The sequence below is a fragment of the Hemiscyllium ocellatum genome, chromosome 2, assembly GCF_020745735.1.
Source record: "Hemiscyllium ocellatum isolate sHemOce1 chromosome 2, sHemOce1.pat.X.cur, whole genome shotgun sequence".
Lineage (NCBI taxonomy): Eukaryota > Metazoa > Chordata > Chondrichthyes > Orectolobiformes > Hemiscylliidae > Hemiscyllium > Hemiscyllium ocellatum.
Window position 1 is genome coordinate 87354743 of NC_083402.1, and position 288358 is coordinate 87643100.

Here is a 288358-nt window from a genome sequence, read left to right on the forward strand (position 1 = left end):
ATCTCATACGTTCTAGGCAAGGATTCCCCAAGGCATGGTATATTGGTTAAACCATGACAACGGATTAATGGACACCGCACAACAATGGCCAGACAGGAATGGTTCCCACCCAGTCAGGCTACACTTCAGCGGCCAAGGACATTCAGCCTTCTATCTTCGGGTAATGGTCCTCCAACACGACCTTCAAGATATGCAACAACACAGAATTGACAAGCACAAACTGATAGCCAGGTTTGGTACCCATGAAGACAGCGTGAACCACGATCCTGGGTTCGTGTTGTACTATATGTGACCCCACTGTACTGTTCTGTATCTGTAAAATCTTCCATATTGTCTTGTTTTGACACAATCACCTTGATAAATTGTTATGATCTGTCTATCTTAATTAGTTTGTACAGTTTTGGATTACTTATTACTTTGGTTAGACCCTTGGCCTGTGAGTCCTATACCTATTATGTCATGCCAGATATTTGGTTTACTTCCAGCACCATCTTATTTTTAATTTTTTTGTAATTATCTCTCTGCCTCATTTAGTCAGATTATTGATCATCCCTTCGCTTGTTATTCAGCTGTTGACAATTTACGTACACCATGTGACACTCTTGATCACCTGCACAGACCTATTATTAGGTCTGTCGACACTCCACTCACACCGTTTGTATGATCTTTTGATCTCTCTGCCGATTGATCTCTCTGCCTACAAATTCTGTGTCTGTGTGCTTCTCTCTCACTTCACCCAATGAAGGCGCAATGCTCCAAGAGCTTATGATTTCAAACAAACCTGTTGAACTATAACTTGATCCACCTGAATTCTGACCTTGTCCACCCCAGTCCAACACTGGCACTTCCACATTCTGAATCCCCCAAAGAGACAAGTTGATTTTCAGTGCCAGTGTGGGAATTGATGCAAATTTTGGAAAGATGTGTTAGGCAAGGAAGGTGTAGGGAAAACAAATTCCCATGGAGTTCTCTTTCCAACAATGGAGTGGCACAGTGGCTCAGTGGTTAGCACTGCTGCCTCACAGCACCAAGGACCCCAGTTCGATTTCACTCTTGGGTAACTGTTTGTGTGGAGTTTGCACATACATCCCATGTCTGCGTGGATTTCCTCCGGGTGCTCCGGTTTCCTCCCAGTCCAAAGATGTGCCAGTTAGGTGGATTGACCATGCTAAAATGCCCATAGTGTCCAGGGATGTGTAGGGTGGATTGGCCATGGGAAATATAGGGATGCAGGGATAGGGTAGAGGGGTGACTCTGGGTGGGAGGCTATTCGGAGGTTTGATGTACACTCAATGGGCTGAATATCTGGCTGCCACAGCATAGGGATTGTATAAAATTGTGTACAAGATATCCTAACACTTTTCAGCCAGAGGAACATACAAGAGCAACAAGCAACACCCTGCTCCAAGCACTGATATCTAATTGCTACATCATGGATCAAGCAAGGCACAAAGGTACACATTATGACTGGAGTTGACAACTGTTGTAATTGACCATCAACTAATCCATGGTATCATTTCCATCAAACTGGCAGAGGCAGAAAATACAATGCTGCAGGAGGCTCAGTGATGCTGGACTGAAAGACTCAGAGAAGAAAGACCTGCTGAGGCAGCAACTGCTGCCAAGGTAGTGAAGACCAACATGCCAAAACCGCAGAATGCCACAGTGCTTGATCAACCTAGAAGTCACCATAGAGATCAAGAAGACACTCTGCCTCTTGACCAAGAAACATCAAGACTGGTTTGACAAGAACAATCTGGAGACCCTGATGTATTAGATTGCAGTCGCAATGTGTTCCTGAATTGGCAGCTCAATCAAAATTGAAGACTGAGGTGCACCAAAGAACCAATGACCAAAAGAATAGATCGCGGGTGGAAAAAGCGCAGGAGACTCACCAGCTTGCTGATAACCACAATGAGCGTGGCTTCTTTAGTGCAATCAAAACCATGTACCATCCAAATACCCAAAGACATTCTCCATTGACAGCCGAAAAACAGTTGCTCATCAAAGACAGAGAAGCAATCAATGCCCATTGGAGAGAGCACTTCAAGGACTTCCTAAATCGAGACACAGCCTTTGAAGCAAGTGTTATTAAAACCATTCCACAACTCCACTCAGTGCACGTCCAACCAGTTTTGAGGGTGCAAAAACCATCAGAAACCTGAAACATATCAAGGATTCTAGACCAGTAGGAATCCCTGCTGAAGTACAAAAATAGATCTGAGAGACACACAACACTAATTCACAACTGAGCACCCAAGTTCTGTCATTGAGCACCCAAGATCTGTCATAAACAAACATCGCCTGAGCGTGCTGTTATGGTCCAGGCGAGACCCCTCTAAACATTTCAAAAAGGTGACCCAGACACTAACTTTGCTAGTTGGTTTAAGTAGGTGTAATATAGAAATTCCAGGAGAGATGCAGCTGGTCAACCCATTTAATACTAAACAAAACAGAATTTATTTACAAGATTACCACATGAAACACAAACAAAAGAGAACAGAATACAGAAAATCAAAGTATCCTAAAATCCAACAGATTATCCCAACTTAATGATATTATTCCAAATAATTGCAACAATCCCCATAGACACCCCTTGGCATAAAAGGTAAAAACAAACACAGGGTCTTACACAAGAGAAGTCAGAGAGAGAGAGGGCCAGCATGGACTTGCTTCTTTTGGTTCAGAAGCTTCAAAACACTACTGCTAAAAACCAAACCAAACCAGAGAAAAGCTAAGCTGGAAGAACTGGCCACTCCCTTTTCATTGTACAAGTAGTTTTTTTAAATAAAGAACTTGAAAGCTGATTGCTTCAGACAGTATCTGTTAACTACAGTCAAACTGGCCCTAAAACCGTTCAAACTTAGACTTTTTGGAATGTGTGTCTTTTATGACCTGTCTGAAAAAAACAAGTACAACATCATCTTGTTAAAGGAGCAGTTTTGTCATTGTGCATTCACATTAAGAAGCTAAGCTACATTCATGGACACATTCATGGAATATATGAGAGAATGGGCCTCAACTAAACATCTGGAAAACAAAGGTTCTCGGCCGGTCCAATCCAGCTACACAACACTGGCTCTAACCACCAAAACCATAGCGAGGCCCCAGACAATGTGAACCCATAGCTTGGGGGCCTCCTCATGGCGTGAGCAGACATTGACGATGAAATTCAACATTGATTCCAATCTGCCAGTGCAGCCATTGGAGGCCTAACAAACCAAGTATTCAAAGTCTGAGACCTCAAACCCAGCACCAAGCTCATGGTCTACAGAGCAGCTATCATCTCCACCCTCCTATATACATCGGAAACATGGACTGTGTACAGCGAACATCTCAAATTCCTGGAGAATTATAACTAACATTGCCGTTGCAAAATTCTGCTAATGCACTGGCAGGTTAGATGGACCAATAAGAGTGTCCTCTCCCAGGTCAATATCCCCAGTATGGAAGCACTGGTCACACATGACCAGCTGTGATGGGTGAGCCACATTACCTACATGTCAGACAGAAGACTCCCTAAACAATTTTTTTACTCTGAGCTCTGTAATGGTAAGTGATCACTAGGAGGGCAGAGGAGCTGCTACAAGAAAACCCTGAAAATCTGCCTAAACAAAGCAACATTACATGTGGGAATTGTTTGCTCTTGAACTCAGAAACTGAACAGAAAACATCTGGGAAGGCACCAACCTCTTTGAGTATCACTGAGTGGAGCAGGTGTGAGGGCAGGCTCCAGCAGCGGAATGAGCGCGTGGAGTCCAGAGCATCAACAAACACTACCTGTCCCACTTGTGGCAGAGTCTTCAGCTCCAGGATCAAACAAATCAACCACCACAGACACCGTCCCCATGACAGATATTTCACATTTCTTTATTGGAAATTGGAAAATTATGTCCTACTGTACTTGAAACTTTTTAGAATCAGCTGTAGAAAATAAGTCCATAGTCATTGTGATCTTACAGTCTCCTTTCCACCCTTGAGGAATTGGGAGGAGGAAATGCAATCAGAGTTGTTGCGGAAATAAACAGGGTGAGGAATGCAAAGATAGCTCTTCGCAACAGGTTCAATGTATCCAGGATCATCAGGCAGTAGCGCTACATTTGCATGACCCAAGACCAGTGAATGAGAATGCTGCACTTGATCAAGGTGATTATGACAAAGATCTATGATCTAATTGAAGACCTAGATATCGCAGCACAGTCATGAATGCTTTATCCCTTAACAAATATTCCAGATTGTTACGAATCAGAAGTCAGAGGATGTATATCTGCATTAGGAATGTCAGTGAGGTTCTATACACTCTGAGAAATGATTATATAGCATCCCTTCTTGTTGGGAAAAACACAGCCACAAACTCCATGATTCTCCATGAAGCAGGGAGCCATTGAGAATAAATGTGAGGAAATGAGAACTCCTCTTTAAGGTTTTAATTAAAGGTTGTATATATGAATATAAAAATTAGGAGTAAGAGTAGAACAGGTAACCTCTTAAGCCTGCTTTTCCATTCAAAAAGATCATGCTTGATCTGATTACTCCACATTCATCCAATAACCTCAATTCCTTATTAATCAAGCCTTAAAATTATTTAAGCATTCTGTATCCATCACCTTTTCAGGAAGAAAATTCCAAAACCTCATGACTGACAGCATTGTTGCTAAGTTTGCAGACTACATAAAGATAAGTGGAGAGGCAGGTAGTGTTGAGGAAGCAGAGAGGCTACAGATGGACTTGGACAGGCTAGGAGAGTGGGCAAAGAAGTGGCATGGAATGGAATACAGTGTGGGAAAGTATGAGGCTTTGCACTTTAGCAGGAAGAATAGAGGCAAAGACTATTTTCTAAACAGGGAAGGACAAACAGATTTTGGAAGGACAAACAAATCTGATGCACAAACAGATTTTGGAGCCCTGGTTCAGGATTCTCTTAAGATTAACATACATGTTCAGTTAGCAGTTAGGAAGGCAATTGGAGTGTTAGCATCCATTTCAGGAGGGCTAGAATACAAGAGCAGAAATATACAGCTGAGTCTGTATATAGCTCTAATCAGACCATGCTTAGAGTATTGTGAGCAGTTTTGGGCCCTGGATCTAAGGAAGGATATGCTGGTGTTGCTGCTCCTTATTTTTTATTATTAATTTCACAATATCTCTTTATATTGGACCAATGCTTTGTTAATCTCTTCTTTACTAAAAATAATATTTGGAAACTCTTAACTATCTGTTTTTATATTTGTGGCTAGCTTTCTCTCACACTTTTTTTTTCATTTTTATTAGCTGATATGGACCTAATGAATAGCTGCTATCTAGAGATCTGTCAAAATTCTTTTATAGTGAGACAGACATCCATCCCATGGAACCTTGAGCTCCAAAGCAATGTACATGGCTGGCTACGTGGTGACAAGAGATACTCACTGAGCAATGGCTCATGACTCTGGAGAGAAACCTTCAGCATGCATACCAGCTGAGCACTGATACAATGAGTGGAATATAATTGAGCAAACTGTTATGTTCCTCAGAGTTTTCAATATTTTAACTGGACAGGAAGGGCCTATATTCGACCAAAATTATCTCCAAGTTCATGATTATTTGTTCTCCAATCTGATGTTCATGAGAGACCAATAAGTACTTTAAATGCTGTTATTTGCTAACTAATGCATTAACTGTTCTGATAGTCACTAGACTCAAAATGTTAATGCTGCTTTCTCCTCACAGATGCTGTCCGTCCTGCTCTGTTTTGCCAGCAATTTCTGCTGTTGTTTCAGATCTCCAGCATCCACAGTAATTTGTTTATATTTCTATGTTGTTGAAATGTTTGCTATCTTTCGTATTGGAATGAAAGACAAACGTTTGTTTTATAAGAGACTAAGCACATGAAGGGATTTAAAGATATTGAATGAGTTTTCATGAACACATTAGTTCTAATATATTGAAGTCTGCAAGAGATAATTAGAGTTTATTTTATTTTAATTTAAATTCAGTAAACTTCATTGGAATAAGGGCTAAATGGGGTTATAGGGCTTAATGAGGTGCATGAGCATTAAACGATCAGTGAAAGCAGTTAAAACCCACCAGCAGCTAAAGGGATAAATTTAAATTGAGTACCTATTTAAAAACTGAAAATGTGTTGCTGGAAAAGCTCGGCAGGTCAGGCAGCATCCAAAGAGCAGGAGAATTGACGTTTCGGGCATGAACGTTGATTCTCCTGCTCTTTGGATGCTGCCTGACCTGCTGCACTTTTCCAGCAACACATTTTCAGCTCTGATCTCCAGCATCTGCAGTCCTCACTTCCTACCTAGTTAAAAAGGTAATTACCAGACACCCACAGCAGATTCAATATATTAGGGGAAAGGACAGAAACTTTTTATCTTCAGCAAAAACCTAGGGTTGAGGATCACAGTTAAGACCTATAGCAGTGGGGTAACAACTTTCTGAACTATTTATTCAGCAGTAAAGCTAACAACAGCAAGTTACGCTAATTCATCAGTGCACACTTAAAGATCTACAATAAAGAAAGATAAAAATTGGAATTAAAATTGTTACTGCAATTCCAAGTGTCAAAGCACTAACAGCACAGTTAGTGAAATCTGTATTATTCCAAAACTTCGACCAACGAATTCGAACATTTGATCGTCAACTACCAATTTTTGAGTATCCATTTAAAATATAAAAATATGAAAAATAAAGAAAAAGTGCAAATCTGGTCACCTGGTGTCAAAGTTGGGATGAAAACAATAAAACTCAGTGAAAATGACATCACGATAGACAGTTTTAATACTGTCCAAAAATCACTGAACATTTTCATACAAGCCATTTTACTAAAGTTTTACCCAGAGATCTTTCAAAATACTTCAGTTATTTTGGAAAAGGAATATCTTTATGCATCTCAATGAAGAAAGACATACCAGTAAATGAAAATCAAATTTTAAACTGACAATAGCATTTAGAGTCATAGAGTTGTAATGCATAGAAATAGACCCTTCAGTCATGCGAACCAGATATCCTAAATTAATCTAGTCCTATTTGCCAGCATTTGGCCCATATCCCTCTAAACACTTCCTATATGTACCCATCCAGATGCCTTTTAAGTGTTGTAATTCTACCAGCTCCAACACTTCCTCTGGCAGGTCATTCCATACAGACAACACCCTCTGCATGAAACACCCTTTAGTCCCTTTTAAAACTTTCCCCTCTCACCTTAAACCTATGCCCTCATGTTTTAGACTCCCCTATCTTGGGAAAAGATCTTGTCTATTTAACCTATCCATGCCCCTCATGATTTTATAACCCTCTGTAAGGTCACCCCTCAGCTTCCTACACTCCAGGGAAAATAGCCCCAGCCTATTCAGCCTCTCCCTATACCTCAAACCCTCCAACCCTGGCAACATCCTTGTAAATCTTGACTTCAGTCTTTCAAGTTTAATGATATCTTTCCAAAGCAGAGAGATCAGAATTGAACTTAGTATTCCAAAAATTGCCTAACCAATGTCCTGTGCAGCCACAATATAACATCCTAACTCCTATTCTCAATGCAGTGACCAATAAAGTCCAGTGTACTAAATGCTTTCTCCACTACCTTGTCTCCGGGGATTCCATCTTCAAGCATCTGTAAACCTACATCTAAAGGTCTCTTAATTTGGCAACACTCCTCAGGACCTTAGCACTAAGTCTATAAGTCCTGTCCTGATTTGCCCTATCAAAATGCAACACCTCACATTAATCTAAATTACTCTTATGTCACATGTCTAACCAAAGTAATAACTCATCCAACACTGTACAAACTAATAAAGATGGAGAGATCATAACAATTTATCAAAGTAATAATCAAAACTGGACAGAAAGGAAGATTTTACAGATACATAAGTGTGGTGGAGTCACATGTAGCACAACATGAACCCAAGATAGGGATTTAGGGTGAGAGGGAAAAGATATAAAAGAGACCTAAGGGGCAACTTTTTCACACAGAGGGTGGTACGTGCATGGAATGAACTGCTAGAGGATGTGGTGGGGGCTGGTACAATTGCAACATTTAAGAGGCATTTGGATTGGTATATGAATAGGAAGGGTTTGGAGGGATATGGGCCGGGTGCTGGCAGGTGGGACTAGATTGGGTTGGGATTTCTGGTCGGCATGGACGGGTTGGACCGAAGGGTCTGTTTCCATGCTGTACATCTCTATGACTCTATGACTCTAAGATCACAGTTGAGACCACCTTCATGGGTACCAAACTTGGCTATCAGTATCTGGTCGCTAATTCTATGTTGTTGTGTATTCCAAAGTAAGCCTTGGAAGACACCTACCTGAAGATCAGAGGCTGAATGTCCTTGACCGCTGAAGTATTCCTGGACTGGGAGGGAACATTCCTGTATAACCATTGTTCTGCAGTGTCCATTCATTCTTTGTTGTAGCATTTACATGGTCTCACCAATATACCTGCACTCGTAGCAGCCTTGCCTGCAGCATTTAAGTAGACAACATTGGCCAAGTCACATATGTACCTGTTGTATATGTGGTGGGTGATGGTAGTATCCATGTCGATGATCCGACGTGTCTTGCAGAGATTTCCATGGCAGAGTTGTATGGTGTTGTGGTTGATGTTGTCCTGAAGGCTGGGTACTTTGCTGCAAACGATGGTCTGTTTAAGGTTTGGCAGTTGTTTCAAGTCAAGGATACAGCACACTTTCCTATCTATGGGAAGAACATCAGATCATGGTTTATACAGTCAACAGATTAACAAGAAACAAATTACATTTGACAACCACACAACAGCTTTTCAGCAATATTTCACTTCACGATCTTAGAAGGTACTGGTGAGATCATATGTCAATAACTTTTTGATTTGATTTATTATTGTTACACATACCAAGGTACAGTAAAAAGTTTTATTTTGAATACAGTACTGTCAGGTGATAACATACAAAGACCATAGGGTGATTGGTCAGGAGTCCAAAGTTACAGCTACAAAGAAGGTGCACAAACAGCAAGATCAACATTAGATTTGAAATTTGAGAGAACGTTCAGGAGAGTCTGTAGATAGTTCCATTAATGGACTATCTGAACTTAGCTATGAAAACATAGAAGAATTCATTTGTCATAGAATTGTCATTGGTCTTAGATGGAATAGTTACTGAATGTCTTCAATCAAAACATTTCTAGACTTAGCAGCCTAAATAACCCTCGACACCAAGTCCAGAAAAATGGTTTAAAAGCATTATATAGTAAAGGTTTCATTTAGTGCAGTATATTCTACAGAACATGTTTACTAAAGCAGAATAAACCATGTGACCAGTAGAGACAGACCTCTCATCTGAACAACATATTGTAAATGCCAACATCTATATGCAATCCTGAGCAATCTGATGCCACTGTATTTTGTGATGGGTATGGTTCCAAAACTCCACTTATGTAAAACTGTTCAGCCTTCTGCCAACAATCATTGCTACTCTTGAAGCTATGTTACAAAAAAATCAAATCATTTCTAACCCAACATGTAAATTCATGCCACGGAACAGAATCTTGAAGAATATGTCAATACTGGAAGAGGCCAAGATTCTTAACATGAAAAACAGCTACCTAGAAAAAAAAGCCTATATTATTCTGTCACAGGAGAAACTTAAATATGAAACCAACTAAGTTTAAACTAGATATTGGTGCCAGCATCACATATTGGATTATATTCCATGGTTTGCAGATTTTGTCATCTAATTTAAAGCTGTGCATAGCCAGACATTAAAGGTACAAGAACCTAGAATGTGAAAAGTGTCTTCCAGTACCAGTATCCCAAATTGTTGTACTAGACTATGAAATAACTTTGAAAGCTAACACCAAACTAGTACATCTCTCCACTTTAGAAAATCCCTCAATCACTAATGAAATAAAGAAACACATGGATTAACTGCTTCATTTCTTCCTAGGGAACTAACAATAGTACCCAACACTAATAATGGAGCAGAAGTATGATCATCTTGTAATTCTCAAACACACCTGCAGTTACATTGTTACAAGTTCAGGTGGCCATATCAAAAAGAAGTCAGAAGGGAAAATGTAAAATTAGCAACTTTATCTCAAGTGTCTCTATACCTGATTATATACTTTCCTGATCAAGTCAAAAATTTTGGAAGGGGTAGAAGAAATAAGGAAAAGGTATATGACAAATGTTGTAAAAAGAAGTAATCTAAATAACTACTTTGAGTATGTATATAATTACTAATCGATTTTTGTGATGGGGACAAGATTTGAGGAGGTTTATTGTGCAAGGGTAAAGGAGCCTGAAGCAACCTTGCAATGAAGTCATAGAGCTGCACATCACTGAACGTAGGATGCATGGGTGAGTTAGGGTTATGGTTAGGGTTAGACTGTTACTGCACTACTCTCTAAAATGGAAGACAGTCTTAAGAGCACTTGGACAAGAATACAAAGAAGAAAGAGTAGTCCTTATCTAATATAACGATAGAATCAGAGCCTGGGTGTATTGGAATTACTATATATAGCAATGTTTAGTATTGATGCATCATAAATAGTATTAATTCTAAGCCTGAAGACAGTTGTTGACTTTGCCTTCCCCTTGACCAATTTGTCTTGAAACTAAATCCAGTGTGGTATTAAACCACATCATAATAAAGTCGCCGTCTGCACTTGTCTCCTGTAAAGAAGGTTAGAGATAAAAAATACTGCAGATGTTGCACATACCAGGTCATATCAACCACCTGTACTCACCTATCACTATCTTACCAGTCCATGCCTCTGCCCACTCATAATCCATCCCCCCTTCTCTTTATCTGTGACTCCCCCTACTCCACCTCCATTAAGGGTTATACCTGAAACGTCAACTTCTCCACCTTCTGATGCTGCCTGGCTTGCTTTGCTCTTCCAGTCTCCTTCTTGTCCATCATGTAATAAAGGAGCACTTTTTCCTTAAAAAGACAGGAGTGAGTAGGGAAATTTCCCACTTGATGCATCTGACCTAAGAGCAAAGAGCCAGGTCAAGATTATCATTTTATGTGGCTAATCACAAAGAAAGCCATGACAATTTATGAATTTTAGAAATTGGAATTCAATGACTATGCAAACTAAAACATACACTTAAAATTTCGTAACACTATGTCAGTTTGGTAACAATTTTGAGAGCAAAGAAAAGGTCTTGTTTTAGATGGGGCTGACTGCTTTTGTTGGACAAGGATATAATACATTGCAGAGAAGTTGAGGAGAACAAGAAAGGTTAATAGATTAAAGCATGTCATTCATTTCTTTGCCCAGGACTGCTTTGGTATTGTCAGAAAGATAGAAAACAGATTAGAGAATTTGAAAATGGAGATTTGATAGTCTTCGGCATGGAATTAGGTCTTATCTCTCAGTCAATGAAGAGAAATTAGAGAAGTTAGTAAACTTTTGAACAGTAAAGGAATTAAGGGTTACGGTGAGTGGGCTGGTAAGTGGAGCTCAGTCCACGAAAAGGTCAGCCATGCTCTTATTGAATGGCAGAGCAGGCTCGGTGGGCCAGATGGCCTACTCCTGCTCCTAATTCGTATGATAGGTCTTTCTGAAGGAATGATGTGAATGGTTTAAACAGACTATGCCTGAGGAATGAGTTGTAGATAACCTTAGCACTGAGGAGATCAGGAAGGGAAATTGAGTTGACAGGAAAGGTGGATATTATAAGCAACATTAAAGATAAGCAGAGAATTTGAAAATTTGTAAAAATACAGGAATCTTGATACAGTTGAATTCAAGAGGAGACTGGTGTCAGTATATGATAGAAAACCGTGAAGACAGTTGCACAAATTATTTTGATATTCGGTACAAATAAATCAATGAATTTGCCAAAGAATAAGATTAAGAAATGACTTGGCCAGTGAAGTTGAGATTTAGGATGAAATGGCCACATAATCTTGACGATTCAGTGTGTATACATGGATACAATTATGAAAAACAGAAATTCAGAAAGTGACAGTTCCAAATATACAAGGCATGAAGTTTTTCTTATAATTAATGGATTAACTGAAATGTTGCAAATTAAGTTTATACTGCAGCAATGACTTGTTAATCTTATTATATGAAAGCAAAAAATAAAGATGTCAGTGATGTGAAAAATCCTATAGAAACTTTGTTGAGGTATTTTGAGATTCAGTCATATTCAGCATTTTCTGGGATAATTAGGATGCTCAGTTAGTTAATACAAAACTAAACCTTGAATTCAGTGTAAATGAAGGGAACAAAAATAACATTGAGATTTGATTTGGAATTTATTTGGCCAGTAACAACTTAGCACAAATTGGCCCAAATTCTGAAAATGTTTGAAAGAATTTCATCATCAATTCACATTTGAAAATCAAACCTTCATAATTAACTATTATTGTTTGCATTATTGTCTTTTATTTAAAATAATTTTTAACTGTAATAGTTGCTAATATTTTAAAGGATCCTGGTACTGATTGTATTTACTGTAAATATTGATTTAATTCAGCCAGAGAATTTTTTTTATTTTTACATAAATATAAAATTTTCTTTAAATAAAATTAACAAGTGCAATCATATAAAATGCTTCTACAAAAAATCCATTAAACTCAAATACTACAAAAAAATCCTCATTAAAGTACAAAAAAGAACACAACGTGTAGAATACTGAATAACATTTGGACCATGACACCATTGGGACAAAAATGGAATACATTTGGAATGCCAACATAAAATGAACTGCACCTCTGGAAAATAACAGTATTATCATCTGATCAGGAATACTTGATGACACAAATGTTTTGCACCAAGTGAAGTCTGTATTTAATTTACAATTCTCACTAGTATTAGGTGGAAAAATTCAACGGTAAGTAGCACAAGTTCTGTACTTGAGATGTGAAATGTTGATTCGAGGGAGTTGATTAGTGCTGTCATCAAACACTCCTGGGGCCAGATATAACAATATTCAGGTTAATGGTGAGCAAAGCTCTGTCTGCTCAGTCGTAATGAAATTCCTCAGCCATAATCTCAAATCAACACCATTGGTGTACTAAAGTATCATTTTTTTCCCATTATCAACAATTGAGCAAACCTACCAATCTAAACATACAAGTTGGAATCTAATTAAAATACACTGCTACCTTCCTTCAAAATACCTTACAATGACTACAATACAAGTTTGTTCAACAATGAAAATGGGGGCAAAGAACTAGTTAAAGGAAAATGAATTAGTTAAACAAATAAATTGTTTTTGACATGTAATGGGGAGACAAATGTGAAAACTAATTTCCACAAAACACCAAACAACATAAATACCAAGTCAGGTCATGTTTAGTGATGATCGTACAGGGAGGAATAATAGCCAGTACATCAGAAGCATCCCTGGTCTCATTTTCCAATGGTGCCATGGGACCTTTAAAACATTTATTTGAATAATCAGCTGTGGTTTCATTTTAATGTTTCATTTAAAAGATTGCAATACTGATACTGTGCAGTTCTGGAATGAAATTTGAGTGCACAATCTGTTAGAGGTTTGTTTTGTTCATCAACAAATTGGCATTCTGTTTGCACAGTCATAGTACAGACCATTTCATAAAATTAAAATTAAAATTGGCAAGTTTCAAGAAAGGATGGATAATCTATGCTACTGGGATAGATCTCAAGCAGTGTAGGTTTTTTAAAAACCCTCTAAGTGAAGGCAAATATTCTGTCAATTAAGCCATGTTAATGTTATTAATGCATGTAAAGGTTCTTAGATTGAATCTGGTGGAGATGGCATAATTCCGAGTAGTAGGTTGGTTGGGATATTAAGTTCAACATTGGCATTTTTAAAACACAAGACAATAAGAAATGATGCTGAGTGACCGTCAAACAGAACTTGTGAAATGCAATAACCCATCCACTAATCTACTCATTATTGACACATATTTAAACATAATCTAAGCTGGTTGTGCAAATGAAGTGCTGCACTTTTAAAGTGAATCGAGCTGTTTCAGATTCTGTTTTTTTTTCAAATTATGAAAAGCTACATTGGTGTGCTTTTATTATACAAATTATATTATTTGAATTTCCACAAATAAACAACAACTTAGTTAGCATCTTTAATTGACTAAAATGACTCCATGCCTTTCACAGCAGGATTATAAAACAAATTTGACATTGATTCCAACAAATCCTAGCCAGACAGTAGTGTTAAGCAGGGAAGACAGGAGAAGAGGCTTAGTGAGGGAATTTCAGAAATGAAGACACTGGGAGTGGAAGGTTTGAAATTGAGATGCTCAAAGGTCCAAACTTGCAGGAGTGCAGATATTACAAAGAGTTATAGGCTGGAGGGTGTTTCAGAAAAAGGAAGTGCGCCAGGGGAGATTTTAAAATCAACACCGGAAACCAAGACATTGCTTAACTAATAAAAATCAGCAAACCACTGGGATGATCAGTGGCCAGGATGTGGCACAAGTTACGATGTGGGCTTCTGCATTTTGGATGACCTCAACTTTATGCATGGTAGAATATGAGGCTGGTCAAGAGTGCACTGGAATACTCAAGTTTGGAGGTAACAAAAGACACAAATGTCAGTAGCAGGTGAGATGAGGTGTTGAGATGAGGGTCAGACGTTGTTATTAAGATACAAATAAGTGGTCTTTGATGGTCAAGTTTAGTTTTGGAAGTAACCATTCATATGCCATTGTTTTACGCCAACTGTGTTTTCTGAATTTCTCTCCAGATAATACCAATTTGATTGTTTGTGCATTCTAATCTTCAATTCAGATATATATATATATATATAAAAACATACTGCAGTTTTCTGATAATTCAATCTGAAAATTTAGAAGCAAAACTACAAAACTAGCTTTTTTTTTCCCTTTTGTCTTTACATTTTGGAGAACTGATCACTTCTGTTCAGTTAACTGGAGGAATGTACTGTAGGAATGTGGGTCTTTTTCAGCAGAATCCACTTGAAAAAATACCACTTTCTATTGCAAACCCACATCTTTAAGTCAGATTTCCCTAGCTCAATCAGGAATTAGCTTGTATGGTTCCAGTATAAGAACATTTCAAGATTCATAACAAGCAAACTTTACGCTACTTATTGAAGTCCACAGATTTCCTGGTTATTTCAATAGAATCTGTAGGGATGGAATTTACACTGTGACTGTAACTAGAACGTCTCATGGATACTTGTGTTGCCGTAATCTGTCGCAGCTCTTTGCGGGATAATCTTACAGGAGTAATGACATGAGGCTGTGATGTCTTCTCAACTATCTGAGATGGCTTGAAAGATGAAGTGAGGGCATTTGATGACTGTACTTCATCTGTCATTTCTGAACTGAATGAATACTCTTGCTCAGGTATCATTTTTGTGGAGACATGTGCCATTTCAGAAGTTTCTTCCCATAATTTTTGATTTTTATGTGTTCCTGATATGGCTGGCGAACTGATATTTCCTTCTCCAGTACTTTTGGATGCTCTTGAAGCCCATTTTTGTTCCATTATATAAACTTCTCCTCCTCCTGGGCTTAATACTGTATTACCAGTTCCATTATCTGCAATTAAATTCATTAAATATTATTTTTTCTTGAAACAGAGTGAAAACATTGAGACAAATTGTATGTTTCTGATGCAAGTCATGCTTAAAAGAATGGGTGCTATATTTGTCTGAATAATGTCTTAATAGCTCAATGTCTCAAATTAACTGGTCATTTTATCTGTGTTATTAATTCTCAGTTCCAGGTGAAGAGCTTGGCACTGTCCAGGAAGCAGAGGAATTTTAGACGCAAGAGAACATGTAAAGGATGAGGAAAATAATGGGTAATGCCAAAACTACTCAGTAAGCCTCAACCAATTAACTCAGAATCCATTGACTTTGCCAAGACAGAAATAACAGAGGACTAAAAAGTAATGGATGGAAGTGAGGACAAATGAACTAATATTCAGGTTTGGATTACTACTTTGGACAAAATATTCATGCCAAACAAATGCCAGGCAATAACAATCTCCAACAACAGAGTCTAACCACTCAACCTTGTCATTTGACAGCATTATAGTCGCTGAATCACTCAACATCAATATCCTGGAGATATTCGACTCAGCGAGACAGAGATGTTCAGCATGGAAATAGACCCTTCAGTCCACCTTGTCCATGTTGACTAGTTATCCTAACCTAATCTTGTTCCATTTGCCAGCACTTGGCCCATTTCCTTCTAAACTCTTTCTATTCATACACCCATCCAATGCCTGTTAAATGTTGTAATGATACCAGCATCCACCACTTCCTCTGGTAGCTCATTCCATACACTCACCGCCCTCTGCGTGAAAATGTTGCCCCTTGGGTCCCTTTTAAATTTTTCCCCTCTGACCCTAAACCTATGCCCTCTGGTTCCAGAATACCCCACCCCAAGGCAAAAGACCTTGTCTATTTACCTTATCTATGCCCCTCATGAATTTATAAATCATCATCCTTCAATGTACCAGGGAAAACAGCCCCAACCTATTGTCTCTCTCTACAGCTCAAATCCTCCAACTCTGGCAATATCTTTATTGATCTTTTCTGAACCCTTTTAAGTTTCACAACATCCTTCCAATAGGAGAGAGACCAGAATTGCATGCAATATTCCAAAAATGGCCAAACTAAAGTCCTGTACAGCCACAACATGACCTCCCATCTCCTATACTCAATGCACTGACCAATTAAGGAAAGCATACCAAATGCCTTCTTCACTATCCTATCTACCTGCAACTCCACTTTCAAGAAATTATGAACCTGCACTCTAAGGTCTCTTTGTTCAGCAACACTCCCCAGGACCTTATCATTAAGTGTTAGCTGAATACTGTCTTGTTGGATGAGATGATTGAAGTTTGTTCAAAATGAAATGATGTAGATTTAGGGACTTTGAAACACAACACTTGCTCCTAGTTATAGGAGTCGTAGTTGCAACATTACAGGACAATAAAGCAGAGGCAGCAAAGAGGGAAAACTGTTTGCAGAAAGAGTAGGAGCAGGGAATCTTACTGAATGTTTTATTGACCTAGGTTCTTCAGAGATCATTTATTTTGCTTGCACATGAGCCAGAGTAAGTACCTGATGGTTATATTTCATCAAAGAGGTGTTATAGAATGGTGACATTTCCTTTAACTGAATCTTATTTATTGTTTATGAGATGTAGGTGTTGTTGACAAGGCCAGCATTTATGCCCATCATAAATTACCTTGGAGAAAGTGATGGAGAGCTGCCTTCTTGAACTGCTAGATTCCTTTGGCCCTCCAAGCTCAGGCTTGAAGAGCTGAAGGACCTGTTCCTGGGCTGTAAATTTTCTTTGTTCTTTATGATACAGAGCTACTAGGAATGGAGTTCCTACGAATGACCCTGCAATACTGATGGAATGTGATATAGTTCCAAGTTAGGATAGTGTGTGGCTCAGAGGAGTACTTGCATGTTGAAGCGTTCCCCTGCCCTGTTCCTGCTCTGTGATAGAGATTTGGGTTTTGGAAGGTGCTGTTGTTGAAGCCATTGTTAGTTACTGCTGTGCATCTTGTAGATGCCACATGCTGTTGCCACTGTAAATCAGTGGTGCAGGAATGAATGTTTAAGTTTCCATGTGCGGTGCCAATCATGCAGGATACTTTGCTGTAGATGGAGTCAAGCTTCTTAAGTGTTGTTGAAGTAGCACCCTTTCAGACAAGTGGAGAACACTCTATCACAATCTAACATATGCCTTGTAGATGGTGGACCAAAATTGGGAAGACAGAAAGTGAGATATTTGCCTCAGAATCCCGAACTCTGACCTGCTGTTATGGTTGCAGTATCACTGGTCCTGTTCAATTTCTGGTTGATAGTAACCCAGAGGATGCAGATAGTGGAGGAAGTCAGTGATGATAGTTTCATTAAATGTCAAGCTGTAAAAGTTTCATTCCCTCTTACTGGAGATCATCATGCCTGCCACTTATGTGGTGTGAATGTTACTTACCCAGGACTAGTTTTTACAGAGTCATACACTACAGAAACAGACCCTTCCATTCAATTTGTCCATGCTGACCAGACATCCCAGTCTGACCTAGTCCCATTTGCCAGCTTTTGATCCGTATCCTTCTAAACCCTTCCTATTCACATACCCATCCAGATGTCTTTTAAGTGTTGTAATTTTACCCGTCTCCTCCACTTCCTCTGGCAGCTTGTTCCACATATGAACCTCTGTGTGAAAATGTTTCCCCTCAGGGAAACTCAAACCTCCAATCCCAGTAACATCCTTGTAATTTTTTTCTGAACCCCTTTAAGTTTAACAACATCCTTCCCATAGAAGGGCGATCAGAATTATATGCAGTTTTCTAAAAGGGGCCTCATTAACATCCTGTACAGTTGCAACATGACATTACAATTCCTATACTCAATGCACTCACCAATAAAGGTAAGTGTGCCAATGCCTTCTTCACCACCCTGTCTACCTGCAACTCCACATTGAAGGAACTATGCACCTGTACCCCTAAGTCTCTTTGTTCGTCAACACTCTCCGGACCCTACCATTAATTGTACAAGTCCTGCCCTGGTTTCCCTTACCAAAATGCAACATCTCACATTTATCTAAATTAAACTCCATCTGCAACTCCTCAGCCCATTTGATCCAGGTCCCATTGTTCTCTGAGGTAACCTTCCATGCTGTCCATTACACCACAGATTTTGTTGTCATCTGCAAACTTACTAACCATACCTCCTGTATTCACATCCAAATCATTTATGTAAATGACAAAAAACAGTGGACCCAGCACCGGATCCTGGTAACTGGTCACAGGCCTCTAATCCAAAATGCAACCTTCTATCACCACCTCTGGCAGCTTGTTCCATATAAGAACCACCCTCTGTGTGAAAACGTTTCCTCTCAGGTCCTTCTTAAATCATTTCCTTCTCACCTTAAGCCTATGACCTCCAATTTTGGAGACCCACATCCTTGGGAAAAGACATTGGCTACTCACTCTATCCATGCCCCTCATTATCTTATAAACTCTGTCTTCTTTCTTCAAGCCAATTTTATACCCATGTGATCTAACCTTACTAACAAGTCTACTATGTGGAACCTTGTCAAACACTTTGGTGAAATCCATATAGACAAAGTCTACTGCTCCATCTATATCAATCTTCTTTGTCACCTCTTCAAAAAACTCAAACAAGTTAGTGAGACATTATTTCACAAGCACAGAGCCATGGTGACTATCTCTAATCAGTCCTTGCCTTTCCAAATGCATGTAAATCCTGTCCCTCAGAATCCCCTTCAACAACCTACCCACACTGATGTAAGAACCACCAGTCTATAGTTGCCTGGATTTTCCTTACAGCCTTCCTTAACTAAAGGCACCACCTTAACCAACCTCTGGTCTTCTGGCACTTCACCAGTGGCTGCTGATGTTACAAAAATGTCAGCAAGGGGCCCAACAATCGCCTCCCTAGCTTCCCACAAAGTTCTTGGAAATACCTGATTAGGTCCAGGGAATTTATCTACCTTCGTGCTTTTTAAGACCTCCAGCACTGCTTCTTTTGTAACATGAACTCTTTTCAAGACATCACAATTTATTTCTCCATGTACACTAGCAAACATATCCTTCGTAAGTCCTAAAATGAAATATTCACTTAATATCTCACCCATCTGTTTTGGTTCCACACATAGACCACCATGTTGATCTTTAAGGGGCCCTAATCTCTCCCTAGTTATTCCTTTGACCTTAATGTATTTGTTGAATCTCTTTGAATTCTCCTTAACCCTATTTGCCAAAACTATCTCATGACCCCTTTTTGCCCTCCTGATTTCCCTGTTGAGTACACTCTGACTGCTCTTACACTCTTCTCGGGATTCACTTGATCCCAGCTGTCTATACCTGACATATGCTTCTTCTTTTTCTTGACGAGAGCCTCAATATGTCTAGTCATCCAGCATTGCCTACACCTACCATGGTGGCTCAGTGGTTAGCACTACTGCCTCACAGTGCCAGGGACCCAGGTTCAATTCTAGCCTTGGGCGACTGTGTGGATTCTCCCCTTGTCTGTGTGGGTTTCTTCTGGGTGCTCTGGTTTCTTCCAACAATCCAAAGATGTGCAGGTTAGGTGAATTGCCCATAGCGCAGGTTATTAAGTCAGGGGTAACTGTAGGTATGGGGAATGGGTCTGGGTGTTGCTCTTTGGGTGGACTTGTTGGGCCGAAAGGTCTGTTTCTACACAGTAGGGATTCTAATTCTACCAGTCTTGCCTTTCATACTAACAGGAACATACTGTCCCTGGCTACCTCTCTTATCATTCCTAGCAGTCAACAATCTACCTGACTGTATCTGCAATGTCTCCACCTTTCTGAAACTGCCATCAATTACACCCCCTTGTTCTTGTAAACTCCTCATTGCCTCGAACTGCCACTCTAACTGACCCATGCAGTTGAATAAGATTTGCAACCAAACACATTCCTAAAGACATAGTCTCCACGAGCATTCAAATTCTCCCTGATCTCCCACATCTGACAGAAAGAGCACATCACCCATTTAAAAGCTATTTCTCCCCCTTAAACAACCTACAGACCCAGAAATTACCTAAAAACAAACACAATACACTTTGCTCAAAAATGTAGCATTCAGAGTCTTACTGCTCAAAAACATTACTCTAGGATAACTTACTAATCCTTAATATTAAAGTCAAGAGACAGATCTCAGTTTAAACATAATAAAAAGAATGCTCTCATCTTACTCACTACTACATACTTACAAAAAAAAATTGAGAAGTTTTATAAGTCATAAAATCAAAAACTTAACTGATGAGGCACAAAAACCAAAGGTGTCCTCTTCTCCTTTAGTTTCAGGCACTGATTTTTAAAAAATCACTACTATCTCTGCAACTGCATGAAGCTGGATATTAGACCTCCCATGTCAGCTATGAAACTGCACTATTTGCTTGTTATTTCAGTGAAACCCAATCTCCAGAGCCTTTACACAATGACAGCTGTAAACTACCCTTGTTAGCTGCTTCATAAAGTTGTCGAGGTCTTACTGCATACAGACAATGACTGCTTCAGTCCATTAGAAGTCATGAATGGTGCTTAATATTATGCAATCATCAGTGTACATCACCACGTCTGACCTCATGATGGAGGGAAAGTCAATTATATAGCAGCTGAAGATTATTGGGCTAGGACATTATCCTGAGAGAGGGCTCTTTGTGACATGGTGGAAATGCCGTTTGTACCAGAAGGCCTGGGTTCAAGTCCCACCTGCTCCGGAGATAGAGTCATAGTCATAGAGACATACAGCATGGAAACAGATCCTTCAGTCCAACTCGTCCATGCCGACCAGATATCCCAACCCAATCTAGTCCCACCTGCCAGCACCCGGCCCATATCCCTCCAAACCCTTCCTATTCATATACCCATCCAAATGCCTCTTAAATGTTGCAATTGTACCCAGCCTCCACCACATCCTCTGGCAGTTCATTCCACACACGTACCACCCTCTGTGTGGAAAAAGTTGTCCCTTAGCTCTCTTTTATATCTTTCCCCTCTCACCCTAAACTTATGCCCTCTAGTTCTGGACTCCCCGACCCCAGGGAAAAGACTTTGCCTATTTATCCTATCCATGCCCCTCATAATTTTATGAACCTCTATAAGGTCACCCCTCAGCCTCCGACGCTCCAGGGAAAACAGCCCCAGCCTGTTCAGCCTCTCGCTGCAGCTCAGATCCTCCAACCCTGGCAACATCCTTGTAAATCTTTTCTGAATCCTTTCAAGTTTCACATCTTTCTGATAGGAAGGAGATCAGAATTGCATGCAAAATTCCAACAGTGGCCTAACCAATGTTCTGTACAGCCTCAACATGACCTCCCAACTCCTGTACTCAATACTCTGACCAATAAAGGAAAGCATACCAAACGCCTTCTTCACTATCCTATCTACCTGCGACTCCACTTTCAAGGAGCTATGAACCTGCACTCCAAGGTCTCTTTGTTCAGCAACATTCCCTGGGACCTTACCATTAAGTGTATAAGTCCTGCCAAGATTTGCTTTCCCAAAATGCAGCACCTCACATTTATCTGGATTAAACTCCATCTGTCACTTCTCAGCCCATTGGCCCATCTGGTCCAGTTCCTCTTGCAATCTGAGGTAACCTTCTTCGCTGTCCACTACACCTCCAGTTTTGGTGTCATCTACAAACTTATTAACTGTACCTCTTATGCTTGTACCCAAATCATTTATGTAAATGTTGTCCCAAAAGCAATATCCACATTCCATGAATGAATTAGAAGAACCCAAAAATCAACTTTAGCACCAAAGTCGATTGCTGCCCTCTCTGTAGTGAAGGGGAAGATATATAGCCTTGTCTGTGAAATACCAGCTATTTGTTGCTACCAATTATGGTTATCAAGTTGTACAAGTAAGTGTTAATGTGTTGCAATGTGTTTTGATAATATGCCTGCCACAACTGAATAGCTGGTAGTATGGGAAAGTTGTGATTATGAAGCTTGCAGCTGTGGAAATTTGTGAGGGTGCAGTGTTGTATGAGAGTGCTGTTTGCTGAAATTTACTGATGGATGAATAATGAGGTTGTGTTGAATTGTGCAGTGATAGACTGGGGTGGTACGTGGTAGCAGATGGCATTTCAAGAAATATTCTTGACCCTGACCATTTTCTTGAGGCTATCAAACCTTTACTGGCACTGTATCCAGCTCTTCAGGGCCAGAATTCTGGTACTGATCTCTGTGGTTGTCTGTTCCCACAGCCTTCACATGATATATCCGGAAGGCCTCTGGGACCCTTGTGGAAATATTAACTTTCTCCTTCTATCTATCCATCTCTTGACGAAGGCTACCGTCTGCATATAAGAAATGAGGAATCCTCTCTCTGGCCTGCTGCTTCATGCCCTGATTTTTTTCGAGCTACTTCCACCATATGTACCCAGACTGCAACTCCCTTATAAGAGTTGCAGACTAGCTTCATTTGATAAGAGCATGTTAACTTTAATTGGAGATGGTCTTGCATGAATCTGGATCCCTGATGAGCTTTAGTCACTCAGCAACATATTAAGCACTGGCCTATATGCCACATTCCTGGAGACAATAAGCTGTACAACCTGAGTCACTTTGATCAGAGACAGATAATGACACATTGCCATCCCCTTGCCCACTAAGCGCCTTACCTATTTTTAACAAATATTTAGCAAATCATCTGTGGATCCAAATCTTTTAAATAAAATTATAATAATATGGAATAAACAGAACGTTTTTAGTCATTGAGGGGTCTGTAATGAGGCCACACCAATATAAGAATACATGTAGGAGAATTAGAATGTAAAGACCAGGAGAATTTTTTTAACTACACAAAGCTATGAGGTAATGGATGCAAAGTAAAATGGTGCTTGTTATTGAAGCACCAGCTATTTAAAAATTTAATAATAATTACCTAAATCATTGAAGGGAAAGGGATCAAATGTAAATGAAATCAGCATACATTTGGGATTAGATTTATTGCTAAGGTTGGGATAAGTACTACCATGAACTGGTTACATAGAAATATTGTAAGGTTGAGGGGGTAGAATGATGCATTTACCCACTGTGTCCTTGCTCGAGTTGGGCCAGCTGATATTAGTTTGCAGAAGACGAAAGTTTAATTTTCTCTTAAAATCTAAAGCCAAGAAGTAGTAGCATTGTGGCATGTTGGAACTCCAGTATGCCCATAGAGTACCCTTCTGATTTATGTTATTGCAGAGAGATACGGAAGAAAGTCTAGATAACATCACCAACAGGTAAAAAAAAATCAAGACAGACAGACATTCTGAGGCAATTTGAACTCCAGCAACGAGAGTTATACAGTCACTTTGGCACAAGGAAGCAATTTGGCCCAGAGAATCCACATCATGTAAGTGTGTGGAGATATTAGATTCATGTTTATGGGAAAACAAGGAAAATAATTTCCTAGAAAAATAATTGAAAGCATGAATAATAAAGCAGTTAAGTACTTTTTGAAGCTGCCACATGCTGATTCTGGTTTAACGATTCGACCAATTCCCTCAGTTTTTTCTTTAATTCTCTACTTGTTTTTTTGTAGAAATACAGGTCCTTCTCCAGTTGTTGAATTTTTGATTCATGTGCCTTAATGCCATCTGCAAGTCCATCACTAGTTCTGTCTGTAAAAGAGAATCATTATTTTATTTTCTAATTATATTTATGTCCTCACAAAATGTACATGATACATGATAACAGCCTGCTTTACATGAAACCTTTCATGTAATAAAACATAAGTGCTTCAAAAACATGTTGAAAATAATTTTTGACAATGGGTCATATAAAAATACACAAGGACAAATTATTGCCTTTGGTTTTAAGGATTATCTTAAATAAGGAGAAAACTGTTGACTGAGAAAGTTCATGAGCCAGACAGTGGAGTACAACTCCCAAATGTGGAGTAATTAAAACTGGGGATTTGTATGAAGGCTTACTTGGAGGAATATAATCAGAGGAGGGCTATAGGATTGACTAAGAATGGGGAGAAGCATGTATATAGTGCCATTTAAAACTTTGGTTGAGTCTTTCAAATTGAATTGCTGCTGGGCCAGGAATCAATGTTAGTAACCAGAGGCTTAACTGACTAAGTATATGTTAAGATACTGGCAAAATATTGTTTGAACTCAAGGTTATGGAATCTGGGCAATGGAAGACCAGCCAGAAGAGCAACATAATTCTCAAGCCTAGGTTTAACAAAAACATGAGTGAGAGTTTCACCAGCAGTTGAGACAGAGATGGAGTTGGACAATGTAATTGGCTTGGTGAGAAAAGTACTAGTCAAGGAAAGTGCAATCCACCTGGTCAGGCATGATAAGGGAGGAATAGGCAAGGTTGCAGATAAGTTGAAAAGAATGAGGAAGGATAGTTTACTATAGTTACAATTGTATGGGAATTGAGGGGGCAAAAAGGGGAACATAAGATAGCTTTGGCAAATAGAGTTAAGGACAATCCAAAGAAATTCTGCAAGTACATAAATGATAAAAATGTAACTAGGGAAAGAATAGGGTCCCTTAAAGATCAATGTGACCATTTGTATATGGAACCACAGCAGATGGGTGAGATACTAAACAAATATTTCGTGTCAGTATTTACTATGGAGAAGGACATGGAAGCTAGGATCTTGGGGAAATAAATAGTGACGTCTTGACAACACCTCATATTGGAAGTCATAAAACTCCAAAAGTAGATAAATCTCCAACACCTGATCAGGTGTTTCCCAGAACTTTGTGGGAAGTTAACAAAGAGATTGCAGGACTCCTTGCTGAGGTATTTGTATCATCAACAATCACGGATGAGGTGTCAGAAGACTGGAGATTGGCTAATGTGGTTCTATTATGTTAAAAAAGCTGGAAAGAAAAGCCAAGGGATAATAGATTAAGGAGCCTTATGGCAGTGGTGGGTAAGTTGTTGGATGGGATTCTGAGGGTTAGGATTTACATGCATTTAGAAAGGCAAGGTCTGATTAAGGTTAGTCTACATAGCTTTGTGTTGGGGAAATTGTGTCTCATGAATTTGATTGAGTTTTTTGAAGAGGTGACAAAGAGGACTGATGTAGGCGGAGCGGTAGACTTTGTTTATATAGACTTCAGCAAAACGTTCAACAGGTTCCACATTGTAGACTGTTAATAAGGTTAGATCACATGGGATCCAGGGAAACTAGTCAATTGGATACAAAATTGATTTGAAGGTAAGAACAGAGGGTGGTGGTAGATGGTTGAGTTTTGGACAATAGGCCTGTGACACAAGGATCAGTACTGGGTCCACTGTTTTTCATCATTTATATTAATGATTTGGGTATGAATATAGGAGGCATGGTTAGTAAGTTTGCAGATGACAAATGAACAGTGAAGATTATCTCAAAGTATAGTGGACCTTGATCAGATGGGCCAATAAACCAAGGAGTGACAGATGAAGTTTAATTTAGAGAAATGTGAGGTGTTGCATTTTAGTAAGGCAAACCAGGGCAGGACTTGTACAGTTAATTGTCGGGCCCTGGGGAATGTTGCCGGTCAAGGAGACCTAGGAGTGCAGGTACATAGTTTCTTGAAAGTGGAGTAATGGGTAGATAAGATGGTGAAGAAAGCATTTCACATGCTTGCCTTCGTTGGTCGGAATATTGAGTATAGGAATTGGAAGTAATATTGCGGTTGTCCAGGACATTGGCGAGGCAACTTTTAGAATACTGTGCATAATGCTGGTCATCCTTCTATTGGATTTTATTAAACTTGAGCGGGTCCAGACAAGGGTGTTGCAGGGACTGGAGAGTTTGAGTTGTAGGAAGAGGCTGAATAGGCTGTGACTTTTGTCCCAGGGAGGCTGAGAGGTGACCCTGTAGTGGTCTATAAATTCAGAAGGGGCAAAAGTAGGGTGGATAGCCCACGTCTTTTTTCCCAGGGTAGGAGAGCCCAAAACTAGAGCACATAGTTTAAGGTGAGAGGGAACAATTTAAAAGGGACCAGAGGGGTAGCTTTCTCATACAGGTGGTGATGCTTGTATGGAACGAACTGACAGAGAAAGTGGAAGAGGGAGGTATAATTGCAACATTCAAAAAGCATCTAGATGGATATATGAACTGGAAGTGTTTAGAGGGATATGGGCCTAATGACAAATGGGACTAGGTCAGATTGGGATGTGTGGTCATTGCGGGCGAGTTGTGCCAAAGGGTCTGTTTCCATGCTGTCCAACACTATGACTTTGATACGGGCTGTTTTAATGCTATGGTAGGGTGAAAATGTGTTTCCAATGATTCAAATATAAAGTTACAGGTAAGTGGGTACAAATTTGGGATGTGGCAGTACATTCAAGGACTTTGGGCAAGTACAGAACATTGTTATGTAGCTTTCCAGAACTGAGTGGTCAAAGCTAGGTTTTTTGAGAAATGGAATAATGACAGTGGAATGGTCAGTAAGTGGAAGAGTACTGAGGAATTGGAACCATTAACACCACCTAACCTAAGAGTCATGAACTGAAGGTAAATGGTCAGGAGTTTGGTGGAAATAGAATTGAGGTAGTAGGAGGTTTCTCATTATTCATTTGTGAGAGGTGGGTATTGCTGGCTGGCCAGCAATTATTGCCTATCTCTAGTTGCCCTTGAGAAGGTGGTGGCCAGCTGCCTTCCTGAACTGCCAAAGTCTACCTGTTGTGGGTTGATCCACAATGCCATTAAGGAGGCAATTCCAGGATTTTGACCTAGGAACAGTGAAGGAACAATGATACATTTCCAAATCAGGATGGTGAGTGACTCGGATGGGAATTTACAGGTGGTAGTGTTTCCATGTACCTGTTACCCTTAACCTTCTAGATGCAAGTGGTTGTGGATTTGGAAGATGCTGTCTGAGGATCTTTGGTGAATTTCTGCATTGCATCTTGTAGATTGTACACACTGCTGCTACTGAGTGTTAGTGGTGGAGGAAGTGGATGCTTGTGGATATGTTGCCAATCAAGTGGGTTGTTTTGTCCTAGATGGTGTCAAGCTTCTTGAGTGCTGTTGGAGCTGCACCCATCCAGGCAACTGGCTAGTATTCCTTCACACTCCTTACTTGTGCCTTATAGATGATGGGCAGGCTTTAGGGAGTGAGGAGGCGAGGTACTTGCTGCAATATTCTTAGCTACTGACCTGCTCGTAGCCACTGTATTTATGTAGTGAGTCCTGTTGAGTTTCTGGTCAATGGTAAGCCCCCAGGATGCTGAAAGTGGGGGATACAGTGATGGTAACACCATTGAATGTCAAGTGATGGTGGTTAGATTGTCTTTTATTGGTAATGATCATAGCCTGACATTTGTGTTACTTGCCAAACCTAGATCCTGTCCGGATCTTGCTGATTTCATTGACAAGATGTGCTCAGAAGGAAAAGGGTGAAAGAAACTAGAGATAAAATGTGAGATTAGGATAATGACAAAGACAAACACGATAAGTGATAATAGAATGCAATTTGTTCACCGTTTTTGACAAATTATTTTGGTTTCTTTTTGGATACAATTAATGCTAACCATGCTGGGTGTTGTAAGTTTACAAATTCCAGACTTGAATGACTTTCACACTTGGCTGTATTATATACTGCGGCAAGTTCCCCATATTTATTCCTTTGATCATGTTTTAAGTCATCAACCCTATGTTATGGCTATGTCAAATTTTGTTTCAAAGTGCATTCAAAGTGCTACAATCATGATATGTGATTCTTGTTCAAGCTTGAAATAGATTGTAACCAATTAAAGAGTCAATAAACAATGTACTTAATAATATTGGGTCTTTGAAGATTCTTGTGGACATAGCTCCTCTGAATATTTAACAGTACATGTAACCACCAAATCCACAACATCTCATGTTTTCTCCCTATCTCATTGTGAATTAGCTAATTTCAGATGAGTGGGAGGCTAAAATTTGTTTCACTGACTTTGGCTGCAGTTGAAAATATCAGCAATATTCTGAGTACTAATTGATATCAAATAGTCTCTTTTCGAATATGTTTGTGCGAAAAATCCCTAGACATGGGCATGTAAAGGCAAAATCTGGTTTATAGAAAGCCAGGGACCTGTTAGTATTAAACCCTAAGACTCTGAAAGATGAAGAAAGAGGAAGATTAAAAATCAATATTAAAATATTCAAATAATAGCCGAAGAACTTAAGTATTTCTCTCGTTTAAGGGTCTGAAATTTCACTGACATGCTGCTCCGTTAGCAGAAGAGGTGAAAGTGTGCCTTGAATCTAGGGGGAGGAATCATTTGACATTTGATGCAAATGAAACACAACAGTACATAACAAGTTCATCTGTGAGCTGCTCGCTGGAATGCTGGAATGGCACATGCCCACACCAACAGTGAAGAAAAGGCTTGGGTAGGCCGGATAAATGAAATAAATTCCTTTTTGGCTTGAAGGCTTATTGATGTTTCTTTTTAGCTCCCCAATAACGTCAACACTTTTCCTCTTTTTTTTGAAAGGGCTCTTTTGATTGCCCATCATAAGTTCAACAAAAGCAAGATCTTTGGAATCTTTGGAAGCAAGATGGTACTGGATATGGTTGACTCCTTGCGAGCTCCAGCATGCAGATCTAAATTTCCTATTTCCGACTTCTGCAATCATTCTACACTCTTAAATTTAATATAATTACTAATAACTCTATTTTATCTAAACTCATAGGTGAGAAACTCCTCCGACCATCAAAGCCAGCTTACTGAATGAAGGCAGCAGACATGACCCACCAGACCACCCTGGAAGAAGGCTAGGCCAGCTGGAGGCAGCCTATGTGAGCCATAGGCTTGGAGCCTGCCAGAAAATGGAGGGACCCGAAAGACCTGCCCCAGGAAGGAGAACCACACAAAACACTCCCAACCTCATAAGACACCTACCTGGAAAGCAGCCCAAACACCACTATACAAAAATGTGACCTAACCTCAAGCAACAAATTGGCAGCAACTGAAACCAGGAGCTAACTGGACAAATCAGAACGCAAGCAGAAACTTACCTTCTCCAGGTAAGACTGAGACTACGCAGTGACTGGCGACTTCAATCAAGCCAATCTAAGGAAGATATTGCCAAATTACCACCAGAACATTACCTGCCCAACCAGGGGCCTGAACATTTTAGACCACTGCTACACCTCTGTGAAGGATGCCTACCGCTCCATTCCCCTTTTATTTCGGGAACTCTGACCACAATATCGTGCTTCTTCTCCCGGCTTACAGGCAAAAGCTCAAGAAGGAGATCCCCTTCCAGACACACGTCCAGTGGTGGGCGGAGGAGGAAAGGGTCAACTCTGGTGCTGTCTGAAATTGGCTGATTGGGCCATGTTCAAACAGTCCGCAGGGACCTTGGACGTGTACACCACCATCATCACAGACTTTATGAGCAAGTGTGTGTGGAGGACTGCATACCGAGGAAGTCAATCCACATGTTCCCCAACAGGAAACCCTGGATGAATCAGGACATACAGAACCTGCTAAAAATCAGGCGTGAGGCCTTCAGATCTGGAGACCCACTCAAATATAAGGAATTCAAGTATGGCCTTCGCAGAGTCATTAAGGCAGCAAGGACAAATACCGAAATGAACTAGAAACCCTGACAGATATCCGGCGACTATGGCAAGGACTGAATGATATGACAAGTTCGAAAAAGAGATAATGCAAGATAGCAGACGATGACATATCCCTCCCAGATCGTCTCAACACCTTCTATGCTTACTTTGAGCAGAATTTCTGTCGAGAGGTAACACCTATTCCGACAAGTCCTGATGAACCTATCCCAACAGTCACTGCATCAGAGGTCAGATCAGTTTTCCTTCGTGTGAATCCAAAGAAAGCAATGGGACCAGACGGAGTACCATGCTGTACACTCAGAGCATGCGCAGATCAACTGGCAGAGGTCTTCTTGGATATCTTCAACCTCTCCCTGAAGCAAGCCACTGTCCCTGCCTATTTCAAGAAGGCCAACATCATCCCTGTACCTAAGAAGGCTCATGCAGCATGTCTCAGTGACTACCGCCTCATGGCCCTAACTCTGTGGTTATGAATTCTTTGAAAGGTTGGTCATGGCATTAATCAACTCCAGCCTCCCCACTACTCTTGACCCACTCCAATTTGCCTATCGGACCAACAGATCCGCATCAGATGCCATATCACTTGCCCTTCACTCCTCCCGAGAACATCTTGACACCAAGAACAGCTAGGTAAGAATCCTACTCATTGACTACAGTTCAGCCTTCAACAGTATTATCCCCTCAAATCTGATTACTAAACTTAGTGATCTTGGACTAATCCCCACTCTCTGTAACTAGATCCTCAGTTTCCTGACCCACAGACGACCATCAGTCAAGATTGGGGACAATATTTCATCCTCACTAGCACTCAACACTGGAGCCCCCCAGGGGTGCGTACTCAGCCCCCAACTGTGCTCACTGTATACCCATGACTGCGTCGCCAAATACCAGACTAATGTCTTTTATAAGTTTGCTGATTACACCACCATAGACGGTTGAATGTCAGATGGCGACGACACAGACTACAGACGGGAGGTGGAAGACGTGGAAAAATGATGCACTGGTAACAACCTAGCTCTCAATGCCAGCAAAACCAAGGAACTCATTATTGACTTTCGGTGGGATGTTACTCATGGCCCCCTACACATTAACAGCAAGGAGGTGGAACGAGTGGAGAGTGTAAAGCTCCTGGGAGTGGTCACCCACAACAAGCTTTCTTGGACTCTTCATGTGGATGCACTGGTTACAAAGGCCTAACAACATCTCTTCTGAGGAAATTTGGCATGACGGCAAAGACTCTTGCCAACTTTTATAGATGTGCCATCGAGAGCATTCTGCCTGGATATATCACTACCAGGTATGGCAACTATACCATTCAAGATCGGAGACGGTTACAGAGAGTAGTGAACTCGGCCCGGACAATCACAAAGGCCAACCTCTCATCTATAGAATCTATCCACCAGGCCCACTGTCAAGGAAAGGCTGCCAGCATTCTCAAAGATCCATCCCACCCTGGCAATGTTTTTCTACAACCTCTACCATCGGGGAGAAGGTACAGAAGCCTGAACACACGCACCAGCTGGTTTCATAACAGTTTCTACCCTACTGTTGTTAGAATATTGAATGGACTCACAAACTCTTAACATTCGCCTGTACCTGTGTTTTTGGTTTTGCTGCTGTTTACCTGTTATTTAGTATCCCTGCTACTTAACTATATGGTCTGCCTGTATTACTCGCAAGACAAAGCTTTTCACTGTGCCTTGGTACATGTGACAATAAATTCAATTTAGAAAGCCCAGTAATTCCTGACAAATTGGTTGTAGGGGACAAAATGAGGTAGGCAGCATCTCAGTTATGCATCTCCCATATCAACTTCAGTTTGCTTATGAAATTCAATCCCATCAAGTTATCTAGTAATTGAATGTTCCACAGTCAGTGCTGCCATACTGAGAAGGCACAGAAGAGTTTATCCAACCTCCCAAAACCATGGACAAATTTTTCACTGTGCCTCAGTACATGTGACAGTAAATTCAATCCAATTCAATGACCTTCACCCCCCAGAAAGATTAGAGCAGCACCTACATGGGAACACTTATCACCTCAATATTCGATGTGAAGTCATACACCAGCTTAACCATATACTTCTGTTTCTTCACTGTCACTTGATAAACATCCTGGAATTTGGTCACTAACAACATTATAGCAGTACCTTTATCACAAGATCTTTATTAATTCAAGTTTCTTTGAAGAAAAAATCAGTTAAATTGTGAAGCCAATGGATTGTCATTCTGTGTTTTGTTGATAAGAAAAGCTAATGCTGATAGGTTATAATTGCAAAGCATATTCTAATCTCTCACATCTGGAGATGGAGAAGCACATGAGAAAGAAAGAGAAGACAGAGAGTCAGAACGTGGAGAAAAACACTTAAGATGCAGAGAAAGACTGAAATTGTTTTTCTCATCATTCTAAAATTATTTTGCAAGAAAATGACTTCTAAATTCAAACAAAGCCTCTATTTAGTAAACAGCTAAGAAGGGAAGATAATGGGGTTGGGGAACAGAAAAAAAGGTTGAAGGAGCCGCTGACCTCTCTATACTGAATTCTTTATTTGCGTGAGAGGTTAAGGGTGAAGGATATGTCAGGGCAGAAAGGGGGAGGGGATAGTAGGTTGATGGGTTGAGCACATAGCTCAGTGGAATAAAAAGAATCTGATGGGGATGAAGAGGTTGGTAGAAAGGGAAAGAGTGGAGAAAACACAAATGATTGTAGAAGGGGAAGGGATGGGAACAGAAGCAAATTTACCTGCACAGCCTCCACTCCAAATGAAACTTACAGTCACTAGAGGTACCATTCCCTCCTACACCACTTCCCACTTGAAATAAAGAAAAGGACAAGACCACCAAAATTGAAGATGAAGAAGAGAAATAACAGAGTTAAGGATAAAAAAAGTAAAAAGAAAATCTAAAGCTGAGACAGTGCAAGTGACATTTGGATGAGTATATGAATAGGAAGGGTTTGAAGGGATATGGGCCAGGTGCTGGCAGGTGGGACTAGATTGGGTTGGGATATCTGGTCGGCATGGACGGGTTGGATCGAAGAGTCTGTTTCCATGCTGTACATCTCTATGACTCTAAGTGGCATTCATCAAAGATAGTAGAGGCAGGTAAGAGAGAGACCTTGGGCTGATTCCTATTATTTTTCTTGGCTAACTCTGAGCTTATTTGCACTTTGTTTTGTTGTGAGACCTAGTAAGTTTTGTCACCCTATCTTACCAAATGCAATGCCATAATTACCTACACTGTACTATGGCATCTTTCATGTCCAATTTTCACTCATCTTACCATGCATCTTTCCCACAACTCGCCGCTCAGTAAATATTCGCCCAAAGACTGACATTTTTGGTGCATCCATTGCAGAAGGATGCTGTGCACCTATATGAGCACTTACATTCTAAAGTTGCCCTGACCTGTTCAAGGACAGAATCAGAACATGGTGGAGAATGGGAAGATGGTACTGTGTTTCCCCAACAGAGACCAGGAGGCCCTGGAGGATGGGGCAATGCAAAGGAGAAGAGTCTTTTCCCTGAGTACTGGCAAAGGAGTTTATGCCACCAGTCCCTAACCCCCTGGTCCAAGATCATCAACCAGGTCAATGTCAGCACCAGCATTTGCAGGAATGGCTAGCAATACAGAAAGGTTAGTGATTTACTCCCTTTACCAGACCTCTCTCTGTTTCTTCACACCTATTCTATTTCTGCTATTGCTCTCACCTCTCACCAAGGCTCATGCTCTGTCATTCTCACATTGATGACAAAACCTTTCCTCACTCACTCTCGTTTACTCCTAACCTCCCACACAATAAACTTACATACCCTCTGTGCTGTCTCCTCATAAATTGCACACTGGCCCAAAAGTCATGACACAAACTGTAATCTCATTCAATTCTGCTGCTTTTGCTTATTACATCGCAAGACCTCCTTTGACAGGACAGAGAGAGGCGGTACAGATGGATGGATTCTTGACATTTGACAGGGAGAGCATCCTGGCATTTAGAGGAAAAGAGTGGTGCCACTTGTGACAGGGATGCAGAAACATCCATGTCCTACCAAATGAGTAAGTACTAATCTTCATTCAACTGCAATTTCACATTAACTGTGCTGTCACTCTCAGTCACTGCATATCACTTCTAATCACTGGCCATGACAACTTCTCTCTCTTGCCTTGCAGGCTCTGCTAGCTTGTCCTCAAGCTCTAAAGAGACACCCTTGGTTCCCCCAGAAGCTCTGTCTTCAACCTCTGAGGACGAAGGGGATGGAGGTCTCAGAAGAAGCATCAGTAAGGCTGACTCCTGCATTTCTCCCCCCAACCCCAGCCCAGATATCGACACCCCAGTGAGAAACATAAACACATGTGCGTAAACATCTCACCGTGACAGCTCTGTAGCTGGCCAAAGATAAAAGGGCAAAGTGGCTGGCACTCAGAGGGCTATGGAAAACCAGCCATTGGCTGAGCCGCATGCTGAAGAGGAGCCCGTGGTTTACATATTGAGGGACTCCATCCAAATCCACAGGGAGGAGTGGCAGCAGACAGGCAGAATGGGCTGCAATTGCTCTCATGGTTCAAAAGCTGCAGCAATGCAGCAAATCCTGTGACTATCTGATTGCCTCCCCAGGGCAGGTTGGCAGTTGCCATGGAGGCAACCAGGTCCAACACATTCTGGCAATACTGGAAAGAATCACAAACCTGCATTCCATCAAACACATGCTGGTCCTCAGGACCAAAGGCTCGGGACAGTGGGAGTTTGGTATCCACCCCAATCCAGGTGCCCTGTCCTCACAAGGCTCTTCTGCACTTTCCATGCAAGACACTGCAGAGGTGACCTGACTCTCCACCACCACCATGCCTGCCTCCCTCTGACCCTTCGAAGTTCAAGCTGAGAAGGGTCAACTTGACTCTGGCAAGAACCATGGCATCTCAGACACAAGTGTTTGCTGAGTCTCCTGTTCAAACCAATGGGCTCCAGAGTGGAACTGCAGAACCAGGGACAACACTAAGATATAATGAGAGTAAAAGAAAGAGGAAAGCCCATTGAGGGCACTTTGGTGGCATGATGAAAAAGACTATTACTTTCAGCATAAACGTTCTTGGCGTTAACTCTCATTTGCTTGTAAGTCTTACTGTGTACATGCAAGGTTTGTGAAGGTTTGTAGCTCAGCTTGAGGTTTAGGGTGTAGGTTTGTTCGCTGAGCTGTAGGTTTGATATCCAGACGTTTCATTACCTGGCTAGGTAACATCATCAGTGGCGATCTCCAAGTGAAGTGAAGCTGTTGTCTCCTGCTTTCTATTTATATTTCTCTCCTGGATGGGGTTCCTGGTAATGTCATTTCCTGTTCGTTTTCTGAGGGGTTGATAGATGGCATCAGATCTATGTGTTTATTTATGGCGTTATGGTTGGAGTGCCAGGCCTCTAGGAATTCTCTGGCATGTCTTTGCTTAGCCTGTCCCAGGAATAATGTGTTGTCTCAGTCGAAATGGTGTTCTTTTCATCCGTGTGTAGGGCTACGAGGGAGAGGGGGTCTTGCCTTTTTGTGGCTAGCTGGTGTTTGTGTATCCTAGTGGCTAACTTTCTTCCTGTTTGTCCTACGTAGTGTTTGTGGCAGTCCTTGCATGGAATTTTGTAGATGATGTTGGTTTTGTCCATGGGTGGTACTGGGTCTTTTAAGTTTGTTAGTTTTTGTTTGAGTGTTGGTGGGTTTGTGTGCTACTAGGATTCTAAGGGGTCTTAGTATTCTGGCTGTCATTTCTGAAACTTCTTTGATGTATGGTAAGGTGGTTAGGATTTTTGGCTGTGTTTGGTCTGCTTGTCATGGTTTGTTCTTGAGGAATCTGCGCACTGTATTTTTTGAGTGTACATTCTTCTTGAATACGTTGTATAGGTGGTTCTCCTCTGTTTTCCAAAGTTCGTCTGTGCTGCAGTATGTGGTGGCTAGTTGGAATAGTGTTCTGATACAGCTTTGTTTGTGTGTGTTAGGATGGTTGCTGATGTAGTCAAGTATTTGGTCAGTGTTTGTCGGTTTTCTGTATACGCAGGCTGTAGTTCTCTGTTGTCCTTTCTTTCGACTGTGACCTCCAGGAATGCGAGTTTGTTGTTGGTTTCTTCCTCCTTGGTGAACTTTATGCCTGTGAGGGTGTTGTTGATGATGTTAAATGTCTCTTCTATCTGGTTTCATTTTGTGATGACAAAGGTGGCATCTACGTAGCGGACCCAGATTTTTGGTTTGATGGTTGGTAGGGCTGTTTGTTCTAGTCTTCGGATTACTGCTTCTGCTATGAATCCTGATAGCGGAGATCCCATGGGTGTGCCGTTGGTTTGTTTGTAGACGATGTTGTTGAAAGTGAAGTGGCTGGTGAGGCACAGGTCCACGAGCTTCACGATGTTTTTATTGGTAATGTGATTGATGGTGGTTGGGGTGTGTGTGATGGTCTCTTCTAAAAGTGTGGTAAGTGTTTCCTTTGCTAGGTCGATGTTGATGGAGGTGAACAGTGCTGTTATGTCGAATGAGATCATTGCTTCGTTTTCCTCTATTTTGGTGTTTTTGATGATTTTTAGGAATTCCTGGGTGGAGTGGATGGAGTGCTGTGACTCTTCTACTAGGTATTTCAATCTTGCATGTAGTGCTTTGGCCAGTCTGTAAGTTGGTGTTCCGGGTAGTGAGACTATAGATCTGCGGGGGGCTCCTGGTTTATGGATTTTTGGTAGTCTGTAGAATCGTGCGGTGTTGGTCCCGTCGGGTTTCATTTTCTGGAATTCCGTCTTGTTTAATTGTCCAGAATTGTGTAATTTTCTTAGGAGATATGTAGGGAGGAGAAAGTGAGGTCTGCAGATGCTGGAGATCAGAGCTGAAAATATGTTGCTGGAAAAGCGCAGCAGGTCAGGCAGCATCCAAGGAACAGGAAATTTGACGTTTCGGGCATAAGCCCTTCATCAGGAAATATTAGGAGATATGTAATTTTGTTTCCTAATTGTGGGGTCGGGTCTAGCGCCACTTGTTGGTAGGTGTTGGTGTCTGCGAGTAGTGCATTGGCTTTCTTTATGTAGTCCCTTCTGTTCAGGATGACTGTGAGCCGACCTTTGTCTGCAGGTAATATAACGATGTTTTTTGAGGTTTTCTAGGGCTTTCTTTTCTTGTGTGTTCAGTTTGTTTCCTTCCCTCTTTCAGCTCAGAGTAGGTGCAACTGTCTGTCTGATCGTTTGTTGTGTTTCTTCCGTGAGATTGTTGTCCTTCAATGTGGTTTCTACCCTCTCTTCCTCGTAGCCCTACACACAGATGAAAAAAACCATTTCAACTGGGACAACACATCTATCCTGGGACAGGCTAAGCAAAGACATGCCAGAGAATTCCTAGAGGCCTGGCACTCCAACCACAATGCCATAAACAAACACATAGATTTAGATGCCATCTATCAACCCCTCAGAAAACAAACAGGAAATGACATCACCACAAACCCCAGGAACCCCATCCAGGAGAAAGGTATAAATAGAAAGCAGGAGACAACAGCTTCGCTTCACTTGGAGGTCGCCACTGATGATGTTATCTAGTCAGGTAATGAAACGTTTGGATATCAAACTTACAGCTCAGCGAGCAAACCTACACCTCACTGTGTATATGCCAAATGCAATTTCATAACATTTGACAGGATTTCATTGTGACAGATGAATCCCCATGGATGGAAGTCTGCACGGACACTCAACTGCACCATCAAGAAGGATTGAAGGAAGTGTACACATGGTATTGGGTCATGAAGACACATTTATCCCTCCTCATTTAACAACCCTAATGTTCAGCTTGCTTTGTGCACAAAGGTGCAGATGTCAAACAGTTGTCCAGCAATGTCTGTGCTGGCTAGGTTCAATATATAGAGAGGAACCATGCTAGACGATGTGCAAGGAGTAAGCAGCATGTGTGCCACACATTGCATGGGCCTGGTGACTTATGCTCTTTCCCTTTAAAAGCCCTGAGATCTTTGTTTACAGCAGCCCCTCTGTCACAGGCTGAGTCACTTAAGTCACCTACTCTGATTTCACCTATTTTTGTGTCCATTGTGCACTTTTGATTTCCAGCATGATGAAAGGTGACAGTGCACACTCCTCTGGTAGTTAGTAGCTCATCCTGTTAAACCCATAGGCTTCAAACTTCCCCAAGCCTCTATCAGTGCGTGCAGTTGCTCATTTTTCCTGCCATACCTGACAAACAAAGTGATTGTGCCGGTGTAGTCATTCACTGACTCCCTATGTTGAAGTTGGGATGGTCCTGATCATGGACAACGCTCGTCATTCCATACTTTATCATATTCCATTCTTGCAATCCTGCTGTCCACCCCTTCCCTACACTTCTGTGTCCCTGCCCAGACCCTGCAACACCAGAAATGAAGTATAACTGACCAAGTTAGTCCCACTGCAATGGCTGCAATTGCATCCCTCCTACTATCCCTCTCAATTTCTGTGGACAGACCTGACTGTGGTCCTGACTATGAACGGGCCTTTGACATGACTGAACAGGACCTGGGCAAGACATGTCCAACTCCTGATAGTTGCAATTTTATTGCCCTGACCACATTAGCTCTATGCCCCCAGACCTACTGCTACAGAACTAACAACTAACTCACTCCTTGGACAGAAGAGACACAGACTTCTTAACTCAACACACCAACCACACACCTCACTGTGGCCAATTCTCTCAAATGGTATCAGATTGATTGATTCATTCATTGCCATGTGTACTAACGTACAGTGAAAAGCTTTGTTTATGAACAGTACAGGCAGATCATAGTAAGCAAGGATGTACAGATCAGAGGTTGTAAAAAAAAAGTAGACAGGGCTTAAACTTACACTGCACAGAACGAGTGCTGGGTGAGATCAACGTTAGCAAGATCAGCATTATTTGAGGCTAGAGAGTCCATTCATCAGTCTAATAACAGCCAGGAAAAAGTTGTTCCTGAACCTTATGGTGCATGTGTTTAGGCTATGTATCTTCTAAGCGAAAGTGAGGACTGCAGATGCTGGAGATTAGAGTCAAGATTAGAGTGGTGCTGGAAAAGCACAGCAGGTCAGACAGCATCTGAGGAGCAGAAAAATCGATGTTTCGAGCAGCAGCCCTTCATCAGGAGTGATGATGATGACGGGCTCCTGCCCAAACATCGATTTCTTGCTCCTCAGATGCTCACTGACCTGCTGCACTCTTCCAGCAGCACTCTAATCTTCTGTATCTTCTGCCTGATGGAAGAGGTTGTCAGAGATCACTACTGGGATGCAATGGGTCTTTGGCAGCCTTTCTGCAGGAGCAAACCATGTAGATGGAGTCCATGGATGGAAGATTGGCTTCCACGATGGTCTACGCTGCATACACTATCTTCTGAAGTTTCTTAACGGGATACAGCAGTTGCCACACCAGGCTGCCTCTGAATGACAGGTGCCTCCAGAGTCTTCAATGTTTTCTACTTACCTAAAACTTTTAGACATGACTGCCTGCTTGTTCTACATGTGGTCTATCTGCCATGCAAGATGCTGGTGGATAGAGTAGGTATGAGATTGACATAGACACAGTTACTTACAAGAAGATGTCTGCCTCTGACTGAGATTTGCAAGTCAAGTCTGTGATAGACCGGTGAGCCTGACGTTGGTGGTGGGCAAGTTGTTGGAGGAAATCCTGAGGGACAGGATGTACATGTATTAGGAAATGCAAGGACTAATATGGGATAATCAGCATAGCTTTGTGAGTGGGAAATCATGTCTCACAAACTTGATTGAGCTTTTGGAAGTAGTAACAAAAAGGATTGATGAGTGCAGAGCAAGAGACATGATCTATATGGACTTTAGTAAGGCTTTCGACAAGGTTCACCATGGGAGACTGATTAGCAAGGTTAGATCTCATGGAATACAGGGAGAACTAGCCATTTGAATACAGAACTGGCTCCAAGGTAGAAGACAGAGATTGGTGGTGGAGGGTTGTTTTTCAGACTGGAGGCCTGTGACCTCCAGTGGAGTGCCACAAGGATTGGCACTGGGTCCACTACTTTTCGTCATTTATATAAATGATTTGGATGTAAGCATTAGAGGTATAGTTAGTAAATTTGCAGATGACACCAAAATTGGAAGTGTAGTGGACAGTGAAAAAGATGATCTCAGATTACAATGTGATCTTGATCAGATGGGCCAATGGACTAAGGAGTGGCAGATGGAGTTAATTTAGATAAATGTGAGCTTCTGCGTTTTGGGAAAGCAAATCTTATCAGGACTTATACACTTAATGGTAAGGTCCTGGGGAGTGTTGCTGAACAAAGAGACCTTGGAGTGCAGGTTCATTGCTCCTTGAAAGTAAAGTCACAGGTAGATAAGATAGTGAAGAAGGTGTTTGGTATGCTTTCCTTTATTGGTCAAAGTATTGAGTACAGGAGTTGGGAGGTCATGTTGCAACTGTACAGGACATTGGTTAGGCCACTTTTGGGATATTGCTTGCAATTCTGATCTCCTTTTTATTGAAAGGACATTGAAAGGGTTCAGAAAAGGTTAACGAGGATGTTGCCAGGGTTGGAAGATTTGAGTTATAGGGAGAGGTTGAATAGACTGGGGCTGTTTTCCCTGGAGCGGGAGGCTGAGGGGTGATCTTATACAGGTTTATAAAATCATAAGGGGCATAGATAGGACATAGAGATCAAGTCTATTCCCTGGGGTGGGGGTGTCCACAACTAGAGGGCATAGGTTTAAGGTGAGAGGGGAAAGATATAAAAGAGACCTAAAGGGCAACATTTTCATGCAGAGGGAATGTATGGAATGAGCTGCCAGAGGAAGTGGTAGAGGCTAGTAAGATTGCAACATTTAAAAGGCATCTGGATGGATATATGAACTCGAAGGGTTTGGAGGGATATGGGCCGGGTGCTGGCAAGTGGGACTAGATTGGATTGGGATATCTGGTCGGCATGAACGAGTTGGACCGAAGGGTCTGTTTCCATGCTGTACATTTGTATCAATGTATGACTTTGTTAACTGGCATGGCGATGGAAGGCGGGAATGTTATGAGAATGCAGTTAAGTGCTAAATGAGGCAATACTAAGACAGCAACCGTGCATTCCTGAAATGCAGCCAGGTACGTCTGTGAGCTGAATGCCTGTCCCTTCCTTTCAACACAAGAATCCTTTTAATACAAGTTGCTGGTGCAATGTAAGTCTGTGCTTCTAGAACCTACTGCAGTGAACAGTAGAAGTGCAGGATGGTCATGTTAGGTTGGCAAACTCCAGATGTCAATGTCCATGGAGGAGCAGTGTGTGCACCTGGTGCCTGTTGACTGTGTCCTGAGATGGTGTTACACAGTTTTCAGCATGGAAATTGTTCAGAACAGACAGTCAGCTGAATCTGCCAAGTACCCACTTTGTTCTCCTTATCACGTTTGCCTGACATCCCGTTTGTTCTATGACTTTGGTAAGATGAAAATTGAATATTAATAAAGTGAGTTGTAGCATAACAAGGCACTTATCAAGTGTTAACACCTGCCAATTGACTTCTTCCCACTGTCTAGTGATAATCTCGCCACAATACTTGTGAAAAACATAAAAGGCACAACAAGATGATGTCAGAACCAAAATGGGCCTCACTATGGTTGTTGCATGAATCTTCCATAAATTGCACCATAATCTTCATTGCTCTGACCCTTATAAAGTTATGCCCATCATTTTTTAAATTGGGCTGGACATAATTGAAACAACAGTGATAATGAGTCTGAAGTTTGGGCTATTTAAGGAGCCTAGGATGTGGCATTCTAGCAGTTAATTAGCTGCTGTCACAGCTGTAAGGGATGCCATTTGGACAAGGTGTCAGCTCTTCAGTGCAAGCAGTGCCAATAAACGCAAAGTAATGTATAGTTAGTGTTATGTGTGCATTGTGTGTCTGTCTGTAGGATAGCCCACTCACCATTTGTAGTTGGAAAAGGCTCTTAGTTGGCCCCGAACTGTCAAAATTAGGCTCTGGGTTGGAGGGTCATCCTCCATCTTCTTCAGTGCTGGAAGAATTCTATGGTGACAAGAAGGTGTCAGCCCCACAACCTGCTGCCCTTCTTCAAACTTTTCAGCATCTCCCTGCCTCCCAGGCTTCTCCTGCAAACCCTATAAAATTCAGCCATGTTTGTATAATACCCCAGGGAATTGACTATATTGAATATAAGCATGCCTGGAAATGTGTCAACTCACAGCATAATTGTGTGCTGCCTGTTTACATCTCTGTAACTTATATTGTGAGCATAATGACAATATCTGCAAAGACCCAAATACCTTTAAAGTACTGTAAGACCAACTGCATCTTCTGTTCATGCTCCTTCTGTTGCATAGTTAGTCGTCTGTCTATCTCCATTGATAAACGTTCCACTGCAGATTCTAATTCATGGACTACATTCTCTTGTTCAGTTACCTTCACAGACATTTCTGCACACTGCACCTGCAAACTGCGTTCAGTCTCACGTAGGCTAACGACCTACCAAAGTTAAAATATTTAAAAAGTCAGCATGCACATTTTAAAAACTTATAGCAAATACTGACCAAGGAACAATGTCACCAAAGAACAAATACAACCTGCCTAAAATTTCAAAACTTCAAATATGTTTAATGGACAATTCCTGATTGCCAGAGGAATAATAGAAGTTTTGTACTTGCTATCATTACTTTCTAACTTCTTTTGTGGCCAAAGCATTTTGCTGTTTTGTCTTCTTGCACTACAATGAAAAAGTAAAGTTACATTATGGTCTCAGATCCATATTTTAGCCATCTCTTCAGGCATCCCACATTTAATAATTATTTTAACATGTACAGCAGAATGTTCGCTTTGTCCTTCTGAATCCTTCTGTCTAATTGAAATTTGCATCAGATATCCATGCTGTAGTCATTCATCATGATTTTACCCAGTAGGGCAATTAATGGTTATAGGTTGGGTTCACCATCCAACTATGGAGTGGCAGGCAAGCTCTTGACACTTGAGGCCATTCAGAGGCTTGTGCAGAGCAGCAGACTATAATACGAGAGAGGGTACTTCAAAAATGGAGGCGCACTCTGCAGCTTTTTAAAATTTATAATTTATAATTGGTTTTGCAGTAGGAGACTACTGTGAGGGGTGGACAGGACAGCCTCTACAGGGCTGTCTGTGGTTGCTACAACACTCAGCAATGCACAGTGTGGGCCTCAAAACCTGCCTGGAATGTTGGCCTAAACAAAAACAAAAAACTGTGGATGCTGAAAATCTGAAATAAAAACAGAAATAGTTGGAGGAACTCAGCAGGTCTGCCAACATCTGTGGAGACAAAACAGTCAATGTCTCGGCTTCAGTAACTCTTCTTCAGTTCTGTGCACTGGACCTGAAATGTTGACTCTGCTTTGTTTCCACAGATACTGCCAGATCTGCTGAGTTTTTTCAGCTATTTTATGTTTTCACTGGAGCATTGGCCTGCTAGCCTCATGCTGGGAGCTGGCTGCAGGCTACTCAATTAGCCTAGCTGCTTATGTGAAGCTGTAGGCACAGTTACTTTAAGCTGCTACCCGTCTCTGGTTCAGGCAGTAGCTAAAATCCAAAACGGCAGTAGTTATTATGAAATAGAGAAATAGAAAGTCATATACACCAGAATCTCAAACAGCAACAAAATGGTGACTTTGCTTTCCCTTAGGAAAGGAATTTGACTTGTTCACCTGGAGAACTCTCTACTCCTCTGTGAATACTGCCAAACGATGCTTAACATCCATCTGAAATATGTAAATAGTAGATGGGACCGCAGTTTAATAACCCATCTGCAAGACGACAAGTTGCACTTGCATACTAAATCACCATCTCCCTGCTGCTTATGAGTGCAGGATATATTTTGTCTTAATTGCTAGCAACTCAGTACTGTGCAATGTACTATAGGTATAATATAACCACCACTAGTTCAAAAGCTACCAAAATTTAATAAACCACATTTTTAGTTTGAAAAGATATGCCTTGTTAAAATGAAAGAATACATGTCAAGATTACACAATATTGGATTAGATTGATTCCGGTTTTTCATAAACCTACTTTAATTCACATTTTCATTAAAGTATGCAAATTATTACCAATTAAATGCTGTTTTCAATTTAACAAATCACATTACATACATAAAAAAATTATGGAATTGATGTAAGGAACGTATGGCTTTACCTTATTAAAGTATCTGCATAGAAGGACTCTTGTCTCAGCAGCCGATAAAGCACCCAGTCTAAACATTACATTTGCCTCATTTTGGTTAAGGCTACCATCTGAGGCCCTCAATGAATCTTGACGACAATTAATAGTTTCATTTTTGTATTCTATGGCAGCATCCAGAGCTTCAATGCCTTCCTCCAATTGGAAGAGTATTCGCTCTTCCTGAGAAATAAGACAGATGTAATTACTTGTTGAATTTGTCTCAATCCTGCTGGATTACCTTAGTTACTCTACCTGAAAGATGAGTGAGAACATTTTTGATAGTAACTTTCAAAAGGAACTGGATATGTACGTTAAAGAAACTGAAGTGTAATAAGCAAAGGAAGAGCAAGAGGATTAACTAGATGGTTCTTTCAAGGAGCAGACACATGTATGATTATCAAAATATATGATTTGGCAATAATTCTACCTTATCTTTAGTTCATCAATTCAATCCTTTATGCACTAAAATGTAATTTAGTTTTCATTTTTACTTTAAATTCATATACAAGTTTTACAAATGCATGCCATTTAAGGTTCTGTATAGGAAATATTTTCAACGTCTAATTTAATTTATTGAGAACTCTTACAATTTTGGGCCATTTAAAATTCATGACATTGAAGATGATGCAAAGCCAGGTTACTCAGCTACAATATTTTTTGCATCTTGCACTGACTGTAACAACAAAATAACTCTGAATACCGTGAAATTATAGGGCTCTACTTTGTGGATAGTTCATTTTAATGTTAGAGCAAGCATGTGGGGACATTCCTTCTCATAATACCAAATGCCTCTCATATTAAGCTGAGAAACTTCCAACAAAGTTCAATAGACATTCTGGATACTTCAAAAATATAGTTTTATCCTGACCTAAATTCACATTATAAACATGCTCACAATGTTTATAATAATGTATTTGAATTATTTAAATGATAATTGTGAACTTCATCTATTCTTCTCACAACATATTATATAGAAAAAATGCAACAAATAGTTTTTTAAATGGTCATATCAGTTTCAGAAACATAGAAAATGATGAGTGGGCTGTATGTTTAAGATTCTTTTTATGAATGCTGGGATTACAGTCTTGATGTGGGTTTTTTTGATGTGGAGTTTTCGTTTTGCTTTCATTTTGGCAATGGCTACCAATAAAGTAACAGCTCTCTGTAACTGATTGATGTTCAAAAAGAGGGTTAAAACTTTTTTCACATCAATCCTATTCAACATAAACTACAGTTGATTAGCAGAATAATCTATGCTCAGTGAAAAGAATGCATATGTACCAACGCAAGTGGTAATCAAATTGGAATGTCACCAATATGACTTCGTCAAGAAATGTCTTCATATAATCAGGTTGAGGTTTCTGGCCATTTTTGCTGTTTCCAGTAATTTTCTTCTCAGTATTAAGACTTTGACATACCATGTATCTATAATAACGGTTTTGCAGCTGTACATATTCCCTGTCAATCTTTTCATTCTAGATGCCAGTCCATTGATAACAAACAATGCATTTGTTAAATTGCTGTGCCATAAGTGTAAGCAATGTACAATTATATTTCTATTATTCATGCCAACATAGAAAGTTATAATGACAATAGAAAAATAGGGACAGAAAGAGGATTTTAAAATGAGGGCTAAATTATGCTGATTCCTTCTGTTCCAATTATTCCTGTACTCTAAAACTGCTTCATTTTAAAGATATACTTGAAAGAAAGAAATACACAGAGCTGAATTTTACCATAGATTAGCTAAGTGTCAATTTTGCAGAGTTTCATGGAATGTTTTTCTTCATTTGGTCTTGTGAGTTATCTTATGCAATTTTTGGCTACTCACTTTGTTAAGTATGAATCACACTTCATGTGCCACTTTTCCACTATCTTGTGTTCAGCAGTGGCAAAATGCTTACCAGGACCAGGGCCTTCTTGCTGCAAGAAGTTTAATGACCTTCTGTGCTCTACATTGGTAAGTGCCACCATCTCTCCTCTGCGACTGCACACTCACTTTAACAAACCATTGCACCAACTTCCCACCAAGATTAATGGCCTTTCACTTTCAATACTGAATGCAGCACCTTCCTTCAATGACTCCTTCAATGACTTTAACCCTTCCCCGAACTCCCAACCCTTCCTGCCTTCTGCACTTTCCACTCACTCACTTGAGACAACTCACCATCTTTTCTGACTGATTTCTGAAACAGGGAATGGGTGCTTGTCCCTGTGCTCAGGTTGGTACTTTGCCAATATTAAACTCCAAACATGGGGGGGAGACAGTTCACAGAATTCGCTCTAATTATCTTCCTGGTTGGGTGACAGTGATTTCTGGAACCAGACATGCTGACGCCAACTGCCATGCATTGGAACTTTGGAGTGTCTACACATGAATGCATTCACACAGCTCAAAGGGAACACTTTTAGATGGTTGTTGCTCACATAGTGTGTCCTGAGCAACGTTCTTTCTAAGCTGCGCAGCTGTTCCTGAGCTTAGCTGCTTCAACACTTTGCGTATGGTGTTTTGATTTATAGTTCTGCAACTTGCAGTGTTCAGACATGGAAGTTGACACAGAAGAATAAAATTAGAGAGAACACTGATCCGGAGATGTTGGGGAATGCTAGCCAAGATGGAAACTCTTATATAGGAAGACACCTGTGAATTGCAGTTGTCAGTTTCCTACTCCAATGTTGACGTGGGAATTGTTGCTGAAGAGTTTCTTTTCACTGAAAATAGCAAACTGCATATAAATGAGATGAAATAAAGTAATAATGCAATACTAATGCTGCAAATAGGCCTCTTTCACAGCTCACTATTGAAATTCTTGTCCCACCAATAAAACATTGGGTGAAAAAATCAGACTTATTTTCCTTGATGTTGAGCATCTTTTTTTTATATTTTATCACCATATTTTATCACCGGACTTACTACTGCCCCCATTATACAAGGCTGGGAATATTATACCTACAGTGTGTTTCAATATTGTAGAATATTAAGGAATTAAGAGGGATTCTTTATGATGTTACGATGTCTGGATCAATTGAAATTTCTAGTGACTTTCACATACACCCTCATTACTTCAGAACTAAGTAATGAACAAGTTTTTAAACAAAAAGAAAAGATATTATACCTCAGGTGACAGAACATTTCCAAGCTCTAATTTCTCATCCAGACAGTGTCTTCTTTTCAGCAGCTGAGCTCTTTCCCATTGAAGTACTTGCATCTCTTCTGAAATGGTTTTTCTTTCCTCTGCAGTACTATTCTGAAGTTGAGTGCTTTTGTCTGATAATTCCCTTTCTATTGTGTTTAAACGAATGGATAAATTTAAAATATCTTTGTTCAAAGCCTGAAAAATAAATAATCAATATTGTTATAATCCTAGTTGATGTTATTACTGGACAAAGCAGATCGCAGACTGAAATTTGACTCTGCAGATCTTTTCTTAAAGAGGTATTCTTACGAAAGCATGCAATGCAATAGAAGTTTGTTATGCAAAATAAAAGAAAGTAAAGCAGAACAAGCCAAGTTATTTATAGATAACACAATTTGAATGATTTTGAAATACATAGTTAAAAATACAATCCCATTTAACTCAATATTATTACATCATGTTACATACTGTGATAAGGAGGGAACATCTGCTCTTCTATCATGTCTAAAATTTCATTCAATTGTTTCTTTTAAGCCCTGATCTTGAGAGTTTGGTAGCCTCAACCTTGAGTATTCACAAAATTGAATTTAGATAGTCTTAACTTTGAATAACCGCTAAGGGTCTGAACCAAACACTTCTGGTCTGGAACTTTCTAACTGAAACCCTTACACTGATATAACCTATTTCTAACTTTTTCTGAAGTATCTCTTTTCTTCATTATTAATTATTAAACCCTCTCATACACACAGACCAAAACCCACACAATACTACTTCAAAATCTAAACTCTAAAATAAATTATATTAAAATAGATTAAGCCATACAGCTTATACCACAATATTGATTTGTAGAGTTGGGGTCAGGTGTTACTAAAACCCTAATTCATTTTAACCCTAAGTATTTCAATGTAAGCACTTCAAAATTAAAAATGAAAATTATCCAGAACTGATTATTTAACGAATAATTCAATAGTTGTATCAGAACTAATACTGTATCCAGTCAAGAAACATTCATATTGAAAGATTTTAGCCCAGGTTTTTCAATTAATGTTGATGCAAAACACTCATTGCTAAACTCAATGAAAGCTGTGCTAACTCAGTATGTGAAAGTTAATGTTACCTTTCTTGAAGTGCAATAGCTTGTAGGGTAATTTAGTAAGGACTTCAAGTGTTGGTTGTGCTTCAATGATGTCATTAAGCTGTCCATTCAGCATATCACATTAAAGAAGTCTCACAGTCAGTCAATCAATCAAGAAATAATAAACACTAAGATTTAAACAACTTAAGAATTTAACAGAGAACAAAGTAAAGATGAAACATTCATGAGGCTGAGAAGCTGAAATATGAAAAAAACTTGTGTATTTTAAAAAATTATTTACAAGTTTTTAAAAAATATTGTAATTAATCATAAGAGACATTTAGCAATGTTCCTAAAGTAAACTATTCCAATGGGACAATGGTTGTTCAGCAGTTACTACCTTAAATTTCCATTAAACATACAATTACATCATACTGAACAAGGCTTAACAATGATATGAAAGCAGAAAGGAGTCATCTTCAGATCATTAATTTTTCAATTGATGGCTATGGGGAGTATTTTTTTCTTCATTAATGGGACATGGGCATTGCCAAACCGTAGTTGCCACTGAGAAGGTAATGGTGAGCTGCCTTCTTGAACAGGTGCAGTCTGCATGCTGCAGGTTGACCCACATGCCCTTTGGGGAGAATGCTGGCATTTTGACCCAGCAACAGTGAAGAAATGGCAATATAATTCCAGGTCAGAATGTGAGTAGCTTGCAGGTAGTGGTGCTCCCACGTATCTGCTGCCCTTGTCCTTCTAGATGGAAGTGGTGGTGCGTTTGGAGCACAAGTCTTCAGTTCTATTATCAGAATGTTGTCTGGAGCCCATATCCTTTGTATCCAGTGCCTCCAAGTGTTTCTTGTCATCATGTGGAAGGAATTGAATTGGCAGAAGATTGGTAACTGAGATACGGGGGACCACTGGATAAGGCCGAGTTGGATCATTCACTCAGCACTTTTGGCTGAAGATTGCTGCAAATGTTTCAGTTTTATCTTTTGCATTGATAAGCTGGACTCTGCCATCACTGAAGGTGGCGATATTTGAAGGAACGTCCTTCTCCAGTGAGTGGTTTAATTGTCCACCACCATTTACAACTGGATGTGGCAGGACCACAAAGCTTAGATCTGATCTGTTGGTTGCGGGATAGCTTAGCTCTGTTTATCATTTGCTGTTTATGCTGTTGTTATCTTTACCAGATTGATACCTCATTCTTAGGTATGCCTATTTTGGATCCTGGCATGCCCTCTAGCACTCTCACTGAACCAGGGTTGGTCCTCCAGGTTTCATGGTAATGGTTGAGTGGTGGATATGCCAGACCATGAGGTTGCAGATTATGTTGGAGTACGTTCTGCTGCTGTTGATGGCCTATAGTACCTCATAGATGTGCAATCTTGAGTTGCTAGATTTGTTTGAAGTCTGTCCCATTTCCCATGGTGATAGTGCTATATGACACAATGGAGGGTATCCTCAATGTGAAGGTGGTCATTCTCACAGCTCGTCACTGAGTAGTAAATGATAGACTGCATCTTAAGAATTTTTACTCTATACTAGGACAACACCTTGAAATTGTGATCTAATTCAGAGGTTTAATGATGCTGAATGCTGAGAGTTTGTTGTCAAACACACAGCAAGTTGTAGGCCAGTATTTCAAGCTACTAAATGAAGTAAGATAGCTTTTGGCTCCTTTCCAAAATTTTAGGTATCTATTTCCTGATTAAGTGTAGTTAGATAATCCATTTCCAAGCCTTTTCTGGTGATATGAGAAAGCAAGTTGATAGGCCTTACCTATCAACGTCCAAGTAGGTGGTAGCCTTTGCTTAAGATCACTTCAACAGCATTTCTAAGGTGATTGTGTGCAACTGCAAGGTAACACGGTAATCTGGAACACAAGTTTGTTACCATGTATTATTGGTTTAGTATTAGTCAAATCAAATGTCTACGTAGCTGTGCCTCTGATTTCAGTTAAATTCTGAGGGCTGACAAGTGTAAGCTAACTGGGGAATGTGCACTTGAATATTTTGAATGTTATGAGAGAAGTATGGTTTTCTGTGGAATAAGCATATCAGGTTAGTCTTCTGCCTGGGAAATCTTGCATGATTTTCCCATCAGCATAGTAGAATGTTGAGACCTTGTAATTTTACAGACAAGTTGAGAAGTGCGTTCTTACCTGACTGGAGCGTAACCGTTTCATTTCCAATTGGTTTTTCTCCTGTAATAGTGCTTCTTTTTTGTCTACAATAACTTCCCTTTTTCTCAAGTCCTCTTCCAACTCAGCTAGAGCTTGTCTTTGCTGCAGAACTTTCTCCACCTCCTCATCCAACCATTTGCGTTGTTCATCAATCCTCTAAAAGTAGATTCAGATGTACACAGGTAACATCAAACACCCAAGTAAAATGGGAAACAACAGTGATAAAAATGTATCTATCTTAATTTATCTGTTCATCGGACATAGGCATTGCTGACAAGACCAACATTTGATGCCCATTCCTATTTGTCCTCGAGAAAGTGATGAGTTGCCTTCTTAAACAACTGCATTCCATGTGACACTAACAAATTGTGGTGGTATATATTTTATACAGCAGGAGACATGTTGATTTTGAGAGAGATGTGTATCATATTATCTAATAGAGAAATAAGAACAAAAATAGTGGAAAGGCACTTCATATCAATATCTTAAAAGAAAAGCTTGGTTTCTGAGGGAGGAGCTTTGATAATTCATTTCATATCTCACGTCACAGAAAATGTAATACATAACTTAAAAGAAGCAAGTGTAATATTAGAATAAATAGACTGATCCTCACCTGGTGAAAGATACATTTGGTAGATTTGCTGCCTTATAGGTTAGGAGCAGAAGAGCCTGACTGATTTAGTCTGGTAGAAAAAAAGCCATCTGCTAGTCTTATAAGTGGCTTTTTGTTTAAACAAGACATAGTGTGTTGCATCATATAAATCAAGTACAAGTTGAATTGGTATGACAGACAATGTTATCAAGACTATGAGGAACAACTAGATGTTAGGTGCACCTCCTTTGAGATCCAGAGTTCTTCACCCATCAAATTCCATATCATGTTGGTGCTTAACACACTCTTCTGCATTAACCCTTTCAGAAATCAGCATCTTAGACATCATCTCCCTTCAAAGCTTTTTTCCCCAATTATTAATACTTAATATTGTTGAAATGGAGACAAGAAAAATAGACTGATAATCAAGCCTCACTATTCCATCAATTGCAATATCAGACAAGTGTTTCATTTAATCAATCATCAAGTTAACCAACTACTTTCTGTTTGTATTCCAGTCCAGAGTAAAAATGACTTTCGCCAGGCGACTTTTAATGAACACAAAATAATGCATCTATTATAACACAAAAAAACCTTATTCTTAAAACAATGTTGCATACTAGTTAACATTCAAGGTATCAACCTCTTGAACAACTGCATTCCATGTGACATTAACATATTTTGGTGGTATATATTTTATACAGCAGAAGTTATGTTGACTTTGAGAGAGATGTGTATCATATTATCTAATAGAGAAATAAGAACAAAAAAATGGTGGGAAAGCACAGCAGATCAATATCTTAAAAGAAAAGGTTGGTTTCTGAGGGAGGAGCTATGATAATTCATTTCATATCTGGATTAGAAATTAGAACTATATTCCCTAATTCCCAAATACAGATACCTTAACACAACACATAAGACAGGTCTCTGTAGAGATTACGCTTTTTTTAAAAAAAAGCCCAAAAGAAAAATATCCCTGTTAGCCATGCAAATGAAAACAAAGGATGAAAACAAGCAAATAAGGAGCTGGAGTCCGCTATTCACCTCCTTCAGCTTGCTTCACTATTCCATAAGATCATGGCTGATCAGACTGTAATCTCAAATTTGTATTTGCACCTACATCTGATAACCTTTCAGTTGCTTGCACAAGAATCTACCCACTTTCACCACATTTTCAGGAAAGAAACAGACTGAATTTGTGACTACTTCTCTCAGTCCACTAGGTTTCTTGTCAATGAAATTAAACAGTTGACAGCTTCAGACTGATAGAAGACCTTCATTTGAGATTGAAATCAAGCTGGACCTGAGTCTTTGGAAAGTAGCCACAGATAAGCTTTCAGGGTTTGTAAGGTAGGCAGAAATAGAGATACTTGGAAGTTTTGTCAGGTTCCCAAGAATTTCTACTGAGAAAAGGCCAGGGAGTGGTGGTGACAGTTTGAAGGTGGAACAGGGGTGAGGTGGTGAGATTTGCAGCTCTTGGAGTTTTCTTCCATATGATTATTTAGGTTCTGTACACAGAATACTATACCTTAAGAAGTTTTCTATCCAAGTTGAACTGTGTTCCATTTGGACCATTTCTGAAGTTAAATTTTCCAGAAAATACTATTTCTGTTGTAATGCCTTCTTAATGTAATTTTTTTTAACTTAATGGCTTTCAATTTTGTTGTATGTCAATGTGACTTTATTGTCCTTGTTTTAAAGGATTTAAATTCTGTAAGTCTAATGCTAAATGAAGGGATATTTTCACATTTATTTACCTACCATCATGACTGGCCTCCATGGAGCCAAAGAACTGATCGTAGCCTAATCCCGGAAACACAGAGGCATAGGCCCCTGAGCACAGTTACATCACGAAATGAGTTCCTGACCCTGTGTGGTACCTGAGGCAGACATACAGTCTTAGTTGCTGGTGTGCCCTGCAAGACAAGTCTGCCCTTACAGAATGCAATGCCAGTGCATTGGAAGGTGCCAGGATGTTGGTGATAGTCCCTTGAAAGTCAAATACCAGATTCCATGGTCCATGCAGTACATGTTTAGCAGATGTTCATGGATCATGCTCTGCTCTGCTCTGCAGTTTGGTAGTGTGAAAGATGGTAGCCATTTGGAGGAAGGAGCAAGTTGAACCTGCCAAACACCTGCTCCGGTTTCCGTATAGTTTTCCTGACAGCTCATTTGTTTGGCAAGATCACAATCTATAATGTGATGGAATATTAACAATGTGTTTAACAAGCAATAATGGTCCTCAATCGGAACTCATCACTGCCTAGTTAAAATCTCACTACATCACTCAAGTGAAAAATACAAGATACAACCAGATGACCTTGAGACTGAGATGGGCGTCACCAAACACATTGCCCAATTCTGCCACATATCTGGCCAGAACCCACATTGCCCAGAATCTGATAAGATTCTGCCTATAGACACAAAGGTTAAACTGAAGAAGAAAAAGTGTGTTTTGATGTCAGGTGAATAAGATATCACCAAACTAAATTGAATAATGAAAGTTCAGAAGGGAATTGAAAAAGCAAATAAGATAAACAAATAGTATAAAAGAAACAAGCAACTAACAGAAGTGGAAATTCCCAAATCTTTTCTCGGCATGTTATGTATGTAAAAAGTGTATTGTAACAAGTATAGTGAAAGATAGAATGAGGCCAATTGAGAACCAAAAAGGAGATTTATGCATAGCAGCAAGAGGCATAGCGACGATATTAATTGAATACCTTGCATACCGCCCAAATGATGGTGAGAAACCATGTCATTCAGACAATTAAAGGGTTTAAAATTGACCAGTTATTGATGAAGCATTGGGACCAGATGAGACTTATGCAAACAGAAGGAGGCAAATGGCAAATGTCCCGGCCATAATTTTCCAGTCTTTCTTTGACTCAGCAATGGTGCCAGAGGACTGGGGAGAATTGCAAACATTTTGCCCTTGTTTAAAAAAAGGAATGACAAGTTCAGCAACTAGATGCCAGTCAGTCCATGGCCCCAAACTCCTTCCAGGTGAAACAGTTATTTACAATGCATTCAGTATTCATTGCTCACAATGTGATCTCATCTGCATTGAGGAGTCTAAAAATTGACCACTTTGAGGAAAACCTTAGCTCAAACTGCAAGCATGACCCTGACCTTCTAGTTGCTAGTCATTTTAATCATCTTCCTCTTACAGTTACATTTCTGTCCTCAATCTGCTGCAGTATTGCAATGAAGCTGAATGCAAGCTCGATAGCCAGCCCTCATCTTCCAATTAGGCACTTTACAGTTTGTTGACTCAACATTGAGTTCATCAACTTCACAGCATGAACTCTGCCTGTCATTTTGATCTGATTTTATTGCCATTTGCCAGTAAGAATCTTGTTATTCATGGTTCTGCTCTCAGATTGAGCTGTCCACTATTCTGGCACTTACAGTCGGTTTGGACAAGCACTCTTGTTTCTTTGCTCCAACCATTACTACTCCCTTTGCTTTTTTTCCATGACAACTTTAGTCATTAAATATTTCTCATTTTTTACTCTAACCCAGACCGCCCTTTCACTTTTTCCTACACCTTACCCTTGCTTTTAATAATATATGATCTATCATACACCCACCCTCATTCAGTTTTGAAGAAGAATTATATTTGACTCAAAATGTAACTAGGTTTCCCTCTCCAATTATGCTGCCAGAACTGCTCAGTATTTCCAGCACTTTGTTTTTGTTGCAGATTTGGAGTTGGCCCCAGGTTTGTTATCTCTATCTTGAAATATAAATAAACAAAATAGTTACCTGTGAGTTAACATCTCATATGGGTGTTTGTTAGTTAATTTGGCAATGCAAACTGACACCAACAGCGCAGGTTCAATTCCTGCACCAACAGGAGTTACCATGAATGTCACACCTCCTCAATCTTGCCCTTTTTTTGAAATGTGGTGACCCTCATCTCTAATGAGAGAGCAGCCATATGGTCCTCTGGGACAATGGGGACTTTACTACATTCAGTATACATGCAGCACCTTCCTCATCTGCCAACACGATTTGTTCAAACGTTTTGAAAACAAGTGCTGCAGTCTTTTATTAACACAGACATAAACCTCAAATTCAAAATTAGTTCAAAACAGGGATTATCGCAGTCAATTGCACTTACTCTAACAATGCAAATCCGATGGAAGTACATTTGGGAGTGAAATTGTCTCACACAGCAAAAAAAGATAATATAGCTCTTCAACTAAACGATTGAAAGATGATGGTAGCAATGGAATTGTACCTAAGCTAGCAGGCATTGGGGTAATAAATAAGCTGGCCATGCAAATCAGGCTGCAGTGCATTGATAGCCCATACTGTATTTTATCCCATTTTCTGTTCCATTTCTTCATTTTATAGGTATTTTTATTGAAAGAAAAAAGCGATTCTTTTTAACATTTTTTACAAAATTACAAAGTAATACAAACAAATATAAATACGAATATACAATTAAATATATATTAAAAAAGAAATAAATAATAGCCAAAACACAACAAAAGAAAAAAAGGAGAAAAAAAACTCAGCTAACTACTAATCTACCCTACAAACAACCAAAGCATAAAATATCTTATATTACTAGTAAGAAATAATGTAATAATTAAATATGTACTCAAAATGGATTAACATCAAATCATAATAAAACCTGTATTTATACGGGACTCCTCCCCCAGGATGGGGTCCCCGGACCAGCCAGAACCACTACCACAGCTAGACAAAAGCCCTTGACAACATGGCCGAAATATCTGTATCTATATAGTTCAAAAAGAGCTGCCATATTTTATAGAATAATTCAGTTTTTTGGTGCACCATATTTGTGAGGAAGTCAAGGGGGATATATTCCATGATTAACCTGTGCCAGTTTGAAAGTCCTGGAGGACCCTTAGCTACCCAATTCACTAAGATATTTTTCCTTGCACAAAAAGAGAGAATGGAGAATAATTTCCTCCAGTGCACATCCAAGGAGGGCACATTTGAAAAGCCCAGGAGAAGAGACACTGGATCCAATCCAATCTCCGTTCCCAAGATTTCTGTCAGAGCATTCGCTACTCTGTCCCATAAACAGTGCATGAGAGTACCCACTTCTATTTTACATTTAGGACACATTGGGGATGTTCCTACCCTAAATTTTTCCAGTCATTCTGGTGCTATATGAGCCTTGTGGATTATCTTTTATTGAATAGCTTGAGTTCTATTACAAATAGAGATCTTTCTGGCATTTTCCCAGATGTCCTCCCAAATTTCTGAAGGGATTTCTAACTCCAATTCCTGGTTCCATATTTTAAACAGTCGTTCCATGTCTTTCGATACTTCATTATGTAATGAGTGATAAAGAGTACTGACTGAGGGTGGACCTATTGGCCATAGTACTCTTCTCTCCCTATCCGATTTGTAGGGACTGTCTAATAATGTGGTCTTCTTCTGTACACAATCTCGTATTTGGAAATACCAAAAAAGGTCTCCATTAGGTAGTGCAAACGTCTGGCGCAGCTGCTCAAAAGACATCATAAACTCCCCATCAAACCGGTCCCCTATGCAAGAGACACCTCTGGACCTCCAGGTTTTAAATGTAGCATCTATCTGCCCTGGCTGAAAACCCTATGCTCCCACTATAGGAGTATAAGGAGAGGTTTTTTGTAAGTTACCCTCATCTTGCCGCATTATCCTCCAGGCTTTAATTGTATTTAATACAATAGGGTTTATACAATAGTCCTTAATAGCTCTCATCTTATCTAAAAATAAAAGATTGATGAGGGGACACTTTGCTTGGGAGGTCTCGATGTCTAACCAGATTGATTGTGGGTCACAAGAGACCCAATCGGCTACATAGCCTAATAGAGAGCGCAACTGATACCTCTTAAAGACTGGAAAATCCAGTCCTCCCCTTGCTTGTTGAAGCTGCAGCTTCTCAAATTTGATAAGGGGCCATCTATAGTTCCAAATAAAGGAACCAAGCCAGCCGTGTAGTTTACGTAACATCAGTCTCAGCAATGTCAAAGGGAGCATTCTCATAAGATATAAGAGACGAGGCAGAATATTCATTTTAACGAGAGCTACTCCGCCTAACCAGGATATTGGGAGATCTCCGGGTAAAAAATGAGGTCTGCAGATGCTGGAGATCACAGTTGAAAATGTGTTGCTGGTTAAAGCACAGCAGGTCAGGCAGCATCCAAGGAACAGGAAATTCGACGTTTCGGGCATAAGCCCTTCATCAGGAAAATTGGGAGATCTCCCCAGCATTGAAGGTCCTGCCTTATTTTTTTCTAGTGGGTGTATATAATTGGCTTTATACAGCTGACCAAATACTGGGGTGATAAAAATACCTAAGTATAGAAAACCCTCCAGTGACCACCGAAAGGGAAACAAGATCCGTCCGATAAATTGGATATACTAGCGAGACCACCCAATGGCATGCCCTCTGATTTCGTAAAATTGATTTTGTAGCTTGAGAACGTACTTAATAGATTAATTACTTGAATTAAGCGAGGGATTAAAAACAGGAGGATATCATCTGCATAAAGAGTGATTTTATGTTTACCCAAACCAACCCTCGGAGCCACTAGGTTAGAGTCGGTTCGTATAGCTTTCACTAGAGGTTCAATTATTAGGCGTGAATAATAACAGTGAGAGAAGACATCCCTGACGACAGCCCCCTACCCACGCTGAAGTTATCTGAACCTAAACCATTGGTAATCAGGGCTGCTTTGGGGTCATTGTATAATATTGAGACCCATTTAGAAAATACCTCTCCAACACCAAACCTTTCCAGTGTGTAAAAAAGATATGACCATTCAACCCAGTCAAATGCCTTCTCTGCATCCAAGGAGACAACTATCCCAGTATGCTTTCCCAGTATGTTGACAGGCTTGTATTATATTTAAGACCCTTCTAATATTATTAGATGATCTACGGCCCTTGATAAACCCGTCTGATCCTCTTTTATGATATATGGTAAGACCCTCTTGAATCTTAATGCTAACATTTTAGAAAGGATTTTAAAATCTCCATTTAGCAAGGATATTGATCTATATGATGAGCAATCTTCTGGGGGCTTTCCTTTTTTAAGAATGAGAGAAATATTTGCTTCTCTCAATGAAGGCGGGAGGTAGCCGTAACTGTGTGAATAGTTATACATGTCTATGAGTGGACCAGCCAGTTCCCCTATGAATTCTTCATAAAATTCAACCTGGAATCAGTGTGGTCCAGGTGCTTTGCCACTCTGAAGCTGTCTAATTGCGTCGAGTACTTCCTGGGTTACCAGGGGCGCATTCAGGATTGACACTTGCTCCAAGGTTAAATCTGGAAAGGCCAGATTTTTGAAGAAAAACTCCACCTTCTTAGTTCTATTCTCACAGTCCTGTGATTTATACAGTTCATAATAGAACTTTCTAAAGGCTGTATTGATCCTTTTATGATCACAAGTCAGAGTACCAGCACGTTCCTTAATGGACCTAATAGCTTGAGGAGCTTTATTTTTCCTAGCAAGATACGCTACATATCTGCCAGGCTTGTCACCATATTCATATAGTCTTTGCTTTGCAAATAATATTTCCCTCTTTGCTGTTTGAGTAAGTGCGATATTCAAAGCTGTCCTAAGGGCTGTAATCCTTTGTAGCTTCGTAATAGAGGGCCTATCAACATACGCTGTCTCAGCTACCTTCAAGCAAGCCTCGAGTAGATGCTGTTGTTCTCCCTTTTGTCTTTTCTGGGTCGTGGAATATGACATGATCAAACCTTGTGCATAAGCCTTAATGGTCTCTCACATCGTTGATGGGTTAATGGTCGTATCTGAATTAATTTCCAAAAAGGTTTTGAGTTCTTGAGAGAAATATTTTACAAATTTGCTATCCTTCATTAAAAAGGAATCCATACACCAATGTCAGGGGCCTGTCACATCATCCCTAGTCTTAACTTCCATATATACTGCGGCATGATCAGAAATTGCTATGTTACCTATTTTGCAGGAGAATATGGAATTCAAAAGGGTTGAGGGAGCGAAAAGCATATCAATTCTAGTATGACACTTGTGTGGGTTAGAGTAGAAAGTAAAGTCTCTGCCCTGGGGGTGAAGGCACCTCCACACATCTACTAGCCTGAGCTCCTTATTTAGATCCGCCAATTGTCTGGATCTAAGAGATACATCCATAGTACTCTTGGGTATCCGAACTGTCTCTGAGTCCATAATACAATTAAAATCTCCTCCTATAATTGTATGGCAGACCCCAAAAGCCATCAACTTGGAGAACGCTTCTGTTACAAATTTGAAGGGGTATGCTGGGGGGGGGGGCAATAAAGATTCAAAATCCCATACTCCTCTCCATTTATTAAGGCTTTGATCAGTATATACTGTCCAGATTCATCTTTTATCTGGCTTAAGATTTTAAAAGGAAGATTCTTCCAAATGAGGATTACTACTCCCCTACTTTTTGAGCTAAAAAATGAAAAAAAGGCCTGGTCATATCCACCCTGTTGTAATTTTAAGTGCTCTTTGTCAAGTAGATGTGTCTCCTGTAAAAGAGCTATATCAACCCTTTCTTTTTTAAGGTTTGATAGTATCTTCTTCCTTTTGATTGGTGAATTACTCCCTTTGACATTTCAGGTCCACCACCTAAGCGAATAGCAAGCCATGATCGCCCTGACAAGCCCGAGACCCCCCAGGAGGAATAACCGCACCCAAAACACCCTGAATAAAGACCATGAAAAATTCACAAAAGCAAAACTTCTTTAAGACATTTACACCAATACAATTAAAAACTATTCCTAAGTAAAAAAAATACAAAACACATTTGAAAGGAGATATTCCCCCTTGCTCCCGGGGGGGTAACTACCTGTCAATAACCCCATCATAACCTCTCCTTAACTAGTGCCCCACCCTCAACCCTGGTGTTGTAAAATGGAGTAGACAAATTCAAGTGTTCTATAAAACCAAAGTTAAAAGTGAGTGACCCACCCCCACCACACTCCCTCTCCACCCCCAACACACCAATACCTAGGTGTGTTTAAGCAAACATAATACAAAATATGAATATGTAAAACTACAAAGTTACAATCCTAGCAATTATTAGAAAACTAAGTCAGATGACAGAAGAAGAGAACTCCGCCCTAAAAAAAGGACAAAACAAACCCCCCCCCACATAAATTAAATAAGCCGCATGGCCTGTAAACAGAGAAATCACATAGTGAATAACAAAAAAGCCCCCCTCCCTGCCCCCTGGAAAAGGTAATAAAAAAAAAGGGATGGAGAAGGAAAGAAGGGGTAAACCGGGGAGGGTGGGGATGGGGGGGCACAAAGCAAAATCACTATCCATATGATTGGACTCTTACAGTCTATTACTCCGGTGATCCAAAGTTGCATACAGATCTTTCGTGGCTGAATCGCAGCGTTGCTGGGTAACGCAAGGAATATTGGATGTTTAGGTCTCTTAGGCGCTTCTTCATCTCATCAAATACTCTCCTCTTGTGGACCATGGCTGGAGAAAAATCCTGGAATAACACAATTCTGGAACCCTTGGGCATCATGGCCTGGGGATCCTTCCCCAGGACTCTGGAGGCTTCCAGGAACATCTGTATCTCTTTCCAGCATTGGAGCCGGAACAGGACCGGGTGGGGGCGCTGGTCCGACCCGGGCCTGCATATAGCAACCTGGTGGGCCCACTCTACCCGCACCTGGCCTGATCCAGACTCCAACCTTAATATTACAGGGAGCCATTGCTTCAAAAATACTGCAAGCTGGCCTTCTTCTTCCTGTTCAGGAAGGCCCAGCAACTGAATATTTTTTCGAGGACCCCGATTATCGAGATCATCTATGTGTTCTTCCAAGGTCCGAACTCGCTGCTCAAGAGACCGGACGCGGCCCACAGCCAATTCGGCAGCAGCTTCCGAGGTCACGGCCTTTTGCTCCGCCCTCCAATGCGTTGTTCGAGTTTTTCAATTTCTCGGTCATGCTTCTGCAGCACAACCGAGAACAACTCCCACCTGCTCGTGGATTCTTCGATGAAGGCGTCAATCCTCTCCTGCAGCTTGTTGATCACGGAGACCAGGCTCGCCTCCGCAGATAAGTCCCCTGAGGCGGCTGTGGACGTCTCCGCTGCTGCTGGAGGGGGTGGTGGAGGGGTCCCTGCCTGTTGCAAACTTTGGGAATTTTTGCCCTTAGTCATTTTAAGAACAGCACCAAACTGTTCAAGTTTGATGCAAAATGACTAAGTGTGCTGGGCAAAATCTATTTTAAATTCATTAAAAAGTGTGGCGAAGGCGGGTGCCCCACTTTGCCCACGTCTTAGGCAGAGCACTACAGACTCAGACTTGCTGGGTTGCCGCCATCTTGAATCTCCTTCTGTTCCATTTCAACAATAAAAATATTACTGAGAAGAATAATAAACATTGCAGCCAGACATGTTTTAAGATATACCTGCTGTTCCTGTGAGATGATAGGGGAACACTTTGTTTTCTTCAGATGGGTAATCTCTCCAGCTTTCTTTTTCAGAATTTTCTGCTGCTGTTCTCGTTTTAATTCCAACTCCTAGAAAAATTAAACATATGTACTTTAAAATTGTAACCTTATTTAAGAAGATATTATTATTAGATTTTTGGCTGTTTTATTTGTTTCTGGGCAAAGGATATAAATATGAGTGCAGGTTCTAAAACATTTGGATATTTTATTCTATCATAATCACATTCATTTTTGATTACAGATACTGAGTGAAGTTCCAATGTGGTTGCACAGCAATCAATATGAAAACAGAAATATTGGGCGCTGGTTTCAAATAATTTGTTGTAAATGGAAGGAACTTCACTTCTTAAATATTTTCAGAGAATGGTTACAGTTCAGAAGGAGGCTATTTGGCACATCACATTTGTGCCAACTGTTTGTGAGCACAATACAGCTAATTCAATCACTTGCTTTTTTTTCCTGTTGCCCTGAAAGTCTTTACTCTTAAGGCAATTATCCAATTGCCTTTTGAAAATCCACCACATCATGGGCAGTGCATGCCAGATCCTAACTAATTATTTTTTCATAGAAAACATTTGCTAATTGACAGTTGTTTTGTGCCAATTTAATTGTAATCCAATCTGGTGCCCAGACATCTCAGTGGCAAACCCCAGATGCTGGTCCCTGCTCCTAGCTGCAATTCCTGAGCCCTGGACTCAGCCAACAAAGCCAACAACTCAGAGATTTCTAGTGAGCCTACCAGCAGGAAATATGGAAGATGAACAGCTCCTTACCAATTCAGCCTCTCTCTGGTCCAGAGACGGTTATATAATTCTCCCAGCCCAGCATTTTTAGTGTATTAAACTCCTGAGTAATTTCATAACACCCTACCAGCCCAGTGTTTTCTTTTAAGTAACATCTGAAAACCTAGTGTTTTATAAAACACCCCATCCAGTTTCAATGCTTTTGTGAATGTCCCAGCCCAATAATCGTATAACACCCTGCCACCCCAGTGCTTATATAAACTGTTATCCACCCAGTAATTTTATAAAATCCTCACCCACATTAAAAGAACTCTTGCATAAGCACCTTCCATACCCTCAGGATGAAGTTTGGGACCTGGAATGTCAGGACCCTTATGGATAGTCCCACCAGTGATTCGGGAAGGCGTTGAGCACCTCGAAACTTGCCATCAGGAAAAGGTGGAAACCAAGTGAAAACAGTGAAAGGAACACACACCAACACCAACACCCAGCCGTTCCCATAACCACCTTCTACCCTAAGTGTTACAGAGCCTGCAGTAGCCACCTTAGTCTGAGAGTGGAAGAGAATCATCCTAGTCTGCGAGGGAATGAGTGAAGAAGCAGAGACGATCCTGCTCTGATTGCTGTATGAATCTGAGATCCTCTCTGAAAGCACGAATCCTGGTAAGTAGCATCGCAGCACCCCATCTCTTGAGCCCTGGCTTATCCTCATTTGTCCACACAACATGATTTCAAACATCTCCACCAAACCCCCTCTCAATTTCATTTTCTCTAAGAACTCAAGCTTTGCTAATGAATCCTCATAAATCAGTCCGTCAGCTCCTAAAACATTCTAATGAATATTTCTGTACCCTATTTAATTTTCATATCTGATTAATGAAAAAACGAATTTTGAATATTATGCATTATTCCTTTGAAAAAAGAAAATTGTGCAACTTAATCGTGGACAATTAATTTGATTTCTATATATATATATATCAAAGGAGAGATAGAACAAATCCAGGAAATCATAGAATAATTAGAATAAAATTGATGGTAGGAAAGGCAATAAAATCTTTATTCATATGTAATAGAAAATTATCAAGAAATTGAAATTTTAAAAAGCTGTTAAAGTGAAGATCATACTTAATCAACTTAACTGAATTCTTTGAAGAAGTGTCAGAAAGGATAAAAAGAAAATAATGCAACAGATATAATATATTTAGAATTTCATAAGGTAGCAGAAAATAGTTTATAGTCATAGATTAAACATGATACAGGACGCCACATAGTCTTGTGAGTCCACACTAGCTCCAATACCTCATCCCTGAAGCTCTTCAAGTTTATTTTTCTCAAGAAACCATCTGATTTCATTTTTAAATTTCTCAATGTCTTCACTTCCACCACCATTGTAGTAGCAAGTTCTAGGTCATTACCATTTGTTGTGTAAAAATGTTGTTTTTCAGATTTTGTTTGCAACTCTTAATCAGTGTCCTCTGTCCTTTCTTTTCTTTGAATACCATATCTGAGTGTGTTATGATGTTCTCCACCAATTTCCCCCTTAATCTCCTTTGCTCCAAGGAAAATATGTCCAGTTTCTCCAACATAACTTCTTTTGGCTGAAATCCCTCATCCCTTGAACTATTCTGTTAAATCTCCTCTATATGCTCTCATGAGCCCCCATGACTAAATTCGGAACATGTGGAGTTCAGTAACAGAATGGATAACATTCTGCGAGAAAACATAAAACAGAAGAGGAATTAAATGTGGTTACTTAGCTTGGAAAATGGGGGGATGTGGTATTACATAAGATTTTTGCTGCAATCACTGTGGTTCACCAATTAGATACACAATTTAGACTTGGTAATGGAAAGATAATTCCCAGATTGTGGGGTGCAGATAATACAGCCATGAATGCATTTGAGTTGATGGAGAAACAGTGGAGTGATTGGGGCAATAAAAAGACATTGTCTTCAACTTTCCTAACATTTAATTTTTTTAAAAGGTTTCTGCATATCCAGTACTGAATGTTCAGCAAACAAGCTGAAAATATAGAGATGGCAGAAGAATCAACAGAGATGGTAGTGAAATCTCTACCAGATTGGGGGTCATCAATGTGCATTCGAAATCGGAAGTGTTTTCAGATGAACAGCATGTAGAAAAGGGTCTAAATGATTTGGATGTGAGCATAAGAGATACAGTTAGTAAGTTTGCAGATGACACCAAAATTGGAGGGGTAGTGGACAGCGAAGAAGGTTACCTCAGATTACAACAGAATCTTGACCAGATGAGCGAATGGGCTGAGAAGTGGCAGATGGAGTTTAATTTAGATAAATGCAAGGTGTTGCATTTTGGGAAAGCAAATCAGAGCAGGACTTATACACTTAATGGTAAGATCCTAGTGTGTGTTGCTGAATAAAGAGAACTTGGAGTACAGGTTCATAGCTCCTTGAAAGTGGAGTCGCAGGTAGATAGGATAGTGAAGAAGGCGTGTGGTATGCATTGTTTTATTGGTCAGAGTATTGAGTACAGGTGTTGGGAGGTCATGTTGCAACTGTACAGAATATTGGTTAGGCCACTGTTGGAATATTGCATGTAATTCTGGTCTCCTTCCTATTGGAAAGATGTTGTGAAACTTGAAAGGGTTCAGAAAAGATTTACAAGGATGTTGCCAGGGTTGGAGGATTTGAGCTATAGAGAGAGGCTGAACAGGTTGGGGCTGTTTTCCCTGGAGCGTTGGAGGCTGCGGGGTGACCTTATAGAGGTTTACAAAATTATAAGGGGCATGGATAGGGTAAATAAGCAAAGTCTTTTCCCTGGGGTCAGGGAGTCCAGAACTAGAGGGCATAGGTTTAGGGTGAGAGGGGAAAGATATAAAAGAGACCTAATGGGCAACGTTTTCACACAGAGGGTGATATGTGTATGAAATGAGCTGCCAAAGGAAGTGGTGGAGACTGATACAATTGCAACATTTAAGAGGCATTTGGATGGGTATATGCATAGGATGGGTTTGGACGGATATGGGCCGAGTGCTGGCAGGTGGGACTAGATTGGGTTGGGATATCTGGTCGGCATGGACGGGTTGGACCAAAGGGTTTGTTTCCATGCTGTACATCTCTACGACACTATGACTCTAGGGCGGCACGGTGGCACAGTGGTTAGCACTGCTGCCTCACAGCGCCTGTAGACCCGGGTTCAATTCCCGACTCAGGCGACTGACTGTGTGGAGTTTGCACGTTCTCCCCGTGTCTGCGTGGGTTTCCTCCGGGTGCTCCGGTTTCCTCCCACAGTCACAAAGATGTGCGGGTCAGGTGAATTGGCCAAGCTAAAAAATTGCCCGTAGTGTTAGGTAAGGGGTAAATGTAGGGGTATGGGTGGGTTGCGCTTCGGCGGGTCGGTGTGGACTTGTTGGGCCGAAGGGCCTGTTTCCACACTGTAAGTCTAATCTAAAAAAAAATTAGGAAATATTAAAGGTAACTGTATACATGAATGATAAGAGAAGCCATGATGGTAGCTCTTCAAATATGCAAGGATAGATAAGAACGGAACCAAGCGAAGACTGAGGAACGTCAGTGGTAAGATTTTAGAGGAAGATGGAATGATTAACCATGTCAAAGATTGCATACAGATACAGAAACATATGAAGTCATAGTATAGCTTTATCATAGTCAAATAAAATGTGTTTATAATTTTGACAAAAACCATTTTGGTACTGCAGAGGGGGGAAATCCTGATTGAATGGATTACAATGTTGAACTTTGGGAAAAGTGGGAACAGATATGAAATGTGACAATACATTCAAGGTGGCTTTGTGTGTGGGAAATCATGTCTCATGAACTTGATTAAATTTTTTGAAGAAGAAACAAAGAAGATTGATGAGGGCAGAGTGGTGGACGTGACCTATATGGACTTCAATAAGGCATTTGACAGGGTTCCTCAGGGTAGACTGGTTAGCAAGGTTAGATCACATGGAATACAGGGAGAACTAGTCATTGATACAGAACCCGTTTGAAGGTAGAAGACAGAGGGTGGTGGTGGAGGGTTGCCTTTCAGACTGGAGGCTTGTAACCAATGGTGTGTCACAAGGATTGGTGCTGGGTCCAATGATTTTCATCATTTCTATAAATGGGTTGGATGTGAACATAGGAGGCATAGTTAGTAAAGTTTGCAGATGACACCAAAATTGGAGGTGTAATGCACACCGAAAAAAGTTACTTCAGAGTAAAGGGATCTTGATCAGATGGGCCAATGGGCTGAGGAGTGGCAGATAGAGTTTAATTTAGATAAATGTGAGGCGTTGCATTTTGAAAAGGCAAATCAAGGCAGGACTTATACACTTAATGGTAAGGTCCTGGGGATTGTTGCTGAACAAAGACACCTGGAGTGCAGGTTCATCATTCCTTGAAAAGTGAAGTCACAGGTAGATAGGATAGTGAAGAAGGCGTTTGATATGCTTTCCTTTATTGGTCAAAGCACTGAGTATAGGAATTGGGAGGTCATGTTGCAGCTGTACAGGATATTGGTTAGGCCACTTTTAGAATATTGTGTGAAATTCTGGTCTCCCTCAAAAGGATGCTGTGAAACTTGAAAGGGTTCAGAAAAGATTTACAAGGATATTGCCAGGGTTTGAGGGTCTGAGCTATAGGGAAAGGCTGAATAGGCTGGGGCTGTTTCCTCTGGAGCATTGCAGGCTGAGGGGTGACTTTATTGAGGTTTATGAAATCATGAGGGGCATGGATAGGCTAAATAGGCAGGGTATTTTCCATAGGGTGAAGGAATCCAGAACCAGAGGGCATAGGTTTAGGGTGAGAGGGGAAAGATTTGAAAGAGACCCAAGGGGCAACGTTTTCACACAAAGGGTGGTATGTGTATGGAATGAGCTGCCAGAGGACATGATAGAGACTGGGACAATTACAACATTTAAAAGGCATCTGAGTGGGTATATGGATAGGAAGGGTTTAGAGGGATATGGGCCAAGTGCTGGCAAATGGGACTAGATTAGTTTAGGATATCTGGTCAGCACAGACAAGTTGGACTGAAGGGTCTGTTTTCGAGCTGTACACCTCTATGACTCTTTGACTGTGGAGTTGAAAGAGAAGTGGGAAATAGATGATAGCTTGCAAGGATGGTTGGATCAAAGGTTTTTATTTAGGAGAGTAGTGGTAATTGCAGATTTAAAGGAGAAAGAGGCCATAATAACTGGGGATCAGTAGTTTAAAAGAAATAGATTTGACAAAGCAGTAGGTGAGTCTCATGGACAAGATTAGCTCATGATCATATGTATGATTCCTATAGTATATTTGGAATGAGCTGGTTTACTGTATTGTGTTGTATTCCTTAAACCTTAGAAATACTGTTTAATTTTAGCTGAGTGTTGGTTCATTATTTCTTGCAATTCTCATTCCCAAATGGCTAGAATAACCAGACAGAAGTAGAAGGTTAGATCTTACACAGTCAGCCTAGATAGCATAATGTTAAGGTTTGATAGCCGTTCAACATCACTCAATTCACAAAATATCATGCTTTAACTGGCATTTAATTAAAGCAAGCAAGCTAAGGAGATCATCAACCGACAAAGTATAATTCGTTACACTACCTAAGATGTCCCCATAATATTGGCAGAGCCCTGTTGCTACTAACTTACAACAATTGTGAAGAACTGTCAGGATTTGGATCAGCAGAAATCAAATTGTGGAGCTATGTCAGCTACTGTAAGAGTATTTGCAGCTGACGTTGCACCACAAAATTGGTAGGGTAATGTGCATGTTAACAGCCATCTCAACTTCTCTCAACTACAGTTTAGGCAAAAAGTGGATTTATGGGGATGCTACCAATGCAGTGAACCGACTGGTTTCCAAACATCTCCACTTCAGCAGCCATGAAACAGGGCATCAGACCCAAGCTGTTTCCTTCACCTGCCTGCAAATTCATAATAACCCATGAACTTGTCTCTTCTTTTACGGGCACTCCCAGATTGTGAAAGGGTCCGGTTCTGAAATCTGTTTGCAAGCCAATTTGTACACAGGTGGGAACACAATATAGAAAATTGGAAAGCAGCTGATCATAAGTACAGGAAATGTTTGTATGTTGGGACTTTAAAATTATAACCATGTATGGGATCATACTTGTAAGAATAAGCATTTGTAAGTCGACTGAATGCAAATTGGAGACTCCCTGTATTTTTGTCTTTCCCTACTGAAAAACTAATGTTTAGTCTGAGAGGATTTGTTTCTTTTTTGAAAGGAGTAACATCACTTCTCAACTCCTCGAAGTGTATGAACAGCAATAAAAATTGCCCTTTATATCCAATATATATTTACTTACATAATTAAGAAAATGTACCCTCAGTTGGAATTATGATCAGTGTTGTTTTTTTAATAACATTTGAAGTATTAATACTGTTAATATCAGCTATAACTAGTGTACAAATATGTCATGTGTTCTGGCATGAACAGCACAGATCATACTTACCAACCTAATAAACTATTCTACAATTTTGAAAAAGAATGCTTATATTCTATTCACATGATATAACACTGTACATTCCATATTCTTTTAATTCCTTTCAGTTATCTATAAAATTAATTTATTCAACTCTATTCCAACCTGAGATCTCATCATTTTGGTTGAATATCTAACCCACCTCCCATAATAGTACTAGAAACTACGGAGGTCAGAGTTGAAAATAGTTTAGTAATTATCACATTTTCATTGCAGACTGATGTGGCTGAAGGGGCAATGGATGAATTTTCATTCCCGGCTGTTGATTAGGATGAAATGTAGGTTGGGGGGGAGCGGGGGATTTGAAAACGCGTCAAGTTATTGTGGATGCTGTATAGTTGTAAGGTCCCGAGGTGGAGGATGAGGCATTCTTCCTCCAGTTGACGGGTACCTTTGATTTGGCAGTGGAGATGACCCAGGATTTGCATGTCCTTGGGGAGTTGAAGTGGTTGACCACAAGACTGCCTAACCTGCTGTGCTTTTCCAGCACCACACTTTCTCACTCTGACTCTCCAGCATCTGCAGTCCTCACTTTCTCCGAGTTTCTCAGAACATAACCAGGGAATCATAAGGTATGTAGGGCTGTAAGAAATGATTATTTGAATATAACTATGTCAGACTGTTGCTTGGCTAGTCTTTGGTACAGCTTGTGGATTAGTGATGCTGGAAGAACACAACAGTTCAGGCAGCATCCAAGTGCAGCAAAATCGACGTTTCGGGCAAAAGCCCTTCATCAGGAATAAAGGCTGCCTGAACTGCTGTGCTCTTCCAGCACCACTGATCCAGAATCTGGTTTCCAGCATCTGCAGTCATTGTTTTTACCTTTGGTACAGCTTGCCCAATTTTGAACAAACTTCCAGTTGTTATAAAGGAATAATCTGCAGAATCAATGGGCAATTGTTGTTTCCTCTAAGTCAATGTCGGGTGGTCTGTCTAGACTTGTTTAGACTTGGTAGCATCTTGATATGACTTAGTAGGTTGTTAGGCTTTTTCAGAGGGTAGTTCAGTGTCAACTGCATCGGTGTGGGCCTGGAAGTACACATAGGCTAAATCAGGGAAGAAAGCAGATTTTCTTCCTTTAGGGACACTGGTGAATAAAACGTTTCTTATAACAATCAATAATGATTACATGATCATCGTGAGACTACATTTAGCTATTGAATTCAAATTTAATCACCGGCCGTGGTGGAATTCAAACCTATGTCAATAGAATATTAGCCTGAGGTCCTGGATTATGATGAAGGGCTTTTGCCCAAAACATCAATTTTCCTGCTTCTCGGATGCTGCCTGACCTGCTGTGCTTTTCCAGCAACACACTCTTGACTCTAATCTACACCATCTGCAGTACTCACTTTCGTCCTGGATTATTAGTCCACTGACTTGACCATTATTGCACTCCCTCCCAATTTCAGCAGTTTTAATCTGCCACCCCTACCAAAACATGCCCACCTTTTCAGTAAAATTCTTCCATATTAGTGGAGATTTTTAAAAATGTATTGTACAATTAGGGACAAATTAAATAGCAAATTTAAGGAAAGATATGTTACTGTACAGTAAGTTTCTCATACAAAAACATCTATACAACTGATAAGTATAATTTATTTCTTTGTAATTGCTAATTTGACTGTGAAATGTTCTTACTTTAATTAGTTGCTGATCTCTTTCAATCTCATTTTCCAGTTTTCGTTTTTTCTCGCTTTCTTCATGCAGTTTCTTCTGAAGCAACTGTTGCTGTTGTTTCATATTTTCCACATTCTGACTCAATTGGATCAAATGCTTCTCACTCTGCGCCGATAAAGAAAACAACTTCTTTGTTTCCTGTTGTTTCCTCTGCAGGCTCTAAAAGGAACAGGATCAGATCTTTAAAGTTTGTTATTTTTATGATAGTTATTTTGTAAACCATAGTTGCAGTATATTTGTTTCAGCTGGACTTCAGTTTCAAACAGCAAAACTATGCAAACCAAAACCAACCTCCAACAACAGCTAATTACTTCTCAATTGCTTTCAACCCTATAATGAAATCAATATTTAACCTTATTTCCAGCAAGCTAAAGTCATAATCTTTCTATAATAATTGCAGTAAGGGTGTCGGAGCAGGGTTGGGGATCATAGATTTTATGTTTACAAGTCTTTAAAGGTGGCAGGGAGATGCAGGAAACAGTTATAAAAGGCATAGAGTACAAAAGCAAAGATGTTATAAAACCTGTACTAGTTTGGCCTCAGTTGGAGTATTGTGTCCAGTTTCAGGCAGCACAATTTCACAAGACGTAAAGGCATCAGTGAGGATACAGATTAGTTTATTGGAATAGATTCAGGAATAGGAACTATGCCATCTAGTTCTGGACTCCCCCATCCCAGAGAAAAGACTTTGCCTATTTGTCCCATCCATGCCCCTCATAATTTTATAAACCTCTATAAGGTCACCCCTCAGCCTCCGACACTTCAGGGAAAACAGTCCCAGCCTGTTCAACTGCTCCCTATAGCTCAAATCCTCCAACCCTGGCAACATCCTTGTAAATCTTTTCTGAACCCTTTCAAGTTTTACAACATCTTTCCAATAGGAAGGAGACCAGAATTGAACGCAATATTCCATCAGTGGCCTAACCAATGTCTTGTACAGCCACAACATGACCTCCCAATTCATGTACTCAATACTCTGACCAATAAAGGATATCCTACCTACCTGTGACTCCACTTTCAAGGAGGTATGAACCTGCACCCCAAGGTCTCTTTGTTCAGCAATACTCCCTAGGACCTTACCTTTAAGTGTATAAGTCCTGCCAAGATTTGCTTTCCCAAAATGCAGCACCTCACATTTATCTAAACTAAACTCCATTGGCCACTTCTCAGCCCATTGGCTCATCTAATCAAGACCCTGTTGTAATCTGAGGTAACCTTCTTCGCTATCCAATTTTGGCGTCATCTGCAAACTTGCTAACTATACCTCTTATGCTTACAGCCAAATCATTTATGTAAATGACAAAAAGTAATGGACCCAGCACCGATCCTTGTGGCACTCCACTGGTCACAGGCCTCAAGTCTATAAAACAACCCACCACCACCATCCGCTGTCTTCTGCCTTTGAGCTAGTTCTGTACCCAAATGGCTAGTTCTCTCCCTGTATTCCATGAGATCTAACCTTACTAACCAGTGTCCCATGGGGAACCTTGTCAAATGTCTTATTGAAGTCCATATTGATCACATCTACCACTTGCCCTCATCAATCCTCTTTGTTATTTCTTCCAAAAACTCAATCAAGTTTATGAAACATGATTTCCCATGCACAAGGTCATGTTGACTATCCCTAATCAGTCCTTGCCTTTCCAAATACATGTACATTCTGTCTCTCAGGATTCCCTCCAACAACTTCCCCACCACCGACGTCAGGTTCACTGGTGTATAGTTCCCTGGCTTGTCCTTACCACCCTTCTTAAACAGTGGCATCATGTTAGCCAATCTCCAATCTTCCGGCACCTCACCTGTAACTGTTGATGATACAATAAGAGGCCTAGCAATCACTTCCCTAGCTTCCTACAGAGTTTGAGGATACACCTGATCAGATCTTCTGCACTTGTGTTCACATATGGGGTATTTGGACGCATAAAGAAGCAGAATTATAAGATTTCGTCAATATCTTCAATAATCACCAATGCACCATTAACCATAAACCAACAATACACTAAGGAAACATTAAGTTCCTGGATACCATAGTATTTAATTTAACACAACACAATATGCGTAAGAGCGCAGTACAAATTTTCTTGTTTAAAAATAACATATACACACTTCTAAACACAAAGATCCATGAGCATTAACATGCTTTCCATTGGCTGGTGAGATCACAGCTAAATGGTTGCATATTTGTTTTTAACATAGTAACTGCATTTTAAGAAATGGTGTGTGAGAGACATTCTGAGATGCTATGACTTAAATGCAAATATTTATTAAATAAAATTGTTCGGTATTAAATTATCCAAATGATACAGTGTTCACTGAAATAGCATCACTATTCTTTCATTGAAAGATTTAAAATTTAACAGTGGAGTTTGTGTTTTGGGTACCGGTTTTGTGTCCCATTATGGCAGATGTGCATGAAAAAAACTTGAATTAAAAATCTACTGATGACCATGAAACCATTGACCAATGTCAGAAAATCCCATTGGTTCACTAATGTCTTTCAGGGTGGGAAATTACCATCCTCACCTTGTCTGGCTCCAAAACCACAGCAATTTGGTTGACTCCCAAATGCCCTCTGAAATGGCCTAGCAAGCCACTTACATGTATAAATAGCTACTAAATAGACCAGCTGGCATTGACCCTGGCACTAGAAAAGACAATGGCAAAAACAGCCCTGTCAACCCTGCAAAGTCTTTGATACAAACATCTGGGGGCTAGTTCCAAAATTGGGAGAGCTGTCTCAGCTTAGTCAAGCAACAGCCCCTTGTCTGTAAGGTATGTTTCTGTGAGTATGACGGTGTACAGACATTAACATCACCATCTCTGGATATATCCTATCCCATTACCAGGTCAGACCTAGCAGAGGTAATTATACTATGGTATATCATCAGGAGGAAGTTGCCTTGGGAGCCCTCATCATTGATTCCAGACTTCAAGAAATCGCATGGATCAGGGTTAACTTGCCAGTGATTATTATGTACCATTCTCCCTCTGCTGATGAATCAGTACTCCTCCATTTTGAATAATACTTGAAGAAGCAATGCCTACCACAGTGAGCGACTCAGCAATAGCACTGCTCTTTGCACTGATTGGGTCCGAAAGGCCATAATTACTGGGTCTGTGGCAGCAGTTGAAGGAACCAGAGGGAAAAACATACTCGCCAATCCATCTGCTGCAAATGCATTTGCCAATGTCATAAATCAATATAAGTGACCACCAGTCAGTCCTTGTGGAGACAAAGTACTCACATTGAGAATGGCTTCTATTATGTTGTGCATCACTGAACAGATCTGCATTTCAAAACGGGGCATTCATGAGGTAATGTCAGCCATCAACAGATACAGTATTGTACTCCAACAGAGTCTGAAACATCCACACTTGAACATTACCATCAACCCTAGTTCAATAGAGAGTGCAGGGCAAGCCAGGACCAGCATCAAGCACACCTACAATGAGGTATCAATGAGGTGAAGCTATCAAACAGGACTTTGCGTGCCAAACAGCATGAGTAGCGAGTGATAGTTAAGCGATCCTATGACCAGTGACTCAGATCTAAGCTCTGCGGTCCTGCCACACCCAGTGATAAATGGACAACCAACCTACAGGAGGAGGCTACACAAATATCCCCATTCTTAAATGGTGGAAATGCACAACACATCAGTATAAAAGATAAGGCTGAAATATTGGCAATTCTGGCTGAAGATTTGTGCAAATCAGATCATTCATCTCGGTCTTCTGCAGTGGTCCCCAACATCACAGACGTCTTCATGCCAGTCTTCAGCCAAATTAATTCATTCTACACAATATCAAGAAATGGTCGGAGGGACTGGATACTGCAGAGGCAATGGGCCCTGTTACTGAAGACTTGTGCTCCAGAACTTGCTTCACCCTAAGCCAAGCTGTTCCAGTACATCTACACTGGCATCTACCAAACAGTATAGAAAATTGCCCAGATATATCATATACAACCTACTAACAACTGTGCTGAAAATGTGTTGCTGGTTAAAGTGCAGCAGGTCAGGCAGCATCCAAGGAACAGGAAATTCGACGTTTCGGGCAAAAGCCCTTCATCAGGAATGAGGAAAGTGTGTCCAGCAAGCTAAAATAAAAGGTAGGGAGGAGGGACTTGGGGGAGGGGCGATGGAGATGTGATAGGTGGAAGGAGGTCAAGGTGAGGGTGATAGGCCGGAGTGGGGTGGGGGTGGAGAGGTCAGGAAGAAAACTGCAGATTAGGAGGGCGGTGCTGAGTTCGAGGGAATCGACTGAGACAAGGTGGGGGGAGGGGAAATGAGGAGATCTCCGCCGCATCTGCTCCCAGGAGGACCAGTTCCAATACCGTACAGCCCAGATGGCCTCCTTCTTCAAAGACCGCAGAATCCCCCCAGACGTGATCGACGATGCCCTCCACCGCATCTCCTCCACTTCCCGCTCCTCCGCCCTTGAGCCCCGCCCCCCCAACCGCCACCAGGACAGAACCCCACTGGTTCTCACCTACCACCCCACCAACCTCCATATACAGCGTATCATCCGCTGTCATTTCCGCCACCTCCAAACGGACCCCACCACCAGGGATATATTTCCCTCCCCTCCCCTATCAGCATTCTGAAAAGACCACTCCCTCCGTGACTCCCTCGTCAGGTCCACACCCCCCACCAACCCAACCTCCACTCCTGGCACCTTCCTCTGCAACCGCAGGAAATGCAAAACTTGCACTCACACCTCCTCCCTTACCTCTCTCCAAGGCCCCAAGGAGTCATATCCACCACAAATTCACCTGCACCTCCACACACATCATCTATTGCATCCGCTGCACCCGATGTGGTCTCCTCTATATTGGGGAGACGGGCCGCCTACTTGCGGAACGCTTCAGGGAACACCTCTGAGACGTCTGGACCAACCAACCCAACCACCCCATGGCTCAACACTTTAACTCTCCCTCCCACTCCACCAAGGACATGCAGGTCCTTGGACTCCTCTATCGCCAGAACATAACAACACGACGGTTGGAGGAAGAGCGCCTCATCTTCCGCCTGGGAACCTTCCAACCACAAGGGATAAACTCAGATTTCTCCAGTTTCCTCATTTCCCCTCCCCCCACCTTGTCTCAGTCGATTCCCTCGAACTCAGCACCGCCCTCCTAACCTGCAATTTTCTTCCTGACCTCTCCGCCCCCACCCCACTCCGGCCTATCACCCTCACCTTGACCTCCTTCCACCTATTACATCTCCATCGCCCCTCCCCCAAGTCCCTCCTCCCTACCTTTTATCTTAGCCTGCTGGACACACTTTCCTCATTCCTGATGAAGGGCTTTTGCCCAAAACGTCGAATTTCCTGTTCCTTGGATGCTGCCTGACCTGCTGCGCTTTAACCAGCAACACATTTTCAGCTCTGATCTCCAGCATCTGCAGACCTCACTTTTTACTAACAACTGTGCCTTAACACCGAATGGCAATTCACTGAATCCCCCATAATCAACATTCTGCGGTTATCATTGACAACTGAACTCACCATATAAATATAGCGGCTACAAGTGCAGGACAGAGGCTAGGAATACTGCAGTGAGTAACTCACCTCCTCACTCCCCAAAGCCTGTTCACCATCTCTAAGGCACAAATCAGGATGTGATGGAATGTTCCCCAAGTGCCTGGATGAGTGCAGCTCCACAATACTCAAGAAGCTTGACACTATCCAGACAAAGCAGCCCACTTGACTAGCACCACACCTATAAGTATCCAGTCCCTCAACCACCAAAACTCAGAAGCAGAAGTGTGTACGATCTACATGATGATATGTAGAATTTTGCCCAAGATCCTCAGATCATTCCATTCAAACCCATGACCACTTCCATCTAGAATGTCAAGTGCAGCAGAAATATGGGAACACCATCACCTGCAAGTTTCCCTACAAGCCACTCGCCATCCTGACTTGGAAATATATTGCTGTGCCTTCACTGCCACTGGGTCAACATCCTGGAATTGCTTTCCAAAGAACATTTTGGGTCAACCTATAGCACATAGACTGCAATGGTTCAAGAAGGCAGCTTACCACCGGCTTCTCAATGGCAACTAGGGCCTAGCAAAAAAAAAATTAAAACTGCTTGCTTTCCTTTACAGCCAATCTTCCCCTTTGAGGCTCTTCTCCGCACTTTGAAACTCATATCTCTTCTTTTCAGTCTCACTTGTCTTGCAACCTCCCAGAGTCACATCTTATCCACTAGCTTGGAAGCCTTGCTTCCAGGGTCACAGACTCACCTAGTCCTAAATAAGTACCAAACGGGATTCCACACCCTTGACACAATGTTGGTGTGCATGTGAATCTTGAAGGTGTGATATCCTATCAGCAGTCATAATGTCTTCATCATGCAGGAATGTCAACTGCATTTGGCACCAGTTTTGACATGGGCAAGAAATCTAATATCCAATGTCCAATCCCTCCCCTTACCATATTAAGGCACTTATCTATGTTTAAGGCACTCTGAGGACATTAAGAACACAGTTCTTTGGGTAGGAGACTTCAAAGTCTGTTACCAAAGTGCCTGAGTAGCAACGCAACCAATTTAGCTGGCAGAGTCTTGAAGTACATGTCAACAAGGTTGGGTCTGTCATAGGTGGTGAAATAACCTAACCATGACATTATCAATCAATTTGTTGTAGATTCATCCTCCAGTGGTAGTATTGCTGGAAGAGGCATGGTACATTTCTTTCAGAGAGACATTCCCATCTTCACACAAACAACATCTTCCACTGTGTTGTATAGCAATATCAAAATGTTAAATGGAATAGATTCAAAATAGATGCAGTTGTTCATTCTGTTCATCATTTATGAGGTACTGCAGATCAACAGAATTGTATTTGAACACAATCTGTAATCACATAGCTCAAGTATTCCTCATTCTACTCTTCCAATCAAACCAAGGAACCAACCTGGTTTGATGAAAAAAATAGGAGAACAAGCCAAGTGTAGCACCAGACAAAAGCAAAAATGAGGTGTCAAGCCAGAGAAACTACAGCATGCATACCAAGCGGAGATGCAACATGTTATAGACAGAAGTTAGCCATTCTATAACCAACAGATTATACAGCTGTAAAGTCTCATTGAATTGTAGAAGGTGATGATCGAGTAAATAACTAATTAGAAGAAGGAGCTTGAAGTACATCTTGATGGGATGATGGGAAGTCCAACATATCAGAGCAAAAGACAAAGCTGAAGCATTGCAATTATTATTAGTTAAAATGACCAAATGCTTGATTCATCTTGGTCTCCTTCCAAAATCCCCAGCATTGCTAATACCAGTCTTTAGCCAATTATGGTCAGAATCAGAGATTCATACATGTCAGAAGAGACCCTCACTTCACAGGATCTCAAGAAACAGTCAAATTCACTGGATAAAACCTTGGGCTCCCACAACATCCAAGATGTAGTCTGAACACATGCTCCAAAACTAGTCTTATATAGTCAAACTCTTCCAATAGAATTACAATATGAACATCAACCAGCCAATGTAGAAAACACAAATCAGGAGTTTATATACTTTTTACTTGCCCGAATATAACTCCAACAACTCTCAAAACTGTTGACACAATCAAAACTACAGCATTTTGCTTCATCAACAATTCAACCTCCCACTTCAACACTTGCTGCCTTAACCAGTAGTGCACAGTAGCTGCATTGGATAATATCTACAAACTGCACTACAGGAAGTCACAGAGGCTTCAGTGACAGCACTTTCTAAAACTGCAATTTCTATCTCTTAAAAGAATAAGGGCAAGAAGTACATGAGAACAGCACCATTTGCAAGTTGCCTTCCAAGTAATGGATCAACCTGACTTGAATCTACATTACTATTTGTTCACCATTGCTGAACCAAAACTCTGGATCTTCCTAAAAAACTGCAATGTGGTTCCACCTACTCACTACAGAGCAGCAGCTCAAGGCAGCTCACCACTTTCTAAGGACAATTAAGAATAGGCAATAAATGTTGGTCGTGCTTGTGAGATCCACATATGATAATTTAAATAAATCAAACCAAAGGGCAAATCAAACCACAGAGAGTGGCTACTGTATAGTGGCTAACCTGCATTTTAACTTTGGCGGTTTCCATTTTCTTGCGGAATTCTTTTTGTAGCTTTGCTTTCTCTGCAGCATCCCGAAGTTCCTTGTTCTCCAGTTCCTGTAATTGTTTCTGAGCTTCTGACAGCTCAGTCTTGGCCTGCTCAGCTTCTTGTTCTAATTGAGTGATCTTTTGGTAATACTGTCGGTTTACAGCTTGAGCATCTTGACCTGAATGAATAAATTTACAAATAAATAGATTAAAATACAATAAATTCTTCACAAATAAAATATGACAGAATAATAGTAAAGACAAGGATGGGCAATTCTTCGAAAAAGAACATTCTCTCCAATCATCTCAAAATACTTTGGAAAATAGGGTTAAAGAGAATCCAAAGGGATTTTATAAACACATCAAGGATAAAAGAGTAACTAGGGAGAGAATAGGACCCCTCAAAGATCAGCAAGGCAGCCTACATGTGGAACCTCAGGAGATGGGGGAGATACTAAATGAGTATTTTGTACTTACTGTGTTTACTGTGGAGAAGGACATAGAAGACACAGAATGTGGGGAAATAAATGGTGACATCTTGAAAAATGTCCATAGTACACAGGAGGAGGTGCTAGATGTCTTAAAATGCATAAATCTCCAGGATATGATTGGTGTACCCTAGAACCCTGTGGGAAGCTAGGGAACTGATTGCTGGGCCCTTTGCTGAGATACTTAGATCACTGATAGTCACAGGTGAGGTGCCGATTTTTAATTAGAGTCATAGATATGTACAACATGGAAACAGACCCTTCAGTCCAACCCGTCCATGCTGACCAGATATCCCAATGCAATCTAGTCCCACCTGCCAGCACCCGGCCCATATCCCTCCAAACTCTTCCTATTCATATACCCAGCCAGATACCTTTTAAATGTTGCAATTGTACTAGACTCCATCATTTCCTCTGGCAGCTCATTCCATACATGTACCACCCTCTGAGTGAAAACATTGCCCCTTAGGTCTCTTTTATATCTTTCCCCTCTCACCCTAAACCTATGCCCTCTAGTTCTGGACACCCCACCTCAGGGAAAAGACTTTCTCTATTTGTGCTATCCATGCCCCTCATGATTTTATAAACCTCTATAAGGTCACCCCTCAGCCTCCGATGCTCCAGGGAAAACAGCCTTAGCCTATTCAACCTCTCCCTTTAGCTCAAATCCTCCAACCCTGGCAACATTCTTCTAAATCTTTTCTGAACCCTTTTAAGTTTCACAACATCCTTCCAATAGGAAGGAGACCAGAATGGCACACAATATTCCAAAAGTGGCCTAACCAATGTCCTGTACAGCTGCAACATGACCTCTCAACGTCTGTACTCAATACTCTGAACAATAAAGGAAAGCATACCAAATGCCTTCTTCGCTATCCTATCTACCTGCGACTCTACTTCCAAGAAGCTATGAACCTACACTCCAAGGTCTCTTTGTTCAGCAACACTCCCCAGGACCTTACCATTAAGTTTATAAGTCCTGCTAAAATTTGCTTTCCGAAAATGCAGCACTTGGTATTCATTTGAATAAAACTCCATTTGCCATTGGCCCATCTGACCAATCTGAGGTAACCCTCTTCACTGACCACTACACCAATTTATATTTGCCCTGATAATATTCAATAGGCAGAATGTGAAGGTTCCAGCTCTGAAGCCTTAATAGGCATAACATTTCTCTGGTGGCCTTTCTATCCACAAACTGTCAGTAATTTTACTGAGGATGGAAGAGGCCTAGAGTAGTCCTACTACCCACACTGTTCACAATTGAAGATCTTGAGAACCAATTACATTCAAGATTTACCAAATTGCAAATCTTTGGCTAGCCGGAGAATTTCAGGGACAGGGGAACCTCTCAGCTCACCTTGCTCAAATCCCTGGTGGAAAAGTGGTGGGAGAGAGTTCGCCTGAATAACTCGTTCCCCTTTTCAGATCAGTCACCCCCATCCTCCAAACAAAAGGTTTTCCCATCCCTTAGATGCTCCTCCCCTGCCTGGTAGTTGTTATAATGCTGGTGTGTCTCTCCCACTATCCATAGCCCTCCCTTCTGCTCCCTCAACTGTCTAGTTGTCTGGATATCCAACTCTTGCTATTAGGATTATTTATAATCCTAGCCGTGGATACTGTTCCAATGTGGTACTGCTGAGACTACAGAGCTGCAAACCAATAAGATCTTCCTGTGAATAAGGAGTGGGAATCCTTCTTCCAGCCAACTAATGTTCGTGCTTTGTTTGGTTTGCTTGCCTTTATTTGTCAGTTCATTGAGAATCGGATTTAGGAGATCATGTTGCAGCTGTACAGGGTATTGGTCGGGCCTCAATCGGAATACTATGTGCAATTCTGGTTTCCCTGCTTTTGGAAGGATATTGTGAAACTTGAAAAGGTTCAGAAAAGATTTACAGTACATGGATGTTGCCAGGGTTGGAGGCTTTGAGCTATTTTCCCTGGAGCGTTGAAAGCTGAGGAGTGGAGTGATGTTATAGAGCTTTATAAAATTATGAGCGGCATGGTAAATAAACAAGGTCTTTAACCCGGAGTGCGGCAATTCCAAAATTAGAGGGCATAGGTTTAAAGTGAAGGGCGAAAGATTTAAAAGGGACCTATGGGGCAACTTTTTTACGCAGAAGGTGATGCCTGCGTGGAATGAACTGTCAGAGGAAGTGGTGGATGCTGGTACAGTTACAACATTTAAAAGGTGCTTGGTTGGGTATATGAATAGGAAAGGTTTAGAGGGATATGGGTCAAAAGCTGGCAAATGGGACTAGATTAATTTAGGATATCTGGTCGGCATGAATGAGTAGGACCGAAGGGTCTGTTTCTGTGCTGTATATCTCTATGATTCTAAGTTGACGTTTCAGATGTATCTCCTCTTCCCCGGATGCTGCCTGGCTTGCTGTGTTCTTCCAGCCTCCTGTCTATCTACTTTGGATTCCAGCGTCTGCAGTTTTTTTTGTCTGCAAACACCAACTGGCAGAGAATTCTAGAAACTTACCACTCTGTCCCCTGGGATCCTTCTATCAATTACCTTAAATCTGTCACCCCTGGTAATTTTGCTAGGGGAAACAGGTCTTCCCTGTTCACTTTATCCAAAGTCTGTTCTTATTCTGTACATTTCAATTAACTTATTCCTCAGCCTCCTATGTTCTGAGGAAAATAACCCTAGCTTATCTAGGTTTCTAGCATACCTATAATTGTCAAGTCCTGACAACATTTTTTTAAGTTTTCTATGCAGACTCTATACACCAAATATGTCCTTGCTGTAATGTTGTAACCAGAACTGCAAGATTTCCTGTTCTGAGGCCTGTATGCTCACCTGACCTTTCCCTCAGCAATTCTGTTCTCAACCCCAGGCAGTCTTCCCCCAACTCTTCTCCCTCTGCAACTGTAGCTCTCAATCCTGTCTCCTGACCTGCCTTCTGGCCTTGCGTATTGCTCCTAGGCCCCAGTCTTGTCTCTCTTCGGAACTTGCCTCTTTCCAGGCACTGCATCTTACCTCTGCTCTCAGGTCATGTTCCTCAGGCCTTGCTTCAATGCCATGCCTTGCGTCTAACCCTATCTTTGAGAAATTTATGAAATACGTATAGAATAAATTGAAGCTGAATTTTCAAACCATGATACTAATCCATGAACCCTTTGTTCTTAGCATTTTGTGGAGGTTAAATTGTGAATGTGGCAGTGCACTGAAAGCCATGGGTCCCAAGTAAGTTGGTTCTCATTAAGCAGAGGTGACATCTCTAACTCAGGCACATTCAAAGGATAAAAAATGGATATTTACCCAAGGACTTTCTGTGTACCTTAGCCATAAGACAAGTAGAACAGACAAATTTCTGCATCAAGGATACTTTCAAGGGTGAAAAGAATGCCCCAGAATATTGATTTTCATACTTGTGAGGCACTGTGTAAACAACATCTCAATATCACATCTAATAACTGCTTCTTAAGCAGCACTTGGGACAGAACCTGTTGTCTCAGATTTATCTTTTCAGCCATCAGCAAAAGTGCACCATTGGAAGCTATCCCAAACCCAATGGATTTGATTCACTGCTTGTCCATCATCATACCTACATGGATGGATACTGCTGACAATGATAACATAAAACCTCAACTATTTGCAGAAACAATGTAATAAACACTCCTGACCCCAGGAAAGCAAATCTTAGCAGGACTTATACACTTAATGGTAAGGTGCTGGGGAGTATTGATGAACAACGAGACTCTGGAGTACAGATTCACAGCTCCTTGAAAGTGGAGTTGCAGGAAGTTAGGATAGTGAAGAAGGCGTTTGGTATGCCTTCCTTTATTGGTCAGAGTATTGAGTACAAGAGTTGGGAGAAAAAGGGCTCATGACCAAAACGTCGACTCTCCTGCTCTTTGGATGCTACATGACCTGCTGTGCTTTTCCAGCAACACATTTTCAGTACAGGAATTGGGAGGTCATGTTGTAATTGTACAAGACATTGGTTAGGCCATTTTTGGAATATTGCATGTAATTCTGGTCTCCTTCCTATCGGACGGATATTGTGAAACTTGAAAGGGTTCAGAAAATATTTACAAAGATGTTGCCCGGGTTGGAGGATTTGAGCTATAGGGAGAGGTCGAATATGCTGAGGCTGTTTTCCCTGGAGCGTTGGAGGCTGAGGGGTGACCTTATAAAGGTTTAAAAATTCATGAGGGGCATGGATAGGATAAATAGACAAAGTTTCTTCCCTGCGGTGGGGAGTCTAGAACTAGAGGGCATAGGTTTAGAGTGAGAGGGGAATGATATAAGAGAGAGCTAAGGGGTAACTTTTTCACGCAGTGGTTGATACATGTATGGAATGAGCTGCCAGAGGAAGTGGTGGAGGCTAGTATGACTGCAACATTTAAAAAGCATCTGGATGGGTATATGAATAGGAAGGGTTGGAGGGAGATAGACCAGGTGCTGTCAGGTAGGAATAGATTGGGTTGGGATATTTGGTCAGTATGGACGAGTTGGATCGAAGGGTCTGTTTCCGTGCTGTACATTACAATGACCCTATGACTCTATGCTGTTAAGCTGTGCACCTGGGATTGACATAATAGTGACATCAGTTTACGACCAACTTCATAAATCAATGGCAAGTTAACAGCTTTAAATGGCTTCCTTTAACTTAGCTCAGCTTAACACTCATCTGCTTTCATTAATTTCCTAATCATTTATAGCTGGAGAAACATCTTTAATAGCTTCCCTTCTCACTCATTTACCAAGAAATCTGGTGTAACGCTCGTGCATCCTTGCTTTCACCCATTTTATATTTGTATGCTATCTCTTGGTAATATTGTACGAAAACACGGCATCAGTTTCTGCATGTCAGCTCACAACATCTCTACCATTCCTGGCCCAATATACACTGGACCAGAAAGTTCTTCCAACTAAATAACGGGAATAGCAAAGCCATGTGCTTGGATTCGTCCACAAACTCCATTTCTTGTCACTGACTCCATCCTTTATCCTGATAAATATCTGAAGCTGTACCATGCCACTCGCAATCTTGACATCATAGCCAACTATGAGATGAGCAACTGACCACATATCTCTCCATTCTAAGATTTCCTACTTCACTGCTAAAGCAATGGCTGACACTATTCCACCCCAGCGCATCCATGCTTTCAACTTGACTACGCCTGGCCCACCTTCCACATTCTGCCCTTCATAAAAATGAGGTCAGCCAAAAACGTTGCTGCTCATGTCCTAATATGGACCAATCCTATTCACCAACTTCCCTATTCTTTTATATGACAGTTGAGCGATGCCTCTCTAATTGCAAACAGCCAGGTATATGTGCTCCTCCAATCTGACCTTTTCACCATTCTTAATTTTTATCACGGTGCTGTCAAAGCCAGGCTTCTATCTGCCAAAGACCCTGTTCCGAAGTTTCTTCCCTAAATCTCTCAGCCGTGATACCTCCATTAAGACATTCCATAAAACACATATCTTCAACATGCTTTTAGTCATCTATCCTGATATCTCCTTTTTTGGCTCATTGAAAAATTTTATTTGATAATCTTACCATAAAGCACTGTGGGATTTTTACTACATTAAAGGGGCTAATATAATAATGTATTGTTATATATATATTTTTAAGTTTAAAATGGTTCAGCTTATAACTAACATGCCCACACTATTAACAATTAATTACATTCAAAGTAGAAAACCTCTGAACTTACAGTCCTAAATAAAGCAACAAAAAGCAGAACATTAACAGATGCTTTTGTTTACTTCCTGTTAATTCAATAGTAAGAAAAACAGCTGGTATTCTGCCAACCTATACTTAGTAAATTTTAACACTTCTAACCTGTTTTAACCAATTCTTTAATGAGTTCTTCCTTCATACGAATATTGATGGCAAGTTCCCTTATTTTCTGCTTGGAATGCGCCACATCCTTGTCTGCAGTCTTCAATTTCTTCATGTTTAACACTTGGCTCTGTCGCAAACGGTCAGCCTCAGAGGAAGAATTCTGTTGTGGAGCTACATATTCAAAAAAAGAAAGAAAATAATTTTTAAAATAAAGTAAACCAAGTACTTATACAGAAGTAGTTGAGTTAATTTATGGTGTGTGATGTACCAACGTAGAGACTGCTCCCACAACTTTCAATCGCAACTAACCTAGCATTGCTGCCTCACAGTGTCAGAGACCTGGGTTCAATTCCCGCCTCAGGCAACTGTCTGTGTGGAGTTTGCACATTCTCCCAGCATCTGTGTGGGTTTCCTCCGGGTGCTCCAGTTTCCTCCCACAGTCCAAACATGTGCAGGTTAGGTGAATTGGCCATGCTAAATTGCCCGTAGTGTTAGGTGTAGAGGAATGGGTCTGGGTAGGTTGCTCTTCGGAGTATCAGTGTGGACTTGTTGGGCTGAAGGGCCTGTTTCCACACTGTAAGTAATCTAATCTAAGCTGCATGGAGGAGGTTAATTTTGCAAACAGAAGAAAATATGAGAAAGAGTCCAAATACATTATCTTTACACAACTCTTCGTGCATAACTGAAGCATAACATTGCCATATTTATGCCAATCTATTGTTTTAATATTCCTTCCAAAATACAGAAATTAGGTCACTCAGCCTTTTGAGTCTATCCCAACAATCAATAAGATCATCAATAATCTAGATGTCAACTCGATTTATCCATCTTTCCAACCTTTACATTGTGATTTGATAAACACCTGACAATCTCAGTCTTGAATTTATAATTGACTTAATATGGTGAAATCCAGATTTTCACATTTTTGTAAAAATGCTTCCTGAATTCATTCAAAGGCTTAGTCCTAATTATAAGACCTGTCTCAGTTTTTCCCTTCATTTAATCTGTAGAAATACTTCAGTTACTTCTGTTCCCACTGACCTAACTTACAGGGGATCCTAATTTAAGCCAACAACAAACCCCAATGGCAATTCTTTAATGCTTCAAAGAAATAATTGATCGGAGAAAACTTGAATAGATCCTTGAGGAATTCAACTTCTCACATCCCATTAAGCATTCCCATTATATCCCTACTTTGTTTGTTCATGTGGTCAGGTAATGATGTATGAAATGAAGAAAATGAAAGAAAAATCGACATAAACAAAATAACGAAAACAAACAAAAATTACTGTTGCAGAAGAGTGAATTGGAATTTACTTGTACTGTACCATTACATAATGGATTAGAGGGTGTTTATAATTTCTCAAACTATGCACATACCTTTCCCTGAGTCCAATTCTGTTTTGTTGTCACCCTTTTCTTGATTGTCCATATGGAAACCTTTTTTGAATAACTTTAAGTTGTTAACCACATGGGATGGTTTTTGAGTCCAAGTATGTTTTATTGGGTGCCTAATATAGCAGAAAATGAGTTTATAATTTGGTTTAAAAATAAAATTATTGTATTTACCATAAGCAAAATTTTATCATGTGAACATTTTGATACAATACACCACATGCAAATAATCACAGACATTCTGCACGAGACTGGAATTATTCTACAATACAATATAGAAAGTATCAGGGTGATGTGAAAAGGGATATTACAAAAACGAAGAGAGGATACCAAGATACATTAGTCAATAAAGTTACTGAACATTCAAAAGGTGTTTTATCAGTAGATTAAGAGCAAGAGGATGACCAAAGAAAGGTTTGAGCCTATCAAAGGTATACACGGTAACTTGTGAGTGGATGCAGAAGATATGAACTGAGTTCTAAATGAGCATATTTTCTCTGTCTTCATAAAGGTCAGGGATGATTCAGACATTCTAGTTGAAGTTGAGGACTGTGAAATATTAGCTGAAGTCAACATAATGAGAAGTACTGGAAGGACTGACCTCTTTGAAGGGGGGGATAAAACACTAGTGCTGGATGAAATGTACTGTAAACGTTTTGAAGAGGCCAGGGAGGAAATAGAGGTTTGAAGATCTTTTTCCAACCTTCACGAGATACAGATGAGGATTGGAGATCTGTGACCATTGTACCATTGATCAAAAAGAATGCAAGGGACAGGCCAAATAATTATAGGTTGGCCCTTCCAACCTTGATGGTGGAAGAAGCTATTAAAAGCAATACTGAGAGATAGGATTAACTGTTCAGTGGAAAAGAGTAGATTAAGTGGGGATAGTCAACAGAAGTTTGTACAGCGAAGCTCATATACTACTAATCTAATTGAATTTTTTGAGGAAATACAAGGAGGATTGATGAAAGTAGTGTAGCCGATGTTGTCTGTATGGATTGATTTTATTAAGACATTTGACAAAATCCCACATGGAAGATTGTTAAGCAAAGATTAAGGTCCATGGAATGCATGAGATTGTAACGATATGGATTCAAAATTGACAAGAAACACAGGACAAGTGTCGATGAATATTTTTGCGCAGTGGTGTTTCACGGGGCTCAGTGATGGGTTGCTTGCTGTTTATGGCATATATTAGTGATTCAGATTTAAATATGGATGATATATTGGGAAACCTGCAGAAGACACAAAGAAATTGGCTCAGTACTTGATAGTGAAGAGGATGACTGATGGTTGTAGAATGGTATCATTGGTTTGGTTGACGAAGTGGAAAATTGACAAATATAATTTAATCTGGAAAAGTGTAAAATAATTTGGTGAATTAGAGTAAATACAGCAAAGGAATACACAAAAAATGGGAAGGTATTGATAAGTATAGGGAAAACGAGAGACCTTGGATTGCATGCGAACAGGTCCTTAAACATAGCAAGACAGGCTGATATGATGTTAAAGAAGGCATATATTTTACTTTCCTTCATTGAGTGAAGTATTGAATGCAAAAGTGAGGAAGTAATATCGGAACTGTACAAGACACTGGTTTGGCCACAGCTGAAGCATTTGGACAGTTCTGGTCACCACATGACAGGAAGGACATAATTGCTGTACAGAGAGTACAGAGGAAATTTACTGTAATGGTGCCAGGGCTTGAAAATTGCTGATTATGAGGAAGGATCGGACAAATTAAGATTGATTTCCTTATTGCAGAGGCGACTGAGGGTAACTTAATTGAGGAACACAAAATAATGAGGTGCTTCAATAGAGAGGTTGGGGAAGATTTATTTTCCCTAGTCCTAGTCAATTATCAAGAGCAATAGATTAAAGATGATTGGTAGAAGGATTTGAGGGGGCATGAAAAAACTTTACTTCATCCAGGGGAGGATGAGAAATGCTCAGCTCATGTAAAAGAAATGTGACTGTGCCTGAAGTTAGCAATTTATATTTTTTCTACCTTGAAGGCTGCGTGTTTATATTTTCTTTCTTCTTTTCTTCTTCCTCATCATCACTATCATCATCTAATTTATGACGAAGAACCTCATCATGCTCTTCAAGGTGATCAACTAACATCTGACTGCGCATTCGAAAACTTGCCACCACTCTATCAAGAGCATAAGAAGGGGGGCTTGTGTGCACCTGTCCAGCAATAACAAAAGTCTTCAGTAAATAAATGTTCACAGATATTGATGTCACATTTTATTGCAGATCCTGTGACTGTAATAACAATCAATTGTTACATCTCACAGAACCTACATAGAGTAGTCATTATTGCACCATTGGTTCATAGATTAGTGCTAACGAACAAACAACTGTACTGAAATGAATTTTTCTTTTTGAAAAATGTACAAATGTTCAAACATCATAATAAGCTCTGATTTATTCAATTAATTAACAATAACTTGAGTAGTTAGAGGTGGCAGGATGCATTTGAGAGTAGTAAACAACAGAGTTTTCTTATGGACCAGACCGAACACCCTTCAAATAAATCAGGAGATAGCCTAGACCATAACCCTTGTCTTATATAAAGGCTAGCGTAAGGTGTCGTGTTCCAAATATAATTTGATTGGTCACACTATTCAGCTTTAAGGAAAACACACTTTATTCTTAAACCCAGTTAAAACACCAACAAAATGAAGAAGAATTGGTATAACTTTAACTTATTAGGAAACTTAACAGAATTGTTCCAATATAGTAACATCCCATCAACACACATCTGGCACAGGCAAATTCAGTAAAATCGAGTGTGTCACATGCAATATTTCTACAGTCCAGGAGAAAAGAACACCAAGAGAAAATGTGGACAGAGACACAGAACTCAAGTTTTTCTGCTGTGGCAGAGAAATGTATAGCAGCTTCCAGAACCAACTTCAAAACCTCAACAATTGAAAGCTATATTAAACCCTGGTTCTGTGGGAGCCAGCCTTCACCTATTCATGCTGCATCTACCGTTCTAACATCTGGTACTTTCTTATTAACCAACTCTTGACCAGGCCATACATTCTTTTGCAGCTCTTTAGCTTTTGCTGGGATCTCCTTTACCACTTTAATAAACCCCACTGCTTATCCTGTTTTACCAATCTGTCTTCCCAATGGTTTTCTTAAAACACCAGCACTGCGACTTCATGTGTCCCACTTTGCTATAGTGAAAACACCTGACGATTTTTTATTTCTCTTCCACGCTCATGGGTTTATTTTTTAACTTGTGGTAAACTATCTTTCCCATATTCTGGATTAGTGAGCTGGAAGAGCACAGCTGTTCAGGCAGCATTCAAGGAGCAGCGAAATCGACGTTTCGGGCAAAAGCCCTTCATCAGGAATAAAGGCAGTGAGCCTGAAGTGTGGAGAGATAAGCAAGAGGAGGGTGGGGGTGGGGAGAAAGTAGCATAGAGTACAATGGGTGAGTGAGGGAGGGGATGAAGGTGATAGGTCAGGGAGGAGAGGGTGGAGTGGATAGATGGAAAAGGAGATAGGCAGTAGGACAAGTCCGGACAAGTCATGAGGACAGTGCTGAGCTGGAAGTTTGGAACTAGGGTGAGGTGAGGGAAGGGGAAATGAGGAAACTGTTAAAGTCACATTGATGCCCTGGGGTTGAAGTGTTCCAAGGTGGAAGATGAGGCGTTCTTCCTCCAGGCGTCTGGTGGTGAGGGAGCGGTGGTGAAGGAGGCCCAGGACCTCCATGTCTTCAGTTTCCTTAACGACTTGAAGGCTTCTCCTTTCCCCAGTTTCTATCCCTGACAGAATGAAACTGATATCAGAAGCCAAACTCTGATTTATGAACTAACTCAATCATTTGTCATTTTGACTGCTAATCTTGCAGTTCTAACTCTCTGCTCTTCCATAGGAGTTCTCACTATTTCGGGGAGTGAACCTTGAAAATCTGACCTATTTTCAATGCCCTTATCCACCTATCGAAGTTACTTTGTTTGATCCTTTCAAGCACTATGAATGCTTGGTTAAAGACAAATGAAAGAACTGTGGATGCTGGAAATCAGAAACAAAAACAGAAATTGTTGCAAAAGCTCACCAGGTCTGGCAGCATCTGTGGAGAGAATTCAGAGTTAACGTTTCGGGTCCAGTGATCCTTGCTCTGAGGGTCTGATTTTTGTCCACAGAGGCTGCCAGACCTGCTGAGCTTTTCCAGCAATTTATGTTTTTGTTGTTGCTGTTGTTGTCATCTATGTATACTTGACTAGGTTCCTAAAGTGTCTGTAGGTTTCTGGCACAAGTTCATATGCATACAAGATGGTTTTTTTTTAACCTCATTTATTCCCCAGATAACTCCTCTGATAGTGATGCCTCACTAGCTTGAACTACAACTATGTTTGAATCACCACAACTTACATGATCATCGACCATTTCATTTGTTTGACCACTTTCTCAAATGAAATGAAAAGATTTCTACGTCCTTCTCATCAAAATTTGCTAATGCTTGGACACTTATAAACAAATCCCTACAGGTTTTTGGCTATGACTGGGTTTGCTCTTCATCACTGCCCTCATCACTGCTCCTACCTTCTACCTTTACCATTTCAAGTCAACATTCCTCTTTCATTGCCAAATTCTGAAGTTCAAAAATCTCTCACTTTCTCCCTCTCCCCTCTCTCTTTCTCCATTTATACAGCTAGGGCCATCCTGTCGGTTTCTTTCTGTTCTGATTTTAATGAGAATTCAAACTCTTTGTTTTCCTTTCTCCTGTCAGGGCTATTCCTTCCTTTTCTTTTTTCCTTGCCATTGCTTCTAATTCAAGCTACTTCATTTCCAATTTAATTTTAGCAATTTCAGTTATTCTGATTGCATTCCTGGCAACTGTAAACGCTAAGCTATTGCTGCGATTATCTCCTTTTTCCTCTCAGACACAGACAACTCCAACTCTAGCCTGCTTGCTAATACAAAACGTTTTGCCTTACTCACTTTCTGTAAACCCCCCCAAATGGCTTCTTCCACACCTAGGAAACTTGTGGCCATTCTTATATAAGGCATACCATATTTAAAACCAACTGAATGCAACACCCAAAAAATACTCACCATTCACCACTCTTTAAGTCCAATAATCCTCTACCCAAACTAGAATTTGAGATTTTGATCCCGATAAGAGCCCCCAATTTGTTATGGAACAGACCAAGCCCCCTTCAAATATATCAAGGAGATAGTCTATACCCTAACTTCTATCTTATTTAAAGAAAAGTGTAAGGAGCTGTGATCCAAATGTAATTTGATTGGTTACACTACTCAGCTTTAAGCAAAACATATTTTATTCTTATACTCAGTTAAAATATAAACAAAATAAAGAAGAATTGGTATAACTTTCACTCTATTGGAAGACTTAACAGAGTAATACATTACTTAACCACTAAATAGTAATTGTTTCAATATAGTGACATCTCATCAACACATACTGGGCAAAGGCAAATTCAGTAAATTGATGGTCTGTCCATGTGATGTTTCTCCAGTCCACCAGTAGAACATTCAGACAGAAAGAGAACTCAAGCTTTTTGCTGTGGCAGAGAGAGATGTATAGCAGCTTCCAGAACCAACTTCAAAACCCCAAGAATTGAACGCCAAGTTGAAACCCTGGTTCTGTGGGAGCCTACCTCCACCCATTCATGTCATTTCTATTGCTCTAATTTTAAAAAAGGGCCTCACAAGCTCTTTACTTTATTGGCTTGGAAGAGATAACTCACCACCTCTGTCTCAAAACCTCTCTTCAAACAATAGGACAAAATACACCTCTCAAAGCCATGATGTCATCACAATTTTTTCAATAAATCTTGTAAAAGTAGCAGTATCAGTCTATTGGACTTGGACTCTGGAAATAACATGATTTAATTGTGCCAATGATAAACTCTGTGTGAGATGGCCTCTGCATATTTGCACAGCTGAAAACTTCATCAAGGCCCTTTCTTAAGTTCCATTTTCATAGAAGATTCTTGCACTTATTTTAGAACACACTTATGAAATTATAAAGATTAGTTCCATTGTGAGCTGCAAATACTCACTGTGGATTTTAACATTCTAGGGCTAGTTTGGTCAGCAGTTCTTAAATTGATAGTCATGGGTTATATAAAAAAAAATTTTAAAAGTACTTATTTTTATTATGTGGAGCCAAGAGAGCAGAACCTCTTCCTGTGGTATGAAATCTTATTCTTCAACCAAATCCCACTCAAGACTTAATTATCACATGTTTCATTGCCCTGAAGCATCCATGTTGTGGTTTTTGCTGGAATTAAATATTTGATCAATTATGCACCAAACTTTTAGATTGTGGATGTACTTGTGCACCTTAATACCTTGTTTACTTTGTTCAGCTTTTTTCCACGATATCTTTTCTTTCATACTTGCTGAACAATTTTTAGTAGCGACACTGAGGTAATATTATGATGGATAGTATTGTTAGCTTCATTATTAGCCACAAGTCACTGAGTAAGTTGCTGAGGACATCAGAAGAAATTAGTAGAAAAGAGAGAGATTCAGCAGCGTGAGGAAATCTAAAAAGAATTTAGCCAGAAGTGGGAGTGATGAGACTTCGACAGTATCTACCACAGAGTTGAGAGTGTGGTGTTGGAAAAGCACAGCAGGTCAGGCAGCATCTTAGGAGCTGAGATAAATGGGAGTGGGGTGGGGTTCAGAGGAAGGTAGCTGAGAAGCAATGGGTGGATGAAGATGAGAGAGAAGGAGTGAGGTCAGAGGGGGGAGTGATGGACGGGTCCAGGGGGCAGTGCTGAGTTGGAGGCTTGGGACTGGGATAATGTGGGAGGAAAGGGAAATGAGGAAGCTGTTGAAATCCACATTTATCCAGTGTGGTTGCAGGGTCCCAAAGCAGAATACGAGGCATTCCTCCTCCAGGTGTCGGGTGGTAATGGTTTGGCAGTGGAGGAGGCCCAGGACCTGCATATCCTTGACGGAGTGGGAGGGGGAGATGAAGTGTTCAGCCACAGGGCAGTGGGGTTGATGGGTGCGGGTGTCACCAGAGACTAACCACAAACATATGCTATAGGGCCACTGACTCCCACAGCTACCTAGACAACACCTCCTTCCACCCTACCTCCTGTAAAAACACAATCCCTTATTCCTAAATCTTCCACTGCATCTGTTCCCATGATGACAAATTCCACCTCAGAAAGTCCCAGATGGCTTCCTTCTTCCAACTTCCCTTTCTGTGTGGTTGACGATGCCTTCCAGCGCATCTCCACTACTTCACGCACCACCACCCTTGAACCCCAGCCCTCCCAATGCAACAAGGATAGAAGCCCCCGATCCTCACCTTCCATCTGACCAACCTCCGCATACAATGCATCATCTTCCGCCACTTCCGCCACCTATAAACAGACCCCACCACCAGAAATATTTTTCCCTCCCTACCCTTATCAGTGTTCCAAAAAGACCATTCCCTCCTTGACTCCCTCGACAGGTCCACATCCTCCACCAGCCCACATCCCACTCCTGGCACCTTTCCCTGCCACTGGAGGAACTGGAAAACCTGCGCCCACACCCCTCCCCTCACCTCCATCCAAGGCCTCAAAGGATCCTTCCACATCCTTCAGAAATTTACCTGTACCTTGACTAGTGTCATCTACTGCATCCGTTGCCGGTGTGGCCTTCTCTACATCGGGGAGACAGGACGTCTTGCGGATCGTTTCAGAGAACATCTCTGAGACACCTGCACCCACCAACCCCACCGCCCCGTGGGTGAACACTTCAACTACCCCTCCCACTCTGTCAAGGAAATGCAGATCCTGGGCCTCCTTCACTGCCAAACCGTTATCATCCAGCTCCTGGAGGAGGAACATCTCATATTCCGCTTTGGGACTCTGCAACCACATGGGATAAATATGGATTTCAACAGTTTCCTCATTTTCCCTACCCCCACATTCTCTCCAACTAGGTACCACCATCTGGACCCTTCCATCACTCCCCCGTCTGACCTATCTCCTTCTCCCTCATCTTCATCCAGCCAGCACTTTCCCAGCTACCTTCCTCTGAACCCCAGCCCCTTCCCATTTACCTCTCAGCCCCGACCCACAAGCCTCATTTCTGATGAACGGCATATGCCCAAAACTCCTGCCCCTCAGATGCTGCCTGACCTGCTGTCTTTTTTCAGCACTACACTCTCGACTCTGAGCTCCAGCATCTGCAGTCCTCACTTTCTGCCAGCATATACCACAGAACAGTAAACGTTATCCAGCAATATTTATTGCTGACCCAAAACCCATCTTTCCTTGTTTTATACCCACTCCACAATTAATATAAGCCCACCTTTTAAAACACATTTCCTGTGTTTGTATAATATATTTGAGACCATATTTTTGTATTTTTCTCAGATTTAAATATCATAAAATCCACTTTCTTTCACTCAAAAAATATTTGGAATTGGTTCTCTTTGATTTTTGATGTAGGAAACTAACTTCCATTGAAGTGTAAGAGAAAGATGTTAAGATAAATAAAAACAATTATTGCAACCAGTGAAAAGGCTGTTAAAAAGTAGGAAAGCCCATCAAGCCTCCTCATTGGTCACAACACAGCATTTATAATAGTTTAATTGAAAATAAGGACTGCTGAGTACATTTGAATTTGATCATAAACTAAGTTCTTAAAGACACTGCAATGTGTGCTATTTTATACTTATTAGTTATCAGCATAATTTTGGGTTGCAGTTATTTCTATTCCTGGTAATACTGAATATCTTGCCTTTAAACACTGATTGAACCAAAAATAGCCAACAATTAACCTTTATTGAGATACTGAAGAAAACCCAATATATAAAATTTGTGCCGCTAGTAAAATTCTACTCTTGATACCTTTCTGAAGGAACATGATGTTTGATTGTGTTGTAATTTGCAACGAAGATAGCTGCTTTGAGGAAATACTGCTGATGTGAGCTATAGAAAGGGGTTGACTAGGCTGGGGTGGTTTTCCCTGAAGCTTCGGAGGCTGAGGAGTATAGAGGAGTTTATAAACCTTATAGAGGTTTATAAAATCATAACGGGCATGGGTAGGATAAATAGACAAAGTCTTTTCCCTGGGGTGGGGAAGTCCAGAACTAGAGCGCATAGGTTTAGGGCGAGAGGGGAAAGATATAAAAGGGATCTAAAAGGCAACTTTTTCATGCAGAGGGCAATGCGTGTTTGGAATGAACTGCCAGAGCAAGTGATGGAGGCTGGTACAATTACAGCATTTAAAAGGCAACTGGATGGGTATCAGAATAGGAAGGGTTTAGAGGGATATGGGCCAAGTGCTGGCAAATGGAACTAGATTAGGTTGGGATAACTGGTCGACATGGACGAGTTGAACCGAAGGTCTGTTTCCATGCTGTACATATCTATGACTCTGTGACCTGATAAAATTAAACAAGCTGGTAATGGACAAGTAGATTGTAGATGAAGTTCAATGTGGAATAGTGTGAAGCAATTCATTTTGGGAGGAAGAACATGGAGACAAATATAAAATTAAGGGTACAACTTAAAAAAAGCTAAGAATTAGAAGAATCTTGGTGTATATGTGCATTAAGCATTAAATGTGGCAGGACAGTTAGACAGAGCATTTAATACAGCATACAGCATACAAGACACACTGGTTCAGCCTCAGCTGGAATACTGTCTCCAGTTCTGGTGCCTCATTTGGTGTAAAAGATGTGACAGCATTGGAGAGAATGAAGAAATTCCAGGAATGAGGAATTTCAGTCTTGAAGACAGATTGGAGAAGTTAGGAATCTTTTCCCTTGGTTGAGATGGGATTTCATAAAAGTATTCCAAATCACGAGAGGTGTGGATTGAGTACATAGGGAGACACTGTTCCCACAAGATAAAGAATAAAAGGACACACATATGATTTAACTGCCACACCAGAGATTTGACTGCACACTAGCCAAGATTGTGAAATGAATACTTAAAAATGTGTTGCTGGAAAAGCGCAGCAGGTCAGGCAGCATCCAAGGAGCAGGAGAATCGACGTTTTGGGCATAAGCCCTTCTTCAGGAGTGAGGAGGGTGTGCCAAGCAGGCAAAGATAAAAGCTCGGGAGGAGGAACTTGGGGGAAGGGGCATTGGGAATGCAATATGAATATCCAAGGTATTCATCACTTAGGGAAAATATGGAAAAAAGAGGTGGGGTAGAACTCTTAATGAAAGAATCAATATGTTAGTGTGAGAGCAACTTACATAGAAGGATCAATTTGTAGCATCTGTTGGGTAGAGCTGAGTAAAAGCAAGAGGCATCAAACACTGGTGAGGTTTGATGAGGTCACCAAATAATGACAACATTGTTGGGCACAGTAAATATCAAGAAGTTAGGGATGAATGTAACATGGGTAGCACTAATGCTTTGGAGAATGAATTATTCGAATGCGTACGAGATAGGTTTCTGGGCAATGCATTGAAGAACCAACTAAAGATGAAACTACTCAAGATTTAATATTACGCAAGGAGTAACTGCTAATGAATAACCTGTCTCTAAGATGGGTTTTGTTAATTGTACAGTAATATGTTAAAATCCCACATTAAGTTTGAATGTTATAGAATTAATTGTGAAACTAGGTTTTTTAATCTGACCAAGTTATGGAGGACAAGGTGGCTATGGTAGATTAGAAAAATATCCTAAAGGATTTGATGGTAGTCAGAACATTCAAAGTAGTAATAAATGGTTTACAACACATGCACATTCCTCTAAGGCACAAACACCCAATGGGAATGTTCAATCAACTATGGCTAACAAAATAAGTCCAAGTTTGCAACAGATCTAAAGGAGATATGAATGCCAGGAAATATAGCAAACCTCAGAACTGGGGGCAGTTGAGAATTCAGGAAATTATGACCAAACACTGATAAAAAAAGGAAGAAGAGCATTTGAATTCAACACAAAATCGAAAGAAAGGTAGAAGCAAATTTTTACAGATGCTGGAATCATACTGAAAACAACAATGCTGGAGATCACAGCAGGTCAGACAGCGTCTATGGAGAGAGAGCTCTCTCTTCATTGATTCTGCCTGACCTGCTGTGATCTCCAGCATTAGTTGTTTTCAGTGAAATCAAAAAAAAAGGCAGGTTGTAAAAGCTTCTTTAGGAATGTGACACAGAATAGAATTGCTATGACAAATGTGGGCCCTTTCCAGGTGGAGACAGGAGAATGTATCGTGGAGAATAGAGAAACTGAACAGTCACCTCATACCTGCCTTTATGGAGGAAAATACAGAAATTACCCCAGACATACTGGACAACCAAGGAACTTGTGAAACTGAGCAACTTAAAGAAACTAATTTTGGTAAACTGGCAATTATTGAAAATTGAACTGGCTTTAAGAATGATCAATCTTGGGCCAAATGAGTAACATCCCAGAATATTGAAAAAGCTACCTACAGAGATAGAGGATTCATTGGCCATTATCTTTCAAAATTCTATAGCTTCTGAAAAGTTCCTGCCGGCTAGAAAGTATCAAATATAAGCTCACAATATAAAGAGGGTGGGAGAGAGAGAATGAAGAACTATGGAACTGATAGCTTGACATAAATAGAAGGGAAATATAGTTAGAAACGTTTATTAAGAACTTGGTAACTAGACATTTAGAAAATAATGGTAAAATTCGGCAGAGTCAACATAGATTTATGATAGGGAAATTGCATTTTACAGTCTCGTTGGGAGTTTTTTCTGAGGCTGTTACTTATAGTGGAGATAAAGTAGAACTAGTGGATGTTGTGAACTGGATTTTCAGAAGTCTTTTGATCAGGTGCCACACAAATGCTTAGCAAGTAACATTAAACCGTATGGGACATGGGGAAATTTACTAGCAAAGGTAGCATACAGTAGAAATAAATGGATCTCAAATTGAAGTTACTACCTGTGCTTGGGTGCTGCAAGACCCAGTGCGAGGGCCACCGACACTCACAAACTACATAAATGCGAGGACTGACTATGATGGCTCAGATTTTCCAATGGCCAGAAATTGCTTTTTTTAGCACAGATGTGAGTTGCATGTGGGAACCCTGTAGAATCCCTATCACAGAAAACTCTGAAGAACTTGCCTAGGGTATTGAAGATTCTGCTCAGCAATTCCTCTTTATTTAAACAAATAAATTCTCCAAAAGTCTCTCATTCATCAGAATGCTTTGTATTCTCTCATTTAAATGAAGTCAATAGTTACTCAGGAAAAATTAGATGATTAAATACATTTGCCTAATGTTTGAGTAACTACTCACGTGACCCAATATTTACCTCACACAGCCCCAACTACTTGTTCCCATATTCCCAAAAGTCCCAGATCTTGCCCTGACACCCTGGGACCCAATGCCCCACCTTGTACTCCAGAACAAATATAATCCTTCAACTACTCCAGATCTTATTCATCTTCAATCACTCCAGTTCCAAACGTCTTTACTTCCCAGGACCCCTCATCCTAAGGGAGCAGGCACCTCTTTCTCCATTCTGGACCTGATCCCCATTCACTACACCCAAGAGCCAATTCCTTGTTCACGTGCTTGGAACCCAATCTTCCTTTCACTGCTTCACCTTGACCCTTGTTCACCCCTAAGGGTTGATCTCCTTCCACCCCATTCTGGATCAGATCGGCTTCTGCTCCACCAATTAACCCTTAGTCTTAACCTCTTCCAACTCAACATTCATCTGCCCTTGCCTCTTGCAGACCCTATTTCTCACAGTCACCCAGCCCTGCCTCTGCCAGGCCTTGTTTTTCTCACCCATCTCAACCAACCCTAAACACTGAATCACTTACCATGGCCCCCTCACCAGCTTTCACCCTATTCACTTGACATCCTATCCCTAAGCACCCTACCCAGCTGACGCCTACACTCCTGGCACCTAACTTTGCACTTATCTCAAGCTTTCTGTGAATCTGGATCATTAAATTTCAGAACACAGCCACGGACTGCTGTGAAGGGGAGCATGGTTTGCCTTGCGCTGTCAACTCTGTTTTATGAAAGAACTGTTGTGCAGAAGCACAGCACCACACTTTTAAATGAACCCTGATTAGAATCATTTGCTAGAAATGCAGAGCTCTTTCCTTTTGTAAAAATTAAGGATGGTATGGCAATCTGCAAGAAATTGACGCTCCTTAGAAAATCCAGCTAATATTTCCAAATTTGCAGCTGGCACAAAGCTATATGTAAATGCAAATTGTGAGGGGATGGAAAGCAGTTTCAAGCAGACTTGGACTGGCTATTGGATGGAGGAAAGGTTGAGGATACCTGCCTTGTATTTTCTAGAGTTTCAAAGAATGAGAGGTTACCTCTTTGGAAATTACAAAATCTTACAGGGCATAACAGAGTGAATATGGAAAGGGTGATTCCACTCGCTGTTGAATCTAGAACCAAACAACATAATTTCAGTGTAAGGTTAGGATATATAAGATAAATTTCTTCATACAGGGGTGATAAATCTTTAGAATTCTCTACCCCAGAAGGCTGTGGAAGTTCAATCATTGAGCATATTCAAGACAGAAATCAATACATTTCTGAAGATAAATGACTTAAAGGAATAAGGAGTTAGCATTGGTAAAAGGTGATGAGGTGGCTTATCAGCTATGATCTAACTGAAAGATGCAACAGGCTCAATACGCCAACTGATCCTGTGTTTTTGTGTTCCTATGATAATTCCAAAAAGCAAAAGTTATATCATATCATATCAGCTGTTATAGTCTGAAATGCCTGAGAATGTGGTGGAGGCAGGTTCAACAGAAGCATTCAATGTGGAATGAGATGTTATTTAAAAAGTAACAGTATCTCAGGTTATGTCCAGAGGGAAGTCGAGAAGGAGTGCCAAGGGGACATGAAAACTGAATGTGAAATTATCGACACCAGAAAAATACTGAGAAAGCCAAAAGAGATTACAAAAATTGGGGAACCTAACTTTGAAACCCTCTCTCCCATATATTGGCAGAAGCAGACAAGGCAGACATCAAGAGGCATTTCATTCTTAAAGAGTGTTCAGAAAGCAACTCGTGATTATGAGCCAAGTTTCCACTAGCACCAATGAAAACAATCCCATTTTCTTCAAATTTTAATCTCATTTGCATACAACTTACATACCTTGGGTTTAATCGTATGAAAGCTTCATTTTCTATCAATGAACACATACCTTTCTGGAATCTGTACTGGGAGTAGCTTGACTAGACTGAATTATATTGAAAGACTTAAGATGGACTTTTAATAATGGCACACTGTGGGGTCTTCTTGCTGTGGTCACAGCTAAAGGTACTTCCTTTGAACTTTTGCAATGAATTGAAACTTTTTCAGTTTTAAGGAGCTGTAACTTTTCTTGGAGTTGATCCATAACAAGTTGTTGTTCAACTATTTTGTCATTCTGCAAACGTAAAAAGAAAACAGCAAAATTACAATGGACCAAAGCAATCCTAATCTTCTTATATTTTTCTCCCAAATTTTATAATTAACTTTTTGTCCCAGTTTTCGGATAACCTATATGTCTGACATGTCTTGACTGCAAAAGTAATCAGATCACAAGACTGTATCATTATTGAGTAAATCAGTGAAATATATAAAATGTTCTCGAATTCTCCAAATTCATCTCCCTGGTAGGAAATTACTCCACTCACTTTGTCACCTCCAAACCCACTGAAAGCTAAGACTGTAAAATTTCCCATGTGTGGAGTACTTCAGTTTACATCTGACTTAATCCGCTTAGCTTCTAAGTGAAATAAACAATGTAGACACAGACAATAAGAATATGAAACAACTGTTATCAGTGTTAAGTACTGACACTGCCCTGGAGATTGAGAAGTAATAAATTGCAAATTTGTTGAATTTCCTTTACATTTCCCTCATTGTATGACTAAATGACCTTATCTCTATATTTCAATTAATTGACAGTGAAGTGCTTTAGGATATAGAGTATAAGAGAAAGATGCAATTTAAATGTAAGCTATTTGGTTTTGTTCCTTATACATACAAAAAGCTGTTAAATGTTCAACCAGTAAAGACAAGGATGCAACATTTAGCAGCAAAAACACCAGTGGTCAGTTCATAGGAACTAAAGTTTGCAATACAGTTAATCCAATGTGGGTTCCATTCCACCACTCATTGAGATTACCATAAATGTTCCACCTCTCAACCCTATCCCTCACCTGAAGCATAATGAGGCTTAGAGTGCTGTTGTAGTGAAGTGTCCCTACTTCAAGTCGTACCTGCTCCAGAGGTATGTTATATCAGCTATGAACAGGTTGATTAGAAAATATCTAAAGCACTGCCAGTCATCTCTCACTAATATAAGCAGCTTAATGGTCTGGCGGGACTTTTATCTATACAAAGTTTGTTTATTTAATATAAGAAAGAATAAATGCTGTATGAATTTTCTTTAGTTTTTTTCTAGTTACTGCATCATGAAAGGTGTATTTGTGACATGGTCAAACAAGTTTACCATCAGCCTGTATATCCTTCCAATACAGCTGATGGCAGGTGATAAGAGTGGCAGAGGTTCCTGGCAGCCATCATGCAGAAGGCCATGGTAAACTATTGCAGGACATATGGACCAAACCAATGGAAGTCTATGGAGCATGGAAATGAGAATGGGAGTAAAGACAAAGAAATAAACAGTAATCATATACTCGAAATACAGCAGATGCATTTCACCAAAGCCAAAGGCAGTTAAATAAACAGATAGTTTTGTTTTGTTGCGATTTTATCAGAAAAAAACATTTTACATGATTTTTTTGATGTTACATTTGGGAAAGGATAGGAATAAAGTATGCCATGCAGCAATTTAGAAGATAACAACAGAAATCCATTTCTTGAACTAACGTTTTGGTCAGCCCTCCAGACATTGGCCTTTTCAAGAAAAACATAGCACAGAGTCATGCCTTCAGACAGTTTATTGTGATTTATATTGCTATGTAGCTATACTAGTTTTGGTAATAATAAGTTAGTTTACGAAGAAAAAAACACCCAGCAGAAAATTGACAGTTCAGAAATAAGCTTGCATATTATATCAGACATGGTTTCTGCAGCCTTTGATCAATAGTTTGAAGAAACTGTAGGTCATTTAACCACAAATAAAATTAATTGTGAAGTGAATGAACAGCCCACATAACTGTTTCTCTCCTGAAGTACAATGCAAACCATCAAAGGTGAGGAGGGGGTATAACTCAAAATGGATTTGGAAAGGGCCTCACAATGTTTATCTACAAAAGATGAAGTTGTTTCAAGTGTTTTGCATCTTTAGCTATTGAGGCTTTAAAGGATCCAGATGATTGAAACTTTGATTGGACTACAATGAAATGGAATTTTTTCACACTATAACACTTGCCAATGCACAGGATCAAGAAGTTAGAGCCGCTAACATCGTCTTATGTTCTAAACCATACTGAAAACAGAAGTGAGTGCAAATAACATCACTGTTGTGAGTCCAACGTTGCTGCCTCTTATTCACTGCCCAGTTCTCTTCTCCCCTCAATGACCCACTCCTAACTGCATTTGCAACACTACTCCTGCCTCATTCTCTGCTCCATTTGGTGCCTGTCTTGCTACTTTGTCCAGGGAGTGGGGCAGTGAGTAAGGCGATGGGTGTGTCAGTGAGCGCTCTTTGTAATTTGTTTCAGGGGAAGCAGGCTGCTGCACTAAATAAAACTACACTTAAATGTATGAAGCCAGTACACAAGTCTTCACTGTCACAGGCAGTAGCACTAAGATACTGTGATTACATTAGTTGTGAGTGTCTTGCCTGCAGTTGTGCTGCCAGCAAATACAACGCTTTTTTCAAACATAAGTTATCAATGCAAGATATTTTTACACCTTTTCTTTGCATATAATTTTGACTGAAAATTGCTTCTATACAGTGTATAGTGACCAGAGAAAGGGCCATGGGAGAAGTTGGGTGAAAGGCCATACTCTTATTCCCTGCATCCAACAGTTTCTGAGACTGCTTCTGAACCTTTCCCAGGATCAGTTAACTCAAGTAACAAAGGTACCATACTTGTGGCATTTTCTCCTGAGGAAAACAGATCTAGCCTGCAAATTTCCTGACATCCGCTACTATTAAGGATGAAAACCTGGCCCATTGAAAAGAGAATGTCCTCAGCTACCTCACTTACGTTAGAAGTATTGATCCTTTTTGAAAAGTGAAACGATTACAATTAAGTGCATTGTAAACAGCACATACCTTCCTTATGCTCATAATTAAATTGCACAAATTGGGAGATAGGTCAGGTTTGTGCATATTGCAAAAGAAACATGCAGTTTGTCATGTCACTTTGAAGCAGTAGAAACAACATAGGAATGGATTCAAAGGGAGAAGCTTGGCTATATGTTCTACTTTTATGCTCCTGACCTCCCAAGTATGCTTGGCAACAATTTTCTGTCCCTCATTTTATTCCTTTTAGTTTGGCTGTACCTGAAAATATCTATCTGAGCATCTACAGACTTCTTTACTTGCCTCCTTTCAACATCTTAGTTCAGTATTTTATGTCTCTACTGCAAGAACTATACACTTCATTACTGAGGGGGGAGCACTTTTTATCTATTCTCTGCGATGTGTTTGTTTGTCAGATGTCTTCCAACAAATCAGGTTGAATAGTGTAATGAAAGAATGCAAAATTATCTGCCATAGAGTGAAGCCAAGGAAATATTTGAAATCACAGATGAAGTCTTCGGGTCTTGAGTGTTTTAAATAAAAAATTTGTCTGCTTGGGTGCCAGTGCAGGTCAATGAGCACAGGGGAGATAGGGAAATGGAGCCAGCTATGACTTAAGACATGGACATCAAAGTTCTGGACAATTTCTAAATTAACAAGGTAAATTTGGGAGAATATGAGTATGTGAGAATAGTTGAGTCTAGAGGTAATGAAGGCATGAATGAGGCTTTCAGCAAATTCCAAGGTAAAATATTTCATGATGTATGTATTATACAGTCGTTTATATCTATTAAAGAGATTACTGAGATGAAAAGGGACACCATGAAAATCAAAAGTAATCCTCAAGATAATGTGAAGAGAAGCCTTTTTTAAAAAAAAAATACCCTGTCAAAAAATGTCATACACACATGTTTATATATTTTGTGAATCAGTGCAAGGGATCAAGCAGGAGATATGGACTTCATTGTGAAGTTGATATGAGGGAGTTTAAGACACAGTACGCAGAGGATATCATGTGCAAATGACATGAGACAACCATTAATGGGTCTTCCAGCAAAATGAATGAAGTATGAAGCTACTTTAAGTGAAGTGTGTCAAGGGTTTGGGAACGAGATCAGTAGGTCAGCATGTGTCGTGATTGAGAAGAAGGTAGTGGTGAAGTCAAGTAGGTCTAATAGAAGAATAAGCAGTGCTTGGTTAATGCACACAGCAGGACTGATGGTCTGAAGTGAGTAAAGGAATAAAGCAGGTAAGACAGATGACCTTAAAGCCTGGATTACTACATGGAACTATGATGTTGTAGCCATTACAGAAACTTGGTTGTAAGAAAGACAGGACTGGCAACTCAATGTTTCAGGTTTCAGATGTTTCAAGTGAGATAGAGAGTGATGTGAAAGGGGTGGGGGAATTGCATTACCGATTAAGGAGAAATGCCATTGAGGATACCTTTGAGTGTTTATCCAATGAGGCCAAATGGGTAAAACTCAGGAAAAAGAAAAGGGCAATCATTATGCTGTAGTTATATTACAGGTCTCCTTTGGGAGATGATTCTTTGAGGAAGCAGGAAAGAACTTAAACAAGAAATGAAACAGGTTAAAAATGGCCATGTAATGTCCGTGGTGTGTAGGATAAGAAAAAATCCCAAGGCATTTTATAAAAGCAAGACAGTAGCTAGAATAAGGGTGGGTCCAAGGCAAGGACAAAACTGGGAATTTCTACATGGAGCCAGCAGAAGTTGATGATGTCCTTAATGAGCACTTCATATCGGTATTCACAAAGAAGAAGGTCACATATGATGGTAAGATTAGGAAGGGGTAGGTTGATATTCTAAGGCATGTCGACATTAAGGAGGAGGTGGTGATGTGTGTCTTGAAAAATATTAAGGACCTGGTGGGATCTATTCCAGGATATGAGGGAGGCAAGGGAGGAGATTTCTGGGGCTTTGGCATGGTTCTTTGTATTCACTTAACTGCACACAAGGTCACAGAAGACTGAAGAATTGTCAATGTTGTTCTTTTGTCTAAGAAAGACAACAGAGATAATCCAGGAAATTATAAGCTGGTGAACCTTATATGATGATTGGGAAATTGTTGAAGATTCTCGCATCACAAATGAATGAACGTATTAGGCAAAATCAGCATGGCTTTGTGTGGGGGAGGTCCTATCTCACAAATTTGAGTTTTTGAAGAAATTATGAAGGATGAGGGTCAGGTAGTAGATGCTGCCTACATGGACTTTATAAAGTATTTGATGAGATTCATCGTGTTCGGTTGGTCCAGAAGACTAGGTGAGATAGGATCTATGGTGAGTTGGTAAGTTGGTTACAAAATTGGCTTGGTCATAGAAAACAAAGAATAGTTGTGGAGGGGTATTTTTCTGATTGTAGGTCTGTGACCAGAGGTGTTCTGTAAGGATCAATGCTGGGACCTTTGTTGTTTGGAATTTATACAAATGATTTGAATGAAAATATAGGAGGTCTGATTAGTACAGACAACATGGAAATTGGTGGAGTTGTGGATAGTGAGGAATGCTGCCAAAGGATATAGCAAGACATAGTTGGTTGAAAAGTTGAGCAGAAAAATGGAAGATGGAGTTTAATCTGAACAAGTGTGGGGTGATGTATTTTGGGATGTCCAATGCAACAGGACAGTATACGTAAATGGCAGGACCCCTAGGACCATTGATATGGATCTTGGGGTGCAAAACTTTAGCTTCTTGAAAGTGGCAAAACAAGTGGATATGGTGGTAAAGAAAGCAAATGGCATACTTACCTTCATTGGTTGGGACATTTAGTGTAAAGGTTGGCAAGTCATGTTGCTGCTATACAAGATTTTAGTTGGGCTACATTTGGAGTTGTGTTCAGTTGTGGTTACCACACATTAAGAAGGATATGGAGGCTTTGGAGAGAGTGAATAAGAGTTTAATAAGATGCTGCTTGGATTGGAGGGTATTATTAGCTATAAGGAGAAGTCAGACAAACTTGGATTGTTTTCACTCGAACGGTGGAGGCTGAGGGGTGATCAGATAGAAGTAGACAACATTATGAGAGGTTTGGATTGGTGGATAGTCGGAGTCTTTTTCCCAGGGTGGAAATGTCACATACTGGGGATGTTAAGTTTAAAGTGATAGGGGGAAGATTAAAACAGATGAGTGAGGAAAAATGTTTACAGAGATCATGGTAGGTGCCTTAGTGCACTGCCAGGGTAGGTGTAAAAGCAGATACAATAGCGATGTTAAAGAGGTATTTAGACAGACATGAACCTGCAGAGAATAAAGGGATACTGGCCATATTCAGGTAGATGGTTTAGTTTAGCATGGTCAGCACAGACGTGGTGAGCAAAAGGGCCTATTTCTTTGCTGTACTGTTCTGTGTTCTATGTTTATATTCTAAATTTCAAAACATTAGCTCCTTCTCAAATAACTGTACTGAAGCAAGGGAATTTGGTGTGAGTGAAAATGGGCATGAGAATATTAGAAAGAGGAATCTGCCCTGAAGCAGATGTCAGAGATTAAATGTTCCATATCAGAATTGGCTTAATCTTGAGAAGCATGTATTGGAATGAGTATTTACAAATTATCAGAATACTTACTTCTCAGACTTTTCAGCTAGTTTGTACAGCCACTCTGTCGAACCACATAGACTAGTGCGGCAACATATGAACAGTGACTTTCAACAGCAGGTCAGAGACTAGAATAATGTGGCAAGAAACTCATTTCCTGATTCCCCAAAGCCTGTTCACCATCTACAAGGCACAAACCAGGACTGTGATAGATTAGTCCCCACTTGCCTGGATGGGTGCAGTTCCAACAACACTCAAGAAGCTTGACACATCCTGAACAAAGCAATCTGCTTGATTGACACCAGATTTACAGACATCCACTCCCTCCACCACCAATGCTCAGCTGCAGTAAATGTGTATTTTCTAAAACATGCACTGCAGAAGTTCACCAAAGATGCTTAGATAGTACTTTCCAAACCCACAATAGCTTCCAGCTAGAAGGTCAAGAGCAGCAGGTTTCCCTCCAAACCACTCACTACCCTGACTTGGAAATATATCCCTGATCCTTCACTGTCCTGGATCAAAACCTGGAATTCCCATCCTTAGGCCATTGTGGGTCTATTTACTGCACATGGACCGCAGCAGTTCAAGAGGCAGGCAGCACCAAGTGCAATTAGGTACAGACATTAAATATCGGCCAACCAGTGATGCCCATATCCCATAAGCAATTAAAGATTGCTTACAGACTACCAAAACACTTCAATCCTGAAATGATGAGATTCCAGTAATTCATCAGCAGCAACAAAACAGAAGCATCTATGAAGTCACATGGATGAGATGCCAACAAATCTCAATGTGCCCAGCAACGAAACTGTGAAGTGCAATAACACTTCTAATGAAAATAATAAGACATGAGGAAGCAAGATTCACATTGGTACTGCCCTCTGTGGTCAACAGAACAAAATTAAAGCACATGGTAATTTTCAAATGTAAATCTTGCAAAATCATAAATAAGACTGGGAGGAATATGCAGCAAGTCAGCATCACCGTAAAGCAGACAAGTAAGAGTGAGCCTGCATGTAAGGTGCATCAGTGGGAGATTAAAAAGTGGCAGCAATGTCCCTTTAGTCTGCTTTTCTCTGTCAGAGCCAAAGTGTGATGTCAAAGGAAAACGGATAAATGATTGGTGGGTATTTTACCTCTGTTTCTTTTGACTGGCCAAGTTGTTTAAATCAGGAGATATTATTACAGCTGAAGAATGCAATTAGGAAATTCACTTTTAAAATATTTAATATTAAACGACTTAACTATATATAACGGAAATAGTTGGGCAGGTGATATGTTACAGCTATAGTCTGTGGAAGCTGGTGAATGCTGGTGTGATCCACAGTGAACACATTTGCAGCAAGTATTGGTTGCTCATAGAAATTCAGCTCAGAGTTGATGACTTGGAGCCCACACTGTGGACACTGAAACACATCAGAAAGAGAAAGAGTTATCTGGGTACTGTGTGACAGGCACACCCCTAAGATTAATAATATATTATTTCATTCATGGTCAGAAACAGGAGAGGGTAAATATGAGTGAAACAGGTATCAGGATCCAGAAACTAGCTTTGGAGGAGTGTCAGCCAGTGCCTTTACCCAATAGGTAGAAGGTTCTTTCTTCAGATGTGGACCAGGGCACAGACTGCAAGCAGGATGGCAAACTGGCCAAAGCATCGTGGTATAGATAAGTGGGGGAAGAAAAGAGAATTGTAGTAGTATTAGTAGGGGATACCATTCTTAGGGGAAGAGAAATTGCTCTCTGTAGCAAAGACAGGGCGTCTTGACGATTGTGTTGCTGACCCTAGTGCTAATGTTTAGAAGATCCATTCCAAGGTGGAGAGAAATTTGAAGTTGGACGGGAAGGATCCCCTGTTGTATTCCACTTAGGTATCAACAATAGAGGTAAGAGGAGGAAAAGGTTCTACTGAGGGATTACAAGCAGTTCAAGGTTAGAGTACAAAGCAGAAGCACAAAAGTAGTAATCTCAGGATTACTACCTAACCCACATGCACATTGGTTTAGGATAAATAAGATTACAGAGATAAATGTATGCTTCAAAAATTAGTGAGGAGAAATAGTGTCCCATTCATGAGACAGTGGCACCAGTATGGGGAAGGAGACAGTTGTTCTGTTGGGATGGACTTCATTTGAACTATGCTCAGACCAGTGTCCTGGCAAATTGTATAACTAAAGTTGTAGACAGAGCTTCTAAATAATAAATGGAAGGTGGAAAAGTCCTTAGAATTATACAGTACAGAACAGACTCTTTGGCTATCGAATCTGCACTAACAAAAACTACACTAAAACTAGTCTGAATTTGTACCACTTGGCTAATAGCTTTGAATGTTGTGACAAGTCAAGTGCTTATCCAAGTACCTTTTAAAGGTTGTGAGGTTTCCTGTATCCCAGGCAGTACATTCCAGAATCTCGCCATCCTCTGGGTGAAAATTAAATTTATGCTCCCTTGTTATTTATCCTTCAACTCGGGGGAACATCTGCTTTCTATCCATCATCTCATGCCCCTCATAATCTTAACAACCAAAAGAACTGCGGATACTGTAAATCAGAAACAAAAACAGAAGTTGCTGGAAAAGCTAAGCAGATCTGGCAGCATCTGTGAAGAGAAATCAGAGTCGTCAGAACAGGACCCAAAATATTAATTCTGATTTCTCTTCACAGATGCTGCCAGGCCTGCTGAGCTTTACCAGCAACTTCAGTTTTTGCCCCTTATAATCTTATCCACCTCAATCAGGTCCCCCCCCTCAGCCTTCTTTGCTCTAAAGAAAACATCCCAAGCTTATCCAACCTTTTTCATAGCTAAGCTTTCTGTCTCAGGCAACATCCCGGTGAATCACCTCTGCATCCCCTCCAGCGCAATCACATCCTTCCTATCAGAACCGCACACAGTGCTCCAGCTGTGGCCTAACCAAAGTTTTGTCCAGCTCCAACCTAATTTTCCTGCTCTTATGAACTATACTGTACTATGACTGATAAAGGCAAGTGTCCCATATGCCTTACTTATCTTATTAACCTGTCCTGACACCTTCACGGATCTGATCTGCCCACCTGACTAATCCAACTATATCCTCTTGTAACCTAAGACCTTCTTCCTCACGATTAGCCACCTAGCCAATTTTATTCATTATCCCCCCCAACATTTTCTTCTCTATCATTTATATATATCATGAATAATAAGGGACACACAGCGATCCCCATACTGCATCACTAGATACCAGCCTCCAGTCACATAACTTTTTCCCACCACTCTTTACCTTCTACCACTAAGCCAATTTTGGATTCAATTTTCCCAGTTATCCCAGATCCCATATACTTTTACCTTCTTTATCAGTCTCCCATGTGGGACCTTATCAAAAGCTTTGCTGAAATTCATGTAAACTACATCAACTACACTAGCCTCATCTCCTTGAAAATTTCAATCAAGTTTGTTAGGTATGACCACCCCCTGATAAAGCCATGCTGACTATCCTTGATGAAATCTTGCTTTTCCAAATAAAGATTAACTCTCTCCTTCAGAATTTTCTCCTATAGTTTCCCTGCCACTGATGAGAGACTCACTGGTCCATAATCTCCTGAATTATCTCTACTACCCCACTTCAAAAGCGGAACTACATTAGTTGTCATCTAGTACCTCTGTGGCCAGAGAGGAATTAAAAAATTTGGTCAGAGTGCCTGTAATTTCCTCTTTTGTCTCCCACAGAAGCTCGGTCTACAACTCATCTGGACTTGGGATTATGCCAATGTTTAAGCCGGCCAAAACCTCCAATACCTCCTTACTGCCATGTCAAATTGTTCAAGAAGCTCACAGTCCCGTTTCCTGAATTCTGTATTGACACAGAATCGGAGAACCTCTTAAGTGTACAAAAAAAGCCATTCAGCCCACCGGGATCTACAGTTCCGAAGAGCATCCCACCCTATTCCCATAAGCCCACATTTACCATTGTTAATCGCCTAGCCTGCAAACTATAGGGTAATTTAGCATGGCCTATTCACCCTAACCTGCACATCTTTGAACTGTGGGCTTCAACAAAACATTCATGGATCATGTCTGTGCTAAACAGAATAATTGGATGGCTGATGACGAAAACAGTCTTCACAAAGAATGGAAATATCTGTGCTGCCTTCTTGGTATTTTCATTATCAAATCTTACGATGCTATTCATGTACTAAGAATCAAGTCATCAAAAAAATGGATAACATCCAATTCAGCAAATGGAAAATAAGATGATTCATTGCAAAGCGATGATTATGAAAGGCAAAGGATCCTTATGATGATGCAAGAGTTAAAGTGACATAGAATGCATTTGATAAACTTTGTATTGATGCCAAAGACAATGAATTTGACAGTTTTAAAATGCACTGAATGTGGTTAAAGGTATCTTTGGACCATTAATTAATTTAATAAACATCTTGCATTAAATTGATGTGAATTACCTTGTGTTTTTATCCTCACAGTTCAAAATGGCAATCACCCAAACTGAGGCTTCACATTTATATTAGGTATAACAGTTGACTGCCATTTCTGGAAGGAATTTTGAATGTATCAAAATGTAAACTGATATGCTGCAATCTGCTACACATGCTCATAAAATAATCAGAGACAAAAAACTGCAAATGCTAGAATCCAAAGCAGACAAGCAGGAGGCTGAAAGAACACGTTCAGCCAGGCAGCATCGGGAGGTGGAAAAGTCAACATTTTGGGTGTAACCCTTCTTCAGGAATGAAATTGGGAGTAGAGACAGCTGCAGATAAATTGAGGGGAAAGGGTTATGGGTGGGGGGAGGGGCAGAATGGTGAGGTAGTGATAGACGAATAGAGGTGGAGAGTACAACCTGGTTGTTCAATGGGAGGAATTAGTCCAGTTGGTAGTGGAAGGAAGAGTCAGTGTGAAGAGAGGAGGCAGAGCCTGTAAAGGGAGTCGGGGAAATTTGGCAGGAATAATAAAATCTTTGTTTGCAAGATTCTATGTCCTTGGGGATCCTCAGTCACTAATATCCTAGTTATCGTTGGTTATTTGCTATATTTTAATATATGATAATACCTTTATATTAGTATAGTAATATTAAATTATATTAATTATGTTAACACATCAATCTGCCGAAAGGAATTTTATATTGTGAACAAATCCCATTCTTCTTAACTCCTTAAGATAAGGATATGTCTTTAACATTAAATTCCTGTATGAAATTAACTTACATCATCACAAAGGAATGGAATGAATAAGAATATAGTTGGCAGCTGTAATGTTGAAATATAAACTGACGAGTCAAATTTTAAAGTCCACTTTCTGGTGATATTTAAACTTTAAGGGAAAATGTTCCTGCCACGGTTATGACGTATGCAAAAAGTAAGAAAAACAAGACAAAGGGAAATCATATATTTTACTAAGTGACAGTTTGATTCAGTTAATAACGCTTTATTACTATTGTCAAATCTGCAAGTAGGTTGACATGCTTAAGCAAGGAACATCCCTTCTCCAGTTCATTTGTGACTTGCTTCCTCATAAACTTAGAAGATCTTTTACATGTTTTCCAGGGGAAGCCTAAATAAAAATCTGATTTAAAAATCCAAAGCCCGAGTGCTGTAAAGCCATAAAACTATAAAACTATAAAAAGTAACAACAAGAGTAGTGTGTTCAACCCCTGAGCCTGTTCCACCAGTCAATAGGCTGATGGATGAGGCAAAATGGCTGATCTAAAACTCTTCATGTACACTATCCTGCTGTTTCCCTGTAATCCGTGATTCCCTAACTGAACAAGAATCTATTGATACAGTCATACAGATTTACAATACCAAAAATGTTTCTTCGGGCTATCACATTCGTGCCATTCAAAAACAACACAGACCCATTCAAATCCTACTTTCCAGCACTAGGCCCATAACCTTGTATGCCTTGGCATTGCACATCTATGTATTTCTTAAATATTACTTCGGTTTCTGCCTCTACCACCCTTCCAGGCAGTAAGTTTCAGATACCCACATGCTCTGGATGTAAAAGATTTTCCTCGTAACTGCTCTTAACCTTCTGCCCCTTAACTTAAATTTATGCCCCGGTCTTTGAACCTTCCATCAAGGAGAAATGTTTTTTTCCTGTATCCCCTATCTATTCCCCTCATAATCTTATACAGCTCAATCATGTCCACTCTCATTTTCCTCTGCTCTGAGGAAAACAACTCCTGTCTGTCCAATTTCTCTTCATAACTGAAATTCTCCAGTCCAGGCAACATCCTGATAAATCTCCTCTGAACTAGTGCTATCACATCTCTCCTACAATGCAGATTCTAGCTGTAGCCAAAATTATATACAGTTCTAGCATAGTCTCCCTGCCCTTAATGTCTATGCTTTGACTAATAAAGGCAAGTATACCATTATGCCTTTTTAACCACTTTATCCACCTGTCCTGATACCTTAAGAAACCGATGTGCATGCACACCTCAATGCTTCATCAAATATGCTCTTGCCTTGTTTGTCCTGCCAAAGTCCATTCACCTCACATTATCTGATTGAATTCCATTTGCCATTCAGCAAACCATCTGACCTGTCCATCTGTGTCTTCCTGTAACCCAACACTAACTTCCTCTCTATTTACCATCCCACGAACTTTTGTATCATCAGCGAACTTACAGATCAACCCACCTACATTCAAGTCTAACTCATTAAAATAAACTGCAACGACAAAGACCCCAACACTGACCCTGGTGGGACGCTACTGATACAGACTTACAGTCAGAAAAACATCCCCCATCCATCACTCCCTGCTTCCTGCCACTCAGCTAATTGTAGTTCTAATTTTACTGGATCCCATGGGCTCTCACCTTTGCTATCAGTATCCCATTCAGGACTTTATCAAAAGTCTTATCAAAAATAGATGACATCAAATGTATTGCCCTCATCTACGCACTGCTTTAACAAATTCAAACAGGTTAGCCAAACATGACCTCCCTGAATAAAATCATGTTGATTGTTTGTGATTAATCACTACCTCTCCAAATGTAGTTTAATTCTGTCCTTCAGAATTGCAGCTAATAGAGTTTTCTCACTACTGAGCTTAGACTGGCAGACCTGTAGTTTCCTGGTTAATCCCTTGAAAGCTTCTTGAATAATGGTACCACACTGACTCTTCTCCAATCTTCTGGCACCTCTCCTGTGGTCAGAGAGGAATTGAATACTTTTGCAAGTGCCCCTGCTATTTCCTTCCTTGCCTCACTCAACAACCTGGGATACATTTCATCTGGCCCTGGAGATTGATCTATTTTTAAGCCTGCCAGACCACTTAGAACCTCCTCTCTGCCTCTGCTAAATTCTTTAATTGTATCACAGATGTTCTCCCTGATTTCTATACCCATTTCGTCCCTCTCACTAGTGAATATCGATCTGAATATTCATTTAGAAACCCATATACATCCTCTAACTTAACACATAAATTACCACTGTGATCCTTAATAAGCCCTGTTCTATACCTCATTATAATTTTATTCTTAATGTATCTGTAAATCAACTTAGGATTCCCTTCATTTTACCTGCCAGTGCCCACTCCTATCCCCCTTTAGCTCTCCTAATCTCCATTTCAAGTTCCCTCTTGTACATTCTATAGCTCTCTGGACATCTGCTGTTTTGAGCCTTTGGCATATGCCATAAATCCTCATTTTCTGTTAATCTCATCCTGTATATCCTTTGCTATCCAGGATTCACAGAATTTAATGGACCCACCCTCTCTCTTTATTGGAACATTTTGACTCTATACTTCCCATATTTCCTTCTTGAATGAATCTGAAACAGACTCACCTAAAAGTATCTGTTCCCAGTCCACTCTGGCAAAATCATTTCTAATCTTATTAAACTCAGCCCACCCTACAGTTGAGAACTTCGATTTCAGGCTCAACCACACCCTTTTCCATAACAATTTGAATTTAACAGGTTATGACTGCTGTCTGCAAAATGCTCCCCCACTGATACTTCAACTATTTGCCTGAACCAGTCCAGAACCAGTCCTTTTCTGGTACAGTCTTTTATGTACTGGCTTAAAAAACTGTCCTAGGTACATTTTATGAATTCCACTCCCTCCAAACCTTTCACACAATAACTACCGCAGTTAATGTTGGGAAAGTTAAAATCCCTTACTATCATTACCGTATTACTTTTACATTTCCCTGAAATTTGCCTATACACCTGATTTTTTATTTCTCGCGGACTGGGAGGGTGCCTATAATACATTCCCAGCAATGTGATTAGTGCTGTTTGGTTTTTAAATTCTACCCTAAATGGCTTCATTTCAGGAGCCTTCCAAGATACTATCCCTCCTTACTGTGAGCAAAACTGCAATACCTCCTCCTCTTTTACTTCCTTCCATCTCACCTGAAAACCTTGTATCCTGGAATACTGAGTTGCCAGTCCTGCCCCTCTCTCAACCACGTCTCAGTGTCAGCAATGACATCATAGCCTTAAATATACCCAAGAGCTCTTCCCCCATAGCAGTCTGTGGCAAGGAGCTCCAAAGACTCACAACCCTCCAAAGTCTTGAACTAGCATCCCTTTATTCTGGCATCTGGTCCTAGACTCTCCCAGTATGGAAAACATCCTCTCAGCATTTAGCCTGTTAAGCCTATTAAGAATTTAATGTATTTCAATGAGATCGCTTCTCATTCTTCTAAACTCCAGTGAGTAGAGTCCCAAACTGCTTAGTCTTCGCTTATAAGACCACGTCTTCATACCAGGGGTCATCCTATTGAACCTTCTCTGAACTGCCTCAAATCAATGTATTTCCTTAAATACGGGGATTAAAACAGTTCACAGTATTCTGGATGTGGGCCCACTGATACATTTTATAGTTGCAATAAAACTTTCCTACTCTTATACTCCAACCCCTTCAAATAAGGACTAACATTTCATTCATCAGATTATCTGCTGTTCCTGTGTGCTAAATTCCTGTGTTTTGTGCACAAGTACCCCAATCCCAGTGTGTTGTAACTTTCTGCAGTTTTTAAACTTATCAAGCTATTGAATATACTCATCTTGACTTTGTCCAAAGTGGAAATCATTTAATTGTGATTGATCAGTACAATAATTTGACAGAGGCATTACAGCATTACACTTCAAAATGCTGGTAACACTCAGCAGCATCTGTGCAAAATAAAGTTAACAGGGTTTGATCAGAACAGGTCAGTAATGAACCTGAAATTTTAATTTGGGTTTCCACTCCACAGATGCTGCCAGATCAGCTGAGTGTTTCTACATTTATGTTTTTATTCCATATTTTCAGAATTTACAAAATTTGCTCTGTAGGTATAACACTTACTTGAATACGACACCTTTCTTGGGTTTCTGTTAAAGCTGCCAAATATTGTTCCTTTTCCTGTTTCAAAGCATGTATTTGCCCTAGTGCATCCTTCAGCTCAGATGCTTTTAGACTGAATAACTCCTCATCTGTGGCCAGGGCATCCTGAGGAAGATAAAAATAGTAAACAGACAGTAAAAATAATTCACTGCAAATTTCAGATTTAGCATAATGAAGGATGCAAAGTGAAGTTCTCAGAGGTCAATTATAATTTGACAAGTATCAAGGTGATTTGAAAATTACATGCAAGTGAAAAACAAATTATGAAAATTATCGATCACCTTCACGTGTGAAAAAGTTAATAATTTTCTTTTTCATCTGCACAAAAATGTTTATTCAGTCATTAGGCCTGGGTTCGATTCCCACCGGCTTCACAGGTATGTAATAGCTTTCCTGTGGCACAGTGGTAGTGTCCCTATCCCTTGACCAGGAGGGCTCAGGTTCAAGTCCCACCAGCTCCAGAACAGTTTGTTTCAGAACATAGGCTAAACTAAAAAAACGCTGAACAGGTTATTACAAAAGAAATTGGCAACATACTAATGCAATAAATTAAATTGACTTTTAAGCTTATCAAAAAGCATCATAAACTAGAAGTGGATAAATTGAATCCAAAAAATTACAATGAAACACTTTAATATTGTCAGTAAGCTGGATGGGACAGATGGGAAGAGAAGAACATTAATAAAACCAGTTAGTTCAAAAGTATAGGGAAACCTTTAGATGAACACTCTGACCCCATGGCAGAAATTTACTGGGAGGGGACGGATTGCTTGTCCCTCTGGAAAAAAAGGCAGTGGCAAGTTGATAACGAAGTTCACCTTGCCAACATATAGAGCTGTAGGCAGGTTGAGGTGCTGGATGTGCTGGTAGTGTTGGATTTCTACACCTCAGAGGAGGAATTTCCACCCACTAGAACTGCTGACTGGCAGCTCCAACTGAGCTCAATTGTGGGAATTACCAGACTCACGGTAAAGACCAAACGATTTCCATAGTGATTTAAATCATTTGTCTTGTAGAGAGGAGAATTTGGCCACCTTAGGACAGGAGATTTTGAAGTATGAGTGAATAGGAAGGACGTGGTTTGCAACCTTCTTCAGGGGTTCCTCTGATAGGCAAAAGTCACCTTTCTAGTGCTTTAAACATTTTAAAAAATGATATTTGTGCCAACTATATTTTGAGCTGGGCAGTACAAAACAGGGCCAATTCAGTTTTTAACCATTGGAGCATATTAAAAGCTCAATTGACGGTTAATTATGGGCGGCACGGTGGCACAGTGGTTAGCAGTGGGCGGCACGGTGGCAAAGTAGTTAGCTATGGGCAGCACTGTGGCACAGTGGTTAGTACTGCTGCCTCATAGCGCCAGAGACCTGGGTTCAATTCCTGCTTCACTCGACTGACTGTGTGGAGTTTGCACATTCTGCCAGTGTCTGTGTGGGTTTCCTCCAGGTGGTCCAGTTTCCTCCCACAGTCCAAAGATGTGCAGGTCAGGTGAATTGGCCATGCTAAATTACCCGTAGTGTTAGGTGAAGAGGTAAATGTAGGGTTTATGGGTGGGTTGCGCTTTGGCAGGTCGGTGTGGACTTGTTGGGCCGAAGGGTCTGTTTCCACACTGTAAGTAATCTAATCTAATTACGTATGGAGTGTAAACTGTCCACTTCCTGTGTTCAGGACTGAGTAGAAAGATGGTACACTACCTAAATTATTTAGTTTATGTGCACTCATATCAAAAACATATCCAGCAGGAAGGCAAAGACCAGGCGACATCATCAGTGCTCTGGAGCCTCCTGCGAAGCGCTTCTTTGATGTTTCTTCCGGTACTTATAGTGGTCTGTCCTTGCCGCTTCTGGGTGTCAGTTTCAGCTGTCCGCTGTAGTGGTTGGTATATTGGGTCCAGGTCGATGTGTTTGTTGATGGAGTTTGTGGATGAATGCCATGCCTCTAGGAATTCCCTGGCTGTTCTCTGTCTGGCTTGCCCTATGATAGTAGTGTTTTCCCAGTCGAATTCATGATATGTTGATGACACGTTTGTAATCATCAAAAACACGGAAATAGAAAAAACACACTGGATCATCAACGCCACACTCACAGGAATCCGATTCACGAGAGAAGTAGAAAAGGATAGCCAACTCCCATTCCTAGACGTGATAGTACAGAGAACACCGAACGGAGAATTCACCACAAGGGTACACAGGAAAACAACACACACAGACCAAGTCCTAAACTATGAAAGTAACCACCCCAACACACACAAACGAAGCTGCATCAGGACACTATTCAAAAGAGCCACAACACACTGCAGTACACCAGAACTGCAAAAAGAAGAAGAGGAACACCTATACAAGGTATTCGCCAAAAACGGATACCCGCGCAACTTCATCAACAGATGCCTAAGAGAAAGACCACGGAACATGCCACAACCAAAAGGACTAGCCACACTCCCATACATCAGGAGCGTTTCAGAACTGACAGCCAGACTACTGTGACCCTTAGGACTCATAACGGCACACAAACCAACAACCACGCTCAGACAACAACTCACTAGAACAAAGGACCCGATACCCAACATGAGCAAAACTAATGTAGTTTACAAAATACCATGCAAGGACTGCACAAAACACTATATAGGACAAACAGGAAGACAGCTAACAATCCGCATACATGAACATCAACTAGCCACGAAACGACACGACCAGCTATCCCTAGTAGCCACACACGCAGACAACAAGCAACATGAATTCAACTGGGAAAACACTACTATCATAGGGCAAGCCAGGCACAGAACAGCCAGGGAATTCCTAGAGGCATGGCATTCATCCACAAACTCCATCAACAAACACATCGACTTGGACCCAATATACCAACCACTACAGCGGACAGCTGAAACTGACACCCGGAAGCGGCAAGGACAGACCACTATAAATACCGGAAGAACCATCAAAGAAGTGCTTCGCAGGAGGGTCCAGAGCACTGATGATGTCGCCTAGCCAGGGGACGAAACGTTTGCAACAAAAACTTCCAGCTCGGCGAACAGAACCACAACAATGAGCACCCGAGCTACAAATCTTCGCACAAACCTTGAAGGCAAAGACCAGCCCAAGAAATCTCGAAAAAAAAAAGTCAGGTTAGTCTACTGACATGTTCCAACATCCAACAGCATTTTCCAGAGTGGGCTCTGTCCAATGGAGTCAATCTGAATGTCTGCAGCAGACATCAATAAAGATTGTTGTGTGATTAATTACTGGCAACTTTCAAACTAGTTAGCCATTTTTAAAACTTTGCAGGGTCCCTGAAATGTCAGAAGCCTACATGGAATTGGTTTCATAATGGGTGGTTGAGCATGACAACTGAAGGTATTTTGATGGCTACTAACAAAAAATGGTAAGATTGTCGTGTTTTCATTTCATAGCCTTGCCACTACGTGAAGATTTCTTAAAGACAGATATCTCTGATCAGTAATAGCTGCTCCTTTGATATTGATGGGATCTCCATTACTTTCCTCCAGTTTCTACTATTTGGCCCTTCAATATTACACTCACAGGTGACAGTATGAGGACTACAAACCCTCTTTCATGGGCCACACTGTATTCATTTACCTCTTGCTTATGGACCATCTTTAACTGGATGAAACAGAGAAGTGGCTTGCTGGTTGGCTACTTCCTGTAAGATAAAGCCATTAAGTGGTAGCAGTGAATGCAGTTAAGATGTGGAAATGGTCTTGCCTCCAAAATATTTTCAAATTTGACAAAATTTAATCCCAGTGTTGCATTACATTAATTCTTCTTGCCACTTTTCTCGACCAATTTTTCTCAAAGTTGCTGACTTCTCCTGGGGGACAGCTTCATGAATACGTGCGACCATTTGATACTTCAGTCATTCTTTATGTGAAAACTTTCACCATGAGTGCCGGCTAACAATTTTACTATGAGGAAAGCCAGGTCCTAAAACTACTCCTACACAAACCCCAGGAACCCCATCCAGGACAAACATATAAATAGAAAGCAGGAGACAACAGCTTTGCTTCACTTGGAGGTCGCCACTGTTGATGTTACCTAGCCAGGTAATGAAACGTCTGGATATCAAACCTACAGCTCAGCGAGCAAACCTACACCTTAAACCTCAACCTGAGCTACAAACCTTCACAAACCTTGCAGGTACTCCTGTTCTCAGCTGTTATCAACACATGCAGTGTCAGCAGGGTTTCCCAGTCTGTAATCAAGAGCAAGAATCTAATCCTGAGGTGCTGAGAACTATCAGCTAATTTGTCACAGGCTAGAGATTCAACTTGAGATCTTCACTGTGGCTCAACTATTGACCAAACCCATTAAAGGGTACATTCAACATAATTTTAAGCAAATATATCTTTGATTTATGCATATGTAAATGGCACAGTATAAACTAAGGCCCAATAAATCAGGTATTTATCTAATGCTTTCTGAAAGGCATTTAAAAATAAAAATGTTGGGTGATGCCTAGCCTTCAGTCTACAGAGCACAAAATCAACATTGTGGACAACATAAGTCTTGTTGGCATTGTGAACAGCGAAGTGGATAGTGTTAAGTTCCAAACGGCATAGACAGGTTTGTGAAATGAACAAGCAAGTGGCAGATGAAACTTAATGCAGAGAATAGTGAAGTGATTAATTTTGGTCAGAAGATTGTAGAGACCAAACATAAAATAAAACATACAATTCTAAAAGAGTTGGAGGAGTAGAGGGATATAGGGAGTATACATGCACAAATCACTGAAGCTGATAGATCAAGTTGACAGACCTGTTAATAAGCCATCCAGGATGCTGGATTTTATTAATAGGAGCACAGAGTACAAAAGAAAGGAAGTCATGATGAGCATCATGATTAAACATTGTTTAGGCCTCATTTGGAGCACTGCTTCCAATTCTGGGCATCACATTTTATGAAAAATGTTAAGGCATTAGAGAGAGTGGAGAAAGTATTTTTGAGAATGCTTCCAGGGATGAAATTAATTGATGCAGCTGGTGCTGTTCTCCAGAAGAGAAGGTTAAGAGGACATAGTAGAGGTATTTGAAATCATGAGGAGATTGGAGCAAGAAACTGTTGCCATTGCAGAAGATTGTCGAACCAGAGGGCAAAGATATAAATTAAATGGTTTAAGATGCAATGATGAGATAAGGAGAACCTCTTTTAACACAGCAAGTTCTCAATATGTTTTTGGTGGATTTTGATTCAAACTTGGCATTCAGAAAGGGGCTAGTTAATTATTTAAAAATAAAAATTTGCAGGCCTATGGCATAGAGATGGGGAGTAGCAATAGGTGAATTTGCATGGAGACAACAGGCAAATTGGACTCATCCAATGCTGTAACTATTCTGAGATCTTAGAGAAGATAACAGGTTCTTGCTGGATGGAAGAACATAGGAAGTCAATGTACAATGAGGAGTACAATGCTAAAAGGGATATAGGAGCATAGGGTCCTAGGTGTATATGGGCACAGATCACTAAAGGTGGCAGAACAAGTGCAGAGAACAGCCAATAAAGCATACAATGTCCTCAGCTTCACAGGGGCAAAGAGTACAAAAGGTGATGTTGAACATGTACAAGACACTTATTCGACCTCAGCTGGAGTATTGTGTACAATTGTGGGTGCTGCATTGTAGAGTCATAGAGTCATACAGCATGGAAACATCCCTTCGGCCCAACTTGTCCATGTCGACCAGGTTTCCTAAACTGAACTAGTCTCACTTGCCTGTGTTTGGCCAATGTCCCTGCAAACCTTTCCTATCCATGTACCTGTCCAAATATTTTCTTAATCTTGTATTTGAACCCACCTCTGCCAATTACTCTGGCAGCTTGTTCCACATATGCACCACCCTCTCTGTGAAAAAGTTGTCCCTCAAGTCCCTTTTAAATCTTTCTCCTCTCACCTTAACCCTGTGCCCTTTAGTTTTGGACTGCCCTACCCCGAGGAAAAGAGAGTTATAGAGTTACAGAGTTTTACAGCACGGAAACAACTGCGCTGTCCAACCAGTCCATGCCAACCATAATCCCAAACTAAACTAGCCCCATATCCCTTCAAACATTTCTTATTCATGCACTTATCTAAATATCATATTAAACATACGGTTATTAAACTGTACCCACATCCACCACTATCTCTGGAAGTTCATTCCACACACAAACTTTTATGCGTAAAAAACTGCCCCTCATGTCTTTCTCCTCTCATAAAAATGTGCCCTGAGTCTATGAACCTTTGTAACATCACCTCTCAATCTTTTATGCTCCAGAGAAAAAAAATCCCAACCTATTCAAACGTATTGGAGAGAGTACACAGCAAAGGTTTCACTTAATGAGAAACTTCAATTATGAGGAGAATTGAAATGTCTGCATAGTGAACATGAGAAACATATTGTTGGTTGCAATCTACTGGCATCCATTCACTGAAAAGCGGCATAAATTTTCACGTCCAAAGATACCCTTTCGGGGATTTTCTTAATACCTTGGAGTAAATAACACCTGTTTTGGTCTGGCCATTGCATTGTACAGGGTACACATTTCAGCCTCTATTACAAGGTGCTTGTATTAAGCCTACTAACAGTATGTGATAATGTACCTGGCATTTCTTCAGCTCTCTTTTCAGTTGAAATATTGTAATGTGATGAGAATCCTGTCCTCCATTTCCAATTCCACTATCAGTGCCAAACAGGTCAGGTAATTCATTTTGCAGTTCCTCTACCATGTTGAACCACTCCTTCAGCTTTTGCCACTGATTTTCTTTCAAACTGTTTGCATCTCTAAATTCCAAGAAGAAGTGTAATGCTTCATCAATGCAATGTTTATAGTGATAGCTTTCCATTTGTAGATGGGCAACCTGCTCCTCCAGGGAATGGATCCGTTTTTTGTCTTGAAACAAATCCTGAGAAACCTGACTAGCACGAGTCAGAAGGCTTGTCTGTTGATTCTGCAGTGCTTCCCGGAGTGTTTTGATTTGTAATTCCATTTCATCTATCCGATCCCAGTCTGGGTCGTAATTTACAATAGGTTTGTTTCTTATGTCCTTGGCTCGATTGGCATATTTCAGAGTGTTTAAGGATTCATCAAAACTAGTTGATGAGGGGCTAATGCATGCGACCATCACAGTTTTAGCATTTCCTCCAAGAGAGTCCTTCAACAAACGTGTTATCTTAGTATCCCTGTATGGAATGTGTATACTTTTTCTCTTTGGGTCTCCAAGAGCACTGATCACATTGCCAAGTGCCAGGAGACCACTGTTTATTTGAATTGATTCCTTAAATCGTTCACCTGTGTTTCCTGTTTTGGTAACCCTTTCAGAACCAGCTAGGTCGACAAAGCAAAATTTGGAAGAAATCAGTTGATATGACCTTATTGATTCTTTTATAATGTGCTCCTCATCAGTATTTGATTGCTGCTCATTTTCAGGCCGTTTTTGATTGAGGTACATTGTGAAAATGGCATGTGACCGGCTGGAGTGTTCATTCATCTGTGTGGTACCTGTGTGTCGAGCTGCATTGCCAGCCTCCAATAGACTCATCATTTCATCTGGAGTCTCAATTTCACACTCCTTTGCCCCAATAATCACTAAAACAAACAAGGTACATGGAAAGACAATTTTGTTATGTTAATTAGTCTTTGATAAATAGCAATTCAGTAGTTTAAAATTTGACCACTGCTGATATAACATATTTGTTGAAGCTTTTCATCTTGCACACATCAGTGTAACTCTTTGCACTTTCAGGATTATCCAGCAAATGTTGTCTAATTGTAGAATCCAGCAAATGTATAATTGCAGAATCACATCTAATGTTAGACACTATGCTGGCAGTTTTTCAAGCATGGGCTGGTGAGATACAGTCAGCACCTTGCTTGTTGAGAGCAGTGGAAGGACTAGCTATTTGATACAATCCACCAATCTTTGAGACAGCAAGATGAAAAACGAAATGCATCTTTATTTTCAATTATATCTTTGAAAAATATAAGAATGCAATGGGTAAGGTAATACAATAGCTGCATGTTACTTTGTACTAAGTCACCCAGTAGTCCATGAAGTAAAGGATGATTTGCAATCTGCACCATGTCAGAACAAGCGAAAGTGAGGACTGTAGATGCTGAAGATTAGAGTTGAGAGTGCTGGTGCTGGAAAAGCACAGCAAGTTAGGCAGCATCCGAGAAGCAGGAGAATTGACGTTTGGGGCATTCCTAATGAAGGGCTTTTGCCCAAAACATCGACTCTCCTGCTCCTTGGATGTTGCCTGACTTGCTATGCTTTTCCAGCACCAGCACTCTCAACTGTGTTAGAACAACCTAGGAGATACAGCATGGAAGAAGGCCATTGGTTTAAGTTGCAATTGAGCATCATTTTTCATTTAAGTCTACCTTCAAAAACTTCTATTTCCATTTCCCTCAGAGGCTTACATAGTTTCCCCTTATATTTGTGTACACTGTTCACTTCAACCACATCTTGTGAGAGGAGGTTGCACACTCTCACCACTTTTTAGGTAAATAAGTTTCTTATGAATTCTATCTCATATTGAAAGCTTCTAGTTATGTTCTTCTCTGTGAGAAATAATATTCTCTTTGTATTCACTCCATTAAAATCTTTCAGAATCTTAAAGACCTCCATTAGGTCAGCCTTTCGTTATCAAGAAAACCAATTTCTGATATCATATTTGTAAATCTTCTCTGCAATCTGCAATACCTCTCTAGCCTTTTTATTACATGACAATCAGAAATGTATGCAGTGCTCTAATCAAAATTCAATACAGTTTTATCACACTTACCCAATTTTTAATACTATTATCTAAAAATAAGATCTAGTGCCTGCTTTTCTTTTGTTATGGCCTAGTTAACCTGTAACATTATTGTTAGTGATTGCTGTATTTGTATATGATCTACTTGCTCCTCTACACAAACTAGAACTACCTGCACCTCCCAAGTAATATGTGACCTCCCCATTCTCCCTCCAATTTATTGGTGTTGAAACGCATTTTCATTCACTGAGCCATTGTTTGGAGATTTTTAAAGTCCACCTGTAATTTGTTCCAGTCATCCTCAGTTTTGTCTAATTCCTCCACAGCACTAACCCTAGCCTAACACCAATTAGGTGTCATCCACATACTTAGAAATTGTGTTTTTGACTCCAAAGTCCCATCGGTTAATGAAATTTGCAAGTGGTTCCATATCAAACAAAGTCGTGTTAGGAGCTTAAAATTGGCTCCTGTATTTGCATTACAGAAAGCACGTTTGGTTGGAGAAGGGGCAAAAATGGTCAATAATTCAGTGAATGTTATTTCTTTTCTCATTATTTTTTACAAACTAATTTTAGTCAAAATTATCAGCCATATTTTCAGGACTCTGTCCTTAGCATCAAGAACAGAAACTGGATAAACAAATATGGAAGTAAGGTTTTTCGGCCCTGATTTCCCAACAGTGGGCAACAAACTGCAAGAACTTTTTGAATCAGTCCCACTGATTCACCACTTGCATGCCAAATCCCAGTCAAAATTAATGCACATAACTGATGTGCAATTCTAGGTTTAAAACTGCTATTTGCCCAGAAAATGGCAGTAGACCTTTAATAAGTAAAGTTCATTTGCAATTCAAATCATATGCCAGTCAATGGGCAAAGACATAGACACATGATCAGCATTACATTAACTATAAATGTCCATCAGCTCCAGTTGGATCACAATTAAGATTTAATTGCCAACTTGCAATGTTTATATAAAGGGAAAAGGAAAAACTAATGAATTTTGGAAACAAAGTAGTATAAATGTGATATATTTGTCAAAGTAAATGGAAACTACAATGACTATAACTGATACAAACTTCCTTCAATAAATGCAAATTCCTAATGCATTTTAAACATAACGAAAATAACTTAGAATACTTATCATGTAAGAGTGAGAAGAGGGAAAAAATAATTTATAAATAAAATAAGAAGGAGAGAATAAAGAAAACATAAATAAAATTAATCCATCTGTTAGATTTATTTTAAACCAAACAGTAGAATTACCTGTGTTTCCTTTTTCATCTTCTCTGATATGAATGTCTTTGCTGGTGCTCTGTAACTCCAAAAGGTCTCTTAACTCCTCTTTATACACTTCAATATAGGATACTTTAACATTAAAGTCTACATTGTGATTTTCAGTGATGTTCTGGAAGATCTCATGAATGGCACGTGGAATAATGCCTTTCAACTCATCAGAAAATGAAGCTTTAAGTCGTAAAAAAAACTTGTAAATTTTGAGCACAATGCATTTAATCAGTCAACTATTTAACATGATCCAATCTTTCTTTTCCAAATTATACATAACTATAGTGCTGCTCTACAAAAGGTACATTGGTGAGGGCAAACAAGTTGAAGTAAAATGTACATTGTGCAGGGGGATATCTACCTTGGATCTTCTGTTACAGAAATATATGACATAGAAGTGATGCCATGCTTGCAGATGGCACATGAAAAATTGTGCTTGGAGCTATGATTTGCAAGTCTAGAAATTGAGTTGTTTGTGGAATAATTTCTTAAACTCTACTTCCTGCTAATACCAATTTGAAGAATGGCCATTTGCAAAACTGTCATTGGATTATAGATTTTACCATGGAAGGAGGTGTTCATGCTCTAAATTGTTAAGCTCATGTACAGTCCTGAAGGCTGTAAGGTTCCCAAGTGGAAGATGAGGTGCTACACATCCAGTTTGTGTCAAGCCTCCCTGCAGCACTGTAGTAAGCCTGAGCCAGCAATGTTTGCATGGGAACATGACAGTGTGTTGAAGTGGCAGACAAGTGGAAGCTCTGGGCCATTTTTAGAGAACATAGATGTTCAACAAAGCAGTCCCCAATCTGTATTTTATCTCCCCATTGTAGAAGAAACTATTGAGAACAGTGAATGCAGAAGACTAAACTGATCAGATACAGATAAATCGCTGCTTCACCTGGATTGTGCAGATGGGAAGATAGCCCCTCACCACCCTCATGCCTGACTAATTACCCTCTTGCAACAAAACCCACCATGAGGTAGGACACAGGATACTGCACGAAGAGAAGACTAACATATTATTGCCCTAAAATGGGGCATATGAAAGCCAATTGCTGGGACTGAATGCTAACCTAGTGAATTTCATGGGCATGTCTTGTGTATCTCCACAAAATATTGTATCAGTAAGTAAAGCTGGAGACAAAATGATACTCAACTGAACACACACCATGGTCCTCCATACCCTCCAAACAAACTCTCTCCCAACTTATGTTCCCTCACAGTTCCCTGCCGCCTCCATAGCCACCCACCCAGTATTTACTGTACGCAGAACTCAAGAGCCATGCAGAGATGACAAAAAAGCTCTTAATATGGCATAAATTGATTCCTTATTAATTATTACACTATTAATCCATTTAGAGCTTTTAAATCTCAAATAGTTAATCTCTTATAAAGATAAACTACTATTCAGAGCCCATAATTTTGTTTTTAAGCTGTTAGTCAAGTTATGAACCTTTGCTGAGATAATGGTAGCTTTTGAAACTCAACCAAAGATTCATAATGACATAATAGCCCTTGGAGATATGTCAATGAAGAGCTCTATTGAAACTGTACAGGCAAATATGACTCTTATTTTCTAACATAACAGACGGCCTGTCAGTTAAATCAATCCAGCAGAGGGTTTTTTTTTAAACTTTCACTGACAGCTACAATCTCCTTTCATGTAATGCTTAAAGAACATTAAAAGGGCTCTTAAAAATCTTCAGATCATAACACTTAAATGGACCTTAACCATGCTCCGAAGTGTTTATATTTGATCAATTAATTTATAACTGCCACACTGCAGGGCAAGGCCCTTACAACAATCAAAATAGGATTCTTTTGAACCCAACTCAGCAGTCCCATTTGAAATTAGTGCTAAGGTTTCTCTCCTGTATGACTCACATTGTGCCCCTTATCCCTGCTGACAAAAATTGGATCAGTTGAAAATGAGGGTAGACTATATCCTGAAGCTGTAAATTATTTTTAATGTCCACTTATACTTCCCGATTTTACTGGAATCCAATCCAGAGCCTCCTTCAAAACCTCTGACAAAGATTCTCCAGAAATTGCCACTACAAGAAAACAAAGGAATGGAAATAGGCCCTTTCATCCTTCAAGTCTCCTTTAACATTCAATGGTTAGGTTGTGAATTAACTTCTTTCGTCTTGCAACACTTTTACCTCACATCCTTTATTTTGATTTATAAAAATCTACCAGTCACAGTTTTAAATGTAATAACTGATACAGCATTAAATAAATAAGCGTGTCAAGCTTTGACCATGGTCTTGTTTCCTAATTTAATTCTTGAAAGATCTAGCTCCAATTTTAGACTATTTCAATTTTAGGCCTAGATTGACAAACCAATGGATACCAAGTAGATTTATTCCCATTTTTCATTCGATAGGCCACAACAACATTTATTCCTTCTATGGGAGCTGCTTATGGATGCCTGCCTATGCTGCACAGAAAGATAAGAAACTCTAGGTGGGAGATTTTGGCACTCAGATACATTACACTGAGATTGAACTAGACTACCACATTTCAAAACATGCATTAACATTAGTGTGGTTTACATTTAACATACTGTCAATAATTATTAAATAGATATTCCACAATAATGTGGTATAAAATGAGGCATTTTATAACAGTTACAAAGCAAATGGACAAAGAAAATATTTTCTTTAAAAAAAACTTACCTATATGTCCTCCACCAATCGTATATGTTTTCCCAGATCCTGTTTGTCCATAAGCAAAGACAGTGGCATTATAACCTTCGATTACAGATATCACTAAAGGTTTTACACAGGCAGAATATACGTCTTCTTGGGATGATTTCTGTCCAAATACGAAATCAAATGTAAAAGCACGATCTTTCCCAATCACAACTTGCTGTGTGTTGGGAACAACCCGAACACAAACTTGATGGTTGTGGAGGATTTCTTTCGGAAGCAGAGGTCGAATCCGTACAGCGACTTTGACTGCAATCTCTTCCATTTTAGCAAGATTAAAATGTTTGATGCAACAAAGTATTGTTTTATTTTTGAGCTTCTTCGAAAGTCATCTTTTGTCCATGTTCCACATTGAGTACACTTGGGAAGAAAAATGTTAGATTTCAACTTATGAATTTTTTTTAAAACTGCATTTTGAAGAATCTGGTACTGTTTAAGAAGGGAACAGATCTGGTAGACAGGATAGGAAGTACAGTGCAGATGAGTTTTCAGAAAATCTTAGAAAGCACACCATAGAGCAGACTGCTAGAGACAATTTAACAGGAGACTGCTGGAGACAACTACAAGGGGAGAGTCCAAGTTGGAATAAAAACATTCCTGCAGGGAGAGAACAAGAAGCTAGAATTAAAGATAGTTTTTTTTTAAAATGGCTCAAATTAAGCACAGATGTCACACAGGGATCTGTTATAGAGTCACAGAGTGATACAGACTCGAAGAGTGTGGTACTGAAAAAGCACAGCCGGTCAGACATCATCTGAGGAGCAGGAGAATCGACGTTTCAGGCATAAGTCCTTCATCAGGAAAGACAGCATGGAAACAGGGCCTTTGGCCCAAACTGGTCCCCTGTTGACCATGGTGTCCACTCAGCTAGTTCCAACTGCCTACATTTGGTCAACATCCCTCTATTCCTTTCCCATCCATGTACCTATCCAAAACTTTTTTTAAATGTTGCTATTGTGTCTGCCTCAACCACTTTCTCTGGCAGCCAATTCCATACATGCACCACTGTCTGCATGAAGAAGTTGGCCCTCAGGCCCAATTTAAATCTTTCCCCTCTCACCTTAAACCTATGCCCTCTAGTTTTCAATTCCCCATCCCTGGGAAAAAGACGACTATATGCATTCCTATGTCCACATTTAATAGATGTGTTTATCAATCATTAGATTAGGAAGCTGTCCGTGCCTGGCAGGCTCCATCCATTCCACAGTAATTTTTACAGAATGGTGGCAAGGGTGGAGCGGGTCCATCTATCCATATGCCAACTTAAGATGAAGTAAAGGAGATCAATAGAAATTTTCCAGTCAGCTTCTAGGTTTCTCTGGTAACAGGGCCAGTTTAGTTACCCAGAGGCAGCAGAGCCAGACCTCTGCCTGGCCACTTGGATAAAGCAGCAGTCTCAAAACATTTTGCAGAGGAATCCTCCTACCCTGGCCACAATGGTGTAATTTTTAATTTAAACTTAAATTGCTTGCGAGAGGAAATCTCCATTTTGAAGCACCCTTTCCCTAAGTTATCTTCTATTGATTCCTGCTGCTGCTTTTATGTTGGACAGCCACTGATAGATTCTCCAGAGTCATGAACCCACCTACCACCCTTAACTGGGTGCTTGTCTGCTCTTTGGCCATTAATTGGCCACTATGGAGAAAATCACGTTTAAAACTACTTCTCCATATAATGCAGGCATTTAGCCTCCACTTCAGCCTGAATGAATGTCCAGAGAATGTCCATGTCAGCATTTAAGAATCATTTGAATAAATGGTTGTAGGAAGAAAGAATAAATTGGCATGGGTACAGTGTCAAAAATAGGCAAATGTGTAAGATAAATCACCAAAGAAGGCTGTTTGAACCAAATGATCTGCTTCCCTTTCTAAGAAATTGAATTGATTTTTAGATAGTTACTGTAGTTCATTTGTTTGGTTACAAGGAGTAGAGTACAACAGTAAACATTGAAATTATTCAAACAGACTTAAAATATGTAAAATTTTGCCTTTGTTTAATTGCTGAACAGCAATGTTTCAAATGATTTGTGACCTACAATGGCCTTTGATTGAAGTCTTTACACCTCAGGGAATTACTGCTGTGGTGATCCTGTGCATACTGCTGCCATTGTTCCATCCAAACCTGACAAGAAAAAGAAATATTACCATTAACCAAAAGATTGTCCAAAGTAATCATGCAACTGTGGCTAACCTGAGAAGTTCAAGAAAGGGTTATACTAAAAGAAGAATTGTTTTTTTAAGTTGGCAAGCATGAGGATAGGGAGGGTTTAATAATTCAGTGAAGATGACCAAGCTTATGTTAAAGAGGAAGAAAATAGGCAATAGACACAACACAGATTGTGAAAGTTTCTGTGGCGATGTAAAAAGAAAATGATTAATAAAAGTAAATGTGGGAACCTTAGAAGAAGTGGAAAATTATAATCACAAGACTGTAAAGCCATAAAACATAGAAACGGAGATAGGCCACTCAACCAATCAAGGTTAGAGTGGTACTGGAAAGGCAGGTCAGGCAGCATCTGAGGAGCAGGAAAATCGACATTTCGGCCAAATGTCCTTCATCAGAAATGAGGCTGGGAGCCTTGGGAGTGGAGACATAAATGGGATGTTCTCTGAAGCGTTCTGCGAGTAGGCATCCAGTCTCCCCAGTGTAGATGAGACCACACTGGGAGCAATGGATATAGTAAATGACATGTGTGAAAGTGCAGGTGAAACTTTGATGTATGTGGAAGGCTCCTTAGAGGCCTTGGACGGAGGTGAGGGGGAGGTGTGGGTGCAGGTTTTGCAATTCCTGCGGTGGCAGGGAACAGTGGGTTGTTAGGGGATGTGGATCTGACCAGGTAGTCGCAGAAGGAACTGTCTTTACGGAAAGCGGACAGGAATGGGGAGGGAAATATATCTCAGGTGGTGGGGTGCATTTGTAGGTGGCGGAAATCACGGAGGATGATGCGATGTAAGCAGTGAGGTGGAACATGAGGACTGGGGAGTGTTCTGTCCTTGTTGTGGTTGGAAGGGTGGGGTTCCCGCATGGTACCCCCATGGGCCCCAGCTATACCTGTCAGCTATGTAGAACACTCTATCTTCTGGAGTTACACCAGCACCACTCCCCACCTTTTCCTCCACTACACTGATGACTACATCGGCGCCACCTCGTGCTCCCACGAGGAAGTCAAATAGTTCATCAACTTCACCAACACATTCCACCCTGACCCTAAATTCACCTGGACCATCTCTGACACCTCTCTCCCCTTCCTGGGCCACTCCATCAACGGTGACCGACTCAACACTGGCATGTTCTACAAACTCACCGACTCCCACAGCTATCTGGATTACACCTCCTCCCACCCTGCCTCCTGCAAAAATGTTATCCCTTATTCCCAATTCTTCCACCTCTTCTCATCCGCTCCCAGGAGGAACAATCCCACAACAGAACACACCAGATGGCCTTCTTCTTTAAAGACCGTAATTTCCCCTCACACGTGGTTGATGATGCCCTCAGCGCATCTCATCCATGTCCCATACCTCCACCCTTGAACCCCACCCCTCCAACCACAACAAGGACGTAACATACCCTGGTCCTCACCTTCCACTCGACCAACCTCCGCATACATCGCAATATCCTCTGCCATTTCCATCACCTACAAACGGACCCCATCACCAGAGATATATTTCCTTCCCTACCCCTAATGTTTTTCATAAAGACCATTCCCTTCACAACTACCTGGTCAGGTCCACGCCCCCTAACAAACCATCCCCCCTCACTGGCACCGTCCCCTGCCAATGCAGGAATTGCAAAACCTGCACCCACACCTCCCCCCTCACCTCCGTCCAAGGCCCCTAAGGAGCCTTCTACATCCATCAAAGTTTCACCTGCACTTTCACACATGTCATTTACCATATCCGTTCCTCCCGATGTGGTCTCCTCTACATTGGGGAGATTGGACACCTACTCGCAGAGTGCTTCAGAGAACATCTCCCAGGCACCAGCACCAATCAACCCCACTGCTCCATGGCTGACCATTTCAATGTCCCCTCCCACTCTGCCGAGGACATGTAGGTCCTGGGCCTCCTCTATCCCCACTCCCTTACCACCCGATGCCTGGAGAAAGAACTCCTCATCTTCAACCTCGGGACCCTCCAACCCCAGGGCATCAATGTGGACTTCACAAGTTTCCTCATATCCCCTCCTCCCACCTTATCCCAGTTCTAACCTTCCAGCTCAGCACTATTCTCATGACCTGTCCCATCTATCCATCTTCCTTCCCACCTACCCGCTCCACCCTCCCATCTGACCTATCACCTTTACCCCACCTCCATCCACCTATTGCACTCACAGCTACCTTCCCCCCACCCCAGTCCCACCCTCCTCCCATTTATCTCTCCACCCCCAAGGCTCCCAGCCTCATTCCTGATAAGGGCCTTTGCCAGAAATATCGATTTTCCTACTCCTGGGAAGCTGCCTGACCTGCTGTGCTTTTCCTGCACAGTAATCTTGACTCTGATCTCCAGCATCAGCAGTACTCACTTTCGCCTATTCAACCTATGAAGTTTGCTCCACCATTCAATCAGATCCCCTCTTTGTATTATCCTCACCATTTACCTTCCCACTTATTTTTGCATCATCCACACACTTGGTTACAATTTATTCACTTTCCTCATCCAATTAATACATATTGTAAATAATTATGGGCCTAGTGCTGATCCCTGTGGTACATTTCCCATTATCGGTTGCCGTCCTGAAAATCACAGTGAATAAGGAAATAGTGGAAAGATTAATTGTTACTTTGTATCTATCTTCACAGAAGTCATAAAAACATAGTAGGGAACCAAAGGTTTTGCAATAATTAGAAACTTGGAGATAGTATTATTAGTAAGAATATTGTGCTGTATAAATTAGTAGAACTTCAAATCAACAAGTTACTTGGAGTTAATGGCCTGCATCCCAAAACATTGAAAGGAGAAGCTACGCAGATAGTGGATTAATTGATTTTACTCTTCTAATAGTCCCTAGTGTATCAGAATTCTTAGCAGAAGCAGTAATGCAGAGACTCGAACCAACAGCCTTCCCTAAAATCCAACCCAAGCTATGTGGATGACATCTTCATCATCATGAAACGGAACAAATTAAAGGAAACCTACAAGATCAATAACAACATCCTTGCTAGCATAAATTTCACCAAACAGGAAGAGAACAACAACAGACTCCCTTCCTAAATGTCACAGTGGAACAAACAGTCAATGCAGAACTGTGTACCAGCGTCTACAGGAAAGCAACACACACAGATCAGATACTCAACTACAGGAGCAATCATCCCAACATCCACAAAGCTTCATCAGGACACTATTTAAATGAATCACAACACACTGCAGCACACAGGAATTACGAGCAGCAGAAGAAAAATACCTATACAGCGTATTCAAGAACAATGGATACCTGATAAACACAGTCCGCCAATTCAAAACAACAAACCCAAACAAGAAGACACAACACTCTCAGAGACTCTAGCCACATTACCGTACATCAAGGACATCTCGAGGATGACTACCAGACTCTGACCCCTTGGCATCATGGTAGCCCACAAACACTGAAACAGCTACTGATGAACCTAAAGGACCCTATATCAACAATCAGCAAAACAAATCTCATTTACAAAATATCCTGCAAGGCAGGAAATTAGCCACCAAGATACACGAACACCAACTAGCCACCAAAAGACATGACCAGCTATCAATAACGTCTTTACACACAGACAAAGAAGGGCACCGCTTTGACTGGGACAACACATCCATCCTCAGACAGGCTAAACAGTGACACGCACGGGAATTCCTAGAGGCCTAGCATTCAAACCGGAACTCCATCAATAAATACCTAGATTTGGACTCCAAGCATTGGACCCCATTTACCAATCTCTGAGAAAAAGAACTGGAAATGATATCACCCACCTTAAAAGACCAAGACACATAAACAGAAAGTGGGACAAAACACAAGCGCATCAATGGACACTCACTGTGGTGATGAAACATTTGAGAATGAACCTACCAGCTCAGCAACCAAACTTACAACCTGAACCACAACCTGAGCTACATATCTTCTCAAAACTTCCACTCCCTAGTTTCTAAAACCCCAGTGGAGATTAGTTCCACTTATGTGAAACAACATCACTGGAAAAGCTGTTAATATAAGACAGGCACAAAGAAATCCAATAAGAAATTCAGAAAAGAATTCTTAACCCAAAAACATGGTAAGCATGTGGAATTCACTTCCACACAGAGTAGCTGAAGTGAATATTATGGATGTATTTAAGGGGAAGCTAAACAAGCCTATGAAGAAGAGGGAATTAAACAGTTATGATGATAAATTTAGTTGAAGGAAGATGTCAAAGAGCTCATGTGATGAATAACTGCCAACATGGACTGGTTGGGCCAGATGGCCTGTTTCTGTGTCACGTGTCATCTGTAATATTATGTAAAATATATTGGGGCAGCAACAATTAAAAACCATGTGGGATACCATGGCAAATAAAGGAAAACAATTATGATCCTGAAATCAGAGAAGATCTGCTGAGTTTCTCCAGCATTTTCAGTTTTTATTTCAGATTTCTAGCAACCACGGTATTTGGTTTTATTTTCTTTGTAATTTCTAGTTTGCTGATATTTGTGCACTAGCTGCAGAATCAGAGCTGGTCATGCAGCATAATATAGACTTGTTTACAACACATGTTCACAACATCAGTATAAAAAAGAAAGTGAAGTTATGAGCCAGCCTGTTCCAGGAAAGCCCCATCCTGAGCCTAAAATTTCAGCCTATGACCAGAAAATATAATTTGCAAACTCTCTCAAACTGTGTCTATTGATGACAGCATACAAGCAAGATTACCAAAGCTAGTGTAGCCTTCAGTAGACTTTGAACGAAAAGGAATAAGTGTGCCCATCAGACTGAAAACCTATTGAGCATTAGTTCTGTCCACTATGCAGTGACATGCAAGATCTGAACTATGTACCTGCATCACACTAAACTAGCTTACTTGACCTGCTTTGGAAGCTTCATCATATTGAGGTAGTAACAAGTGAGGTGGACTGTTCATTCACCCAAGAGAAAGGACTGCAGATGCTGGAGATCAGAGCGGAAAAGTGTGGCGCTGGAAATGTACAGCAGATCAGGCAGCATTCGAAGTACAAGAGAGTCGATGTTTTGATCAAAAGCCCTTCATCAGGAATATTCATTCATCCAGAGTGACTAACACTCATTTATTAAAACAAATCTTGAATGGAAAGTCTGTAATGTTTGTAATAGCAATGGAAGCACAATATGGAAACACTGAGGTTTTGCTTGGGAATTTTGATATTGATTCTAGGTTCTAGAAGAAAATTGGTTAGGAATGCTGTGCCTGACAAAATCAAATAAGAAATATGCAGATTCATTTGAAAGCTAGCACATATCAAAGGCCAAAAGAAATGCAAGGACCAGAAATTCTCAGCCAGCTGCTTGTCCAGAACTCAATCATCTTCAGAATCCTGTTCTATTTGCAGCAGAAACTTCCAGGCACAGCTTGGCTTTAGCAGTCACTTACATACTCACTAGAACTTACCAATATCCAAGACATTGGATCTTGGACATCTTCACTTCGAAGGACAAGCAACACGGCTGGTAAGGGAGGAGAAAGTGAGACAGAGATCACTGTGCAGATTTGTCACCATGCTTAATTGAAACTTTTCATATTGTTAATTGGTCTTCTTCTGCCCTTTATTTTGCTAAGCTGTTACTCTGGAAAGGATGTGGATGTCACCAAAAGGAAGTGGATACCAGGTCCAATAGTTTGTTAACTAAGAAGAAATAATCTTCCAATGAAATAGAGACATCTGCTGAAAACAGGACCATAATTTCAGAGAGACTGGAATCTTGTCCCATAATTATAAAAAGGTTGTTAAATATGTAATAATTGTATGCTGGTGGTGGGTGTTACTTGCAGTTTTACTTGACCCGATAAGTGAAACTGCAGGAGTTCAAGTTAGGAAGTATGTGTTCATAATACTTAACTCTGTAAAAAACTGGATAAGTGATTAAAGATTGGCTCAAGTATTGTTCATAATATTTAACTCAATAAAAAAATGGAAAAGTAATTAAAAATTGGCTCATTTACTTGCTTTCAACCAACCGGCTAAATAAGTTGCAATAAAGAATGAAAATCCTGAGCTCTTGCACAGTCAAACCAACACAGTCACGAGTAAAACATAAAATAGAGTATCCCAAGCTATTTGCTAAACTACTAGAATGCAAATCCTTATAGCACAGGAACCCAAAATAAACAATGTTTACATTGATGCTAAACAGGGAAACTCCCATATCACTACAAGAGATGGTACAGTAGTGCAAAAGAATTGTCAGCAATACTTTTTTCTGTCAACAGTCTTGTTTGAATCATTGTCAACAGAAAAAAATTAAAGTTGGTTTTACAGGCTGGCGTAATGTAATCAGGATCCTGCAGTGGCTGCCAATTTACAGAGGAATCTAGATTATCCAAACGACACAAGTGGGGAGTATTTTGTTCAGATAATCAAATGCTGGACAACAGAGTTTAGCCAAGCATTGAGACCTTATGATCTTGCCAGATAATCTGAAACATGGATAATCGAATGCCGGTTAATCGAGGTTCCAAATTAAAAAAGATTCTCCCAGTGTGGAACAAGAGGAAAGAGGCAAGTTGCCTTTCAACCAACAATGAGCAGTGACACCTCTGTAAAGACACTAGCTGGAGTCTTCAAGGAGATGGGCTGAAAAGTGGGATCTGCTTCTGTTTGGGGACAGGTCAAGTTTCTTCTTGCTATTTTACCTACTCAACTGATTACATATGCGGGCCCAGGTAAAATGCCAAATTTAATGAGGAGGAGTCAAAAAGCATCTCCTCAATCATTCCCTATAATTTTCTTCCTAGCTTTATGGGCCTCCAAAGCCTGTGCACAGCAGTGACTTCTGGGATCCAGAACATCAGAGCAGTTTGGAGAGGCCATTGGTCAAGGGGTTCCTCCCATCCATATCAAGAACATCATGAACAGTTTTAGGCCCCTTATGTCTAAAAAAGATATACTGGACAAAAAAAAACTGCAGATGCTGGAAATCAAAAATTATTGAAAAAACTCAGCAGATCTGGCAACATCTGCGCAGAGAAAGCAAAGTTAATGTTTCCGGTCCAGTGGACATTCCTCAGAACTGCTTGTAGGTTAGGAAAATGTGGTTATATATGCTACAGAAAGGATGATGGGAGAGGGGAGGAGTAAATGATAGGTGGAGATGGAGCCCAGATGAGAGTGAGAGAGAGAGAGAGTGAGAGAAAAGCAATTGGGCAGACAAAGAAATGTGTAAAGGTCAGTCTGGGGGAATGAAAAGCTGCTAATGGAGACTGTTAGTAGCTGACAATGGGTTGTCTGTGGTAGCAGCCCATATGATGACAAGGCCTCATGAGTGGGGTTGAGATAAAGATATGGGAGAAAGGCCTAAAATCTTTAAAATTGATATTGGGTGCAGAAGGTTGCAGGGTTTCCAAGTGGAAAATGAGGCATTGAAATGACAGGCAATGGAGAGCTCAGGGTCATTTTTGAAAATGGAATGTAGGTGTTCTGCAAAGCAGTTGCCCAGTCTGTGCTTTGTCTCCCCACTGTAGAGTAAAAAATGAGGTCTGCAGATGCTGGAGATCACAGCTGAAAATGTGTTGCTGGTCAAAGCTCAGCAGGCCAGGCAGCATCTCAGGAATAGGGAATTCGACGTTTCGAGCATAAGCTGATGAAGGGCTTATGCTCGAAACGTCGAATTCCCTATTCCTGAGATGCTGCCTGGCCTGCTGTCCTCCCCACTGTAGAGGAAACCATCACACTGGGCTGCTACCACAAACAATCCATCCTTTCTCCAACACATATAACAACCTTCTCCTAGGTACAATCAGTTCTGAAGAAGAGTCACTCAAACCAAAACATTAACTCTGATTTCTCTCCATAGTTGCTGCCAGTCCTGCTGAGTTTTTCCAGCAATTTCTGTTTTCAATCCTCCTATTGTATCTAGTTAGATATTGTTACTAGATGACACTCCTTGCAAGTGCATTGAATATTTAGCCTAAAAGTGCTTGGAGGTGCAGTGGACAGCAAAGAGGATAACCTCAGATTACAACAAGATCTTGACCAGATGGCCCAATGGGCTGAGAAGTGGTAGATGGAGTTTAATTCAGATAAATGTGAGGTGCTGCATTTTGGGACAGCAAATCTTAGCAGGACTTATACACTTAATGGTAAGGTCTTAGGGAGCATTGCTGAACAAAGAGACCTTGGAGTGCAGGTTCATTGCTCCTTGAAAGTGGAGTCGCAAGTAGATAGGATAGTGAAAAAGGCATTTGGTATGCTTTCCTTTATTGGTCAGAGTATTGAGTTCAGGAGTTGGGAGGCCAGGTTGCAGCTGTACAGGAAATTGGGCTGAAGAAGGGCTTATGCCCGAAATGTCAATTCTCCTGCTCCTCGGATGCTGCTTGGCCTGCTGTGTTTTTCCAGCACGACATTTTTCAACTCTGGTACTCCAGCATCTGCAGTCCTCACTTTCTCCCAGGAAATTGGTTTGGCCACTGTTGGAATATTGCGTGAAAGTAGGCTGGGATTGTTTACCCTGGAGCGTCGGAGGCTGAGGGGTGACCTTATAGGAGGTTTATAAAATTATGAGGGACATGGATAGGTAACTAGGCAGGGTCTTTTCCCTGGGGTCAGGGAGTCCAGAACGAGAGGGCATAGATTTAGGGTGAGAGGGGAAAGATACAGAGGAGACCTACAGGGCAACGTTTTCACTCAGGGTGGTACATGTATAGAATGAGCTGCCAGAGGAAGTGGTGGAAGCTGGTACAATTGCAACATTTAAGAGCATTTGGATGGGTATATGAATAGGAAGGGTTTGGAGGGATATGGGCCAAGTGCTGGCAGGTGGGACGAGATTGGATTGGGATATCTGGTCGGCATGGATGGTTTGGACTGAAGGGTCTGTTTGCATGCTGTACATCTCTATGACTCTATAAATGCAGCATTATTAACATAGCCACACAGTAAATGGCACATTATCACCACTAATTTGTTGCCAATTGGTCCACAATATAAACATAATAGTGTGACTTGTAAATCCAAATCAGCTTCAGTAACAAACACTGCACAATGTCAGTAGTGTATCCACACCTGGAACAGAGACAAAAACCCTTTCATAACAACAGGGATATTTCAACCACAATCACCAGTCCTGAACCGTCAATACAACCTTAGGTTGAGTGGAGAAAGTTTCCAGTGTGAATTAGCCTGGCAAGCTAGTGAGAGTGTGAGATGTGTTTTTCTTAATGCACTGATCTAGAGCTTTATTGGGTGATGACACTCATTAGGGCTGCACATCCTGGCAGACTGTTCACTGCAAACAGCCAAATCTAATGGTTGCATTGCCAAGTCAGCCCAGCTTTATGCCTTGGTACTTCTACCACTTTTGGTGTCTTCTCCTCTTCTTTCAGTCATGATTTCCTTCTCCTGCTGAGCATCAGGAACATAAGGAATAGGAGTAGGAAAAGACCATACAGTCCATTGAGCCAGCTCTACTATCCAACGTAGTCATGATTAATCAAGTTAAACTCCACTTTTCTGAGAGCCCAAAAGTCTGTCTGTATCTGCCTTATAGTATACAAAATGATCCACAACCCTCTAAGATAGAAAATTCCAAAAATTCACATCCAACCAAACACATAGATTTCTCCATATCTTAGTTCTAAATTATAGCTCCCATATTCTGAGAGCTGGCTGATAGGTCGGGGAATTTCTCTCCACAGATGCTTCTAGTCCTGCTGTGCTTTTCCAGCAATTTCTGTTTTAGATCCTCCTATTACTTATTGGTTCTGTGTTACACCTGGTTAGATACAGTTACTTGATTAGAGTCTAGATTACATTAGGCCTTCATTCCTGATGAAGGGCTTTTGCCTGAAACATCGATTTTCCTGCCCCTCCGATGCTGCCTGACCTTCTGTGCTTTTCTAGCACCACTCCAATCTAGACTCTGATTTCCAGCATCTGCAGTCCTCACTTTTGCCATTGTTTACTTGATGGCAAGTCTTGCAAGTGCCTGGATTATTTAACCTAAAAGTGCTAGATAAATGCAACCAGTCAGTGTCTATCCTATTAGGCCTCTTTAGAATCTTAAATGTTTCAATGAGATCACCTCTCATTCTTCTAAATTCCAGAGAATACAGACCCTATTTACTCAGCATTTTGGGATAACCTCGTACACTCCAGGCACCAATTTAGTGAACATTCACCGTACACTAGGTGCCTGTAACTTTTATCTGACTTACGTCCGGCACGGCTCTTTTGATCTAAGTAGGTGCCTGCATATTTATCGAGGATGGAGAAGTCCGATCAGTTGCGAAGCCAACGACTTGCAGTTACTCTCTGTTTATTATTGTGTCCTAGCAACATCACTGCCGGCTGGTTCGGACCTTACAAAAATGGCAGCCGGAGATGGGGTGTTACTGCGCGTGCGCCGAGCGGCTGGCCGGTCGGTCTCCTTTCGCGCCTGGGAGGTGGAAGTGGATTGGCTCAAAGTGGTGACAAGTCAGACATACTCCTCCTCCGCCCTGGCTGAGGCCGCGGGCTGCTTTCCAGGACAGTACAAAGATCTGAGAGGCTTTTGACGGAGTCGGAGTGTGGTGAAGTCTGCTTTTGTTGCCGTCCAGAGGTAAGTTGATCGGCCAGCGGGTTAACATTCACGCGGAGATGTGGTGCCTCGGGGTGTGGTTCCTGGTTACCACAATCCAGCGGCTGGGAAATCTGGCGCTCTGCTTCTTTTATCTTTAGCATCCAGCTTTACATTGAGCCATATTTTTTCAATCACATTCATCGAATCATACAGCATGGAAGGAGAACCTTCGGTCTAACATGTCCATGTCGACCAGAGTTTCCCCAAACTTTTTGAGTTTACTGTGATTTTTCGAATACATTAATTTTCAGGGAAACTTGTTCTGAGAATAAGTTTACATTTCGCTAGATGTAAATTTTTATTTCCAGGCCTTGACATAAGGCGCATGCACAAGTCTCCGTGACAGCTTTCTAACAATCTTGACTTGAATTTTGAAATGTAAGATTTTGTTTTGAGTTGATCCTTTTAATGTACAATCCAGAACTGAGCTTCCCAAACTTTTTTTCTTCCAACGTGATCTCGAGGCTGGTGAACCCTCTGACGGGGAGATGCCGCTGTTGGACTGGGGAGGACAAGGTCAAAGAACACGCGACACCAGGTTATAGTCCTTCAGGTTTACTTAAAAACGCGAGATTAACTATAATCTGGTGTCCCGTGTACTTTACGAGTCTCGTTGCGGTTGTTGGGTAAGTTCCATCATCGCTTTCAGCGACGATAAAGTGGCCATACAGAACTTTGTGCATTGACGAGGACTATTAAATGTATTGCCTTCAAGTGCACCTGTGGATTTTGAAACTTCACCTCAGAGACGTGAATTGATTGTAGAGGTTTTAATCGTCTTTTTTCCCCCAATTTGATGAGTATCCATTGTAAAGATTTTATCTGGAGTGCTTCATTATGTTGGGTCTGTCAATGTGGGTGGAAATTAGTAAGGAGAAAAACGTCATGGTCAGGTGGGCAGTAAACAAAGAAATAACATGCATGTAAAAAGATGGCATGCCAATTATCATTGGGGAATTTCAATCTACGTATTGATTGATCAAAACCAGTCAGTCAAGGCAGCCTTGCAGAGGACTTCATAGAATGTATCTGACAGCTTCCTCGAACAGGAAATAATGGAACCCATGAGGGAGCAAGCTATCCTGTATCTAGTCCTGTGTAATAAGACAGGAATAATTTATCTCATACTTAGGGATCCTCTTGGAAGGAGAAATCACAGTTTGGTTAAATTAAAACACACATGGAGGGTGAGAAGGTAAAATCCTATACCTGGGTCTTCATCATTACGGAATTTTTGACTCTGATCTCCAGTGTCTGCAGTCCTCACTTTCTCTTTTAGAGTTCACTGAAAGCCTGCAAAGGGCTACAGATAGGTTAAGTGTGTGAGCAGAGTTCTTACAGATGGAGCACAATGTTGGTAAATGTGAGGTCATTCATTTTCGTAGGAGTAACAGTAAACTGGGCTATTACTTAAATGATGAAAACTGCAGAATGCTGCTACCTGGGGAGCCTTGTGCATAAATCATAAGAAGTTGGTTTGCAGCTGCAGCAGGAAATTAAGACAAATGGAATATTGTCCACCTTTGGTAGAGGGAGGGAGTTTAAAAATAGGGAGGTTATGCTGCAGCTGTATAGGATGCAGGTGAGGCCAGCCTGGAGTACTGTGTGCACCTTTGGTCTCCTTAGTTGAGAGGATTTACTGGCACTAGAAGGGGTGCAGAGGAGGCTCACCAGGTGGATTCTAGCATTGAGAGGGTTGGCTTTGTGGGATTGTGTTAAAATAACAAGTGACATCAGTGAGTGGTGAAAATAGCCTCATTATTCAGCAACTACAGTAGCACAAGTTCAAGATGGAAATAGAATCCTGAAGTACAGTTCTTAGAGTAGTCTCTTTATACACAGTTCTTAACTGGAATTTTAATGTACCACTATAGTGTCACATTTTTTATCTATTGTATCCAAAGGTTTGGGGACTTCTGTCCTCGGGAAACAGGAGATGGTTTAAACATTTGTGAAGTGCTGGCTGCTACTCCTGGTAGAAATAAGAGTATCTGTTTGGACTGTTGGCATAATTAAGAGGTGTTAGTCCTTTTTTAAGTTAGTAAATCTGAGTAAAAGTACTAGATCCATAGCTGTAAATAAGTTAGAAATTGTACCTGTACTTACTGAAAAAAATAAAGGATATTAAATTGATTACTGCAACTGGGTTGTGAAATTTATTTACTATTTGCAGGTGTGAGTTTCATTCATTCACCCTATTTCACAGAAGCACTGTTTTGTCAGTTAAGGGGAGAGTGGCCCTGTTTTAGAAGGTTTGTGTCCTATGATCCTGCTGCACAGCTACCTGATGAAGGGAAAACACTCCGAAAGCTAGTACTTCCAAATAAACCTGTTGGACTATAACCTGGTGTTGTGATTTATTTTATCTTTGTCCATCCCACTCCAACACTGGCGCCTCCATATCATTCTAATTTAGGGAAACTGTTTGGTGTTCTGTAATCTAGTTGCGTCCTGAAAGAAGATTGATAAGAGATGATTCATATTATAACCTTTTATGGTGACTTGATGGTGGGGTATCATTCTTCTGAATATATTACTATACTGACACTGTTCAAAGGTAGCTTTTGATATAGAAATAGGTTTGATAAGAGTTGAAGATGTGAGATAGCAGTAATCAGTTTGGAAGGAATGTTTTAATTTGTAATAGCAAAAGGTACTACAGAACTGTAGTTTTATGATAGAACGTGAAACTCATTATAGCAAAGTTATAAATGAAAAGGGAATATGGTACAGGTAGACAACCCTTTATCTGAAAAGTTCCAAAATCTGAAAGTTTTTTTTGTGAAATTTTTGTTTCATTAACAAGGTTCTTTGGCGTGCAAACAGTTAACCCAACTCCACATCCACTTGATGTGTGTTACTCATATGTGACATGGGGGGGTCAGCAGGCCTCAGTTCTGTCTCAGGGTCTGTTACTCATAATGAGTCTACTGTTCGATAAGATTGTGAAAAATTTCACTGTTGAACTGTCACTTATTACGCAATTCGAAAAACTCTGAATTCTGAAAACCAGCTGGTCTAAAGCATTTCGGATAAAGGATTGTGTACCTGTACTCAATAAATACAGTGTGCCTGTGAGTAAGAGAGGAATGAATGAATGGAAACTCTATTTAGTAAATATAGCGAGCTGGTGAGTTAGTAAAGATACCTATAACACAATATCTCTCCACTTATATGGAGAGATTGAGTAGACTGGAACCGTACTCAATGGAATTTAGAAGAATGAGGTGGTATAAAATTATGAAGGGTGTAGATAAGATAGTAGCATTTTCTCTAGGTTATTTCCTCTGGCAGTGAAATGAGAACTAGGAGGCATAATCCTAAATCTGCTACCCCTTATTTTTGAGGTTGAGTTGAGGAGAACGTCTTCACCCAAAGGATTGTGAATCTGGGGAATTCTCTGCCCAGTGAAGCAGTTGAGGCTACCTTGTAGAACATTTTTAAGGCAAAGATAGATTTTTGAACTGTCAAGGAATTAAGGGGTGGCGTTAGATGGGGCTGGGGGCGGGGGGGGGGGCGCGGTGTTGGACAGGGCAGGGGAGGTGATGTTGGGGGCTGGGGGGCAGTATTGGGGAGGGATCTCACGCGCTGTATGTTGCTGTAAGTCTCCTGAACGGGGAGCAGACTTTAAAAACTCTGAGCTCTAGAGGAAAGGCAGTTAATCAATTAACCAAATAATCAATTGTCCGAATGAAATAGTGCCCGCCCATCTCATTCGGATAATCGAGGTTCCCTTGTATATGCTTGTGAAACAAAATCGCCATGTGGCCAAATCTTAAAAGGCAGAGCTTCCAGATTTTAGCATTTATGGAACAAGCAACTTCATTGGCTCCAGCTTATCTGCAGGTTACTGGCACAAACGTAACATGACACAACTTATTTTAAATATCAAAATATTATTTTTCTTAAAATCAATAAGTTGCTGGCTGTGATTTTTCAGGTGTGTAAGTATGAAGTGTATGAACTACTTAATCTACTCCTGCACTTCATTGTATGTTATGGCAAACTTCTCTTCATGGTTTAAATATCTGTTTCATTTTTCTTTCAAGATTTAGTTAAGGAAAAGAATGGATGCACCACTGCTGCCAAGGGAAGCTGGAAAATTTATATCTGACAACAGCAAAGATGTCTTTATATTAGAAAAAGGAGTTTGCAAGGTTGCTGAAATGCTGTTTGAAAAAAGAAATTCAAAGGAACTTGATGCGACAGGATGGAAACTACTTCATGATCTAAACCCACAAACAATGAATGAAGCATCTGTCAACTGGGTATTTGTCGTAGACACCCTCAATTTTTCCTTTTGGTCTGAAAATGATGATCACAAGTGTTTGATTAAATACAAAGGCAAAATGCATAGTGGCTTTTGGTCATTTTGTGCTGCTATTAACAGAGCACTAGATGAAGGTGAGTTTCTGCTTTTGATTTTATTCTGTTTGTGGCAGAGTTTAAAAATCCTACATTTTACTTTTCTTTTTACATGTACTTTTACATGATTGTTTTAAGTCTTTACGTCGGTTTCAAGATTTCCAGTTCATGGAGACCAGTCTTCTCTTGTCCATGATCATTAACATCCCTCTGGGCATTCATTCCCATCAGAATGGTCTTCGGGCTCTGAGGTTTCTTCCTGAAACAAAAGCCTGGACTGTCCACACCTCCATCCACTTTCACCTGGCTGAGTTTGTCCTCACTTTGAACAACTTTTTAAAGTCTCATTTTTCAGATCAGAGGGGTATCCTCACCCTTTCACTTCCATCCCACAGCAAAGATGGGTCTCCCCAGTGTTCATTTTTCAAACCATCTTTTCAACCTTCTCATCCAAAGGATCATTAGCCACCATTACTGTCACCTCTACCAAGATGTCACAGCCAGGCACATCTTCCCCTCACCTTAATGGTCACCATTCCATAAATGAAAGTTGCCTCCAGGACATTGCAGCACCTTCCCATGCAATCACACAAGGTGCATCACCTCCCTATTTACTTCCTCTCCTCCTCACTATCCAAGGCTCCAGACACACCTTCCAGGTGAAGCAACATTTTACTTGCACTTCACTCAATCTAGTGTTATGAAGATGTGGGTGTACTGTACCTTTTAAGAAAGATTAAAAGCTAGCAGAACTACCTGACAACACCAAGTGTTCTGAACAAGATATAATGTAACCTTTTGGTTCAGCAGCTAGTGTAACTGGTTGCATGGAGACAAAAACAAATTTGAATTCAGCCAATCAGTTTAAATTATACCCAGAAAAAATACCAAACTCCAATCAAGTTTGAATTCAGTATATTGACAATATTAAAAGCCAAATGACACAATCCGATGCTTTGGGGGTATAAGACTGGGAAAAATTGAACAGTTGAGGGAGAACTGCTAAAAAGACCAACAGATGAAGGCTGCTGGTCCGAACTCAGAGGTGCCTGTCTAGAGAATGAGTTTGCACAGAGAATAGCATCAACACCGTCCTGGAGAGCAAATCTACAGAAGAAATCTGTAGAAGAGAAGGTTCGACAGCTGGCTGGTTTTGAAATTTGAATCTTCCAGTAAATCCTAATCGGGGGTTTTATTGGGCTAGTATTATAGCAGGGAAAGTAAAAGATAGGGTAGAGGAAGGAGTTTTAAATAGTTGTTAGTTCATTATTCTCTGTTATACCTAAAGAAATAAAGTTGTAACTTTTTACTTAGTTCTTGGCCTCTCGATTTTTCAAATTGCTGCACGGGACAAATTTTTTCTGTGTTGCTGGTTTAAATTAAGCAAGAGGGTTTACCCCGTGATGTAACAGTTTTGGGGCTCATTGTCAAGATTTGAACTGTTTAGACAGATTTGAATAAATTTGGAGGTACAAAAAAACCCAACAGATTTAAACACTTGCAGATTAGTGTCCTAAATCTTTAAATCAAATGAAGGTGAGACAATTTGTTTAATTACAGTGACCTGTGGTTGATTAAATTAAAAGTGAGAGAAATGGCTCTTAAAATTGCTAAAGAGGTTCTGGGATTTGAATATGACACTCAAATTTGCCAAGAACATTTAGAAGGAAAGAAAAAAGCCATAATTTTCGAATTAGCAAAGAAGTTAGATTTGGGTTTAACCAGAACAAAAGTAAAGCTGAAATTGTAAGGGAATTACTCAAACACTTAAATGTGTCAGAGAAAGAGACAAGTACAGTAGTGGTAGAAAAACTTAAAATTACAATTGAGGAAAATGGAGTTAGAAGATGAACAGAGTGGGAGAGAGAGAAAATGCTCTCAGTTGAGCAAAGAGAGAACAGGAGAGAGTAAAAGAAACTTAGTCAGCATAGCCATGTTAACAGGATAGAGATTAAAAGAGAAGGTAGTAATGTAGGCAAATATGTCAAAACTCTGCCACATTTTAATGAGAAAGATGTTAAAGCTGCCTTTATTTCATTTGAAAAATTGGTGAGGCAGATGGGAGTGGTCCGAGGATTTATGGGTAATGCTAGTTCAGCATTAAACTTGTAGGCAGAGCTAATAAGGTATTTGCCGCGCTGTCATGTGAGTGGTCAAGATGATAAAGTACAGATATGAGACGGTTATGAGATTATGAAGAGGTTAAACAGGCTCTTTTAAGTGTAAGTGAAGTGGTACCAGAGGTATATAGACATCAGTTCAGAAACACAAAGAAGGAACCAGGTCAGACTTATGCTGAGTTCAAAAGAATTAAACATAGTCATTTTGATAGATGAGTGTGTGCTTTGAAAATAGATAGGACCTTTGAGGCTCTAAGATAGATTATTCTGCTGTAAGAGTTTAAAAAAAAAACTCACTTCCAGAGATCATAAAAATCCAAGTGGAGGAACAAAGTTCAAGAAGTGAGAAGGACAGCAGAATTAGCAGGTGCATGTTGGTGCATAAGACAAGGTTCAAGCCAGAATTTCATCCTGTAAGGGATAGAAGTTAGGAGAAAAGGAAATCCTACCCTACAGAACCAAAAGTAGAGAGCACTGGTAAGATTTTACCACCGGTTAAAGAAGCCCAGGAGGTGAAAGACTTTCAGATGTTTTCACAGTAATGGAGTGGGATACAGAAAATTACAGTGCTGGTGGTTTTAGAAGGGCATTGGGAAAAGGTGTTTTTACTGCCAGAAAGATCAGGTTGAGTGCCAACTTAAGATGAGGAAATTATTGTGGGAGTAATTGGCAGAGTGCCAGTTCCAGGAATTCAGTTTGTTCTCTGGAATGATTTGGCAGGGTCCAAGGTGGGTGTGACACCCTTTTGTGGAGAAGCCCAAGGAAGACCAAGAAACTGAGGGGTGAAAACCGTATCCTAATATTTTCTAGACTGTGTAGTAACCAGATCCCACTATCAAAAGTCACAGCACAAAGAAGATTCTAAAGAGAAAGATGAAGGAGTTGAAGTTCAGTTAGCGGATACTCTGTTTGATGAAATGGTGCAGGAAAAACCTGAACAGGCAGATCAGATAGAAGTCCTGAAAGGCTAAGAGACTTGCAACAGCAAGACAAGACAATAAAAGATATAGTACTCCGAAAAGGAGGCAGAGACTAGTCTGGAGGGTTATTGTCCGAAAGATAGAAATTTAAGATGGCAGGCTAGGGCAGGGAAGAAATGGGGCAAAGTGTACCAGATTGTGTTGCCGGTAGCATACAGACAGGACATGTTATGGGTAGCACATGAACTACCTGTAGGAGGTCACCTCGGGGTATGAAAGACTCAGGCTAAGGTATAAAAATATTTTTATTGGCTGGAATGCACCAGGATGTGGTTAGCTTTTGCCGAACATGTTGTAAACGCCAAATGGTCGGTAAGCCACAGGTGGTAACAAAACCAGCACCTTTGTTGCCAGTTCCCGCATTTTGAAGAACCTTTCACATGGGTTATAATTGATTGTGTAGGTCCCCTCCCGAGAACTAAAAGTTGTAGCCAGTACTCGTTAACAATAATTGATGTGTCTACCAGATTTCTGGAGGCAGTTCCGTTACGGAGTATCAAGGCAAAAAGGGTAGCAAAGGAGTTAATAGCTTTCTTCACACTGTATAGGCTACCTAGAGATTCATTTGGACCAAGGGTCAAATTTTACTGCTAGGCTGTTAAGGAGGTTATGGAATACTTGGGTATACAGCATTTTAAATCCTGTGCGTATCATCCTGAATCCCAGGGAGCTTTATAAAGGTGGCATTAGATGTTGAAGGGCATGTTGAGGGCACACTGTCAGGATTACCTGAATGATTGGAATAAAGGTATCACATTCATATTGTTTGCCATGAGAGATGCCCCAAATGAATCTACTCCGTTCACTCCCCTTGAGTTAATATTTGGGCATGAAGTGATGTCCTTTTGAAATGAATTGAAGAAAAATTGACAGGACCAAAATCTAAGATCTCATACTGAGATTATGTATCGGATTGCGGGAGAGATTAAATCGAGTAAGTGAGTTAGCTAAACAGCGCTCAAAGAGGACACGGTGGAGAATGAAACAGGTGGCAGAAAAAACCTATGCGACTCTGACGTTTTCCCCAGTGGGTGATGTGTTTGTACTGTTACCAGCGATAGGATATCCCTTCAAAGCCAGGTTTTCTAGTCCTTATCAAATTGAGAAAAAGTTAAGTCAGGTGAACTGTTATGTCACTGGGTAAATCCTCTTGTTTAATTTTAACCACCAAAACAGAAAAAAATTATCCTGTGCAGTAATCTGTGAAAATTCGAGAGGCCAAGAATGATTTTAAGTAAAAAGTAACAACTTTATTTCTTAAAGCATTACAGAGAATAATTAACTAACAATGATTTACAACTCCTTCCTCTCACCTGTCTTTTACTTTCCCTCTGCAATACTAGTCGATAAAACCCCCAATTAGAATTTACTGAAAAATTCAAATTTCAAAACCAATCAGCTGTCAAATTGTCTCTTTATGCCTTCCTCTATAGATTTGCTCTCCAGGTCAGTGTTGATGCTATTCTCTGCGTAAACCCCTTCTCTAGAGAGGTACCTCTCAGAGTTCTGACCAGCAGCCTACATCTATTGGTCTTTTTGGCAGTTCTCCCTCAACTGTTCAATTTTTCCCGGTCTTTTACCCCCAAAGCATCGGATTGTGTCATTTGGCTTTTAATATTGTCAATATACTGAATTCAAACTTGATCTGAGTTTGGTATTATTTTTCTGGGTATAATTTAAACTGATTGGCCTAATTCAAATTTGTTTTGGCCTCCAGGCAATGAGCTACACCAGCTGCTGGACCAAAAGGTTATATCTTGTTCAGAACACTTGCTGCTATCAGGTAGTTCTGCTAGCTTTTTAATCTAATTTAAAGGTACATCCTCATAAAACTAGTCTATGTATTTGCTGCTCACAATGCAGTCTCTTCTTCTACAATGGGGAGACAAAACCCCAAACTAGATAACTGCTTTGTAGAGCACTTGCATCAGTCCATAAAAATAGCTCCAATCTTCCAGTTGCCTGCCACTTCAATGCACCACTTATTCCAACATTTTTGTTTCAGGCCTGTTGCAGTGCTCCATTTAGGCTTAGCACTCTGTCTGTCTGTCTGTCTGTCCCTCCCTCTTTGTCTATCTGTCTCTGGCTTTCTCTACTTATCCGTTCACTCCTTTTCCCCTAACCCTTGACATAAACGCAAATAACACTTTTTCCTGAACAAGGGTCAATGAACTCTAAGTTAATTCTGTTTTCTTTCCACAGGTACAGCCAGACCTGCTGAATTTCTCAAACAAATTCTGTTTTTGTTTTAAAAATTCTACTTGTGCTGGGTTCAGAGTCCACTGTTTTGTCTAGGTGTGGTGCTCAAGAAATTGGTTTGTAAAGTCCACTTGATAAACAGAAATATGAGTTAATCATTAATTTTCCTATATTTCATTGCCAAAGTTAATGACATGCAATTGGGCAATGCATTTCACATCCTCCGTGCAACTGGGAAGCACTGCTGTCATTGAAGTACTTTATATTGTAGAAATGCTAACATGCTATTTATACACAACATCCCACAAAGGACAATGCTAATTGTTAAACAGTTTCTATTTTGAAGAAGAAATAGAACTTCTTTCGCACTTCGAATATGGGTTTAGCTGAAATGTCTGTGGGTGCCAGCAATTCTGATTCTTGACTCCAGTGCTGTCTGCATTTATAAACAGTTGTCAGTTAGTTATTTTGTTTGCAGACTGGTGGGAAGAACATAGGGAATAGAGGAAACATCTTGGTTTTATTCCAGTTATTACCTCATAATCATACAAATGTTTTCTACCACAACTGCCAGTGAATTTCCTTCCTGCATCTTGGCCTGTGAACAGTCTCAGCACAGAAAGAGAAAGTGAGCGGATGCTGGATATCAGAATCGAAGTGTAGTGCCGGAAAAGAACAGCCAATCAGCCAGCATCCCAGAAGCAGGAGAATCGATGTTTTGAGCATAAGCGCTTTGATGCTGCATGACTGGCTGTGTTTTTTCAGCACCACACTTTTCGACTCAGCACAGAAAGAGGCTGCTTGGTGTTTCAGCCTTGACCTGGCACTCTGCAAGTGCAACGTTATGTTCACTGCCTTGGCCTTTCTTCATAGTTTGCAATGTTTCCCTTTCAGATGATCCATTTTCCTTTTGAAAGCCTGGACTATATGTGCTTTTACAGAATTTGGAAGACCAGGTAACCCCATGCTAGTACAATCGAGTCTAAAAGCAACAAATGCATGAAAGGAGAGTTTTGTGTGTAATTGAGTTGAGAGGGAAAGTAAGGCAAAGGTGATCATGGGAATGCATACTATGTTGATAATATGACTGACAACACCATTCAGTCAAATAGGCCATTGGTTCTCAACTGACAAATTCACACTCCGATTGTTACCAGCCAAAGGCTGGAAGTGGAAGATGATGCACATAATTTGGAGCAATGGGTGAAAGTAATAGTTTCAATCTTCCCAATATAAGAGGAAACTGCTGGTTGTGCGCTGCTAGTATTGGAATAAGCATTCTGATAATTTAGCGACAGTGTGGGACTTGAAAGAAGTGGCTAATGTAGCGTTTGGGTGCCTCTTGCCTATATATGAAAACTAATGCTGTGCTTTCAGATGTCTCGGGAGGTAGTATGTGGATGTCCGCGTGGGTTTCCTCTGGGTGCTCAGGTTTCCTCCCACAATCTAAAGATGTGCTGGTTAGGGGAATTGGCCACACTAAGTTGTTCATAGTGTTCAGGGGTGTGTAGGTTAGGTGCATTAGTTGGGGAAAAAATGTACAGTAAAAATGGAGGTTGATACCAGCAGTCCAACTAAAAGAAATATTAGCACAGAGGGCTCTTGTCCCGTGGTAGTGTCCATACTTCAGAGCAAGAGGGCATGGACTCAAGTCTCAACATGCCCTGGATATGACATGACATGCCTAAACAGTTTATTGAAAAATATCTAGGGCTTTTGAGGTGCAGTGGTAGTGTCCCTCCCTCTGGATTAGGAGCTTGGGTTCAAGACCCACCTGCTGAAAGGTGTAATAATGTCTCTAAACAGGTTGATTGATAAAACTTCTCAGTGAATAAACTTTTGGAGGTTATGGTGTTGTCAACATAGACATATCAGGTAGATATTGGGAAGATGTTTCCATTGGTAGGAACGACTAGGACCCAAAGGCATAGTTTTAGAGAAAAGGGAAGACCTTTTAGAATGGACATAAGGAGAAACTTCTTTAGCTAGAGTGGTCAATCTATGGAATTCACTGCCACAGGAAGCTGGCAGTGGGGACCAGGTCATTCAGTGTATTTAAGATGGAGATAGATAGGTTTTTGAGTATCTAGGGTTACAAGGAGAATGGGGTTTAAAAACTTATCAGCCATGATTGAATGGCGGAGCAGACTCTATGGGTTGAATGGCCTCATTTCTGTTCCTATGTCTTATGGTCTGATGATGAGACATAATTTATCTTTGCCCCATTGTATGTTCTATGTGACTTTGATAAGCACTGCATTTTCTTGTTCATCTACCTTAATAGACAGGAGTAATTGTGTCTACATTTCTGGCTTTTTTCTTTCCTTTTTGTTAAGGCATTCCCATTACCAGTGCATCATATTTTGCGAATACAACCCTAGATCAACTGAAATATGTGCTACGTTCAGACACTGAAGTTCAAATGCCTTTGATTGAAGAACGTCTCAAAGTACTGAAAGAGGCTGGAAATATATTGCTCGAGAAGTTTGATGGTTCATTCCTTAATTGCATTAAAAAGAGTGAAAACAGTGCTCAGAAGCTGCTACAGCTTATAGTGGAAAACTTCCCATCATATAGAGATGAAACTATATTTCAGGTGAGTCTGCTAATGTTAAATCTTCTCTTAGTCAATATTGAAAACTAGTTAGAAGAGGGAATTCGTTAATTTATGATTGACATATAATATTGGCACTAAATAAATGTGAACATTTGCTATTTGGATTTTTCAAATTGTGAAAGTAGAATTTTGTCACAGTACTTATGATAGCATTAGTGCACATGTGGAAGAATTATTTCCTGCGATTTTTATATTTTGTTTTGGCTTTTTGCTTAAAAAAAATTAAATGTTCTGATAAAGGCAGTTCAGTTCAGTTCATCTTTCTGCAGAAAAACTGTTGCATCTTTTGTTTCTTCATGATACATATGGGGTCAAACAAAGACCAAGACACAGCATAGAACATATTGAACATTTTCAATGCAGTATAGGCCCTTTGGCCCTCGATGTGGCAGCAACCTGTGGAACTAATCTATCCTACACTATTCCATTTTCATCCATATGTTTATCCAATGACCATTTAATTGCCCTTAAAGTTGGTGAGTCTACTACAGTTGCAGGCAGGGCATTCCATGCCCTTACTACTCTGAATAAAGAAGACACCTCTGATATCTGTGCTATCTATCACCCCAATGTAAAGCTTTGTCCCCTCACGCTGGCCATCATCCAAGAAAAAGGCTCTCATTGTCCACCCTATCTAACCCTCTGATAATCTTATGTCTCAATTAAGTCACCTCTCAACTTTCTAGGCAGAAGTGGGTACTGCAGATGCTGGAGATTAGAGTCAAGATTAGAGTGGTGCTGGAAAAGCGCAGCAGGTCAGGCAGCATTAGAGGAGCAGGAAAATTGAAGTTTCAGGCAAAAGCCCTTTATCAGGAATGAAGCTTCATTCCTGATGAATGGCTTTTGCCTGACACATCAAATTTCCTGCTCCCTGGATGCTGCCTGACCTGCTATGCTTTTCTAGCACCATCCTAATCTTGACTCTCAACCTTCTCTCTAACAAAACCAGCCTCAAGTCCCTCAGCCTTTCGTCATAAGATGTTCCCTCCATACCAGGTAACGTCCTAGTAAATCACCTCTGAACCCTTTTCCAAAGCTTCCATATCCTTCCTATAATGTGGTGGCCAGAACTGTATGTAATACTCCCAAGTGCAGCTGATCCAGAGTTTCGTACAGCTGCAACATGACCTCATGGCTCTGAAACTCAATTCCTCTACAAATAATAACTAACACATCATATGCCTTCTTAGCAACCCTATCAACCTGGGTGGCAACTTTTAGGGATCAATGCACATGAACACTGAAATCTCTCTGCTCATCTAGACTGCCAAGAGTCTTACCATTAGCCCAGAACTCTTTATTCCTGTTACTCCTTCCAAAGTGAATCACTTCACACTTTTCCACATTAAACTCCATTTAACACTTCTCAGCCCAGTTCTGCAGCTTATCTGTGTCCCTCTGTAATCTGCAACATCCTTCAGCACTGTCCACAACTCCACCGACCTTTAATGTCTTTCACAAATTTACTAACCACCCTTCTATGCCCTCTTCAAGGTCGTTTATAAAAATGCCAAACAGCAAAGGACCCAAAACAGATCCATGTCCTTCACAACTAGTACCTAAACTCCAGAGTGATCATTTCCCATCAACCACCATCCTCTGGCTAGCTGAAAGACGACAATTTCTGATCCAAATTGCTAAATCGCCCTCAATCCCATGCCCCCACATTTGCACAATAGCCTACCATGGTGAGCCTTATCAAACATCTTACTGAAATCCACATGCACCAGATCAACTGCTTTATCCTCCTCCACCTGTCTGGTCATCTTCTCAAAGAACTCAAGGTTTGTGAAGCACGAGGATTATAAATTGCAAGGATTATCAAAGCCAAAAGCTCTGCAATCTCCTCCCTGGCTTCCCAGAGAATCCCAGGATAAATCCCATCTGGCCTGGGGACTTATCTATTTTCACATTCTCCAGAATTGCTAACACCACCTCCTTGTGAACCTCAATCCTGTATCTCAGTATTTTCCTTGACAATGTTGTTTCTTATCCAGTGTCAGTACTGGCAAAAAATATTCATTTAACGCTCTATCTCATTGGACTCCACGCACAACTTCCCACTCCTGTCCTTGATTGACCCTAATCTTACTCGAGTCATTCTTTTATTCCTGATATACCTATAGAAAGCTTTAGTGTTTTCCTTGATTCTATCTGCCAATGACTTCTCATGTCCCCTCCTGATTCTTCTTAGTACTCTCTCTTTTTAAGTCTTTCCTGGCTAACTTGTAACTCTCAAGCGCCCTAACTGAGCTTTCGTGTCTCATCCTAACATAAGCTGCCGTCTTCCTTGACAAGAGATTCAATTTCCTTAGTAAGCCACAGCTACCTCACTTGACCACTTTCTGCCTGCCTGACAGGTACATACTTATCAAGGACATGCAGTAGCTGTTCCTTGACTAAGCTCTACATTTCAATTGTGCAGTCTCCTTCCCCATCCTATGCATCCTAAATCTTGCCTGATCGCATCATAATTGCCTTTTCCCCAGTTATAACTCTTGCCCTGCAGTATATACCTATCCCTTTCCATCAATAAGCATAACCAAATTATGGTACTATCGCCAAAGTGCTTACCTACCTCCAAATCTAACACCTGGCCGGGTTCATTACCCAGTACCAAATCCAATGTGGCCCCATCCCTTGTTGGCCTGTCTACATACTGTTTGAGGAAAGCCTCCTGCACACATTGGACAAAAACTGACCTACCTAAAGTACTCTAACTATAGTATTTCCAGTCAATATTTGGAATGTTAAAGTCCTCCATAACAACTACCCTCCTTTTGCTCCTATCCAGAATCATCTTTGCAATCCTTTCCTCTGCATCTCTGGAACTATTCGGAGGCCAATAGAAACTTCCAGTAGAGCAACCTCTCCTTTCCTGTTTCAGCCCGTACTACCTCAGTAGATGAGTCTTCAAATGCCCTTTCTGTCACTGAAATACTGTCCTTGACTAACAATGCCACCCCTCCCCCTCATTTACCATCTCTTCTGTCCTCACTGAAACATCTAAATCCCAAAACCTACAACAACCATTCCTGTCCCTGCTCGATCCATGTCTCCAAATTGGCCACAACATCGAAGTCCCAGGTACCAACCCATGCTGCAAGTTCACCCATCTAATTCTGAGTGCTCCTGATGATGAAATAGATACACTTCAAACCACTTTCCTGCTTGCTGGTGCACTCTTGCGACGTTGAAATTATTCTTCTGATCTCACTACTCTGAAACTCGTGGACACTGGAAGTACAATTTTTAAGTTCTTATCCCTCTGCTGAATTAGTTTACACCCTCCCGAAGTGCAGTAGCAAATCTCCAAACTCTCTCCCACACCCTGCCCCCATCACTACCCAATCTCTGGATATTGGTACCTCTCTGATTCAGGTGTAGACAATCCTGTTTGCAGAGTTCTCACCTACCCCAGAATGAACCCCAGTATCTTTCTCTCTCTCTCTCTCTCTGTGTCTCTCACTCTCTCTCTCTCTCTCTGTGTCTCTCACTCTCTCTCTCACTCCTCACCTCTCACTCTCTTTCTCGTAACAAAGTAAAACAAATCCAGTCAATAAACTCATGAGGTGCTGAATGCTGGTTTGAGTTGGACTAATTTTTGAGGTATTGGTCTGAGTATTTGGCACTATATTGTAGAGCCTGAAGACCACCAGGGGACCCCAAACAATTTAATAGATCTGCACTTGCATAATCAGTCTGTTGCCCTAATTTCATGTGCACCTAGAACTCTGAGAGCTGACTGGAAAGAAAATTAAATGTAAGGCATGCCATAGCATGTTGCCTCTTTTGTCATGCGTAGCCTGAAGCTTGTGGATGTTTGTTCCCTGAAATGTGCGTTGAGTTGCTTTGTTGCTTAGACCTTTGGTATCTTTTAGGTGGAAAACAAACCAGAAAAAAAATGTTGATACTATTTCATATCTATATTGCTCGGGATTGACTTTCATGCTTGGATTGTGGATTGATTCTGCTAATTTAAACACACTTGTGTACCTACTTTGAAATAGTGATTAAAGCAGCAATTGATCCACAAAGGAAGTGTTGAATGATCTTATCTCAGTTTTTGCCGCCATTCTTATACCCAGAAAACCATTACAGATATTGTTAACACTTGGCATCAAGTGATGCTCCCTGATACATCTGTTTAACTGTGATTTGATAAAGGTGTTGTGTCCTTCACCGTTTCCTCAGCATATTGTCATGCACTTTTAAGACTGCCATTCATGCTGATGTACCTTAAACATCAGCTGTGGTTACACCTCCTCTTCTGCCTTTTTCTTCTCTTGAGTCAGTGGCCAGACTTGATTGCAGCATTCAAAGTTTATCCTGGAAAAGAGAACCATTTACGTATAGCTACACCAGATATGTAACCATTCAATTCTTGAAAGTTAAATTGGCTTCTGTTAGTTTCATTTGCAGCTCTACAATGAGGAAACGTGCTAATTCTGTGACCCCCAACTTGCTTTCAGCATTTCTAAAGCCAGTATTAACAGCAAAACGCCCATCTGGGTATGCCCAGTAAAAGAGTACCCCTGGCTCTTACTGTAGAGATGCAGCAGCTCCTGTGCCAGGAGACATCTGCTGTGAATATAAAATTTTCCACCCTCCTATTTCTGAGCAAATTATTGCACAGAGCAGGATAACAGCTAGCTGAAAGCATCATCTAGGGACAGGTGTGTTTCTAACAATATCTTGAGCAGAAAATTTGCTTTTCGTGCTCTTTGGCTTTAGAATCATATAAATTTTTACCATGCAGGAGGTGCTGTCCTGACTCTTTGGTTGGACTGTCTGGTTAATCTCACTTCTCTTGCTCTTTCACCTCAGCCCTGCTCATTTTGCTGTTTCAGTGGTTGTCCAATTTCTTTTAGAAAATTTCTTCATGAAGCTGCTTCATCACAAACCAGATCATTGCAAAATGCTGTTGAGAAATTTTGTGTGGTGTAGACAGGCAAAGGGAAACCAATCACAGCAGTTGACTGATGAGATGACCATTTGTGAAAGTAGTTTTTGGTTACCTAAAGGATTCTCTTTTTCACATTTATAATTATTTTACACTTGCATTTCTTTTACTGAAGATTTTGTTCCTTTCCCACTAGAGACCAACTGAAATAGTGTAATCACTAATATTTTATATAAAACTTTCATCTGCAGTCTGATTTTACTTTATTATTCAAGGCTTATTCGTTAGACCCTCCAGTGTTGCGACTCAGTGTTAAATATTTGGTGGTACACTTGCATCCCAGCTTTCTAGGTGTTCTACCATAGCTTGATATCATGCTTATTCATAATTAGTAAGCAGTTATCATGCCAGACTCTGAGACTGAGTCACTGCACATGATTAAGAGGTCTGTGGTTGTACATAGAACTTTGTTTTCTTGTGATGGTATAGGTAGTAAGATGGTATTATCTTATCTACTGACATCAATCATAAAGAATAATTGTCAAATTTCTGCAGAGTGATATGTGATGGATTAGAGATGTGTTGAAAACTTACATAATCTTACTTTCATTTGCTTAGGGCAAGAAAGTTGCTTTTTACAAAAGAGCACAAATCCTTATAGCGGATATCTGGGGCCTACTTGAAGGGAAGGAGGATGGTGCCTTTCATGACATAGCAAGTCTGACTATATTTGCAGACTACAGAATTCCTCAAGTACTTGTCCACCTTGGAGCCATGAAATACTCAGAAAGACTAATGGAGAAACTTAAACAAGGTTTGTAATCAATTTAGTAAATACTCTGTAAATAGGAATCACTGATGTAAAAAAAATTATTCCGCTCCTTCAGCAAATTTCCAAGGGGTCCACGTGAGCTAGTTAGAGTTTTGTCAAACTTCCTCATTTTGGAAGGTAGCTGCGCAGTACATATTTGAACTGGCATATAAAAAGAATGAAATCTTCAGTGATACAAATGGCAAACTTGAAGGCAACCCCAAGCAAAATCTTACTATTGTCAGAGTAGCTCTCAGAGTATTATCTCAGGCTTGTGCAGAGAAAGTGGTTGGCGCTCTTATTCATTTCACTTTGCCCTTCTCCACCCTTCCAGTCCTTAATTGGAGGACAAACTCAAACAGACAGCTAATTGGTCATCCTCTGGAAAATTGACCTGGAAGGCTCACTGCTGTAGTAGGAAAGTTAAGACCATAAATGGCCTTAACAGCTGCAAGTAGCTGGAACTTCTTTTGCAACTATGCTGGGCTAGAACAATTGAGTCAATTAAAATATAGGACAGTTTTGACAAAGCTTTATCTATAGTTATTCAGTTGAACAAGAACATTCCATTTTGTAAAGTTTATTCTCATTTTTTTCAGGTTTTCATTGACACAACCCACTTCAACTGAAGTTTAAAACTGTGTGTTGTTATCCACATTCTAGGTGTCTTGTTCCAATCAGGGGATTGTGAAGAGGTGGAGATTCGAGGCTGCTCCATTTGGTGTGTTGAGTTAATATTGCGTCGCATTCTGGAACTTGGAGCAGAGAAAGGATGTGTCAAAGCACACATCAATTCTGTTTTGATCGATTACTTCTTGTGGGACTATGCTAGAGATCACCGAAAGGACATGGCAGACATTCCTATCCATCGTGTTCGCTGCATCTATTACTAATTAGATGTTATGTATTTCTAAAAAGTGAAAAGACGCAGCTTATTTTGGGAGCAAGAACAGAATGCTCAGTCACTTACGTTGCAGGCTCTTATCTTGGTTCACATTATTTTAATTTGCAAATTCATATATCTTTTACAAAACATTGTAGTAATAGCAAATGCAACTAGATGGTATAAAAGAAAGCAATGTATTTCTTTAAGTAGATTAGTGACCCAAGCTAATTGTCTTCTGAATTCCTAAAAGTTCCTCTGTAATTTCAGTGCAGAATGAAGATAAAATATTTTTTCAGAAAGAAGTCTAAGGAAAATGGGCTGGGTATCTTCAGAGAGCTAGTCTAGTACTTGTACTTGTGTTCAAATGAGAACAACATTGAGTTGTCTACATATCTGCCTTACATTGTAATGTTAAGACTAAATTGGAAAATCTCTGGACATTAATATCTCTGGACTCGACTTCGCATGCTTGCAAAGAGTCAGCTAGCTTGTACAAGCTTGAATAAACTTTAACTATTTGTAGAAGTTGGTGTGTGCGAATTGCATTTTGTGTATGAAACCTCTGGAAAGGAACCTAACAATATCCCTTCCAAATTTTTGAAATATGCCATTTGAAGTCTGTGTAACAGGCCAGATCACAACTGCATGTAGTCATGGCAATTTAAAAGGTTGCTCACCCTATTGAGGTGCATGCCACATCTTTATAAAGTGGTTCAATCGGTCTTATTACTCCACTCAACCCCCATTGCCCACTATTTCCATCAAGAGTCTAACCAATTTTCTTTCGAAATCATTTATCATCTCTGCTTCCATCACCCATGTAGATATTGAGTTCCAGGTCATTACCACTACTTTAGAAAACAAGCTATTTATCACATTTTCCTTTACGTCCACACCCTAAAGATCTTGCTCCATGGTCTTTGTACCATTAGCTTATGGGAACAAGTTTTCTTTGTCTGCCTTATCCAAACCTGTCATGGTCTTGTGCACCATTTTTAAATTTCCCACCTCCAAGAGTAATCTCAACTTTCTGAACTTAACCTTTTGTAGCTAAAATTCCACTTCTCTGAAATCATTCTAGTTAATTTCCTCAGCACCTTCTCACAGATCAGGATTATGAAAGGTTGTGGCAAAATAAATGATCACTTGTGTAGTCAGCAAGGCTATAATGAGGTGGGACAAAGATAGAGAGTCAAAGTGTGTGGCGCTGGAAAAGCACACCAGGTCAGGCAGCATTCGAGGAACAGGAAAGTCAATGTTTCAGGCATAAGCCCTTTATCAGGATAAAGATAAAGCCTTAGACTGTGATGAGATTCAGGTAAATGTGTAATTTTATTAGTTGACACAGCATGCTTAATTTTAACAAGAAAACTTCAGAGTACAAACCTGAAGTTAAATCTTCAAAGCACACTAGTATACGTCATCTTTCCAAACATCCATTTAGATGTCACCTGAACACAACAGGTAGGTTGAATATGTGATAAGCACCCATCCTTTACAGATTGCTACTGAAATCAGAGATTTTGAGACTAGATGTGCAGAAACTTTGATTTAAAAATCGTTAACAATATATTTTTTATTGGTGCAACTGATACCAGTTGGGGGAAAGGTAATATCTTAGTTTCAATCAATTTAATCATTTAATATCTAATTACATGAGTATCTCTTGTGGGACATCAAGCTGAGCTCAACCAGCTAATTTCACATTACCATAACTAAAACATTTTTGCACAATATTGGTAGTAAAGAGAACCAAATGTTGAACCCATTAAGAAAACTACAGGACTATGGTTAATTCTTGCCAGGAAACATCCTGTATATAATGAAGGGAAGCTTCATTGTGACATCAGTTAACTCCTCCTTTCAGGTGCTAACTGTCTTATGACAGGCCCAAGTGGTGTTTATGATCCACATGAGTCTCTTCCTACCAAAATGTGTCCAACTTTACCTTCTTTTTCTTCCTCACTTATGCTGATTTAGATTCCACCTTCAAATGTATTTCAATTACTTGTGGTCTATATTCTTAAGACTTGTAATGTAAATAAGGGAGTTTTGAACTACTGTATGTACTTCAGAGGTTCCAAAAATTAATATATTGCATACCTTTTCTAAATCCACCAACTATCTGCATACTCCTACCAGCAGATTTGTTAAAATATTAAACCTGAGTGATAGAGATGTACAGCGTGGAAAATGACCCTTCGCTCCAAATCGTCCATGCTGACCAGATATCCTAAGTTAATCTAGTCCTATTTCCCAGCATTTGGCCAATATCCTTCCAAGTACCTCCTATTCCTATACCCATTCAACTGTCTTTTAAATGTTGCAATTGTACTAGCCTCCACCACTTCCTCTGGCAGCACATTCTATATGTGCACCACCCTCTGTGTGAAAAAGTTGTCCCTTAGGTCCCTTTTATATCTTTCACCTCTCACCCGAAATCTATGCCTTCTATTTCTCGATTCCCCACTCCAGGGAAAAGATCTTGTCTATATACCCTATCCAACTCCTGTACTCAATGCTCTGACCAATAAAGCATACCAAATGCCACCTTCGATATCCTATCTACCTGCTACTCCAGTTTCAGGGAACTATGAAACTGCACTCCAAGGTATCCTAGTTCAGCAACCCTCCCCAGGACCTTACCGTTATGTGTTTAAGTCCTGCTCTGATTTGCCTTTCCAAAAATACAGCATCTCATTTATCCAAGTTAAACTCCATCTTTCATTCCTTGTCACATTGGCCCCTGATCAAGATCCTGTTCTACTGTGATATAACTTTCTTTGCTGTCCATTACACCTCCAATCTTGGTGTCATCTGCAAACTTACTGACTGTACCACCTATGTTCACATCCAAATGATGTATATAAATGACGAAAAGCAGTGGACCCAGCACCGACCTTTGTGGCACATTATTGGTCATAGGTGTCCAATCTGAAAAGCGAACCTTCACCACTACCTTCTGTCTTCTACCTTTTAGCCAGTTCTGTATCCAAATGTCTCCCTATATTCCATATGATCCAACCTTGCTAACTGGTCTACCATGAGGAAACTTGCCAAACGCCTTATTGATGTCCATATAGATCATGTCCACCTGTCTACCCTCATCAATCCTCTTTGTTACTTCTTCAAAAAACTCAATCAAGTTCGTGAGATATGATTTCCCATGCACAAATCCATGTTGACTATCCATAATCAGTCCTTGCCTTTCCAAATACATGTACATCTTGTCCCTCAGGATTCTATCCCAACAACTTGCCCACCACCAAATGTCAAGCTCACAGATCTATAGTTCCCTGGCTTCTTCTTACCACCTTTCTTAAATAGTGGCACTTTATACACTTCTAAGGATTCACTCGACCTCTGCTATCGATACCTGACATATGCTTCCTTCTTAACCGAAACCTCAATTTGTCTAACCACCCAGCATTCCCTACAACTACAAGCCTTGTCTTTCATCCTAATGGGAACAGAATGAGGAATTCCTGATGAAGGACTTATGCCCAAAATGTCAATTCTCCTGCTCATCGGATGCTGCCTGACCTGCTGTGCCTTTCCAGCACTACACTCGACTACCTCGTTCTCTGCTTTGTTCCTGACTGTTGACTTACTCCTTTTCCGAACTGTACAAGTCTCAGTCTGATCTCTTCCCTCACTATCTCCGTGGGTCACCCCCCACCCCCCACCCCAGCCCACCTCATTAGTTTAATTCACCCGAACAACTCCAGCAAATCTCCCTGCCAGTATATTAGTCCTCTTCCAATTTAGGTGCAATCTGTAATCTGTCCTTTTTGTACAGGTCACTTCTACCCCAGAGGAGATTCCAATGATCCAAAAATGTGAACACTTCTCCCCTGCACCAGCTCCTCAACCATGCATTCATCTGCTCTATCCTCCTGTTCCTACCCTCACTAGCTCATAGCAATGGGATGTTACTACTCTGAAGGACCTTTTTAAATTCCTATCTAACTTCCTATATTCTCACTTCAGAATCTCATCCTTTTTCCTTCCCATGTTGTTAGTTCCAATATGTACAACAACCTCTTGCTGGTCCCACTCCCCTCTGAGAATATTCTGTACTCTCTCCAAAATATCCTTGATCCTTGGATCAGGAAGGCAACACACCATTCTGATTTTTTGCTGTTGGCCGCAGAAACGTCTGTCTGTGCCTCTGAATGGAGAGTCCCCTATCACAACCGATTGCTTGGAACCTTATGTACCCCTCATTACAATCTCTCTCTCTCTTTATCTTTCCCCCCACTCCTTTGGTCTCTACCTTTGCTTCTCTTCATCCTTTTTAAAGTGCTTGATCATTCCCCCCCCACCACGCCCGCAACGTTCCAAAACAATGCAATAGCTTATTAAACAGTAATTACTGCTCTTGGAATTCAAAGACATCAGCTCCTACACCTAAAATACCTCAGAAAAGGAGCAGCTCTTAGAGCCTCCATGTTTTCCTGTCCTCCATCTTGGATTACCAGTATAATGCCCAAACATTGTTTAAAATTTACAAATAGTACATTAATGGAACTTACTTGATGCCATAATAGTACTACATGGCATTAATATGATGAGTTAGATCATTTACTTGGCCTAATATTTGCAGTGAAGGATGATAATTTGAGACAGGTTTTTCAGTAAATTGGTCATGGAAGCACAGCAATTTTTTGTGCATTTCCACATTTAGGTAGACAATACCTCTGCTGCACTTGCCAAACTCTGAAAATTGCTTTTTGTTTCAATACTGAGTTGAGTTTTAAATCTCATTCCTAACCATCAGTAACATTGCCTTTTCAATCTGTGCAACATAGCCATCCCTCTTTCACTAAAACCATTCTATATTCCTTGTCCCCTCTCACCTTGGATTATGTCAATGCCTTCCCATCCTCCATAAACTTCCTTCATCCAATACACAGCAACCTGTATCTTGTTCTTCACATAGTTTTCGTTGTCCATCATTGACCTACACTATCCTTCAATGTTGTAAGTTTAAGCTACTTCTTCAAGCTCTTCTCAAATTGCACCCTATCTGCACAATGTCCTCCAAGTCTTAGTTACCTTTCATGGGATATATCAATCTTCAGATTCTGTTTATTTTAAGGCAGCTCTCTACTTTTAACTCACCAGTTATGGATCCTTTGGTGACACTGACTATTTACTGGCTTATGTCATCATGCAGGCCCTACCTTTTCAACCTCCGCGCTCTCCTGAGGTATGGTGGCCCTTGGCTTAAACACTGCTCAGTCCTCTCTCTCTAATAAGAGAGGAGTCTTTTGTCCTTTGGAACTGTAGTGACTATCACATTTCATCTCATCTGCAGGGTCCACCAATCTTTGCTCCTTTAAATGTTGTCCAAAAATCCATCATTTGTGCTTGATTTTGATCACCTCCTAATTGTTGGCCTAGGTTTACATCCATTTACCCTACCAATTCCAGTTATAACTATCCCTAGGACATTTATTCTTTAACTTAAGAGCTCTATATAAGTGCAAGTATATGTTTGAATACTGTAATTAAATTATTGTGTTGTAGCTGCACAACAATCAACTACACATTTTAAAAATAAATTCCCATCATGCACACACACCTCCCTGTCAGCATCTTGAAGAGACCATCCCATCCAGCTACCTTAGACAACTCCTCAATCACCCCTAACGTCCATTCCCTTCCCATATACAGTCACAGAAAGCGATTAGGACATCTGCCCTTCATTCCCCACCATCCAAGGTCCCATTCGATCCTTCTGGTACATCAACGATTTATGTGTACTAATGTAGACATAGCATACCATATTCGCTGCCTTCCTGCGTTGTGACATCACCTGACTGGGGAGACCAAACCCAAATTGGGTGACGGTTGAACACCCTTCCTTAGTCTGCAAACATGACACCTAGCTTCCAGTCGCTTACCATTTTAATTTACCAACTTGATCTCAGTCTCACATTTCTTTTCTCTACCTGCTGTATTCCATGAAGCTCAATGCAAGAGAAATAGCACCTTATCTTCTGATTAGGCACTTTACAGCCTTCTACAATCAATAGAATTCAACCATTTCCGACATGAACTTTGTCCCTCATTTTGTGTCTGTTTTTTCCACCTGGCACTGAGTCATCAATTAATCTGGCATTTACACTCTCATTGGACAAATGCTTTGCCCTTTTTTCCAATACACCTTAGTCATATCTCTGCCACAATTAGATTAGATTACTTACAGTGTGGAAACAGGCCCTTCGGCCCAACAAGTCCACACCGACCCACTGAAGCGCAACCCACCCATACCCCTGCATTTACCCCTTACCTAACACTACGGGCAATTTAGCATGGCCAATTCACCTGACCCGCACATCTTTGGACTGTGGGAGGAAACCGGAGCACCCGGAGGAAACCCACGCAGACACGGGGAGAACTTCTGCTAAAAATATATTATTTTTAAGTAATGATCAATCTAGCAATCAAGTCCAGCTTTATAAACTCGAGGCCGTGAATAAATTAGTATAATTTTGAATCCAATATCAGCAATTATAAGACTAAATTTCAAATTTACTGTTGTGAAGGAATTGAAATTCCACTGAGTTCAATGTAACAGAAAGTGCTTCATGTTACCCCTCGAAGCATCTAACCAAGCATTGCTGTCTTTGTGTTACAGATTGGTTGAAGTATTGTCATATCTCCCCTGCTCTCTACCTTATCCCAGACCTATTGCATATCGGTTTACAGTTTTCCCCCTTTGCTTTTACAGCAGATAACCCATCATATTTTTACTCTTGTCCATTTCTCAAGAAGAGTTATATTCAACTCTCAATAGTAACTGTTTCTATCTCCACTGGTGCTGTTAGAATTGCTGAGTAGTTCCAGCAATTTCTGCTTTTATTTCATATAAAACATAATTGATTTGTTTTTTTCAAATATTAAATAATTTGTGGATTTTCTTGTTTCTGTGATTTTGAGTGTTAAATCTTTTATATTAAAAAAAGTGTAAATACCCTGTGAATTCCTTAGCCTCCACGAGAAGCGATGATGTAGTGGCATTTTGTTGGGTCAAAATCCTGGAACTCCCTGTGTGTACCCAGACCAAGTGTTTCAGCGTATCAAGAAGGCAGCTCAACACCACCTTCTCAAGGGCAGTTAAAGATGAGTAATATATGTTGGATTACCCAGAGAGGCTCATGTCCTCCTGTGAATGATTAATTAAAATATATGTTTATGTTAACCATGTGAATTGAAAAGGAGCAACATTATATCAAAGTGTTTCACAAGAGGAGGAAAAGTTTGAGTGGGGTGAGGATGCATTGATCCCAGGTAAATTAGAAACAAGCATACCAGGCAAAACTCTAGTTGAACATGAATTACCTTTTAAATAGGTACAGTTAAGGTACACTCCCCTGAAGAGAAATGGTCAGACAACCAAAGTCAGAATTCACCGGACATTGTGAGAGATAGAGAGAGAGAGAGAGATTGTAAGGTGAGCCAAAAAGGTTCAAATATCAGATGGAAAAATATAAGTGAGAAACAAATAGATTTGCTGTTAAATAATCTGAAAAGTTCGGTGGGAAAGGGCAAAAAGGAAATATAAGAGTGAACTTTCAAAGGTCTTTGAAAATGAAGAAGTGAAAGAGAGAGGATCTTACCATCACCAAGGATAAGATGCTAAGTAAACTATCGAACCTAAATGGCCTGATTCCTACAGTCTTTGAAAAAAGTGACAGTGAAGGTAGTGAACGCATTGGTTATAAACTTCCAAAATTCTTAAAATTTGGAAGGGCCCCAGTGGATTGGAAAATAATTAATCTAACTCCATTATTCAGTTTGTGAAGATGCCAGTGTTGGACCAGGGTGGACAAAGTCAGAAGTCACGCAAGACCAGGTTATAGTCCTACAGGTTTATTTGAAATCACAAACTTTCTGAGCAGTGCTCTTTCGTCAGGTGAAGTGACCTAACAAAGGAGCGGTGCTCTGAAAGCTTGTGATTTCAAATAAACCTGATGGACTCTAATGTGGTGTGATGTGGCTTCTGACATTATTTAGAAAAGGAGGAATACAAAAAATAGGAAATTATAGGCCAGTTAGCAATGACATCTTTTGAAGAGAATTAGAAATACACCTGAAAATAAAAATAATTGCAAGACTAGGTGGAAGGGGGCAGGTAAGTATGATTATCTGAACTGATCTCACAAAGAGCTGGCACAGACATAATAGCTGAATGGCCTCCTTTGACTCATGTTTCTACATTCACCTCCAGTCTTTTTCTTTTTCATTGTAAAGGACCCCATTCTGTTTGGCCTTTCCTGCTAAGAATAGCCTTTCAGTTCTAATGCCATCCTTATGAATCTTTTTTTCTTCATTTCTTAATGTACTTTATAACGTCGGCCCACCTATTCATTATTTTCCAAGTTATTCAACCAATATTTAATTTTAATTGAACTAACCTTTCTGTTTTTCTTTTCAATCCATCTAGAAATGAAACATAGTGCTTGGTATGCTTTTGTTTTAATGATCTCACTTCTTGTGATAAATGTATCTGTATTCACTTTGCTCATCTATCTCTTGCGACTTTAATTATCAATGCAGTAGGTGATTACCTACCTATTCCAAATACTTAGCTACTGAGGTTGCAGTTATAAACTGATCTTTGATGTTTTGAAAAATCCTGCCAAAAATACGGGTTGACTTATATGCCAAACGTGGTCTGCCAATTTTGGTGTCGATGGTCAACCCTTTTCAGCTGTGGAAGAAAATACCACCGGTAGTTCAAGTTAAATCAATATATCACATTTTATTTGATGTATTAATTCTAAAAGGGTAGTTCAAACCACAATCATTATGTTTTAAAAACAATTAACTTTACCATCTTCAGCATCCAATGTAAAATTCATCAAATTCATTCAGAGTTACTTTGACTATAACATTATTGTAAGAATCCTATCTGGATCTGGCACAGCACGTTTGGTTTCATAATCTTTCTTTCACTAACTGCATGAATAGCATCCTTCAATTGAATTATGAAACCACATTAACATCAAGCAGAACATAAGAACCAACAGCAGGAGTAGGTAATTCAGCCCCCGAACCTGCTCTGCCATTTAATGTGATAATGGTGGATCTCATATTGGCCTCAACTCCACTTTCCTGCCCACTCTAATATCCTACAACAACATATGACATGGGAGCAGAATTAGACCATTTGACCCTTGAGTCTGCTCCACCATCCAATATATCTTGGTCGATATATTTCTCAAACCCATTCTCCTGCCTTTCCTCTGTTACCCTTGATTCCCTCATCAATCAAGAACTTATCAATCTCTGTCTTAAATATACTCAATGATTCCATTGGCTTTCAGAGCAGTAGAGTGGTGAATATTGCATTGTGGCTTTTTCTGCAAGCCCATGCATTTTTGCATTTTTCTTTCTGCGCAGTTAAAACTCTGCAACTGCATAGTCTCCCTCCGGTTTGGTCCTCACATAATATGGGGACAGGAGCTAGATTTACTTGAAAACTGAGGTCTGTGTCATGTACCTGCCAAGGAGTGTTTGAGTGTTCTCATCAGTTTCAGTTCCTCTCTGCAAGAGGTCACGCCACTTGCTTCTGCCAATCTGTTATAACATTAACAAACTATTTCTCAAGAAATTGTTCATCTTTTTCAACTCTGGATGTCAACTGAGAGACTTGTGAGTAGAAAAGTTCTACTACTGGCTAAACTCCATGTATTGTTGCATCTCTGTGCACATGGAGAAGTTGCTTCCAACAAGCCATTTACTCTCAGTTGAGTGATTTCAACAACAGGCTGCTTGGCAACTACTTCACCATCAAATGATGAAAGCTGTTGCACTTGCTGCGGGTTGACACTGTGTCATAGTACAATTGCAACATTTAAAAGGCATTTGGATGGATACATGAATAGCAAGAGTTTAGAGAGATATGGCCAAATGCTGGCAGGTGGGACTAGATTGGGTTAGGATATCTGGTCGGTATGGACAAGTTGGACCGAAGGGTCTGTTTCCGTGCTGTACATCCCTATGATTCTATGACTCTATGACTTGGTCTCCACTGTCCTCTGCAGTAATGAGTTCCACAGTTTAGTCACCTTCTGGTGAGAGAAATTCTTCCTCATCTCAGTTCTAAAGGATTGTCCCTTCATTCTGAGGCTTTGTCCTCAGATTCCAGTCTTTTCTACTAGTGGAAACATTTTCTCCATGTCCACTCTATCCGGGCCTCTCAGTATTCTGTAAGTTTCAGTCAGATCCCCCTCATCCTTCTAAACTCCATGAATAGAGACCCGAGTCCTTGATTGCTTCTCATGACAAGACTCTCATCCCCAAGATCATTCTTGTAAATCTCCGCTGGACCCCTTCCAATGCTAGCACACCCTTCCTTAGGTATTGGGCCCAACACTTCTCACAAGAATCCAAATGTGGTCTGACCGGAGCATTGTACAGCCCCAGCAGTTCATCTCTGCTCTTGTATTCTCGCCTTCTTGAAATGAATGCTAACATTGTCATTGCCTTCCTAACTGCCAACTGAACCAACTAACCATAAGAGAAATCTGAACAAGGGCTCCCAAGTCCCTTTGTACTTCAAATTTCTGAGTCTTTCCCCATTTAGAAAATATTTCTTCCTACAAAAATACATAGCTTCACATGTTCCCACATTATATTCTATCTGGTATTTATTTGCCCAGTGTCCTATCTTGTCTCAAGTCCTTCTGCAGCCTCCCCACTTCCTCAACACAGTCTGTCCCTCCACCTATCTTGGTGCCATCTGAAAACTTATCAACAATGCCCTTATTCCTTCATACAGATCGTGAATATATATTGTGAATAGGTTATGGTCCCAACACAGACCCCTATGGAACTCCACTAGTCACTGCCTGCCATCCTGAAAAAGACCCCTTTATTGCTACTCTCTATCTGCTGCCAGTTAGGCAATCTTCTATTTATGCCAGAACCTCACCCTAACATCATAAGGTCTTATTTTATTTTGGAGGCTCTTATGTGGCACCTTGTATTTTTCTCCATTCATGGGACATGGGCGTCAATTGTTGGCCAGCATCTATTGCCTGTCCCTTGTTGTCCTTGCGACACTGGGCAAATAAATACCAGATAGAATACATGTGAAGCTATGTATTTTTGTAGGAAGAAATATTTTATGAAGCCACTAATGTGAGTTGACCCACAATTCATCAGGGAGGGAATTGCAGGATTTTGACCCAGTCACAGTGCAGGAATAATGATATATTTCCAAGTCAAGATGGTGAGTGGCTTGGAGGAGAATTGCTTTTGGTGGTGTTCCCGTGTATCTGCTGGCCTTGTCCTTCTGGATGGAAATGATCGTGAGTTTGGAAGGTGCTGTCTAAGGATCTTTGGTGAATTTCAGCAAACGCATTCCTTGTCAAAAGCCTTCATGGAAATCCAAATTGTTCACATCCACTAGATTAGATTAGATTCCCTACTGTGTGGAAACAGGTCCTTTGGCCCAACAAGTCCACACCAACCCTCTGAAGAGTAACCCACGCAGACCCATTTCCCTCTGACTAATGTACCTAACACTACGGGCAATTTAGAATGGCCAGTTCACTTGACCTGCACATCTTTGGACTGTGGGAGGAAACTGGAGCACCTGGAGGAAACCCACACAGACACAGGGAGAATGTGCAAACTCCATACAGACAGTTGCCTGAGGCTTGAATCGAACCTGGGTCCCTGCTGCTGTGAGGCAGCAATGCTTTTAACTCTCCATTGTTTAAATCTCTGTAATCCTTCAACCGATTACTAATTCAAAATCTATCTCCTCCTTAAATTTACACAATATCCCTGCATCCACAACACTCTGGGGTAGGGAATTTCACAAATTCACAACCTTTTGAGAGAAATAATATTTCCTCATCTCTGTTTTAAATCTGCTACCCCTTATCTGAAAACTATGATCTCCCATTCTAGATTGCTGCGCAACAAGGAGCATCCTCTCTCAATCGACTTTGTCAATTCTCTTTCTCATCTTATATACCTCAATTAGATTTCCTCTCATTCTTTTAACTGCCAGAGAATTATTTTAACCTCCAGAGTATATAGGCCTAAACTGCACAATCTCTCTGGAGCTGCCTCCATTGCAATTGCATCTTTTCTTAAGTAAGGAAATCAAAATTACATGCAATACTCCAGGTACCATCTCACTTGCAGCATATGCAAACCTGCACTCTTTGCAAAACTTTTATCTCCCTCAACCATCCACCTATTTCATTCAATACAATCTTGATCCTTGAATGGCTTATTGGATCTTCCGAAGATTGAACTCTAGATATGAACTCCTTGATATAACTGCAGTTTGGGTGTTAACTCTTTATAGGCCCCTCTTGATATTATCAATTTATATAAGATTTAATTATGTCCCATACTACAAAAAGCAGCAATCTTTATCAGCTTGGTCGGGCTCTATTTCTTGCATTATTGGTATATAGCTTCACTCCATTCTCATTCATCCATTGTTATCAGCAAGTATTAAAATCATTGCAAGGAACTTATTTCTCAGCGTGGTCCTACATTGAAAATTATCATGGCTCCCTTGGCCATGAATATTGTCTTCTCATGGCCTGTGTTTTTCACCAGAACATTTTTAAACCTTCCCAACCTACAGTTCAGTTGCTGGGTATATTGAGATTCATGTGAATTCCATTCATGTTGCTGATGTGACATAATGGGTACTTGTGTTTTTGAGACCATCAGATGATAAATCATACGGAACTGGAAATTTTGAAGTCTTTTGTGTAGTCTCTGATCTCCTGCCCCAACGTTTGATTGTTTTATTCCTTAAAGTTGATACACCTACTAGTGTTTTCTATTTAACATAGAGGTGAGGAGAGTTTTTTTTTCCCATGGAGGATCATGAGTCTTGAAAGCATTCCCCAAAAGGTTGTTGAAGCAGTGTTTTGGATATTTTTAAGGCAACGGTAGATGGATTCTTGTTAAGCAATAGGGTGAAAGGTTATAAGGGGTAGGCTGAGCAATCCGATTATTTTGTCTGTACAACTCAGCAGAGTTCAAACTGAGATCTTTGTTAAAATAAATTTCAGATGTCAGCTAGTAGTGTATATGCATCATGGTTGGGGTAAAATGACTACAACAAACTAAGAAGGATGTTTGTACATGATTGTATTTCAATCCATCCACCACCATTTTAATTTAAAAAAAGAAAAACATTGCATGCATTATCATGTATATTTTGAGTTATCTATGTTACCAAATATATGTATGATTGTGCTTAAGCCTTAGCAACTGTTTCTGTTATTCCGGCTAGTCCCACTTTTGTCAGTTTAATTACATGCATGAAACACACAATCTTTAAAGTATTCATTATTTTTGATTTAGTCACATGTGAGTTGTTTTTTACACCAAATTGGTTGGAATAATGTGCTGTTTGGTTTGATTTCAAAATGTTGTCAGCTGATTTATGCTGATGCCTTTAATATCTTTTTCTTTTAGTTGAATGACCAACAGGCAATACAGTATTTTAATTTTGTGACTTCAGCTGCAGGGTTGCCTTTGTGCTCCTACAGTTGAGCCCTCTCTCTCTTGTTCTGTTTGTTTTGTCTGTTCACTGGTGGATGTGAAACATTGTGACATTTAGGGTTATTAGTCTGATCTTTACATTTGAGGGGCTCACTTTGGGATTCTCAGCATCAGTAATTATTTGGCGTGTCATATTCATTTGATTTTCTTGATCTGCTGACTTCATTTCAGTAGATATTTTTCTCCCTTAAATTTGACATTGCCATCGTGCACTAACACATCTAAACATGACCTTACTGAATGGTAGTGAAAGCTTGAAGGGCTGAGTTGCCAACTTGTGCTCCTAATTCATATGTTTGCATGATCAGAAATCTTTGCTGGACTCAGCGTTTGATTAGGCCAACTGAAATGTGTATAACGTTGCATTTCTGGTAATGATGTAATTATTCTGGTAATTCTGGAGGATCCATTCTGTCACTTGTTTCTTAGGATCAGGTCAAAGGTTGTTCTGATGCTGCATTTGATCTTGGGCATCTTTTTCAAGGTGATTCATTCTTTTTCATTTTCACACAACAGTTTGTCTCTAACACCAAACACCTTTGTGATAGTGCAATTACTTAAATAAATAACAAAGGTATGACTTATTATCTATTGCATCATCTTTGCAAAATAGCTTATATTGATTGATACCACATTTATTATAATGCAAGTATGGCTATTAACATGTCTTTCCAATTTTAAAAATTGAATCAGACTTCTAATATGAGTATTGACCTAAACATGCTTTTTCATATCGAGAAAGTGGACTGATGTTGTATGCTAGCTGCCTTATACACTGTTTTCTATTATATATTGAAATTCACTGATATTAAATTACCCATTCATTCTGCTGGTTTATTAACATCTTGATATATTTTTCACAATCTCCAATTGTATTAAATACACCTCTTAATTTTAAAGTTGTCCCTCTGATACCTGGAGTCCAAATCATTAATGTAACTTGGGAACAGCAATGATCTCAGTACTGATTCCCACTGATCTTTAAAACTCTCTACTTTACATTTCATTATGAGATAGCTATTCATTTTGCTAGTTGTCCCTGACTCTTTAGTCTGCTATGTTCTAATTTATTGAGGGCCTTTGAAAATTCAATACAAGAGCATAGCATTTGAGCCTGTGAAACCTGCTCTGTCATTCAACAAGATCCTGGCTGATCTGTCTGGGGTTTCAACTGCGTTTTCCTGTCAGCCTCCCAAAACTCCCTTGTGTATAATCTACCTAATTTATCCTTAAGTAAATTCAATGACCTGTTTTGTGGAAGGTAATTCCATAATTAATGACCCTCAAAGAGAAAAAGATTTTCCTTTTATATCTCCATCTTAAACGGTGTCCTGTTTCTCCAGGGTCCTGTACAGCTGCATTTAAACTTCTCTACTTTTATATTCAAGTCCACTTGCAATAAATACCAAATGTTACATTGTTATCATCTTCTCTTCCTATTATTCTTCAAAGAATTCATAAAACATGATCTAATTAACGAAGCTGAAAATGTGATGCTGGTTAAAGCACAGCAGGTTAGGCAGCATCTCAGGAATAGGGAATTCGACGTTTCGAGCATAAGCCCTTCATCAGGAATTAACGAAGCCATAGAGTTGTAGAGTCTTGGAGATGTACAGCATAGAAACATACCCTTCAGTCCAACTCATCTGTGCTGACCAGATATCCTAAATTAATTGAGTCCCATTTGCCAACATTTGGCTCAATTCCTTCCTAATCAGATATCCATCCAGGTGCTTTTTAAAAGTTGTAATTGTATTGTTGTGGGGAACATCACCAGCCTCAGAGTCTGGGTCGGGGTTGAACAACAGAGTTTATTGTACAAGGAAAGAGACACCAACAGCACAGCGGGTCAGCTGAGAGCCTTCTCTCCACCCGGACCACGTCAAGACACTTTTATACATTTTGTAATATAATAGGTCAGTGATGAGGTTATTGTCTTTGTATCATAGTTCGTTTATTGTAAACATTGCAGAATTGTTGATAGTTTCGGTGCAGTCATTGTCAGTTCCAGCACAGCCTTTGTTAATTTCAACGCGATCATTGTCAATTTCAACATTTGCATGGAAGTCCATTACTGTAGTAATGGGCGCTAATCTCTCTTCCTGAGAAGGATGATTACTGCAGCCCTGCCTATTAGCACTTTGTATTGAGTCCATATCAAACAGTTAGCATTTCTATCAAAAGTGTTGGCTGGACCCAGGCACATCAGCAGGCAGTATAAGCTACTCATGTGTATTCTTGTCCATACCTGCATTAAACTAATCAACTAGACGGAAATTGCTGGAAAAAACTCAGCAGGTTTGGCAGCATGTGTGGAGCAAAAGCAGAGTTAATGTTTCAAGTTCAGTTATCCTTCTTCAGAACTGATTGTAGATAAGAAAGGTTGGTACGCAGGCTGAAAGGACGTGCAGATGAACAGTAAACAAATGGAGATGGAGTGGAGAGAGACAGAGAAAGAGTAAAACAGCAATTGGGCAGACAATGGGTGTGTATTGGTCCATCCCTAGCTATTGTTTTCTCCCTCCCCCCACCCCCAACTTTCAGAATATATACCAATATTTTCCTAGCTATAATCAGTTAAGAAGAAGTGTCATTGGACCTAAAATGTTAGGTTTGTTTTCTTTTCACAAATACAGCCAGACCTGCTGAATTTTTCCAGTAATTTCCAGCATCTGCAGTTGTTTGGTTTTCTCTTAATTTACACTAGGTTTTGTCATTGACAGGAAAATTATTCTATTGCAAACAAACATTCTTTAACAAATGGCAAAAAAATTAATTGCACAACATGACTTAATCCATAGCCCTTTAAAACCCAAAACATGTACTCATTCATTCACAAATAAGACAAAAACAGACAGTTTGACACAAATGTGATGGTGGAAACATATAGACAGTGAAAAACAAAATGAGTAGTTCAGCAGTCCAGATTACAAAGGGTTGGGTTCTTTCCAGAGTTCTTTTTTCGATTTTTTGATGGTGACACAAGATTGTCTGCGGAGTGATGGACAATGTTTGATTCAAAAGCTGATTGAGTGTTTATAGGACTTTTTTGTAACACCATTCTTTTTGTCTTTTTGGAGAGTGAAAGAGATGGTGAAAGATGCTTCTTGTTTGCAGGTTTCAGGATGTTCTTGATTGCATTGCTCTACAAGTCTGTGAAAACTACACTTAAAAAGTAAAACCAAAACACTGTTGCTTGTCAGCTTTTAGTTATCTGAGAAATGCCTGGCGCCAGTCTGTCTGAAGCATCCACTTCACTGGCCTCAAAAGTAACTAAATACATACAATTCCACTTGATCTTGGTACATTTAGCTATATACTAGTGGGCAGCTTCTGTTTTCTAGTTTAAAGTCCAAAAGAGAAAACATGTGGTTCTTACACTATAAACAAGTTGGGGATGGGTAATGTCATGAATATCATGAAATCATTCTAAATTTCTAATAGTAATTTTCTTCTTGAAATATTTATTTTACTTATTAAGCTAATAAAACTGTACTGTCTGCATCCAGCAATGCACATATACCATTCCATATTTCAATTATATTAAAAAGTAATTGTTGCCAAAGGGTTGAGTTTTACATAATATCTCTATAATTTTCCTCATCATTCAGGCCTGTTATGAAAAGCATTAATTTTAAATAACTATCAATCCTGCAAAAAAATCCAAATTCTGCAACACTTCTTGTTGCTATAAATAGTTTAGTTGATGTTTGAAACTGTTATCAGGAATTATAAAACTAAAGTTCAGGTGTACTCTTGTGCAAAAAGTCTAAATAAGGCTGTAATCATAACTGATAGATGTATCTAATGGTGATTGCTCTCTTTATGGAGCACTTTTGAACCTAAGAATTTAAGAACTAGGTGCAGGAGTAGGCCATCTGGCCCCTCGAACCAGCTGCGCCATTCAGTAACATCGTGACTGATCTTTTTGTGGACTCAGCTCCACTTATATGACCACTCACCATGACCCTTAATTACTTTATGTTCAAAAATCATTGTCTTAAAAACATTTAACAAGGTAGCCTCAACTGCTTCACTGAGCAATGATTCCACAGATTCACAACCCTTTGGGTGAAGAGGTTCCTCCTCAACTCTGTCGTACATCTGCTCCCCCTTATTTTGAGGCTATGCCCCCTACATATAATTTCACCCACCAGTGGAAACAATTTTCCTGCTACTATCTTATCTATTCCCTTCATAATTTTATCTGTTTCTATAGGATCCCTCCTCGTAAATTCCAATGAGTATGGTCACAGTCTACTCAATCTCTCTTCATAAACTGATCTTGTCAACTCTGAAATCATAAAATCCCTACAGGCCCTTCGATCCAGCAAGTCAACACTGACCCCCCCTCCTAAGAGTATCCCACCCAAATCCATTCCCCTACATTCGCCCCTGACTAGTGCACCTAACCTACACATCTCTTCTTGAAGTGGATGCTTCAGACAGACTGGCACCAGGCACTTTTCAGATAACTAAAAACTGACAAGCAACAGTGTTTTGGGCAATTTAGCAAGGCCAATTCACCTAACCCATACATCTTTGGACTGTGGGAGGAAACTGGAGCACCGGAGGAAACCCACGCTGACAAGGGGAGAATGTGCAGACTCGACACAGTCACCTGAGGCTGGAATCAAACCTGGGTCCCCAGGTTTGTGAGGCAGCAGTGCTAACCATTGAGCCACCATGCCACCCTAAATCAACTGGAAGGAAGTGAGGACTGCAGATGCTGGAGATCAGAATCAAAGAGTATGATGCTGGAAAAGCACAGCAGGTCAAGTAACATCCGTGGAGGAGAATCGACGTTTTGAGTGTGAGCCCTTCATCAGGAGTGAGGCTTGTAGGTCAAGGGAGTTGAGAGATAAGTGGGAGGAGGATGGGCTGGGGGTAGTAGCTGAGAGTGCTTTTCCACCACCACACTCTCGACTCTGATTTCCTATTTGTAACAGCTTGTGGAATAGAGAGGTTTGATTATGGGGCACTCTTCCCAATTGTGCATTGAAAATAGGTTTCAAACATGTCACGGAGTTCAAAGGTAAAATACACATAGAAGTGTGTTTTAATTGAATGGAATTAGAATGAAGTAGCTCTGCATATATTTTCAAAAGTAAAAAGCTCTGTGACTTTTCATTTAAAGCAGAAAACATTCAAATAGTGGAAGATGCAGGGCACACTCGTTGAGCTTTTGCATAATCTCATTGTAAGCTAATGATTAAACAGTTGACCTGTACTCACTCATTACGTCTGCATTTCAAGTTCCAGAATCAACATATGAGATGGAACTGCCTTGTGTCTTCCCTTGGTAAAAACAATGACTGCAGATGCTGGAAACCAGATTCTGGATCAGCAGTGCTGGAAGAGCACAGCAGTTCAGGCAGCATCCAACGAGCAGCGAAATCGACGTTTTGGGCAAAAGCCCTTCATTTATTCCTGATGAAGGGCTTTTGCCCGAAATGTCGATTTCGCTGCTTGTTGGATGCTGCCTGAACTGCTGTGCTCTTCCAGCACCACTGATCCAGAATTGTGTCTTCCCTTCATGACTATGTCCAAAGGAAAAGTACACCTAGGGGGTGTATTAAAACTGCAATTCTAATTCAAGTCAAAATAGTGACAAAAATAGTGAACTGAAAATGTGTTGCTGGTTAAAGCGCAGCAGGCCAGGCAGCATCCAAGGAACAGGAAATTCGACGATTCGGGCAAAAGCCCTTCATCAGGATTTTGCCCGAAACGTCAAATTTCCTGTTCCTTGGATGCTGCCTGACCTGCTGCGCTTTAACCAGCAACACATTTTCAGCTCTGATCTCCAGCATCTGCAGACCTCACTTTTACACAAAAATAGTGAACCAAAATAAAAGCAATATAATCTCAAATTATGAAATTCTCAAACAGAGAATTATGAAAAATCTGCAAGTTAAAGTCAAAACAGAATGTGCTAGTTCAAATGAACTGAACAATTGTGGTGCAAACTGTTCTATTTTAAACAGCTCGATTTACTCATTTACCATTTTATGGCATCTGTTCAGATGTGATGCTATCTTGCAACCACACAGTGTCACTACAGACACAATATTGTAAAACAACTGATTCTATAGCAAAAGCAAACTCCTACAGATGCAAAAAATCTAAGATTACAGAAGATGCTACAACTTCTCTGCAAATCTGGCAGTATATATGAAGAATCGATGATGACTTTATCTTAGGAAGGACCTGGATGGTGTCAAATATGCATGTTACTGGGGAGTTGCATTCTGGCAACATGACATCTGGCAATTGAGGTCCAAATTCTAATATAATTCTCAACTGTTCTTTGTAGATGGTGGAAATGTTTTAAGAAGTCAGCAGGTGGGATCCCTGCTGCAGAATTTCCAATTTTTGAGACGCTTTTCTAGTCACAGTATTTATTCATTTAAAATCTCTGTGAAGACCAATAAAGTCAACAATACCAAAGGAAACATCAGTGGATAAGATGACAATTTTTATGAACTATATCTTAAGAAAGAAATTAAAATCAACATAAATTAAATATGAATTGCCAGACAAATTACTTCAACATAAACTGTATGTTGCACATTATATAGCAGATAGAATAAAGAGATTTCGTAGAGATACTGGACCATACTGGACACACATAGCATTAATTTCATCAACAAAGTCCTACATAGCTCTGAACCTCTTTAGGTAAAATTCTACTTCATTTGCATTCAGATTTTAGTCTCTGATTCTTGGTTGAATGCAACACCAACCAAACTGGATTGTATGAGCATTATATCTTCACCAAATTGATGCACATTTGAAAACCTTGTTTGTTCTTTCCACCACAGTCTCAAACATATGAGTTCACAGAATCACCTTTCCAAATACTCAGTGATATCCATGCGAACTGTGTTACAGTGTCTTCCTGGTTAATAATTCATGTGGAGTCTAAAGAGTATTGGATATCTGGACAGTTCACTTTCATGAAATGAATAAAAGGGAGAGTGGATCTTTATATTACTTGCCTATTTTTGGAAGTCACATATCTTGTGATAGCTGCTTTCTTACAGTGAATCCTCCTGACTGGGTTTATAACTATCTAGCTACAGCTTCTGCTTTGGAGATTATTTGATGTTTTTGTTGGTGGTCAGCCTGATGAAAGAAAAGAGCTTCTCACCCTAGCTCTCCTGTTTCTGAAAAGCATTTTCCTGTGGCCCAGTGCTGAGTCCTGATTGTCCTCCCAAAGAGCATCCAGAAAAATCCTCATATGGTATTTCCTGAGAAAGTTGTGTTGGCAAAGATCCCAGAGATCTGCTTGTGGTGGGAGCATGCATCTTTGGCATCAGAATGCTACATTGATAACTTTCTGAACATTTCATACCTTAGCTTTTCTTTCATCTTCAGGGATTAATACATATTGGCCAAATGTAAGTTATTTTTTCTCTAAAGTGAATCTCTGCAGAGAAAAATCTGCTTTTCCCCTTTTTTTTGGTATGTATGTGTATGTGTTTTGGGTTATTTAGAGGGATAAAATATATATTTATATTCCAAATTAAATGTGTTAGCCAGTTTTGCATCATAATTGAAACAATTTTATTAATAATAAATCAATAATTTTGTATTTACTAAAGAAACCTGGTTGACAGATTTTTTAAAAATTTAATATAGATTGCTCAATATCGAGAGCAATGTAAAGGAATTTATGTTGTGACCCATGGAGCATTCAGATTAGAGAAAGACAGTGCATTCCTCCCACCTCATCTGTACCGACTGCTTGGAGAAATAAGAAAGGGATGATCACCTTATTGGGATTGTATTATAGACCCCTTAATAGTCAGAGGGAAATTGAGAAACAAACTTGTAAGGAGATTTTAGCTATCTGTAAGAATAATAGGGTGGTTATGGTAGGGGATTTTAACTTTCCAAACATAGACTGCGACTGCCATTGTGTTAAAGATTTAGATGGAGAGGAATTTGTTAACGCACAAGAAAATTTTCTGATACAGTATGTGGATGCACCTACTAGAGAAGGTGCAAAACTTGACCTACTCTTGGGAAATAAGGCAGGGCAGGTGACTGAGATGTCAGTGGAGGAGCACTTTGGGACCAGCGGCCATAATTCTATAAGATTTAAAATAGTGATGGAAAAGGATAGACCAGATCAAAAAGTTGAAGTTCTAAATTGGAGAAAGGCCAATTTTGATGGTTTTAGGCAAGAACTTTTAAAAGCTGATTGGGGGCAGATGTTCACAGGTAAGGGGACGGCTGGAAAATGGGAAGCCTTCAAGAATGAGATATAAAGAATCCAGAGAAAGTATATTCCTGTCAGGGCGAAAGGCAAGGCTGGTAGGTTTGGGAATGTTGGATGACTAAAGAAATTGAGAGTTTGGTTAAGAAAAAGAAAGAAACATATGTAAGGTATAGACAGGATAGATCGAGTGAATTCTTAGAAGAGTATAAAAGCAGTAGGAGTATACTTAAGAGGGAAATCAGGAGGGCAAAACGGGGACATGAGATAGCATTAATAGAATTAAAGAGAAGTGGGAAGCTAGAGAAGTAATTGCTGGGCCTCTTGCTGAGATATTTGTATCATCAATAGTCACAGGTGAAGTGCCGGAAGACTGGAGGTTGGCAAACGTGGTGCCACTGTTTAAGAAGGGCGGTAAAGATAAACCAGGGAACTATAGACTGGTGAGCCTGACCTCAGTGGTGGGCAAGTTGTTGGAGGGAATCCTGAGGAACAGGACGTACATGTATTTGGAAAGGCAAGGACTGATTCGAGATAGTCAACATGGTTTTGTGCGTGGGAAATCATGTCTCACAAAATTGATTGAGTTTTTTGAAGAAGTAACAAAGAAGATTGATGAGGGCAGAGCAGTAGATGTGATCTATATGGACTTCAGTAAGGCGTTTGACAAGGTTCCCCATGGGAGACTGATTAGCAAGGTTAGATCTCATGGAATAAAGGGAGAACTAGCCATTTGGATACAGAACTGGCTCAAAGGTAGAAGACAGAGGGTGGTGGTGGAGGGTTGTTTTTCAGTTTCAAGGCCTGTGACCAGTGGAGTGCCACAAGGATCAGTGCTGGCCCCTCTACTTTTTGTCATTTACATTAATGATTTGGATGCAAGCATAAGAGGTACAGTTAGTAAGTTTGCAGATGACATCAAAATTGGAGGTGTAGTGGACAGCGAAGAGGATTACCTCAGACTACAACGGGATCTGGACCAGATCGGCCAATGGGCTGAGAAGTGGCAGATAGAGTTTAATTCAGATAAATGCGAGGTGCTGCATTTTGGAAAAGCAAATCTTGGCAGGACTTATACACTTAATGGAAAGGTCCTAGGGAGTGTTGTTGAACAAAGAGACCTTGGAGTACAGATTCATAGCTCCTTGAAAGTGGAGACGCAGGTAGACAGGATAGTGAAGAAGGTGTTTGGTATGCTTTCCTTTATTGGTCAGAGTATTGAGTACAGGAGTTGGGAGGTCATGTTGCGGCTGTACGGGACATTGGTTAAGTCACTGTTAGAATAATGCATGCAATTCTGGTCTCCTTCCTATTGGAATGATGTTGTGAAACTTGAAAGGGTTCAGAAATGATTTACAAGGATGTTGCCAGGGTTGGAGGATTTGAGCTATAGAGAGAGGCTGAACAGGCTAGGACTGTTTTCCCTGGAGCGTCGGAGGCTGAGGGGTCACCTTATCGAGGTTTACAAAATTATGAGGGGCATGGATAGGGTAAATAGACAAAATCTTTTCCCTAGGGTGGGGGAGGCCAGAACTCAAGGGCATAAGTTTAGGGTGAGAGAGGAAAGATATAAAAGAGACCTAAGGGGTAACCTTTTTCATGCAGAGGGTGGTACGTGTATGGAATGAGCTGCCAGGGGATGTGGTGGAGGCTGGTACAATTGCAACATTTAAGAGGCATTTGGATGGGTATATGAATAGGAAGGGTTTGGAGGGATATGGACCTGGTGCTGGCAGGTGGGACTAGATTGGGTTGGGATATCTGGTCGGCGTGGACAGGTTGGACTGAAGGGTCTGTTTCCATGCTGTACATCTCTATGACTCTATGACCCGATGAGAATCCAAAGAGTTTTTACAAATACATTAAGGACAAAAGGGTAAATAGGGAGAGAATAAGGCCCCTCAAAGATCAGCAAGGCAGCCTTTGTGTGGAGCCACAGAAAATGGGGGAGATATTAAATGAGTATTTTGCATCAGTATTTACTGTGGAAAAGGATATGGAAGATATAGACTGTAGGGAAATAGGTGGTGACATCTTGAAAAATGTCCATATTACAGGGGAGAAAGCGCTGGATGTCTTGATACGCATAAAGGTGAATAAAGCCCCAGGACCTGATCAGGTGTACCCTAGAGCTCTTTGGGAAGCTATGAAAGTGAATGCTGGGCTTCTTGCTGATATATTTGTATCATCGATAGTCACAGGTAAGGTGCCAGAAGACCGCCGGTTGGCTAACGTGTTGCCACTATTTAAGAAGGGTGGTAAGGACTAGTCAGGGAACTATAGACCAGTGAGCCTGACATTGGTGGTGGGCAAGTGGTTGGAGGGAATCCTGAGGGACAGGATGTATATGTATTTGGAAAGGCAAGGACTGATTTGGGATAGTCAAAATGACTTTGTGCGTGGGAAATCATGTCTCACAAACTTGATTAAGTTTTTTGAAGAAATAACAAAGAGGATTAATGAGGGCAGAGCGATAGATGTGATCTACATGGGCTTCAGTAAGGCATTCAACAAGGTTCCCTTGTCTCATTTCTCCTCCTAGATGTGTCTTAATGGTTTTGATGGCCACCTGAATTAAATTAGGATTATTGTCACATGTACGCCCAAATACAGTGAACAGTTTATAAGTTACCACTTATGGTGCCATCTTGGTTATAAAGATACCTCTGTACAGAATCTTAATTACAAAGCAGAAAAATAAGAGCAAGGTGTTCGACAAGGTTCCCCATGGGAGACTGGGTAGCAAGGTTAGATCTTACAGAATACTAGCCATTTGGATACAGAACTGGCTCAAAGGTAGAAGAACAGGGTGGTGGTGAAGGGTTGTTTTTCAGACTGGAGGCCTGTGACCTGTGGAGTGCCACAAGGATTGGTGCTGGGTCCTCTACATTTCGTCATTTACATTAATGATTTGGATGCGAGCATAAGAGGTACAGTTAGTAAGTTTGCAGATGACACCAAAATTGGAGGTGTAGTGGACAGCAAAGAAGGTTACCTCAGATTACAACAGAATCATGACCAGGTGGGCCAATGGGCTGAGAAGTGGCATATAGAGTTTAATTCAGATAAATGTGAGGTGCTACATTTTGGTAAAGCAAATCTTAGCAGGACTTATAAACTTAATGGAAAGGTCCTAGGGAGTGTTGCTGAACAAAGAGACCTTGGAGTGCAGGTTCATAGCTCCTTGAAAGTGGAGTCGCACATGGATAGGATAGTGAAGAAGGCATTTGGTATGCTTTCCTTTATTGGTCAGAGTATTGAGTACAGGAGTTGGGAGGTCATGTTGCTGCTGTACAGGTGCAAATGTGTTGCTGGTCAAAGCACAGCAGGTTAGGCAGCATCTCAGGAATAGAGAATTCGACGTTTCGAGCATAAGCCCTTCATCAGGAATATTTCTGATTATTATTCCTGATGAAGGGCTTATGCTCGAAACGTCGAATTCTCTATTCCTGAGATGCTGCCTAACCTGCTGTGCTTTGACCAGCAACACATTTGCAGCTGTGATCTCCAGCATCTGCAGACCTCATTTTTTACTTGCTGCTGTACAGGACATTAGTTAGGCCACTGTTGGAATATTGCGTGCAATTCTGGCCTCCTTCATATCAGAAAGATGTTGTTAATCATGAAAGGGTTCAGAAAAGATTTACAAGGATGTTGCCAAGGTTGGAGGATTTTAACTATAGGGAGAGGCTGAATAGGCTGGGGCTGTTTTCTCTGGAGCTGAGGGGTGACCTTACAGAGGTTTACAAATCATGAGGAGCATGAATAGGATAAATAGACAAAGCCTTTTCCCTGGGGTTGGGGAGTCCAGAACAAGAGAGCATAGGTTTAGGGTGCGAGGGGAAAGATACAAAAGAGAACTAAGAGGCAACCTTTTCACACAGATGGTGGTACGTGTATGGAATGAGCTGCCAGAGGATGTGGTGGAGGCTGATATAATTGCAACATTTTTTTAGATTAGATTAGATTACTTACAGTGTGGAAACAGGCCCTTTGGCCCAACAAGTCCATACTGACCCGTGGAAGCGCAACCCACCCAGACCCATTTCACTACATTTACCTCTTCACTTAACACTATGAGCAATTTAGCCTGGCCAATTCAGCTAACCTGCACATTTTTGGATTGTGGGAGGAAACCGGAGCACCCGGAGGAAACTCATGCAAACACCAGGAGAATGTGCAAACTCCACACAGAGTATCACTTGAGGTGGGAATTGAACCCAGGTCTCTGGCACTGTGAGGCAGCAGTGCTAACCACTGTGCCACCGTGTCACCCACATAAGAAGCATTTGGATGGGTATATGAATAGGGTTTGGAGGGATACGGACCGGGGATACTGGCAGGTGGGACTAGATTAGGTTGAGATATCTGGTCAGCATGGACGGATTGGACCTAAGGGTCTGTTTCCATCTGTACATCTCTATGACTCTATGACATTTTGAGTGAAGAACTTAAGTAATAGCAGTAGTTTCATTTTTTCTTATTTCTGCTCTTAAATCCAGCCTTCCTGTTGCTTATTCCAACTAAACTTAAATTGTGTGTGTGCACACGTGTTTGATTTCACTAGGCGACTCACAAATCTCACCATCCAGACTTTAGCAACTAAATCCTCCCTCCTCAGAAGGTGAGTTAAGCCTAACTATACGCATTTGCATCTCATGAATCACAACTCACTGGAATTAACTTTTCCTTCCCAGTTGATATCTGTCCAATTGAAATACTCAGTCTTTCAGAAACTCAACTGTGTATAGCAGGTGTGTACCTGTCAACTTGTTTTTCTGCCTCTAGTCCAGATGAGTTCTTTGCTTTGACTGTCTCTAGTAAAATTTTGCCAGTGGTTGTCATCACCGCTTTTGTTGTAAAGTTCTTCAACTGCAATAGGCTAAAATATGGTGTGTCCCTGGTCCAGTTCAGAAGCCAATACAACTGAAGAAAGGCAATACACCAGCTTCTGGTGCAGATTGTAAGCTCAATGGAAGGGACCAGCTGGCAGCTTGCGTCTCAGCATGGCAACTTACTGCCGAAGACAAGGTAGCAGCTTGTGATTGGAGGGTACAGTGAATTGTCAACAGGAAAGCATAGGGTGTTGATGAAGGGAGTAATTCTGCATCAACATCAAAGATAGTGTATGTGCCTGCAGTGTACAGAGGATAGCAATGAAAGGTAAAGTCACCATATTCTTATCAGAGCTAGGACTGTTTTCCCATTAGAGAGAGCTGAATTGTGATGGTTAATCTGAGGGTCACCACACATCAGCAGAGGGCAGCAGTTGAGAAAAAGAGTCATTCATGGTAACCTCAGCTGGAGTGGAAATTGAACCCAGACATTGGTGCCAATCTGTATTGCAAACTAGCTATCCAGCCAACTGAACTAATCAATTCTAAGAACTCATTGAACCTGCCCTCCAATTCAGCACAAACATGGCTGATCGAACACTTCAATGCCTTTTACTCAACCAATGCTGTATACCATTGATAATCAGGAATCTATCATTCTCTACGTTAGACATGCTCAAAGATTGAGTTTTGATGGCCTGCGTTGGTACAGAATTCCAAAGGTTCACAAATCTCTAAGTAAAAGTTTTCCTCATCTCAGACCAAAGAGGCAACTACCTTATTTTTAAATTATGTGCTTTGCCTCTAGATTTCCAAACCAGGGAAACATCCTATCTGCATCGATCCCTTCAGGTATTTTGTAAAGTTTGATGAGATCACCTCTCACTCTCCAAAATTCAAGAGAATACAGGCCCAATTTCTCTTCAGGGGTCAGTCCTGAAAGACCAGGAATAAGTCTGGTGAATCTTTGATGCAGTCTCTCTATAGCAATATTATTGTTCCTGAAATAAGGATACCATACTGCAAAGAATACTCCAGATGTGGTCTAATCAATCTCTTATACAATCCTTACAACCCCTGTACTCAAATCCTTTTATAATAAAGGCTAACATTCCCTTGGCCTTCCAAGTAGCTTGCTGTACCTACATGTTAGTTGCCACTGAGCAAGATTACCTCATTCTCTTTACACATTGATTCTTTCAACTTCTTACAATTTAAGAAATACTGTACCTATCTGGTCCTCCATATTATTAGATGGCCTGTTGGTCCATTGGGCCAAAATTATGGTGTTGAATTTCACATTGAATGAGAGCTATTCGCACCAATGATCAGATGGGTGTCAGGGATCCCTTTTCATTGGCTACAAGTTCAGTGTATTACACTCCCACGCAGGCATGCACAGCCAACTCATAGTTATAGATTTTCCTGATCCACCCCAGCTAACTTGTGCCTCTAACTTTCATAATTTATCTTATTCCTTCAGATTTAACTACTTCACTTTCAACATAATGTAAAAATTGATCAAATTGTGGTCACTCATCTCCAAGTGTTCTTTTGCAGCAAAATTGTGAAATAGCTCTTGTTCATTACATTATATTAGATTAAAATAATATCTTTTCTAGTTGGTGCTTTAAAAATTCTGCTCTAGAAAACCATCCCTTGCACACTCCAGAAACTCATTCTCCACAGTTTTAGTACTCAGTTGGTTTATCTAATCAAGTTATGGATTGAAGTCGTCCACGATAATTGTGATGCCCATGCTACATACTTCTCTCATCTCTTGATTAATTTCATGTCCTGCATAACACTACTATTTGATTGCCTATAAATAACTCAAAATAAATGCTTGCGAATCCTTGCTATTTCTTAGATCCACAGCAGTAGAAGACAGCAAACATAACACGTGATTGAAAAGTTTGAAAGGGAAAGGAAAGGCATCTTTGTAGAGTAGGAGTGGACACAGTTGAGTGATGCTGCCGCAGTCATTCCAGGAAGTAGCTTATTTTTGTAGTGGGCTTGGCCACAGTCTGTCACACTGTTGGTCCAATTCAAGCTTGAGGTTTGGCACCATTTTAACACAGGGATTGGCCATAATCAACCTTGGTAGTTCAGCAAAGTCAGCACTAGCCTTGCTGGTCACACAGTACCACATATGTCTTGCAAATTCCGTAAGACCATAAGATACAGCTGCAGAATTAGGCTATATGGCCCATTCAATCACGGCTGATATGATTCTCAACCCAGTTCTCCTGACTTCTCACTCTAACCCTCAATCCATTTACTAACCAAGAACTATCTATCTCTATCTTAAATACACTTCATGTTTTAGCCTCCACAGTCCTCCGAGCCATGAGTTCCACAATTTCACCACCTTCTAGCTGAAGAAATTCCTTCTCCTCTCAGTTCTAAAAGCCTGTTCTTTCACTCTGAAGTTGTGCCCTCAGGTCCTAGTCTCTCCTCCTGGTAGAAATATCTTCCCCACGTTCACTCAATCTAGGCCTCTTAATATTTTTCAAATTTTAAACACATCTCCCGTGGCCTTCTAAACTCCATTGAGTACACATCCAGAACCCTCAACCATTCCTTATAGACTTCCATGATTATTATAATAGTATCTTTCACATATGTCTTTTGCAATTCCTGATTTATTTTCTTCCCCACATCTTGGCTACTGCTAGGAAACCTGTATACATCAGGGTCTTCTTTCCTTTGTGATTTCTCAACTCTACCACACAGATTCTGTGCTTTCCAACTCATTCCAACTAAGGACCGAGAGCCTTAGAGTGGCCGGAAGGTGGGAGGGACTGGGACTTGCTGGGTCTGTATTGTATGCACTGTTTTTTATGTAACTGGATTAGCTTTTTATGTACAAATGTCATTGTTGCTGTTTTGTCATATGTGAAACTGGGATTTGTGGTTTGTCCTCATCTCTCTGTAACCTGGTTGAACGGTAGGGTTTGGGGCCTAGCTTTGCTGCTTCTCTCCCTTGTAAAATTGCTGTTGTATACAGCTGTAAATGTTAACTTTTTTTGTAAACTGTGTTTTGTAATTGGTTAATAAAATAAAAAACAAACAAACAGGAGATTGAGAGTCTCCTCAGTTTAGGGGATGGATTCTGTGCTGGCTGGTGCTACAGTCAGTATGTTACTGTTAACCTGGGACAATCAGGAAAGCCCTGGCTGACTGATATAAACAGGAGATTGAGAGTCTCCTCAGTTTAGGGGATAGATTCTGTGCTGGCTGGTGCTACAATCAGTATGTTACTGTTGGTTTCTGTTTCCCTATTTTTTGGAGGGAGAAATCTGATTCCTGAACTGGCTGAATTATTTAGCCAGTCTGTAAACTGGTTTCCCTTTAGTGAGGATTGATTGTTAAACTCCTGATGCACATAATGTGTTTCAGGTGTAACTCAGTTCTCATCAGGGGATTGTTGTTTCACTGGCTGGTTACAGTCTGTGTGTTACTCTTTTTACTTTTTGAGAAAAGGACAACGTTAACTTTGTGGTAGGGCTTAGCCCTTGGACTCTAGTTTCCATTGTTTTTTGTATGTATCCTCACTGTTTTTCGTGTTTGGACTGAGCCCTTGTGGAAGACATACATTTTATCAGAGGAGCTGTTCCAGTGGGGAGACCTAACCCTCTGAAGATTGAACACCTGTGTGTGCTGGAAGGTGAGCAGTTGCTGTATCCTGGAGTTTGGAAGAAGACCTTTTCATTCAGGAGTGGACCAAACCCCTGTGAGTTAACTGCACCTTTTACAATGTACTGTGTTCTGGTGAGTGGCCTTGGCTCTCCAAGGCTGGGTCAGGACTCCATGGAGACAGAACACCTGTGTGCTGTGCGGTGTGCATTTGCTGCCTTCAGGAGTGGACTCTGCAATTTGGAGGGGACTCCATTTTGGACATTGCATCTCGTAAACTGGAGTGGACTCTGTTCCTGAGAATGGACTCTATATATTTCTATATTTGGACTGTGTACCAGAAAGGACTCTGTTTTTTGGTAATTAACTGTCATATGGTTTGTTGGGTCTATCACCTGCACTGTCTTGTGTGTCCCTGGGTCTGGCAGGTCTTACTGTGAGCTGGGATGCTCATGGGCCATCCTGAAAGCTGTCACCCCGAGAGCTGGATCGCTTCTCGGCCTTTTGGCTTGGAATATGTGTAGTTCCTGAGGACCAGAGGAAGAGATTGTGCTCGAGAGCTGCAGGTTCGATGCTGTGGATGTGTGTTGGCGGGGAAGAAACCGCGGGGATCGTGTTGCGAGTCGTCAGAGCTGCTGGAGACCATCGCTGGATCATGATTGGACATTGGAGGATCATTTGGTTGTGCTGACCTGCTCTTGGTGGATCTTTATGCTGGCTTCGGCCTAATGCCAATTCAGGTACCAGCCAACCTCAGAGCTATGGCCTCAGCAGCCGCTCGCAGCCCTGGCCAGGGCATTTGCAAAACAGTCAGGATGACTGTGAAGAAGGTGGAGGAGCACACACCGGTCGATTGGACGGTGTTTATGAAGAAGGTTTTGCTGAAGTGCTGCGAGTTTGAAGGACTGTCAGGAAGCAGTCAGTATGCTTCGGGCAGGTACCATGAGTGAATCCATGAGGAAAGGCATCATCACCCTCATCTACAAGTGGAAGCGGAAGGGGGAGAGGGAGGAACTAAAAAATTGGAGACCAATCACACTGTTGAATGCGGATTACAAAATCCTGTCAAAGGTAATCGCCAACCGGGTCAGGTCTGCTCTGGGGTCGGTGATTCACCCTGACCAAACCTGTGCTGTGCCGGGCAGGGAGATCGCTGAGAGTCTCGCACTCCTCAGGGATACGATCGCCTACGTGCAGGACAGAGGGTTGGATGCTTGCCTGATCAGCCTGGACCAGGAGAAAGCCTTTGACAGGATATCACACAGGTATATGAGAGATGTTCTCTCCAAAATGGGCTTTGGGGAGGGAATCTGCAATTGGATCAGACTGCTCTACACCAACATTGTCAGTGCAGTCTCAATCAATGGGTGGGAATCAGATAGCTTCCCTGTCAGATCTGGAGTCAGGCAGGGCTGCCCTCTCTCTCCTGCCTTGTTTGTTTGCTGCATAGAGCCATTTGCCAAGTCCATCAGGAAGGATGCAAGCCTGAGAGGGGTGACTATTCCTGGCAGCGGGGGCCTGCAGGTTAAGGCCTCCCTGTACGTGGATGACATCGCTGTTTTCTGCTCGGATCCGCTGTCCGTGCGCAGACTTGTGTGCATTTGTGACCAGTTCGAACGGGCCTCGGGGGCCAAGGTAAACCGAGGCAAGAGCGAGGCCATGCTCTTCGGGAGCTGGGCCGACCAATCCTTGATCCCCTTCACCATCAGGACCGACCACCTGAAGGTGCTGGGTATTTGGTTCGGGGGGGCTGGGGTGTGCGCCAAGTCTTGGGAGGAGCGTATCAGTAAAGTGAGGCAGAAACTGGGCAGATGGAAGCTACGGTCCCTCTCCATCGCGGGAAAAAACCTGGTCATTAGGTGTGAGGCACTGTCATTGCTGTTGTACGTGGCACAGGTCTGGCCTATTCCCAGAACCTGCGCTGCTGCAGTCACCCGGGCCATCTTCCAGTTTATATGGAGTTCAAAGATGGACCGGGTACGAAGGGACTCGCTATACAAAGATCTGGGCAACGGGGGGAAAAATACACCCAATGCCACCCTCACCCTGATGGCCACGTTTGTGTGTGGCTGCATCAAGCTGTGCGTGGATCCCCGGTACGCAAACATCAAGTGTTACTACGTAGAGGTTCTACCTGTCCCTGGTGTAGCGAAGGATGGGCCTGGCCTCGCTGCCGCGGAACGCTCCGAGTAGTTGGACCGTTCCGTATCACCTGTCCTTTGTGGAGAAGTTTATGAAGAAAAACACCTTTGACCACAAGTCCATCAGGAAGTGTTCAGCACGTAGCGTCCTCGAGACCCTTAAGGAAAAGGAGAGGGCGGATCCTATCGAGCGGTTCCCTGAGCAGACTGTTAAAGCCATTTGGCAGAATGCCTCATCGCCAGAACTTTCCAACAAGCACCAAGACATGGCTTGGCTGGTGGTGAGAAGGGCTCTGCCTGTGAGATCCTTTATGCACGTCCGGACTCTCAGCCGCACCGCACGCTGCCCTCGAAATGGCTGCGGGGGGGGGAGAGACTGTCACACACCTCCTTCTGGAATGTGCCTATGCAGAGGAAGTCTGGAGAGGAATGCAGTGCTGTTTGTCGAAGTTCGTCCCGAGCAGCGGGACTCCATGCTCTGCGGTCTATTACCCGGGACGCACACTGAGACGAATATCAACTGTGCCTGGAGGATCATCAACTCGTTGAAGGACGCTCTCTGGGCGGTCCGAAACCTGTTGATCTTCCAGCTGAAGGCGTTGACCCCGACTGAGTGTTGCAGACTGGCACATTCCAAGGTCCAGGACTACGTGTTGAGGGACGCGCTGAAGCTTGGGGCAGCTGCCGCCAAGGCGTGGTGGGGAAAGACCACCGTTTAACATCTGCCTGCCTAAAGAAGAACAGGGGGCCCATGTAGTTGTTTGGGCGCTGCTGACGCTTCAGTTAAATATATGGACATATGAGTGAGAAATGCACAGACCTGTATGTAACAATGATAATTTCTGATCTGTGTATGTAAATGTTGACATATTTATGGCATTACCTAATGTACAGACCATCAAATTATTTTATGATTATTTTACAAATAAAGTATATTGTTGAAATTAAAAATAAGGACTGTCAGGAAGCAAAGAGCTGCAACCTGTGTGGAGAGGCGGGCCACATGTACAAGACCTGCCTAAGACGGTGGGGGGGCTCCACTTACGCATAGATGGCTGGAGGTGGCAATGTGAGCCGTGGACCCCCAAAGACCAGCAAGGTTCACCCAGACAGCAGGGAAACGGAGACTGGTGGCACCCAGAAAGAAGAACAGGCTGGAGTGGAGGAGGCAGCAGCCAGCAGAGAGACACAGCAGCTGATCCTAGCTCTAGCTGGGCAGATGGAAGCAATGGAGCAGGAGGTAATCGAGAAGGCAGAGGAGTGGATACTTGTTAAAAACAGGAAGAGAAAATCCTGCCAGGCCCCCAAAACCTCCCAGCAAAGGGGGAAATGACAGCTGCACGAGGGAGAGACGGCCGGCTCTTTGGATGGGGAAGACGGGCGCAAAGAAGGTCATCACCACCAGAAGAAGTGACAGAGCGCTGTAGATAAAGAGGAGGGCATTTTCTCCCAACCAGGAAACAATGGACCCCCTGAAGTCCACCCTCTACCCAATGAGAACCAGGGGGTACCCACTGCCCCACAACTACAGGTGACTGAAAGCTGTGATCCTCTGACAGTCCCATTGTCAGACACAGAACTGGACGGTGCGGACCCTTGCCTTGGCTCAATGACACCAGAGCGGGTAAATGACCCCAGTGAGGAGCTGGATAGCTACCTCAGCCCAGCAAAGGTCCAGCAGTTCGTGCTCACCATGGGGATACAGACAGCTACCCCAGAGACAGGACAGTTAAATGGACAGTGGTAACCCCATAAACTGGGGGTTAAAGAAGGTTCCTTTGCTATCGAATAACAGGGCACCCACTCAGTAGGTGGGTTCCGCTGAAGCCACAGCTAAATAATAAGAGACTGGATGGTTAATAAAGGGAACTGTAAATAGGATAACTGTAAATTCGATTAATTCAATCTGTTCTTCGTAATGTTAAGACATGCGATGTATATATCTATGAACGACATGACAAATTGTCCAGGTACCGAAGATTTATTTCTGTGAATAAAGTATATTTTGAAATAATAAAAAAGGATGTGTACTGCCTGCAGGATTTCCCTGCCACAGGATATTTCGATGTGACCTTCAGGAGCATGAAGAATTGTGAGCAGCTCCTGAAGGTCTTCAAGGAGAAGGAAAGGGAACCTTTGTTCTCCATCTTGTTGGCGGTCCGATTGTGTGTGCTTCCTGTGCAGAGGAGTCGGATTGTAACAATCCAGATGTACAACCCTCACGTCCCAGCAGCAGATGGCCTGACCTTGAGAAGATACATCCAGGTCGATCCTTTCAGGATCTGGACCAGCAAACGACCGGTCAGGGTAACCCTGAGGGTCGATGCCAATGGGAACATCCTCCACCCACCCTCCAGCTTTGCCATCGGAGGAAGCAGAGGTTACCTGACATACGTATGCAGGGCAGCCGAAAGTGGGCTGAACCTGCGGGAGGTCAGGCCACATGGCGGCGGATTGTAAGGTGACCATCTGCCAAAACTGCAAGCAGGAAGTCCACCCGACCAAGGAATGTAAGGAGGCCAAGAACTGTAATCTGTGCAGTGAGGCGGGCCACATGTACAAGGCCTGCCCAAGATGAGGAGCCGCCACCTACGCACAGATGGCTGGAGGTGGCAACCCGAGCCGTGGACTGACTAAGACAGCAAGGTACCACAAACAACACGGGAACGGTGTCTGGAGGCACCCAGAAGGAAGGGCAAGCTGTAGCGGAGCAGACAGCAGACAGCGGGGAGGTGCAGCAGCCGATCCAAGCTCCTTCAAGACAGACGGAGGAAATGGAAGAGGAGGGATCAAAGGAGGCAGATTACTGTCAAAAGCAGGAAGAGGAAACCTCTCAAGGGCCCCAAAGCCACCCGGTGAAGGGGGAAGCGACACCAACACGACGAGGTTACAGGCAGCTCTTCTGACGGTGAGGATGGGCGCAAGGAGGGTCGCCACCAGAGGAAGAGACAGAGTGCCGTAAGGAAAAAGGAGGGCAACACCGCCCAAGCAGGAAAAGACGATTCCTTTGAGGAGACGGGTAAAGGCCTCCCCCCACCCGGTGAGAACCAAGAGGTACCCACCGGCCCACAGCTCCAGGTAACTGGGAGCAGCGGTCCTGTGACAGCCCCACTGTCAGATGGAGAACTGGGCAGTGCGGACCTTGGGCCCGATACGAAGACACCAGAGTGGGGAAATGGCTCCAGCGTGGAGGCGGACAGCTACCTCAGCTCTGGAAAGGTCCAGCAGTTTGCCGTCACCATGGGCATGCACATAGCTACCCCAGAGAGACAAGACCAGCAGCAAATAGACACTTTTAACCTTGTAAACTGTTAAAATGGGGTTAAAAATTGCCAGCATCAATGTGCGTAACATCAAATTGGCTACGCGATGTGTTTCTACGATGGCCTTCCTGGCCAACGTTAAAGCCGACGTCCTGTTTCTGCAGGAGTGTGGGATACTGCACCTCAGCAGCTACAGGAGATGGTTGAGCTTGTGGGCCCATGGGCCGTCAGTTTGGTTGGGGGGGCAACGATAGCCGTGCCTCCGGCCTGGGTATCCTGTTGCGAGGAGGCAACTTCACCATTTCCGAGGTTAAGGAGGTGGTGGGCGGGCGCCTCCTCGTCGCCGACGTCATGTACAGGAATGCTCCCCTGAGACTGATTAATGTGTACGCCCCAGTGGGTAAGAGTGAACGGTTGGCCGTCCTGCAGCAGCTTCCACTGTTGCTGGCTACGTCCAGGCCGGTCATTCTGGCTGGAGACTTCAACTCTATCATTGATGCAGATGGATGATCCGGCGGGTGGGGGACAGTAAACTGGATGCCATGTCCAGAGCCCTGATGGACACGATAAAAGATGCCAAGCTACACGACGTCTTCAGCACCCCTGCAGATGGAGCGCAGCGTATATACACCTGGTCACGGGCAGACGGGTCTATCCGCTCAAGGATAGATTACCTGTTTGTGTCCCGAATGCTCTCAGTCAGATCCACCGATGTCAAGCCGGTGTTCTTCTCTGACCGCTGCCTCCTGCTGGCCAACTGTCACCTACAGGACGAGCTGTGGGCGGGTAAGGGTATGTGAAAGCTGAACACAAAGCTGTTGTCCCTGGGAAACATTGAGGAGCTCAAGAGGGACTACGCAGGTTGGAGAACCATGAAGTCCCTCTTTGAGTCCCCAGCGCACTGGTGGGAAACAGTAAAAGGGAACATCAAGAGGTTCTTCATCCTCAAAGGTGTTCAGGAGGCGGGAGAGAGGCAGGGAAAACTGTCCCAGCTCCAGGAAAGTATGCAGAATCTGCTCCTGCTGCAGACGATGGGGGTCGATGTCACGGAGGACCTCAAGGAGGTGAAGAGCCAGCAAGCCTCGCTCTTTGCCTCAGAGGCCTCCAAGATAATCTTCCGGTCCAGGGCCCGCTCCGTGGAGCAGGACGCGATGTGCTCACGTTTCTTCTTCCAGAAGGTGCACAAAGAGAGTTCCGTGCTCAGCAGCCTGAAGGAAGAAGATGGCTCAAAAACGTCATCTCAGGCTGACATCATGAGGATCAGTAAATCCTTCTATGCCAGTCTGTGTGACGCAAAGCCAACTGATATCGCAGCCTCCCAGTCGTTCCTGTCCTCTATCACGGAGGTCTTAGACGACAGAACACGCGAGAGGCTGGACCAGCCGCTATCTCTGGATGAGCTGACCAAGGCTCACGACTCCTTTGAAAAGAATAAAACTCCTGGAAGCGACGGCTTACCGGTCGAGCTCTATTCCGCTCCGTGGGACTTGATTGTGTCTACGCAGAAGAAGTCTGGAGAGGAATGCAGTGGTGTTTGTCGAGGTTCGTCCCGAGCAGCGCCGTGACGTGGGACTCCGTGCTCTACGGCCTGTTCCCCGGGACGCACACCGAGACGAACATCAACTGCGCCTGGAGGATCGTCAACTCAGGTTTCAGACCGCCCAGTGAGCGTCCTTCTCTGTTGATCTTCCAGCTGAAGGAGTTGACCCCGACGGAATGTGCCACTCTGCAACACTCAAAGGTCCAGGACTATGTGTTGAGGGACGCGCTGAAGCTTGGAGCAGCTGCTGCCAAGGCGCGGTGAAGAAAGACCACTGTGTAACGTCTGCCTGCCTAAAGAAAAACAGGGGGCCCATGCAGTCAATTGAGCTCTGCTGACGCCTCAGCTAAATATATGGGCATATGATTGAAAAATGTACAGACCTGTATAAAAATGATAAATTCTGATCTCTGTATGTAAATGTTTATATATGTATGGCATGACCAACTGTACAGACCATCAAAGTATTTTATGAACAAAGTATATTTTTGAAATAAAACAAAAAATGAGTAGGCCATCCTGTGTACCTGAAGGTTGGTAGGCTGTCCCGAAAGCCAGATGGTGAGTAGGCTGTTCTGAGCGCTGTCGTCCCGAGAAGGGGTAATCGGGACAGGCTGACATAGAGGTAGTCGGAAGGTGTGTAGTGGCAAGCTGAGATCTAGAAGGCTTGTGGGCTACCCTGCACACTGTCATCCCAGGGAAGGGGACAGGCTGTCTTAGAGGTGGCTGGAAGGTGTGCCAGGATAGCCACTGGCCAGATGGCACATCGGGATGGGTGAGAGCCCAATGGTACGTAGGGGCAGACCAAGAGCCAGAAGGCAGGTAGCGTTCTCAGCGCTGTCACCCTGGGCGTGTACTGGGGCAGGCTGTACGAGAGGTGGTCGAAAGGTGCTGAGGGTGGTTAGTGAAGCCGGAAGGTGGGTAGGCCCTCCTGACCACTGTCACCCCAGGTGGGTACAGGGGTGGGTTGAGTTAGAAGTGATCGAAAGGTGTGTCAGGGCGAACTGAGAACTGGAAGGGGCATGGTGGATCAAGAGCCAGAAGGTGGGTAGGGGCGGGCTGCCTTAGAATGGTCAGAAGGTGGGAGGGACGGTGGCTTGCTGGGTCTGTGTTGTCTGCACTTTTTTTACATAACAACAGGATTGTCTTATGTATAAATGTCATTGTTGCTGTCTTTTCATATTTGAAACTGGGATTTGTGGTTTGTCCTCAATTCCCGATAAACTGGTTGAAAGGTAGGGTTTGGCGCCTAGCTTTGCTGCTCCTCTCCCTTGTAAAATTGCTGTTGAATACAGCTGTAAATGTTAACTGTTTCTCTACAACCGCTTTTGTAATTGTGTAATAAAATTTTAAAAAAACAGGAGATTCAGAGTCTTCTCAGTTTAGGGGACTGACTCTGTGCTGACTGGGCCACAGTCAGTGTGTTATTGTTGGTTTCTGCTTTTTTTTTGTAGGGGGAAACCTAATTCCTGAACTGGCTGAATTATTTAGCCAGTCTGTTAACTGGCATTCCTTTAGTGAGGACTGATTGTTAAACTCCTGATGCACATAATGTGTTTCAGGTATAACTCAGTTCTCAGTAGGAGATTGTTGTTTCACTGGCTGGTTACAGTCTGTGTGCTCCTCTTTTCTCATTTTTTTACTTTTGAGAAAAGGACAATGGATGTTATGGTAGGCTTAACCCTTGGACTCTAGTTTTCTTTGTTTTTTGCATGTGTCTTCATTTTTTTGGTGTTTGGACTGAGCCCTTGTGGAAGACATACATTTTACCAGAGGAACTGTTCCTGTGGGGAGGCCTAGCCTTGGGACTGGGCCTCTGAAGATTGAACACCTGTGTGTGTGCGCTGGGAGGTGAGCACTTGCTATATCCTGGAGTTTGGGAGAAGATCTTTGCTTCAGGGGTAGACCAAACCCATGTGAGTTAACTGCACCTGCACTATGTACCTGTGAGTGGGCCTGGTTTTCCAAGGCTGGGCCAGGACTCCATGGAGACCTAACACCTGTGTGCTGTGGGGTGTGCATTTGCTGCCTTCAGGAGTGGGTTGAGCCCTTGGTTGTGGACTCTGCAGTTTGGAGTGGACATCATTTCAGTCAATGCGCCATGTGAACTGGAGTGGACGCTGTTCCTGGAAATGGATTCTATATTTTGAAGACTCTATATTTGGACTGTGTACCAGAAAGGACTCTGTTTTTCGGAAATTAACTGTATCGTGGTGTTTGTTGGGTCTATCACCTGCACTGTCTTGTGTATCACTGGGTCTGGCAGGGTTTGCTGGGAGCCTCATGGGCCGTCCTGAAAGCTGTCACCCCGAGAGCCAGAGGGTGGGTAGGCCATCCTGTGAACCTGAAGGTTGGTAGGCTGTCCCAAAAGCCGGGGGGTGGGTAGGCCACCCTGATGCCAGTCACCCCGAGAACCAGATGGTGGGCAGGCCATTCTGAGCGCTGTTGTCCCGAGAAGGGGTAATCGGGCCAGGCTGTCCTAGAGGTGGTCAGATGGTGTGTCAGAGCGGACTGAGAACTGGAAGGGGCATGGGGTGGACCGAGAGCCGGAAGGTGCGTAGGGACGGGCTGCCTTAGAGTGGCCGGAAGGTGGGAGGGATAGGGGCTTGTTGGGTCTGTATCGTCTGCACTTTATGTAACAGGATTGTCTTATGTACAAATGCCATTGTTGCTGTCTTGTCATATTTGAAATTGGGATTTGAGGCTTGTCATTTCCCTGTAAACTGGTTGAACAGTAGGGTTTGGGGCCTGGCTTTGCTGCTCCTCTCCTTGTAAAATTGCTGTCTCTTGTGTACAGCTGTAAATGTTAACTTTTTTAAATTAAACTTTTGTAATTTTATTAAATAAAATAAACAGGAGATTCAGAATCTTCTCAGTTTACGGAACTGACTCTGTGCTGACTGGGCCACAGTCAGTGTGTTATTGTTAGTTGTCTATGGGGGAAACCTGATTCCTGAACTGGCTGAATTATTTAGCTAGTTTGTTAACTGGTATCCCTTTAGTGAGGACTGATTTCTAAACTCCTGATGCACAGTGTTTCAGATGTAACTCAGTTACTCAGGGGTAGGCCACTTAGAACAGAGTTGAAGAGAAACTTCTTCACCCAGAGAGTGGTGGGTGCATGGAATACTCTGCCCCAGAAGACTGTGGTGGCCAAGTCTCTGGATACTTTCAAGAAAGAGTTGGATAGAGCTCTTAAGGATAGTGGAATGAAGGGTTATGGGGATAAGGCAGGAACAGAATACTGATTGAGGATGATTAGCCATGATCATAATGAATTGTGGTGCTGGCTCAAAGGGCAGAATGGCCCACTCCTGCACCTATTTGTCTGTTGTCTCATTAGGGGATTGTTGTTTCACTGGCTGGTTACAGCCTGTGTGTTACTTCGTCCTTTTCTCAAAAGTTAAAAAGAGAAATGTTAATTTTGTGGTAGGGCTTAGTCCTTGGACTCTAGTTTTCTTTGTTTTGTACGTGTCTTCACTTTTTTTTTGGTGTTTGGACTGAGCCCTTGTGGAAGACATATGTTTTATCATATAATCTGTTTCTGTGGGAGGCCTAACTCTTGGACTAGGCCTCTGAAGATTGAACACCTGTGCATGTGCTGGGAGGTAAGCACTTTGGGAGAAGACCTTGCCTTCAGGAGTGGACCAAAACCCCTGTGTGTTAACTGCACCTTTAAAACATACTGTGTTCCTGTAAGTGGCCCTGGCTCTCCAAGGATGTGCCAGGACTCCATGTACACTGAGCACCTGTGTGCTGCAGGGTGTGCATTTGCTGCCTTTGGGAGTGGACTCTGCCCTTGGATGTGGAGCCTGTTTTTAGTGGTGGACTCCACAATTTGGAGTGCACTCCACTTCTGACAATGCACCTTGTAAACTGGAGTGGACTCTGTTCATGAGAATGGACTCTATATTTTTGACGGTGTACCAGAAAGGTCTCTTGTTTGTTCACAATTAACTCTATCATGTGTCTTGTTGGGCTTATCACCTGCATTTGTCCCCCTGGGTCTGGCAGGCCTGACTGTGATCTGGGAGGCTCATGGATCGTCCTGAAAGCTGTCACCCAGAGAGCCAGAGTGTGGGTTGGCCATCCTGTGAACCTGAAGGTTAGTAGGCTGTCCAGAAAGCCGGAGGACGGGCAGGCCACCCCGATGCCAGTCGCCCTGAGAGCCAGAAGGTAGGTAGGCCATTCTGAGTGCTGTTGTCCTGAGAAGGGGCAAGCAGGACTGGCTGTCCTAGAAGCCGGAAGGTGTGTAGGGGCAGAGCGAGATCCAGAAGGCTTGAGGGCTGCCCCGCACGCTGTCGTCCCAAGGGAAAGAGAACAAGATGTCCTAGAGGTGGCCAGAAGGTGTGTCAGGGCAGTCCACGGGCCAGACAGTGCAGCAGGGTAGGTGAGATCCCAATGGTACGTAGGGGCAGACAGAGAGCTGGAAGGAGAGAGGGTCAGGGGCTTGCTGGGTCTGTATTGTATGCACTTTTTCAAAAAAATGTAACTGGATTGTCTTTTTATGTACAAATGTCATTGTTGCCGTCTTGTCCTGCTTGAAACTGGGATTTGTAGTTTGCCCTCATTTCCCTGTAAACTGGTTGAACAGTAGGGTTTGGATCCTGGTTTTGCTGCTCCTCTCCCTTGTAAAATTGCTAACATTTTACAAAATTTACCAAAAAGTTGTAATTGTTTGTTTAATAAAACAAAAACATGAGTGTCAAGGTTTCTGCTCACTCAAGGCTCTGTGCTAGTTGGGTCAGTGTCATGTACTTTGCGCGTGTAAATAAAGGGTGACTTGGTGACAGGATATCGGCCTTCGTGGAGCTAATTCAGTGGCGTTAAGAGAAAAAAACCATCCCTGAAGATATTTGCTCACAACAGTCATCTTTGACTCGGCGAACAGAACCACTACAACAAGCACCCGAGCTACAAATCTTCACACAAACTTTGAAGTCATCTTTGAGTTGGGGTTACCATTTCTGGCTTTTTGAGAGGTTTGACTCCTTCAATTGTGCCATTGAAGACTGGGCTCAGTATATGGAAAGAATGCATTAGTTTTCCCAGGAAAATTACATTGGGGCAGACGAAAAGCAACAGGTGAATCTCCTAACTTTGTGGACCCACAGTTTTTGCAGTTATCAGGAGCCTGAGATTCCAGCTACACAAACTTTTCAAAAGTTGACAGCTTTAGTGAAGGCATACTAAAGTCCCAAGCTGCTTCTAATTTGGAAATGCTATCTGTTTTACTAGTGAGTATGAGAACTAGGAAAATCCATATCAGGAGTTCTGTTTTGATTAGATTATGACTGGCAAAGGTGTGTGATTTTTGTTTAAATCTAAATGAGATGCTGAGATACTGTTTGGTATGTGGGATTAATGAGGTGCCTACTAGCTCAAGCCAGAATTGAATTTCAAACAGGTGCTGGCTTTGTCATGGGAAAATGTGGCAAAAGGAGCTTGAGTTACAAGATATTTTGACGAACTGAGCTTGGGGGACAGTGCATGAATAAAGACAATTGCATAGGAATCTAGGCCAGCCCACAGCAAAACCTCAAAACAAAGCGAAGTCTCTGCCAAATGTTAAAATTTTCTCAAGGATCTGGGCCAGCAGGCCATTGGTGCTGGTAAGTGTAATCAAGCCAAAAGAATCCCACTAGACCTAAATTGAAATCAGAGTAATCATAGAGCAGTATTCAGGAGTGTACAGTCCCTAGAAAGTCCACCTACAGATGCTTTGGAACAGTTAAATTGCTTAGCACCATACAAATCAAAACCAAAATAACCAGTCCTGACAAAGGGTTTTGACCTGAAATGTTACTTTCCTGCCCCTCAGATGCTGTCTGACCTATTGTACTCTTCTAGCTTTGTTTATTGACTCTGACTTCCAGCACCTGCAGTCCTTACGGTCTCCTAATCAAAATAAATGTCTGGTTAAATAGACACCAGTTCTGAAGGAGGGTGATGCCGGCGTGGCTGTATCAGTGATTGTGGAATCAATCTTTACTAAAACTCACGCTGGAGTCTAAGCCTTACGTTTGGTAAGACCTTGGCTAGACTGAGAACCTGTACTAGGGAACCTTCACAGATTAAGGGTACAACTTCCGGTTTTGGTCTCTTATGAAAAGCAGCTGGTTCAATTACCACTAATTCTTTTTCAATAGCAGCTGTAAAGGTGCCAGTTATCATTGGAAATGGTCTCCTTACCAAGATGTAACCTTTAGGGAAGTGAAGCAGCTATCATTGTCTTAAGATATTGGTACACTACAAACCAAAGCGAGATGTGGTGCTGACATGTGATACCTCATAATATTGGGGTGGTGTTGGCTCACCAGTGGCCCAAAGAGGAAGCCCAATAACAGATGTGTAGCAGACTTAGGCTAATACCAAATGAAGATATGCCCAGATAGAAAAGGATGATTTGACAGTCATCTTTTCTACACCAAAGTTACAGCACTACCTTTTACAGATGTAAATTTGTAATAGTAGTGAACCACAACCCCCTGCTGGGCAACTTAAGAGGACAGGGATATGCTACCCATAGTTTCAGGTTGAATTCAGTAGTGGGCTCTTATTCTGAGTGCATGCAACTACAAGTTGGAACACGACTTGAAAGGCCAAGTGGTAAACATGGGTACCTTCAGCTGCCTCCCACTAGCAGATACACCATCAGGGCTGCCACTCCAAAGTGAGTTTCCTCAGTGACACCAGCCCACTCTCCAATTACCTTTAAACACACCCTTTGCATTATAATTTTTCTATGCAAATAAATAGTACATCTGGAATTTTATCAATATCCAAGGCTGCTAAAAATCTATCCAAAAACGTAACTTGTACTTCTAATTTAATGTACTTTTTTGAAGTACTCTCCCCCACACAAAAATAGAGTGGGTTATAGCTTTATTAAACTCAATCCAGTTTGCAAATATTGCAAGTTAACCCTTCAGTTTAAATTTTCACAATTCTCATTCTGACCGCTGTCCTCCGCTTTCTACACAAATACACTGCTGGCAACATTTTGATTGCACCCTTCTGGACTCAGTATCAAAATCTAATAATTTCAGATCACTTACTCTAGCCATTTAAACTTGCCCCACAATCCTACTTAGAGTAAATGAGAAAAAGGATGGTGAAAGCTATCAGAAATTTAAAAAAAATTTCCTCTCCACTACCCTACTTATAACAACTCCATTGACCTCAGGTACTTCAAAATCCTGAGTATTTGAAATACAAATGGATTAGCTTGGATTGAAGGATCGTGTCTGGAATATGTAACAAAGTTTCTACAATGTGAATGTAATTAATCTGTCTATAAAAAGTGTCATTACTAATGTGGAATGTAGCACATCTGCACCCACAGCAATAGCTATTTACATTAAAGAACTCCCTAAAATTACAAACAGGTAGAATCTAGCTTCAACTTTTTGCTTCTGAATTTTTCCCTTCTTTCACAGGCCATTTAACAATATTGCCTGCATTTAGTTCAATGGCTGTACATTCACTCAAGGTAGCGGAGCTCACGTTTATGTTGAGAGGGATCCTGATCAAAAAGACTGATCATTTTATTTGTGGTATGAGTGGAGGTTAGTTAAACATTATGGTTTTCTATCTCCTAAAAGCATTTACTTTCCCACTTTGTATGAGGCACAAGTGTGGAATCAGATGAGTGACCTATCTTGTGAATTACATAAAGTTTATTGCATGTGGCACCCAATTGAACTACAATCTTGTGATTTGGAATCTTCAGAAAAGAGCTGTTTTTGATGTCACATTAAAATTCACATTGCAGCTTTTGGAGAACTTTAGCACACTGCTGCTGTAATGCAATAGTCATTAAAACACAAAAAGAGCCTCTGCCCAACAATCCATGCCAAGTTCCCAAACTGAACCAGTCCCACTTACCCACATTTGACTCAATCCCTCTGAACCTTTCCTATTCACGTACCCCATCCAAATGGGAAGTGCAGTAATTATACCTGCACCTACACTATTTCCTCTGGCAAATTTATTCTAAGCAAACCATTGAGAAAGGACATTTTTTCCTCAATCTACCTCCTCTCACCTGAAAAATATGCCCAGTTTTGATTTCCCACACTTTCTACTCATTATCTAGGTCTCTCATGATTTTATAAACCTCTGTCACCCCTCAATCTCCTGCACTCTAGGGAAGACAGCCCCAGTTTATTTTTAACTTGACTCCTCCATATTCACTTAGTTCCTGGTAAATCTTCTCAACACTCCCCAATTTAATATCCTTCTTATAGCAGGGTGACCACAACTGTACACAGTACTCCAAGAGCAGCCTCACCAAACATTATTTACAACCTCAACATTAAGTCCCAACTCCTATATTCAAAAGGAGTAAGTAATGAAGGAAAGCATGCTAAATACCTTAACCACTGTAGATCTGTTGAACACTACCTAGGGCCTACAACTAACTGAATAGGTCCTGGCCTAGTTTTTGAGAATCCAAAGTACAATTTGCCACTCCCCATTCCATTAACCCAATTAAGCAAGATCCCTTTGCAGTCTTCAATAACCTTCACTATTCCAATTTTGGTGTTATCTGCAAACTTTCCACCAATGTCTAAATACTCAATGGAAACTGCTGACTAAAAATTCAACGCTGCAATGATTCCCAGAGACAATTGGTTACAGGCCTCCAGTCCTAATAGAAAATGACCCTCTACCAGTCAAATCAATTTTGCATTCAAGTTCTCCCTGAATCCCATGAAATCTAACTTTAATCCATCAAGCAGAACCTTGAAGTGCAAAGACAACGTCTACCATTCTGCCCTAACTTTATGTTCTCAAAACCTCAAGACTGTGGTAATTTCCCATGCAAAGCCATCCCTAATTAGTCCTCGCCTCTCCAAATGCATGCAAATCCTCAATCTCCAACATAGCCATCACAGGCATCAGGCTCGTTGATATGTAGTTCTCAGGCTTTTCCTTATAGCCTTTAAAGACACATTAGGCACCCTTGAATCCTCTGGCACCTTGCCCATGGCTGTAGAAGATCTAAATACCTGTGCTGGGGCACTGCAATTTCTTCTGTAATGTCTTGGATACAGCTGATCAGATCTCAGATGTATCCACTTCTATAATGCAACCTATGAAACTAACTATTCCCAAGTTCGCTAGCCTCCACATTTTTCCTTTACAATAGAACATACATGATATCTGCTTCTCCCTGTCCAAGGTAGGAAATGGGGCAATAGAAAAAGTAACATTTCTAGAGAACTTTAAGATACTGATTTGGCAGGAATGTCATGAGATTAATACAAGTGTTAATACTAGATTGATGGGTATACTAATTTTCATTTCTTAAAGTGGCTTAACACAAACAGTTTGAGAAACTTCTGGCCGATATGGCCACTTCATGTGGGAAAGCATTGCATAAAAGTGACTTATTTTCATGTCTTTTTCCTAATTCTGTTTTTAGCTAGTAAGACTTTTACTGGATAGGATTTCAAATGAAGGCATAAAAACCAAGGACATAAAAGACCATCTTGGAAAAAAGCAGAAGACAACAGTCCTCAAGCTATCCAAACTGGCTATCCTCATGTGGGCTTTTACAGACCAGGAAAGCTGAATGTGTTAAATATCTCAGGCCAGAATTTTCGCTACTTCGGAAACTTCAAAAATTAAATGATTCTGCCAGATCAGTCAATCTTAGCCTGATGTGATTAGCAAAATCACAACCTGGGTTGAAATGGCAGGTAGTAGTACCCTGTTTAGCAGAAGGATTAGAAGGCCCCATCAAACCCAAATTTACTACCACCAGCAAAAACCATTGTGATTTGACAGTACCTTTCAAATCTCAGCACTCACCACCTGGAACAATAAAGGCAACACATGTATCACAACAGGTTTCCTTCCAAATCATAAACCACCCTGACTTACTAGATTGGCCTTGCTCTTTCTCTACTGGTCACTGAGTCCAAAGTTATGGAGATGGAATTCCAGAACTTGGTGACAACTTACAACTAGCTTCAAGGACAATGCGGTGCCCACATCCCACAAAAATTGAAAAAAGTGTTCAGAGTAACCTAAATTATCTGAACACCTTGGCTGGGGAGTATCTCTTTCAGATAAGAACGTTGAGACCCTGTGATCTTGTCTAGATATCCCAAAATCCGAATAATAGAGGTCCTCTGTATTAGTCTGTTGTCATTAAATGATTTCCCATGTTGGACATATACTAATTCCTGTGTCTTAGATTTGAGATTTGGAAACTTATTAAACAAACAATCTGATTGTAGAGTCAGGGTTGAACCAGATTCTTAGATAGATCCTAAGATGAATCAATAGTTTGAGCACCAACCACTTAAAACAGCCAAGATTCTGACTGGCCTGGTGCATAGACAGGGTAAAACAAGGACTGCAGATGCTGGAAATCCAGTCTAGATTAGAGTGGTGCTGGAAAAGCACAGCAGGTCAGGCAGCAGAGGAGCAGGAAAACAGATGTTTCAGGCAAAAGCCTTTTATCAGGAATAGAGGCAGGGTACCTGCAGAGGGGGTGCACAGACAGGACACCAATATTAGCAGCTGCTGAACATTTGCCAATATTCATCCTGTACCCAAATCCCTTTGCACTCTTGTGGTAAGGAAAACATCCCAAGTTGATTTTTCCAAACGCTTCAAACATCTTCAGTAATCCACTACAGTTGCTAGTACTGAATTGCTGCTCTGCACTTACCCCTCAAGAAAATTCATTGTACTCATCCTTCTAAGTCATTTCCATTATTCATTTGGGTCACTTCTCAACCACAAACTCTCTATTCCAGAACTGCAAGTCATATACTGTTCACGACTATTAATTACTTCAAAACAGACTGATGTTTGGTTGCAATTCCAATCCAATGATAGAAGAAAGAACAAATTACCTTAAGATCCAGGCCAGCAGTTCCACGGCACAATGGTGACCCTAGTTTTAACCCATTACAGTAAGGTTCTGGTAATGTATCAAGCAGTTGCATGAAGTTAACAAATTTTATCTCTTGGCAGTTCAATTACAACACCAGACTAGTTCAGGTTTCTATATTGGATCAATCTAGTTCATGTATGGTTCAGCTATTTGATTACTCCAGACATCTGATACAGCAGTTAACAATTTGCATAGGTTACAATGAAATGCTTAAATGATCTCAGTGGAGACATTTTAATAGTTCTGAGCAAACTAGGATAACATTTAATATTAGAGCAATCAGTGGAAGACAATTCTTGTGAGTTTAAGCAATTCTAGCTATCATTCCAAATAAAAATGGCTGAGGGATCCATCCAGTTGCATTGCCAACTTTTGAGTCAACTTTTGCTCACTGTTGATCTTCTCAGCTAGCAAAAGTATGAGGAGCAAGTCATCCTCAAGCAAAATACACAAGTTTAGTTTACCTAGTTTATTTTAAAAACCATAAAATGTTCCTTACAAAACAAGATTGCATTCTGCACATTTACTGAATGGATCTGGCACATTTAAACTACCAGTACTATTGTCCATAAACAGTGTACATCTTAATGTTACCATATTACAGGAAAATACAATAAACCACTGGAACATTCAGAACAAAACATAAAACCCAGAATCCACTGTCACTGTTGGAAAATTCAAACTGTCTAAGCTGTGCTAAGGTTCACTAATTAAAACATGACAAATGATGAAAAGCAGAATATGATCTATGCTCCCAGTGTGATCTATGTAAGCAGGAATGTTGGCTCTTCAAACAAAAAGCAGTGACAAAAAAGCAGTGATGTATTCCTTCAATCTTCTCCGCTTTTTTGTTTTACAAGAACTCCCCAGAGTACTGCCTCACACTGTGAAAGGAAAGTACAGAATTAGATAGAGAGTTGACACTTAAAATTCAGAAAATTAAGACACGCCCAAGTTTACTTTGACCCATTCCATACCCTTATTAAAATGGCCAAAACAAAAGCCAAACCTCCAACCCTTAAGTTTATATTAAGAAACTCAAGAATTTTATTGCTACAGGGATTAGCTCTGGTTGTCTTAAATGTGGTCAGGACATTTTCCAACACCGTTCAATATATAAAACTGTGCTTTCAAATCATGCAATTAAAGCAATTCACTAGTGCTGGGTCGAAAGTTTGATATTCTGAACTTGAAGGAAATCTTTGCCTTCAGAGGTTATCAGCAACATTGCACACCCAATTGTGCATAAATTCAATTTCCCAAACTGACCCTTTCCACCACCAAAACAAAACCGTTCCCACTACCAAACTGACCTTATCTCGTGTGGAGCTGCGGTATCTGAACGCACGGGTCAGCTTAAGGGCGCAAAGCGGCTGCTGTAGCTGCACTGGGGAGAAACCAGGTAAAAAAAAAAATAAACTAATTTGACCAAACATTTTTTTTTCAAATCAATGTTCGGGTGCGAGTGCAGATCAATTCGACCCAGCACTAAAATTTCAGTTAACCAAAGCTTGTTTATGAAACAGTTCAGCGCAGCACAGGAATTATAATTTAAGATGACAGAAAATGGTAGTTTGCTGTTGAAGCTTAATTAGTTACTGGAAGTAAAGACTGAACAGAACTTTCTGGAGAGATATGATCTGCGCTATATGGTAGACTGTGATTTGTTGTCAATCCAACTGTCAAACAACAAAATCACTAGTCTTCCACACAGAACCAGACCACAATCCAAGTTGACTGATCTTCTATACTTGGTTATTAGAATTAATGAAGTTTTATTATACAACTGAAATTTACTGTTCACAAAGGCATTTTTAAAAAGACATTTAAACAGCAGATACCATTTGTTGAATTTAGTTGGCAGTGAATAAACTAAGCTTGAAATTCAGATTTCAATGGTGAAAACTTAAGCACCATTCATTAAGTCTTATCTCAGCCCAGCAGACACAGGATAGAAAGAGGAAGTCAATTTAGTTGCTAAACAAAACAAGCACCCTTTATTACTACTTGCCTGTTCTGCAGCAGATACTGTGCATTCTGGATCTGGTCCTGTGTGCCTGTAATGGTGATTATGCGATCCTCAGAGCCTTCAAGAGGTTCATCGATCTTAATGGATGCTCCAGATTCATGACGAATTTGCTTAATTCTCTGACCTCCTTTACCGATTATAGAACCAGCCAGCTGTTACATTAAAAAAATTGGTTGATGCATATTATAACATACAACTTATTTCTCAGCCCTGCAGGAACTTGATACATAATTATCTCTTATCAAGATATGCGACATTTGGGATAAATTGCACTAGGAAATTAAAACTAAATTTGACAAGTTAAAAGTGGATGCCACCGAATACTGGAAGTGAATTTGGATAATCACTTTTAGGCAAGACCTAATCTGATTAAGATTCTTTGATATGCAGGGGCTTGGCAATGAATTTAAATAAATACAATGCAAACTTACATCTTTAGGGATTGTGACTTGTGTAGTAATGATTGGCCCTCCCAAGTCTCCATATCCACCACGGCCGCCTGAAAACCAATTATGGAAATCAATTAACCAAATTTAACTGAAATAATCCAGTTAATAAATTTGAATAGAACAAAGTAAACTCACCATATCCAGAACCACCCTGCACATGAGGATATTTTGGTGGGTGTTGGGGGAAGGACAAGAGAAAGTACATTAGAATAAAGACACATTGTAAATTAGTCCAAAATTTTAACATTACCATAAATAGCATACAAAAAAGTGAAGTAGAATGACAAGTTATTTAATTGCAGTGAGTGGGCAAAGAAAAGCAAGCCGAACAGAAATTCAGCAGTAGAAGTTTGCAATAAGCCATTCCATTTAAGTTCATTTTAAAAGGTGATGGGTTTCTATTCCAATAGGCAAGCAGCTGCAAAATAACGTTCAGAAAGTTTCAGGTTTTACCCAATGTCCTCAGGCAGACAAGAATGTTACTTATATGCACAAGTTAAAGCCCATATAAAAAGGAAGACATTTTCAGAAGAAATCAAGACTCACCATCCCATCATAGCGATCATTCATTCTGTTCCTGCCATAGAGAGTACGGTCACTACAATGAAATAGGAGCTATTTGTAAACACAGTAACTGCCCCAAATCCAGACTACTTTGGTAAGTCAGGATGGTACAGCCTGTTGTCCAAACAATATAGCAAACATGAATTAACTATTTTTGAACAATATTTAACTTGTTTCCGGCAAGTTGTTTAAATCGTTCCATAGTGATACTGTATGAACTGATACAATCTATCAACAATAAAAATTGGTTGCTGTTTGCAGTGGCTTTACTGAAGCCCTTTTAATTTTAATTTGACTAAAGTATTTGTATAATCAGACCAACATTTCAAAACAGACATTGCAATCTGGCATACAAGTAATAAACATAAATACTATATGCACTGGTAGAAAATAAATGACAACCCCAAAGGATTGCTTTTCTGATTGGTGCTGGCAGCAGTAACACCAAGCTTACCCTCTAGGTGGAGGTGGGGGAGGGAGAATACGGCCACCTCTACCACCTCTTGCAGTACGGGGTAGAGGTGGTGGGCCCCTGCGCGTTGGTGGGCTCATGTCATCATAAGCATCTCTTCTGGGTGGGGGCATTGGACGGCCTCTGCCCCCAATTCCCATGGGAACCCTACGCTCATATCCAGGAGAGGGAGGATGGGGCCCACCCCTGCCACGCATCTGGAAGGGAACTGGACGTCTTCCTCGGTCATCAAACATCATTGTAAAACCACCATAATCATAGGTTTCATCGTAGAAATTTGGATCATATGGCTGTGCACGTCCCTTGACGGGAGACTGGAGACAAAGAAAACCATGTATCACTTGCAGGCAATCTCAATATTAGAATGAAATGTTAATCTCCAATAATCAAAACCGGATTGACTTATTTACCAATTTTCCATCTTTATAAAAGATATGTAAACAAAGATCAGTAAAACAATTCTTTCATGGAAATGTAAGAGTAAGAATGCCAACCTCTGCCAATAGTCCCATAATAATCTTGATGCACTCAACCACTCTGTCTGGCTTACCGCCAAGCAGAACGACCCTATCCGTAGAATGAGGACAACACTCCTGGAACAGTTTAATAGTTGTCTGTGTGGTCTAGAATCAAGGAGGGGAAAAAGGTTGGCTTACAAAATACTAAAATGTTTAGACAATGAAATGTAAATTCACCACTTTTACATACAGCAGAATTTCAGAGCACCACTACGTACTCCACCACTATGTCCCCTAGTAACTATAGGATTGAAGTTGTATCAGTTCTGAGGAATTGCGAAGTTCAAGTATTGAGAATCTGCCATATCAAGACAGCCTCAAAACCAATAGCACATATTACTGCTCAGACCAGATTCCAGACAGGAATTTGAGATACACAGAAAACACCAGTGGACTTCAGAAGCACATATGTAATCTTACTGGTTACCAAATACTTTCTTCATTGGCATAATCGAAACTAAAATCTTTCACAAGATAGGTAATAGCACCTACCTCTCTCAGCTCCTTTATTTTTACTCCCTTGACACCAATGATGCTTCCAGCTTGGCTTTGGTGAACAAGCATTCTTAGTTCACAGTCAAAATCCTTTCCTTTATAGTGTTGATACTGTAAGGTCAAAAGTTGAACAGAAGCATAAAATTCTTGAACTGGTATCCAGGTTTCCTATATTTAACTTTGAAGCTGAGTTGTAGACTGAATGTAACTCAATTGTTACAATTTCAAGGCTACATCTCATTTAGATTGTAAATTGCTAAATAAAGAACACAACTCACCTCTTCCAAAGTGGGGATGATCTTCGATAATATATCTCCAATTGTTTCAATATCCGCATTTATACTCAATATGCTGCCAATTTTTTTTAAACCATTGACAATTTAAAGGAGAAGAAAGGAAACAAAATCAGTGAGTAAGCCATTCATAGCATTCTGAAACAATGTAACATCAACTCAGTACATACATTAACAATTAAATTTAAGATAAGTATTTAGTAACCCCCATTATAAATATTTACTAATAAACATGCAAATTTAAACTAATTAACATTTCAAATTAAGACAGCTTTGGAAAATGGATAACTGGAAGGGCTCAGATTAAGTGGGCAAGAAAAACGACGTATAGCTGAGAGCAGAAAAGTGGAAAAAAAATCATTCCTCCCCACCACCAGCAATTTGAGAAACCCCTGGAAATAGATTAGCAATTTTGGCACACCTTTTCATAGGCAAAAGCAGAAAAATGTGAGTATCATGGAGTACAGCATTAAAAGAAGTGTTTGACAAATTTGGAGAAAAGGTTAAGAAACTAGTTGTGGTAACAGCACTACTATGCCCCTGCAGGAAATCAAATTAAAAAAGAAAAAAAAAACACAATGAGACAGAACAAATGAAAGTGAAAGGAATGGTGACAAGTTAGATTGTAAGACTATGAATGTGGGGAGCAAGATGTACAAGGATAGTGCAAGAAAGACAGATTTAACAAATGATTTAAAATGCAGCAAATATGCAACACTTGAAGCTGTGCTCCTTCCATTAAAATGAATTAGTGGATTGCTCTGGGTGGGCAACTCACGTAATAAAGACCAGCCACAAAAGACTTAATGGGGAAAATAGACAGAAAATAACTCAAACAGTACACTTTCTATAAGGGACTACTAATTAATAACAACAAATTCAGGTTATATAGATACAATTCCTTGTTCTAATCAGGCAGTGAGTCATAAACTGTTGGGACATACCGCTCGGGGCCACTGCTGTCTGGGACTGATACACTGGCATTGTACTGCATTGGTCACAAAGGCGTTCGTGGTTGTTGGCATTGGGCAAGGGCATTCAGTGAAGTTCAGGTATTGGTGCCCATTGGCATTTGAGCACATTATGGGCATAGCCAACCAGGGTATTCAGATGGGCGTTCAAGGGGCAGATGGGTCAACGTCATGATGGGCAACGCAGGGAACATGTCGATCCAGTACAAGGGCAACGGAGATAAATGGCCAAAAAAACAAGGAGAGGGAAGAGGGGGGAAAAGGAGTAAATTTTAATTGAATGATATTAAAAAAATCTATTCTCATCACTCTATATATCCTCTGTACAGACTTCTGAAGACTCTATACAACGAGACACTTCATAATTATAATTTTAGAACAAAGTTACTTTAAACAGTATTTCACCTTATAACAAGGGAAATAAATACAAAATCACTAAATGAAGTTAACATTAAACCTACTCTTCTACAGGGCATCTATTTATGCTGTCTAATACAAAAATTACAATTCTGTTCAGCTTCTTTTTTCTCAAAACATTCCCTCCCATCTATGGAAACATTGTTAACACTGTTCTATACCCAATTTCATATCAAGTATTCTTCTTTACATAAAGCAGTCTTTGTCCTTCACGTACATCTGTATGGCTGTTGAAGTAAGAACAGATGGACATCTTTTAAAAAAAATTAGTTCGGACTCTGGGAAACTCTGGATTACACTAGCCACCTGCAATGTTTCTCCATTTAATACTGTAGTTCACAAATAGGATAAGCTGTAATCAAGGATCGTTACAGATATGGACACCTTAAAAGACAACTATGAAATTTAAAACTGCATCCTAGTTATATAAAGCGTTTAATGATATCCCCTCAGAGCTAGCCCAGCTATAAAATTTCAGAAAAATAATGATTAAACAATATTACAAAAGGCTCTGTCCTCCCAGAACAGTATAATTAACTCATTTTTAAATGTTCATAGCTTCACTGACTATCTAGCAATATATTCACAACACTGCAAAATTTCAGTTATGACAATTACAAACTTACTGAAAAAGTTATTGACTTAAATCTCTAGATCAACACATTTTAACCTACACTATAGATGTATACTCACGTCTGTACGCAATGACTTGATATTTTTGCCACCTTTTCCAATTACTGCTCCAGCATTCTTAAAAACAAAATCAAGTTAAATTCTAAATAGCTTTCACTACATCTTTATGCATTCAAAAAAGTAGTTATGCATCCTCGCGTTCTAGTTTGCCAGTGCTTGAAACTAGAAATTTCTCACCTTGCTCTGCAACAGAAGCCGTAGTTCCACACACTGATCATTATTCCGAGACCTCTTAAAGGCTTGCTCTCCATCATGGTCCTCAGCGGGACGTTTGCCTGAAAGTTTTGCGTGTTTTTTTTTAAAATATCAAGCTTCATGTAAACATTTTTGGCACACTAAGTCTAACATCAATACTGGCATTTGCGCTTCATTTGCACCCTGGCTGGTACAATTTGTTAACATTTAGTTAAGAGTATGCTTAGAACAGTATAATCTACAAGTCTTACACATTGCTTTACTGTCTCACTTACCTTCTACACATCATAACATGCTCAACAATCCAACCTAGAAAATGCATACTCCAACATCACTTGCAATTTGTTCTCATTGATACAATTGTTACATTATCTGCTGAATCAAGTCAAAATTTAATGATTTAGACTTTTCTAGTTAAATATAACATTTGCATTCTGTCTACATACAATTCTAGTCACTGGATCAGATTTTAGTGTACAACACTAGACAGCAATTGTTCACCTGTGGAGAGGAGTCATTTTTAATGCAAGAAAATTAGCTGTCAGTTTTGCGGGTGACGACTGGCCAACATTTGCAATACTTAACCTTCAGCATGATACATCACTTCAGATAAAAAAACAAAAAACTTCAGCCAAGGGAGAAGATTGTTTGATGAGATGAACTTTTAAAGAAAAGGGATGGGTAAAACAGATTTCAAAAGTAAAAATGAGCCCTGTAAGAGATGTTAGGATGGGTAACATTACTGAAATGCATGTGTAATGTAAATAGTGAGTCAGATTCTGAAAATGGTGGCTCGCATAGAAAGACAAGACCAAGCAGAGGTGTTGGGAATCCAGAGGACAACAGAATGATCAATGCTGATGCATAATAATACTCAAGCTACCAGCGAGTGTAACTACCCATCGGAACACTGGATGCAACAGATGTTGCGGTCTGAAAGACATACGTTGGAAAGATTTGGATGAAGGTAGGGCACAGAGCAACGATGTGAGGTGCAAACTGACAAAATTAGAAAAAAAAAGGTTAAATTGTCTGTTCAGAAATCAGAACATTTTTCTAACTCATCTTTTAAAAAGGTTCACACTATGCACATGGGGTCAATATTCGCAAACTTTTGAGTTTATTCAAAACTTATACTACTTAAGGAAAACAATTAAATGGAAATCATCAAGTCAAGCAAACAAATCAGTGCTATAAATCTTATGACAATATCAATACAAGAAATGCAAAAAAAGGCAAACATACAAGAACCAGGGCTAAGACTACTACCGTTGGTCTCTGGGCTGTTATACTTGATATCTTGCTGATCAGTTTCCATTTTAGGTATCAAGTACTGCGAATAATACGCAAAACTTGTTATGCAGCTAGTCTGTAAGACAAAAATTTCCACAAATTGTTAAATACTCATTTGCTAAACTGACCATCAATACAAAATATAGAAAAGTACTGTTGTTTATATTAGTCAATGATTAATTTCAATTGGAATAAACCAAAGATGATAAGTTCACTCAAAAGTTACAAGGAGAATTTTAAAGATATTCCATTCATTCTGAACAGATCACTTCAAACAAATGATTGAAGGCTTGTAACCTGTGATGTGCCAGAAGTGGTGCTCTGCCCACTGCTTTTTGTCATTTATATAAGTCATTTGGATATGAACACAGGCAGTATAGATAACAAGTTTGCAAATTATATCAAAATTGGAGGTGCAGAGGACAGCGAAGGTTATCTCAGAGTATAATGGGATCTTGATCAGATGGAATTTAATTTAGATAAATGTAAGGTGCTGCATTTTGGAAAGGCAAACCAGAGCAGGAATTATGTAATGATGAGGTTGCTGAACAAAGACTTTGGAAAGCAGTCTCTTCTTTCCTTGAAAAAAAAAGTGAAGTCCCAGTAGACAGGACATTGAATGGCTTTCAGTATGCCATTTTAGTCAGAGCAGAGAGTTTGGAGGTCATGTTGCAGCTGAATAGGACACTGGTTGGACCTCTTTTGGAATATTGTGTGCAATTCTAGTCTCCCTCCTATTGGAAGGAAGTTGCAAAAATTGCAAGGGTTCAGAAAAGGTTAACAAGGATGTTGCCAGGGTTGGAGGATTTGAGCTATAGGGAAGAGAGTAGGCCTGTTTTCCCTGGAACATCAGAGGCTGCAGGGTGACCTTAAGAGCTTATAATATCACAAAGGAGCATGGATGTGTCTTTTCTCTGGGTGGGGGAAGTGAGTCCAGAACTGGAGAGGAAAAACTTAAAGGGACCTAACAGTCAACATTTTCACAACGGGTGGTGCGTGAATGGAATGAACTGCCAGAGGAAGTGGAGGAGGCGGGCACAAATACAACATTTAAAAAGGCATCTAGATGGGTATACGAATAGGAAGGGTTGACAGGAACATGGACCAAGTGCTGGCAAATGGGACTAGATTAGGTTAGGACATCTCGTCAGCATGGGCAAGGTCTATTTCTGTGCTGTGCATCTATACGAGGCTACATGCAACGAATCCACCTAGCCTTTCAGTACAAGACATTAGCGGCAATAGATATTTAATCTCTCGTCGAGCCTATATAATTACAAATCTTTTCATTACAGGATATAACACATGCCAATCACCTATGTTTATCATCAAGACTCATGATGGCTTAACCCACAGTATTCAATTTCACACTAAGTATTACTTTAGTTCAATGATATATGCTGCTTTGGATCAGCTATGGGGTGGCATGGTAGCTCAGTGGTTAGCCTCACAGCACTAAGTCCCAGTTAGATTCACACCTCGGGCGACTGTGCTGAGCTTGCATATCCTCTGGGTGCTCCAGTTTCCTCCCACAATCCAAAGATGTGCAGATTCGGTGAACTGGCTATGCTAAATTGCCCAGTGTTAGGTGCTTTAGTCAGGGGGTAAATATTGGTTAGGGGTATTGGGTCTGGATGGGTTACTCTTCAGTGGGTCGGTGTGGACTTGGGCTGAAGGCCCTGTTTCCATACTGTAGGGAAACTAACCTAAAAAATCTAATCAGTTAGATATTATTAGAAACTCAGCAAATCTGACAATACCTATTGAGAGAGTGTGAATACTTCAGAAACCAATTGGTAGAAACATGTGGGTTACATGCTGTCAATGATAAAAATATGGTTGGGACATGAGAGAACATTGTCCGGCTTCTTCCGGAGGCTCACTGAAGATGCTACCGATGGTGAAGAAATGTCTGAAAATGAACCTTCCAGTTCAGCAAGCAAGCCTACATCCAAAAAACTATGCAATGGCACTGATGAAAATGTTTACCCATAGTGTAAATGCCAAATAAGAGATCAATACAAATGCAAAAACATGAAAAGCAAGATTCAAACTCAAAAAGTAAATTCTTTTCAAGCATCTTCCCATTTTAAGAGTTGACAGTATTGAATTCAGAAGACATGCTGCTGGTCAAGCTCATAAGGAGGTTCATTGAAGACTGGAGCAAGCTATGGACAAAAGTATGTAGGCCATGTGATGTAGAGAATTCAAAACAGCATGAAACAGGTCACCCCAATTTACAAACCACACTGAGCAGGAAGCATCCCGCATATGAATCGAGTGAAAGTAAATCAATACTTCACCTAAATCCTTGGTAGGCACTTGGGCCATTAATAAAGCTTCAGGTTACCCACAAGTGATGGGCATTGGAAGGGCACGAGTCATTGGAGTAGACAATAAGATATCATGCATGAAAACAGCTCTTTTACAATGCTGAAAAGAATGGGGAAGACCTCATTTAATGGAGGAGGCTGATTATGCAGCTAGAATGCAAGACAAAACAAGATGACAGTGAAAATTTGAGACCATGGGGCAACTTTATGTCCTACAGAGTGTGTGGAGGATATATGGAACGAGCTGCTAAAGGAAGTGGTAGAGGCAGGTACAATTACGGTATTTAAAAAAGTCATTGGACTAATACATATAGGAAAATAGTAGAGGGATAAGGGCCAAACACAAGTGGTACCATGTCAGTTTAGGAAAACTGGTTAGCAGGGCCAAGTTGGGTTGATAGAGTTGTACAGCATGAAAGTAGACCTATGACAATCCAAATCAACATCACATCAGGATGGATATAAAGACAAACCAGGAAGGGCTGAGCCTGCTCAGATGGCAGGGTGACAGGTAGTTCAGATAGCTTTGGAAGTTGGCAATCTGACTGCAAATTAGCAGACAGGTCATCCCCTATGGAGGCAAAAATTCAATGTTTACTAAAAAATACTACAACTGCAGAACATAAGAAGGAGATGGAAAACTGAAGCAAATTCTGGATTAAAATAAGAAATTGCACTGAAATAAACATGACAACTTGCACAAGAATCTTAAAGCTAGCAAGCAGGTTCAGCAAGTGATTAGGAAGGCAAATGAAGTTCTGTTTATTGTAAAAGGAATGGAATAAAGGATGGGATGCTTTGCTAGCGTGGTGGGGTCTTAGTGAGATGTCATTTTAATTAAGATTTCTACATTTGCAAGGAAAAAAATTGGAACTCTAAAATTCCAACAGTGCAGATTCTGCCCGTAAAGTCTGTACTGATCCTCCGAACAGCATCCCATGCAGACCCACAGCATATCCCTGTATGGTTTTACAATGGTTAACATCTTGAACTGCACAACTCCAGATACAGTGGGATACATTTTGGCATGGCCAATCCACTTAACCTGCACTCCTTTGGACTGTGGGAGGAAAGCTGATTTACTTGGTTAATTTGTGGGATGAAAGCCTGAAGTTATGTTGATGATGTTGGACCACTGGTTGTTTAGAAGACCAAAGGCATTAATGAGTCATGGTAGAATAACCCTTCTAACAATGGAGACGAAGAATGTGACTTCAAAATTCTTTGCTCAAAGAATCCCCCAATCTGGCTCATGTTTCTATATTTATAGGACTGTCACCACAGCTGCATCTTTTATCTATAACTATCACATTAACTTAACCAGAAATCAACAATTACTTTGGTTTTAAGGGACTGGTGGGATCTCAGTTATTGAAAACAGCAGACAGCCACAAACCGAGATACCAAGACTGGAATTGGGATAAGTATTCTATGTAAAGTCACTAGCTAGCACCAAATGGTAAATGTTACTACTAACACAATTGGAGTATGGGGGTCAAAGCTTTCTTCCAGAATTTTCCTTAATTTAGTTCCTTGGTAAACACATCTGTCAAAGACATGCAATAATCTAAGGGTTTATGCCCGAAATGTCAAATTTCCTGTTCCTTGGATGCTGCCTGACTTGCTGCGCTTTTCCAGCAACACATTTTCAGCTCTGCTCTACAGCATCTGCAGACCTCACTTTCTCCTCGAATAATCTAGGATAGCCAAGCTGGCTTTAAGACCTACTGTATAATACCTCTGCATTTTCAAGTTAATGCCACTTGGGAACTTAAATGCTTCATGATATATATGAGTTTTCTCCCTACCTAAAGCAAAAAGTAGAATTACAGTCAATTTTTGCTTCTCTGGAATCAAACAGAACGTTTTGATAGGAACGACTAACCCATCTCAACTCGTTAATTCCTGATGAAGGGCTTTTGCCCGAAACATGTTACTGCTCCTCAGATGCTGCCTGAACTGCTGTCCTCTTCCAGCACCACTAATCCAGAATCTGGTTTCCAGCATCTGGAGTTATTGTTTTTACCAGCCAGAATAGAGAATGTTTCAAAATGAAGACCACAGCCTTAAACTTGTCAAGTAGCTCCTGATACGTTCTGGAATATATACCTAGCAACCATTTATTGTTGAAAAAGCGCCTATTTTACCGCAATGATTTGACCGTCTCGAGTGGGGCAACACAAAACATCGCTAAATAACTACGAACACCAAAATTTGATGCTAAAAATTGTCTTAGGACGTTGGGCTTGAGGCACATTTCGGAATCTTCAAAATATGAAATTCATTACATCATGTATGGCCTAGGGCATAAATTTTAATTCCCTAAGCATAAAGCAACACGTGGGCGAAACAAAAAAAAAGCGCGTGTCGGATGAAATCCGGCCACTCGAGCGCCATCGTGATGCAAATGGAGCGGGATTATCTCAGAACCTGTAACATATAATGATGGTAATTATTAAACAACAGCGGCAAAGTAACGGCCTATCTAGCCAGGCATTTTACACTAACACGTGGTCAACAAAATTTCATACAAGAAACTGTCTCCACCATTTCGGCTGCAAGTTTCATCAGTGTCGGCGATCTGCGCTCAATAAAACTCACTGCCTCCAACTGCAAAGGATAACCTCAAAATGGCCGATGCAATGAGACAGCGAAACGTGCTAAGGACCACGGACCGTACCTACTGAACTACGGCCTGATCCGCTGTCCAACTGGCGGCGGTGACGGATCCCATCGCGCACCCTACCCATCCGTTCGGGGGGGGGGGGGGGGAGGTTGCGGCAAACCTAAACCACCTCCAGGGCCCGCAGACATTCCGACAACCGTCGCTAAAATGGCGGCGCGGTTCGAGCTCTTGAGGCGCTCACGATCGATTGCCTCTTCCTTTTGAGCCGGGGGGTGGGGGGGAAGAGACAGGGAGGGAGGGAGGATGAAACCCGCCGCCATTTATCCCGTGACTCGACAAAGAGTCCGAGACGACAAACAACGGCATTAGAGGATAAGGCCGCAAACAGCCACACTAACCAGGCCCGTAATATGGGAAGGTTTCACATCGTGTCGGACAAATTTGAGAAAAAAATACTTTGTTCGATTCGGAATGGAAAAAAAACTTCAATTTTTGTTTTCGTGCAGCATTCCGAATGTTTTAACAAAATCAAGGCACTGATCAAGTAAAATGTCTTCCACATCCACCCACAATGTCCACGCTAACGACGAACATGAGCCTTCGAATAATCGCATTCCTTTAAAAGAAAGCGCGAGCGCTTCTTATCTATTTATAACTATGCGCAATTTTTTTCAGAAAAGCAGAACGCAATCAAGCGCATTCCGCTGTTAAGTTGAATACCTTACCAAAGCTAAAGGCTGCGAACGGAATCGAAGCTCAGCTTTCAGGACGAGCCAAACAAAATGGATCGTTCTGGTGTGGCACTGACTGCTTTACCCACAAGCCCCAGCGACTACTGGCCCCGCCCTAGACCACAGTCTTGGGCTCTGATTGGTGCAGAAACAGCACCGCCTTAAAGCCTGGTGACGTACCCGAAGACACCTCTCATTGCGATTGGTCAATGCACCTGTTAATCAAATCGGTTGGCGGCCACACCATTGTCGGTTAAAATATAAAATTATATCAGACACGTCATGTAAACGGTCCCCCACCAAGTCTTTCAAGTTATAAACCTTCAACCCTGTTTTTTGAAAATCACGATCGCATAATAAATATCGTTTCCTATAGTTTTTTAATATATTTCTATGTTGTGGCAAACAGATCATGAAACGACGCCTCAGACGATGAAGAACAGTGAGACATCGCGAGATGTGGATGCGCGGGCGCGGGGGCGGGAGAGTAAATTCTGGAAAAAATGCAGTAGGTGTCACTGGAAGAGGAAAGTGGGGGACAGGAGTCGTTTAAACATAGATGCTCCAACATTGGAGGGCTGCAATAATATAGGTTGAGTATTGATTGTTAAAACAGAAAAAAGCTTTGGTCCAAATGTTTTTTATTTGGTAGGCCTTTGATGGATTCTAGTTCCAATCGGTTTGCTCGCACTGTGGGTTTCCACACTTGCAATAGCAGCAGTAGTTTCTAAAGGCATGGAATAAGTTAACTTTATTTAACTGTCACATTTTTAAAAACGTGTATTAAATTATCTTCCGTTTGGATCTCTGTCCTTAAGCTAGAAAACAGGTGGAAATAGTTATAGCTGGTCAGGAAACATTTGGAAAAAAGTTCGGTGACTTTTTATTTGGACCCCTCAGTAAAGTTTTCCCCCTACGCGTAAGGTGATTGATTTGTTGAATGTTTCCAGCATTTTTCCGTTTTTACTTTAGGTTCCCGGCAGTATTTTGTTTTTGGTCTTTCTCACATAAGGGCCTTACTGTCTTAAAACTCTGTGGATGTTGAAATACATTGATTTGAAATTGATTACAGTCCATCTTCATTGTTTGACATCAAACATTACACGTGCAGAAAGTTAAAATGGAAACCATGCTGAATGTGTTACAGTTTGATTGTAACGGAACTAAATGTGCTGTTGCCAGGTTCGTGGATGACAAAAATAGGTAGGAAGGCAAATGGCGGTGATAATAGAGTATTACGGTGGGATAGTTAATTAAGGAGGCAAAAATTTGGCAGATTGAATATACTGTGGGAAAATACATTCAAATTGAGGAAAGTTTAGCAAGGGAGCAGTTTAGTGTCCTGGAGCTAGGGTCCAAGCTGGGTGCATAATAGAGTAGACAAATGGAATGTTGGTCTTTTATTTCAAAGAGAATGTAGAATCAAAGTTGGGACGTCAGAGTTGAGGATTTTTTTTCTTTGGTGACAAATTTCTGGAATTTTTTAGTGCAGAAGACTGTTGAGGCTGAATTGTTAAATATGTTCAAGGCTAACATAGATTTATAATACCTAAAATAGTCAATGGTTATGAGGAAAGGCAGGAAAATGCATTCAAGGATTATTATCAGCCATGATGTAGGAGCAGGAGTTGGTCATTTGATCCATTGACACTGGTCTGTGGCTGACCAAGAATGTCAAAAATGAAACTTTGATAGCTTTTTTTTAAATTAGGCCATTGCTGGGTTAGATCTGTATTCATTATCCATCCCTAATTAGAAACTTATAGCTGGTAGAGAGTTAGTTTCTTAAGCTGCTGGGAGTTTTTGGGTGTAGGCATATCCAGAGTGTTGTTAAGAGAGTTTCACGGTTTTGACCCAACAACAGAGTTCCAAATTAAGACGGCATGACTTGGATAGGAACTTGGAGTGTGTTTCCATTCATCTGCTGGCCTTGTCTTAGGAGATTGTAGAGGCCGTGAGTTTGGAAAATGCCAGTCTATGTGTTCAGTAGAACCTTGGCAAGTTAATGCTGTGCATCTTGTAGATGTTGCACGTGACTGCCACTGTGTTATGGTGTTGAATGAACTGAATATTGAAGATTGTGGATGGATTACCAGGATGGTATTGAGCTTCTTGTGTTGGAGCTATACCTATGTTGAAATATTCCATCACACTCCTGATTTGGTCCCTTTGAGAGGTTGAGTAACCATTCGTGAGCCAGGAGGTGAATTTATTACTGCAGAATTCCTTGTGCCTGAGCTCCCTTGTCACCACAATATGTGTATATATGGCTTATTGATTTCGGTTTCTGGTCAATGATAAATCCCATTTATGCAGCTCTCTAGGTGACTGAGCATTGGCTTTATGAAGGATTCTTAAAATTTGTTTCTGAAATGCAGTTGCAGGATAGTCTTACTTTGAAGCCCTAATTACCTGGACGCTGGACTAATGATCCAGGGATGATGAAGGAGTGATGAAATGTGTGACTTGGAGGGGAACTTGCAGATGGTAGGATACCCTTGTGTCTGCCATCCTTAATTCTGTATGCTGTAGAGGTCGTCTTGCCAATTGTTTGATTGAAGAACAAGTAAATATGAAGAGGGCATGAAAATGTAGTACCTAATAGACAAAACAAAGCAAATATCTTGTGTTCTTTTTAGGTTTGATTATGACATTCAAGCTCATTAAATGAAATTTAGAAAACCAAAATGATTTCTGCACGAATTGAAACTTGGTTGGAAGCAACATGGCATCTCAAAGTTCCGTCACACTGGCTTCAAGCATGTGTAGAATGGATTCACCAGGAGAACCAAGGTGTTACTTTAACACAGGCCCAGATCAACAAACAAGTTTTTGAGCAATGGCTTCTTACTGATCTCCGAGATCTGGAGTATCCAATTTTGCCTGATGGAATTTCTGAAACGCAGAAATGTGACCTCACTGGATTTTACTGCTTGCAGATTGATTCATTAATTGATGTCAGCCAAGCAGCATACAGTCAGCTGCAAAAAATCCGGGGAAAGGACACCACTAACGAACAAGTGACATCAACACAAATATCCCAAAGATCTTGGGAAGCAAAACCAACCCGAATGTTGATGCTGCAATTAACGGATGGAGTCCAGGAGCTCCAAGGAATGGAATATAAGCCTATTCCTGCTCTCCATAGTGGCCTTTCACCAGGCACAAAAATCTTGTTATTGGGTAATATTGCTTGTCGATTAGGAGTTCTGCTTCTTAAGCCTGAAAATATAAGGATGTTGGGAGGCGAAGTGGAGTCTCTTATGGAAGAAAACTGCCAAGACAGACTACTTGCAAGGTTAATTGGAGAATCGTATGATACTGCTGCAACTAGAGTGAGTAACAATCAAAATACGACTGAAAGGACTAATGGGATGCCTCAGCTCTTGGAACCTTCAGATGATGAGCTTTTGGCTGGTTTTGATGAAGATGATCTGCTTTTAGAGTCCAGAATGGATTCTGAAAGTGGATATTGTAGTAGAATTGGTACAATGAGCTGCATTTCCAATTGCACACAGCCTTTAAGCAGCAGATGGCAAAGTATGAACTCCCAGATTCCAGAAATGTCCAGAGAATTTCAAAGTGAAAATAGAGAATTATTAGATTGTAATAATGAAGATTTTGATGAGTTTCCCTTGGATGAATTTGATGATTTGTTTGTGCAGGGTGAACTGAATGCAGAAACTGAACCTGAAAGAGCAATGAGCCAATCCCCAACATCTCTCAAATTCTTAGTCGAAGAGCCACAGAGAAATAACATAAAGCATGTTGCAGAAGCAACAGATAACAGATACGGTCCATGCCAAGAGCAAAATGTAAAAGGTGCTGATAATACTTCTGGATCTCAATTACAAAGCCAAGCTAAACATCTTAAAAGTGGCATACATACTGAAAATGCAGGTCCAGGTTCCATGCTAAGTGATCATAATTCCATGAAAAAGACAGGCATTCCTTCTGTAGAAGGAACAAATAATACAAGTGTTCTCACTATGGAACTGAGAAAGAAGCAGCATAACTCATTAACGCTGAATGAATCCTTTGACAGAAGGCCAAAGAACGATTCGGTACTTGGCAATCTGTGCATCTCATCAGAAGTAATTTCAGGTTCCTTTGGCAGTGGAGACAATTTTCATAATGATGGTACAGAAATAAGCAACATGAATGGAAGAACGTTCAACGATCCATTTGTGGGTTTGAATTCTCCACCGTTTACATATCTAAACATTCTGTTGGATAAGAAACCTGATATAATAACTGTGGTACAAATCAAAGGGTTCATTGTTACCTTACTGGACAAACTCACAAGTAATGGTGGACTGTGGAATATTAAAGCTAGAATATCAGATGGTACTGCCTATATGGATGTAGAACTTGGTGATAACATTTTGAGAAGCTTGATTGGCTTCTCAGTAGCAGAAATGAGAAACTCCATAAAATGCCCTAATCAACAGCAAAAGGTAACCGCGGGATTACAAAAGTGCCAGCAGAAGTTGGTGGACCTTTGTTGTCTAATGACTATTGAATTTAACCCAACCTTAACTACTAGAGTTTTGGCATTCCATGAAGTAACTCTAGAAGACCTGCAGAATTTAGAATACCGGGTACATTTGAGGGAAAAAATAAATGTAATTAAATAATTAAGCAATTTGAGTTTGAGATTTGTTTTCCGTATGCTCTTGCAATACAGACTTCAAGGATAATTTTAATCATATTAATACATATGCTTGTGTTTAACTTGTGAAATTTGACTTCTGAAAAATAAACAGTTCTTAAAAAGGTTTTAATTTTTTAATTTGTTAGAGTTCAAACAGCTAGAATTTACTTTATTGTTTGTTCTTTGCCTCAGCAGTCATGAAGACAAGAATGCATTTTAACTACTGAGATTTAAGTATTCAACTTTTTCAGGAAGATGCAGAATCTTGAGATATCTACGATAAATTGTTGATGGGGTAGAATAATTTATTTTTGTCACAGAGCAAGCGGGCTTCTTTTGTTAACTGTCAATTTACCATTTATGTTTGCATTGTGACATGATTTCACAGTGAATATTGATCATCTTGACTCTGGAATTGATTACTTTTGAATAATGTTACTTTTCTGAAAGTTTTTCTAAACATATTTGTTGCTCCCTTTTGAAACATGGTATTTCTTATATCTATCCAAATGAATGCAAAGTGGAAAACTTTGATACATGCCTTTTTTTCAGTTTATAACGCTTGATAGTTCCACAATACGACAGTTGGAAAACAGATTTTTCAAATTTTAAATTCCTTCATTCCTCCACATGGTGAGTCACTTGTTGATGTATTTTTCTCATTTGTGTGCTGCCATGATTAACCTACTCCCTATAATAAATTTTGTGTCTGCCGTGGAGTGTGTATGACATGGAGTTATGGCCATAAGTGGTAGCACAGGACAGGGAGGAATAGAATCTGGGAATTCAAGGTTTCTGCACCAAAGATACAGGATAGGAAAGCCCATTGGGATTGGGTGAAAGTTCTATTTATGGTAATAACATCCTGACTAAGGCAGTGGTAACTGGATGGCACCATCTGAAATCTTTTTCTTTATAATCTGGATGTTGATCAAATATTTTCTTCCAGGTCATTTGAGTTGTGCAACTGGGATTTACACTTGTGTCTAAGTCCAGGACAGGAAGGTCTGAAGAGACTTTAGAATAGTTAATTGAATTTGGTCCTTTTATAAAAGGAGTAAAAAATGAGGTCTGCAGATGCTGGAGATCACAGCTGAAAATGTGTTGCTGGTTAAAGCACAGCAGGTCAGGCAGCATCTCAGGAATAGGGAATTCGACGTTTCGGATAAAAGGAGCCAATTTCTGACAGCCAGCTGTTCCTTCTAGCCTTTTTTCAGAAGATCTGTGAAATGCTTCAATTTCCCCTCACTTTTACAATTACTTGTCTCATTTCTCCTCCTAGATGTGTCTTAATGGTTTTGATGGCCATCTGAATTGAATTAGGATTATTGTCACATGTACGCCCAAATACAGTGAACAGTTTATAAGTTACCACTTATGGTGCCATCTTGGTTATAAAGATACCTCGGAACAGAATCTTAATTATAAAGCAGAAAAATAAGAGCAAGGTGTTCGACAAGGTTCCCCATGGGAGACTGGGTAGCAAGGTTAGATCTCTCAGAATACAGGGAGAACTAGCCATTTGGATACAGAACTGGCTCAAAGGTAGAAGACAGGGTGGTGGTGAAGGGTTGTTTTTCAGACTGGAGGCCTGTGACCTGTGGAGTGCCACAAGGATCAGTGCTGGGTCCTCTACTTTTTGATGTTTACATAAATGATTTGGATGTCAGCATAAAAGAGTATAGTTAGTAAGTTTGCAGATTACACTAAAATTGGAGGTGTAATGGACAATGAAGAAGATTACCTTCGATTACTATGTGATCTTGATCAGAGAGCCAATGGGCTGAGAAGTGGCAGATAGTGTTTAATTCTGATAAATACATGGTGCTGCATTTTGGGAAAGCAAATCTTAGCTGGACTTATACACCTTAATGGTAAGGGCCTTGGGAGTGTTGCTGAACAAAGAGACCTTGGAGTGCAGGTTCATAGCTTCTTGAAAGTGGAGTTGCAGGTAGACAGGATGGTGAAGAAGGTGTTTGGTATGTTTTCCTTTATTAATCAGAGTATTGAGTACAGGAGTTGGGAGGTTATGTTGCAGCTGTATAGGACATTGGTTAGATCATTGTTGGAATATTGCATGCAGTTCTGGTCTCCTTCCTATCGGAAAGATGTTGTGAAACTTGAAAGGGTTCAGAAAAGATTTTACAAGGATGTTGCCAGCGTTGGAGGATTTGAGCTATCGGGAGAGGCTGAACAGGCTGGGGCTGCAGCGTCGGAAGCTGAGGGATGACCTTATAGAGGTTTACAAAATTATGAAGGGTATGGGTAGAATAAATAGACAAAGTCTTTTCCCTAGGGACAGGGAGTCCAGAACTAGAGGGCATAGGTTTAGGGTGAAAGGGAAAAGATATAAAAGAGACCTAAGGGGCAACTTGTTCACACAGAGGATGGTACGTATATGGAATGAGCTGCCAGAGGAAGTGGTGGAGACTAGTACAATTGCAACATTTAAAAGGCATTTGGATGGGTACATGAATAGGAAGGGTTTGGAGGGATATGGCCTGGGTGCTGGCAGATTGGGTTGGGATATCTGGTTGGCATGGACGGGTTGGACCGAAGGGTCTGTTTCCATGCTATACATCTCTATGACTCTATGTATTCTTGGGAAAATTGAGTACAGTGTAAGATAACCTTTCAAAACACTTCTAATGAAATTGTTGAATATGCTTGGATGATAATTAAACAGTAAGTAAAGATTAATTAAATCTAATCATTGTTTGCAGTGGTTAAAAAGTGAACATTATTCAGTGAGATCAATACCATCAAGCTTAAGTATAATTCCACCTTCTTTTTAACTGTATAAGAAAACTATAAACGTTAGACCCCCAATCACAACGTGATCTGCACAAATCTGTAAGTTACGTATACAGGAAATGTAAGCTAAGTGTTTGATTAAATGGAAGAAAATAATTCTCAATTAGTACACTGTGCTGGCATCAAAGGTTTGTGGTTTAAAATCATTACCGCAAGTAAAATAAGTCAAACACTGATCGATAATGTGTTCATTTTTTATACCATTTATTAGACAAGTAAAATGGTCAAATGTGTACCTCGGTTGTAAGCAAAGTGGAGATTACAATCATGGTGTTGTGGAGGACACATTTATCATTTATCCTTTATCATTCATAGTGCCTTTGTGTATATGAATCTATGAAATAGATGCAAGAAAGAAAGAAATAACTTGGTTTTATATAGCACATTCCCAATCTTAGCTTGGTGTAAAATGTTTTATCCACGAAGTCTGCTTGAAGTGTAATCAGAAGTGACGTTGGGTACATAGCAGTTTTTGTACGCAGAAAGTCCATCATAGGATTGTGCTTGAGTGGCCTGAGAGAACTGGAAAAATTGAAGTTGTTAGGTGCAGCTGAGAGTTTCAGAGATGGTGGGGTGAGGTAGTGCCATATTTGGGGACAATTATAACAATCTCCTGTCCTCCTTAATAATATGGAGATTTCATGTCTTACAGAACATTTTCTAAGTCATTTTCAATTTTTTTGTCTTCTCAGAGATGCTCGGCATTTTTCTCCAGATATTTCAAGCGTTAAAGAGCTTGCAGGGTGGTTAAAATGGACTCAAAACCTGCATTTAGCATAAGACAAGAGGATTGTTAAGATATTGATTGCTACTTAAATTGGCTGTTAATGCTCATGAAGAGGCTGAATAATACCTTTAACAGGGCTTGAGTGAATGACCTCTTCTAACAGTGACTAATTGCTTTGTAGTGAACAAGTTCTTGCAGAGGATTTTGAATACTACTTGCTGGTAAATAGAAACATAGAAAATAGGAGCAGGAGTTGGTAATGCAGCCCTTCGAGCCTGCTCCACTGTTCAACTCCATATTCTTTTCCACTTTCTCCTGATATCCTTTGATTTCTTTAGCCCAAAGAACTATATTTAAATCCTTCTTGAAAACATATGATGCTTTGGCCTGAACCACTTTCTGCGGCAGATGTGGTAAATATCATCTCTTACAGGATTCTGAGCAAGGGACCAAAGTGGATATGTTTGTGTCAAATTGCAGGAGATAGGCGAGGTCCTTAATTAATATTTTTCCTGTGTTTACAGTGGAAAAAGACATGAAGAAGAATTGGAAACTTGGGGAAGTTAGTTGTGATATTTTTGGGACCATCCATATCACAGTAGAGGAGGTATTGGATGCACTAGAACGTGTGAAGGTGGATTAATCTCATGATCCTGACCGGATATATTCAAGAACACTGCAAGAGAAAAGAGAAGAAATCGAGAGGGCCCTGGCTGATAGTTTTGCATCTTTGTTAGCCACGGGTAGGGGGTAAAAATGTTGTGCCATGCTTAAGGTCGTAGAGTTATAGAGATGTACAGCATGGAAACAGACCCTTCGGTCCAACCTGTCCATGTCGACCAGATATCCCAACCCAATCTAGTCCCACCTGCCAGCACCCGGCCATGTCCCTCCAAACCCTTCCTATTCATATATCCATCCAAATGCCTCTTAAATGTTGCAATTGAACCAGCCTCTACCACTTCCTCTGGCAGCTCATTCCAAAGCCGTACCATCCTCTGTTTGAAAACATTGCCCCTTAGGTCTCTTTTATATCTTTCCCCTCTCATCCTAAACCTATGCCCTATAGTTCTGCAAAGAAAAACCTACCTAGCATCTGTGGTTGGTATGTTACTTGAGAAGACTCTGAAAAATAAGATAAACGTACATTTGTAAAGACGGTTTAATTAGGAGTAGTCAGCATGGCTTTGTGCATGGGAGATCATGCGTCACATTTGTTAGAGTTCTTTGATGTGACCAGGAAGATTAACAAGGGCAGAGTGGTAAACATAGTCTGTATGGACTTCAGGGGACATTGAGGTCTACAGATGCTGGAAATCCGAGTTGAGAGTCTGTTGCTGGAAAAGTACAGCAGGTCAGGCAGCATCCGAGAAGCAGAAAAATCAGTGTTTCGGCTGGAGCCATTCACCAGGAATGAGGCTGGGAACCTTGTGGATGGAGAGATAAATGGTAGGGGGATGGGGCTGAGAGTGCAATAGATGGATGGCGGTGGGGGTAAAGGTGGTAGGTTGGAAAGGAGGGTGGAGTGGATAGGTGGGAAGGAAGATTGACAGGGTGGGGCAGGCCATGAGGGCAGTGCTGAGCTGGAAGGTTGGAACTGGGGTAAGATGGGGGGAGGGGAAGTGAAGAAACTGGTGATGTCCTCATTGCCATGGGGTTGAAGGGTCCCGAGGAGGAAGAATGTCTTATCTTCCACCAAGTGTCGGGTGGTGAGGGAGTGGTGATGGAGGAGGCCCAGGACCTGCATATCCTCGGCAGAATGGGAGGGGGAGTTGAAATGTTTGGCCACGGGGTGGTGGGGTTGATTGGTGAGGGTGTCCTGGAGATGTTCTCTAAAGTGCTCTACGAAAAGGCATCCAGTCTCCCCAATGTAGAGGAAACCGCATTGGGAGGAACGTATACAATAAATGACGTGTGGAAGTGCAAGTGAAACTTTGGATGTGGAAGGCTCCTTTGGGGCTTTGGACAGAGGTGAGGAGGGAGGTGTGGGCGCAGGGTTTGCAATTCCTGTGCTGACAGGGGAAGGTGCCAGGAGGGGCCGCGGACAGGTAGTCGTGGAGGGAACAGTCTTTGCAGAAAGCAGGTAGGGGTGGGGAAGGAAATATCCCTGGTGGTGGGGTCAGTTTGGAGGTGACAGAAATGTCGGCGGATAATGCGGTTTATGTAGAACTTGGTGGGGTGGCAGGTGAGGACCCAGGGGGGTTCTGTCCTTAATGCTGGTTGGAGGGTGGGGGTGTGGGACATGGATGAGATGCGTTGGAGGGCATCTTCAGCCACGTGGATGGGGAAATTTTGGTCTTTAAAGAAGGAGGCTATCTGGTGTGTTCTGTGGTGGGACTGGTCCTCCTGGAAGCAGATGAGGTGGAGGAATTGGGAATACAGGATAGCATTTTTGCAGGAGGAATAGTGGGAGGAAGTGTAATCCAGGTGGCTGGGTGAGCCGGTGGGTTTGTAAGAGATGCCACTGTTGAGTCAGTCCTCGTCGATGGAAGTGAAGAGGTCTAGGAAGGGGAGGGAGGCGTCAGAGGTGGTCCAGGTGAATTTAAGGTAGGGGTGGAATGTGTTGGTGAAGTTGATGAACTGTTCAACCTCCTCATGGGAGCAGTAAGGCCTTTGATAAAGTTCCACATGGTAGGTTGGTCTGGAAGGTTAGATTGTATGGAATCCAGGGTGAGCTGGCAAATTGGATACAAAATTAGCTTGGTGGTAGTAAGTAGAGGGTAATAATGGAAGGATGCTTGTTGCACTGGAGGCTTGTGTCTAGTGGAGTGCCTCCTGAAGAAGGGCTTATGCCTGAACGTCGATTCTCCTGCTCCTTTGCTGCCTGACGTGTGCTTTTCCAGCAACACATTTTCAGCTCTGATCTCCAGCATCTGCAGTCCTCACTTTCTCCATTATTGTTGTTACCTAAATCAATGATTTGGATGAGAATGTACAAGGTATGATTTAAGTAAGTTTGCAGATGACACTAAAATATGTGGTATCATGGACAGTGGGGAAGATTATCAGAAATTTCAACAGGACCCTGATAGCTGGGGAAGTGGACTGAGAAATATCAAATAGTGTTGAATTTAGATAAGTGTGAGGTCTTGCATTTTGGAAAATCAAATCAAGGGAGGAGTGTCCTGATGCATGGTAGGGCATTAAGGAGTGTAGTGGAACAGAGGGACCTTGGAGTTCAGGTGCACGGTCCTCCGAAAGTGGAGTCTCAGGTAGACAGAGCAGTGAAAATGGCTTTTGGCACATTGGCTTTTGTCAGTCAGAGCATTGAGTAAAGAAGTTGGGTAGTTATTTGGAGTTGTACAGGACGTTGGTGAGGCTGCACTTGGAGCAGTGTGTTTAGTTCGGGTCACCTTGCTATAGGAAGGATGTGGGAGAAAGTGAGGACTGCAGATGCTGGAGTTCAGAGTCAAAAAGTGTGGTGCTGGAAAAGCACAGCCGGTCAGGCATCATCCAAGGAGCAGGAGTGTCAACGTTTCGAGCATTAGCTCTTCGTCAGGAAGAGCTTATGCTCGAAACGTCGACTCTCCTGCTCTTCGGATGCTGCCTGACCGGCTGTGCTTTTCCAGCAACATACTTTTTTACTCCATAGGAAGGATGTTATTGAACTGAAAAGAATGCGGAAGAAATTTACAAGGATGTTGCCAGGACTCGAGGATCTGTTATAGGGAAAGGTTGGACAAGCTAGGACCTTTTTCTTTAGAGGGTAGGAGACTGAACTGGGATCTTGCAGAGGTATATAAGAGCATGAGAGGCATGGATAGGGTGAATGCACCTAGTCTTTTTCCCAGGGTTAGGGAATCGAAGATGAGAGGGCATCCGTTTAAGATACAGGGGAAAGAATAAAAGGGAACCAGAGGGGCAATTATTTTACACAGAGGATGGTATGCATTTGGAATGAGCTGCCAGGGAAAGTGGTTGAGGTGGGTACCTTAACAACATTTTAAAGGCATTTGGACGAATACTTAGATAGGAAAGGGCTTGATGTATATGGGCCAACTGCATGGAAATGGGGTTAGTGTAAGTGGTAATTTTGGTTGGCATAGACGAGTTTGGGCCAAAAGTCCCCATGCTGTAGGACTCTATGACTCTATCGAAGACACTAATTGTGCTTCTGTATCTTATATGACACCCTGTAGGTATCAGCAGGCGAAATGGAGTAATTTGTCATCAGTATCTTGTTAAATTAACTCTTGCCCTTTAAACAAGGAATGAAAGGAGGACATGAGCGTGGACAATTAAACCACAATTACTGCAAATGTAGGGACACAAGAAGAAAGTGTATATCTTCATTTTCCCATGACCCTCCCACCACCTCATTCACCCCTTCTCCAAAAGGTAGTTATTCTTACTCAGAACCTCTCAGATTGACTGCTGCATCAGACAACCAATGTTCCCTCTCTCACAGTTTCTACGTCATCCAATTTATACCTTTATTTAAGTGGCAGCATGTGGTTTGCAAAATCTTCCCCATGAAAGTAGCAGCTGATGGTCACTATCATGCAAAAACTGCAGGCTTTTGATTCATTGTAAAGTCAACCATGTCAGGGAGAATATAGTGTTGCAAATTATATTTTGCATATGTGTTTTTTCTAAATATCAAATTTTAGTAAATGGATTGGCTGGATTTGAACCTATCACCTCAGCCTGGGTTTCTGGATTACCAACATCATCACTGTACCACCACTTCCGCTTTTCTCCTTAGTAACGATGCAAAGTGAACTCATTCATCTGTTGTTCATCTGAGGACTGGGTTAACCCTTCCTTGAGTAAGAATGAAGTTGAAAATAAAATTCTTAAAACAGAGGACCTGATAAGTTGGATTTTAAGAAATCTCTCCCTCCCCCCGCCCACCACACACACACACACAACAGCTGGATGTGTTTTCAGTGGTGTGTACAGCATATAAAATTCAAGGAGATGCATGCCACTGCCGTCCTGTTCAAGTCCCTATAAATATGTTGGATACTTGTATAACAAAATGGACATTCTGTCTTTGATTTTTGTATTTTCTAATCCACTGTTCAGAGATGTTATTACACATCTCTGAAACAGCTGGGACTTGAACCCAGGTCTCCTGGCTTCGAGATAGGGACACCATTACTGCTGTACAAGAAAATTTCCTCCCTCCATTTAAAAAAGATTAATGGTTAGTTGAGCCTGTTGCCAATGAGTCAATTGATCCATATTTCATGCTGCCAATGCCATAAAATGGCTACATAGGAAAAAAAGTGGGTAACCTGCTTTTGAAAAACATTTTGGAAAAACAGGAAGGAGGTGGGGAATACAGCATTTCAGGGTGTGCCCTTTGTGATTGGCAGACCCCCCCCCACCCCCCACCTCACAGCTATTACGTCCACTTACTCCTCCTGGCCTGATTTCCAAAACCCATTCCCACCTCTGTTCCTAAATTGCTCAACCCTCTCTTGCCTTAAACGCCTGAATTTTCCTGGTTGCAAAGCAATTGTATTTTTATTTGAGGACCTTTGTCCCGTCTCCACTATTGAGTTCTTGTAGAGTAGCTGGCAACTCTTGAGGACAGGACTTCCTCCCACTCTCACTTTTTTTGGTCTACTGGCAATAAATTATCACAGCTGTGACTCTGACAATTATGTAGAGTGGGGAATGCTGTTAGGGTTAACTTCAACAGCACTCAAGAATCTCAAAACCATCAAGATAAATTAACCTACTTGGTTAATTACTCATCTAGCACCTTTATTACTCACTCCATTCACCAGTAATGTACAAAGGCTGTTGTTCCATCACTATTTTTAAGTTAAAATGCTGGAACTCCCCCTTAACTTTACACCGTCCATGATTTGAGCCAGTCAAGAAGGCAGCACACCTTCTTTGTGGGCGGCACAGTGGCACAGTGGTAAGCACTGCTGCCTCACAGCGCCAGAGACCCGGGTTTAATTCCCGACTCAGGCGACTGTGTGGAGTTTGCACATTCTCCCCGTGTCTGCGTGGGTTTCCTCTGGGTGCTCCGGTTTCCTCCCACAGTCCAAAGATGTGCAGGTCAGGTGAATTGGCCATGCTAAATTGCCCATAGTGTTAGATAAAGGGGTAAATGTAGGGGAATGGGTGGGTTGCGCTTTGGCGGGTCAGTGTGGACTTATTGGGCTGAAGGGCCTGTTTCCAAGTAATCTAAACCATCTCCATCTCCAAAACAATTAAGATATTCCAGCCAGTGATGCCCACATTTCATGGACAAATATTTTAAAAATTCAGTTCAGAAGAAAAGCCATACCAGACTTGAAACAAAGACAGAAATTACTGGTAAAACTCAACACCTCTGACGGTGTCTTTGGGGAGAATACGGGATTAATGTTTTGAGTCAGTGACTCTTTATCAGAATTAATGCCCCTCAGATGCTTCCAGACCTGCAGTGATTTCAGAACTCCAGCATCTGCACTTCATTTTATTTCAGATTTGAAACATTGTCTGTTTTTCTCTCACTACAGAGATGCCAGGCCTATAGTTTCTCTAGCGTTTTCTGCTTTAGAAAAAGGTATGCTCACTTTAAAAAAATTATAAATCTTCATTAATTTATTGATTATGTCACTTCTGCGGCAAAATGAAACATCCAAAGAAATGGTAGAAATAGTTTTATTATCGTGTTTGTGAGATGATATAATATTTTGTTTTATACTTTTGATTATATAGACGTTTTCTTCATTATAGACCTCTATTGAGGTTTTTCTGTTATATTTATGAAAATGTTATTGGGAAATATGGTGTTCATTTGGTAAATGCACTGCCCACTGTGAAACACATTTAAAGAAGTTCCCTCTCTTAAGTTGTCAACCCACAGCACATGGACTTCCAGCAGTTTAAGAAGTAGCCTTGTCAAGTGCAATTAATGATGAGCAATAAATGCTGGCCAGCCAGTGATGGCCATGTCCCACGCATGACTGAAAGAAAGACTGCTGCAAATGTGTTGCTGGTCAAAGCACAGCAGGCCAGGCAGCATCTCAGGAATAGAGAATTCGACGTTTCGAGCATAAGCCCTTCATCAGGAATAAGAGAGAGAGCCAAGCAGGCTAAAAAAGACTGGATGAGTTTAGAACAGTAGAAGTTGGAACAATGCATGCTAATCTCATCAACACTTGTTAATGGGAATGGTGATGCTGAATAGAACAATTTACATTGAGACAGCACAGTTCATCTCAACAAGCTGTCACAAATCAGAAGCTTGTAATGTTTGCTACTTGTTAATTATATCCATACTTGTTAATTGCAGCGACACTGTTAAACGAATAGGAAACTTTACTTTGAAATAGAACAGTTATTTATAGCAAACTGACATCTCTATGACTCTATGATCCAAGCCAGACTGGTAGTGAAAATAACATAGGATGAAGTCTGTATATGTGAAAGCCAATGGATGTCAATTTGGGAATGAACTAACTAACCAACATTGTATCTCATCTCATGATATGGAGATGCCGGTGTTGGACTGGGGTGTACAAAGTTAAAAATCACACAACACCAGGTTTAATTGGAAACACTAGCTTTCGGGGCGCACTGTTCTGAAAGCTAGTGCTTCCAATTAAATCTGTTGGACTATAACCTGGTATTATGTGATTTTTAACATTGGATGCTAGATTCAATCGCATTCAGAATGTGTGAGGTTACCTGCTTTGGTGGAAAATAAACTGAAACAGTGTATTTCTGACGTGGTGGGAGATTGGGAAGTGTTGAGGACCAAATGGACCCGAGTTTCCTAGTTCATGAATCAACAAAAACTAGCATGCAGATACAGCAGTCGACTGAACTACAGTAGTCAAGGAAATCAATTGATATGCTAGCCGCCGCCTTCAAGATGCAGATGGAGTAGGACTCCTGAGCCAGGGCTAATCTGCTCCGACAGTTTTACTTTTCTTTTTCTCTCTTTTCCTCTTGTCCTGAGCTCAGGCAGTATTGGTGGCGGTAAGGGATCCCAGCACAAACTCATGGCAGTGGTGGGTGAGCCCAGAGCAGACTCAAGTGAGCAACTGCTTTTCAGGAGCAAGCATGGAATCTGGCATCAGAATCGGCAGCTGCTACATTGGTGGAGGTGACATTGACCAGGTAGGGTCAGCAGTGAAAGGTAGTGCCTGAGGATGGGCGACTTCGTTGGCTGAGTCTGGTGCTGGTGGCAGTGGGGCGATGGCAGAATGGCATCACTGTAACCTCGAGGTGGGCCTAGTAGTGAGCGATGTGACACTGATGTTGGAGGGTCCGGCCCAAGTGGTGGCATGGCAGTGACGGTGAACTGACCCAGTGATAAAAGATGGTGCTTGAAGAATGGAGACTTTAATGTTATAGAGTCATAGAGATGTACAGTATGGAAACAGACCCTTTGGTCCAACCTGTCCACGCCAACCATCTATCCCATCCCAATCTAGTCCCACCTGCCAGCACCCGGCCCATATCCCTCCAAACCCTTCCTATTAATATACCCATCCAAATGCCTCTTAAATGTTGCAATTGTACCAGCCTCCACCACATCCTCTGGCAGCTCATTCCATACACGTACCACCCTCTGCATGAAAAAGTTGACCCTTGGGTCTCTTTTATATCTTTCCCCTCTCACCCTAAACCTATGTCCTCTAGTTCTGGACTCCCTGATACCAGGGAAAAGACTTTGTCTATTTATCCTATCCATGCCCCTCATAATTTTGTAAACCTCTATAAGGTCACCCCTCAGCCTCCAACGCACCAGGGAAAACAGCCCCAGCCTGTTCAGCCTCTCCCTATAGCTGAAACCCTCCAACTATGGCAACATCCTTGTAAATCTTTTCTGAACCCTTTGAAGTTTCACACCATCTTTCCGATAGGAAGGAGACCAGAATTGCACGCAATATTCCAACAGTGGCCTAACCAATGTCCTGTACAGCTGCAACATGACCTCCTAGCTCCTGTACTTAATACTCTGACCAATAAGGGAAAGCATGCCAAACGCCTTCTTCACTATCCTATCTACGTGCGACTCCACTTTCAAGGAACTATGAACCTCCAATCCAAGATGTCTTTGTTCAGCATCACTCCCTAGGACCTTACCATTAAGTGTATACGTCCTGCTAAGATTTGCTTTCCCAAAATGCAGCACCTCGCATTTATCTGAATTAAACTCCAGTTGCCACTTCTCAGCCCATTGGCCCATCTGGTCCAGATCCTGTTGTAATCTGAGGTAACCCTCATCGCTGTCCATTACACCTCCAATTTTGGTGTCATCTGCAAACTTACGAACTGGACCTCTTTTATGCTTGCATCCAAATCATTTATGTAAATGACAAAAAGTAGAGGACCCAGCACTGATCCTTGTACCACTCCACTGGTCACAGGCCTCCAGTCTGAAAAACAACCCTCCACCACCACCACCACCACCCTGTGTCTTCTACCTTTGAGCCAATGTTGTTTGCATTTGGTGTAGATGGCAGTGAGGTGGTAGAGGAGAGATTGTTGCGCAGGAATCACTGATGATGAGCTAGCTCAGAACCAATGGACCTTTTGTGCTATTCCTGTTTATTTAATTTCTTATTCATAAACTATTTAAAATGGTACCAAATCATGGTGACAGTGGAAAATCTTTTTCGCTGTATTTTAATATTTTCCCCACTATAAAATACACGTGATAATAAAATCATTCATTTATTCGTGGGAATTGAGTAGAGGAATAAAGCAGTCTTGCTGCAATTGCATGGAATATCATTAATATTGCAGCCAAGATTATGTATAGTTTTGGTCTCCATATCTAAGAAAGAATGTATTTATAAACGTCTATTACACTCACTCTATGACCAGTATAACCCGTGAGTTGGTGATTGTCTATAAAAAGAGATTGAGAATACTGAGCATGCATTATCTAGATTTTTCAAAGAATAAAAGGTTATCACATTGAAACTACAAAATTCTTACAGGATGTGAAAATACCCCATAGAGTTTTCCCCGCTGATGAGTCGAAAACCAGGGAGGATAATCTCCGAACGCGTAAGACTGAGATGAGGAGGAATCTATTCACTCAGAGTGATGAATCTTTCGAATTCTCTCTCCCAGAGGTCGCTGGATGCTCAAGCATGTTCAATACAGAAATTGATTAATTTCTGGATACTAATAACACTGTGGGATACGAAGATGGCTGACAACAATGGTGCAGCCAATGATGTTCGGCCATGATCTGTTTGAGTGGTGGAGCAGGCTCAATGGGCTGATCTATTCTTGTTCCTATGCAGTAGCAACAATGCTTATATTAAGAACTCTGCTGAGCAAAAATGATACTGTTTAGTTTAGTTAGTATTTAACTCAGTTCAGCCTGCTACCTTTAAGTAATTTCACAAAAAAATTATTATTAACAAAGAGTTGGCTCGATGATCTGATGCTGAAAGGCATAACAGCATACGTTGTTAAATCCTCATATTCATCGATTCATAGAGTCATTGAGATATACATCACAGAAATAGACTCTTCAGTCCAACTCATCCATGCTGACCAGAAATTCTATATAAGTCTTATTTGCCATATCCCTTTAAACCCTTCCTGTTCATACACCCCTCATTTGTTATCACTCAGCAGGTCTGAAGAGGAAAACAAAGGGATGAAAACTTAGTGATAAAAGCAAATTACTGTGGATGCTGGAATCTGAAACCAAAAGAGAAAACACTGGAAAATCTCAGCAGGTCTGGCAGTATCTGTAAGGAGAGAAAAGAGCTGACAAAGGGTCAGACTCGAAACGTCAGCTCTTTTCTCTCCTTACAGATGCTGCCAGACCTGCTGAGATTTTCCAGCGTTTACACTTTTGGGATGAAAAATTAAGTTTTTAAAAATATTTTTAAATTCTTAACAAGCTAGAGAGGTCACTGAAATAAATGATGTAGGCTGCTATTCTGATTATGTGTATACCAAAGAAAGAGACATTCTTATTTGACATAATTCTTTGATGTCAATGTATATTCACAGATAATTACCAGACTTTTATAAAAACCAATAGCCATTAAATTTAAATAGAATAGCCATAAGCATTTATTTTCTGTTAACCATGTAGATCAATGTTGGACTCAAATTTGAATGGTTTCTGATTTCATCTTTGTTCATTTTTGAATCGTGCTGCCAAATTTAATTGCCAACTAATAACTGAATGTTGTATTATTTTTGTTGTACAATTGCTGAACATGGTAGGAATAGATATTATTATCATTATGAATAGCCAGTTATCTTTACATCATCAGGAGCCATAGAATGTCCACCATTCTCGAACTGATGGTGCACGGCATCCGTGGTGAATCAGTGCAACATAATAGAACTGTCTAGCAGTGATACAAATGGGCGAATAAAAAGCCTTTTTTAAAAAATATCTAATGTGCTAAAGAATCAATATGTGGAAATGTAATATTTTGTAAATCTGTCCATTTATTGGTGTACTATTTATTTTAATATTTTAAAATTAAAGGGTTCTAGATGGATGTTTTCTTAAAGAAGGAATGTTTCCTGTAGCCTCCAGAAATAACATAATGTGCATAAAATTCAGTTGTCCCAAATTATTCAACATGCCTGTCTCTTCAAAACTGAGGTAGGGTGAAAACCGAAAGAACGGTGATGCTGTAAATCAGAAGCAAAAACCGAAATTGCTGGAAAAGCTAAACAGGTCTGGCAACATCTGTAGAGAGAAATCAGTGTTAACATTTTGGGTCAAGTGATCCTTCCTCAGAACTGATGGTAGCTAGGAAAATGTTAATCTTTAGTCAGTAGATAGAGTGGTGGTGGGGGGGATGGTAAAGAGTTAACGATACGTGGGGCTGGAACCCGAAGAGCCAAGAGAACAGTTAGACAGACAAAGGAGTGGATAACGATCCATTTAGGTGGGTGAATGGCTGTTAATGGGGACTGTTCATGGCTAACAATGGGTTGTATGAAATAGCAGACTATGTAATAACACGAGCCGAGAAGTGTGGCTCTGGAAAAGCACAGCAGGTCAGGTAGCATCCAAGGAGCAGGAGAGTTGGGCATTAACCCTTCAAGGAAGGATTTCCTGAAGAAGGGCTCATGCCCGAAACATAGATTCTCCTGCACCTTGGATGCTGCCTGACCTGCTGCGCTTTTCCAGCAACACATTTTCAGCATTAGCCCTTCATCATGGATAGAAGCTTGGCTGTCTGGCAGAAAGAAGACAGTGGGAATAAAAGGGTCTTTCTCAGGATGGCAGCCATTGACACGTAGTGTGCTGCAAGGCTCGGTGTTGGGACCACAGTTTTTCACGATACATTAATAATTTAGATGAAAGAACTGAGGGCATTCTGGCTAAGTTTGCAGATGATACAAAGATAGGCAGAGGGCAGGTAGCATTGTGGAGGTGGGAGACTGCAGAAGGATTTGGACAGGTTAGGAGAATGGGCAAAGAAGTGGCAGAATCAGTAAAACATGGAAAGTGGGAGATCATGCATTTTAGTAACAAGAATAGATGCATGGATTGTTTTCTAAATGGGGAGAAAATTTAGAAGTCTGAAGTACAAAGAGACTTGGGAATTCTATTCCAGGATTCCCTCAAGGTAAACTTGCAGGTTGAGTCAGTAGTTAGGAAGGCAACTGCAGCAATGGCATTTATAGAACATAGAACAATACAGCACAGAACAGGCCCTTCGGCCCACGATGTTGTGCCGAACATCTATCCTAGATTAAGCACCCATCCATGTACCTATCCAATTGCCGCTTAAAGGTCGCCAATGATTCTGACTCTACCACTCCCACGGGCAGCGCATTCCATGCCCCCACCACTCTCTGGATAAAGAACCCACCCCAGACATCTCCCCTATACCTTTCACCCTTCACCTTAAATTTATGTCCCCTTGTAACACTCTGTTATACCCGGGGAAAAAGTTTCTGACTGTCTACTCTATCTATTCCTCTGATCAGCGTATAAACCTCTATCAAGTCACCCCTCATCCTTCGCCGTTCCAACGAGAAAAGGCCGAGAACTCTCAACCTATCCTCGTACGGCCTATTCTCCATTCCAGGCAACATCCTGGTAAGTCTTCTCTGCACCCTCTCCAAAGCTTCCACATCTTTCCTAAAATGAGGCGACCAGAACTGCACGCAGTACTCCAAATGTGGCCTAACCAAAGTCCTGTACAGCTGCAACATCACTTCACGACTCTTGAATTCAATCCCTCTGCTAATGAACGCTAATACACCATAGGCCTTCTTACAAGCTCTATCCACCTGAGTGGCAACTTTCAAAGATCTATGTACATAGACCCCAAGATCCCTCTGTTCCTCCACCTGACTAAGAACCCTACCGTTAACCCTGTATTCTGCATTCTTATTTGTTCTTCCAAAATGGACAACCTCACACTTGGCAGGGTTGAACTCCATCTGCCACTCCTCAGCCCAGCTCTGCATCATATCTAAGTCCCTTTGCAGCCGACAACAGCCCTCCTCACTGTCCACAACTCCACCAATCTTCGTATCATCTGCAAATTTACTGACCCACCCTTCGACTCCCTCATCCAAGTCATTAATAAAAATTACAAACAGCAGAGGACCCAGAACTGATCCCTGCGGAACTCCACTTGTAACTGGGCTCCAGGCTGAATATTTACCATCTACCACCACTCTCTGACTTCGACCGGTTAGCCAGTTTTCTATCCAATTGGCCAAATTTCCCTCTATCCCATGCCTCCTGACTTTCCGCATAAGCCTACCATGGGGAACCTTATCAAATGTCTTACTAAAATCCATGTACACTACATCCACTGCTCTACCCTCATCCACATGCTTGGTCACCTCCTCAAAGAATTCAATAAGACTTGTAAGGCAAGACCTACCCTTCACAAATCCGTGCTGGCTGTCCCTAATCAAGCAGTGTCTTTCCAGATACTCATAAATCCTATCCCTCAGTACCCTTTCCATTACTTTGCCTACCACAGAAGTAAGACTAACTGGCCTGTAATTCCCGCGGTTATCCCTATTCCCTTTTTTGAACAGGGGCACAACATTCGCTACTCTCCAGTCCCCTGGTACCACCCCCATTGACAGTGAAGACGAAAAGATCATTGCCAACGGTACTGCAATTTCCTCTCTGATTTATTTTGAGAGGACTTGAATGTAAAAGTAGGGATGTACTTCTGAGGCTCCATAAGGCTCTGGTAAGACAACATTTGGAGTATGATGTGCAGTGTTGGGCCCCATTTCTCAGGAAGGATGTACTGGCCCTGGAGTGTGTAGAACTGAGATAAGGAGAAACTTCTTCAGCTTGAGATTGACCAATGTATGGATTTTGTTGCCACTGAAGACTGCGCAGGCCAGGTCATTGAGTATATTTATGATGGAGATTTGTTCTTGAGTATCAAGGGTTTAGGAGAGAAAGTGGGAGAATGGAGTTGAGAAACATATCAGCCATGATTGAATGGTGGAGCAGACTCGATATGCTGAATGGTCTAATATCTGCTCCTATGTCTTAAGGCCTTATGATCTTAGCATCTAGCATCTGCAGTCCTCACTTTCTTCTATGTGATCACAAGGCCTAGTGTGTGGGGATTTGGCTAAGGTTGGTTAAGAATATGGGTGAGCTGAAGCCCTGAGGTTGTTGAACTCCATATTGAGTCCAGAACGCTGCAGAGTGCTCAAGTGGAAAAAGAGATGCTTGCTATTTCAGCTTGTGTTGAGCTGCACTGGAGCACTACAGCAAGCTTGAAACCGATGTTGGCTAAGGAACAGGTGGTGTGTTGAAGTAGAAGGCAATTAGAAGCTCAGAGTCTTTTGCAGACAGAACGTAGGTATTTTGAGAAGCAGTCACCCAGTTTGCACTACTTTTCCCCAATGTAGAGGAGTCCACATTGTGAGCAGTGAATGAAGTAGAGTAGATTGTGTTAAGTGCAGGTAAAGCACTGCTTCCCCTGGAAGGTCTGTTGCAGAAGAAGGCATTGTTAAACGTTGGGGTTTTTTTCAGATGAATGAAGCATGGATCAGGGTGTTCCAGAGAGAATGGTATCTGTGGAAGGCTGACGAGAGAGGGGAGAGGAATGTGTGGCTGGTGGTGGCATCTCTCTGGAGGTAGCAGAAATGGTGGCTAATGAGCCTCTGGATGTGGGTGCTGGTAGATAAGGACATGAGGGATCCTATTACTGTTGTGGGAAGGAAGAGAGGGGGTGGCATCCGAATTGCAAGGAGATGCGTTGGATCCAGCTCAGCGCCCTGTCATCAATGGTGCTAGGGACTCCTCGTTTAATGAAGAATGTGGATATTTCGGAGGCTCCCTCATCGAAGTTGCGTCATCAGAACATTTGCTATGGTGCTGGAGGAATTGGGAGAATAGAATAAAATCTTTACAGGAAGCAGGGTATGAGGATGTATAGTCAAGGTTAACTGTGGGTGTCAGTATTAGTGTCAAGTCTGTCCCCAGGAATTTCCTACAGTCTGGAAACAGGCCATTTGGCCCAACAAATCCACACTGGCTCTCCAAAGAACATCTCAGACCCTATCCCTACAACCATCCTCTTCCCATGGCTAGTCCACCTAGCCTGCACTTAACGGGACACTATGGGCAATTTAGCATGATCAATCCATCTAACTTGCACATCTTTGGACTGTGGGAGGAAACCCACACAGACAGAGGGACTCCCTGCAGGCAGTCACCCAAGGGTGGAATTGAATCGGGGTCCCTGGTGCTGTGAGGCTTCAGTGCTGACCACTGTGCCACCCATGGAGTGGAAACAGAGATGTCTAGGAAGGGAAGGGAGGAGTCAGAGATGGACATGGTGAGAGTGAGGACGAAGTGGAAATTGGAAGCAAAATCGATAAGCTTTTCCAATTCTGGATGAGAGAGGGAAGCAGCATTGATGATCTTATCAATATAACAGCAAAAGAATTAAGAAAAGGACTGGAAAAAGAATGTTCCACGTGCCCCACAAAGACAGGCATAACTGGCACACCTGGTGAGGTGAGGTGAGGTAAAGTTGGTTTACACTAAAAGGAGAGGATTTTATGCAGGTTGCAGCAATGTAAACTGTATCTTCACTATTGCTCTTCATATGAAATAATCACTGCAATGCTGATACATATAGGGGATATTTCCTTGTTTTGCTACTACTTCCATTAATTCCAAAAACACAAAATTTTAAAAATATAAGAAATAGATTAGATTCCCTACAGTGTGGAAACAGGCCCTTCGGCCCAACCAGTCCACACTGACCCTCTGAAGAGTAACCCACCCAGACCCATTTCCCCTCTGACTAATGCACCTAACACTATGGGCAATTTAGCATGGCCAATTCACCTGGCCTGTAGGAGGAAACCCACGCAGACAACGTGCAAACTCCACACAGACAGTCACCTGAGGTTGGAATCAAACCTGGGACCCTGGTGCTGTGAGGCAGCATTGCTAACGACTGAGCCACCGTGCAACCCAACTCGGAGTTGGAGGAGATCATTTGGCGTTTGAGCCTGTTCTACCATTCAGTACAAACACATCTAATTTTCTACCTTAACTCCAGTTTGTGCCGGATCCCATTCCTTTCATATCCTGATGGATCAAAATCCTTAATTTAAATCTTGACCATACTAATTAGAGTCATAGAGATGTGCAGCGCGGAAACAGACCCTTCGGTTCAACTCGTCCATGCCAACTAGCTATCCTAATCTAATCTAGTCCCATTTGCATATCTCTTTTAAACCCTTCCTATTCATATACCTATCCAGATACCTTTTAAATGCTGTAGTTGCTGTGCCTCCACAACTTCCTCTGGTATCTCATTCCATGCATGCACCACCCTCTGCATGAAAAAAATGCCCCTCAGATCCCTTTTATATCTTTCCCCTCTCACCCTAAACCTATGCCCTCTAGTTCTGGACTCCCCCGCCCCAGGGAAAAGACCTTATCTATTTATCCTATCCATGCCCTCATGATTTCATAAACTTCTATAAGGTCATCTCTTAGCCTCTGACGTTGCAGGGGAAACAGCCTCAGTTTATTCAGCCTCTCCCTATAGCTCAATTCCTCCAACCCTGGCAACATCCTTGTAAATCTTTTCTGAACTCTTTCAAATTTCACAGTATCCTTCTGAAAGGAAGGAGACCAGAACTGCACGCACTATTCCAAAAGTGGCCAAACCAATGTCCTACACAGCTGCAACATGACCTCCCAACTCCTCTACTCGGTGGTCTGACCAATAAAGGAAAGCATGCCAAGTGCCTTCTTTACCATCCTATCTACCTGTGATTCTACTTTTAAAGAAATATGAACCTGCAATCCAAGGTCTTTTTGTTCAGCAACACTCCCCGGGAACTTACCATTAGGTATAAGTCTTGCTTTGATTTGCTTTTCCAAAATGCAGCACCTCTCATTTATCTAAATTAAAGTCATCTGCCACTCCTCAGTCAATTGGCCCATCTGATCAAGATCCCATTGTACTCTGAGGTAACCTTCTTTACTGTCCACTACACCTCCAACTTTGGTGTCATCTACAGATTTACTAATTATACCTCCTATGTTCACATCCAAATGATTTATATAAATGACGAAAGGTAATGGATCCAGCACCGATACTTGTGGCACACCACTGGTCACAGGCGTCCAGTCTACCACCACCCTCTGTCTTCTACCTTCAACATTTCAAGCAAAAGACCTCATCAGAAACTTATTCCTGATGAAGGGCTTTTGACCAAAACTTTGGTATTCCTGCTCCTCGGATGCTGTCTGACCTGCTGTGCTTTTGCAGCACCACTCTAATCGAGACTGATTTCCAGCATCAGCAGTCCTCACTTTTGCTTTCTACATTTGAGCCAGTTCTCGCCCTGTGTTTCATGAGATCTAAACTTGCCAACCAATCTATCTTGAGGAACTAGTTGAACGCCTTACTGAAGTCCATATAAATCACATCTACCACTCTGCCCTCATCAATCCTCATTGTTACTTCTTCAAAAAACTCAATCAAGTTCATGAGACATAACTTTCCACACACAAGACCATGCTGACTATCCCTAATCAGTCCTCGCCTTTCCAAATACATGCAAATCTTGTCCCTCAGGATTCCCTCCCACAGGTTGCCCACCACCAATGTCAGGCTCACCGGTCTATAGTTCCCTGGCTTGTCCTTACCACCTTTCTTAAATAGTGGCACGACGTCAGCCAACCTACAGTCTTCTGTCACCTCACCTGTGACTATCGATGATCCAATTACAGCAGCAAAGAGCCCAGCAATCACTTCCCTAGATTCCCACTGAGTTCTAGGGTACACCTGATCAGGTCCTGGGAATTTATCAACTTTTATGTGTTTTAAGATGTCCAGCACTACCTCCTCTGTAATATGGACTTTTTTCAAGATGTCACCATCTATGTCCCCACATTCTATACGGCACGGTGGCTCAGTGGTTAGCACTGCTGCCTCACAGTACCAGGGTCCTGGGTTTGATTCCTGTCTGTCTGTGTGGAGTTTTCACATTCTCCCTGTGCCTGCATGGGTTTCCTACAAAGATGTGCAGGTCAGATGATTTGGCCATGCTAAATTGCCCACAGTGTTAGGTGTATAGTCAGGGGTAAGTATAGGGTAGGGGAATTGGAGGGATGGTGTGGACATGTTGGACTGAAAGGCCTGTTTTGACACTGTAGAGAATCTAATCTAATTCTATATCCTTCTCCACAGTAAAATATTCAGTTAGTAAATCCCAATCTCCTGCGGCATCCATAACATTTTGTGATACACAATTTCTACAATTCACCGTGCTCTGAGGGAAGAAATTTCTCCTCATCTCAGTCTTAAATAATTTATCTTTTATCTGAGGCTGTGCCTATGCTGTGTGTTCTAGCCAGGAGAAACAATGGGCAGAATACTTGGGGCAGCCAATGATGGAGAAATGGCGAAAATATAGTGAGGATGAAATAAATCACCAGAAATTAATTGTGTCAATTTTGGTGAGTTTCATGGAGGGTTTTTCTCTCTGAGTTCCTACAAGATTTCTCATGCTATTTTCCAAAATGTGGCTCATTATCTATGAAAGCGCTTTTGTGCTGCCCCGCTTGTTGCATTTTCCCTCTTGCCAGAAGTGGAAGTACTCATGACTGCTAGGATTCCTAGTGCTGGTGCCGTTTTTAAAGCCCAGCTTTGCACAAGATTGAGTGCTGCGAGCCAGGATTTGCCCTTCATTTTGCAATTCGTATGTAGGCAAACAAAAAATGCTTCTCAGGACTCACAAGTGCCACTTCTCATACTCATTGCAAATACAAGTGCACATTTATAAATTAATTGATATTTAAGAACCAACCTGCACAGATTACCTGTTTTTAGTATTGTCCCATCTCAAAACCCTGTCTAAGTGCATACTATTCTTTCTCCAATGCCCAATGTTCTCACTCAGTTTACGACTACTTAGATGCTCACAGCACCTCTGCCTTGCCTTGGCTTCCTTGGCCTTTTTGTGCTTTGCTGCTTCAGCTGGAGCTGAAAGGCTCACAGTACTTCTGTCTTGCCTTGTTAGTTATCACAGACACAAAGCATGCAACTTGTCATTGCTATGCCAATGTTATACCTGCACCATGTGCCCAAAGTGTACATGGAAAACATAATCTTGTGCTTCATATATGTCACAAAGTCTAAGTGATCTTCTCAGTCAGGGCAAGGGGGGGCAGCCTTCATTCAGCGATCCTGGCCCAATGGGTTAAGGGCCTCATCTGAAGGCAATCCATGTAGATAGGCCAACAAGAGGTAAGGCCACATTGGATTTGGTACTGGGTAATGAACCTGGTGTTAGATTTGGAGGTAGGTGAGCACTTTGGTGATAATGACCACAATTCGGTTACATTTACTTCAGCGATGGAAAGGGATAGGTATATACTGCAGGCAAGAATTATAGCTGGGGGAAAGGCAATTATGATGTAATTAGGTGAGATTTAGAATGCATAGGATGGGAAAGGAAGCTGCAGGGGATGGGCCCAATTGAAATGTGGAGCTTATTTAAGATACAGCTACTGCATGTCCTTGATATGTATGTATCAGTCAGGCAGGGAGTAAGTGGTCGAGCGAGGGAACCGTGGCTTACTAAAGAAGTTGAATCTCTTGTCAAGAGGGAAAAAGAGGCTTATGTAAAGATGAGACATGAAGGCACTTGAGAGTTACAAGTTAGCCAGGAAGGACCTAAAGAGAGATCTAAGAAGAGCCAGGAGGGGAAATGAGAAGTCTTTGGCAGGTATGATAAAGGAAAACTCTTAAACTTTCTATAGGTATGTCAGGAATTTAAAAAATGACTAGGATAAGATTAGGGCCAGTCAAGGACAGTAGAAGGGAAGTTGTGCATGGAATCCAAAGAGATAGAGGAGGCACTAAATGAATGTTTTTCATCAGTATTCATACAGGAAAAAGACAATGTTGTCGAGGAGAATACTGAGATACAGGGTATTAGACTAGATGGGTGCTGAAAATGTGTTGCTGGTCAAAGCACAGCAGGCCAGGCAGCATCTCAGAAATAGAGAATTCGACGTTTCGAGCATAAGCCCTTCATCAGGAATGAGAGAGAGTAGCCAAGCAGGCTAAGATAAAAGGTAGGGAGGAGGGACTTGGGGGAGGGGTGATGGAAGTGGGATAGGTGGAAGGAGGTCAAGGTGAGGGTGATAGGCCGGAGTGGGTTGGGGGCGGAGAGGTCAGGAAGAAGATTGCAGGTTAGGAGGATGGTGCTGAGTTGAGGGAACCGACTGAGACAAGGTGGGGGAGGGGAAATGAGGAAACTGGAGAAATCTGAATTCATACCTTGTGGTTGGAGGGTTCCCAGGCGGAAGATGAGGCGCTCCTCCTCCAGCCGTCGTTTTGTTATGTTCTGCCGGTGGAGGAGTCCAAGGACCTGCATGTCCTCGGTGGAGTGGGAGGGAGAGTTAAAGTGTTGAGCCACGGGGTGATTGGGTTGGTTGGTCCGGGCGGCCCGGAGGTGTTCTCTGAAGCGTTCCGCAAGTAAGCGGCCTGTCTCCCCAATATCGGGTGCAGCGGATGCAATAGATGATGTGTGTGGAGGTACAGGTGAACTTGTGGCGGATATGGAAGGATCCCTTGGGGCCTTGGAGGGAAGTGAGTGTGGAGGTGTGGGCGCAAGTTTTACATTTCCTGCGGTTGCAGGGGAAGGTGCCGGGGGTGGAGGTTGGGTTGGTGGGGGGTGTGCATCTGACAAGGGAGTCACGAAGGGAGTGGTCCTTGCGGAACGCTGATAGGGGAGGGGAGGGAAATATATCCTTGGTGGTGGGGTCCGTTTGGAGGTGGCGGAAATGGCGGCGGATGATACGTTGTATGCGGAGGTTGGTGGGGTGGTAGGTGAGAACCAGTGGGGTTCTGTCTTGGTAGAGGTTGGAGGAGCGGGGCTCAAGGGCGGAGGAGCGGGAAGTGGAGGAGATGCAGTGGAGGGCATCGTCGATCACGTCTGGGAGGAATCTGCGGTCCTTGAAGAAGGAGGCCATCTGGGCTGTGCGGTGTTGGAACTGGTCCTCCTGGGAGCAGATGCGGCGGAGACGAAGGAATTGGGAATATGGGATGGCGTTTTTGCAGGGGGCAGGGTGGGAGGAGGTGTAGTCCAGGTAGCTGTGGGAGTCAGTCGGTTTATAATAGATGTCTGTGTTGAGTCGGTCGCCCGAGATAGAGATGGAAAGGCCTAGGAAGGGGAGGGAGGAGTCTGAGACAGTCCAGGTGAATTTCAGGTCGGGATGGAAGGTGTAAGTAAAGTTGATGAACTGTTCAACCTCCTCGTGGGAGCACGAGGCAGCGCCGATACAGTCATTGATGTAGCGGAGGAAAAGGTGGGGGGTGGTGCCAGTGTAGTTGTGGAAGATGGACTGTTCCACATATCCTACGAAGAGGCAGGCATAGCTGGGGCCCACCGAGGACATGCAGGTCCTTGGACTCCTCCACCGGCAGAACATAACAACACGACGGCTGGAGGAGGAGCGCCTCATCTTCCGCCTGGGAACCCTCCAACCACAAGGTATGAATTCAGATTTCTCCAGTTTCCTCATTTCCCCTCCCCCCACCTTGTCTCAGTCGGTTCCCTCAACTCAGCACCGCCCTCCTAACCTGCAATCTTCTTCCTGACCTCTCCGCCCCCACCCCACTCCGGCCTATCACCCTCACCTTGACCTCCTTCCACCTATCCCACCTCCATCGCCCCTCCCCCAAGTCCCTCCTCCCTACCTTTTATCTTAGCCTGCTTGGCTACTCTCTCTCATTCCTGATGAAGGGCTTATGCTCGAAACGTCGAATTCTCTATTCCTGAGATGCTGCCTGGCCTGCTGTGCTTTGACCAGCAACACATTTTCAGCTGTGATCTCCAGCATCTGCAGACTTCATTTTTTATTACAATTAGACTAGATGGGATTGAGTTTCATAAGGAGGAGGTGTGAGCAATTCTGGAAAGTGTGAACATAGATAAGTCCCCTGGCCGGATTGGATTTATCCTAAGATTCTCTGGGAAGCTAGGGAGGACATTTAGATCCTTTGGCTTTGATTTTTATGTCATCATTTTGACAGGAATAGTGCCAGAAGACTGGAGGATAGCAAATGTTGTCCCTTTGTTCAAGAAGTGGAGTAGACATAATCCTACTAATTATAGACCAGTGAACCTTACTTCTGTTTTTGGCAATGTTTTGGAAAGGATTATGAGAGAGAGGATTTACAATCATCGAGCAAGGAATAATTTGATTAGGGATAGTCAGCACGGTTTTGTGAAGAATAGGTCGTGCCTCACAAACCTTATTGAGTTCTTTGAGAAGGTAACCAAACAGGTGGTTGACGGTAAAGCAGTTTGATTTATTGTACATGAATTTCAGTAAAGCGTTTGATAAGGTTCCTCATGGTAGGCTATTGCAGATAATATGGAGGCATGGGATTGAGGATGATTTAGTGTTTGTATCAGAAATTGGCTAGCTGTTAGAAGACAGAGGGTGGTAGATGATGGGAAATGTTCACCCTAAAGTTCAGTTACTAGTGGTGTACTGCAAGGATCTGTTTTTGGACCACTGTTTGTCATTTTCATAAATGACCTGGATGAGGGCATAGAAGGATGGGTTAGTAAATTTGTGGATGACACTAAAGTCGGTGGAGTTGTGGGCAGTGCGGAAGGATGTTGCAGGTTATAGAGGGGTATAGATAACCTGCAGAGCTGGGCTTAGAGGTGGCAAATGGAGGTTAATATGGAAAAGTGTGAAGTGATTCACTTTGGAAGGAGAAACAGGACTACATAGTACTGGGCTAATGGTAAGATTCTTGGGTGGTGTGGATGAGCAGAGAGATCTTGGTGTCCATATACATGGATCCCTGAAAGTTGCCACCCAGGTTGATAAGGTTGTTAAGAAGGCATATAGCATGTTAACTTTTATTGGTAGAGGGATTAAGTTTTGAAACCATGAGGACATGTTGCAACTCTGGTCATAGTCATAGAGTTGTACAGCATAGAAACAGACCCTTCGGTCCAATCCGTCCATGCCGCCCAGATATCCCAACCCAATCTAGTCCCACCTGCCAGCACCCGCCCCATTTCCTTCCAAACCCTTCCTATTCATATACCCATCCAATGCCTCTTAAATGTTGCAACACATCCTCTGGCAGCTCATTCCATACACGTACCACCCTCTGTGTGGAAAAAATTGCCCCTTAGGTCTCTTTTATATCTTTCCCCTCTCATCCTAAACCTATGCCCTCTAGTTCTGGACTCCCCGACCCCTATCCATACCCCTCATAATTTTGTAAACCTCTATAAGGTCACCCCTCAGCCTCCGACGCTCCAGGGAAAACAGCCCCAGCCTGTTCAGCCTCTCCCTATAGCTCAAACCCTCCAACCCTGGCAACATCCTTGTAAATCTTTTCTGAACTCTTTCAAGTTTCACAACATCTTTCCAATAGGAAGGAGACCAGAATTGCACGCAATATTCCAACAGTGGCCTAATCAATGTTCTGTACAGCCGCAACATGACCTCCCAACTTCTGTACTCAATACTCTGACCAATAAAGGAAAGCATACCAAATGCCTTCTTCACTATCCTATCTACCTGTGACTCCACTTTCCAGGAGCTATGAATCTGCACTCCAAGGTCTCTTTGTTCAGCAACACTCCCTAGGACCTTACCATTAAGTGTATACGTCCTGCTAAGATTTGCTTTCCCAAAATGCAACATCTCACATTTATCTGAATTAAATTCCATCTGCCACTTCTCAGCCCATTGGCCCATCTGGTCAAGATCCTGTTGTAATCTGAGACAACCCTCATCGCTGTGCACTGCACCTCGGTTTTGGTGTCATCTGCATGCGGCAGTACTTGGAGTATTGCATACAGTTTTGGCCACTGTATTATTGGAAGGGTGTGGAAACATTAGAAAGGGCGCGAGGAAATTTACTAGGAGATTGCTGGTATGGAGAGAAGGTCATATGAGGAAAAGCTGAGGCACTTGAACCTGGTTTCATTAGAGAGAAGAAGGTTAAGAGGAGACTAATAGAGGCATTCAAAACAATCAGAGGATTAGATAGTGAGAGCCTTTTTCCTGAGGTGGTAATGCCTGGCACAAGGGAACATAGCTTTAAATTGAGGGGTGATAAGTATCGGACAGATGTCAGGGGTAAGATCTTTATTCAGAGTAGTAAGGGTATGGAATGTCCTGCTGCAGCAGTCGTGGACTCACCATCATTAAGGGCATTTAAATGGTTATTTGTTGAACATGTTATTGGAATAATGTAAGTTGGATGGGCTTTAGATTGTTTCACAGATTGGCACAACACTGAGAACCAAAGACATGTACTGCGCTGTAATGTTCTATGTTCTAATTGGACACTGTCAGCTGGCTGCTTATGTGATCAGGGTCAGGGGACTCATAAAACTACCTTCTCAAAAATAGTCAGTCCAGCAAGTTCAGTGCAACCTGTTAGTGGTTTGCTCACGCAACAGATGAGGCAACCTGTCAGAGTTGGTCAGTGGGTTGGGCCATGGATAGTCCTGAGAGTCAGCTAAATGAAAGTCAAGGGGAATTGAAGTTGGGGAATTCAATTGTGGGTATTGAATCCTGGAATGCAGGGGACAGTAATTGTTAAGGGGGAAAGTCAACATGTAAGGGGGAGAGATGATAGTGCATTCGAGGACATGGATTACTGTGGGATGAAGGGACACAACTTCCCTCGCTTCAGTGGAGGGCAGTGCGGTACAGTAGTTGTCATGATTAAGTTGTAGGGCAAAAGCTCAGGAGGCAATACTGAGTGACTAAGTTGTAATTCAAAGAGGTGTGTGGGAGTGTTTGGAAGCTCAACACTAATGGAGTCAAGAGGGATTGCCAAAGAAAAAGAATGGAGGTTTGTTTGGATGAGCTGTGTTGCCTTTCATGTTCATGTGAATTGTAAATACCAATGGAAATGGAAAATGACTGTGGCCAGTGGATGGAATTTGTGTTTTGCTTTTGATCAGAGCAGGTGGGCTGTACTTGTGAATGACGTAAGGTTCTTCAAGGGCAGGGGCACATGATGGCACTTACATTAATGAGGTACTTTCACTGTACATGTTGATAATCCTGCAATGTGAAATGCATGTAGTGTGCAACTGTGGGGATACAGTTCCAGGTCACAAGCAATTTTGACTATGTCATTGGTCATTGCATATTGAAGGTAGTTATCTTTGTGAAGCAAAAATAATCTCAGGCAATCTTTAAAAGTGTCACCTGTGGGCCACTATTCACAAAGATAATGCAAGATCTCAGGCTGTACAAGGGCAGGGAACTGATTTCCTCTCCCCTTGAACTACAAGTAATTACCATCATGAATACTGAAAGGTTCCAGCCTTAATTAGCACTTTGCTTCTCTGGCCATATGGTTCTCAAGGAAAGGCACTCAAGGCCCTGCTTTCAAAATTAGTTGAAGAGGCAGAAGATTGTGCAGGAAAAGTCAGTCTGAGCAGCCAAAATGGACTGAGATGATGAATCTCATCGATCAAACACTTTAACTAACTGAAAATGGAAAAATTCAGCTCAAACTTCCTGGTTCACTAATGTCCCTTAGGGAATGAAACTGCCATTCTTACCTGGTCTGGCTTACATGTGACTCCAGACCCACAACAAGGTCATTGTCTCATAACTGCCCTCTGGGCAATTAGAGATGGGCAAGGCATGCTGGCCTAGTGAATGACATCTACATCCTGTGAATAAATTAAAAACTAATTCATTCATCTACTTGGACCCTCCCTCTTGCCTTTTCCTTGATCTCTTCACCTGATATCAGTTTCTTAATTTCTCTTTTCCTCTCACCCATTTTGAAATGCTTCAATCTAAGTTGCTTCAATCCATTCTCTCAGGACTAACCCTGAACTTGTTATCAAATTTGCCAATTAAACGTGGTGCCATTGTCATTTGATGTGCTGACCTCTAGATTTACCTGCCAATCTCCCTTCCCACCCATCCGCTCCACCCTCCTCTCTGACGTATCACCTCCATCCCCACCCCCATTCACCTATTGTACTCTTTGCTACTTTCTCCCCAGTCCCCCCCCATTTATCTCTCCACTCTGGAGGCTTCCTGCCTCTATTCCTGATGAAGGGCTTTTGCCCGAAACGTCGATTTTCCTGCTCCTCGGATGCTGCCTGACCTGCTGTGCTTTTCCAGCACAACTCTGATCTAAACTCTGGTTTCCAGCATCTGCAGTCCTCACCTTTGCCTTGACTCTGACCATTGTCCTCCATTATTTGACTTGACTGTTTCCATTTCCTTACTGGTGAAAGGAGAAAGTGTCATATCAGACTCAAACTATAAACTCTGTTTCTCTTCACACATGCTGCAAGACTTGCTGAGTTTCTCCTGAGTTTTCTGTTTATACTTTCGATTTCCAGCATTTGCAATAATTTTTTTTGAGTATTTCATTTCTGTGTGTTCATCTGTGGTATTGCCGACATTAAAAAGTGAATCCTTTTTATTCTCAGTTGGCTCATGAATGCTCTAATAAGAACTTTTGGCCATTTATTTACAATTTCATTATGATGGCAAGATAGTAACATCTTTAACACCAAACCAGGGTGAAGGATGAAAATTTAACACTTGGCATATTTACTGACAGATGTCATGTGTAATAGTCAGTCAAAGGGAAAATATCACTCACAGTATTGGCTAAAAGCATGTAATACACAGGTGCTTTACAGAAAGTGTCATAATGTTAGCTCTACATTTGGGACTATTTATGATTTTAAATATTTGTTTACACGATATAGATAAAAATAAGTTTTTAATGAACACTTTGCACGTAATGCCTATAAATACAAGAATCTACATTTACATTTCTCGAACTACAAAGCAAGCACTTGTCAAGGAATGGAAATTCCCCTCTAAACAGTATTCTCTTCCACAAAAGAAAATGCTATTATGCAGGAAATCGGAAATAAAAACACAAATGTTAGAAGTAGTGGTCATAGCTCAGATGAACTTACAGCAGAGTTGGAAAAGTTAGACATGTACTCCGACTTTAAGCAAATATATAAACTTTTCATTCTTCTCGCCTATCCCTGTCTGTGATAGGGTGGAAGGTACGGGATACTCAGGGCTGAATTTTAACCAGTGAGATGGGGCAGATATCTGTGATTGGAAAATTATGAAGCAAAACAAGCTGGCATGTTGGGAAGCCAACTGGAACCCACAAACATTCTCATTTAAATCAGTGCACACCCTGGGGTAGACAGATCTGCAACAAACATCTCTTAGAAGCTAACTACATCTTTAACCTTCAATTTTTGCATTCAATGCCAGTGCATTGGAATGTCTGAAACTTGTTAAACAAGTTAACAGCACAACAGTTGTCAACAGATGTGAGCAATTGATAAGCTAGAAAGCCTTCACATACTGAGATATAACATTTACTTGTTTGCTTAGGTAAATGATTTGAGTGAATGAATGAGTTAGCTTATTGTCACAGGTACTCAAATAAATACAGTGAAACATTTATAAATCTCCACTTGCGGCACCATTTTAGGGACAAAGGTGCCTAGGTTTCTGCTCAAAGTCTTGTTCTGAATGTTCTTTCACTGCTTTCATGATTTTATGCGCTTGAGTATCATGTTGACTACTGTCACTATTTTGACATTGATGTGCATTTCCCAGCTGACAGCCTTCTCAGCAACATTCAAGTCATTCATACAGTTCTACCTTACATCTGGTGAGGTGCTGAGGCGGAGCGCTAATAGCAGCACTAATAACATGCCAGTCAGAACAGTGGTCTGTCTTTTCTTCTGTCACTGTATAGAACTGAAGAGATTAAGAAATCTCCAGCCACTAAACCCAGTTCATGTGGAGGATGAACTTTCCAAACATGACTGAGCACTGATGGCTTAGAAGATAACTTTTATACTGGGTAAACACTGATATTTGAAACCTCCTGGAACAAGGTGTCCTTCCAATTGGACCAGGTGGGCATACTTTCCAGCAATGTTGAAGCCAAGTCCAGGGAAATCACAGATCTTAACGCTACTCCAAGCCTCCCCATTTGTTTCTGACTCTAACATTGAGGCACCAAGCAGAGCAGCCCCATTCTGATCTGAGAATGGTAGCTCCACATCTGACCTGTGCACAGTGGGTTTCCTTGAACTCTGGGCTCTGGTTTTTGGGCCCTGATCTACCCCTACATTGTGGGTCCTGGTTAACAGTCATTACAGAATTTCTTCACCTTTAGCTGCTTCCAAAATTAACCTGGTAACATTTGCAGGATCTCATTATCACCTGTGTGCCAGTGCTGGTTTTAGGCATAAGCTAAGCAAGCTACAGTTTAGGGCTTTACATTATAAGGGGACTGTAAATATGCAAATACATAAGCAAAAGATGCCTAAAGGTTTACTTAATCAGTTGAAAAATAAAGGAGACAGGGAGAAAATACTCTGATGTGATAAATGTTTTTTATAGCTACGCAGTTATATGCCTGTACAATTATTATATAGAACAGTCCTATTTGTATGTTCAGTACAATCAGTATTTCCATTTTCCATTCAAGAAATGCTGTACTCCGATGCCCCAAGCTCCTGTGTCTCATATGTTGAACTGCAGAACAAAGTAGATCCAAAGTATCTCTGTGATGCTGCGCCTTTTCCTTGAACCCTGATAGTGACATTTAGTTGCTTCAATCAATAAATAAAATGCTTTAATAACTTTTTCAAGACAATAAGAAATAAAAAACTACTTTTTGAATTCTAAAATGTTATCCATTACAAAAGACCCATTAAGGTGGAGGCACTGAGTAAGTTTTGTGTGACTTTGAACAGACTGCTGGGAGAAGAGAAAGGGGAATCTTAATCTCTTCTTAAAAATATAATTTTATTTATCTTTGTATTTAATATTTAAATGAAATGCACTGTTTAAATTCTTAATTTCATCCAGGCTTAGACAGGGATATACAAACTTTTCACTGGAGAGCTGTTAAATTTATTTAATTAAGGAAATTAGCTTAAGCTACGTTTTATAGTACTTGAGATTGAGTTACCTCAGAGCATATAAATACAAGGAGCACAGTGTGATTTAGTTAAATATCACACAACGCCACATTATAATCCAACAGGTTTATTTGGAAGCACTAGCTTTCGAAGTGCCGCTCCTTCATCAGGTGGTTGTGGCAGCGCTCCGAAAGCTAGTACTTCCAAATAAACCTGTTGGACTAAAACATGGTGTTGTGTGATTTTTAACTTTGTACATCCCAGTCCAACACTAGCATCTCCAAATCAGTGTGACTTAGCACTATCTAACTTTGAACTTGAAGTTGGTTGAGTAAGTGAGTTACATGAAGAGGGAAAGAGCGTGCTCCTTTGGTTTTTCTAACTTTTTCACCCTTTGGGAATTGGTTCCTTCTCCTAAATGGTGCATATTTAGTAAGTAGTTGAGGTACATTCTATTTCTAGCATATTATCTGCTGGAAAGCCATGAAAAAATATAAACAAGGAAAATTAAAAGATGAATGAAATAATTATGAAGCTAATTGTGTGGGATTGTGTTAATATAATGACCAAAATCGGTGAGTGACGAAATTCAGCAAACGCAGTAATATAAGCTTGAGGTGGTGATAGAATCCCAAAATACAGTTCTTGCAATAGCCTCTTTATACACAGTTCTTACATATATTAAAATTCCATTATTATGGTGCTTCATTGTTTTATCTATACTATACAAAGGTTTGAGATGCTTCTGTCCTGGGAGACAGGAGATGGATTAAAATAAGTGCTAAGTGCTGGCTGCTGTTGTTAAGATTCAGTGTCTGTCCGGTCTGCTTGCATGATTAAGAGGTGTTAGACCTTTTGGCTTTTAAGTTAGCAAATGTCAGTAAAACATACTAGGCCTATATGTTCTGATTAAGTAAGAAATTGTACCTGTACTTAATAAAAGAATAAAGAATACTGTTCTTTCCACACAGTAAAGAATACTAAACTGATTACCGCAGCTGGGTTGTGAGCTTTGTTTCCTATTTGCTGGTGTGAGTTTCTTTCATTCATTCATACAATTTCACATAAGTGCTGTTTGGACAGTTAGTTTCTTAAAGGGATAACAGCCCACTTAAAAGGTATTTAACAAATACGTACCAGTTTGGGGAAAATATTTGGTGTTCTGTCATCTCATTCAGGTCCGAGAGACGGTTGGTAAGGGCTGATGAATATTATAACCTTTCCATAGTTTTAGGTAGTTCATGGAGACATGATGGCAAGGATGGTATTATTCTGTATCGGTTGGTAGTCTTTGATATCTATTCAGAAGTAGCTTTTGATGTAAATAGGTCTGATATGGGTTGAAGATGTGAAGGAGCAGTAATGGGTTTGGAAGTAATATTTTAATTTTAGTCTATCTTGCAAAAATAAAATATACTACAGAACCACAGTTTTATGAATGAATGAATGAAACAGTGCTATAGTAAATAAGGGGTTAGTAAAGGGTTATGAATGCATAAACAGTAATCCAGTATTAATGAAGATCATGAGCTGGTGAGTAAGTTAATAAAGATAACCTCTAACACAACTGAAACACATTAAGGATCGTAGGACAGGTGAGGTGGTCATAGTTGCAATATAAGAACTCCTGGGGGCTATTCTGATCCAGGACAAACAGATCTACAGTAAATTTGCTTTCAGGAGCTTGAGCTCAGTCATAGAGTCCTACAGCACAGAGACAGGCCCTTTGGCCCAAACTGATCCATGCCGACCAAAATGCATGTCCACGCTAATCCCATTTCCCTGCACTTGGCCCATTTCCTTCTAATCTATTCTTATCCATGAATTTGTCCAAATCCCTTTTAAATGTTGTTAATGTACCTGCCTCTACCTCTTCCACTGGCATCTCATTCCATATGCATACTGCCCTCTGTGTAAAAAAGTTGCCCTTCAGGTTCCCATTTATTCTTTCCCCTCTAATCATAAACTGATGCCTCTCATGATCTTATACATCTCTATTAGCACCCCCCTCAGTCTCCTATGCTCTAAAGAAAAACATCCTAGCTTGTCCAACTTCTCTCTTTAACTCAGACCCTTGGGTCCTGGCAACATCCTTGTAAATTTCTTCTGTACTCTTTCCAGTTTAATAACATCCTTCTTATAACAAGGTGGCAAAAACTGAACAAAATACTCCAAGTGCTGCCTCACCAACTCCTATTTGGGCGGCACGGTGGCTCAGTGGTTAGCACTGCTGCCTCACAGCACCAGAGTCCCAGGTTTGATTCTGGCCTTGGGTGACCGTGTGGAGTTTGCACATTCTCCCCGTGTCTGCGTGGGTTTTCTCCAAGTGCTCCGGTTTCCTCCCACAGTCCAAAGATGTGCAGGTCAGGTGGATTGGCCATTCTAAATCGCCCATAATGTTAGGTGCATTGGTTAGAGTTAAATGGGTCTGGGTGGGTTACTCTTCGGAGGGTCCGTGTGGACTGGTTGGGTGGAAGGGCCTGTTTCCACACTGTAGGGCATCTAATCTAATCTAACCAACATCCTGTATTACTGCAACATAACTTCCCAACTTCAATACTCAATGCCTGACTGACGAAGGCCAATGTGTCAAAAGCCTTCTTCACTGTCCGGTCTACCTGTAACTCCACTTTCAGAGAACCATGCACCTGAACGCCAAGATCCCTCTGTTCCACTACACTCCTAAGGCCCTACCATTCACCATGAAAATCTTCCCTTGATTTGACTTTCCAAAATGCAAGACCTCACACTTATCTATATTAAACTCCATTTGCCATTTCCCAGCCCACTCCCCCAGCTGATCAAGGTCCTGTTACATATTCTGACGACAATCCTCACTGTCTATGATACCGCCTATTTTAGTGTCTTCAGCAAACTTATTAATCATACCTTGTACATTCTCATCCAAATCATTGATATAGATAACAAATAATAATGAGCCTAGCACTGATCTCTGCAGCACTCCAGTAGTCAAAGGCCTGCAGTATAACAAGCATCCTTCTACCTTTACCCTCTGCTTCCTACCATCAAGCCAATTTTGTATCCAATTTGCCAGTTCCCCCGGATTCCACAGCAGTTCAGGCAGCATCCGAGGAGCAGCGAAATCGACGTTTCGGGCAAAAGCCCTTCATCAGGAATAAAGGCAGTGAGCCTAAAGCGTGGAGAGATCTCTTCCAGCACCATTAATCCAGAATCTGGTTTCCAGCATCTGTTGTTTTTACCCCCTGGATTCCATGCAATCTAACCTTCCAGAGCAGCCTACGATGTGGAATCTGATCAAAGGCCTTACTGAAATCATATAGACTATGTTTACCGCTCAGCCCTTGTCAACCTTCTTGGTCACTTCATCAAAGAACTCCAACAAATTTGTGAGGCATGATCTCCCATTCACAAAGCCATGCTGACTACTCCTAATCAAACCCTGTTTTTCCAAATGCATATATCTTAAGTCTAAGGATCTTCTCAAGTAACTTTCCCACTACAGATGTTAAGCTTACTGGTCCATAGTTCCCAGGCTTTTCTTTGCAGCCCTTCTTGAATAATGGCACAACATTCACTACCCTCCAGTCTTCCAGGACCTCACCTGTTGCTAACAAAGATGCAAAAATATCAGCCAGGGCTCTTGCAATTTCTTCTCTTGACTCTTCAATATATCTGGTCAGGACTTGATCCACCTTCATATGTTCTAATACATCCAGCACCCCTTCTCCTGTGATATGGACTATCCCCAAGATATCACCACTAACTTCCCTAAGTTCACAGATCTTCATGTCTTTCTCCATGGTAAACATAGAGGAGCAATATTCATTGAGAACCATGCCCATCTCCTGTGGTTCAACACATATATGTCCACTTTGGCCCTTGAGGGGCCTTATTCGCTCTCTAGTTATTCTTTTTCCTTTAATATACTTAAAGTAACTCTTTGGATTCACCCTAATCTTCTCAGCCAAGGCTATCTCATCCCCTCATTTCGCCCTCCTGATTTCCTTCTTCAGTAAACTCTTGTATTCCCTGTATATCTCCAGGGATTCCCTCGATCCCAGCTGTCTTAACCTGAGCCTTGCTGCCTTCTTTTTTCTAGTCAAAGCCTCAATATCTCTTGTCATATGGTCGGCTATTCTTGCCAACCTTGCCCTTTGCCCTCACAGGAACATATAGACCTTGAACTCCAGATATCTCACTTTTAAAGGACTCCTATTTGCCAGAGGTCCCTTTGCCTGCAAACAAACCACTCCAATCATTGAGTTGGGGTCTGATCTATAGACACTAATCAGAGATGTGGCCAACTGGCAGAATATCTGGGACACACGCACCAAACAACCCCACCACCCTGGGGTCGACCAATTCAACTGCCCCTCCCACTCCGCCAAGGGAATGCAAGTCCTGGGCCTCCTCCACCATCAAATCCAACCCACCCAATGCCTGGAGGAAGAATGCTTCATCTTCTGCCTTGGGACCCTCCAATCACGTGGCATCAATGTCAATTTCACCAGTTTCCTCATCTCCCCTCTCCCCTACCAGATCCAACCATCCAACTCAGCACCGCCCTCTTGAACAGTCCTACCTGTCCATCTTCCTTCCCACCTATCCGCTCCACCTTTATCACCATCACCCGCCACCGGCATCTACCTATCACTTTACCAGCTACCTTCCCCCCAGCCCCACCTCTACCCTCCTATTTATCTCTCAGCCTCCCTCCCAAAAGTACTGCCACCCTCCCACATATTCCTGATGAAGGGCTTATGTCCAAAACGTTGACTCTCCTGCTCCTCAGATGCTGCCTGACCTGCTGTGACCTTCAGCGCCACAACTTTCAATGCTATCCAGAGAGTATGGAAAGTTACATGGAAATTTTGTATCAGAAGGTGGTCACATCCCATAGAATAACCATGATGTGGAGGTGCCGGTGTTGGACTAGGGTGGACAAGTTAAAAATCACAATACCAGGTTATAGTCCAACAGGTTTATTTGAAAGTACAAGCTTTCAGAGTGCTGTTCCTTTATCAGGTAGCTTGTGGGGCAGATCATAGGACCCAGAATTTATAGTAAAAGATCAAAGGGTCATATAACTGATGTGATGTATTGAACAAACATAGATTGCTGTTAAGCACTAATCACTTAGAATGGGTTGCAGGTTTTGATTCATTGATATGTTGTGTGATTTTTAATGTTTTTCCACCTCAGTCCAACACCGTCACCTCCAATTCATAAAAATAAAGTGACACCTATTTAAGGCAGTGTTAGGAGAATTTTTTCATGGATGCTCTTGAGTTTTTGGAACTCTTTTCCTCATAAGGAAATGGAAACAGAATCCTTGAACTTCCTTAAACCAGAGGTACAAGGTTACTTGATAAGCAAGGGTGTGAAGGGTTATTGAGGGCAGGCAGGAATGTGGAGTAATCAGATAGGCTATTGAATGGTGGAACAGGCTTGAGATACTGTCAGGCTAATCCTTTCCCTGAAGTAATATGTTGTTTGCCCACAGTCTACACTGTAGTAATTTGCAACTGTCTCTTTCTGCCATTTCCATGACTGTGGCGACAGTGCAGGTGTCCTTCCACAATGCATTATTACTATTGCTCAAAGGCTTGATTTAGATTTTATGATTTTTTAAAAGTATCCTTATAACAATGCCCATTTCAAAACTTGTACCATACAACCAATGTGAATGAGGCTATTTAATTTGAGAATGTAATCTGCAAATGTCTCTCCTGCCAACTGCTGCCTTTCATGGAAGAAAATTCTCAGTGTAATATCATTCTCAGTCATGCCATAATATAAGCCCAGGATCTTGTTCATTTCCATAGTACAAACGTCTCTTAGCCAGCACTTGGACACCACTTCAAGGAGCATCTGGCCCCAACTTGGTGAGGAAAACTTTTACTTTGTCCTCATTCACTGCTTTATTTACTTATAACCAAATGTGTAACCTTCATTTACAATTACATTAGTCCTCTTTGTTGAGGTTGGATTCCTTCATTGTCCTTTCATAAGTCTTCAGTATCATTTTATTCAAACATGGGACCATGCTGAATTTATGGGGTATGAATAATGTGTGTACATGGATCAATCTCTCAAATTGCTCAGACAACCTCAAAATTAACTTTAGGAGTTCCAAAATGTGTCACAATGGTCTTCAGGCCTTAAATATTTCAAATTGTAAAAAATAATTATAACAAGCCTCATCATTGATTTTCTGTTGTGTAGGGCACTAACCAACCTAACAATTTGAAAAGAATTCATAGGATTGTGGACGTTGATAATTATTTATTAACTATTATTATTGATTATTTTAATTATTTATTATTTATTGCTCATCCCTAATTGTCAAGAGAGCAATCGAGAGTCAACCACATTGCTGTGAGTCTGGAATCACATAAAGACCAGACCAAACAGGGATGGCAGAATTCCTTCTACTGAATCAGATGGGTTTTTCTGACACTCAACTGTAAAGCAGCCATTATTGACCAACATTATTTGCACTGTCCTAACAGAGGGGAATCAGGGAGAACCATATAACAAAATATTTGCCTGGCAATAAAGCAATATCCTGTTGAGTAGAAATATTTCTAAATAAACTTTGAATTCCCCTTCTAGAACTTGATGATTGGGATTCATTGAAGCTAGGCTCAGTAGTTTCTGTTTTAAGTTGGAGGAACAAAAGAAGGAATGGATGTAAATGTAGAAAGCTATAACTGAAATTCTGCATGTAACATGGGTGCTAACTGAATATTGTCTTCTGTTTTCATTGTTATTCTTTTGTAGTCAATTGATCAATTTTAAATCAATAATCATTTATTGAAAGCCTGCATGTAGGTGCAGCAAATAGTTGGGAAGGTAAATGATATGTGGCCTTCAATGTAAGTGGACTTGTGGACTGGAGTGAAGACATCTTGCTTCAGCTGTACTGAGCCTTGGTGAGGCCACACCTGGAATGTTGTATGCAGTTTTCGTCTCCTCACCTAAAAAAAATCAATTAGGGAGTGTAGGGAAGATGCTCAGATTGATTCCTGGGATGGCAGATTGTCCTATGAGGAGGGATTGGGTTGACAGAGCCTGCATTAACAGGAATTTTAAGAATGAGAAGCGATCTATTTGAAATGTGTATAACTTCCTCAGGTCTGGACTGACTTGATGCAGGGTGATGGTCCCCCTCACTTGGGGATGCTTTTATTTGAATATTCTTAAGGCATGGTTTTGAATTCCAGCAGGACCAGTAGTGAAATTTGAATTTAATCAAATAAAAAGCTATCCTAACAGCAACCATGTAACAATTGTGAAGAGAACATAAGGAGCCTACAAAGGGATATAGATAGGTTAAACTAGTGAGCAAAGACCTGGCAAATGGACCACAATGTGGGAAAATATGAAATTGCCCATTTTCGAAGGAAGAATAAAAATTCACTATGTCATCTAAATGGTGAGAAGTTTCACAGCTCTACGGTGCAGAAAGATTTGGGTGTTCTAGTGCATGAATCACAGAAGGCTAGGAGCAGGTACAGCAAATAATCAGGGAAACTAATCGAATGTTATGTTTTATTGAAGGGAATTGATTGCAAGTGTAGGGAGGTTGGATTTTGGCAAGACCATACCTTGAGTATTGATCACCATATTTTTTGGAAGAATGCTAATGTGTTGGCAGCAGTTCAAAGAATATCTGGAATGAGTGGATTGCCCTAGCTTCCTGCTAGTTTGTCTGATGTAGTGTTTTTTATAGTTCTTGCATGGTATCTTGTAAATTATGGTGGTATCTTGCTCGTAGTATCTAATGGATCCTTTAGGTTCATTAGTTGCTGTTTAAGTGTGTTGGTAGCTTTGTGAGCTACCATGATACCAAGGGGTCTGAGTAGGCCTGAAGCCTTTTCTGATATATCTTTGATGTAAGGTAACATGGCTATAGTTTTTGGTTGTGTTGTGTCTGCTTGATTGGTTTTGTTTCTGAGGAATCAACGGATTGTGTTTATTGGGTACCCATTTTTCTTGAAAATGTTGTATAGATATTTTGCTTCTGCTTTTTGTAGTTCTTGGGTGCTGCAGTGTGATGTAGCTCATTAAAATAACGTCTTGATGCAGCTCCATTTGTTGGTTTTGGGATGATTGCTTCTGAAGTATTTGGTCTGTGTTGGTTGTTTTTCTGGAGACGCTGGTTTGAAGCTCTCAATTAACTGTACGGTCAACTTTCAGGTCTAGGAATGGGAGTCTATTGTCATTCTTCTCCTCTTTTGTGAATTTTATGCCTGTCAGAATATTGTTAATGGTGTTGAATGTTTCCTCTAATGTGTTCCATTTTGTGATGACAAAGGTGTCATCTATGTAGCGGACCCAAAGTTTGGGTTTGATAGATGGGAGGACAGTTTGTTCAAGTTTCTGCGTTACTGCTTCTGCTATGAGCCTTGATATTGGTGATCCCATTGGTGATCCGTTGACTTGTTTGTAGGTTTTGTTATTGAATGTGAAGTGGATGGTGAGGCAAGGTTCACTAGTTTGAGGATGTTGTCGTTGCTGATGAAATTGGTGCTGTCTGGTGTTTGTGGTCCTGGTTTTATAGTAGTAATGCCAGTGTTCTTTGACCAGGTCAATGTTAATTGATGTGAAAAGGGCTGTAACTTCAAAGGATTATCAGGCTTGTGCAGGAGTGTAGAGTTGAGGTTAAAATCAATCAGCCATGATCTTGAATGGTGGAACAGGCTCAGAGTGCTGTGCAATTTACATTTATTCCTTGTTCATATGTTCATAACGCTCTTTAGGGATGGTAATCTGCCATCCTTACCTGGTCTGACCGAAATGTAATTTCAGATGCACAGCAATGTGGTTAACTTCTTAATTGTACTCTGGCCAATGAGGGATGAGCAATAAATGCTAGCCTAACCAATGACACTGTGGTAGGGCAAGCAGTGGTTTCACATTCAATGCTGTAGTCATCTGTAAGGTATAGAAGCAAGTTTTCTCTTGTTGTGAACGAAAGAAAGTGAGGACTAAGGTCCTGATGGGATCTATCTCAGGATACTGAGAGAGGCAAAGGAGGAGATGACTGGGGCCTTGATAGAGATCTTTGTATCCTCTTAGCTACAGCCAAAGTTCCAGAACAAGATGGAGGACGGGAAAAATTCTGGCTGTAAGAGCTGCTCCTTTTTTTGAGGTATTTTAGGTGCTGGAGGTGATTTCCTCAAATTCCAGGAGCAGCAATTACTGTTTTATATGCTGTTGCATTGTTTTGGAATTTTGGAAAAAAAAAGTCAAAACAACAGCAGTTTTAAAAGGGAGAAGAGCAGACAAAGGAAGCGCATGGTGAGGACAGTGCAGGAGAGAGAGAGAACCTGCACAGTTACTGCCTTTGCTGATTTTGAATTCATGTGTCGCTGAACATCAGAGTGCATCTGGGAAAATTAACAAACTGGGAATTTCACAACTAATCTTGGAGGGGCCGGTTTGGTCGAAGTTCACAACACAGAATCAGATAAGTTAATTGCAGTTTTAAGTCTGTCCAAGAGAAAGGCTGTATTAGTGAGTACAGTGGATTCTTTCTTGATTATATTTTGGAGATAAGTCTTTTGATTAAACTTAAAATATAAGCCATAGCTCTTAATTTAACCTGGTGCACTGTTTTGTAGAGGAATAAGACGGTGTTATTTTCTGGGTGTGTAGATTGTGAAGGAGCAAAAATGGCCTTTGCAGTGATATGTACTTCTTGTCAGATGTGGGAATTTAAAGAGAGTTTAAGGGTTACTGCAGATTATATCTGCCATAAATGCTGTGGGATATGAATCTTATCAGATTAAGTGGATCGGTTGGAGAGACAGATAGAAGCAACGAGGAATTTGCAAGAGCAACAGCAACAGTATGTGATGGATGGCAGTTATAGGAAGGGGGGAAAGTCTCAGATATAGTCACATAGATGGGTTAACTCCAGGAAGGGTAAGAGAGGTCGGCACCTAGGGCAGGAGTCTTTTATGGATATACCCATTTCAAACAGGGATGCTGTTTTGGAAAATGCAGAGGGTGATGGATTCTCAGGGGAACGTAGCACGATCAGCCAAGTTTCTGGTATTGAGACTGGCTCTAATGCAACGAGGGGTACGTTGGCTTCCAAGAGATCAATTGTAATAGGGGATTCTGTAGTCCAAGGTACAGATAGACGTTTCTGTGGCCAGTAGAGAAAAAGCAGAATGGTGTGTTGTTTCCCTGATGCCAGAATCAAGGGTGTCTCAGAGAGGGTGCAGAATGTTCTCTTGGGGGAGAGGGGCCTGCAAGAGGTCATTGTCCACATTGGAACTAATGATATAGGAAGGGAAAAGGTTGATATTCCGAAGGGAGATTACAGAGAGTTAGGCAGAAATTTAAAAAGGAGGTCCTCATGGGTAGTAATATCTGGATTACTCCCAGTGCTACGAGCTAGTGAGGGCAGGAATAGGAGGATAGAGCAGATGAATGCATGGCTGAGGAGCTGGTGTATGGGAGAAGGATTCACATTTTTGGATCATCGGAATCTCTTTTGGGACAGAAGTGACCTGTACAAGAAGGGGACTAATATACTGGCAGGGAAATTTCCTAGAACTGCTTGGGAGGATTTAAACTAATAAGATGGGGGGGAGGGGGAGGGGGGTGGGATGGGACCCAGAGAGTTAGTGAGGAAAGAGATCAATCTGAGACTGGTACAGTTGAGAACAGAAATGAGTCAAACAGTCAGGACAGGCAGGGACAAGGTCGGACTAATAAATAGAAAGGGAGGCAAGAGAGGAGGGGGAGTGGCATTTTTGATAAGGGATAGCATTACTAACTTACTAACTGTACCTCTTATGCTCGCATCCAAATCATTTATGTAAATGACAAAAAGTAGACGACCCAGCACCAATTCTTGTGGCACTCTAATGAAGAAGGACATTCCCGGAAATACATCCAGAGAAGTTATTTGGGTGGAACTGGGAAATAAGAAAGGGATGATCACCTTATTGGAATTGTATTATAGACCCCCTAATAGTCAGAGGGAAATTGAGAAACAAACTTGTAAGAAGATCTCAACGATCTGTAAGAATAATAGGGAAGTTATGGTTGGGGATTTTAACTTTCCAAACATCGACTGGGACTGCCATAGTGTTAAAGGTTTAGATGGAGAGGAATTTCTTAAGTGCGTACAAGACAATTTTCTGATTCAGTATGTGGATGTACCTACTAAAGAAGGTGCAAAACTTAATCTACTCTTGGGAAATAAGTCAGGGCAGATGACTGAGGTGTCAGTGAGGGAGCACTTTGGGGCCAGCGGCCATAATTCTATTCGTTTTAAAATCATGATGGAAAAGTATAGACCAGATCTAAAAATTGAAGTTCTAAATTGGAGAAAGGCCAATTTTGACGTTATTAGGCAAGAACTTTTAAAAGCTGATTGGAGGCAGATGTTCACAGATAAAGGGACGGCTGGAAAATGGGAAGCCTTCAGGAATTGAGATAACAAGAATCCAGAGAAAATATATTCACCTGTCAGGGTGAAAGGGAAGGCTGGTAGGTATAGAGAATGCTGGATGACTAAAGAAATTGAGGGTTTGTTTAAGAAAAAGAAGGAAGCATATGTCAGGTATAGACAGGATAGATCGAGTGAATCCTTAGAAGAGTATAAAGGAAGTAGGAGTATACTTAAGAGGGAAATCGGGAGGGCAAAAATGCAACATGAGATAGCGTTGGCAAATAGAATTAACGAGAATCCAAAGGCTTTTTAAAAATATATTAAGGACAAAAGGGTAACGAAGGAAAGAATAGGGCCCCTCAAAGATCAGCAAGGAGGCCTTTGTGTGGAGCCACAGAAAATGGGGGAGATACTAAATGAATATTTTGCATCAGTATTTACTGTGGAAAAGGATATGGAAGATATAGACAGTAGGGAAAAAGATGGTGACATCTTGCAAAATGTCTGTATTACAGAGGAGAAATGCGGGATGTCTTGAAACGGTTAAAAGTGGATAAATCCCCAGGACCTGATCAGGTGTACCCGAGAACTCTGTGGGAAGCTAGAGAAGTGATTGCTGGGCCTCTTGCTGAGATATTTGTATCATCGATAGTCACAGGTGAGGTGCCGGAAGACTGGAGGTTGGCAAACGTGATGGCACTGTTCAAGAAGGGTAGTAAAGACAAGCCTGGAACTATAGGCCAGTGAGCCTGACCTCAGTGGTGGGCAAGTTGTTGGAGGGAATCCTGAGGGACAGGATGTACATGTATTTGGAAAGGCAAGGACTGATTAGGGATAGTCAACATGGCTTTGTGTGTGGGAAATCATGTCTCACAAACTTGATTGATTTTTTGAAGAAGTTACAAAGAAGATTGATGAGGGCAGAGCAGTAGATGTGATCTATATGGACTTCAATAAGGCATTCGACAAGGTTCCCCATAGGAGACTGGTTAGCAAGGTTAGATCTCACAGAATAAAGGGAGAACTAGCCATTTGGATACAGAACTGGCTCAAAGGTAGAAACAGAGGGTGGTGGTGGAGGGTTGTTTTTCAGACTGGAGGCCTGTGACCAGTGGAGTGACACAAGGATTGGTGCTGGGTCCTCTACTTTTTGTGATTTACATAAAAGATTTGGATGCGAGCGTAAGAGGTAGTTAGTAAGTTTGCAGGTAACACCAAAATTGGAGGTGTAGTGGACAGTGAAGAGTGTTACCTCAGATTACAACAGGATCTGGACCAGATAGGCCAATGGGCTGAGAAGTGGCTGATAGAGTTTAATTCAGATAAATGTGAGATGCTGCATTTTGGGATAGCAAATCTTAGCAGGACATTTATACTTAATGGTAAGGTCCTAGGGAGTGATGATGAACAAAGAGACCTTGGAGTACAGATTCATAGCTCCTTGAAAGTGGAATCACAGGTAGATAGGATAGTGAAGAAGGCGTCTGGCATGCTTTCATTTATTGGTCAGAGTATTGAGTACAGGAGTTGAGAGGTCATGTTGCTGCTGTACAGGACATTGATTACGCCACTGTTGGAATATTGCGTGCAATTCTGGTCTCCTTCCTATCGGAAAGATGTTGTGAAACTTGAAAGGGTTCAGAAAAGATTTACAAGGATGTTGCCAGGGTTGGAGGATTTGAGCTATAGAGAGAGGCTGAACAGGCTGGGGCTGTTTTCCCTGAAGCGTCGGAGGCTGAGGGGTGACCTTATAGAGGTTTACAAAATTATGAGGGGCATGGATAGGATAAATAGACAAAGTCTTTTCCCTGGGATCGGGGAGTCCAGAACTAGAGGGCATAGGTTTAGGGTGAGAGGGTACAGATATAAAAGAGACTTCAGGAGCAATTTTTTCACACAGAGGGTGGTACGTGTATGGAATGAACTGCCAGAAGATGTGGTGGAGGCTGGTACAACTGCAATATTTAAGAGGCATTTGGATGGGTATATGAATAGGAAGGGTTTGGAGGGATATGGGCCGGGTGCTGGCAGGTGGGACTAAATTGAGTTGGGATAGGGTGGACAGTTTGGACCGAAACGTCTGTTTCCATGCTGTACATCTCTGTGACTCTATGACTCTATGACTGGCAACTAGCCAATGTTGTTCCTTTGTTTAAAATGGGTAACAAGGTTTATCCAGGCAATTATTGATTAGTGACCTTACACCAGTGGTAGGGAAATCATTGGAGAAAATTCTTAGGGAGAAGATTTTCTTGCATTTGGAAAAGATCAGACTTATTACAGATAGTCAGGCTTTGTACAGGAGGGGTTTTGGCTCATACATTTTATTGAGCTTTTTGAATAAGTGACAAAGGTGATTACTAAGGTTAAGGCAATGGATGTTGTTGACATTGACTTTACTAAAAGAGTTGACAAGGTCCCTGACATTATGCTGGTCCAGCAGATTATGTCATATAGCATCTACAGTCAGTTGATAAACTGGATAAAAAATTTAGCATGGTCATAGAAGACAGAAGGTGGTTGTGGAAGGGTATTTTTCTGACTGGAGATTTGTGACCAGTGGTGTTCTGCAAGGATCAGTGATGGGACATTTGTTGTTGTAATATATACATAAATGATTTGGATTAAAATGTAGGTGGTCTGATTATAAGTTTCCAGATAAATTGGTGGAATTATGGATAGTAGGGAAGGTTGCCAAAGGATATAGTAGGACATAAATCAGTGGGAAAGTTGTGAGGAGAAATGGCAGTTGGTGTTTTATCAGACAAGTGTGAGTTAATGCATTTTGGGAAGTCAAATGCAAGAGGAAAATGTACAGTAAATAGCAGGACAGTTAGGAGAGTTAATATACAGAGGGACCTTTGATGCAAGCCCATAGTTCCCTGCAAGTGGCAACACGAGTGGATGAGGTGGTAACGAATACATAAAGCAGGCTTATACTTGCCTTTCTTATTTGGATGAATTTAAAAGTTGGCAAGTCATATTGCAGCTCTATAAGATTTTTGTTAGGCCATATTTGGAATATTGTGTGCAGCTCTGGTTGTTGCACTATAAGCTATGTGGAGTCTTTGGTGAGTATGCAGAAGAGGTTTACCAGGATTCTGCCTGGATTGGAGAATATTAGCTGGAAGGAGGGGTTGGATAGAACATAGAACATAGAACATTACAGTGCAGTACAGGCCTTTCAGCCCTCAATGTTGCGGCGACCTGTGGAAACAATCTGAAGCCCATTTAACCTACATTATTTCATTTTCATCCATATGCTTATCCAATGACCATTTAAATGCCCTTAAAGGTGGCAAGTCTACTACTGTTGCAGGCAGGGCATTCCATGCCCATACTACACTCTGAGTAAAAAAACCACATCTGACATCTGTCCTATATCTATCACCCCTCAATTTAAAGCTACGTCCCCTTGTGCTAGCCATCACAATCCAAGGAAAAAGGCTCTCACTGTCCAACCTATCTAACCCTCTGATTATCTTATCTGTCTAAATTAAGTCACCTCTCAGCCTTCTCTCTCATGAAAACAGCCTCAAGTCCCTTAACCTTTCCTTGTAAGAACTTCCCTCAATAATCAGACAACATCCTAGTAAATCCCCTTTGAGCCCTTTCCAAAGCTTCCACATCCTTCCTATAACGCGGTGACCAGAACGGCATGCAATACCCCAAGTGCTGGGAGTAACGTGGATTGTTTTCATTTGAGTGTTAGAGGCTGAGGAGTGACCTGATAGATATAGATAAAATTATGAGACACTTGGATAGGATGTACGCAGTTAAAAATCACACAACACCAGGTTATAGTCCAACAGGTTTAATTGGAAGCACACTAGCTTTCAGAGCGACGCTCCTTCAGGTGATTGTGGAGGCCTTGATCGTAACACAGAATTTATAGCATAAATTTGCAGCGTGATGTAACTGAAATTATACATTGAAAAATTGATTGTCTGTTAAGCCTTTCATCTGTTAGAATACAGTGATAGTTTCACTTCTTTCATGTGTAAATCACAAAACCTTTTTTTAAAATTGCATTCTCGGGTTAGCTGTTAACAATGGTGATAGCTAGAAACACGTTGAAGGTGTTAGCCCCCGTGTTCTCTGTCTATGACCTGATGTTTAGATTGATTATAATCTTAAAAAGTGAGATAACAGAGTTTTACATAAATTCATGCAGTTTTTGAGCTCAGAGTTCTACATGAATGTATGCAGTTTTTGAGCAAAATGCCATGTAACTCTGCAAGTACAAATTCACCCCACAAAATATATGTGTTTATGTGGGTCTTTGTGTGTGTGTGTGTGTGTGTGTGTGTGTGTGTGTCTGTCTGTCTGGAGGTTGTGAGTGTGAGAAAATGTGTGTGTGTGTGTGTGTGTGTGTAGTGAGTGCAGAGTGTCTTAAGTCTGTGAGGGGTGCATGTGTGAGTGTGGGAGTGTGTGTGTCTATAAGTGTGTGTGGGTGTCTGTGTGCGCGTTTGTGTGTACCTGTGTCCATGTGTATGTGAGAGTGTGTGTGTGTAGGAATATCCGTGTGTGTGTGTGTGTGTGTGTGTCTGTGTGTATGTGTATGTGTATGTATGTAGTGCAATGGTGATCACTGTAATGTGACATGGACCCAAGGTCCCGGCTGAGGCCCTCCCTATGGGTACCGAACTTAGCTATCAGCCTCTGCTCGGCCACTTTCCTCTACTGCCTGATGCGAAGTCCACCTTGGAGGATGATCACCCGAAGGTCCGAGGCTGAATGTCCTGGACCACTGAAGTGTTCCCCAACTGGGAGGGAACCCTCCTGTCTGTTGATTGTTGTGCGGTGCCCATTCATCCATTGTCGTAGCCTTTGCTCGGTTTCCCCAATGTACCATGCCTCTGGGCATCCTTGCCTGCAACATATAAGATAGACAACGTTGGCTGAGTCACATGAGTACCTGCCAGGTACAAGGCGGGAGGTGTTCCCACGCGTAATAGTGGTATCTATGTCCACAATCTGACACGTCTTGCAGCGTCCACCGTGACAGGGTTGTATGGAGTTGTCCTGAGAGTCAGGCAGTTTGCTACGAACAATGATCTGTTTGAGGTTTGGTGGTTGTTTAAAGGCAAGTAGTGGAGGTGTGGGGAAGGTCTTGGTGAGGTGCTCATCCTCATTGATAATGTGTGGCAGGTCATGAAGAAAATGGCGTAGTTTTTCAGCCCCTGGGAAATACTGAACAACGAAGGGTACCCTGTCAGTGTCTGTCTCCTGAGGAGGTCATTACGGTTCCTTGCTGTGGCACGTCGGAACTGGCGGTCGATGAGTTGAGCATCGATAGCTAAGTTCGGTACCCATAGGGAGGGCCTCAACCGGGACCTTGAGTTCATGTCACATTACACGTGATCACCATTACACTACACACACACACACACACACACACACACACACACACACACACACACACACACACACACACACACACAGATATTCCTACACACACACTCACGGACAGAGGTACGCACAGACGCGCACACAGACACCCACACACCCTTATAGACACACACACTCCCACACTCACACATGCACCCCCTCATAGACTTAAGTCACTCTGCACTCACTACACACGCACACATGCACACACACATTTTCTCACACTCACAACCCCCAACCCAGACAGACAGACAGACAGACACACACACACAGAGACAAAGACTGACATGCACACATATATGTTGTGGGGTGAATTTGTACTTGCAGAGTTACATTGCACTTTGCTCAAAAACTGCATACATTCATGTAGAACTCTGAGCTCAAAAACTGCATGAATTTATGTAAAACTCTGTTATCTCACTTTTTAGATTATAATCAATCTAAACATCAGGTCATAGACAGAGAACACAGGGGCTAACACCTTTAACATATTGTCTAGCTACCACCATTGTTAACAGCTAACCCGAGAATGCAATTTTAAAAAAAGGTTTTGTGATTTACACATGAAAGAAGTGAAACTATCACTGTATTCTAACAGATGAAAGGCTTAACAGACAATCAATTTTTCAATGTATAATTTCAGTTACATCACACTGCAAATTTATGCTATAAATTCTGTGTTACGATCGAGCCCTCGAATATTGCCTGATGAAGGACTATAACCTGGTGTTGTGTGATTTTTAACTTTGTACACCCCAATCCAACACCGGCGTCTCCAAATCTTGGATAGGATGGATAGTCAGAATCTTTTTCCGAGGGTAGAAATGCCAAATGTTTCAAGTCAGAGGGGAAAATTTTAAAGGAGCTGTGCAGGGCAAGATTTTTACACAGAGGGTGGTAGGTGCCTGGATTGCACTGTCCAGGGGAGGCAGTAGAAGCAAATGTGATAGCAATGTTTAAGAGGCAGGTAGACAGACACACAAACAGGTAGGGAATAGAGGCATATGAATCATGTGCAGGAAGCTGGGATTACTTTAGATTGGAATCATGGGTCGGTATAGTACCTGTACTATATTATTCTATGTTCTATACACAGTAGGCCATTTAAGTTCGATGAGGAAAATTGCTTTACACAGAGGGTGGTGAAACTAGAATTCTCTACCATAGAAGACTATGGAGGTGAGGCCACTGATTATAATTAAGAAAGAAATGGATAGATTTCTTGAAACTAAATGTGTCAAGAAGCATGGGGAGAGAGTGGGAATATAGCTTTGAGTCAAAGAATCAGGCATCATCATTTAAATAGCACAGTGGGCTCAATTGGCTGAATGGCCACTGCTGCTTTTTTTTTATGTTTCAAATAAATATATTTCGTGAAACCTACCAACATAACACTAAAAAACATCAAACCATTCATCAGATGAATACCTTAAGCATATATTTCATAAAATAACGATTCTACACTTATTGGATAAAAATTGTTGGCAGAGCATGTCTAAATTCCAAAATGCTCCCTGTGAACCAAGCTGTGCACTAAAAGTAATGAGGAATAACGTTAGTCTATTGTAGGCATTCATACTTTATTGAAAATGGCTGAAGACTGAGATTTAGAAAATTATAGCACTGGAATATTTACTTTACCAGGTAAAGTAATTTGGTTCATACGTTAACTGTAGACTTTTTATATATTCAAGTATAAAAGAAGCCATTTTTGAAAATAGTATTCGGCGATGAAAAGATCATGTAATCAATATAAAGCATATACACAGAGGTGGGATGGATGCCACTTGGTAAGAAATTCTGCTTTAAACACAAACGCGATCCCAAACTCAGCTATCAGTCTATGCCGAGTTATCTCATTTCACCCAGCGAGGTAATTGTGACTGTACAATTGGCCTCTGCATGCCAGAATAAAGGGCTAATACAATGTGTATTTGAATTCTGTTTTATTACATCTGGATGAAATGTTCATTGGTCTCGATAATGATTAATACCAAACCAGAATATTTAAAATACTTCTCTGACAACAACCACAACCAAATTGTCTGTTAATATTTTCCATCTGGGTTTCTGCAGAAACAACAATAACTTCATAGAATCATAAAATCCCTACAGTATGGAAGCAGGCCATTCAGCCCATTGAGCATCCTATCCACACACACCTCTCTACATCCTGCACTTCCCATGCCTAACTCCTCTAGCCTGCACATTCCTGGACATTAGGGGCAATTTAGCATGGTCAATCCACCTACCTGCACCATCTTTGGACTTTGTTGAAATGAAAAAGAGCTACTACTGTCTGTGGAGCCATATTCTAGTTAAAACATTAGGAAAAAAGGGAGAAGATTGGAAATAAAAGTAGTATTCATTATTTTTAAAATTGGTCTTCAGGTTTAAATTACATTTTCAAACGGAAGGTAACGCCATTGAAATTTTCTTCTGTTTTCAAAAGACTATTGATAGCATAATCTTTTCTAATTACAATTCCACATTTGCACCCATATTTGTGCTATTATTTATTATTAACCCTGATATTTGCAACTAAACATATGGCCTTGATATTGTAGACAGAACATTGGTGTGTTGACCAGAACCAGAACATTTCAAAATTCTACATTTACAAAATATCTCAAAAAGGAAATTCTAATCTTCAGAAGGTATCGTTGGATTTTCAGTGTACCCTTGTATCAGAGTACTGAAATTTATCTGTACAAATTTAAAGCAATGCATCCTCTCCAGTTGAAATCTCCTTTTGACATCTGTCTCATAATTTCATTGATAATAAGAATTGGCCAAGATCCCAATATCAGGGAAATGCTGGGAGAATTATTCTAAATCAGCATCATTTAAATGTAGAGAGACAATTAGAGTCTGAAAGTCATAGAAATGTACAGCATGGAAACAGACCCTTCAGTTCAACTCATCTATGCAGACCAGATATCCTAAACTAATCCAGTCTCATTTGCCAGCACTTGGCCCATATCCCTCTAACCCCTTCCTATTCATATACTCATCCAGATACCTTTTAAATGCTGTAATTGTACTAGCCTCCACCACCTCCTCTGGCAGCTCATTCCATACATGCACCACACACTGTGTGAAAAAATTGCCCTTTAGGTCTCTTTTATATCTTGTCCCTCTCACCCTAAACCTATGCCCTCTAGTTCTGGATTCCCCCACTCTAGGGAAAAGACTTTGTCTATTTATCCTATCCCTGCCCCTCATTGTCTTATAAACCTCCATAAGGTCACCCCTCAGCCTCTGATGCTGCAGGGAAAACAGCCCCAGCCCATTCAGCCACTCCCTATAGCTAAAATTCTCCAACTCTGGCAACATCCTTGTAAGTTATTTTAATAAATCATTTATATTAATAAGCTGTAGATCAGGCTACAATTTTAACACAAAATAAGTTTTTTTTAATTTCAAAATATACTTTATTCATAGAAATAAATCTTTGGTACCTGTACAATTTGTCATGTCATTCATAGATATACATTGCATGTCTTAACATTACAAAGAACAGATTGAATTAATCGAATTACAGTTTTCCTATTTACAATTCCCTTTATTAACCATCCAGTCTCTTATTATTTAGCTGTGGCTTCAGCGGAACCCACCTACTGAGTGGGTGCCCTGTTATTCGATAGCAAGGGAACCTTCTTTAACCCCCAGTTTATGGGGTTACCATTGTCCATTTGACTGTCCTGTCTCTGGGGTAGCTGTCTGTATCCCCAAGGTGAGCACGAACTGCTGGACCTTTGCTGGGCTGAGGTAGCTATCCAGCTCCTCACTGGGGTCATTTACCCGCTCTGGTGTCATTGAGCCAAGGCAAGGGTCCGCACCGTCCAGTTCTGTGTCTGACAATGGGACTGTCAGAGGATCACAGCTTTCAGTCACCTGTAGTTGTGGGGCAGTGGGTACCCCCTGGTTCTCATTGGGTGGAGGGTGGACTTCGGGGGGTCCGTTGTTTCCTGGTTGGGAGAAAATGCCCTCCTTTTTACCTACGGCGCTCTGTCTCTTCTGGTGGTGATGACCTTCTTTGCGCCCGTCTTCCCCATCCAAAGAGCCGGCCGTCTCTCCCTCGTGCAGCTGTCATTTCCCCCTTTGCTGGGAGGTTTTGGGGGCCTGGCAGGATTTTCTCTTCCTGTTTTTAACAAGTATCCACTCCTCTGCCTTCTCGATTACCTCCTGCTCCATTGCTTCCATCTGCCCAGCTAGAGCTAGGATCAGCTGCTGTGTCTCTCTGCTGGCTGCTGCCTCCTCCACTCCAGCCTGTTCTTCTTTCTGGGTGCCACCAGACTCTTGTTTCCCTGCTGTCTGGGTGAACCTTGCTGGTCTTTGGGGGTCCACGGCTCACATTGCCACCTCCAGCCATTTATGTGTAAGTGGGGCCCCCCCCGTCTTGGGCAGGTCTTGTACATGTGGCCCGCCTCTCCACACAGGTTGCAGCTCTTTGCTTCCTGACAGTCCTTAGTCAGGTGACCCTCCTGTTGCAATTCCTGCAGATGGTAACCTTGCAATCCGTCACCACGTGTCCCGCCTTCGCGCAGGTTTGGCACACTTTCGGCTGCCCTGCATATGTCAGGTAGCCTCTGCTCCCTCCAATTGCAAAGCTCGAGGGTGGGTGGAGAATGTTCCCATTATCATCGACCCTCAGAGTTACCCTGACCTGCCACTTACTGGTCCAGATCCCAAAGGGTCGATCACATCGGTGGCTTCTCCCTCAACTTGGACGTACCTTCCCAGGCAGGTCAGGACATCAGCCTGGAACATAGGTTACATATGGATTGTAACAATCCAATTCCTCTGTGCAGGAAGCACACACAATGGGATCGCTGACAAGATGGAGAATAGCGGCTCCCCTTCCTTCTCCTTGAAGACCTTCAGGAACTGCTCGCACTGCTTCACACTTCTGAAGGTCACATCAAAGTAGCCTGCCCCAGGGAAATCCTGCAGGCAGTACACGTCCGCTGTGGCGAACCCACAGCATCCCAACAGCACTTTCTTAATAAACAGGATGCAATCGACCGGTGTACGACCCTCTACCTTCGTCACAGTCACCCTGACTGTCTTTCGAACACCCTGTCCATGGCTGCGGGCAGCTGTTGAGGCCATAGCTCTTGAGGTTGGCTGGTCCCTGAATTGGCGCTAGGCCGAAGCCAGCATGAAGATCCACCAAGAGCAGGCCAGCACAACCAAATGATCCTCCAAAGTCTGACCACGATCCAGCGACGATCCCCACCAGCTTCGACGACTCGCAACTCGGCACCTGTCCTGATAAGAACCGACACTTGATGTTAGCCAAAAGGCCAAGAAGCGATGCTTGCACTGCTTCACACTTCTAAAGGTTACATCAAAGTAGCCTGCCCCAGGGAAATCCTGCAGGCAGTACACGTCAGCTGCGGCAAACCCACAGCATCCCAATAGCACTTTTATCACTGTGATTGCCATCAATGCAGGCGCACAGTGGCTCAGTGGTTAGCATTGCTGCTTCACAGAACCAGGAACCCAGGTTCAATTCTACCTTTGGGTGAGTGTTTGTGTGTAGTTTGCACATTCTCCCTGTGTGAGTTTCCTCCAGGTGCTCCAGTTTCCTCCCACAATCCAAAGATTAATTAGGTTGGACATGCTAAATTGCCCATAGTGTCCAGAGATGTGCAGGCTGGGTGGTTTAGTTATGAGAAATGCAGGGTTACTGGAATTGGATGGGTCTGAGTGTGATGCTCTTCAGAGGGTTGGTGTGGTCTCAATGGGCCAAGTGGCCTGCTTCCACACTGTCGGGGTTCTATGAATTCAATTCTATAAATCTAGCGGGACGATATCAATTTATATTATAAAATATATTTACAAGCTACATGGTGATATTTTTGTAAATGTATGTTTTACCTACTTTACTGACAAAAGTAAACCATTGGTGTGTTTATTACCATTTTGCACAGGTATCAGGCTTTAATGTCAGTGTCTAGATTACAGTGGTGCTGGAAGAGCACAGCAGTTCAGGCAGCATCCGAGGAGCAGGAAAATCGACATTTTGGGCAAAAGCCCTTCATCAGGAATACAGGCAGAGAGCCTGAAGGGTGGAGAGATAAGTCAGAGGAGGGTGGGGGTGGGGAGAAAGTAGCTGAGCTGGAAGTTTGGAACTGGGGTGAGGTGAGGGAAGGGGAAATGAGGAAACTGTTGAAGTCCACATTGATGCCCTGGGGTTGAAGTGTTCCAATGTCAGTGCTAATATTCCAACAGCTTTCATTCATTAATTATAGAACATAGAACATTACAACACAGTACAGGCCCTTCAGCTCTCGATGTTGTGCTGACCTGTGGAACCAACCTGAAGCCTATCTAACCTACATTTTCATCCATGTGTTTATCCAATGACAATTTAAATGCCCTTAAAAGGCTGCTGGCTGAATTTACTATGCCTGAGGACTGTGATATGATTTTTTTGTGGATGCTTTTTTTGTCTACTAACATTCTATTAATTTTAGGCTGTTTCACTGCATTATATGTTTCCATATTGAAAGTTGTTTATTGTTACTTTCAAATACCTCTTCTCTGATCAATGTTTCTCTGTTAACATTCTCCAATGTCTCCTGTCCTGGCATATCAAGAGACAATTTTCTTGATCCTTGGAGAACTTTACAGATGTGTACAACAAGGATCGGTGCTAGGTCCACTGCTTTTTGTCGTTAGTATAAATAATTTGGATGTGAATATAGGAGATATAGTTAGTAAATTTGCAGCCGATACCAATGTTGGAGGTGTAGTGGAAAACACAAAAGGTGACCTCAGAGTACAAGGGGATCTTGATCAGATCTACCAATGGACAGAGGAGTGGCAGATGGAGTTTAATTCAGATAATTTGAGGTGTTGCATTTTGGAAAGGCAAATCAGGGCAGGTTTTATACAATTAATGGTAAGGTCTTGGAGAGTGTTGCTGAACAAAGTGACCTTGGAGTGCAGGTTCATAGTTTCTTGAAAGTGGAGTCGCAGGTAGATAGGTTAGTGAAGAAGGGGTTTGGTATGCTTTCCTTCATTAGTGAGTGCATTGAGTATAGGAATTGGGAGGACATGTTGCAGCTGTACAAGACATTGGTTAAGCTACTTTTGGAATATTCTGGTCTCCCTCCTATAGAAAGGATGTTGTGAAACTTGAAAGGATTCAGAAGGATGTTACCAGGGTTGAAGGGTTTGAGCTATAGGGAGAGGCTGAGGTGGAGCCCTGGAGCTATTTTCCCTGGAGTATCGGAGGCTGAGGGGTGACCTTATAGAGGTTTATAAAACAATGAGGGGCGTGGACAGGATAAACATAACAAAGTCTTTTCCCTGGGGTGGGGGAAATCCAGAACTAGAGGGCATAGGTTTAGGGTGAGAGGGGAAAGATTAAAAGGAATCTTAGGGGCAACTTTTTTCACGCGGAGGGTGGTGCTTGTATGGGATGAGTTGCTAGAGGAAATGGTGGAGGTTGGTGCAATTACAACATTTAAAAGGCATCTGGATGGGTATATGAATAGGAAACGTTTGGAGGGATATGGGCCAGTGCTGGCAAATGGGATTAGATTAATTTAGGATGTCTGGTCCGCATGGATGAGTTGAACTGAAGAGTCTGTTTCCATGCTATGAATCTCTATGACTCTAAATACATCAATCTAGAAAATGGGAGAAGACCAAGATTATCTAGTCTTGATCATTTTAATGATGTCCCGAATTTACTATGTGAGTTTGTGCTGGCGCTACGTTTGGGCAATTTAAGTGATCTTACAAAGGAAATCCTGTTGACCCCAGCACTAAATAAATGCTGAAGATTCTTTGTGTGTTGATCTGTATCTAGGCAAGAGGGGTCTAGGGATATCAGCTTTTTAACATCGAACAGGCTGATTTATTTCTGACATTCATACAAAAAGGCAGCAATTGGAAAAAGATGGGTTGGTTCCAGAACAGGGACTGGAGTTGGAAGGAACCTCTGAGAATTTTGGAGTAACTAGCCAGTGTCATTGTTTTACGGATTCCTTTGTCTATTCGATGTGAAATATGTATTCCAAATTGCCTGTATTCATTTAGCATCAAACTATAAGATTGATTTCTTACTGGCCTTTACATCAATTTCCACTCTAGTACTTCATTGAAGTGGCTGTTATTCATACTCAGGCTGAGATATTCCAATTTAGTTATAGTTTATACCTGAATGGATTGAAATAAGTGTTTAACTATGTGTTTAGTTACTTAGCTCATCAGAAGTGAACATGATAGTATACATGCCAGTCTGTTCCTGCTCCATCACTTGCAGTGATGAAATAAAAGCACAAAGTGCTGGAGAAATTCAGCAGGTCCTGCTGCATCTGTGGAGAGAGAAGGAATTTGAAGACTACTCTTCCTCATAATCAGACTTGAGATGTTAAATCTATTTTTCTCTCCAAAGATGCAGCCAGTTTTGCTGAGTTTCTACAGTTCTTTCTGTTTTTTGAATTCACATATTTAGAACATCTACAGTATTTTTCTTTTGCATGGAGCCATGATCCTGGCAGGACCCCAGGGGGTATCCATCTCAGTTAAACTTGCAACCAGATTAATAAAGGAACATTTTAAGCCCTTTCCGGATAGAGGAAACTATAAAGAGTGATATTAGCTGGTCATTCCAGAATGTCCAGATTCTGCGCCACATCTGCTTCCCCAGAAACATCCCACCTTTGGTCCATTGTTCTCATTTGGTAAGATTCCTCTCAAAGGCTCCCACACTTCTCATAAATAATCACGAACCCAGAAGTTGGTCCATGTAATGTCTATATTTTGCCAAATATACTGACTGGGAATGTTGCACATATTTCTGTCTGGAAGTGTGCCCTTGAGTGGATAAGGAACAACAAATAGCTTACTAAATAAAATCTAAAAGTACTGCAAATGCTTTAAATTAGAGACAAAAATCGCAATTATTGCAAAAGTTCAGCAGATCTGGCAGCATCCATGGAGAGAAATCAAAGTTAACATTTCGAGTCGAGTGATCCTTCCTCAGAATAGTTCTGAGGAAGGGTCACTAGACCTGAAATGTTGAACTTTGATATCTTTTCCACAGATGCAGTTGGACCCGATGGGCATTTCCAGCAATTTCTGTTTCTGTCCGCAACAAATAGCTTCGTTTGTTCATGCCTGAAGCAAATAAACAATCTCTGCTTGTTTGAAATCCCTTCACTAAGACTGACATGCCCTGTAGCCAAACAAAACATTTTCAGTAACTCCTAGTAAAACAAGCAATGTTGCAGCACAGTGGTTATGTGACTGGTCCATTTGGGTTTCTAGTGACCCACAGGCTCCTCCTGGTTGTGGATTTGGTGGTGATACTACTATTGGATCTCAAAGGAAGATTGTTAGACTCCCTGTTATTGTATATGATCTTTGGCTGGCACTTTGTTAGCGTGAATCTAGGATAACTCCAACCTCATTATTCCTGCACAGACCAACTGCCTAAAACATAGGTTGCTAATATTTAAGCTGAAAAATGTGTTGCTGGAAAAGCGCAGCAGGTCAGGCAGCATCAAAGGAGCAGGAGAATCGACATTTCGGGCATAAGCCCTTCTTCAGGAATGAGGAGGGTGTGCCAAGCAGGCTAAGATAAAAGGTAGGGAGGAGGGACTTGGGGAGGGGCATTGGGAATTTAAGACCATAAGAAGTAAGCTTTTTTAGTAGATCATAGCTGAATCAGTAATCCTCAACTCCATTTTCCTGCCTTTCTCCCATAACTCTTGATTTCCTTACTGATTAGAAATCTATCTATCTCATCATTGAATATACTTAATGACCCAGCCTTGATAGCTTCCTGTAATAAAGAGCTCCATAGGTTCAACACTCTCTGAGGGAAGAAATTCTTGCTCATCACTGTTTAAGGGCAACCCCAACTCTGAAATTATTCCTTCGATCCTAGACTCTCTCATGAAGATAAGCAACATCTTTGCCTTGTCAAGTTCCCTAAGATTCTTGTATGTTTCAGTAAGTTTGTCTTTCCTTCTTCCAAACTATAATAAGTACACGCCCAACCTACTCCAAGTCTCCTCATAGGATAGTTGTTCCCGACCTGGGATCAATTTAGTGAACCTTTTTCGGAATGTCTCCAAGTCCAGTCCAATCAGTAGCGCTATAACGCAAGAGTTCTGTTCTCTTGAAATCCTGTGTTAAGAAAATTGTGTATAACAGCACCATTTAAACTAACGGGGCAGGAATTGCATTATAACCAATACAATTTTCAAAACTTTGCGCTTTAGAAACAGTGTCCCCAAATCATCAAACATGTTGTTTGTGTTAATGAAGCACGCTTTATATGGAATGACTTCTACATCTTTCTTTGGAACCAAATTATTCACAATTTTGCAGGTGTTTGCATTCTAATCTCCTGGCTACCCGTGACAGAATGAGGCTGGGTTGATTCTTACCAAACAGTGTCATTAACATGTCTATGGGAACAGGTGGCCTTTGATTAATTCAGGTCAATGAGGAGAGTTTCTCACAAGTGGTAAAATGAGACATTATTCGATCAGAAACACAAATGATTTTCTGATGGTGTTTAATAGATGGGGAAGTACATGAGTGATTTGGTGATTGGGGGAAAAAAAACTAACAGCTTTCTGTAAGAGCACTTCTATATATCAGAAAAAGAGAAAAAAAACAATCCTGTGGTCTGGCAGAGGATGAACCTATCCTAAACTAACAGTAGAAATCAAAAACGATTAATTGATCCAGCAAGGTATCATTGATTAAGTAACGTTATGAATTTTAATGGGTGTCCAGTTTTCACTAGGCAGGTAGGTAGGGTAAAAACACTAAAGCTAAGCACCCAATGCCTGGTGGAAATCTGAAACAACAAAAGAAAATACTGGAAATACAACAGCAGGTAAGGAAATATCTGGGGAGAGAAGCAAAGTTAACATTTCATGCCTTCCTGTGGTCTAAGAAATGTCAAAAATAGTATTCAGATCTGCCCGTGGAATACTCTTGTGACTGTTGGGTTTAGTCATGCCCACATTGTGAAATGTGTGATGAGTGGAGTAGCAGAAGAATGCTTGTTAATGTATTAACAACTGTGAATGACCAGTTGAAGAGCA

The 288358-nt window shown here is 41.2% G+C and overlaps 4 protein-coding genes and 1 long non-coding RNA gene across 16 annotated transcripts; 2 read left to right on the top strand and 3 right to left on the bottom strand.

The window, feature by feature from the left end:
* Positions 1–14959: 14959 nt before the first annotated feature.
* Positions 14960–129397, bottom strand: LOC132825920 (kinesin-like protein KIF27). Its single transcript, XM_060841556.1, has 17 exons — positions 129055–129397; positions 126356–126556; positions 122936–123921; positions 116312–116455; positions 100449–100673; positions 88326–88507; positions 86300–86430; positions 84917–85090; positions 78592–78797; positions 70482–70679; positions 61576–61686; positions 50555–50731; positions 47289–47504; positions 44146–44352; positions 42258–42456; positions 23920–24087; positions 14960–15491 (listed from the first exon to the last, which is right to left on the bottom strand). Exons 1-17 carry the CDS (start codon positions 129350–129352, stop codon positions 15031–15033), a joined length of 4284 nt encoding a protein of 1427 aa, XP_060697539.1. The 5' UTR covers positions 129353–129397; the 3' UTR covers positions 14960–15030.
* Positions 129398–129423: 26 nt separating this feature from the next.
* Positions 129424–141527, bottom strand: LOC132828216 (uncharacterized). The gene is made up of 3 exons (XR_009646087.1): positions 141434–141527; positions 131123–131208; positions 129424–129447 (listed from the first exon to the last, which is right to left on the bottom strand). It is a non-coding gene; the product is annotated as an uncharacterized LOC132828216 (long non-coding RNA).
* A 165-nt stretch (positions 141528–141692) lies between these two features.
* On the top strand, positions 141693–161243 carry qng1 (Q-nucleotide N-glycosylase 1). 3 transcript variants are annotated; one of them, XM_060845186.1, is made up of 6 exons: positions 141693–141816; positions 142259–142463; positions 145887–146241; positions 153838–154097; positions 159640–159835; positions 160496–161243. In XM_060845186.1, exons 3-6 carry the CDS (start codon positions 145905–145907, stop codon positions 160723–160725), a joined length of 1023 nt encoding a protein of 340 aa, XP_060701169.1. In that variant the 5' UTR covers positions 141693–141816; positions 142259–142463; positions 145887–145904; the 3' UTR covers positions 160726–161243. The 3 variants fall into 3 exon arrangements, with proteins under 3 accessions (XP_060701169.1, XP_060701161.1, XP_060701177.1); XM_060845178.1 differs by lacking the exon at positions 142259–142463; XM_060845194.1 differs by lacking the exons at positions 141693–141816; positions 142259–142463; positions 145887–146241 and adding an exon at positions 152413–152457.
* Positions 161244–208883: 47640 nt separating this feature from the next.
* On the bottom strand, positions 208884–223013 carry hnrnpk (heterogeneous nuclear ribonucleoprotein K). Of its 9 annotated transcripts, none has more exons than XM_060838182.1 (15): positions 222906–223013; positions 217198–217297; positions 215911–216008; positions 215734–215790; positions 214597–214640; positions 213638–213710; positions 213357–213470; positions 212841–212969; positions 212329–212660; positions 211857–211908; positions 211446–211461; positions 211293–211360; positions 210844–211013; positions 210146–210219; positions 208884–209716 (listed from the first exon to the last, which is right to left on the bottom strand). In XM_060838182.1, exons 2-14 carry the CDS (start codon positions 217244–217246, stop codon positions 210189–210191), a joined length of 1233 nt encoding a protein of 410 aa, XP_060694165.1. In that variant the 5' UTR covers positions 217247–217297; positions 222906–223013; the 3' UTR covers positions 208884–209716; positions 210146–210188. The 9 variants fall into 9 exon arrangements, with proteins under 9 accessions (XP_060694165.1, XP_060694157.1, XP_060694141.1 ...); XM_060838174.1 differs by having other exon boundaries at positions 213357–213479; XM_060838158.1 differs by having other exon boundaries at positions 217174–217297.
* A 164-nt stretch (positions 223014–223177) lies between these two features.
* Positions 223178–227627, top strand: rmi1 (RMI1, RecQ mediated genome instability 1, homolog (S. cerevisiae)). 2 transcript variants are annotated; one of them, XM_060838107.1, is made up of 2 exons: positions 223178–223503; positions 225551–227627. In XM_060838107.1, exon 2 carries the CDS (start codon positions 225599–225601, stop codon positions 227546–227548), a length of 1950 nt encoding a protein of 649 aa, XP_060694090.1. In that variant the 5' UTR covers positions 223178–223503; positions 225551–225598; the 3' UTR covers positions 227549–227627. The 2 variants fall into 2 exon arrangements, with proteins under 2 accessions (XP_060694090.1, XP_060694099.1); XM_060838116.1 differs by having other exon boundaries at positions 223178–223419.
* Positions 227628–288358: the final 60731 nt, after the last annotated feature.

Excerpts from the sequence above, each read along its gene's own strand:
- LOC132825920 (XM_060841556.1), bottom strand. The coding sequence starts at position 129,352 with ATGGAAGAGATTGCAGTCAAAGTCGCTGTACGGATTCGACCTCTGCTT. Across the intron at positions 70,680-78,591 it reads CCGCCAAAGTTAAAATGCAG|AGCCTGCAGAGGAAACAACA; the intron begins GTTAGCCACTAT and ends TGTTCCTTTTAG. Across the intron at positions 61,687-70,481 it reads GAGATCAGCAACTAATTAAA|GAGTTGGAATTAAAACGAGA; the intron begins GTAAGAACATTT and ends TAATTTTTCTAG.
- qng1 (XM_060845186.1), top strand. The coding sequence starts at position 145,905 with ATGGATGCACCACTGCTGCCAAGGGAAGCTGGAAAATTTATATCTGAC. Across the intron at positions 146,242-153,837 it reads TAACAGAGCACTAGATGAAG|GCATTCCCATTACCAGTGCA; the intron begins GTGAGTTTCTGC and ends CTTTTTGTTAAG. Across the intron at positions 159,836-160,495 it reads AATGGAGAAACTTAAACAAG|GTGTCTTGTTCCAATCAGGG; the intron begins GTTTGTAATCAA and ends TCCACATTCTAG.
- hnrnpk (XM_060838139.1), bottom strand. The coding sequence starts at position 217,246 with ATGGAAACTGATCAGCAAGATATCAAGTATAACAGCCCAGAGACCAAC. Across the intron at positions 214,641-215,733 it reads TCAAGTCATTGCGTACAGAC|TACAATGCCAGTGTATCAGT; the intron begins GTGAGTATACAT and ends TGACCAATGCAG. Across the intron at positions 212,970-213,356 it reads AAATAAAGGAGCTGAGAGAG|ACCACACAGACAACTATTAA; the intron begins GTAGGTGCTATT and ends CCTTGATTCTAG.
- rmi1 (XM_060838107.1), top strand. The coding sequence starts at position 225,599 with ATGATTTCTGCACGAATTGAAACTTGGTTGGAAGCAACATGGCATCTC.